The sequence below is a fragment of the Erithacus rubecula genome (assembly GCF_903797595.1).
Source record: "Erithacus rubecula genome assembly, chromosome: 6".
In the NCBI taxonomy this organism is placed as follows: domain Eukaryota; kingdom Metazoa; phylum Chordata; class Aves; order Passeriformes; family Muscicapidae; genus Erithacus; species Erithacus rubecula.
In genome coordinates this window covers 50,279,026-50,567,383 of record NC_136688.1, presented here as the reverse complement: position 1 = coordinate 50,567,383, position 288,358 = coordinate 50,279,026, and the positions used below count along the sequence as shown (strand labels likewise).

The 288,358-nt window shown below is 41.7% G+C and overlaps 7 protein-coding genes and 1 long non-coding RNA gene across 43 annotated transcripts in view; 3 read left to right on the top strand and 5 right to left on the bottom strand.

Moving 5' to 3' along the window:
• Positions 1-123,235, bottom strand: part of RCOR1 (REST corepressor 1) — a 136,480-nt gene extending 13,245 nt beyond the window's left edge. Inside the window, exons 1-8 of one of the 4 annotated variants that reach the window (XM_079309498.1) lie at positions 122,996-123,235; positions 68,446-68,625; positions 68,294-68,353; positions 27,776-27,859; positions 10,255-10,307; positions 6,091-6,252; positions 3,444-3,562; positions 38-116 (exon numbers count right to left, since the gene is read on the bottom strand). In XM_079309498.1, the coding sequence (XP_079165624.1) occupies positions 38-116; positions 3,444-3,562; positions 6,091-6,252; positions 10,255-10,307; positions 27,776-27,859; positions 68,294-68,353; positions 68,446-68,625; positions 122,996-123,005 (747 nt within the window). In that variant the 5' untranslated portion in view covers positions 123,006-123,235. Of the gene's footprint in view, positions 1-37; positions 117-3,443; positions 3,563-6,090; positions 6,253-10,254; positions 10,308-27,775; positions 27,860-68,293; positions 68,354-68,445; positions 68,872-68,923; positions 68,988-69,291; positions 69,392-122,995 lie in introns of those variants that run through there. The other 3 variants (XM_079309496.1, XM_079309497.1, XM_079309499.1) reach the window with 3 other exon arrangements.
• Positions 79,624-113,636, bottom strand: LOC306803719. Of its 2 annotated transcripts, XR_013774672.1 has the most exons (4): positions 111,874-113,636; positions 108,521-108,604; positions 104,542-104,750; positions 79,624-82,017 (listed from the first exon to the last, which is right to left on the bottom strand). It is a non-coding gene; the product is annotated as an uncharacterized lncRNA (long non-coding RNA). The 2 variants fall into 2 exon arrangements; XR_013774673.1 differs by lacking the exon at positions 108,521-108,604 and having other exon boundaries at positions 79,625-82,017.
• A 679-nt stretch (positions 123,236-123,914) lies between the features above and the next one.
• ANKRD9 (ankyrin repeat domain 9) lies at positions 123,915-125,670 on the top strand. The gene has a single exon (XM_079309500.1). It carries the CDS (start codon positions 124,482-124,484, stop codon positions 125,355-125,357), a length of 876 nt encoding a protein of 291 aa, XP_079165626.1. The 5' UTR covers positions 123,915-124,481; the 3' UTR covers positions 125,358-125,670.
• A 15,131-nt stretch (positions 125,671-140,801) lies between these two features.
• On the bottom strand, positions 140,802-182,715 carry TECPR2 (tectonin beta-propeller repeat containing 2). Of its 10 annotated transcripts, none has more exons than XM_079308234.1 (21): positions 182,586-182,706; positions 180,860-181,003; positions 177,580-177,864; positions 177,338-177,466; positions 176,789-176,920; positions 175,722-175,879; positions 174,307-174,619; positions 173,346-173,478; positions 171,624-172,082; positions 170,043-171,016; positions 168,545-168,728; positions 166,616-166,789; positions 164,314-164,494; positions 162,741-162,882; positions 161,272-161,512; positions 160,432-160,521; positions 159,361-159,594; positions 155,653-155,801; positions 144,367-144,508; positions 143,295-143,444; positions 140,802-143,041 (listed from the first exon to the last, which is right to left on the bottom strand). In XM_079308234.1, the coding sequence occupies exons 3-21, from the start codon at positions 177,811-177,813 to the stop codon at positions 142,884-142,886; spliced, it is 4,377 nt and encodes a 1,458-aa protein (XP_079164360.1). In that variant the 5' UTR covers positions 177,814-177,864; positions 180,860-181,003; positions 182,586-182,706; the 3' UTR covers positions 140,802-142,883. The 10 variants fall into 10 exon arrangements, 9 of the variants coding, with proteins under 9 accessions (XP_079164360.1, XP_079164364.1, XP_079164361.1 ...); XM_079308238.1 differs by having other exon boundaries at positions 171,624-172,049; XM_079308235.1 differs by lacking the exon at positions 182,586-182,706 and adding an exon at positions 182,209-182,397.
• Positions 182,627-200,448, top strand: CINP (cyclin dependent kinase 2 interacting protein). 3 transcript variants are annotated; one of them, XR_013774577.1, is made up of 6 exons: positions 182,782-183,221; positions 183,953-184,121; positions 185,309-185,435; positions 186,937-187,066; positions 188,507-188,784; positions 200,356-200,448. XR_013774577.1 is itself a non-coding variant. In XM_079308246.1 (5 exons), the coding sequence occupies exons 1-5, from the start codon at positions 182,746-182,748 to the stop codon at positions 188,707-188,709; spliced, it is 636 nt and encodes a 211-aa protein (XP_079164372.1). In that variant the 5' UTR covers positions 182,627-182,745; the 3' UTR covers positions 188,710-188,842. The 3 variants fall into 3 exon arrangements, 2 of the variants coding, with proteins under 2 accessions (XP_079164372.1, XP_079164371.1); XM_079308246.1 differs by lacking the exons at positions 182,782-183,221; positions 200,356-200,448 and adding an exon at positions 182,627-182,752 and having other exon boundaries at positions 188,507-188,842; XM_079308245.1 differs by lacking the exon at positions 200,356-200,448 and having other exon boundaries at positions 188,507-188,842.
• On the bottom strand, positions 191,538-202,354 carry ZNF839 (zinc finger protein 839). Of its 3 annotated transcripts, none has more exons than XM_079308244.1 (8): positions 201,632-202,354; positions 199,849-200,754; positions 197,868-198,119; positions 197,057-197,149; positions 196,581-196,733; positions 195,398-195,487; positions 194,551-194,689; positions 191,538-192,902 (listed from the first exon to the last, which is right to left on the bottom strand). In XM_079308244.1, the coding sequence occupies exons 1-8, from the start codon at positions 202,172-202,174 to the stop codon at positions 191,929-191,931; spliced, it is 3,150 nt and encodes a 1,049-aa protein (XP_079164370.1). In that variant the 5' UTR covers positions 202,175-202,354; the 3' UTR covers positions 191,538-191,928. The 3 variants fall into 3 exon arrangements, with proteins under 3 accessions (XP_079164370.1, XP_079164369.1, XP_079164368.1); XM_079308243.1 differs by having other exon boundaries at positions 195,347-195,487; positions 199,849-200,751; positions 201,632-202,344; XM_079308242.1 differs by having other exon boundaries at positions 195,347-195,487; positions 201,632-202,343.
• A 6,666-nt stretch (positions 202,355-209,020) lies between these two features.
• MOK (MOK protein kinase) lies at positions 209,021-224,953 on the top strand. Its single transcript, XM_079308232.1, is given in 6 exon segments — positions 209,021-209,408; positions 212,807-212,877; positions 215,605-215,624; positions 215,626-215,655; positions 216,168-216,221; positions 224,779-224,953. Coding segments are annotated over 6 exon segments (312 nt in total). The 5' UTR covers positions 209,021-209,388; the 3' UTR covers positions 224,896-224,953.
• WDR20 (WD repeat domain 20) lies at positions 216,271-271,897 on the bottom strand. Of its 19 annotated transcripts, XR_013774572.1 has the most exons (6): positions 271,508-271,845; positions 244,522-244,704; positions 238,504-239,781; positions 233,506-233,636; positions 228,502-232,244; positions 220,945-227,540 (listed from the first exon to the last, which is right to left on the bottom strand). XR_013774572.1 is itself a non-coding variant. In XM_079308218.1 (5 exons), exons 1-4 carry the CDS (start codon positions 271,754-271,756, stop codon positions 233,547-233,549), a joined length of 1,800 nt encoding a protein of 599 aa, XP_079164344.1. In that variant the 5' UTR covers positions 271,757-271,845; the 3' UTR covers positions 220,945-232,244; positions 233,506-233,546. The 19 variants fall into 19 exon arrangements, 14 of the variants coding, with proteins under 14 accessions (XP_079164351.1, XP_079164357.1, XP_079164344.1 ...); XR_013774573.1 differs by lacking the exon at positions 233,506-233,636 and having other exon boundaries at positions 229,088-229,235; XR_013774574.1 differs by lacking the exons at positions 228,502-232,244; positions 233,506-233,636 and adding an exon at positions 236,704-236,770 and having other exon boundaries at positions 271,508-271,844.
• Positions 271,898-288,358: the final 16,461 nt, after the last annotated feature.

The following is a 288,358-nucleotide window of genomic DNA, read 5'->3' as shown; positions in this document are numbered from 1 at the left end:
ACTTTCATTTGTACAGGAGTAAGAAACAGAATTGTACCTCCTTTTTGCTCTCCTTGTTTTGTTCAACTTCAATGTCAATAGGGTTATTTCCATTTGCTTCCTCCATTTCATCCTCACTGGAAGACAAAAGCAAACAGTACTGAATTTGTTTGTGAGACTCTCTTTTTCTATAAATAGTATGCTAAAACAAATGCATGAATGCCACAGCAAGACCAACAGTTTTCCATAGTTTTATTCCCAGGATGTGGTTTTTTGGGGGGGATTGGTGTTGGTTTTATTTGGTTTTGGTTTAAGTCAATAAATTCTTAATTCAGAGAATAGTGCATACAGGAACACTTCTCAGCAGTGTACTTTGGAAAAATAAATCTACACAGATGAAGGCAGGAAACATGAAATTAATTCTGCAAGTTACCTTTCAAAGAACATGGGACACTAAGCATTTTTACTTTAGGCAAATTGAGACAGAAAGACTGAAAAATACAACAAGTAGCTAAAACACAGATTTCATACATCTAATATTTAGCACAACAGACATGCACAAGATGAAGTCCCTCAAGAACATGCACAAAAATTATTTGGTATCTCTTTTTTTTATTTTCAGTGACAGCCTCACATTTCATTCTCCTCTGGAAAAGAAAAAGATGTTATCAGTTACAGAGTAATAACAGGCATGAAATTAGGGCCATATTGAAAGTGACTTGTCCAACCTGGCTTAGGTGGAATTTTAATCAGACATTTAATCAAATACATTTTCAGGATGTAGAATTTTTGTACTGTACACAACCCAACTTAACTGCACCATTTGAAACAATGCCCAGAAACAGAAGAAACCAGCTGATGTAGTCAAACCTTGCAGCCTGTGCTGAGGAGGGCTTGGCTGTGGCATCAGCACTCACGTGCCCAACTCCCTGCTGCAGCCACATCCTGGAGGATGGAGGAGGAGTGGGCTGCCATCCTTCTCCACAAGGGCAGGCAGCCATACAAGCCACTTCTCCTCACTCAAGCCACCTGGCTCACCAGCTGATTCACAAGACATTTAGTTTGGATAATGATGATTTCAGGGAATAAACTCCCAGGCATCCCCTCCCAGAGCTATACACACAGCCCCTCACATACAACTTAGAACAACTGCTGAAAACTTGGTCCTAAATGCACTGAGAGTTATGTTAGTGGCAATCTGAGGGGTTGGGGAATTTCCCTGCCTAGCCACAAAAAGGATATAGAGGTATTTGAGTGAGATACCTCAAACTGCCTCTTCTCTTAACCCCATCTCCAAAAGAACTTCCTTGTGTTCTCACCTAGGTTCAGATTTCAGCCTTTTCACAAATCTTTGATGTGCTGATAGTTTGTTCTTGTATTCTAGCAAGTTCCCTAGACATGACCTAAATTAAAGCCCACCCCCTTATTTCTGCACTTGTGGACACTGACTGCCATAACCAAAGAACACTTTTGAAGTTCTGCCAACACCAAATGGCACAGTACAACCTGAAAATCCTAAACTCACTCAAGAGTGGATTCCACACCCTGCATGGCTGCATTGACAAATCCTTTGAGGGTGTAGAGGTTTGACTCTTTTACATAATGGAGGGGAAGAACAGAAATCAAACATCAAGCTGACAGCCTGGTGCTTAGCTTTCTGCAGATGTAAATCAAGTTAAGCATTTTCAATCCAGCTGCCTTCCTCAAAGGTTACAAAATTACAGCACATGGCAGCCCATACAATTCTTTCCCGTTCACCAGATGGTCTGAGGTGCTACTTTTCCCAGCAAACAGGCATAGGTACTGAGAGCTGTATTTCTGAATTCCAGTAATTTCATTTATGAGCCTAGAACAAGAGAGCATTTATTCATAATTTCATTTATGAGTACAGAAAGAGAGAGATGATTATTAAAAGACCCTAAACTACATAGTACAAGACAAACCTATACTCCATATAAAAGATTCCCCCCCTCCTCCCCACCAATAACTTAGCAGGAAAACTGAAAAACTAAATACAAAAAAAAAAAAAAAAAAACCACCAAAAAAACCCCAAAAAAACCCCAACAACCAGGATGTAGACCAAAAAAAATAGGCAGCCTTTGCAGAGAAGAGAAAAGAACAGAATGGAAAATGAGGCTCAGGTCAAAGAAAGCCAACCAAATACTGGATAAGTTGGCTGGTAGTATTCTCCCTGGCCCTGCCTGTTAAGCAAGTATTGCTGACCTAATGGAGAGATGGGAGAGGTTGAGTGAGTCATTGATGTAGCACAGCTCAACCCTCGAAACACATTTCTTCCCCCTTCCCAAACAAGACTTGCTCATATGCAGTGGAGCCAGCAAACAGTCAACTGGGAAATGCAACAACTCCTCTGAGGGGAAAGCCTTTGCAGAATTTTGCCCAATTATGTCAGAAGTCCTCCAAAGGCAGGCACACAAGTCTGGTCTGCAAAGACATTAACTGCATTTTAGAGAAGGTTGAGAAGGCACCTGCATCAAGCAGATAGAGTTACTGCAGCTCAGAGTGGTTGCTTTCCCCACAGTCACCTGAAACCTCTGCACTTCTGAGCCTCCTTCAGCTCCAGAACTAGGTGAAATCACCAAGTGACAGTAACTGTACAGATACTTACATCAATATGCACAAGGCCACTGCTGACCTACCTTCAAGGGCTTGCATGGGTATCCAGGAGGGTGAGCTTGCAGAAAAAGCATGAGTCAAGCTCATTTGCTAAAACTCAGTAGCTAATGGCATCCTGAACACCACCAGCCTCACCCAAATGCCACAGCACCCAGCACTCCCTGGAACAGCTCAGCCAGAGAGCTCATCCAAAGCTCTCCTGTGCTACCCTCTTCTCAGTCACTCAAAATCAGAGCTTTACCTTCATCTTTCTCAGAGAACAGAGCTTGGCCTGGCAACCTTATGCTTGGTCACAGTTTAAGATGCAAGAGAGGAAGGGTCTGTGTGTGTACAGGCACAGGCTGAGAGGGGTCCTGCACTGGAGCCTGTTTCCTGTGGTAGGTGCACATTCTCACTCTGCTGAGCATCACATGGAGGAAATAAAGGTAGATTTCAGCTCTTTTATTAATTCTTGTTGCTGTCCTGCTTATCAGTGTTTCTGGGTCTGATGACAACAGTGCAAATCAGATTATAAACAACTTTAATTTCAATTTCCCAACACTCAAGCAGTATCAGAGAAAAAGTTCTAAAATGGTGGGACTGTAACCAGTGCACTAGAGGGCACTCAGGAATTACAGTGTCGAAAAAAGGAGCACAGCTAACTGCCAACTGCCTTTTGGCTTTCAGCAAAACAAAACATAGCAGGGAAGAGGGGTGGGGAAAGGTGTGGTACCAGGAAATGTTTTGGGGAAAATCCTACATCTAGTTTCTTATAAACTAAGACAAATTTCTGGGGTAGACTAAAAAAACCAGTGTGCAGCAATACATGGCCTTTCTGCTTGCAAACCTACCTTTCCTCACGTTCCCTTTTTTGTTTACGAGCATGACGGTCCATCACACTAGTTTTAGTCCTTGTCTTCTTCCAGGAGTAGTAAAATTTCACCAGGCTGGCTATTGATTTGTCAGGAAGCTGCAAATTAAACACGTATCCTTTTATATGTTTATATGTCAAGTATCCCCAGAAGTTCACATACAATGGGTCTGTTTTTCCAAGAACATCCAACCTCTTTACATTGGATTCTCTCAAAGGCTCAAGCAAGGCAGTTCTGCAACTTTTCCAAAAATTATTTATGTGGGAGTGTTTCAGGTTAATGCCTACTATTTAGGACATGAAGATCTCTAAAGAGCATCTCAGCAAGCTTCCCTTCACCAGTCAAGCAGCTGGTTCCCTCCAAAATAGGGGAACACAGCAAGAGTAAATCTGAAATGAGGCCTCAATACTGAGATAACAGTTTTAAAGCTAGAACAGATCTAAAAGTCAACACAGACACATGTAAACAACCACAGAAACTGCTGAATTGCAAACACCCCAAACATATCTTTGATGTTTGGTTAAATAGGTTTATTCACAGCATTCACATGACAAAGTCTATTCAAAGGATGTTTTCAAAAGGTGAAATGTTACTGTATGGTGTACTGAGGGTACAGAAAAACACAAATTATTTTTTTGTCCTCTTACACAAATGCCATTATCCTGTAGCTAGGCAAGAAAAATCTGCCTTCAAAAAGCATAAAACCACATTAAGACTAATTCTCTACTTTGGAGGTGCTCCACATGAATGCTCTTACACAGGACTTTTAAAAGGTTAAAGTGCAGCCTTTTCTGCTGAATTAACTATGTTTTACTGAAGTGTCTGATTCCACTTGGAGGGCAGAGCAGATGGGGAGGAAAACAAAACAAAATTGAGCAAGAGCCACATCTTTCACACCAACACTGCAGTTTAAGCCTTCACCTGAGACAAGCCTGGTTCTCAAACTGCAGACTGACTTTAGTTTCTAATAACTGATCACACCAGCACTCCCACGCTGGCCCACAGCTGCACACAGGCAGAAATCCATCAGCACTGGCAAAGCACAGGTGCTAAGTCAATGTTGTGTTGCCAACAGCCATGTAACAGGCTGGTGTTCTGAAATTAAAAAGAGTTGCACAGAACAAACTCAGGGACAAGGCTGTTCATGACAAACATCCACTTGGCTATAAACCTGTGCTGAGAGTTCCAAAATATCAGAACCAGCTCTGTTAAATAATGTCACTCGCCTTTCATTCTCTGCCTTTGGAGGTTTGTCCCCTCAGTTCCAATCTGAACAGCTGCTGATGGGGCAGCAGCTATAAACTAACAACTAACATGCTCCCGAGCCGTTGATTCCTGTCCCCTGCTAAGCACAAAGCTTTGTGCCATTTAATTCCTTTCCTGCAGAATTGCTTTCCTGGGAGCAACAGTTAAAAAAATATATCATTACCTAGGGAACAGTGCATGAGCTTGGCATCCCTGTATTGGAATGCACTTCACTCAGGGACAGAGAGCCATGCTTCTGCATATAAACCTAATTGAGAATTTCTTGCTTTGGCAATTAACCAACCAACGATGGGCTTTATGTTCTCTTATTTCCCCAGAACATTCCTCTGCCCTATTTTCCCTCCCATATAAGATAACAGGAATAAAGCAGCTAAACTCTTCAAGAGTTCCATCACCTGACCCAAGGGAGTGGGAGACCCTAGGACTCCAAGAATATTTGGAAATGAATGTCAGTGAAGGACAAGGTACATGAAGGCAAACATGACAAAAAAAAGCCTCTGACACCCTTCTGAAAAAGGACCTTCATCCTAGGAAAGCAAGTGACCTTTTGCTTTTCAGCAGGATCAGCAACAGACCTGTGTCATGTGCTTAAAAGAGGCTGAACAGACTGCAACAGCCTAGACTCACTTCAAAGGGTCACAGATAGTGGAACTGGGTCTTGTTTGAACATTCAAGAGGCTGCTTTACTGATGGAGAGCAAAGAACAAAGTCCACTTCCTACCCAGGTGATGAACCACTTGAAGACACTCTCAAGACACAATTAACAAAAATTTTTACAACCAATCCTCTATCTCTTTCAAAAGAGAATCCCTTTCAGGCAAAAACCTATCCTTAAAGTTTTCAACCATACATTTAAAACAGTTTCATTACCAACCAAAAGCAAAGGACTAAAGCTTTCAAGGATGTACAAACCTTCATCACAGCATCCACTGTGAAGCACAGACTTCATCATTCAAAAAAATTAATTCCTAAAAATCAGGCTGTAATAAAGGAAATCAACTTTGCAGAGATGATCTTTACTGCATATGTGTAGGCACATGTGCACAGACCATGTCTGAATTCCAGCTGAGACAAGCACTGCCATAGCACACAGGGGACTGAAAACTGTAATTTCCAACAAAACAAAAAAAAAAAGTCATGCAGTTGTAGTTTATCCTGAACCAGTAAAGTAAAGTACTTCAGGAAAACACTTCTACAGAGACTCTGGGAATAATATTGCTTCTTCCTACTCATGGCAGCATTTTCCCTCTAACACCCCCTTTGGCCTGTCCACTCTCAAGAGCATTAGACACACATTCAGCACAAACAGCACTGAAGACGACAGTCTGTTCTGCTTGTCCACTCCTGTGAAACTACTTACCATCTGCTGGATCCTGTGAAAGGTTTTCCCATGGAAACTGAAGGCCTGTTCAAACAAGACCTTGTCTTCCACTGTCCACTCATCTGGGAATGGCGTAAAGTTTGGCAGATCTGCCAAAGACTTCTCGATGTTGTGCTTGTGCCAAAACAGCATCCCAAGAGCCTAGAAATAATACAGATACCAAAGTGACAATAAAAAGAAACATTGAAACATTCCACTTGAAAATGGAAAGGAGAGCTACAACATTTTTCTCAGGCAACACATTAGATATAATTTTAATTCCCAGCTGCATCAAATGCTTTTCTGAGTGCAAGAAACCTGGAATCTGCTCCCTAGCTAGGCTGTGAAGATCAGCCTGAAAAACCACAGAGGTCATTATGTAAAAAAAGATTAGCAACAGAAAGGAGGGAGGGAAAACTTAAGAAATTATTTCAGCTTTACTGATCATTTCTGACCACAGATAAGCTAAGCAAAGGCTTGAAGAAGTCTGCCTAAAAAAGACTGAATGAAAGGCAGCTTCTTTCCAGTGCTGGACTCCACTTCCTGGCAAGGAAGGATGGTTTAGTAGACCGGGGGGGGGGGGTTATAATTGTTTAAGGGGCTCTTTCTGAGGGGGAAGGGGAAAAGCAGAAGATAATGAAACAAGAACTGGAAGAAGGAAAGGCAGAGAACATGCACCATCTTGACTTGCTGCTAAAAAGTCCCTGGCCCAAAGGAGGAATAAATCACACTCATTCTGGGGGCAGCTCTTTTGTTCCCTTGAGAGAGGCCCCATTTTGCTGTTGCAGTCCCTGGTTCTCAGTTCCAAAGACAAAGTGCCTGTGCTGTGCTGCACCACCTGCAAACCATTGCCCTTCTGCTGTCTCCAAGACAGAGGCAGAGGGGGGCTCTCCCAGGGCTCCACAGCCCCTGAGTGTTATGATACAACACTACCTCTGGCATGCCAGCAACCACAGCGAGTCATTCTGGGAAGGCCTGACTCTGCAGAGCTAAAAACCAGCCTTTCACAATTACTATGAAGTGAAAACAATCCCCAACATGCTGAGTAAAACATAAGAATAACCTGCTCATCATATGCAAACTCAGCTCAGGTTTCACAGCCATAGTTACCCTCATCTAGTAGTTTCACCCTGGCTGCCTAGCATTACAAAATCCCTCCAAAAATTGGTGTTTCCCCATTATGCTTTGCTATGCAAAAAAGCATTTCCTTTATGGGATCTCATGCCCCTGAGATTCTGCAAAGAGCAAGCATAAAAATGTAAGTGCTATCCAGGATCTTGCCCAGACCCTACTGGACTCTCAGTGCTGCCCAGACACTGTCTCCTCCCTTCTGCCAGCAAGTAGTAATCTCAGTTGAAGGCACTCAAGATGTCAGAGAAGCCACACAGCCATTCTGGCAAGGATGAGGTCAAAGATACTATTTTGCAGTCATAAAGGACTGAGTTTTCTCTCCCCGACAACCTTCTTCAGCTTCAAATATGAGATCTACCTGATATCCCTATGAGAAAGAAAGGGATAAAGAAGGAGCAAGACATTTTGGGAGGGCAGGGTAGCATTAAATAGCACTGAGGTTAGTGAAGACTGAGGGGAGAGCTGCCTAAAGCAAGAGGTAAGCAAAAGGATTTTCCTTAGAGGCTTGCTTAACAGGAGATCAGTATTCCTCTCCCACCTGCCCTGGAAGAACTCTGCACTCATACACAGGTGAGCACAGGGCCTTCCCAGGCTGCTTTGGCCCAGGGTGTCTGACAAAGGCTGGCAGGAAAGCCTGGGTCACAGCCAGACTTTACTGTGGTGCTTCCAGAAGTCTGTGACTACCACAGCTCAGCACAACCACCCACAGCTGTCTGCACCACCAGCTGAATGAAGCACCTGCCCTGGCAGAGCTCACTGGCCTGTGGGGAGCCTGCCCTGGAGCTGGCCAGGCTGCAGGGACTCCCAGCAGCACAGTCCTGAGCCTCCAGCCACGATGCAGCAGCAGCAGAGCCAACAGCAGGGCACTGAGCCATGGGCAAGGGGACTGAAAGGACAGGATGGAGCTGGGCTGGCACGGAGCAGGCAGCTGGACAGGAACACTGCTGGGCAGAGCAGAACCAGCCAGCACACACCCCAGCACCCTGCCAGCAGCTCCCACTCCCCTCAGCACAGACTGGCACACCTCAGCCTTTAAGGGGATGCTTTGGGCACTGGGCACAGGTGGAAAAAGGCAATCTCTATCCAATGACTGTTAGCCAAGGCACTGGGACAGGGAGCAAAGTGACTGGCTGTCAGGGGAATGTGTGCGTGGGAATGGGCTGCCTTGGCCAGCAAAGCCCGGAGACAGTGGCCAATTGCTAAAGTGAGCTTTTACTGGCTTCCAGGGAGCCTGTATCAGCCTGTCCAGTTAGCCAGCCAACAGCAACTCTGATGATACCTGCTGAAGACTGAGTTTCCCTTGATGACACAAATAATCATCCTGATTTGAAAGCCTTGACACTTTTCCCTGTAATACAAAATGAATGTACGCCTTCCAGAGCAATACAAGCTAGATCCTCTCCAGTTATTTCCTAAAAATGCCTAGCACAGCTCTCTAGGAAATCCCAAAAGAAATGGGAAACATGTTTAACTCCAGAGTATTATGTGAAAGTGCTACAGAGGAATGAGGAAATTTTTAGGAGCAGGGACACTTTTACAAGCTGCTCAGCCACTTCACACTGATGTGGCGAGTCATGCAACTTCTATACACAAAGGGGGAGAGAAAAATGGAGAAAAAGACTTCAAGGAATGAGTGGAAGGTCTATCTTTTCAACAGTAAAATTAATGCAACTCTCAGCTAAATTTAAGTTTCCCAAACCACTAGAATTCAGTGGGGTTTTTTTCTATTAAATCAAAAGCTTCATTTTCATCAATCTTCTGTATCAGTCTTTACTTTCCAAATAGCACTTCACCACTAAAATAATGAAACCCATTTCTACTATTCCAAGACCAACTCTCTTGAAAAATGTTATCCACAATAACCAATACTAGGATATATCAATATCAGCTGAAAAGAGTTACCATCTTGATTTTCATTTTAAGTTCACAGCCTTTTGGTGCCTGTTCACTTTATTGTTATTTTCTGCTCTTAGAAACTACAATGATCAAGTCTGATCATTCTTGGTTTTGACAGAAATTTTTTACTGGCTATCTCAACTTCAGTCTCTTTGTTTAACAAGAAGTCTTTGAGCATGAGTATCAACCACTGAAAGTCTGACTCAAGGATGACAGCAGAACCATTTACATAGAAGACCTTGCCCATCCTAAGCATTTGTTTCTATGCTCACAGCCTCTGAACAATTTCATAAACTTTCCAGTTTTTGTACTTGTAGAGACAGTGTGTGATTTACCAATACAGTTAAGTCATAGGATTCCTTGCCTTCCCTTTCCGAGCAAGTATTAGTGCATGAGGCAACTCCACAGAACTCAGAAAAGTTTCTGAGGCACAGATCTACTCATCTCCCCAGCAAGTTTTGAAATCATTGTCAGTTAACACAGGAAAGATTAGCACACAATCCTAGACCACAGGGAATAAAGGAGAGGTGTGTTCCTCAGACCAGCATTTCCATCTCTAGGTTACAGGTGCTGACTAAGGTCAGTGGCTGCTGCAAAGTCATCCCGTTTACTAGACTGACAGCCAAGGTGCTCATCTGTGAAATGCAAAACGATTTGCAACACAGTTTTAAGGTAAATAACTGTGGGTATTGGTCTGCCTCAGAAAAGCACATGATGGTTCAATAGCTCATTAATAACTGCCAAGACATCCATGAAGCAGAGATGGAGCAGTCAGCTGGAAACTGCAGCGCAATCAGGCAGCTGTCCAAAGATAAGCCAATCTTTTTAACGTTGTTTAGGGGTTCTGAAAGTGCTCAATAAGCAGTCACCAGAGGAAGCATAATACTCATGGCCAGACTCCATTAGAAATTATAATGGTTTTGTTTTCTTCTTTTGACTCATGATGTAAAAGTAAGGGTGAACTCTGTATCCACAGAGCACAGGGTATTATTAGGAACAGTCAGTTTTGGGACAAGTAGTAGAGGAGAAAACGTAACAGGTACAGAAAGAAAGAAGCACTTCTAGGCAGTCTCCTGAAGTCATGTTTGAATATTTGCTGAAAAATACTTTAAAATAAAGCGTTCAGAGGGCTGTTACCTGCTCCATATTGTATCCATGCTTCTCTTTAGCAATGGCAATATATTCATCCACTGAAAAACAAAGAGAAGGTATTAAGTACATTTCATATAATGATCTCATCTCAGCTTCCCTTCCCTTTCCCAGTCTAAAACCTAGATGTGCAGCTCTGACTCCAGCCCTCCACAGAGAGCTCTCATGAACAGCTACTGTTTCCAACAATTCAGAAACAAAAGGAAACATAATTAAAATAAACCAGACAAACTATGTATTTTCTTTAACAAGACTAAATGGTCCACGATCTCTAATCCAGTTCCAGTACTTCTGAAACACTGCCTATAGTATTTCAGAACTTGTTCATCAAAACTGTAGACATGACTGTGTCAGCTGCTTTTAGGGGTGTGTGTTCATTTTGTGGTGGGTTTTTAATTGGTTGTTTGGTGGCGATTCTTTTTAATAGCCCCAAAGTAGTTGTTTTCTGAAGGAAAAATAACCCCAGACACAATCCATATCTTCCAATACTGCCAGAATCCTAGTGTTGCACAACCACTGCAGATATCTTGGTAATTTTTTTAATTCTAACGTTTCAGCACTTTTTATCTTGGACCAAACCCTACACTCTTGTATCATAATGTCCTATGAGCTTTTAATCTTTACAATAAGAGCATGCCCTGAGAAGTTGTATTTCATATAGATGGGACTAAACCCAAATGTCTTTCACTCAGAGTGACTGAGCCCACATTATGTCCAACAGCACCCATTTGAAAAAAGTGGATCAAAGTTAGTAGCAGTGGCATTCTGAAGTCTGTGCCCTTTTACCTGATCATTGTTAACCACACTTCAACAATAATAACACCCTCGAAAACAAAAAAATAATGTAAAAGGTGAGACTCCTGCTTCACCTAGTGGAGTGGAAGATGCTAGAAGCACTGGTGTCTGTACAGTCCCCAACAATATGCTAGAACCCTGACCTAAAACTGACACAAATAGCCAAAGTTTTCATCCCTCTACAAAATTTGGACTTCACAATGAGTCCCACAGCAATGGACTCAAAAATCATTTGCCCTTCTTTTTCTACAGATACCCAGGGAGGGATGAAAGCAAATTCAAGTGCTGAGCACCAGACTCATGGAGAATGTGTGCAGCAAGGAAAGGGTTCTGTACACTCTGCAGCTAAGGAAGCCACATTTCCCACAGTCTGGACCTCATGATTAACTTTAGCTCTCAAATGTGCTTCTCATATATTTTCTACCTTTATAAACACTCTTATAGAATAGTATGGCATTCTTGAAAGCTTTTCCTTCAAGCTGTGACAGTCTTCAATTATTCCTTCAGCTTATTAAACTAAGCTATAAGCTCAAAAGGTACTGGTGAAAACAGAAAAGATAAATCAGAAAATGCACAGCAGGAGAGCACCAGCCTCTTATTTTCAACTTGTCATTAATAATAAGAATTTAGATCTAGGTGCTTAAAGTAGACATCTCATCTTTAAACTTGCCAATATGACATGTGATAGTAATCACAGACCTTCATCTGGAAAAAAAAATTTTGTGTTAATTTTCACAAAAAGGTGTTGGAAGAGAGGGCTTAGTTAAGTGTCCTGCAAAAGCCCATGAAAATATTAATACAGTCATATGTTGTGGCAGAAAAGCATGCTATAAACACAGGCACAGTTCCACATTAACAAGAACATTCCATGAGATTCTTGTCCTTCCAAGCTCCCACCTGCACACAACAGCAACTCCCAACAGGCTGACAAACCTGTTCATTGCTCCATGGTCTAGATCCATTCAGTAAAAGTTTTATTATTTATTTTCCTGTTGGAAAAAGGTCTAGCCACAAACACATCTGTCTCTCTAAGTCAACAAATTATTTCTAAGAACCATGTTGAATTGGGATGAAAACCATCCCTTCTTGCAAACAACCTTTTCTTGCACAAGGGAAACATAATAAAATAGTTGAAAATGCAGTGGAAGTGCTTGGCACAATGACCAATTCCCTAGGCTGAATTTGCTGCATTGCCTAATAGAGCATCCTGTTGCTGATGCCTAGTATGAATCCTGAAAATCAGCTTCACCACAGGAAAAAAAAACCAACTTGCAAAACCACATCCCAACTAGAGAACATGATCCAGAAGGGACACACAGGGTAAACAAGGACAGAGAAGGGAACTGCCTCATATACACACATCCCTTCCCCCACATTTCCAATGGGGCAGGGAACATCAGCAGGATGGGGGCAGAACAGCAATTTCAGGTGCTTCCAGAGTTATAAAACCACAGCAAGAACAAAGGCTGCCAGGAAACCCTACAAGTAGCATTTCCCTGTTCAGCTAAATGCTCTCTGCCTCCTTAAAAAACAGATATTGCACATGCAGTGTTATATATTTTGTGTAAGGAGGACGTGAAGGAAGGAGGAGGGAAAGGAGCTGAATTCTCTCAAGTCCAAGGCTGAATTAAGCCCCTGAATGCTAAGTACTACTGCATTAACTACCTTGCTTTCACTGTGGAAAGATCTACAGCTCCTCATTTGACTTCAGCATCTTATCCTTTAATATATACAGAGAAGAGATGAGGTTGTTCTCCTTTTCAGCATATTATCTTTCTCATGCTTGATGTTGTTAAGCAATGAAAACATACCTGCTCCCCAAAATATAATTACAGCATTTTCTCTAACCAAGCAAGAATATTAGCAAGGTCCCACATATCAATAGCATTTCTCTTCAAACAAGTCAATACACTACTGAGCCAAACAGTAGATTATGAGTGACTAGACACCACGAAGATAAGCTTTCAGGAAAAGATGCTTTTACTGTCACAGTAGGTTCTGTAATGCCTCAGTATTATCTCTCATTGTTACAGTGGAGGAAGAGAAAAAAATAAGAAAAATGCAGCACATGAGCACACAGCAATACTACTCCTAAACAGTAAAAGAGCATTTGTGGGTAAAGGACAGACAAGGAGTACAGCACTGCACTCTGCTCTTGGCTTGTTTCCTGCCTGCTTACTGCCAATCTAGCCCCTTCTCTTGTCATTTCTAGGTTAATTGTGAGCTCACTCACGCTGATGCTTGCACCATCCGAAAGGAATGACAGTCCCTTAAGGAATCCTTCCAATCCTCTTTCTTTACCTCCCCTCTCCATATGCAGTAAGCAAGGAAGAGCACCAGCTGACTCACAGGATCCCTTTAGTCTCCCATACCAGTAGAGCCTGGAATTGCCACAAGCTAAATGCTTTACATGCCACACCAGATAAAGAAGTGTCCTCTTCCATCTCTGCCTTCCCTCCACACTCCTAGCAAGTACAGGGCAGCAGGCACGTGAAACTCTGCTCACTGCATTTCAGTGGCATTCAGTCAGGCCCAGCATGTAACCCAGCAATCTGTTTAGACATCACAGTTCAGAGCCAGAGGAGCCTGGGGCAGAGCCCTGCTTACACTAGAAGAGACAGCTTGCCAGCACAGCTCTGAGCTGCTTTCCAGAAGAGAACTAGCAAGAACAGCACAGCAATCCCAGTCCATTTCCCCCAGCATAAAATACACCACCAAACTCTCTTCCTACCAGCATGACTTTTCCCTGAACAGGGTAGATAAGAGCATCCTCACCTTCCATCCAACTCATTTCCCTACACAGAAAGACATTTCAGCATAGACCAGGCCAAAAATACAATGATACTTGAATAGAGACAGTTGTGTGACACAGAAGATGTATTGCTCCTGTGAAGGCTCTTGTTGCTACTAGAAACCAGATGGGGGGAGGGACGGAGAAGAGAACCATAAACTGTATTTCTTCACCTACTTGGTTGCATTTCTTCTCTTACATGCATTTTAGCTGTTGGAGTGAGGAGGATCCCTCTATCCACCCCACACCCAAAATGGAGTGAGCACTGGCCCATAGAGCCCCTTCCTACAGCCAGTCATGCTCAGGAAGGCAGGAGTAGCACAAAAGGCAGGGATGCAAAGGGAACAGAGCCTCACATACACACTGCCAACAGCAAAAAGGGGCACAGAGTGCTCAGATGCAAAAACACATCTCCTGATTTAAAAAATGACTGAAGGACCATAGGTGTAGCACTAAGACAGCCAAAGAAATAAGGGAAACGGAAGGGAGTGGCAAAGAAAGATATTTCCACCCCCCTGCCCTCTAGAGAGGGGAGTTTGACCAAAATCATGCCCTTAACCCCCTGAATTTTGTGTTCTTGCTCCCAGCCAGCTTTCTCATAAAGACTTGCCTTTTGCTAACTACCTCCCTGCAAAAATTCCTCACCAGAGGCAAAAGAAAGGCAACCCTCTAGGCTGACACAGGAAAGGAGGAACAAGAGCAAACAACTGCATTGCTGATTTTCAGTCTCTCATCCTTGAACAGTGAATTGAGACGTAAAACATGAGCATTTATTTCAGGAGGGTGGGAGAGCTCTGAAAAGAGAAATGCCTGAAAATGATGACTCCCCTTATCACCACTTGATCACATTATGATCTCTGTGAGTGGATCCTTCTGGAGAATTTCTCTCCCCCCACCCAAATTGCTTCTCAATGACCCCACAAGGATTAGATTGCATTCAGCAGACTCAGTGACCCCAAGGCAGTTTGCAGCATGAGCGAGTGTGTTAAAGCCTATAGGAAGCAACAGGAATGCAGAGGTAGAGCTGTTGCTGCAACCTCAGCTCACCCCTATTACTAGGGTACTGCAGGAGCTCTAACACTTTGCATATTACGTGATGCAATACCCTGACAGAACAGGGTGAAATGAGGACAAAAGCAGCATCCTTCGCAGCCTCAGCCTGCTTCACAGGGTTTGATCAATGCTGGAACCTGCAAGGAATTCTGGATATCACTATACATCCTTTCCTCCCCTCCATCTCCCTTGAGAACAGGGAAAAAAGAATAAAAGGAAAAAAAAAAAAAAGAGAGAGCCAAGACCCCAAATAAATCAATACTATATAAAGAAAATAAGAACATGTAGACACACACACGTGAAACTTTTCCGAATTCCAAAACACAATTATGACGGTACGCAAACGAGCGAGCAGAGTTTTCGCCTCGCCTATAAAAACGAGCAGCTGCATTGCTGTCACGCTGCCCTGGCAGCACTGGTGGAACACTCCTGCCACCTCGTGGTCCCAGCTAGGGAGAGGAGGCTGCCAAAAGCATACAGTCTGCTCAATTGTCTCCCTAAAGTTAGCTGCAACTGCAGGGGAAGCAGGCAAAGATCCTGAACGAAATCACTTAAAAGAAACTAAATTCCACCTGATCTTAGAGGTCGTTCTAACCTTAATTATTCTATGTTTCTATTCAAAAGGTTCTGTGCCTTGGAAAAGCTTCTTCATGGTAGGACGTGATGTAACAAGTAGGAGAAGAGTGGGAGACAGAGCACAGACTGTTCTGTGTCCTGTACTGACCCACCTGGGCAGGCACACAGCCTCCTTTAACACTGTTTCTAGGAACAGAGAGTGCTAGTTACACAGACACAAAGACTACTTAAAAACCACTTCACACAACTGAAGGCATAAGACAATTTAGGCTTCAAGTCCACTGCATCTGCAGCAGGTGAGGATAAAAGTCTGGATGTAATTGCAAGACAAAGGAAAACTTACCCCTTATCTGGAGAAGCTTACTTGAATAGGACCAAGAGAAAATATGCTGCAGCAGGGCATGGTAACTTGAGTCATGGGACTCCACAGTATCCTATCAATCTCCCACCCATTTACCTTCCTGTAGCTCATTGGCACTTGTGTATCATCTCTTATCCATGTACCAGCGACCATAGGGTGCCACTGCATGAAAAATCTCCTACAGCAGCAGAGTCTGACTAACCACCCCTATCCTCCATCCGCCTTGTGAGCACAGGAACCTGCCTGGAATGCCAGGGAACCAGAATGGCAAACTGTTCCACTCCAACTTTCCCAGCACATCAGTTTCCTCACCCAAGCATGCAGTTAAGGGCACACAAGCACTGAGTGGTGGCTGAAAGGATGGAGATGCTCGGACCTCCTAGGAGGGGCAGTCCTGGACCATCCTGTCACCAGCCCTACTCACAGGCTGCCCCCTTTTCCTGTACCAGCTCTGGAGACACTCAAGGCACTGACCACCTCCAAAGCAGAAAGCTATTCATGAAAGTTTTATACAGCTGTGTACCATATAAAAATCCCTTTTGTTGGGAGATCACACAAGCCTGAGAAGAGATGAGCCCTCCTAGTTTCAGCAAGGAATGAGACTGGCTCAAGCCAAAAGTGCGACTCATTCCTTGCCCCAGGCCAGCACAGTGGCAGGGGTGAGCAGGCGGGTAGGAACAGGTCTAGGTAAACTTGCAGTGGTGAGGAAAAAGTTGTTCACAGAACCACACCTGGAGCATGGAAACTGCAACCTGAGAGAGAATAAATCAAGGAATAAAATGGAGTGCCCCACTGCTGTGAGGTTTATCCCTTTAGAGACCCCAATACCTACCAAGTTTCCTTTGTCACACAAAGGCAAGAAGTGCACACTAATAAATTAAAAAGAAACACCACATTTCCTACCTCATTTTTTATTATTTTTAATACTGTTCTTTGCATGGCCTGCATCTAAGGACAAGTTCAAAGTTGAAACCTCAGTGATGGTTAAAGATGCCACTCATCTGCCCTTAGATTTTGCTTCACCAGCTAGAAGGCTGTACTACAGACACTTATGTACTGACAAATTACCATAATTTTTGTGCTTTGCCAAAACTGTATTAAACTCTTTACCAGGAAAGACCTTTAGTTAGTACATATGCAACTTTTGAAGCCTTTACCAACATATGTTCCTTCCTGAAGTTGTACCCTTTGCTGACACCATCACACCATGAAAAGTCTCAACACGCTGTGCATATACACGGGGCAGTGTGCTAATGAGGACTGCCATAAGGAAAGCCAGATGGCTGATGCTCTCTGCTGCTGCTGTTCTCCTTCAGAAAGGCCATGTGGATGCCCATGGTAAGGACATCCACAAAGGATCCTCTGGGAAGAAAGACTGCTTCTTACACATCCATCACATTCAACCTTCAGTCAGAAATTTGCTCAGCCATAGCATAATTTGCCATAGCAAACTGAACACCACTTTACTGGAGGGATGGCACTGGTTTAAATATCTACAGAGCCCTGGGCACCACGAACCCAGACACTGCCAGAGGTACTACAGAAAAGGATGAGAGAGACCTGACAGGGCTGTAACAAAGAGGAAATACTGTCTTTGGGACCTAGCAGAGAACAGGAAGAGCCAAACTGGATAACCATGGAACCTAAATTGTGACCACATGGAATCTGCAAGCCTGATCCCAAATCAGACACAGACACTGGACTGTATTAAATGTAATTATCAGAGCAATTGATATTGGGTTTAAAGCCCACGTGAGAACAGAAACCCAGCACACGTTAGCTTTTGGCAGGGATAAAACACTCATTCCCATGTATGACCTTCCAATACAGAAAGAAGTTACAGACAGGATAAATGCACACAGCAAACACCTAAACAACAAAGAGTTTATGGCAGAATAGCTCTTTGCATTATTCATTACAGTGCTCTCAATTCAGTCCGAGAAGCCCTAAAGCCAGATTTATTCTGCTGTCAAACCATGGCTTGAGTTCACCCTACTGGGAGGTTACAGCCTTGGATCACACACTTCAACTGCAGGCAGCAACACACCCAAGCAACTCAAGTAGCAATATTATAAATACAGTTGTGACAAGAGGTAGATTATTTAAAAAAAAAAAAAGTCATCATACCTTTCAGTGCAGGGGATTCTAACTTAGGTTAGAAGAAACCTCCTTTGCACAGATTTTTGTATAGAAATTATCATGCTCACTCCTTGAGAATGCTTGATCTAGTGAATGCTTTCCAAAAGCCATATTTGCTAATTTGAAAAATCAACAACCACAAAACAAACAAAAAAAAAGCCAACAACAACAAAAACATACCAGTTTGACTCACACTAATGACAGAATCAGTATAGGAAACCACAGTCAGGTTACCAACAATCCAATACAAGGCTTCAATACCCTGCCTAGAAACATCCTCAGCTCTTCATCCATGTCATGCTTTATACATTGAAATTCTTGGTCTGCAAAACAGTCAGATAGAACACCATAAAGCTTCCTTGAGTAATCTGCTGCCAACCAGCTAAAGAAGCCACCAAGGAACATCCAGACTGAAAACACTCTCAAGAGGGCAAAACCTACCACAAGGTCCATTTTCCCACCTCAAAGAGATTTTGAAAGCTCCTGAAAACCAGAACTATTATATTCTCTGCTGTTGTAGGAATGCAGACTAATGAAAGCCCTGTATGAGAGCCAGGCTTCCTAAACAGCATGTGTAAACTCCATTTCCCCACAACACAGGGTCTTTGTGCAGCATGAGGGCACACGCACAAGGGGTATGTGAGAGCAGAATAGCCATCAGGTTAAATTACAGCTCATTATTATTGCTAGTGATAATAAGGCCTGTGACAAGAAAGGAGAAGGCACGCTGACTCCCTTTATATTGGACACAAAAGCAAAAGAAATGATCAATTTGTCCCCTGGCTGCCTCCTTGAGGGATGTCACTTGGGCAGAAAGGAAGCATTGGGCAAGCCAGCAGTCAGCAAGAGGAAGGAGACAAGTCTGAGTCACACAGCTGCTGCCCTCAGCAGATGTGGATCACCCCACTACAGACAGGTCAGCCTCTGGGAGACACTAACACTCACTCACTAACACTGCATACATTCTTGCACTTATCTACTTCCTACAGGCTTAGAAGCAGAAGAGGCACAAAGGTTTGTCTGACCTAGCCAAGAAGTCCATGCAGAAAGCAAGGTTCCACAGCCAGATCTTGGATAACATCACCCTTACAGCAGCCTCTAAACCAAAGCAGTAGTGTTATGGTGACAGATCTTAAGGTTTTAAAATACCTGTCAAATTAAGTTGATTCAGAAAAAAAACCAAGTTACATATTCATACAGTACATGCAGAAACTTGTATTACATGCAGGCTCTGAGTCCTCAAGGCTGACCCAAAGATACTTTGTGGAAAAGGCTATCATAAAATAATGTTACTAAACAGACTCTGGGATATCAGTGCTGAGTTATCATGGCTTTCAGCCAGGAGTTAGAAACCCAGTCCTTACTGAGAAGTTATTATGTATATATATTACCACTAATCCTTGTGCTAGAAAATTCGCTACAACCCTACCACAATTTGAACCTGCACAAGAAGCACATGAACAGGAAAGTAACTTCATACAGAGCACAAAAGTAAGAGTACAGAAAAATTAAGCAGTAGGAGTAAAGTTCCTAATTAGAACAAATAATGCCATAGCAAACACATAATCATGAGGGAAGCTCTGGCACATGTCCTGGAGAAAGCCAAGCTGCTTTGCCTCCTGCACTAGCAGGTCTGTAAAGGTCACACTTGGCAGCATCATAGCAAGCTGTTATGGCATGACCTCCTCAAGTATTCCTCCATGGAGACATCTCCCACAAGAGCTCCTCCCTGCCTGTGCACAGCTTCCATCCCATACTTATATACTTGCTGACTAACTTTGCTCTAAAGAATTTTTTTTTTTAAAAAAAAAAGAACATAGAAAGTTACCCTCAGTTCCCTGACCCTTCCTATCTTTTGCTCACAGCCACCATAAGAGACCAGAAAGAACAACCCTGTGCTCTGAAATGCCCCAAGCCCACAGTTCCCAGCACGACTGGAGCACTCAGCCGGTCCCAGGGCTGGGCCAAGCAGGGGGAAGCAGCTGCAGCCTCCTGGTTCTCGTCACACTGGTCCTACAACTCGCTCAGCGCCAACCAGACTGGCTAAGGCTGCTCCCAAACGTATTTCAGAGCAAGGCTCACTGCCAGGGTAACTCTCAACACAGCTATCATCACTCCATTACATCCACATCATCCTGTCTCTAAACTTCTCTCGGGAAGAAAGCTCCTTCCCAGCGCCAGCACGGCTTCGGTGCCGCGGCATTTCCAAAGTGGGTCATGGTGACAGGCTCCGAGCAGGCCTGGATCACACTGCAGTGAAAGGAGGAACAAACAGGTGGCAGGAGAGAACAAGGCACATGAAGAAACTGGTGACTACCTCCCCCCCTCCCAGCACAGCAGCAAAAATTCCCCCAGGATAACACAGCTACCTCAGCTAAGACATCCCTTTCCTGGATACTCTCCAACACATTCCCTTCTTCAGGCTTTTTTGTTTGTGGGCTTTGGGGGAAAAAAACAAACAACAAAACAAAACACAACAACACAATCTAATGTACCTTTGCTACAATCCATTCAAATACACACTCTAGTTCTCTCAAACTAATTTTTTCCCTGACTCCACTACTGTGAAAGGGTTAAAAATTCATCTTAATTTAAATATGCATTCAGGATGCAGAAATATCAACCTGCAGCAATAATGATGAAAGAACTGCTCTGAGATTTCCACACAGCGCTGCAACAGCAACTAGCACAGCAGATGACAAACAAAGGGGAAACTGCAGCTAAGTTTGAGGCAACTCAGCCATTTCAGGGATACACCCATAGCCTTTGAATACTGGTTAGCTTCTTTTTGCTATTCATAATATTGCTACTATGTGCATCAAAAGTTGCATTAGATAAAACAAAAAATTGCATTCCCTCACCTTCATCTTTTCAGCATTTTCTGAAGTGCAGCAACTGCAGCTGCAGGGAAAAGTGGCCATGACTATTATTTATACAGCTAAATTCAAGCAGAATCTTAAATTAAAGACTAATTCTTTCATTTTTGAATTCATAGAGATGCATTCTTCAGCTACTGTATTTACATCCAAGCTTCACAGCTGCCAGGTTCGTTGTAGAATATGAAATTTGGATTAGGGATAAACATAAATGCAATTCTGCTTTTACATTAATCTTTTTTGCTGCCACTGGGACGCACAACAAACTGATATTTCTAGGTAAGAGCATACACATACAGCACAAACCTACGTTGGGATTTTTTTGCTATCTTCACTTGAGCAACAAAAGGTCAGCATATACCTTCAGGAGACAATCACAACTCCTGAAGTCCATCCCTTAGAGACCTAGCAGCCTTTTTTCCAGTACTCATACTTTTACTACTACAAAAAAAAAAAGGAAAACAACACCTCAGCAAGTAAAACCTTGGACACAAACAAGCAGAAAAATCATAAAGAGAAGCACAATATTTTCCTTTATAACCACACAGCACTCAGCCAACCACAAAAAAAATCCCAACTATAAGCTCAGCTAAGAATTCAACAATACTTTTTTTTCCTCTCTGGTAGCAAAGTCTAAGCAGCTTCTGCTCTCCCATCCCTGGCAAAGGTGGCTGCACTTTTACTGAGCATCAACACAAGCTTTTCTACCAGGTCTCAATAGAGGATGGAGGGGAGAGTGAATTCAAAATAAAACAATTTCAACTGTTTCAAGGACCCTGCTTAGGGCATGATGGAGAGGAGGGACTTAAAAACAGCTTTTCTGATACACACAAGACTATATCCTCTGCTGCTGCCTCAGGAAGGGTGCCTGTGTGCTGGGGAGGACGTGGCTCTCAAATATCTCTGAAGCAATATTCCCTTCCATTTGAAATGCATCCTGTAAATAGGGGCTTTATTTTCTAAAAGGGAGATTTTAAGATCAGCACTTTCCCCAGTCTATACTCTCCCATTTGGGGTTTTCTGCTCATATTTATTTATTGCTAGGGCACTCTACACCCTATGGAAAATCAGAGTTACTGATGATAGTGATGGAGTCATATGTTCACAGAAATCACAGGACAAAACAAGTAAGCCAAGGGGGAAAGGCTATGTCCAAACAAAAGCTCTATTTAAAACAGCTGTAGCTCAAATACACACTGAAAACAGAGACTAGCCACAAAAATCATGATCAGACATTTGCAGTAAACCTTAGAAGAAACTTTCATGTTCTTTATTCTGATAGTCACTTTAAATTAGAGAATAGACAAAATAGATTTCCAAGCTTGCTCAAAATTCTTTTTAGAAAAAAAACTAAAGAGTGATACATAGTCCATTTTATGCAAAGCTTAACCCTTGAACTGAAGCTGGAGACAGACTCTCAGAACACGCAACCTGCCCTCAGAAATTTTGGCATTCACCATCACAACAGAGAAGAGCTACCAAAACTCACTTGCACCCTAAGAAGGCTGTTGACACACTAAGGATCAGGGCATACTTAAAAATGTGGTTGGGACATGGGCTTTTTCAAATCCTGAATGCCAGCTCATAACTTCTTAGGGTGGAGCACCACAAGCTCCCAGTTACCCAGCCTGTGGCACAGTTCACTAAACCTTGCCCATCCAAACACCACAGGGTTAATATCTTTAGTAACCATAGCAACCAGCACTTCTTCCTCCATCAGAGCCTCAGCTGGCACATCACTGCCTTCCCAGCATCAGGTTTTGCAGCACATTTAGGACTGCTCCCTTTCCCCCCAGCCACAGGGTGTGGCCAGGCACATCAGGAGGATGTTGGAGCACTCAGATGTTTCACCTGATCCTGGCATTTCTCTGTCTCCATGTCCCCTAGGTGTTTCTATTTCCCCTCCACAGAGGGAAAGAGGATGTCTGAATTCTCCCCACGAGCACCAAGGCAGGCATAATGTAGCTGTAGCCTTAAAAGAGGAGATGCCACAGGATAACATAGGAAGGGATTGGTGAATGTTGAAGTTGGCAATGCCAATCAGCCACCAGGTCACTGAACAGAAGCAGCACTGCAAGACCAGAAGATCCAGTTGCCATCCAGGATCCAGTGTCCCATAGGTATTAGGAACAGTGTTTGCCTGCTCAGTGACACACCATAAACTGTAAATCCACTGGAGATATCCACCAAGCTATCAATGAGAAAACAAAACTCCCATCTAGCAGCACACATATTCTGTCAAGAAGAGAGATGAAAAACTACTTAAAAAGCAGAGCTTATCACCAGTGAAACAATACATCTTTCCTTCTTGTAGTTCACCTCTGAACTGCAGATGCATAAAAGCAATAATCACATCCTACCCTCTCGCCTGGTGTCCATGCCTCACTCCTGGGCAGCTGCTGCATGCCAACACGTGCTCATTTCTAAACCAACCAAAGTCATTTTTTTGGTTCCACTCACTGGCGCACTTGGCAGAGAGAGACACTGCTGTTTTATTAATAGCTTCATGCTGGCCCAGCTCGATCCTGTGCAGGGTTTCCACAGCATCATTACAATGCATTTTTCATTTCCCCTCCTCCTTCACCACGTGCCACTCCAAGACAGCAGATGCCTGTCTTCCACCTAGCTGTTCCTGCTCCTCAATGTCACCTTGCTCAAGGCATCACTCTTCCTCCTGTGTCCTTCCCCACCCTCTGTGACAGAGTCCTAGCACAGCCACAACAGCTGCCCTCCATGGCACCAAGTCCACAGAGTCTCTTGGGAGTCTCACTTCGAGAGCAAGGTCTTTGTGAGAGGTGTGACCCTACCACAGCACAGGGCATTTGGAGCAGAACTAGAAGGGGAGCACAGTTATTTTAAGTCCTAATGTTCAGTTACTGCACAGTGACATTTCTTGCTTTCTTTCATCTTCAAAAGAGACAGGACAAACTTGTAGTTTTGGGCTAACTTCATGACTGCTATGGTGGCACTGCTGTGCAAGTGACCCCTCAAAGGTAGAAATCTGGCAGTAGATATGGACCATGCTGGCAGCATTCAACGTTGGTATTAATATAGGCAAGGCAGTAAGTAGTTTGTATCCAAAATTAATGGTTAATAAGGCAGAGGATATTAAAAAAAAAAAAAAAAAATCAGCAATGTGCCAACACATACTTGTGCTTTCATCTTTTCTATTACATCCAGGCAAAAGATTTCTCCAATGTGATTAAAACATTTATTCAGCACATAGGGTGCATGGGGCCCAAACAAGCTTTTAACTAATTGTGTGAGCCTGGAGCATCAGGTATGCAGATATCCACCAGGTCTTGGCTGACACACTGGTCTTTCTGGGATTCATTTCAGCAGCTTACAAGAGACCCTCCCACAATCTCCAAAAGTTCAGCCAGCTCTCTTGCCAAATCCATCAGGTGCACTGTTCTGAGCATTGTCACAGATCTGCTCAGTGTTTTTTAGCAAGATTCCCCTTTAACAAGGGTGGGTTGCACAAGTTCCAGTGATTGCACAGAGCTCTCCCCTCACGAGAGCTACAGTTCCCTCTGAGAAAGAACTAACATGTGCTGCTTCCATCTTCATGCTGAGCCCCAGCCACAGGAACAGAGAAGAGTTCTGTGACTTACAGGCACAGGATGAATTCAAGGCTTTGGAGTACAAACAAAAGTAATCACAGGTGCCAATGCTTTGTGGATTGGAAGGATTTGCTCACCCACACTTCTGCCTGAAGAGCAGTATTGAAATGGATGTGCTAGTTGGGACTCACCTATGTACAGCCCAAGGGGATACACCAACCTCCTGGAGAACACAGCTCCTTCCACTTGCAAATTCACATTGCCAATGAATGATCTCCCCCACCAAGGATAATACATCACAAAATCCCATGGTTTAAAAAGGCATATAGAAATATGAGAATCCATCACTACCCTGGATAACTCCCAGCAGTCAATCTCAGGAAAAAAAACTCCACATGCTCGGACATTTCATTTCAGTCTGTGTGGGCTTATTTTGCAGCCATCTATTTGTATTATGTGTGTCTCTTATTATGTTAAAATTTCTCTTTGAGAGAATAATTGACAATAGTCCCCTTTCAGTCTCTTTTCAGTAAGCTAAACAGATGGAGTTTGCTTCAGCTTCTGTTTCCAAATTATTTCAGCAGCTCCTGTCTCCATCCTTTTCTCAGTTTTTAAACACTAAAGCCAGGGTTCATTCCTCTGACTGCTGCTGGGTGGAGAGGTAGCAAACTGTTCCAGTGACTACCTCACTCTTTACACCCACAATATCTTCTGGGTCAAGCAGGACACTGGGAAGCTTTGCAGAATTACTATCCACTGTTTCCTCAAGATTGCTCTCTAAGCCATTTCTTTCCAAACATCAGGCTTGATGTAGAAAGCCAGAGACTTGAGTACTGAGATTCATAACCCTGCAGTTGGGTCATTAAGAGCCCACTGCATTGGCAGCAGTCCAAGTAAGGAAAAGACCTAAAGCACTCTACAAGACTGTCAGTAGCATTAATTTTATTTACCATCCTGTCAGTCTACGGCTCATCCACAATTCCATATCAATTCCCACATCACTGATGGAAATGCTGATCATCATCAGTCCTCTCACACATCCCCATGGACATCATTTAATTAGGATTCACTATCAACAATGCCAAGACTTGTCAGTGAACCTGAGAGTCGCTGGAGAGACCTCCTGTCCCCTGATGTTCCTTCATCATAAACCATAAAGCAGAATAGGGAACTCTGCCTGTGACACACTTAGTAAGTGCTCTATAGCCATTGCAGAGCTCTGGTTTTTGGAGGAAGCTCCCCTCTTTTGCAAGGAAGGAGAACTGACTCAGGCTCTCATGCAATCAGTGCCTACCTAACAGCTCTCTTGAATACATTAGACCAATAAACTTATTTCTATCAATCAAATCCTTTTTAGTTTCAAAAATACCAAAGCTCCTACCTTCAGCAGCATTTGTTTTTCACATTTTCTAGAAATGTCAGATAGAGAGAGGAATACCTGATTCCTTTCAAAAGGATCAGCTCAGACTGACACAAAACAAAGCTATGACCAATCAGCCCCCACCCTGTTCTCTCATTCCCTGCACAGCTGCCTTCTTCCCATCTGCCATCCCCTCAATCACCTCTCAATGCTCCGTTGGATTTTAACTACTATTAGATACTTAATTTCTTAACTCCATCCCTCTGTATTTAATAGGCACTTGGGAGGTATTTTTTGTGCCATGTATGGTGCAACAGCCTTCACTTCCTCAAATTCCAAATGAATTTTACTATTTTTTTGCCGTATCTCTTTTGGAAAGTGAACTCACTGGTGAGACTCATAACCTTACTAAAATGTTTAATATTTTGAGAAATTCATTCTAGCCCTCCTCTTATATTCACATTGTTTTCCCCAACTTTTTCACTGTAGTAACAGACAACTGCCATCTAGTTTTTATTTATCAATGTCATACTACTTTTTTAATTACCTCTTATGTTCATGACATCTACTTAGCAGATATTATATCCTGTCTGTGCTCTATGAGTGTATTTTTGTGCCAATTACCACAGAATACTTAGTAAAGGATTATTTTACTCAATTCTACATATCTTCCCTCCTTTTCCTCCTCCATTCTGTCTTCCCTCTTCAAGAAACCAGTTTCCTATCAGGCAGGAGTTAAAGGTTCCAAAGCTGAGCTGAGATTCAAAAGACTTGAGAGGCAGCTACATGAATCCTGTGTCACAGAAAACCCATGAACAGTCAACTCCTTTTGGTGGCTGCAACTATTTCTTGCTGCTATACCTTTTCAGAGGTTTCTAGCTGTAAATAACTGTCAAATACATTCCTCTCCTCATCAGTCTTATTTATTTCAGCATCCAATAGCCAGTAGGGAGCAGACAAGGAAAAAAAGGGAAACATGATCCTTGCAAAGCCCTTTTCATCTGCAGATCAGTACCATCATCCTTCTGTAATTTAAGGGGCAACTTGCTTAGTGGAACAAATGCCCCAGGGCAGAGCACAGGCCTTTCATGACAGAGCCAGTTGGTGCACAATCTCTGCTGCCTTAATTTGCAAATGCCACTACATCTTCACATGTGCTTTATGATGCATCCCAGGACTAGGGGAAAATCAGGTATTCACTTAATAGTGCCACCACAAAAACTGCAGAGGAGCAGGAATGCACAATTCTCATTCTTGGCTCCAGAATTGGAAAGGATTAAAAAAAAAAAAAAAAAAAAAGCAAGGTATAAGCACAAAATCAAAATTAGCCCTTTTCAGCTCCCTCCCCCAAAAGTGCTTAGGTTTAGTTACTGCATTCAAACAGCAGCCCTTTAATCAAGGAGTCCTACTTATTCATGAGGAGAACTGTAGCTAGACAAGCCTTTCAAACACTAGTTCTGCCATCTGGCAGCAGCACTGAGACTTGTTCCCAGACACACACAGAGTGCTGTTAATTGCCCTCACGTGGAATTGCAAGGCACTGCAATTGTTCTGGCATTTAAAGCCTCCATGGGCTCCAGATGTGGATTTATCTTTGTGGAGGAAAAGGTACTACTAATTACCAAATATTTCCCAGACCCTTCACCCCCAACACCTTTCATTTTGCTCTCCCCAGTTATTTCTGTCTTCTACAGCACCAACAGCAAAAAAAGCCAATTGTGTAGGCCTGCAGATGAGTATCTTAAAAGAATTAATACCACAGAATAATGTTTGTCACATTTCTCTTGCTTTCCCTGCCCCTGTGGATTTGACACTGAGCAGCTGCCCAGTGGAGAACAAAGATCATCTGGGGATTGCTTTGTCGGCTTTTTTTTTTTTCAAATTAATTTCAATTCATAATGGAAAGGTCACAGATAAAACCTCTCTACCAAAAGTGGCAACTTTGCATTTTTGAAGTGAGGAAAGAAGGGAATAAAAGTAGTTGAAGAGACTTACATTTTGCTTCAGACAGATTCTGGTTAGGTGACCAGACCAGCATGCCGAGATTCTCTCTCTCCTGACTTCGCCTTGCAAGTTTGGCTTAAGAGAAAACAGATACAAACCAAGTTACAGAGAAAGTAATTTCAGATGCAAAATGGATACAAAAGCAACTTATCACGCATCTGCAACTTTTAATCAAGATACAAAACCCATCCACAGAGTTAAAACCCCATCTTCCCATTCAGACCCGAGGCTTTTCCTTGTTTCTTCAATGCATCACCCTCTATATAACATGACAGATACCGCACACTCTCATGCAGTACACTAAGCAGCATACGTTAGATCTAAATTAAAAGTTAATTAATGTTTCTCTTCCAGCACACTTGATTATTTTTCTTCCAGCCATCATTAAATGAAAAAGGGAGGAGCTCGGCTCAGGCAGCAGGCTCCAAGCCCCGGACATCATGAGACTGCAGCGTGCAGACAGATTAACCCTTCAGGGTAGGCACATGCATAAAACCTCCCACACTACACTTCTGAGTACCTCCTGCAGCACCCCAGCAGCCCTGCTGTGCCTCCATCCCCCATGCAGTCAGGAATGCCCACCCAAGTGACACTGGGTCCCTCAGGTCACAATCAGGTCCCAGTCTCAACTGCTCCAGAGAAATCCAAATGCATTCACACCCACACCAAGACAGGAACCCACACTCAGACAAGTCTGTTTTTAGCCAGCTTAACACCTGGCTGGCAGGAGAGCTCTGAAAGCCTCAAGTGAAGATCCACAGCTGCACATTGTTTGAAAAAGCAACTTCAAACTAAGGTATGTTTCAAGAATAAGCTCTTGTCAATTCTCATGATGTTCAGCCACAAAAAGTCAGAAGAGGAGGAAGAGGATATGAAGAGAAAAAAAGAAACTCCCTCCTTTGAGTCAGCACACACACAGCCAGCCCAACCACCCACCCTGGCAGAGAGAAACTTGCAAATCTTGTTATGAATGAGTACCTACAGTGCTATTTCCACTACAAAATGCCACATAACGCTCAAGTTTTATGCAATATTTCAACACAATGCTATTTTCTCTGCATTGTGCAATTAGACATATAACCACCACTTCAAGATGCATTAAAACAGGTCAGAAAAAATCTAGTAACACAAAATTACACTATAGTATTATGAACACTCATGGTTTCACCACTGCTTTTAACCTGAAATCTATTCAGCTAAGAACAGTCAGGCTTTAGATGACAAAAATATTTTAACATTAAATTTAAATACCACCTGTCAGCAACATATTTACACTGAAGTAGCAGTTTTTTTCATTATAGATACCATGATTGTCTTTCACTTGGGTTTTTGGGAAGGTTTCACATTGTTTTAGGGAGGTTAGCACCTACACATACAGGTATTCTGCACGCTCTGCATGTTCATTACCTTCTACACTAGGCAAAAAAAAAGGAGTGAGAAGAGACAACATCCTCTGTTGTCAAGAGATGGGAGGTGAAGACCTGATACAGAACACAAAGTGATACAGAACACAAAGAATGTCTGAAATTAAAATTACAAGTCCTGAAACATTTGGCATTAAATTTTACCTTCTTTCTCATTTCAAGTCTAGGCTGGAATGCAAAGAAATCAACCTCAAAACCTCACCTTTAACAAATTTTTCTCTTCGCCATCCTTATCCAGGATGTTCTACTAAAGTCTAACATGGGATTCAAATCATAGAAAAGTAAGTAAAAAGTCTTTCTCCTCACTATAACCTACACTGAAAAGCACATTCCTATAGCATAAAAATACTCAAAGACAGAAATCATCAGTCAGGTCTCCATCAATTTAAACACTTTCACCCAAAACCCAACACCCCCAGTACCCACGGCAGCTCAGGAGCTGGATGCCCAAACACTGCCAAGTGAGCTAAACACCAGGCAATGGCAGCCTGCCTTTACAACAGTCTCACTTGCTGAACTGGCAAAACTGACCTAAAGCAGGAAAAGGAAACAGTTTTGTCCCAGTTTAGCAGTCTGAACCTCCTCTGCTCTGGGACACATCAGGTGCACATCCCAGCCCAGCTGCCCCTGTGAGGAGCAGCTCATCCACAGTAAGCTGGGTGAAGTTTCACATTCCATGGTTAAACCCCAAGTCAGGCTTTGGGGCATTGCAGAAGAAGCCTGTGACTGACCCAGCCCTAGGAGGTGATAACCAGTGCAGGGAGGTACTGCAGGACCTCATGGAACCCAAAAGCAAGGTGGCAAAATGTGTTCCTCATGTTTCCTCACAGGACCACAACAGGTACCCAGGATCTCCTTCTGCAAGGAAATGCCTTGGGTTAGGAGCTACCTCCTTCCAGCCATGCATTCCCTCCCTGGACATGACACACAGAGGTGCCTGCAGATGCTGGGCATCATGCCACCCTCAGGAACCCCTTCTGCCCATTTCTCACAGCTCAGTGTCTTCCTCCATCCAGCTCCTCTGTAGCACCAACCAGCCAAGCTACACTGGGCTCATGAATGGGTGTGAGGCAGCACCTCCAGGGTTCCCACAACTTACCCCCACTCCACCTCTCCACCAAGCCCACATCTATCCACCCTGCGCCTCACTCCTCGACAACTGCAGAGGCCAGTCCAAGGCACACAGTAGGGTTATGCTGAAAATCTTGCTTTTCTGCAAAGTTCGACACACAGAAAGATGGGAGTGGGGTGCTCCTCAAACATCCTTAAAGGCTGATACTCCCTCCCTGCATTTCAAGATGCTTACCAGATCCTTCACCTTCCAGCATCACATCCTCCCCAGCACCCCTTCTCAAGCCCACAGCTCCACATTTACTGTCCCTCACATGTTAAGGCAGACATGGCAGGCATTCTTCCAAGTACACTGCTGACCTCACCATAAATATACAGAGCCTAAGTACACTTACTGCATGATGTATCAACGAAAAGCTTAAGAGCTTGCTCAGAATTTGGAAGCACATTGAAATGAAATGACTGCTTCAGAGCATCAGCCATGAGAGCACAAGAGGGGCCTCAGAGCAGAGTGGCTGTTACATTCCTTTACAGCACCATTCCAAGCACATCTGCAATGCTCACCAACACTGTCCCATGCTTCTGAACAAGGAATACCAGAATGAATTCTGACACTCTGCACTTCAGTGATAAAGCTGTAAAGATAATTCAATTTAATCTGTTACATATTTCATGTAAAAATAGCCACATAAGAAGGGCAAGGGTTACTCTTTTTTTTTTTTTTTTAGGAGAACAGATCAATTTAGAATCAATGAGGTTTGCTTGTTTAAGCAACTGCAGTTAAACCAGTGCAACCTGTGTTTAGAGAAGCTGTATACTGGCAGACAAGAAGATCTGACATTTCAGGTAATCCTGCACTTTCATCTCACTACCCACCAGATATTTGTGAAGTCTCTGCCACAGCCATTAGTTCTGTATCATAGTCGCTGTGGGAGCAAACACTCTGTAATCACTTTCCCACTATTAGCTTTCCCATTTGTCCCAAGTCTGTCAGGGATCATGGTGGCTTCCTCCAAGAGGAAAACTTTCTACTACAAGCAGCACCCCCTAAATCGGAATTCACAAGGAATGCAAACTTCCATCTCCTTTATCCAGGCAGAGAAGGGCAGCCCCGACCAGACAGAGCACCATGCTGCTTCTTCCACAGCAGTTACCATAACACTCTTCTCTACCACTGGAACATACCCCTACTCTTCAGACTATACACTAAAACTCAGGAGAGAACAAATCCAGCTTAAAATTCACTTTGAGAGGAAAATGTTATTTTTAAAGTTTGTCCCATTTTAAAGATGTGTTTTATTGCACAAGCGCAGAAAGTTCTATTGTGAAAGGGATGAGATGAAGCAGGGTAAAACACGTATATATATATCAATATTATTGCAAAATGTTGTGGGGGGTTTTGGATCCCCCCCCCCAGAGCTGTGAGGACACATCTCAAAACCAGTCTGCAGAAATACCCTGATTTGCAGAGGAGAGAAACAACATAGCCACTTAATTTCCTATCACTTCTACTCATAGACTAAAGGCTCTCCATCCCTGGGGGCTCCCTGAGTTAATGCACAGGCCTGGCACATGCAAGAGCAGCACAATGCAAGGTTTGAAACCCTGATCCACAGCAGCAAAGGCTCTCCTCACCTCTACCCAGGAGCTGTCAAGTCAGGACATCAGGGAAAGGGAAACAGGGATGTCTCCATAGAGGACCTACCAAAGGTCACTGTACCAGTGTAACTACATCAAGTCCCCCCTACAGGTCAAAGAGTACCTTCCCTGTCCCTCTGACCCCTCCCCAATTTCAACTTAGCCATGGAGTAACTGGCAGAAGGAAATACAATGGTTCAACAGCACCACTGCAAAAGAGAGAGCATTGTTTCCCCTTCCACCATCTACCTGACAAACTAAAGCAAGGGACCTACCTGAGCTTAAAAAAAAAAAAAAAAAAAAATCCAACTAAAAAGCTGTTAGCTTTAAGTCAATATCAGTTCCTGGTTTTCTATTGCATATATTGAGAGACAAGGAGAAGAGTAAGGAAGTAGGAATAGTCAGGACACCTCCCTCAAGCACAGCACCAGTTCAAATGTCTTAAGGACCAATGGTGGAATGGAAACCATACACAAGGTGCACACAGGAAGGCAAAACACTGCCTGTGAGCAGGAGCCCAGCACTGTGCAGCTCCAGCCTGACACATCACATTTGATTTTTCTTCTCCAAGTTAGAGAAGAAACATGCCAGAATAAACTCAGTGGGAGCAGAAGCCTCTCAAAGAGCCACCAATCACTCTGTCATCTGTTATTTTGCCTCTGTGCAAGGCAGCAGTGCCAGCTCCCACTTGAGTTCCTGCACTTGAGGGACCTGCTCCGTCTCACAGCTCTCTCCAAGGATGCTGCATGATCCAGCCACAGCAATGAGCCATTCAGGAGCTTTACATTTCCTTTTGACACCTGTACTGACCCCTTGGAGAAATGATACTCACCTCCTGTAGATGTCAAGACACATTTTGCTTCCACTTGCATCCTGCCCAAGTCAAAGTGAGGCTTGGGCAGGATGCCTCTGGCATTTTTCCTTCTCCATAACCCTCTCAGTAGTCTCTGATGTTTTTGCTGTTTGCACAAGGCATTTCAGAGCTATTGAAACCCCCTGGATTTCAAAGCAAAGCACACTAACACATGATTATGTGAGCACTGCAACACACACCATGAAGAGTGGGACTCTGCTCTAGTCAGCAGCTTCTGTTATTTAGAATCAGCAAAAGGTAACTCATAAGAGTAGGTCCACAGTAGGTGCTTGATACAAACAGATACTTCTGTACCTTCTCTGGAAAGCAAACATGAGCCTCAAACCAAAGGTTAAAAGCACTTGCCATAAAACTACAGGTACAAATCTTTAGCAAAGCAACAAGTAAGAATATACTTACAGATCTGAAGAATGTCTTTCATGAAGTTTATACATATAATAAAGTTTATACAACAGCTGAAATACCCAAGGAACAGGATGGCAAGATTCCCACCTACAAAACCTACCACTTTACAAACAGCACTCACTGATTCTCCCCAACTGGTACTAACTAATTTTTAAATCACACATTGCATATTTTAAAAGAAAGTGTAAGAAATATATCTTCCTTTTAATATACAACTCTGAGCACTATATCTAAACATACATTGTATAATATCCAAAAGTGAATAGATACTTTTATTGTTTGGAAGAGCTGGAGTTACCATATAATAACTTAGCTGCTGAATGCTTCTTAAAGCAGTTTTGAATCAAGTGTAATGTATTTACTTCTAGCAAAGTGAGATTAAACAAGTGCTTCCATTCCCAACCATGCATTTTCTTTATCAATTCAGAACTTAAATTTATTGCATACTATAAAATCCCCTGTTTACAGTACCCATGATGGCTGTTCAACAAAATAAGACAAGGGAGGCACAGGCTCCCATAGTACAAAAAACTTCTCTTATTGGTTCATTGGTATTACTCATGCTCATGGTGCAATTGTAAATGCACAGCTGTGGTACAATAGCACAACACCTATGTCACACAAGAGAACTCAAACAAAATTCAGAGTCAGAAGGAAAGGTTTTTCCACCTTCCTCCCACACTACTGGCACCAATGTCCCAAGCAGCAACTCAAAGACATTTGAAGAACTTTGCTGCTCATCTCCACTTCCTTCTGCATGTGACTTCTCCTGAGTCAGCAGATAATGCTTGTGATTCCCTTTCATTTGTGTTTTCCAAGGACTGCCTAGTCATAGCAGCTGGTACCTCACAGAAATACCATCATTGTACACACTGCAGCAGCATTAAATGAAACAGAAGTGGAATCCTGCAAACTGAGAAACATTTTTTAATTAAAAAGCTATAAATGAGGCAGCAGTTAGCTCTTCCTATACATGACTACACCCGGCTGGCACTATAATCTATATGCAAATAAAGTTCTGAGGGCATTTTTGTATCTGCCTAGGGAAACAAAAGCAGCTATTTGGGTTTCTACACAGAGCAGCAGGACTGGAAACATGAAGGACCTTATTGCCTCAAAATAACTGTAGGTTCTCTGCTACAAAACTCCATAGTATCACATGTTACAACTATGTGCAAAATATTGCTTTAAAAATTACCCAGTTAAAGATTAATCACCCAGCAATGATTACAAAGGTCACTTTGCAGTGATAAAAATTATTACCATTAGAAGAACTGAAAGAGAAAATGAGAAAAAGCACAGACAGCAATAATTGCCTTTTCTCTAAATTAACCCATCCTAAGTTGAACTTTGTATCTTTGTATTATTATTTTTAAACCTTTTAAGAACACATCTGACCTAAGATCCTTTCCAGTTTAAGAGCCAGCAGTAACACAAAAGCTGTGGCCTACATTCTGCCCACAGCCCAGGCCAGACTGAACAATAAAGCCAGAACAGATGTTGAGGCCTCGCCTTGTATTTTTTTTTTCTTGAATAATAGGAGTCTGCTCATTCTCTCCTGCAAGCAGGTGGCACCAATGTGCAGCCATAGATGAACTCTGAATAACTATACAAGCAAACAGCCTTTCAATATACACTTTAAGTGTATAAAATTTTCTGCACCCATACAATTTCAACCTGAGCTCTGAGTTCTGCACATGCAAGCCCTGCAATCCATACACAAGCAGGAAGCACATTACCCCATCAGGAACATGCCTAGCACTGAGCAGCACACCTCTGCTAATCACAACGAGCTTTTGTCTAGACATAGCTGGAGTTTTGTACTGAAATGTGAAAGGGCTGGGGTTTGTTTTAAGAGAGAGTTAAGTATAAAATTAAGAGAGAGAAAATGCACATTTGATCCAGATTTTATCAGAGATCTCTTGCCTTTTTACACCACCATCCTTTTTTTTTTTTTTTTTTAAGGAGGACAGTTGCTAACTATACCACAGCAATCCTGAATGCACAGTCAGAAAGCAGCAACCAGAACAAAGCCAAAGCCTGTAGTACACGTCACATTGAACCACTGAGGCTCACCTGCCCTCCCAAGCTTCTCCCTGCTCCAGGTCCCAGGGAGCATCCCCCACCTCCCCACTCTGCATTCAGTGTCTGAGCAGCTCCAAAGCTCCATTAGGACTAGAATGGGACTGGAACCATCCCACCCCACTGGTCAGTTCCAACAAATGCAAGCATCACACATGGGGTCTCATGGGCCCCATATACCCTAGGGCTAGTACCCCACAACCCACAGCTGCCACACGGACCCCTATCTGCCAGTCACCTTGGGAATCCCTGCATGCTCACAACCCTACAAGGAAAAAAAAAAAAAAAAAAAAAACCAACAATGAAGCACCTCCACAGAGCCACACAGTGAACTATTTAAGTTTGTTAAAAATAGGCAGATGTATGCACACAATCAGATCTCAAAACCAAGCTACAAGCAGCAAACTACTGATTTCTGTTCTCCCCGAACACTGACCCAACAAGATGACTCTTCTTTCCTTCCTTCCTTTTTTCCCTTCCAGTTTCACTAAGGTGACCAAAAAGTTACACAGCGATGGCTTCATGCATACAAGTTAAGATCTATATATAGAATTTAATATCCAGAAAAGGAACAACAAAAACACAGCGGTTTCCTCAAGTGTTAGGTCTTGTGCTGCTGACAAACATCTACACTGCTAAAATCTATTTGAAGCCAAACAACCTATCGATGAAGAAGCAAAGATAAGGCAAACATATCCTCTCTTTCCATCACAGATCTTGATTCTGCTGCCTCCCCTGATCTTTGACAATCAGCAACTCTTACATGCACTGCTCCACATTCATACAGCCTCCCATTTCTTTACTAAGCCAGCCCTCAGCTCTTCCCACCCACTGAACGGGGTCCTCTGCTGTGTTCCCTTAAGAACAACAGCAGCTGCTTGGGCCAGTCCTGCCCATTATTCACAGGCAGCACTTAGGAATAACAAGACCAGGACCAGCAGAAAGACTTCCTGAGCCTGGTACTGTATCTGCATCACTGGATTTAATGGCCGTTCATGGGAGGAGGGAATAAAAAAATAAAAAAAAAATCCATCAAATAGACTAATCCTTTTTGAACCCATTTGCAATTTTGGTATCTACAACATCCTGTGGCAGAGTGCTTCAATTTAATTACATGTTTGTTGTCTGAAGGAGAACAAAGAAAGCCCATGCACACACTCCCTTCTCTACTCTGAAGCTGCTACCCAGTCATTTCATTTGGTGGCCCCATTTCCTGCCTTATGAGAAGCAGAGAATAACTGCGCCCTCTTCACCTCCTCCGTGTCTCTTGTTGTTTTATAGATCTTCTACTACACTATTCTCAGTCATCTGCTTTCCAAGCTAGACAGTTCAGGCTTTTCTGCTTCTCCCTCGTATGGAGATGGGAAAAGAATAATTCCTGTACTTTAGTTATCTTACAGCTCTAAGCAGCATCACACACACACATGGGGGAGGGATGGGAATGGGGCACAACCAGAACTGCACACAGTGTTCAAAGAGAGGGTACAACACAGGATTTATAAAACATGCCATAATGAGGTGTTGTTTTATTTTCAGATGCTTTCATAATAGCTTTTAACAATACACTTGCCTTTCCATTATTACATTGAATTGAGGGGAAAAAAAAACAGCCTACCAAGATCTTTATCTGGAAAGGCAATACCAAATTTCAAGACCACTGCTGTACAAACGGTTGAGGGCAGTTTAGAGACCTCTCTGTACACATACAGTTAAGGGTTGTTCCACCCTACCCTCCCCCTCAATATTAGTTAGCACATAACAAGTGCCACCTGTCACAAGACTGAACACGTTGCCCATTCCCTCCATTCAGCAGAAGCCCACACTCCCTCCCCCTGCTGCCCCCTCCTCCCATTCACATACTGTTTTCTGACAAAAGGACAATCCAGCTGTTAGCAGCAAAAATAAGGTAAGAAACAGAAATAACAAGATGCGTAATTTGAAATGAGGAATACACAAGTGTTTCTTTATTTGGAAAGTTACAAGTGCAGAGTGATTCCTCTCCAACCCCCAGCTGCAGGACACCCTTGGCTTCCCAATGTTTCTTCCCTAGGGAAAAGTGACACAAGGACCAAGAAGCCAACAGAAGGGTTTCTCAGACCTTGCATCTCCCCTCTTCCCTTTCCTGTTAAACAGCAATGCTGCCTAGACCACCCATTCAAGTAGTCCCCAATCCTCAGCTCAAGCCACCCTTTTCCATTCCCTGGCAACCCAAACAAGCAGCACTTTACTCATCTTTCCCACACACTAAGGACCAGCTGGCCTGTTTCTATTGCCCAATGCAAGAAGAAACTAAAAAAAAGTCAGTCTCAAGTGTTCACTAAGCAGAAATTACTTTTTGGTATTTTTAGCAATACCTCTTCCCTTCCCACCCATCAAAAGTTCACGACAGCCTTCTTTTGAGATAGCTTAAACTGATTAGCGGAAGTTACAAGTGTCTAGAAAGCACCAGTGACATAAAATGTAGATTCTTGGTGAACAGAATGACTGGCTTATCTTTTTTTCTTTTAACTTCAAAAAACCTTGCCAGGACAACAGTCAGGAACAGATCTGACTAGAACTCAGTCTCGAAAGAGTATGGAATGTGGGCACCTCTCATCCTCACCCCACACCTCAGAAGTTCAGAATAAATTTTTAAAAAACCTATGACCAGCTATGCTCAATGGTTTACAAAATAAAGCTGCTGGGCGAATCTGTTACTGCTTGGCAAGACAGTACTGTGAAGGACAAACAGACAAGACACACTCGTGTCTGCATCTAGACAAGAGTCCACCCAAAAGGACAACTGAGAGAGAAAGTCCATGTTACTCTGCTCTTGCAGTATCAAATAATTGCAGACAGTCAAATGAATCTATCAAGCACAGAGAGCTCTCAAAGACAGTAAAGCTTTGTCACATTATTATTCTTTAAAACCTGGGTCAAATACCAACACTTTTCAAGGCCACAAGCAGAAAAGCCCATCACACAACAGTGGCAAACACATCTTCCAAACTCAGCTGAGTGCTTTGAATAGGCTGGACATCCCAGGAAGGCACCACCATGGCACCTCCCTGACAAAGGTAGTGCTCTCCAAGAGCAGCAGAATCAGGCCCTGCCAGCATGCCCAGGAGAGGCCTCACCTCTGTGCTGAAGTCACCTACATAACCCATTTCTCCCCAAAGCTGGTTTTAGAGAGGTGGCTGGCTGGCAGACCTATGGAGATCATAGCCTCCAAAATGGGACACAGCCTCCTCTCCCAACACAGCCACCTCCAGAAATGGATACCTGTCCTCAGGCCAACGTGAGCACACAAGAAGCTTATATATCAAATCCCACCCAGCACTGAGTCATGCACGATGTGGTGTGCAACTGCAATCAACAGGCTGCGAGCATGCCCAGTTTAACCCACACAAATCCGACTTCTAAATGTCTGTGACAGTTGCATATCCTCCTCTCACCCCCATCCATGACACTCTTCCAGGTCCTTATCCTCAGAGCACCCTTAGCAGCAGATGAGAGCTTTTATCAACACACACACACACACACACAGCACTGACTGCCAGGCTCGCAGAGGCTGAGTGAGGTTTCCCTGACCCCATATAGGAGCCCTAACTGTGGATCACCCTCTCTCATCACCCCACTCTCAGAAATGCTGAAATCAAATAGGGACCCACAAATAACACATTTGTGATATTTCAAATCAGATCTTGAAAAGTCATCTGCTTCCAACTCTCCTTGGAGATGACTGGTGCATTCATTAGCCCACAAGCTCCCCAAGGTACAGACAGTCCCTCTCCTTCTGTCTGCATGGGGCCCACCTCCACAGGGTGCTGCAAGGATAATATTCATACCCCAAAACACAAAGTCAGATTTAACATGCCCTTGAAATGCAGGCAGCTCCTGGATCACAATTTTTCCAACAGATTTCACAAGTTAGTTTGTTTTTTCCCCATTTCTGCCAAACTCAGAGGCGCAGTAAAGACTATATTTAAAATGTAGCTAACAATCATGGCATTCTGGTTTTAACATTCGACTTTTACTAAAAGACTATCCAAAACAACTTAATCTGGTTTCTCTTCTTCTCCCGCCTTGAAAGAATCTGAGAACTAGTTTGTCCTGCATCTACATTAATAATCAGAGCAAGAACACCGTATGATAACGAGAGGCTAAGCAATTCATCACTGCTGCACACCAAGCACTGCCTTGCACTCACTCTGCAGATTCCCACTTCATGCCGAACCTGATCCTAGAAGATGCCAAGTAACAGTGAACCAAGCCCTGGAGACACAGGCTCTTGGCATTAAGTAGCAGCAAGTACACTTCAGCCCAGAGGAAAAAACAGGGGCAGAGCTCCGCAAAGACACTGGATTTTCCTGAGCTGCCTCTGCGTTGGGATTACAAACGCTCCTTCTGCAGTGCCAGCATTTGCATACCACAGCATATTTACAAAGAAATCAATCAGGACACAAGCCCGGAGGTGAACACGGAGAAGAGGCCCACAGCACTCGGGGCAGCCTGCAGAAAAGCTCGTGGCTTTTCGCTGGGACGCTTGAGGGAAAAGCGAATGGACAGGATCCCCTTCCCCACCCTGTCTAACAAAGAGGACAGAAGTTTGCAGCACAGGGCCCTACAGGCTCCCAATGCAAGCACCACGTGGTGAGCGAGCATCGGGAGCAGAGCTCACACAAAGAGCGAGCAGCAGCGGGAGCAGAGCGCTGGGGAGGCCCCGGCAGCAGGAGCCGGGGAAGGGGAGAGCCGGCCCTTCTCCCAGCAGGAAGCCAGCACAAAGGGACAGCGAGGCCAGGCAGATAAGGAGAAGCCCGCTGAATGCCAGGCTGGCAGCGCAGATAAACTGAGGAGCCAGGACGCTGCTGGAAGGAGCAGAGTGTGGTTCGGTGAGGGCTGAGGGAGGAACCCCCTTGGCACCGGCCCGGGAGGAGGAGGCAGAGGAAGGGTTTGCACAGCGCTTACCTGCGCCACAGCACGTCCCCCGCACGGCGCGTGCTGCGGCACGGCCCTGCACACACAGCCACAGAATTAACTTCACTCCAGTCTGCCCAATCCGAGCAGTGAGATCCTCTTCAGCACATAAATGCCTCCTTACTGAGGCCGAAAGTTCGTGTTTTCTCCAACTCAGGGGGTGGGGGAATATCTTTTAGGCATAATTTATGCTCAGGGCAAAATATCCCCTCTCTGCTTTTCTTCCAAAACCCATTGTCATTGTGAAAGCAACCAGATCGTCCCTGCATGTGTTAAGAGCCCAGAGGTCTTGTTTTCCCTTTCCACAAATTAGAGAATGGAAAAAACAATAACAACAACAACAACAAAGAAGTAGTGGCCATCCCCGAGCAGCTGTTTGATAGGAATGCAGATGTGCCTCCCTGCACATCAGCTATGCTGCCCCACACTGCTCTCAACAAATTCAAAGTGTGGCTTCTCAGTTCATTTTCTTCACCCAGTGACTACTGGATAACTCCACAAAAGCAACCAGTGACTCCACACAGAACCATGAGCTCCAGACACCGAAAAAGGCATTAAGCAATTGTCCCTGTCCTCCAACCTCCAGTGCTACCACCCTGGCCACTCTGGAACACACTCCATATTAACACCTTCTGAGCATCATTGGCCCAAAGCAGTTCCTTGTTCTGCCACCAGTTTGCTTCAAATCCCAATCTCAGCTTATATAGAAGTGTTTTTGGGGCTTGGACACATGAATGCAGAAGTTAAAATTTAAAAAAAAAAAAAAAAAAAAACCAAAAAAACACTGCAAGAAGAACAGGGCAGCAAGGCAAACAAAATACACAGGGACATAAAGAGGACAGAGAGCCTCAGGGAGGGACAGTATTTAGAGTTACTAGAGACTGAGAAGCTAAGCCATGCTAAGGTTGCTGGGCCTTCAAAGAGGGGAAAAAAAGTCTATGCAGTGCATCTGAGAATACAGCAGCCGTACAGGTGCATATGCAGTTGCAGCACAGAAAAGTTGAGACATACTGGCACCAGAGAAGAAAGCAGACTGTCAAAACTACAAGACAGGCCAGCAAATACATATCATTTACCTGTAGCAAGGGGCTCTGCCAAGCATTTCGAGACACTTGTATCTTCCTCAGGAGAAAAGCTACATCCTCTTCACTTCTGTCCCGGCCTGCATTTTCTCTGTAACTTTCCCAGCACTATTTATTGCTTTTACTGAAAGATGACCATTTCCCATTTTCCATCTGGATTTTCAGAGGCTGCTATTTCAATGAAATACTTTAAAGACTAGACTACAAGACAGGTACCACGGAACAGTTGTAGCAACCTCTATTCTTAGTGCAACTCAGCTCTCACCTGTGACCAGGAGCTGCAGGTACTGCTGCAACCCTGTGCATTTGAAAGTCTTCAGTGTTCTGCTCTGTGCCACCTTTCAAATACAAATTGCTACAAGTCCAGTTCTATCCATATTGAAAGGCAAGAACAGTGTGAAAATATCAGGGTACCTTGGTTCAACATATTTCTCTCTTCTACTCTTCTGCCTCAGAAAATCCTTCAGTCTCACCTTCCCCTTTGCTCACACACAACCCCTCAGTAAAAGCTTTGCACAAGTTAAACCAGTACTTGTTAGCAGGGCCAGGGACCCTGCTGAGAGCCTCCACTCCCTTAAGACATGCTCCAATTGGTCTGACTTTCTAACAGCAAAGCTATTTGTAGTCAGATATTCATGATGCTGGCAGTGACTCTTAGTATAATTAATAATACCTAGTCTGAACATACAACAGCAAAGGAGGAAGAACCCACAGCCTGTAGAAGATACCAAGCTTCACTTAAAAATACTCAAGACTAAACTAGCTTCACCAAACAAAACAACTAAAGCTCTATTGTTATGCCAGATTTCTGCAGCAGGCATTTACAGAGCAGAGCAAAAAGAACATCTTTCTTACTTGTTCCTAAGATCCCACCCAAGTGATGCCCACAGAGGCACTGGCTGGCTGTACTGGGCCCAAATGCAAGACTCCAAACATGCTCTTGTTAACACTTCCTACACCTCCAGTCCTGCATGAGGCCATCCAGCTGCAACAGTGACATGCTCATCCTTCCACACCTCCACAGACAGCTCTCCACTATCCTGCAACAACTGTGGAGGCTTCCTGCAAGGAGGCTGTGCAAGACACAGAAGCAGCAGGGAAATGGGATTCCTTGAAGCCCAAGATACATACAATCTTCACCATCATTCAGCAGGAACATGGTCTAAGTTTTCCCAGCAGCTGAATGCTAGATGTCTGCACCCAGGTATTTTTTCTGGTATATCCAGCATAAGACTCAAATAGCAGTGTTTCTGCTCCAACAAGACCTGAACACCAGCAATGCTTGCAAGATTGTTGGCACAAGGCAGGGAGACAGGAAAACCCCTGTCAAGTCCCAAGAAATTCAGGATATTCTTTTCCTTCCTGTGATAATCACAGGTATCAGCACAGGTATCCAGGCTGGTAAGGCACATGCTTGATCAACTCATACGGCTTCCAGAAAAACAATCCCAACAACAACAGTCTTGGACCAGTAACCACCTTGGGCACTGTACCTCAGACTGCCAAACTGGTGACAGCTGGGCCTTGCTTGTTCCCCTGCCCCCACAGGCAAAGACAGAAGAAAGCTGCTTACAACACTCCATAAAAAAAACACTTTCTCATAGCGGTGTTCCAGGTCCACTGCCAGCTGTTCCCGACTTGCAGAACAGGACAATCCCACTGCATATGATGCTGTCCTGACCAGAGGCATCAACTTACATGCCTGAGAGTTTAGATGTCTGTTGCTGCTGAGTTTAGTCTAAATCTGCAAACAGACCCCCCCAAAAGCCTCTGTTTTTCCTTCTTCCCCTCCACTTCACTGCCCCGCCCCCAGACACAACAGTTCAACTACATGTATGAACAGGTTCTTCAAAAGACATGATCAGTCCAAGAACAGTTCAACAAGTCTCAGACCCCTGGCATGTCCCCTGACAACCTCAGCAGCTTCTTATGCAACTACCAAGTCAGTATGCAGAAGAGTCACATGAGACTAGCACAGATCCTGGGAGAGCAGGTTTTAAGTTATTCCTGCACAGGAAAAAGGAGAGATAATTAAGCAATGTCTAGTAAGATTCCCAGACTCAATCTGTTTGAGAGTCCTTCTTCCTTTGACTAGAGCAGTACACAAAGAAAACTACACTCCCTTTTACACAGTTTGTTTAAATATCAGTGCCATCTCCACTAGAGAACTCTGCAGCAATTTCTAGGAAAGATGACACCAGAGCACCAGTTTCCACATCCCTGGCTTACTGCCCTTGGACGACAGCTCTTTCTGTGCAGAGTCGGCAAGGCTGAAAACTTGTTTCTGTCTGACACTGAGTCACCATGCAGCCTCCCCTCCCCTGCAACCTAACCAAGAGCAGAGTCCTGCTAAAGTCCCAGTGCCTACAAGAACAGAGGAGCTATACACTTTTTCACCAAGCCCCACTTTGCTGGGTTGATGCTACTGAGAAGTTAAAGCTTTCACAACAAGCCTCTACGTTGCTTCTCAATCCCTAAAACCGAGCATCACGTGGCAGCAGGCTCAGCGAGTGCCCTGCAGCTCACACTCTGTGTAGGGCAAGGGCACCATGCCTTTGCTCTGCTGCTCACCCCTCTGCAAGGAAACATCTCCCCTGCAGGAGCAGGGGAGAGAAAAAAGGCACAGGAAACACAGCAGCCATGGTATGTACAAACCAAATGTAAGCATCTGTCTCTTAGAGACATCTCCCGACAGAATACTGCTGAGTGCACACGTGCTGGGGGGTCAGTTGCTGCTCCCTCACCCAGTTTATGATCTGTCCTGTCCAGCTTTGCCCTGTGATGGCACCTGCCTGAACAAAGGACTCAGTTCAATTGTATCAGTCAAGGATGTGCTACCAATACCACTAGGAAAGCAGATTTTTGTGCTTTCAGAAGCAATTCCTCTGCTGTTCCTACAGAACCATCAATTTTGGCCACTAAAAACCTTGCCACAAGGGGAATAAATACCTTTTTTTTTTTTTTTTTTTTTTAAATAGAAGCAGCAATTATCCTCCCTGTTTTTGCCATTTAGCTATCCTAACAATTTTCCAGGCTTTTTGGCTCTCCTGTATAAAACCCTTGAAATTATCACATTCCTACCACTTCTGCCATTGTTAAAAATGTTTTGAGATTCCCTTTTTACTCCCATTTCCTTCATTTGGGTGATTTCAGTATCATTCTCAGCACTGCCACTGAAAGTAGCACTTGTGAACTGAAAAGGCAACTTCCCCAGCCACCTAAATTCCAGTAGAACAATGTACTCACATAGAGGACAGAAGGACTGGTTTGTACATATATTGTGTCCTTACATCATAATGTAAAGATAATCAATCTTGTTCCCCTCATGCATCATCCAGAGGTGTAATATTGCTGGAAGTTTGGAAACATGGGGAGTGAAAACTACTTTTTTTCCTTTCCATCTTTCCCAGAAGTTTTCAAAGAAATCAGCTGTAGGAACTTGGAACTTCACTATCTCATTTAGGAATGAGAAACATGTCATGCTTATTTGAGTTAGCTCATAAATTTCCACCAGGTATGCTTTCAAACAAAGCTCTTTAATATAGGGTACATTTGTCACTGTTCAAAGGTGAGACTCAAACACCACAGCACACTGCAGTAATAAATGTATCTGTTGCCAGTCGGTGAATCTCTAAAATGATACAAAGGAGGGACAAAAAGTGTCAGAAATAGGAAGTATCAATATTGTTAACTCAAACAGAAGGTTAAATATCCTGGGGGCTCTGAAATGGTTCATAAATAAAGACCTAGCATAATAATGCAAACGTAAAGAAACAAGTACAACATCCCAGTCTGCATGGAAGCGTTCTTCATTGTGACATGAAAACATCAAGGGCAAAAAGTAAATCTGATCCCATGTTACCAGAAATTAAATTCATACATACCAATTTTCTTTTTTTTAAATGAAACATACATTCAAATTCATTAGTGACAGAAAACATTCTGAATAACTTAATTGCAGCAGTCATTTGCATTTAAAGCTTTTCATTTTTTCCTCCTATTTATATGCCCCAAGAATATCTCTTCTGATTTTTCCACAATGGACATGGTGAAAGTGGACTCTGAGATTTTAAATTACTCTTTTTCCCTGTCAAGTCCTCACATCAAGTACATAACATCCATGACTTTTCCATTAAGAGTTGCTTCATGTACTCAATCTTGCCTAAAGAACCATCCTGCTTTCATGAAAGACACCATCATCCATGAATCAGTCCTAAGTGTCATTTAATTCGTTATGAGGATATGTGTTAGTCTGACCTTCTGACTTTGAGCCCAGAGCTCACAAGACACCCATAAAACCATTTAATTCATTTATTAAAACAATGAACCCAAGAGTATTATTTTCTTCTCATAGACCTAAAAGATCTGATCCTTGGAATGGGACTCCCTGCATTTCATTACTGATTCATGAAGACCTATCCTGCTAAGTTGCTTTGTGGCCAGAAGCCCCATGTTTTCTTCTCTGAAGCAGCACTACAACAAAAGCTTAGATCACCTGCTAGAATGCTTATGCAGTGCAGTTCTGAAGAAAAAGCTATGCAAAAATGGATTTATTTCTGACTACCATAGAAAGTGACTGAGTATGGAACTAGGATGCTATCAGAAAAACGTGTTTTGTTCCCTGGAGCAGAAGTAAGTCATTTTACCTCAGTGCCTCAATTTGCTCCTGCCTTCAACATAGGTGATAGCACTTTGCAGAGGGCTAGAAAGCCTAAGAGCCATGGTCAGGACAGTATTCCACACTCCAGGGCAAAAAAGAATTGCTGCACTTCCACAAGTCATGCAAGGACTGATCTGGGGGGAATTTCTCACAATGCAGTTCAAAGTGAGAAGACCACAGAAAGTCAATCCAGTTACCTCCTGGTGGCCATAGCATCCATCACACCCAATGAATGAATTACCCACTGTTAACAGCTCACCAACACAGGCAGATCACTGTGCCTGCTGAAGAACAACTTCCACAGCAGACTCAACTACAAAAATGTCTTTTCTGAGGTGAAAGGAAAAATGGACAAACAAACAAACAAAAAGGTGGAGTCCTCCAGGAGAGCTACTGCACTTTGTGGTCACACCCCCAATTATGTCTAATTTTTCCAGTACAGACACCACCAGCAGTTGCATATCTGGTTCCAGTGCTAATGAGAGCAGACAGTGTCAGGTCAGTTAACTGGGCAAGTCTCTTGGTAGCTTTGTCCCTTTTGCTTCAGAAAAATGACTTTCCAGGGACCTAGATACCAAAAAATGGCTCCTGGCAAGAGGGGGCAAAGCAAAACCAAAAACCATTCACTCCATCCGGACAAAAGAAAGGTGTCTTTGGCCTCACAGCCTCAGAATGGAGTCCAGTAGGAAATGAGAAGCCTTGACTACCTAGGAGAGTCTGCAGCTTCCCAAGTATTATTTAAGGCTTCACAAAACTCCCTTCTAAACAGGAGACACCACAGGAAAGGAAAAGGAAGGAAGGCAAAAGCAAGCTATTCAAAAGTGACTGGACTTCCTCTGTAAGGGTTATAAAGCCTTAACTACAACAGATAAAATTCACAGCCTAGTTCAGCTCGCACATGAAAAGCTTTCTAAAATAGACAAAGAGTTAGAACCATGTGCAGATCTGTAGCCAGAGATGTGCTACACAACTCAAGCTTTACTTAAACTACTAAAAGAATATAGCAGGACAATGATACCCATATATTTGAGTTACCAACAGGAGTTCATGAAGTTCTTTCTTACACCCAGGAATCTCACTGCTGAGTCCAGTTAACTTACCTGTGGCTGCTATGCCAAGCTAGGACAGTTATGACATAACTCAAATCTCTGTACAGATACAGGAGATGAGAGCAATTAAACTGAGCAGTTACTGGTGAAAAAGGAGTCACTTCACATTATGCCCACTCTTGCACTGCAGGGAGGTTGCTCCATGGTTATACTGGTATGATTGTATCAATTCAGCAGCAGAACTTCACCAGGAAGCCAAAATCCTCTGTGTCCTTTGGGTGTGCCCCTCAGAGGCTGCTGAACTAAACCTTCCTTTTCTACAGTCAGGTTAAAAAAGACAGCAATCTTCAGGCTAAGTCCAAGGGTGCTCTGGCATTCTGCAGTGTCTTTACACATGGTATCTTTGGAGGAAATATTGCCAAAATACAACAGAAAGACAAGGCAGGACAAATTCCACTCTCCCTCAAATCCTGTACTTCTCCATAAAGAAACTTGATAAATTATTACATGCCAAGAGGAAGCCTAGCCCTAGCTCAGGATGACTGATGCCAATAAAAAGGAATTTTAACTCTGTCTGGTAAAGTGTTGGATGGAAAAAAATCCGACTGAACCACCCAGTTATTTACAGCATTGCAGACTTCCTGTTTCAATGCAAGTCAGCAAGATCTTCTAGAAAACCTAGGAACAAAGAGCAGTAGTTAAGGGTGATAAGTTAGTTACAGAGAAGCTAATGATCTATCTCTGTTAAGACTTCAGAATAGAGAAAAACTGCATCTATTCCTCTCCTAGCACTATTTCAAATACTAATACACAGGCAAAAGAAGTAATAAAGTAATGAACTAGAAAGAAGAGCAAGGTACCAGTCATAACAAAGGAGACTATCTCTGCCTCTGGAGTTTCAGATACAATTCTCCTCCCCTGCTTCTCTAGTCCATCCTTCTGTATGTGCCACATCAGTTTATTCTAACCAGGCACTGCCACTCTGTAGTTCCCACTTTGGAAGACAAGTGGGGAGAAGACATTCTGAAAAGTTCAGAACAGTCTTACCTCCACACCAGGTGAACTGCCTGAAAAAGATCACTGGAGACAGCAAATGAAGCAAAAAACTAAACAAATTAAGACATGACATTTAGGTTCTAGGAATCTTTTTGCTCCTATCACAAAAGCTCTTAGACAACTAAAAAACATTTTAACATATCACTAAGCCTTAATCAAGTCTCTTGCCAACTTACAATTGTGGAAAATCACAGAAGACAATACCGTGGATTAAAATTAGCTACATAAAAGTGATAGGATGGGAAAAAAACCACAATTCTTTCACATCATAAATTAGAAAAGAGGATAAATGGCAATACAAGGCCCAGCCTACAGTCCTGCAACTCACAGGGACTTGTTCCACTGACCTAGCTGGGCTCTGGGTCACAGCATTTACACTCTGAAGTTCATGGATTCACTCCATAGCAATTAAGTACAGAAGCATCCCTGGAGCTTCCCAGGATGTACCCTGCTATATTCGTAGAGGTGTGCTTTGTACAGTTACACTGAATCACCCCCCAGCAAGTCCTGCTGTAGAAGGGTGTGGTGCTGGTCACACAGCACTTACACAGGGATTTCTGATCACCACCACATGACCCATACCTCTACCTCAAATATAAACTAACAGTGTTTCCCACCATCAATCAATCCCACATCAACTATACACAGCCAGTAGCTGAAAAAAAAGGTTAAAACTGTAATTGATAAAGCCATGTGGAAAGACCTTTGCATGGTGATAGAACCAGTCACAGCATACTTAATTAAAAATGATGTGCCTCATAGACTGACCTCAAAATACCAGCAACATTGCTCTCTGCTCCTTGCAAGCATTTCTACAGCAGAACATGGTACTGCACACCTCTCTCTTCCAAGGCCCTGGACCAATTACTGAGAAAGATCATTCACTTAAAAGCATAAAATTTCAGAGCTGAGAAGACACAAGCAGCAGGCAGCCAGACTTCCAGCAACTGCTCCTGCACCCGGAGGCTCCATCCGGGATCCTTTGCACATACTGTGCCAAGCAGGGACCAAGCCAGCACAACACTCTTCAGACTTGCTGCTTAGCCCACCAGTGTTCACACTCTGACAATTCAAAAGCAAGTTTCCAGGAATAAGTAGCAGGAATTTTTGTCACTAGATGGATGGATAACTTTTGTCAGCATGATAAACACACTGCAAAATGTCTTATGATAACCAAGGAACATCTACAGACCAATTTGTCTGATACACAAAATATCCTGCATAGCTGGTAATATGCCTTACAGAAATACATTTGCCAGAACCCTTGGGTGCATACTAGCAAGCTGGCTGATGAACCAGTGTTTGTTTCATTCTTCTCTCTGCATGCCATTCCCACAAGGTACTGATTAGGACAATGTCTGTTTGGCTGCCAGATCTAGGAGAAGCTGTTCTAGCTACTCTGACCTCTTGCCCTCTTGTTGGCTCACCTGTGTGCCCATCTGTCAGAACACACGTCAAACTACAGCCTAGTGTAATTGGTCATGGCCTTGGAGCAGCTCCTGCTTGTCCATGTCATAACAGCATCTCTTCATGGTAAAGTAGGTCACCAGGAGGCCCTGAACCCTGAGAGGGGCCTCCTTAAATTATGCTTCTGCATCAGAGTAACAAGAGCTTATTCCCCTCAGGATGCCCTAAGGCTCCATTATAACTGAACCCAGGAAGATAATTTCACTATCCAATAGACCGCGGTTTTCACAGACCACAGCAGACACATTTAGGACCTGCTTTTAATCTCTCCCTTCCAAGAGCCAACTGAACATGAACATGAACTGAACATTCTGTTAAAGTTTCCAAATAACAGGTGTGTTGTACAGACACACCTTGCACAGAGTGGGCTGGAACAAACCTGAAATTCACTACCAAGGACTTCTGATGAACATGGCAGGCACTCAGCACCCTCTGGCTACCTTGCACATGGCCGAGTGACAAATGCTGTGGTGTCTCTATAGACCAGCTGTTCTCTCATCACTTCACAGGGGAGAGCTCTGTAGTTGTCACTCAAAGATTTTGAATTCATTTCCTGTTTTACACCACCGTGGGGAAAATCAGCATAGCTCAGAGGCATAAGACAATGAATGGTGACTGATGCAGGGGGTGTTTATTTAGGCAAGCAGCTAGAGAGAAATCTGGAAGAACTGAACATGCTTCTATTATCATTACTTGACATTCCCTTCTCCAGCTTTTGCAGTAGATGAGGCCTCTGAGTGCTGGTAATTCTGGCTTCAGGCACTTGCTTGAACCCAGCCTGAAGAGTTTCCCTGTCCTCTCTGGTACCTTGAAATTCCTCACAGATTCTCAGAGCATGGGACTCCAGATTTCCACAAACCGTTTTCTGTTACTATTTCACAAACAAAAAGCATGGAATACAAATTGTTAAGAAACACCCTCCAAAACCTTTGTGTAAGGGGTAAAAGGGTTTCTCCTGAATCAGTGAAATCCCCTGGCTCCAGGGCTGTGGCTAATCTGTGATGCCAGGCTTCACTCACAGAAGTGACATTCAGGAAGAGGGACAACACCAAATAAGTGAGAACAGAGGACTCCCCCAACTTCAGTGGTCCCTGGGAGCAGTTTTTCTTACATGGGCAAGCAAGAGAGGCAGCACCATGAACTACAAAGTTAAGGTAATACAGAGAAATGTGCCTATACATGAGCAGCACTGGACAATGCAGGGAATCTGGTCCCTCATCACTCCATTACAGACAGAGGGAAGGAGTTCAACTTTTGAGATGCATCAAGGCTGCTCATAAGGCACAGAACAGGTCTGACACAACAGAGCCTAAACCCAACACACACTTACTTCTTATGTATTTCCCTTCCTTTCAAGAATCCTGAAGGGAAAATGTGCAAATTCAGCCTTGGCATTCCCTGTTAGAGACATCTCTCCCTCTCCCAGTGCACAATTGCAGGCTCCTCCCTGAGGCAGCCAGGCAAGCCAAGCACTGGCTGCACCTGCTTTGCTTTGCAATAAAGCTGGACGAAGCACACTGTCTCCACAAGGAATGCACAGTGGAATAGTTAATGCATCTTAGCTAGCCTGCAGCCAGAAACACTTCTGATTTTTGAAAGACAGATTACAAAGGAACATTTCTTCCTGTTCTACCTCCAGAACATGAATTAGTCTGTTGTGGTCAGACCAGATTCAGATGCATCAGTTCTGTTCATACGACAGACCACAATCACTGACATCTTCTCTTCCCATCTTGTCACCAAATCAGATGGGGAATTCCAGCCCTGCCTCATAAAGCACAAACTCTTCTCAGGCTGCTGTTTTCTTCTCTGATGTTTCTACATTCACACACATTTGTCCAGTCCACTCTCATCTCCATACTGAACAAAACAGGTAGTTTTAACATAAAATAGAGAAAGTTAAAAGATTCAGCTTTCTGCCCAAGGTCACACTGCAAGTCAAGCAATGAGTTTCCTATGGTGAAACACCTGTCATCATTTCCACCAAGTGGCAATGATTCTCACGTGTCAGGATTTCAGGTGACTCTGCTTAATGAAACCAAGCTCTTTCTGGAGTGTTCTCTCTGTTACTACCTCCTACACCTTCAGATGTCACTGCTCTTTGCTGCAGGGCAGAGTACTCTAAACAAAGTCTGCTTTCTCTTCTTAAGGAAAGAAAGACTTGTCTGTTGCCCCATCTGCAAAATCAACTGGAGGATATTTTTTCAGAACAAGATTTGAAGCCACTGGGCCAAGAGGAGGAGGAAGGGGAAGAAACATCATCACATTATCTGTATACCACACTGACTCACCTCCCAACTGATTTCTCATTCATTCAAGTCCAGCCTCCATTGTACAAAGAGAGGTGACCCAGCTGGGGGCTAAGAGAATGAAAAAGTTAAGAACTTGATGCATGGTTAGCTCTAGAGAACCCACATGCAGAGTAGAGGTGTTAATTACTCATCTCTACTACCCAGATTAACTTTACTCTGGAAGGTCTGTCCTGAACAAGAACAGTTTCTACATTTCCTGTGGCACACAAATGACCCAAGCCCCTCTATGTGGACTGAAGTAAGTGCCTAGAGCCAAAAGTGCTGCAGGCAAGAACATCTATTTTCCCCAATCCCAGAGCAAGCTCATACTCTGACAATCCAAATGACAGAGAGGGGAACAGGTTATTTTTCTTCCCTTGCCACTGCCCACCTCTTGTTCTTACACATCTAAACCCTGGAAGGAACCTATCAGTCAGCTTCACTTATCAGTCAAGCCACTGGCAGTGGTCAGATATGCCCGAGAGCCCTTCAGAGGCTTGTGTCAAATCCCAGCATCCTACATGCACTTTCCCCCATCACTGCCAATTAGTCACACATCCATACAGAAGGGCCATTTTTGGTGTGCTGACAGCTTCCCCTGTCCAATTCATTCCAGGGTCTGTCCACGATCATTACTTCATTCTCTCCCTCACTTCACTAAGACTCTAGCTGTGCTTGGCCACGACCAAAGACTATTTATTTATGGCCACTTGGAATCAGTATTCCCACCACTTCCCTCAGTGCTAGCCCACACTCCTACTCCACTCAGTTGTAGCTGCACAGAGGTAGCTCACTACAACAGAAGTTAGACAGCCACTTAAACATCTGTCTCTATAAGAAAAGCTTTGTCATCCTACAGCTGTGTGACACAAACACCTCTGAAACAACGGGGTGTAACTGTACTGTGATCCAATTGCAACAGGGATCTCATGCCTGTATAACAATGGCATTAAGTGCCTGTTCTTATTGAACAGGGTTCTGGGCACACCTGATGAAATTCAGCACTGCAGTGACCAGCTGCTGCATCAAAGACACCTCAATGACAAAGGAGGGTCCTGGTCTGAACATGTGCCATGGGAACAGTGCACAAGTGACTGACTGCTTGTTTTCCAGAAGGGGTAGATCTGTCAAACAGCACAAGGAACAGGAACTGACATGACTCACAAGATCTGAGTTAGACAAGACCTGTCCCAGCCTCTTAGAGGTCCAGAAATATGGACAACAATATTTCTACCTCCAAAAAAGTTACTATGCTTCGTGCTGCTCAGGGATGAAGCAAGGTGTCTGTAAAGAAGGGAGGTTAGAGGTGGAAAAAGCTGTAAGGACTCCTTAACCCAAACAAGTATCTAGCCAAGAACTTATAGGGAGTAAAACAGAGGTGGAAGAAAAGGACCTCTCTTCTAAAACTCAAGACTGAAGAGAAGTAACAAGACTTTAGAAGATCCAGTCAGAGCTGAATCCAAACTCTAGAGCCTGCAAAGCACATGTCCTGCAACTTTACTCAGCTGAATGTTGTGCCAAGAGCTGGCCTGCATGGTGACTTACAGTGTTTGGCTCTTCCTGCATCTGGCTTGGGCACATTCCCAAGAGCCAGCAGTTCATTTGGCTCACTCATTTCCAGCAGCTGCCACAATCCAGGTAATCATACATGAGGCCCCCATGCCCTGACAGTGCTGCCTGGCTTCAAAGGACAGGCAGGACAACCAACAGGAGAGTAAAATGCACTGGCAGGACAGCAGAAACACACAGTTGCAATGCCCCATGCACCTTTATCACAGGTTATGGCAAGCCAAGTCATGAGCTCCATGGTGACCAAGCCCAGCACAGTAGGGCCACGTAAAGAGTGCTGTGGAGGATATCACACTTTGTTGATGGTCACAGGAAATCACAAGTGACAGCAACAACAGCAGGTGCCAAACACAGCATGTACCCCACTATGTAAGTCCTCAGCTTCTAAGCACACTCAGAAGCTTCTGAAAAGGGCAAAGCAGAAGTCACAGCAAGGAAGACCTTCAGCTGAATGTCTCAGGCAGCTGCAGGTCTGGCACAGGGCATGTGAGCAGAGAAAGGCACAGGTCTCCTTGTCTGGGAGGAAAGAAAGGAAGGACAGGCCTGCTCAGGCTCTCCCATCACCAGGCAAGCTGCCTATCTGCTCAGGATGCCAGAGCAGTACCCAGCCACATACTAAGCCTCTAACACCGACAAGAACTGCTGCAGGCAGAAGCAGAAGCCCAGCTCAATGTGGAGGAGTCAGGCCATCAGACACAGCAGCCTTTGGCTAGTTCAAGACTGTCATGAATGTAGCTTCCTTTCTAGCACATCCCACTAGCCTAGCCCTAGCTGTCTTCCAACGTCAGAAATTTCATTTAAGACTACATTCTCCAAAGTTTAGGAGAATGGAGTTGCACTCACCTGAACTGAAAACTGTGTGTTTAATCCATCAACTCACAAAACAACAGAAAGAATAGCAAAGTATTTTCAGAAGAGGACACTAAAAACCTGAGATTTTTTAAAATTAATATTTTGCCCAGTGTCACTTTCCAGCTGATCTTGGTTTTCTTCTCTCTATTTCCCATCTCCCATCTTAAGACACTTAAGCTTCCTGCTCTGCTGACCTCACAAGTCCTTCTCACATCATTCTTGAATCTTCACCGATTTCTCTCTCCCTACAGTTGCCTCCAGGACTACAAAATCTCACCAAAATGAAGAAGATAAAACACATTGTTGTTGTCAAGTCAGCTTGTCCTTTTAACATAGAGTTAACACAGAGTTTTGTTTCATCTCAAACTCAAAGCAATGAAGTTTAGCAGTCAGCTCTCATTAAAGTATTGCAGAAGGAAAAATTTTAGGCTCATTAGAAAACAGTGTATTGAAATTTCTGCATTAGATTCATGAACACTGTAAGTTACTTAAAAAAATAAAAATCAAAGGCAACAGAAAGACATTTCAGACAGCCTGAAAGCAATTCTGCCATTTGTTTTAAGCTTTCCAGTAACATAAACATGGCCTTTGAGTTAGCATTTCATTTCACATCACTTTAGAACTATGTGACTGCTGTATGATTGTTCTGTTCCTGTGGACATTTTTATTGGAAAAAGTAAATCTGGATACATATATTCTCCAGTAAGTAGCCACTGACTCCCTAAAACAAAGGGCAAAAAACCTAAGGGCATCAAAAGATGCTTTTAATACTTTTACACTATTGATGAGAATCAGGTATTTACTCCCTACTGCATAATCTCTGTGTGCCAGATACTGTACAACTCACCAGGACATTATCTTTCAAACTTATTTAAAAACACTTTTGTATTTTGACCAAGTTCTCTGCCAAGCCCATGCAGGGAGAAAATGACATGCAATTTTTTTTTTTTTTGCTGAAATTCATTACTTCCTGAAAACATCCCCCTCTCTCCATTCCCATGAGATGCAGAGATTGATGAAATACACCTCTGCAAAGGAAACTCCACAGGTAAGCCTTAGCAGATCTTGGCTACAGTTTCATTTAGCCATGAAAGCAAATTTTAGTTAGAATGATTATGCCCAGAAAGATATGGAAAGATGGATTTCTTTTGAAGGCAGTATCCCATATCAAATCTGTTTCCACCTAGAGCACAGCCACTTAGAACATTTTGTTCAAACTGAAAAATTTCCAGCCCTTTGATTACAAAGGCAACCTGCCAAGTAAGAGTATAAAATTAGCACATTAGTGCAGTAGTGTCTTCCTTAGTTTGGATGCAGCTTTAGTGCCTCAACTGCATGCCATAGTTTTACTGGGGTAAAACTGAGCTAAGAGTAACTAGATTCATTATTTTCTACTCCAGAGGCTGAGAATCACTTCTACAGCAGTGAAAATACAGATATCAAGCCAAATTATGTCTACTGATGAATGACTAAGAACAGAGTAGCAATAAGAGTGCAAAGGCAATCCTAGCACACAAGGAGAGGCTGCTGCAAGAGCCAGCAAGCACCAGGGTAAGCAAGCAGCATCGACCCTGGCAGCCCTTCCTGCTGCAGGCTGTATTGCAGCACAGGTGTTTCCCACTGTGGCTTCCAAGTGCCAAGTCCATTTTTCAAACCCTGGTTGTAACTGCTGCTGACTTTAGAAACATAACCTATTTTTAAAATGCATCATCAAAAAAGGTTAAATACAGTATTTTTCCTTTTATTCTCATGTTTGATAAACATTTCAGCAGGCTTCTATCCAACTTAAGCAAGCTCTGGGTGTGCACCTGCTCCAAGTTTTGTCTCAGTCCTGGCTGCATGAATTAAATCCACTGCCTATATGAATATACAAATGATTTCTCCTATCCATCTCTCTAAGAAATCCCACCACATCTCCTCCTACCCCCTCACCCAGCAGACACTGAAGTCATTTTGCAAGCAATGCTACTGCACCCAGTGGTTTCCTTCTCCCCAGCTGAAACAAAAGGACCTGGCTGCTGCTACAGGGGTTTTGCTGTGGGCAACACAGCGGCCACAGCGAAGGGAGCAATAACCAGACAGGACAGCATTCCACCAAAATGAGCTGGAGATAACTGGTTCCAAGAGGAGCCCAGAGTCTCCCAGAGCCTCTTTCACAAGGGCTCAGGTAAGAGGGCATCCAACAGTCCCCTTCCCAGCAAGTATCTGCTTCCAAATCTAACTCTCCAAAGCTTGTTTATTTGCTTTTACGATCTCTAATAATATTACTAGGGGTTCAATAAGTTCTGTCTTTATTTTTCCTCCATCCTTCAATATAACAAGATGAGTACAACAAACAACATGAATCTGCTTAACATAACTACTTGCACACACATTTTAAACAGCTTTAGCATTTATAAATGTACTCTCAATCTACATCCTTTCACACCAGCAGTGGTCAGTCTCAGATTGCCATCTCCACTCTGCATAGCACATGGATGTTCCCAAGTCACTAGCTGCACCAGACCTCCAAAACTGCAAGACCTCCCAACTCCAATCTTCTTTGCATCTGCTCCAGCAGAAAAAGTAATTTTTCACTCAAATCTACAAATAAACTCTTGAACCCTTGCCAATTTTCAGCCTGCTGGCAGAATGGCTGGATTTGTGCCTGCCCTGTTTGCACCACAAGGACTGCACCTGACTTGTGTGTGGAAGACAGCTTGCTGTTTTCACCTGAAATTGCCCAAGAACAGAAACTGATTCCATGCACTCACAATCCCAGGAAAATCTTGGGGGATAATCATCTTAAAAATCAAGCCAAGAGGACTAAAAATCCACCCAAAATATGGCAGAAGCTAGAGTACAATGCAGCAGTTTCCCAGCGAGCAGACCCACTTCTCAGAGCCAGTACACACAGGAAGACATTGCTTGCCAAGCAACTCAGCTCTTGGGCTGAAATCCAGAGGACAGCTCTGAAAAATCATTATTCCACCACCAAGTTCCCACCAGCAAGCCCCTCTCCCAAGTTATTTGATACTTGCATAAAGCCAAACAGGAGAAGAGAGGTGATGAGAGCTTCAGATGAAATCCAGCTGTACCCTCCAAGCCAAGTCTCAGCACCCTGAGCAACGATGAGCACGAGGCTGAGACTACAGAAAAAAGCTCTTGCATGCCCTCCCTGTTTGCAGATTTGAGTCAGCTAGCAACCTCAAGGTTTGCTTTATTCACAAAACCAGCAAGGAGACTTGCCCTCTCTCTTCAAATTCATAGAACAGACTTCAAAGCTACTCTCAGCAACCCTCAGCCTCAGTGTCCAGCAGGCAGGGGCCAGCCAAAGGCTCCAGACAAGCACACAGCCAGTTCCTGGGGCAGCCCTGGCTGAAGAGAAGATCAACTCTCTCACCTTTCTCATACATCTGCTTGCCCACAGCAGCAACAGTTCAGAAAAGTGACATGACTGGCCAAAAAGACAGATACTCCACCAGCTAAAGTGGAGGGGAGCTTCTACAATAACAAGTGGCTTCAGCTGAGGCAGAAATTCTTCAGTGATGAAACAAAAGCCCTCAGGAGCCTGAAAAGGCAAAAATGTCACTGCTACACAGATGCTTGAAAAGCAGGCAGATACCACATCCAGAGAGGCATGCAATTTGTAAAAGAGTTTAAGGAACCGACTTCTGATATATTTTCCCACCCTACAGAGCAAAATTATAACAAAGTAAAAATCATGACTACTTTCTTCCAGCCTGAGAGGGAACTTGGAACAACATAACTACAATGAAGCTCAGATATGGGTGTCTCTCCTGGATGAACAAAGTACCAAGAAAGAGGACTCAGGAGTACAGAGAAAAGCACAGAAATCCAAGCAGGGCTGGGTGAGTGGACAGAATGTATAAACTGCACTAAAACTCTAATGAAAGTTGGAGAACCACAAATAGCACTTAGGAAACAAAAAACAGGGCTGAGACACACTAAAGGAAAGAAATCTTTTCTTGTAAGAGTTGACTACAAAAATGTTTGGGGCAAACCAAGCAAGTAGGCTTTCCCCCCAGAAGTAGGTAATTTAAGGAAGGACAAACAAGGACTGCAGCTTGTTAGGGTGGTCAGAGGGAAAAGGTATAGCAATGAGCCAAGATGCAAAGAGAAACAACTTCAAAGCAATTGCTGTGGGAGGTTAAATTAGGTAAGAGTGTATTTTGCTAAGAAAGAAAAAGAGCAGGTGGTAATTGGGAGCATCTCTATAAATGGCCTTATTCCAACAGGAATGGCAGTAACTGCAGAGCAAATGTTTATAAAATAAAAAAAGATCCATTTAAACCAGTGGCCAGAGCCTAACTAATTACTGCTGTGATACAGGAAGCCAACAGCTGCAGGGACAAAGGCATGCTGGAGCTCAGCCCTCAAGTGGCACACGGGGGCCATCACTCCCTGAAAGTTTGGGTCTCCAGCTCCCTTTGGGCCCCCATAATGTGCCATACTTCTTTTGTCAGACATTGACAATGAAAATAACATGAGGGAACAGGCTGCCCTTGTTTCTTGATCACAAAATGCCAAAACACAAGCTTAGGACATAAAAACTTATCAACAAGTTAAAAGGTCTAAACCAGCTCAGGCAGCACACAGAGCACCTACGCTAACAATGTGCAAAAGCAGTGAAATTTCTGAAGGTGCTTACCTTGCCTTAGTCATAATTTTAATTTTTACAGCCAGAGTTTAAAAGTGATCTTGTGATATTTTAAGCCCATGACCTTTGTTTAGAGTGTATGTCACTTGTAGCAGTACCTATTTTAATGCAGGCTAAAACTTTTAGACTGAGTGACACAACGGTTTTGCATTGGGAGGCACATGGCTTTACTTCACAGCACTTGGCTTTTTACAAAGGTAGTGTCAAAACCTACCTGCTGGAACTGCCACCCAGCCACCACCTACTCCTGACTCAGATGTGCAAGAGGGGTTTCCCCCAAGGTTGGCTGGTGTCAGGAGACTCTTCTGGGGCTGGTTTCATTCTGCCAGCCTAAAGAAAGACCCAGAGCTAGAGGTGAGCCCAGCTGTCTTCCCCCACAGAAGTGGCAGAATATCTGGAGTGGGTTTTTTCGTTGTTGTTAAGACTACTTAATCCACACATTGAGCTGGGTCTGCCTAGCAACAAGTTAGAGTTTTAAACTTGTATCATCCTACTTGTGTTCCCATGGCTACTGTCATGAACAGTGTGGTAGCAGCTGCACAAATCAGCACAAGGGTCCCAGGAGGGACATCTTTAAGATTCCCAGACAGAAAACAATACCGAGAAAGTACAAATGCTACACCTGGTATGCCTGCCTGCCTTCACAGCCCTCTACTCCTCCCAGAATCACCTACACCAGCTCCCTCCTAAGGATGGAGAGACATCAGCCAAAGGAATAGATGGGCACACTGGTATCACTGATCATTTTACATTCTTTAGAACAAAAAGCTTGAGTTACAGACACGACACTTTTAGCTTCTCACACAGCTGTTAGCACCCTAAATGCAGAACCATGCACAACTCCAGCCAACAGCACCTGCTACATGGGGCAGTGGGCTCTCAGCACAGGCTGGGAGGAGAAAAATCCCCCATCAGCATTTACACAAGGCCAAAACTCAAACCAGCATTACTGATGAGAACAGGGGATGAATTCAGATAACCAAGGAAAATGGAAGTCAGAGGAAAGAGGAAAAAAACTCCTTGCATTTCAATGCAAGCAGCATGTAAAGAATTGCTACAAAAACAATGCTGTTATGTAGACCAGATTTTCCCAATCCTGTCAATTCAGTTCTTCCAGACAGAAGGTGATTTCCTGCTCAAGAGGAGTTTTTCTTAGTCTTTATTCATCCCCAAGCCCTGTGTAGAACTAGAATCTCTCTGTACCCTCTCCAGGGGCCAGCAGGCATTGTACCCCTGCATGCAAGCCTTGGTTATACATATTCCTCAGGGATTTCTGAACCAGAAGCCACAACTACAATTACACATTTGTTATGCTGTGTTTTCACACTAGGGTTACAAAGTCTAGAAGGACAGTAGTTCAAGGTCATGTACACTAGTAATTATTTTCAATATCAAACTTTCAAATCAAAGTATCTCTACGAACTAAAGCCCAACCTGATAAAACCTCCATTCATCTACATGTACATGCACAATGTACTATCGTGGCAGGTTATCCCAGATACCTACAGAGAACAGAACTGAAAAGCTGCAATAGTCAGCCATGTGGTTAGATTCCCCTAATTAGACAACTGCAAAAACAAGCTCTCTCAGGTTAATAGTTGTGAAATACATCCAGGGGAAGAGCACAAAGTTAGGGGAGGGGGCAAGAAAGACTAAACAACTTTAAGGACAAAAACTCAAAATCATAAATTCCTGCCTCTAACAGGAGAGGGGGATATTTTTCCAGAGACACAACTAGTCACACAGACAGAGAACCTATGAGACCCTACTGATGTCCCCTAGACATACCTGCACAATAGAGAGACAGGGCTGAAGGGAGAATAATAAACTAGAATTGCCTCACCAGAGGGGATTTTTGCAATTTTATCACACTACTGCAGCCTCCTCCCCCCAGAGAGGCAACATTTACCAATACCTCCTTTATGAAGTTCAAAGAGCAAGCTGCTGCATGAAGCTGAATTTTTGTAGATACTTGGAAAGGTAGGTTAAACTCTCTGGTTTCATCTCAAAATCTTACATGAGAAGTACAGAAAATTTACTGAGTTTTACTATAGTATTACTATAATACTTAAAGCCAGTGCTCATCACAACAGCTGCATTTCAAAACAATGAATGTCAGAAGCACAAAAGCAGCCCAATTCTCCAGTATGCTGGATAAACTTTCACTGCCTTCACTAAGGCTGAGCACATACTCTTGCACTTTCAGAAAGCACAAAGTCATCAAAACTTTCATATGGAATGATAAATTAAAGGTTTGAAAATTTTAAAGAAAGAGACACCTAATCAAGCATTTCTTTAAAAATGCTTTTTAAGATCAAGTTTAGCTTACAAATCAACTTTGCATTTTCAAGAACTGAATTTCAAACTGCTCTTTCAAGTTTAAATACCTAATGTGGGATTGCTCATCTTGTTATACTGCCAAGTCTAAGCCTCAAAGGACAAGGTCACCCAGTGCAGAAAGAGGTACAGACTTCCTAGAAAAGGGGCACACACTAACTACCCCAGTTTTCTTTTCTAGCTGCTGTCTGTGCTCAGCTACTAGTCACCATGTCTCAATCTTACCTTACACTTGGTATGGGTAAGGCCAGCCTTGGTCAAAACCAAAAATTGCCCTGTCCACGGGAAGGGGGGGACTAGCACTAACCACAAGTTTCTGAGGAGGCAGTTACTTCAGATCTACCTTCCTGGCACATATTAAGAAATTGCAGATTAAAGTTACAGCCCAGTTAAATACACACATATGTCCAGCAGAGCACTGTCATCCATACTACTCTGAAGGTATGTGACAGGGCTGGAGCCCACCGTAAGCCGCATTACACAGGGCGCCTTGATCACAGAGGCAAAGATTTCCGAGCTAATTATAATGACTAATCACAGGCAGCTCTAAGCCTTCACTTGGCCAAGTCACAGACCTAACTAGGACTGAAAACAAGAGTTTTAAGAGCACCTCATTAAGCAGCAGGAACCAGCTATGAAGAACAAAGCAGTCACTCTACCTAGTATTAATTCCAGGCCAGCCATTAATACATTTGTCAGTACATGAGACAGCTATTACCTCCACATACAAACACTGCATGTGCCAGGCAGGGAAGGAAGCCACAGGCTTTGGCTACACCGAGATTTGTTTGTTTACAAGGGCATTAAGGTTTGAGAAGGATGTTCTCAGTGCTGTTTGAATAATGAGAAAGCTCCAGAGCCATGCCTTGAAACATGTTTGAGTGGGAGCTGTGCTCACCACTGGAGCCTCTGCACCCCTTCACAGGACAGGTGAACAGGTTGGGTGAAAGCTGATTACTGAGCAATGTAGGCTCAAGAACAGCCTCCCCTCAGGTGAGCAGCCTCCAGGTGAAAAAGATATGGTACCAAATCAACAGCTGCACTCCTGCTGAGGTGCTAGAGGTACGGATAATAAAGTTTCCAACTCAAGTACTACTCACTTTTTTCTCCAGGGTGGATTTTAAAAACAGAGGTTAAGCTGAAGAATCAGCATCTACAAGTCAGCTTCACTCTGTAGTAGTAGGACTGCAGCCTTTGCTGCCCTGGAGATTGGACCAGTAGTACATATATCTGACAGAAAAAGATGAGACAGACTCACCCACACACCAGCAGAGTTGTCAGCCCAGTAAGGAGATGGCAGGAGTCACCTTCCTCCTTCACCAGGGCTGCTGGACACCAGCCTGACCAAAGAGTCAGGGACTGTACCTGAATTCCTACAGTGCTGAAACAAAACCCCAAGGGTTTGGCAACAGTTTCTGCTGGAGCAGCTCGAGGTCGAGGATGTTCTCATCTGCTCTGCACTACAGCACATTCACAGAGGCTGTGACCTCTGAGGAGGGCAAGACAAATATAGCCCATGAGGAAGTATGGCACTGAGCAGGCTACAGCTAAGAGGGGGAAAAGCTCCTCTTCTCCCATCAGAGTTTAAGAGAAAACCTGCAGTAGGTATATTTTCCACCACCTAATTTTGAAAGCACGCTCTTTTTGGGTATGATGTACATCTCCTTAAACAACAGGGAAAGACCCAAGGGTGTGTGGTTTACCAAGACACCAGGCAGCCTCTGTCAGTCCAAACACCCTGGGCATTATGGTTTGGTATTTCTGATCAGATCAAACATCCTCTTAACTCTTCCTTTTTTCCAAAGGGACTGTTCCACTGAGTTCCTGCCTCTTGACTTTAAGGCATAGTCATTTGAAGAGATGAGATAGCTTTCCAGGATACCTGTATTTCCAGTTTCAGGAGTTTGGTTTTGAATTTTCCACTTGCTCAGATCGAGATCCTAAAGTCTCACCTAAAAATCGCTTCTCTTCTTCTCATCCCTTTTCTGATGAGTCCATTCAGCAAAACACCATTTTCTCTAATCCACTGGGTACTCAGACTATTTGCAAACTATTAAGACTGTGAGGCACAGGACTAGCTGCAAAAAAAAAGAACCAAAAAAGCAGGCTGGGAGGTGAACTTGTCAAGGGTACATCATAAGGGGGCTTATAACAACCTCTTGTTAAAATGATACAGCCCTGATTGTGTAGGTCAAAAGGTGCCTCTGCCCAGAACCCCATGAAGCAGCTGATGATACAACCTAATAAAACATGGCCATTACAACCAGCAGAGAAATACAACAGTTCTAGGGGAGTCAGACACCCAGGGCCTGTCCCAATATTATACTTTCAACCTTTGAACCTAAATAGGCAGAGAGTAGGCACATTTTAACAACCAGAGTTGGATGGATGTATTAGTTTTCTCCCCTAGGACATGGCCATGCCACCACTTCCACACAGTGATCAGGCACTCCAGATAAGAGACAGCAGTGACTATCTTGGTTAATTTTTTAAACTCTTCTTAGACACAACTATACTGACAAGGTTTCTCACTATAGTGAAAAGAGTTGCTGGTTTCTTTTTTTTTTTTTCCCTTCATTTTTTGTCAACGCTGAAACAACAGAGTCTTGGTCACAAAAAAAGGCCTGGGAACGCCAACTGTTTGTGCAGGAGCACACAGAGTGCAGCTAACAGTGTGGAGCAGAGAATAAGCTCCTCAAGGATTAGTGACATTCTGGCAGTGAGCACCTTCCAGTAGAGGCTTTGCTGAACTGAGGGGTGAAAGCACTGCAGGTGGATTTCCTTCTACCATTTTAACTTTTACTGTTACAGTACAAAACCAAAAAACTGGGAAGACAGCAACACTGTAAGCAAGGGATTGAACTCTCTCAGCTGACATACATCCCAAATTTGCATTTCCACAAGACACTGCTGAGTCAAACCTGCATTTCCCCATCTATTTCTACTGGAAAGAGCCCCAGAAGCTGCTTTCCAAAGATGACCAACACAACCAATGACCAAAGATACAAGATGTGGCTTGTATTTTTACTGCCATTCCAACAGATAAGGAAATCTAAAGTTGCAATGCTGCAAAGGACAAAAAAAAAAAAAAAAAAAAACCAAAACCAAGCTTGTCTGCCTTCAATACAAGCCAAAATTTGGGAGTAACTGTTCTCTTCAGGGAGTTATTAAACACTCCTCAAAATTATGGAAGCTTTAATCATTAGTGAAATTCACTGGCTGTGTTAGTGCTCACTAATGTTTTCTTCCTCCTATTTTCAGTGTTCCAATAGCATAAATTAATAAGCAACAAATAAAACAGTCAAGTACAATATCAGTGCCTCCCTATATGAAAGATTTTTATTTAGCTTTAGGATATGCAATGTTTCCTTCCACTGAGTTTTTCCATTAATGGGACATGTGGGTTTCATTTGTATGGATTAAAAGAACCATAATAGTTTACCTCTTCAAAATCCTCCGTTGTCTGTCCCAGAACTCACAAGAAATGCTCATCTACCAATATCAGCCTTTGTTTAACACACAGAATTTTGGGCTGGTAAATAATTGATTCTGAGCTCTAATAAGTGAAGAAATAGCAATTTTTCACATCTGTGAACTCAAGGCCAAACAGTGAAGCACAGTTGAAGTGCAAGTTTTACTGAGTCTAATGAGCTCTGGCACGGGACTTTCAACCCAAGAAGTTTTGCTTATTCTTTTCCCCAGTTGAACTGGCTTGTTTAATACACACATTGCCTCTACAAAAGGCAACGTTCTTTACTGTACAGCTACTCTTATTATACAAATTACAATAAAGGTGTAAGTACTGTAATAATAATAAGAAAGCTGTAAGTTTTTGAGATAATAAAAGAAGCAGGATCAATATAGTGAGAACATACTTTCCCAAAACATGGGGAGATTGGGATAGGTAAAAAGGATGGCAACATTAACCTTAGCAAAGAACCTACAGGCTCTGCCAGCTCATGGAATAGACCTTGCCACTGTAAAGAGACTTACTAAAAGAGCTGTGAGTAAAAACCACCTCCTACAGAGGATTCCAGCCACGAGCATTTTTACAGTCAAATAATCACATCAGGCCCTTCCTTGGCCACTGCCACAGCAAGTTTTAGCCACAAGGAATAATATAAACTTACACCAAGGTATTTTAATTCAGAATGTGAACTTGTCATTTTCTGATTTCTAGAACTGTCATTTTCTTTCAAGGGTGAAGGAAAAACAAAGCAGCACAACCCTTAAGCCTTTTTCTCATACTGGGAGTAAAGCAAGGGAGAAACGAACTTTGTATCCTTCACCACACTAACAAAAAGATGATGAAGTCCTTCAGTTTCTAAACTTAGGCAGCCACTGAGAACTCTCTCTTCACTTACAGGTCACACCATGCAATAGTTTTTTGCTCTTCTCTAACTATTTAACTCATGGTACCCAGACTGACATCTCACCACTGCCTTGTTCTACCCCTCTTTTCTCCTGCAGCTGCATAGAAAAGGATTTCAGCCCTTTCAAAGCTTTGCTAATTTCACTGCTCTTTGCAGCAGCTCACGTGTGGCTGAGAAATGAAACAAAATGAAATGCTTTCTCTGCCCCTCTGCACGGGCACAGAGGAACTTCCATGTAAAATACTGGTATAAGAGTAAGCAGTTACAGACAGACCTCAGCAAAACCCGAGGTATAATAGAACACTAAGTTTAAAAAAAGAAATACACACAAGGTCTGGTCTGTGTTATTTTCCCCTCAGATACAGTCAGAGCAGCATGAGCACTCTGCATTTTCCCACCCAGGTAACCTGAAGGTGAAAGCCTCCACAATCCACAACAAAAAACTTTCAAGTTTTAGGATCAACTAGTCACTACAATTTTTAGTGAGAAACAGACATAGCATAGCATGTGCATTCTGATAACACTATTTCATAGATTTAACTTTTGACATTACCAGCAGGGCTTAAGTCAAAAGGTCTTAGTGCAGCATGTTAGGCTTATGTAGGGTTTTCCTTCTTAAAGAAGGAAACAAAAGAAATGTAACAAATGAAGTCAATGTAGCTTTCAGCCTTTAGAATCAAGAAGAGATGACAAAATTAAGGGAACAACGTGGCATTGCAAAATGATTCCTGGGTAATTCCACAAGACAGGAAACAAACTCTTCCATACACAAGCAGATGAAAGTTCACCCCAAACCTCTCAACTAAAAGGTTTACTTTTCAGAAACAGAAAAGAAAAAAAAAAACAAAACCCAGAGGCGAGCAAAGGAGGATCTGATGTCCACTCAGGTCATCAGAAGACTGATCATTTACTTTGGGTGAACCTACCATGAGCTTGCTGTATTACACTGTGTACTCAAACACAATCACCTGCTGATCCCGTGTTAGGATACAGATTACTCAGAAAAAAATTTGTTTCTTCAGATCACACACTTCCCCCTCCCTTCCACTCCACACAGCACAGAAAGCAATAACCTTTCTATAGGTCACTCTATATAAGTTTAAACCAGAACAATGTACATCTGAGTACACAACAGTGAGAAAGCAGCTCACAATATTTTTTCCCCCCTCCACCTATTATGTTAGAGAAATGAATTGCTCAAAAAAGCATAATTCAGCAGGGTGACCATAAAGCCCAAGTATTGTGATAGGTGGCTGATAAGTCAGTGTGATGCACGTTGTGTGCTACAGAAATGCAACGTTTGACCTACAGATTGCAAACCAGTGTCAACTGCTGCCTAGCTAACAGCTCTCCTTCCCTCCCTCCCTCCCCCCTCCTCCCCCCGTCCGCCCCCTTTTTCCTCCTGCTCAACCAAGAAATGGACCTCCCTTGTATATTATTTTGTCAAGAAAACGAGGGGGGGAAGGAGCGGGGGAAAATCATTCAGTAAATGAATACAAGTAATACTGAACTTAAGAAAAAAAAAAAAATCCTCTTTGCCCTACCCCCACCCTGAGATCTTAACAGTTAGGAACAGACAGATATATTTAATAATATAAAAGACACCCACCATTAGTGCACAGTCTAAGGATGACCCACGACAAATCTTTTTCCTGAGTCCACACAATAGTAACTCTCAGGATTATTCGATAAGGAGACACTGTGGCTTTCCACACCATTCTTTTTGTTTTAGTGTGAGAGGTGCGGAGGATTCAATTAAGTTTGGGCTGGGCAAAGGGACAACTCCAAACGCTGGGATCTCCAGGCAGAAAGAGGGTTTTCACCAGCTACAACCTCCACTTACAAAAGAACAATACCAAGAAAAAAAAAAAAAAAAAAAAGCTAAAAAGCTTGGATTTCAAACTAAAGAGGTCAACAACCTGTCTTTCTATACACGGAGATACATCAGTACTACCGTGCTTCCAGCACCTGCCTTTCAGCACAGCCCCAATTCCTTTGTTTGCTCAAAATTTGCTTCCATACCACTTTAAATTAGCTTACAAAGAACCGCAGCAGAATAGCTGGAACGTGAAACATTTTTTTTTTGAGGACAGAGGCAGCCAGCTTCTTAGGAAGAGAAAAAATGAAAATACAGATCTAAGTCACTTCTAAATACCTTCGAAAAAAATTATAATTATAACTTGATGTCTTCTAGTTCCACCCCCTATCACTCAGACCACAGAAACACGAGTTCATGTGAGGATGGAACAAACAAAAAAAGAAAAATAAAAACAGGGGAAAAAAAAAAACCGAAGGAAAAAAAAAAAAAAAAAGGAAAAAGAAAGAAAGAAAGAAGAAGAAGAAGAAAAAAAAAAAACCCACCCAACTGCCATCTCCTGCCTCCTCCAGCCCTGCCAGCTTCCCTGTTCCTCCCTGCCTGCAAAGCGCCCTCTGGAAAGCATCGAGACTTCTTTTATCAACCGTGTGCGCTGGGGAGGGGGGAGGAGGGGGGTCCTTGTTCTCGCTCCGGGTGTTCGAGAGTGGAATTGAGGGGAGATCATTTCTGGACCCGATGAGCGGAACCCGGGCGGGGGGGAGCTGGAGTACCCCTGCTCATCGGGAGGGGTCCACAGCACTGGATGAGGGGGAGGACTTGCCCCCCTTAAAACATAATAAAGACTTACCGGGATCGAAATCAGGGACCACCGCCTGGTACTGCGGCCCGACCCTCATTCCGCCGCCAGCTGAGGGAGGCAGAGGGAGAAGCGTTACCCGCGTGGGCCCCAGCGGCCCCTGTAACCCCCCCAAAAAACCGCACCCCGCACCCGCTCCTCACCGTGCTCCTCATCGCTGGACGACCCCGAGCTCCCCTCCTCCCAGGAGTTCACGCTGCTGGTGCCGTTGGGGGCGGCGGATAAACTTTTGCTGCCGCCGTTGTTGTTATTATTCGCCCCGGCGGCGTTCTGATTCCTGCCCCGCCGTTTCCCCGAGACCTCCGGGCCCTTCTCGATCATGGCTGGCATTTAGGGGAGGAAGGGGAGGGGGGGGGTGTGGAGAAGAAGGGAAGGGGGGGAGAAGATCAGAGTTTAAAAACTGCGGGGGGGGGGGCGGTGGGAGGCGCCAAGGGCGGGCGGGAGCCGGGGCGGGCCGGGCCGGTGCGCGGCGGCGGCGGCGCTGCTACATCCCCCGCCGCGATCGCCCCGAACTTTGAGGCTCATCCCAGCCCTGCGCTGGGACTCCGCTCAACCTGCGCTGCTGCCCGCGGCCGGCCCCGCCTCCCCCCGCTCCTGCCCCTCGCCATTGGGCAAACCTACATTTTGGGAGGCCAGCCCGCCCGCCCATTGGCCGGCGCCGCCTGTCCATCGCGGCGGCCCGGCGCTTCCGTTCGCTGGGCGCGGTGGGGGCGGACCGCGGGCCGTGTGTGTGCGGGCTCCGCGATCTCTCCGCCCAGCGATCCCCCTGCTCCGCGCCGCTCTGCTCCGAGCGGAGCGGGCGGGAGGCGGGGCCGCGCCCCCCGCCGGGGAGCCCCTCCCCGGCCGCTCCCCCGGCCCGGCCCCGGTTCCGCCGCCCCGCCGGGAACTCGGACCCGGGAGCAGCGTGGCGAGGGACTACTTTGCCCCCCCCCCCCCCCCCGCCTCCCCGTGGCGGAAGGTTACGGCGCGGTTTGAATGGGATTCCATACAAAGCTCGATTGCCCGGGGGAAACTGAGCCCGGCAGGGTCGGGGTGTGTGTTGGCCCTGTTCGGGACGGCTCCCGGCGGCAGCATTGGAGAGAGTCTCCGAGGGGATGGGGCTCCGAGGAGAGCAGGGGGGCAGCCCGAGCAAAGCGGCGCCGAGAGTGCGGGACAGCGGCGGGGGAGCGGCAGCAGGCAGCCGGGGAGCGGCACCGCACGGACGGGCCCGTCAGCAGGGCGCTGCCCGCCGCCCCCGGGCAGAGCCGCCCGCCGCGGCTCTCACACCGTGCCCCGCAGCCGCCCTCGCCCCGGGCGCCGCCCCACGTCCCCTCGAGTAACTCCGTGGCTCCCCCTTGGCCTCTTGTTCCCAGCCGAGGTCCGCCCCCAGGGCCCCCAGCGCCCCGCGTTCCCGGGCGCGCCCCGCTGCCCACGCGGCCCCGGAGGCGGAGCCGAGCCGAGCCCGGCCGCGTCCCACGCTCCGCGCCTTCCCCCCGCGACCCGGCAGCGGGAGCGGCGAACAAAAGCGGAGCGGCGCCGCTCCCCTTCCCTTCCCTCGGCACACGAGGCTCCTGTCGGGATAACCCGCACGGCGTGGGGGAGAACTGCTGGGGAAAAACGGGCCGTCCAGCCCTGCCGTAGCTAAAATGGGCAACCAAAGTATATCCAGACCGCACGCTGTTATTTGCGACTCGAACTGTGCATCAGGCTGAGGCAGCACAATGCGCGGTCATGGAAAGCAGCTTGTGGGGTGTGTCTGCTATTTTCATTCAAATTAACTTCTGTAGCAAGTTTTTTTTTATTGGCCCGAGCAATTAAAAGTGCCATTTGACAAGCAGCGGTTATCTCGTATCAGCCAAACTGTCCCCAGCCACTCCCCGCCTCCCTCTGCCATTTTAATCCAAGAGAATTTGCACAGGGGGAGGGGGAAAGAGCTGCCGGGGGGAGCCATCGTCTCCAGCCCCGGCCTTACCCTTCTCTGTCTTGTGCCTAAGATTATGAACGCTATTTCACTTCCAGGGAGTAGTGTGGAAAGAGTCCATGATATTCACGCACTATTTTTCTCCATTAAAATTAAAGAAAGAAATACCTTGTTGAGGTGTGTGGTAGTTTGCTTCAGCGTACTGTGGTCTTTACAATATCTCCTTTCCCATCTTCACTCGGTATGTGTGTTGTGTGTACATGCTGATATGCAGTCAGTTTCCTTTGTTTACACATACACGTACTTGTGAGTATTTATTCACCCCAGTTATTTACCACTGAAAAAATAAGCTTATTTTTGCTACATAAAAATAAGTACATATAAAAAAATAAGTTTTTCTAGCTCACAAAGCTAAAATTTATGATGGTGACTCTGAATCCCACATTCTTTGAAAATACCAGTTCTAAATTAGGGGAGTAATTAGTGATGCTCTTAAACCCCAGCACTGACAGCCACAAATATTTCCCATTGCAAAGTGTATAAGTTCTGTAGCAGCGAATACATTTTCATGATAGACAGGAATGCAAACATGGCTGAGTGCTCATTATCCTTCTTTGTATTCGAGGATTTCAACTCCAGAAATGCAAGGGCAGGAAGGGAACACCTGATCTTTCATTTTAAGGTGAACTTTGAAGATCCCAGTAGTGAAGGGAAAAAAAAAAAGAAGACTCACCCAAGACTTAGGCTGAAACATACCTGAACTTGTACTTGAACTTGAACCTGAGACCACAGATGACATTTGGAAAGGCGTGTACAGCTTACGCTGAGACACACGTGTGCGCAGTTTTGCAAATCTGGGCCTAATTTTGGTCTTTCTCCACTTCCCCTTCCTCCCTCCCTCCTCCTCTCCTCATGGCCATTACCTACTTAGGCCCCAGGATTAAAACCTTAAGTCAATCATCTAAATTATTTATAACACAATTCTCCTCATGTGAACTGTCGAAACGCCGTTTTCTGCCGGCGCTTCCCTGCAGTGTGCCTGTCCCAGAGCCCTGCCAGGAGTGGGGAAGAGCAGCTCCATCCTGTCACAATGGGCTGGGGAAGCAGCAGCAGCACATTCCCTGTGCCCAGTCCTTGGCAGTGCCCTGGGGGATGCCACCCCTGGCTGAGCCGTGCCAGGGCAGGCTGTGCTCTCCTGCCCAGGCTGCTCCTTGACCCCAGCAGGTGACAAGCAGGTGCCCGGAGCAGCAGCAGGTCCGAGCTGCTCCCCTGGCTGCCAAGGGCTGTGCCTGGCACTGTGCATGTGCACTCTGCGTGTGTCTGTGTCCCCAGAGCAGGAAGTCCCAGCCTTGTCACCGTCACAGCCCCTTTGCACCTGTCACAGCTGCTGTCCCAGGCCAGCAACACCCTCTTCATTTTCCAGCCTTCCTGCAGAAATTTCGTGAGCCCTGAATGTAATATCTCTGATGCTGATGGAGCTTTTTGCTTCTAACCATTGAGAAAATTCTTGCTTTTTGTTTTTGCTTTCTGGACAGTGGTGTTTGGTTTCTTTATGCTTAAGCTAAAGAAAACTCCTGAATTTTTCGAAGAAACAACAGATTCTGGTGTTGTTCTTGAAGGAAACTTTGAAAAATTGTTTTATGAATTGTTTTCATAAAGAAAACTCTTTGCAGAGTGTAGGCAAGTGTGTACACAGACACTGTACATAAAATACAGAATTGTTTCTTATTTTTTAGCAGCAACAGTGAATACACTTTATGCAGCCTGTAACTAATGCCAAAAGAGCAGCAAATTCTCCTCTGGCTCACAACACTTGCTCTGGAGAAAACCTGTATTAACACTTCATTATTTTTAAGTTCTGCAAAGTGGGACAGACAGGAGGAAACCCTCTGGGCACTAAGAGAGCCTCTAGTAGGTACAGGGTCTTGTTTGCCTGGATCAAAACTTCATTTAGACACATCAGGCCATGATCCCACACATGACTGCACACACCTGTATGTCTTGCTCAGACTCCTCAAGAGGAATTTAATGTATGATCTGCAGCAGACTGAGTTATGTAAAGCAGAGATGGTATTTTCCTAGCACCTGAGCTTGGCTGTAACTTCTGCACAACACTGTAATGTAGTGGTCAACCTGTTCACCTATTTAGATATTATAGCAAAAGAGTGGGAAAAAAAAGTCACTTATGAAGCCTGTCACTGTTGTGCATATACTGTGGCCTAACAGGTTGAACCAGCCAGGACTGTCATTTAAAAAAAATTCCTTGAAATTTGTTTCTCTTTGTTAAGGGAAAAGCACCTCTCCTTGCCAATTTTTAAATGAAAACTTTTCTTATTATCATTAACCCTGTCAGTCCCACAAGTAAAATACAGATGAAGCAGAAATGCAGCCAGGATGCCTAACAACTGAGTAGCTTTTATACCCTGGGTGAAAAGAAGAGTGTCTTCTGCCTCTTTCTTGGCCTCCTTCCTGCCCAGGTGAGTGTTTCAAGTCTTTTCCCAGGACAACAATGCTCATTGTGCATCCTTGGGGCTGCTAGTTCTTGCAACACAGGGTTATGAGAGTTAAAATCCTTCCCATTAGCTGGAGTTGTAGAAAGCAGCTCTCTCACCTCCTTCATAATGTATTTTCCTTGAAAACAGACACATTAAAAATGCTTACCCCAGTGAGAATGTGCCTGTGTTTACACAAGTATGTATGTATGTATGTATGTATGTATGTATGTATGTATGTATATACATATAGCTGGTTACCAGTAGTAAAAGGACAATTAATCATGCTCTAGACTGATTGTTTTTAATACTGAAAGGCTATTAATCAGGAAAATGTTGCCCTTTGAACAAGATATTTATATACTATGAGTTGTTTTTTTTTCCCCTGGTGCTAAGCTGCCTGCTAATGCAGAGAGGAAATTTGGTTTATTATCTCTTACTTAGAACTTCATGCTCCAAGTTTGACAATTTTGGCTGGAATTTGGAAGGAATGCCCATGAGATGATGCCAGGTTCTCTTAGGTTTCAAGGGGACTTGGGTGTTCAACCCCCAAAACTCTGGAAGCATTTACATGCCTAAAAGACATAAACAGGCATGACATGCAAATTTCAAAAGGACCTCCTTTTGCTGAAAAAAAAAAAACTCAAGGGGAATCTAATTTCATTTTAATGTGACTAAAAGACTTTTAAAATCAGTCCCTAAATCTCTTGCGGGCCTTTAGAAATTTGTCCTTGGAGCCTTTCAGCCTAAAAGTTGCTTTTAGAGAAGGAATAATACAGTAAATTTTAATCCAAACTTTTATTTCCCACTGGAGAGAATGGCTCATATCCTGTAGTGAGTGGGAGGCCAGCGGAAAAAATCGAAGGGGGGAAGTGTGGTGGGAGTGAGGGGGTGCAGGGCTGGGGCTGGAGCAGCAGGAAAGGGGCTGCTGGCAGCTGCAGGGTGAGCATGGCAGGACAGGGGAGCCCAAGGAAACACTGCCTTGGCCTGGAGCAGGGCTCCAGGCTGACCCAGAGGGGAGGCACTGAGAGATGGCCCTGGGAGGAAGGAGAGGATGGGACTGAAATCCTGCACAGGCAGAGGCTGGCGATGCCAGGGAGAGCAGTGGGATGAGCACAAGACAATCTGTTGTGGGCAGAGCTGCAGAGAACACCCTGTCTGTCCCAGCAAAGCGTGGATGCAGCCCCCAGTGGGTTTGTTTCAGCATTTGTGCTGGGAGATATTTCACAGCTTGTGAGGCTGATGGGAACAGGAGTCACCCATCTGTACATGCTACTGGGACCACCCCCTTTGCAGAGTTTTGGCTCCTTTTTGGCAGGGTACAGCTTTCCCTGCCACCCTATGTTGCTCTCACAGGACTCCACTTCCTCCCTTTTCTCCTGGGAGCTCCTCTCATTGAATTAAACTTGAAGCTGTTGAGGAGCCCCCCTGAGCTCCCCCCTGCCCAGCCAGCCGTGCTCCAGGGTTGGGCACCCTTGGCAGCAGCACCCAGAGCAGGCAGCCCCTCTCTTCCCCCTGTCCTGCACCTCTGATCAACCCTGGAGAAGGGCTCAGGAGGAGAAAATGGGAAATGACAGCGTGAGAGGAGGTGAGACAGGCTCTGGTGGTATTAACCCCTCCACAGCTGGTGCCTTCTCCCAAAAAACAGACCTTGAGTGAGGTGGGACAGCCATCTTCCCCTCCCTGAGGATGAGGAAGAGGCATGCAGCAAAATCACAGTAGAAAGCTTCAGACAGCTGATGAGTTCTCTTCACTCAGTTCTGTGTTTAACTTAATCTCTGTATCTGATGAGAAACACACTGTGTGAAGAGATTCATCACTCCTTAAAAAAACATATGGGGAAGAAATATTTCTTTTTAGGGAGCCACTTAATCGTAGAGATTATTGCAGTTAGTACAGCACTTAAACTGGGAATATACCACTCTCTTTTTATAAGCTTCCATTTCACTTGTCTCTGGGGCAGCCAGTGAGCAGTTCTAATCTGTGAAGGGAGATGGAATTGCAGGGGACAGCTGCCATCATTTTTGGGGTGTCTGGGAGTCAAATAACATAGCTCTTCTCACAGGAGATTTTGAACAAAAAATGCATACAATCCCTTCGGAGAGCTCTTTGTTACAGGACCTAGTGGGAAAAGGATTGAGGTTTAACAGTAGATATCCATTGTAAGAGCTTTGCAAGGAATACAATCCTTTGCCTTTCAGTGTTTAAATAAACTTTTTTTTTTTTTTTTTTTTTTTTTTAATTGACTGAGGAAAGAAGTTTTCCCCAGGAGCTCATGATGCAGTACTATGGCATTACCTTTGAAAGACACTGCTAAGGATAACTATGAGAAACATCACCTGGATCCAGCAGGAAAACTCCTCTGTGCCAGCCCCTCCGTGGTGGCAATTTTCCATTGGCCCATGTCACTGCAGCCCAGGGTGGGAGCAGCAAAGACTGCCCAGAGAGAGGTGTCCCAGCTGTGGAACATGTCAGGCAGCCCCTGCCATGGGGACACGCTGGTGCCCGGGCTCTGAGCACAGCAAAGTCCCTCAGCCAGGTGGTCTCCTGCCTCCCTGGGAGTCCTCCATGTGTCTTGCTGCTATCCTGGTAATCCCAGCAATGGGGAAGAGAAGTCCAGCTGAGAGGCAGCTGCTTGCTCCTGAAATCATACCAAAAAATCCCCGCATTGACTTTCTGCCAACACAGCCCCCTTTACTCCATCACTCAGCCCAATCTCTTCTCATGACTTAGGGGATTTTAGGGAAATGCAGCCAGGGCTATCCTGCAGGGCCTCTGAGTGCTGGCATTCCCACGGGAAAGGGAACTATTCAAACTAATCTGAAACTCCCTTCAAAACTCATCGTCAGGGGTCCAAGCAAACTGTTGTAACAGAGTAAAAATGTACATGTTGGTATGTCAATACATGCATGTGAGAGTGAAGAAAATCATACTGACAGCCTTCTGAGGTAAGTAGGGATCACTCTGCTGAAATCCCTGGAAATTCCCTTTGTTGTAAAACCAGGAGAAGGCTCAGGCCCAGCTGCTGTGACCACACCCCTAAAGCAGCACAGCTCAACGGGACTCTAGTGCCAGCTTTTGATTGTATGCTTTCTCTTCCTTCAGCACAAATATAATCTGGAAATCTCAAATGCTGGTGTTCTCAGAGAGAGAGGGAAATACAGGTAAGTTCCTTACTGGTATTTGTGTAAAGAAAACCTGGAACACATAAAAACCCAGAAAATAATTTTTTAAAAATCAATGAAACTTCTATATGGTGTCAAGTGAGGCACTTGAACCAAATAATGAACCAAAAGAAACAATTTTCTAAAAAGCCATGACCTAGTACTTCTTAAAATCACAATAAATTTTTAAAAAATTAAAAAGAAAAAAAAAAAAAAAAAAGCTACATTCCTGTCTTTCCTATCTGCCCCAAGCTTTCCCCATATTAAACATGGAACACACCAAATACACATTCATTTCCCCTGCCCAGCAGGACTGAGCACAGGAGATGGATGGTCTTTCATTGGTACCCTCTTACAGCCACTGCCCCTCTGGGATTCCCCTGATGACACCAGAAACTCAGATATCAGACCAAGCCTTTATTCTGTGGTCTTCCTCTTCTCACTTGCATTGGTGTAAATCAAAGGTTTAAACTGATCCAAACCTGCTCAGTGGCACTGGAAGGCTCTGGATTAATATCAAGCAAAGGCATCTGTCTCCTGCTGTTTCTGTGCCTGTGGTATCAATAGTGATTTTGAAAATTATTATTTCTATACAGTCTATAATGACTTAGAAGGAACAGTTACAGCCTGTTGTGCAAATGTGAATAATACTTGCTTTTTAAAAATGTGGATTTTTCATATGACAGGAACTAATGGCCCTTTCAGAGCAGTTATGGTCTATCTTGTCAATTTGGTTTCTATTCATGCATGCTAAGTGAATTTTTATAGCTAAACTAGGAGTCCTTAAAAATGGGCCTTATACTGGAAATGCAGATGCGACTTACTGTGAGTTGTGCTAGGAGAGCATCCCTGCCCCTGGGGAGCCAGAGCCAGCAATCAGAATTCCCTTTTCCCCTGCACATAACAGGACTTGCAGGCACTCTTTCATCCACACTGAGAGGCAGGAAGGAGAGGCAGAATTAGCCCCTCATTACAATAATGCTTCTCACACTTTCTCCAGCTACTCTCTGCAGGCATTAGTAAAAGGGGCCTGGCTGCCAGAAATGCTGAAAACCTACATCTCCAGTTAAAAGAAACCAGAGAGCAGAGTGCTCAGTGGCTCTGAAAAATCAGAGCCACAGAGCTTTAAACAAATGCTTTTATGCTCTTAAAAATATAAATATATGGACTCACTTTAACTTTACTCTTACTGTGAGTACTTTGTTGAAAGGAAATTGTGTATTTTCCAGACTATCTGATTTCTCTCACAGCTTCACTAAAAAGTGTACTGCATACATACATCAATATATTTACCTGCCTGCTTCACAGCTGGAAAGAAAATGAAGCCATCTCAATCGCCTTCACATTCAGCAATAGAAAAAACCTGATTTTTTTCCTCACTCAATACCAATTAAAATGCGAAATGTGGATAATCTGATCTCCACTAAATATTCCAATCCCCTCCATAGCACAGAGTGGATATAGCTCCATTCTCAGTGGCAACCTGAACCTTTTCTAAGGCTGAAAAAGAACAGAGCCTGTACAGTCTTATTACTTATTTATTTAAAATGTTGTAGCCGTGCCTCCCTTCATCTCTTGGCTCCTCACCCAAAACCTGTGTAATGAGCAACATCACAGGACCTGACTACCAGCAGACACACCTCCACTAAAATGAATGCATTTATACTGATTTATGGCAGCCAAGAGCTGCCACAGCACATCCAGGGAATACCCACCTCTCCAGAAAAAAGGCACACCTCTGCCAATGTCTTCCCAAGGTATTTCTCATAGATCCCATGCCTTAGAGGAGCAGAAAACATCCCCACCCCAGCTTCTGATGCTGTCTGCATTGCTGCACCGAGTCTGAAGCACCTTGTCCTGTCACAGAGGCTCTCCCCTGGAAAGGCACGAAGCCAAACCTGGCATGAACCCATCACACATGTACAAAGGGGAATCTTGACAGCATCTGTGAACAGAGTTTAATAGAAAGGAACAAAATAATACCACATATGTTAACAGATTGAAATGGTAGCTATGGTGACCATGGACAGACAAAGAACAAACCATTTTGACTGAATTCAGCCAATTCTTTCTGAAAACAAACTGCAAGTATAAAGCAAACTTTTAAAAATCCCTAATGAAATCATTGTAACAAATCCATTCAGCTCTGTTTGGTTTGTTTGCTTTCTAAATTTCCATTGCAGCTATTACATTAAACCTATTAATCATTGATGTAGTCAGTGATTTCCACTGACTAAAAACGGGGATTTTCTCACTGAAAAAAAAAATTAAAAAAATGTAATTGATTGCATTTTCAAGGAAAAAAATTAAAAGCAAGGAATAGTTATTGTAAAATGGCAGACATTCATAATTCAGGGCATTTTCTTGTGCATGAGAGAGTGTCTGGGTTTTGTAGAATACAGGCTTGTTTATAAAAGTTGGATTACTTTCCCTCTCCTGATATGCATCGTAGCTATGAAAAATGACTGTCCTGTTTATTGTGTATCACAGTGTCAAACGTCTCAGCGTCTCTTTGCTGCAGTGTGCCACGGAGCTGCAGCTCTCCCATTGAGGGCTGGCCAGTTGTGCCTAAGGGAATTGAGCTGAGGACAACGTGGGAGAGCACAGAGCTGAGCTATCGAGGAGCAGAAAAGCTGCCTGCTAAGAGCCAGCGCTGCAAATAGGCAGGCAGGAGATGGGGAGGATTACTCCAGTGCCAGCACAGCATACGGCTGCTCCCAGTGCTGTGCAGCTGCTCGCTTGCTTGCAAACTGCCCCCCAGGAGGCTGGCGGGGAGCAGAGGAGCCCCTCAGTGAATGTCACGATGGAGACTGCAGCACATCGCCTGCCGTGCAGCGTCCAGCACACCTTGATGGACACCCCTCTGCCTGCTGGTTTTAGTCTGGGGACTGTTCCAGCACCCCTGACACGGGCAGTGCTGCCTCTCCACCCTGTCCCTGCACCCAGCTGTGCTCACTGGGCAAAATTTCACAGCATAACACAAAATCTTACTTCTAACCTGTGGCAAAGCTGCTGTCATTTCCCTGGGTGAGGGCTTAATATTTAACTTGGTGCTCTTGGTCCCTTTGCAGACTGTACAGTTCCTAACAGCATGAATTTGCATTGTAGCCGTGCTTTTTGATGCTCCAGGAGCAGTGACTTCAGATTTCTGCGGTGCACAGACACTCTCAACTCAACTCTCGCATTTCCATCTGCACGAGCTCCTCGCTCTTTAAAGAACGAAACAAACCTGAAAAGCAAACTCGCAAGAAGTCCCCCCCATTCAAACGCTGCTCTCTTTTATCTGTGTGCTGACGGAGGCTCTGGCTCAGCTTCTGCCAATTAAATTAAGCTCCCAGCGATGCCATCGCTGCCTGCGTGACGAAGGGCACTTTCACCGGCTGGCTCTGCCTCCAGCTCCCCGCACACCAGAGCAGGACCAACTTCACGGCCTTTCATTTCTGCCTGGCCTGGCCCTTCCCCGTGCTCTCCACCCACACACTTGGCTTTGGCTCTCGCCAGCGCACAGGCAGGTCCTTGGGGACGGTGCTGGCTCCGTGCGGGTCCCCCGAGAGCAGGGCTGAGCCAGGGCGAGCACATGTGCTCCTGTCCTTTGTACAGGGATGGCCGGCAATGGGCTTTCAGTCCTGCACAGCCTCACCTGCTCAAGACCTTTGAGTCTTAAGTGTGACAAGGAGAAGATGGAGATAGAGGAGAGGGGGAAAATAAGCACATTTTCTTTCGGTATTGCCGGCAAACAGTAAAGAAAGAGTTCCTTTAATTTTATGTGCAGTAAACCCTCACTAGATGGCTCCTTACAGCAAGTAAATATGTTCCCCACTGAAGGAGCACTGATGTGGCACAGTCTGTGTGAGAGCAGGGATCGGGTGTTGCTAGCTGGGCTGTATGGCTGGCTGAGTGCTTTGCATGGAAAAGCAGGATACAACACGGGGGTGTGTGGGTGAGCAAGTGAGCGCTCACACAAAGTACGAATGACTCCACTCTGTTAGTCGTGAACTGTGAGTCACATGGGCACCGGTGTCTCAGGCACACCAAAAAAAATGCAACTTGCCCTTTTCTCTAGGTTTTTTTTTGTTAATTTGTTTCACATTCAACTTTCTAATTCAGAATGCAGAACTGGGCTGTGGTCAAGGGTACCAGCAGTGGAGATCCTGCAGCGGAAACAGCTGATCCCAGCAGCCAAGGTAACAGATGGTATTAAAGCTGAACCCCCTAATGTCATGTAATCACTCCTAAAAAAATAAGCAATGCTTGCTTCTGAAATGCCCCTCCATTACCATCACGAGAACATGTTATTTATAATGTGTGTATTGGCAGGATGTTCTGGGCAGAAGAGCAAAAAGAAATGAGCTGTCATCTGCAGTTAACCTCTCATTCATACATCAGTGTGTGCATTCAGTGGTTCAAGGTTATGCAAGTTGATTGTGCCCTCATTAATGAGCAGTGTTAATTGGTGTCTATCCTGCTTTGAGATAAACATGTATATTATGTGTTAAATGCACTGCAGGCTGTGGAGGAGCTGTATGGTATACCAATGTATAGGGGCCCTGCATAGGGAGCTGCAGGGAGAGGTTGTGAAATGCTAGGACTGATTTAAATCCACAGCGATTCCAATCTGTGCAGCCCACGTCCCTGCAAGACAGCCTGGCGCTGGCTCCAGGGCCCAGTGGCTTCTGCTGGCAGAGCTCTGCCCCTGTGAGTGCCCCAGCTCCCCACTCTGCTCTTGTTGCACCCCTGAGCACTCTGCCTACAGCCCACTTTTCAAGGTGAATTAGCACTGATTTTAGTTTTCCTTAAGCCCCGAGGCTGTAACCTCTGGCCATCAGCAGCTTATAAGTGGTTTAACCTCGGATGCACCAGGGGTAAGAGACAGAGGAAGGTGCTGTCATTGTCCACACAAAGTGCCCCTGCTCAGGACTCAGAGGCAGTGCAGCCAGGTGGGCTCCTGCTCTGTGTCAGCAGCCCTTAGGGCTTTATCCAGCCTCTTTTCTCTCACATTTCCCTCTGCTCATGTGCTAACTCAAAATGAGCTCAAGTACACAGACCCACGAATCTCACCTCTCCCAGTGAGGGACAGAAAACAAGGTTTGACATGGTGTCAAACTTTTACCTCATGAAAAGACCATTTATTTTTTCCCTGAGAGCTGCTGAAAATCACCTCAGATAAATACCCTGAAACAGGTCATAATCAACACACAATATTGATGCAAATAGTACTTAAATTAGAGAATTATGGCAATTTCATTAAATAATCAACTGGAATATTGTAAGTGCTCAAAAGAATTGAGTTACATGTCCATAAGCAAGCACAAGCCATTCCAGGCCAATGCAAGAATTTACCAATAAAGTAATATTTGATCATCTAATTAATGGAGCTGTTATCTCCCCATAACAAGCGGGGCTTAAAGCTTTTAGGCTGTTTGTCTCAATGTTTGAAAGCAAGTAGCACCCATCAGACATTTCCTTTTCTCAGTAGCATTCTCTTGAAATATGCTTGTTTACTTCAGGCCTTGAAGGCCGGATTAAGAGTGAAGATTGTTTGCTTTAAATTATACACACAAATTTTATTGTTATTCCTTTTGCCACTAACAAGCTATTTAATAAATGTCAAAGTGGCAGAGCTCACCAACTGCAAAAGTGAAAGGGTCAAATCCGTGAATCCAGAAATAATACTGAGATTTTCCTCTCTTTTCGTGATATGTACTTGCAGCACGCAGCGTTGAAGAGCTTCCAACTTTCATAGCAACAAGGAGAAGCAGCTCATGAGTCAGCCTAAAGAGGAAATATGTCATTAGCCAGGGAGTTTTCAACGTATGCAAAACCATCAAGGTGTCTCTGGCATCCAGGGAGGAATTTTTATAATATGCATTGTAGTCAGCAGTTTATTGCCAGAGCTGTGGGTGTGGGCAGATACCACAGTGGCTGAGGCTGTGATTGCCCCCAACATCACTGAGCATTTCACTCCATGGCTCTCATGCTCCTCCTTTTCAAGACAGGAAACAGATGAGACATATTTGTTTCTGATAACTGCTGGAAAGACCCCACTAAGTCCTCGTGGTTGTGCCTTGAGTTCCTCTTCAATCTGCATATCGTGCTCACCGCACCAAGAAAGGGGTAGGGCTCTTATCTCAGCTTTCTGCAGTGCCAGCCCTTCTGTAACTGAATGAAAACAAAGGGAAAAAAATCAGCTTCCTACACTTTCTTGCCTGTGTAAATTATGCATCACACTCATTATAGGAAAAAGGAAGACGCAGATTTGGAAATCAGTTGTGAGTTTCTCCATATTTCTTGAAATTATGCAAGTGTTACAGCTGCATACACAGGGGACTTTCTTTTTTTTCATGCAGCTTTACACCAAAATAAAGGCCTCAGTTGTTCTAGTTGGTGATTAGGCTCAATATTATGCCTCTGGGAATGGGAAGCACGGGGACTCAGAGGAACAGAAAACTTAATGAATTCTTTATTTGAAGAAGAAAAAAAAATTCAGAATGTTTTCCAGAGCTCACAGGAGAGTTTTGGAGGCTCTTCCCTCTTCAGGCAAATGCAGCTCTTCCAGGTGAAAAAATTAACCCTCATCTGCTCTCAGCTGTCCCTCATCAATGGTTTCCTTGCCCTCAGAGCCCAAACTGAGCTGCAGTGCAGAAATTCTCCCACTGGCTAAAATGAAGTCACTGACCCTTTTACTTGATCTTTTTACTAATATGGCTCATTCATCTCCCTGCAGGACTTGGGACCCAGAGTGGGATGACTCAGAAACCAATCTTTTGTTGCACAACAATCTTGAGGAATACAACCAGTGAATTTGCATATTCTCACTTTGGAGGGGGCCTGTAAGTGGTCCATGAACCAGGTTTAGGAGACCCTAATTTGAACAGGTTCCTGCATCCAGGTCTGACCCAAGAACACCAGACCTCAAAATGGAAAGCACTGCACCACAGGACAAAGGCACAGCAACCCTGCCCAGCAGGAGCAAATGAGAAATAGCCTTCTCTGGAAACACCTTTGGGTACTGGGGGCTTTCCTGATGTTGATATGGGTTGGTTTGTTGTTTTTTTTCAAATTTGAATATTTTATGTAATATTTAAATAAATAAAAACAAGCCTCAGTCTCAGGTTTGCCTGCAGAGCAACTGGGCAGCTGGCAGAGCATCAGTGAGACAGGGCAGCAAATCCCCACTGCCACCCTGAGGCAGAGCCTCCTGGCTCTCCTGGGTCTGTGACAACACCAGACAGGCCACAAACCATGACAGTGGGGCACCACTGGAGCCATAGGCCAGCACTGGAGCCATGAGCCAGCCTCAGCTCCCAACAGTCCAACTAAGAAATGCCCTGCATCCCAGGAATGCTGCTGGGACACAGCTCTGCAGCACTGAGGTGACAGGACCACCCATGGGCACCTGCTGAAGGTGACTCTACTGCCAGCCCTGTCTGCACCAGGAGGTGAAGACACAATGGTAAAAGCTGCCCACTGTCTTATTCATCCCAGATCAGATGACCCTAAATCAATGAGCTGTGCCTGATGTTTCTGAGTGCACTCAAGCCGGCACATAAAAGAGGACTGGCAAAATAATAATGTTGCAAAATGCTGAGAGTAGTAGAAGTGGTCACCCAGTGTATCCAGGCTGCTAAGAAAGCTCTTTTGATTAAATCAAACACAGAGCACAAGAAAAATGCTCACATCATACATGATGGTGTCTCCTGGGCTGCCTTATACTGAGATGAAAAAGAAAAAATTACCCACGCAAAGCCCACATCATCCATAATCTGCAATGCATTTGGACAGAGGGAGGCCAGCCTTAACTCAAACCATGTGTGTTTGGCTTTAAAACCAGCATCAGCAGGACTCAGCCAGCCTGTGTGCCATCCTGCTTGCCCTGGATTCCCCACTTCTCTCTCATATTCAGAATTTCTTTCCATGCTCACAGCTGAATCACTCTTGCATCAGCAGCATCACCATGGGCAGTTTTCCTTCTCCAGGGCAGGCAAATGGCAAGACCCCCAGTCCTGCTCTGCTCAAGCCATCAGCAGTGTAGGATCTCTTCTAGGATACTGTGTCAGACTCCTGCAGGGCCCTGTGCAACTTTTTTTTTTTAATCCCAAATTAAAACTTAAGCTTCAAAAGCATAGATCTAGGAGGGGGGGAAGGGGGGGTCCCTTCATGCAGCCACTGTATTTCCTGGAACAGATCCTTTAATTTTGTGGTGAACTGGAGTTGAAGACATTTGTATTCAAATCCTTATTTAGGCTCTAATGCTCTTTAGTATTGGATATAGGGATTTTAGACTGGAAATGGCACTTTTGACTTTACTATCACCCCAAACAGACAATCACATTTTAAGCTGCTATTTCTTTTCCAGCCTTCTTATGCTGCTCCCCACACTCTCCCAGAAACTCTAATTATTCTGCCACATCTATTTGACTGATAAAATTTATTCTATTCTATGTTCTTTCCCCTATTTTCTTCATAAGTCTTACACCATCAAATAAAATCAAGGTTTTCATTTATAAAGTGGTTATCAGCAGCTCAGCTTTTACTTACAGTTCTTTGAACAGGCTACAGGGATGGTAGATGGGTAGAAATGTAATGTGGTAGCATATACTGTGGAGTTACCTCCAAGCATCATTTTTTTATGGGGTGTCCCACAATACCTTCTCCTTTTAGGGAGAGTTTAGCCCTACAGATGATAACAGTACTGGTTCTAATAATTTTGCTGGATGTTAAAACAAGACATGATCTAGTTGATGTTCATGTCACTCTTTCCAGCTTACCTCAGTGTTTGCAATCCTGCCTGAACATGACAGGATTTGTGATCTTCATGGGTTCTTGCAGAACAGCTCTCACTCAGGGATCTCTCAGGGCTTTACAAACTCACATTGTGCTTCGTGTGCTGGCTAAAATCCACAGGGATGGACATCACTGGGCTGGTGCTGAGGTAAGACCATGTCTCTCTAAAAGCATAGTGACTGAAACTCCCTCTGGAGGATTGAACACATTTAAAATCTCACCTATGTCCAAAAAAATATACACACTATGTTGAATACACTCAAAAGATTTGTGTGAATCTCATTTCTTTCCCAGATTTGCTCATCTCTTTTGCACTGGTGGTTGAGGAGTGGCAGCTTTTGTAGCTGTCCAGCAAAGGATTCATTCTCAAATGTCCTGTGTATGCAGCTGTGCTTGTGGTGTCTATAGAGTGCCATGCACTTCCTCCACTCTCAAATGTGCAGGTGTTTTCCTCAAATGTTCACACCTAAGCTGGGATACATGGCCAGAGCCTTCCACTCACTAACACTTAATTCCCAGGCCTCAGGCCTGGGAGAGTTATGTATCATAAGCTGGTATTGCTCCTGCATTAAAAAAAAAAAAAAATCCTACATTAAGGATGAGCTTGAAATTTTATGTACATTCCCTTTGCAGAAAACAGACTCAAAAAAAATTGGGGAAGGGGGGTGGAAATCAAATGTTGTTCCCAAAAGGAAAGACAACATCCATTTATATAGTCTCACATTCCCTCATCTAAAATCAATAACACCCCCAAATAAATAAGAGAGGCACACCCATTCAGTAGATCTGGGGAATACTGCAAAAAAAGTAGTTAGGAATATTATTTCATGCACTCAGCATATGGATGTGCATTGCTCTGGGAGCAGCCTTCCATGAGCACTCCAGCTAACAAGCTTGCTGCAATCTTTGAGCAGCAAATTTTAAAAGAAGACTCGTAAAATATTCCCCAGAAGACAACTTGGAATAACTAATCATAAAAAACTCCACACTGGACAGCTAATTTAGGAGCTCTGATCATCCTTTCAGTAGCTGGAAATACAACACTTGATGTGCTTGTCCAGTCAGAACAGATGTGTGTGACTCAGGAACTGTCGCTCACCCTGCACTCAGGCAGAGCTGGCTCACAGAAAAGTCACAAGTGAGAATGAATGTGAGTGTGCGTGTGTGTGTGTGTGTGTGTGTGTGTCAGGGGCTTCCCTCCAGCACATTATTTACTGTGAATTACTGAGGCAGCCCTAGATTTTATTTGATAATTTTTCCCTTGATGTGCTCCATATAAAGGCAATGTTAGCATTAACCAAAGCTAATCCACGGCGCAGTTGGGAAGGGGATTATTTTGCCAATGATTGGTTTCTTTAAACATGGACTTGTGATCAAAGCAATATGGTTCTGATTTTTTCCTCTCTTTTTTAGCTTTGTAGTATGGTTCTTCTTAATAGTAAGTTACTGCTATAAGCATGCTGTGAATTTCCAATATAGCAAAGCTTTAATAATTTGCAGCCATAATTGTTCCTGCTTCAGTCTCCAATTCAATTTGGTGAGGAATTCCCATCTCCCAACACAAAGCTTAACTCAATGGTATCTGTGTGAGACAGACTATGAAACTAGTCTGGTATAATGGACTTCATTAGGGGTAGGCAAATTATTTTCATCTGTAACCTATTTTAAATGGAAAAAGGGGCTTTTGAATAAATATTTTTCCTTCAGAAGTTATTAATTTCTGTGGGGAAAAGAGGCATGGTTATTGTTGCTTATTTTTTCCTTTGTTTTCGTAAAAGGTTTGAAAATTATTTTCTGGTTGAATTATTTCTTTGGTTGAAATAACAAATATTTAAGCCAGGGGTGGAAACAACATATTTTTATTTTACTGAAGAGTCAAACTGTGCAAGGAGCTTTTGCTTCTTTGCCTGCCCATCTGTAACCTCTAGTGATGCTAAAATCCAAGCTCATGGACTGACATAACAAGCATCACTCATCTCCAGACCTCAGTGGCATTTCTCTCCCTGTGTATAGGTTTAGTAGCCTCAAACCATTTTTTAGTCCACCCTGAAAGTAGCAAGCTGTGAGATTTTAGCACAGATATCTGTTTTTAAGAGGGAGCCTGTGTTGGCACAAGACCATTAACCCTAACCTGAACATGCACTGACTAATAACAGGTTAGTGGAAAGTCTTATTCAAGCCCTGCACATGGCAGTAAATTACTCCCTTGATGAATAAAAGCCATTACTTAGTATTTAGCATCAGAGCAAGAAGCCTCTTCGGCCTGTTCCTAACAGAGATGTTACAGTTAATTTAGTGTAAAATTATCACCTGCTGTACAATAAAACAACAAACTGCAGTCAAATAATCTCTTAATAAATGAAAATGTGTAATAAACTGTGTCAGCACCACAGAGACTTGGCAAGGCTGAATACCCTAAAGGTACCAATCCAAACAAATTCACCATACAATATATGGCCTATGTCATTTCTGGTTCTTATCAGAGATGATTCATCTGGGAATCCTTGGCACTAAGTTTTACCTCTAAAGGCCAGGCAGTTATTACAATGATATAATTTCTGCCACATTAATTAAATATAATGCCTGTTAGCCCCTTTATAGAGGTCTATAAATTTGTTGTAAACATATGCTGTAGATGGCTATATGTGATCTACAAATGTAATAAACGTTCAGTCAGCTTCCTCTCCTTGCAGAGCTGGGAGAGATCAGATGATCACAGTGCCAGAAAGACCACAGATACCCAAAGGTAAACCTAATCTTGCTTCTGTCACACATTATGATAAATATATATATACACACATATTCATAAACAGAGGCCTGTGTCTCTGCCAGAGAGGGAGGCAGCACAAGTACAGGTGGCAGCAGGCAGGACATGCACTGCTCTCACTGCTGCAAGCTGCCAGATCCAGTGCTGGTGAGCAGGGATAATAAAGGCACTCCAAGCCAGTGCAGGTCAGCATAGTCCTTCTGCTGGCCTCTTCCAGCTGCAGGAGAGCCATGGTTATGTTAAATTGCCTAAAGTTTATATTTACTGGAGATTCAAATGTTTGCTTTTCCTGGTATGAAAAAGAAGTAAGAGGGGAAACCAAAGAGAAAAGCAAAGACAATGGAACAAAAGCTAGGTGACACTTTTTGCAGTCAGCCAGACCCAGACTTTGAGCAGCATCAACAGACTTTCTGAGGCATCACTTGAGAAAGCTGAGGAAGATCATCCCTATTGCTATGCTCCCCTGGAAGAGGCAGGCAGGATGCTCAGTGAGCACTGCTTGCCTTGAAGTCCATCATTTCAAAACTGCAAAGACCTTGGAGGATTGGCCATTCTCTGCCCCACTCCACACTGGCTGCTTTAGTGAGCACTGGGAGCCTGGTCCCCCCAGCCACACAAGATTTCTGCAGGTGTGTGGAGCAGCTTGTCCCTCCTGGAGCTGGCACAGGTCTCCAGAGCTGCTGACTCTCAGCTTCTGCTCTTGGAGGGAGCCCCAGGGTGGTCTGCAGCACAGGCCATTCACACTGTCACACTGTACTCACTCTTGTGTTGTTTCACATAGCTCACAAGGCATGAGCAAGGGACAGCTGGTGACAGCTGAAACCAATGGAGGGTCAGGGCAGGACACGGCAGGATGCAGCTACCTAGAAGAAATTTTAAATAAGCATCACCATCAGGAGCCCTTTCATCTTCCCAGAAATATTAGTCAAATTGTGAAAAACTGCAAAATTACTTTTGTTTGTGTGCTGTGTCTCCTGTATAAGCATTTCTGATCACATACCCACTAACACAAACCCCATGTCTTACAGTAGAGTCCAACTAGAATAATGGCTTCACTTGAGAGAACTTGGGAGCTGCCTGACATCCCATGCTAGCCCTCTGAAGGGCTGTCCCTGGTGCAGATCAGCAGCATTGGATAATCCTTTATGTTAAGCATCCATCTGCTACTGCTTTTATAATGCAATCTTCACTGGCACAAATGACTCCTGGTCCATCAGTCCTTCCAACCTCTGTCTGGTACCATGGGCAGCAGCAATGACCTCTCAAGTTTACTGGCTCACATATATCTTCCAAGCTGTTGCTTGTGTCTTTACACAGGTAATTGTGCCCCAAAACTCCTTAGGTCCCCGCTCCTCCAAGGTGACTGCAGAAGAGCAGTGGAACAACTTCTCTCAGGCTTTCAGGATGGTGAAAGAAGCTGTGCTGATGCATGAATTTGGCTGGGCATCTCGAGGCAAAACATCATCATTCCAGCCCCTACCTCCAGAAGATGGCCAGCGTGTCTTTTTCCATCCAAGTTCCTGGCTGGAAGGTTGACATGACACTACTGGAGACCCCTAAGAGGTTTGGATGCCTCTGCAGGGCTGGGTGCAACCTCTCTGTGGGTGTGAGTGGGAAAGAAGGTTCAGGAGCCCATGGGGTATTCCCCCACCTGTTCTATGCCTCTGGTAGGGCACGTGTCAAACTGGGCAGCACAGAAGGTAGGACAGGTCTCCCTCATTGCTGGTACACCTCTCCCATTGTTAAACTAAAGGGGCCTCCAGTCAGAGGCTATTTTACAAAGACAGGACCAAACAACCCACAGCAGAACTTGGGCTTCTGACTTGCATGAGTCAGAAACTTCCCAAAATGGGCAGCCCAGGCACATTTCTGCTGTGGAGGCAGCTGGTATCTATGTTGGCTTCAGGGGCAAAGTGAAATGTGCTCTGTGTTTCAAACCAATGTTAAGGTTTTCCTCACTTTTAAGAATGCTTTTGACCAAAAGGTGAAAGATTCACTGTTTTGAGCAGTGTAACATCTGCACCTCCTGGCACGGCCTCTGTGTGCTTGCAAAGGTAACAATAAAAATAAAAATAAGCAGTACAGTGGAAATATCTTTTCCCTTATAAGGCCAGGAATTGTCTACATATCCACTTTTATTGATACAGTGCTTGAGAAAGTCCCTGCCTGATCATCAGGCAAGCAGGCTGCCAGGCACCCTCTCTAAGATCCACAGCATGGAATTGGCCCAAGTCACCTCCAGCAAGTTTCACATGGATGATGCTGTCTGAAGGAGTGGAGAAAGGGAACTGGATAGTCAAAGGCTGAACATAATCCCTCAGCCTTTAGGTATACAACAAAGGGGGAAACACTCTCCCAGCACCAAAATGGGACCAAGAATAGGACTTGGAAGTAGTGTGGCTTTATCTTCACAAATTCTTTTCATTCTAAAAATGGAGGGGAAGAGTGAAGCAGGTGTGGTTTTATTACAAGCATTTGTGACCAGAATACTGAAGAAATCTTTGGAGAGCTGTGAGGGGCCCTGATATTCATGGGTGGCTGTGCTCTTCCCCTGGCTGTGCAGATTTGCATAGGGAAGGTAGCTCTATCTGCTTCTCCTCTGGCAGAGGAAAACCAACAAGTCTGTTGTCTGTGTCTGGTGCAAAGGAGAAGTCACCAATAATGGGATGCTGTAGAAAACCTTGTCACTACCAAGAGGGGCTGAGCCTGGCTCAGTCTCCAGCCAAGGGCAGCTGATGTGACACCCAGATCTGGCCACCAAGACACCATGCTAACCAAAGGGACGTCACAACAGTGAGACTTTTGATCTGACTCACTTTGTGGCCACAAGTGATGCCTGACAGGAGTCGCTGCCTGTGAACCCATCCACCACAGCCCAGGAAACAAAACCATCAAGGTGAAGCCAATGGGCAGAGCCCAGGGCAAGACAAGCACTGGTCCTGCTCCCTGTCCACTCCATGGGGAGCAGAGGTCAGGGCCCCAGCTGCTCCTCACTCTGCTCATGGCTCAGTCCATAAGGGCAGCAGGGCTGTAAGTACATTCCCCACATCCTCCCACCCCCAGCATCTGCCTGCTAAAACAGTTAAACCACCCCAACCTGCTATGGCCTCAGTTTATCACATAACATGTACAGATCTCTCAGTGCTCACTGGCTCTCATGATGTTTTCTTCCCTCACAATGTCATCCTATAAAAAATAGCTAATTCAGCAGGGGGAGGGAGTTTGATATTTTCTTCTGAGGCTTTGGGTTTGTTTTTCTTTTCACCAAGCAAAACCACTTTGGTCTTCTATAACTGGAAAGAGAGAATTGTGATCCAGTTAAAGGCTGAAAAGGAGGGACTGTGGTTTCCTTATTCCATCCCAGAAGGGCCTCTCTGTCTATAAGGCCTGTGACTATATGATTTGACTGTATGATCTTACTCTGTCAAGGCAGGGGACAACCACTGCCTGCACTTCTGTTCTTGCTGCTGTCACCAGAGCACCCACTGAGTATCCCATTCCAAACAAGATCTCCAGCCTCAGCATGTCCCTTTCCTTGTATTATGAAAATGGCTGCTTATATGATTACTATTGCTACAGGCACTTCAGTTTGATGTGAAATGAAATGCTTGGTTTGGTAATAAACCATGGTTTTCAGGTTTTTAATTAAAATTAATTTAAATTGAGTAAAAACAGAAGAAAACTTTGAAGTTTTAAACCCTGAAAGTTTTAGAAAAACAGAGAACTGTTCAGCTTTACTTTTCTTTACCTTTCAGCTGTTTCAATGTCATTAAACTTTTGCATTTTTCATGGAGGAAACCCAGCCACTTCAGTTATGAGCTGTAAAGCTAAGAAAAATAAACAAGAAGAGTTTCACTCAGCCTTTATCTGTTGCCAAATCAGAGATGCCTTTTGCCTGAAGTACAGTTACATTATGGCAGAGATGCCCATTGAAGGAGGATTTTCTCATAACCCCATGGCCACTGCCAACCCTTATGTCCTCAGACAGGATTCACTCCACTCACCTGGGATCACTTTGCTTTCAGTTTTGTCCAGTCCTGGATTTTCCCCTCCCTCATCAAAAGCAAAGCCATCTTTGCACAATGGTTCATTTTGCAGCAAGGGCAAGCAGCATGGGCAGCACACCACCCCCCAGGACAGCTGCAAAGGTGGGGGAATCCCCCCAAACTGGGGGGAACATGACACCACCCAGGAGTGATTCCCCCTTGGCTGTACAGTCCTGCCCAGGGGCTGCTCTGTGTAGGACTGCACCATGCTCACAGCCCTCACCTCCAGCACATGCTGTGCCTTCCCCATTCAGGACACATGCAGAAAGGTGATGCTTTGACTTTTTGGAGTCACTCCTAATTTACACCACCACCACAGATGATTCAGAGTGTCCTACAGGAGTGGCACTTACATTTGGTTCCACATGATTACTCGAGTGGTGACAAGGAGCAGGATTTGGGCTTTTATTACAGTGTCATTATTTTGATAATGATTTCTGTTTAACAGACATTTTCCCCCTCTCTGCTGGGTGCAAATCTCACACAGAACCAAAATCTGTCCAGAAGTGCATTAAAATGCAAAACTATTTCTGCTTCACAGAAGAACTTTTCCATGAACACCTCCAATAGACCACAAGTGTAGCTCTTAATCTATTTTACATGAATCCTCATTACAGTAAGGGGAAAAGAGGCAGGGGGATGTTTTAAGTGATGTGGAAGTATTTTCACAAGGTCTGTCAGAAATTCACATCAAGAACATGAAGTTGCAGAAAAACCACACACACACCAAAGAATTCCTACAACTGAGTTTCCAGGCCAACAAGCTCAGTTTTGCATGTGCCCAGCCATCAGGTATGAGCAGAGTCTGTACTGCTCAGGCAGTTTATTGACTCAGACACAAGTTCCTTTGCTTATAGTACTGCTGTACAAACTGGGGAAGAAGAGCAACTGAGACCCCCAGACATGATTTCACCCATGTTACTGGAATTAGAGAGGGTAAACATTGCAGAAAGAAAGAAACAAAAAGAGAAACCTGCCTGCACCCTGATCTTAGCTCTGCCCAGCAGCAGAGATGGTCCCACCACAGCCCTGTCTCCGAGGTTTGGGCTTTTCCCTGGTGTGTGTTTCTTTTCTGGCTGCATGGTCTGGGCATGGCAGATGCACATGGGCTCAGCATCCTGAGCACTGCACACCAGCATAGTTCAACAGCAGTGGCTCCAAAGGGAGAGTGAAAATAAATTTAATAAATTTAATAAATTAAAACTGAGTTCCAACCAGGCACACAGCTGGGAGATGGAGCAAGAGAGGCTGCAGCTAAGGTTTAGCTTCCTTGGGGTGCAGTTGTCAAGGGAGAGTATCCCATCACAACATGGCTTGTGTTGGGTCTGCAGACCCAGGCACAACCAGTGCCCATAGCCAGCCCTGCAGGAGAAACCCCCAGAGAGGCCTGGAAATGGGAAACAGCTCTGTGGACAAACTCTGCTCACGTGTGCACAGCATGGATGTAACCCAACAGCAGCATAATCAACAGAGAAACAGCAAAGCAGCCACCTCAGGGTTATGCACAGACAGAAGGAGAGCTGAGCCCATTTTTACCCTGCTTAGTGGGGAAAAGAAAATCCAGTTGCATTCTCTCTGCAACCAACTACTCAACAGCTTACTTCTGTTCCTTTGTTCTCTTGTTGTTCATTATGGACCTTGGTCTTTTTGTTGCTCTGACAGCGCAGGTTTTCCTCTCAGTGCAACCAAGCACACAGCTATCCTGAAACCATTTTCTCCTCTTCCTGGAGAAGAGAAATATTAAAGCACAGCTTTTCCTCCCTCAGTTCAACTCACCTCTCTGCTTTCCACAGATGCCATTTCCCCTAACCTTAAATTTCTTCTGCTGAAAAAGTCCCTCAAAATAACTAATCCTCCTGCCTTCCTTCTCTGCCTCCCACCTCCTGTTTCCCCATGCCTGCTCCTCTCCTGTTTCTGGTTTCTTCCCTTTCATCTGGTTTCTCTCCACCAGCTGGTCTCTATATACACACAGCTCTCCCCTTCCTTCTCAGTCTCTCTTCACTCTATTATCATTTTTTCACTTGTGCTAATTAGACCCTCGGTAAACATCTTTTCTACCTCCCTTCCCCCTCCCTCCCTTTTTATGACTTCCTAGCACCCTGTCCTGGCATTTTCCCTTCTAGGGCTGCCTTTAATGCCCTCCTGGGATAAAGAGTGCCCTCAGTGCATGCAGGGGTCTGTGTGGGCTCTGGCAACCCCTATTAAAATACCCTTGCTCAGGAAGCTGCCCTGTCTGCATCCCCATACTGCTGCAGCTCAGCACCAGCAAAGAGCCACTGTGATGATGAGCACCCCAACCAGGGCTCACTCTCTTAATTAAGAGAAGGAGGTCAAATCATTACCAGCAGGTCAGGCTGCCAGCTCCAGCTCTGTGAGCACAGCCAGGCCAGGTGCCTTCCTCCCTCAGAGTCCCCAGCTCTGTGTGAAAACTGCACTGCAGTCCCAAGCCACAACCAGCACGGGCTGCCAGGAAGGGCTGTGCATCTCTCCCTGCCAGGGGAACAGAGCCACACGGGAGCATTTCATCTCAGAGCTGATGTTCATGAGACTTGCCCTTGAGGACATGTGTTACAGCAGCAGCATGACTTACAAACAGAGCCTTGCTCTGCATCCTGGTGGCACATTCCCAAGTCTCCAAATAGCACAGGTCACTGACAAATTGTATGGTTCAGATGCCAAACCCTTGGTATCTGGGGTGGCTCTAGTTAAGAAGTGGAGAAAGGAGGGCTTGTGACTCCTGAGGAGCCCAGCCCATTGCTGGGAGAGGTCAGAGGGGTTTAGGTCTGTATGTGTGCTTTTGTCAAAGCTGGACTGGAAGAAAGATTCCTCTCCCAAAAATGCCTTTGAACTGCTTTTCCCAGGGGTATTTTTCTCAGCACAGGATCCTCAGGCAAAGATTTTTGCAGCTGTCAGAAAACAAAATGCCTGAAAAGAAAACCAATCCGGCTCAGTGTATTTTGTTTCAACGTCACTGTCATTCTTCCTCCTGATCATCACTGTTTGCCACAGCAACCAAAGCCCTACTACTGGACTAGACCCTGTGCTGGACATGGGAAAATGAACTGTCTGCTACAAGGGGAATCATTTAGACAATTAGCTCCTGTTTGGAAATAATTTAGAACAAGAAAAGTAGACTTTTTTAAATGTTGAAAACATTGAGCCATCACTTAGCTGGCTCATACACATACCTGAGGACACAGGAAGGGAACACAAACACTGGGTTTTGGCCAGCACTGCTTGTGACACCCAGACTTTGCCTCTTTCCAGGCTGCCCTAAAGGCTATAGGGAAGAGCAGATATCACTCTTACAGGAGGCAACTGAGGAACTGAGTGTTGAGACATGTAAAAGCACGGCCAACTCTACCCAAGCATCACCCAAAGCCCACAGAGAACAGCCCTGGCAGAAGGATTTGCCCAGCTCATCACAACCCCTCCTCAAACCACAAGGAACCCACAGGGTGCCAGTGGGACCAAAACCCCAAGAAGGGCTCTGCTGAACACACGAGAGCTGGCACAGGAACACCATTGTCCCTCCCCAGCCCTGCAGGGCCTTCCCAAGGACAACGAGGCACCGCAGCTGCATCTCTGCACTGCAGCTCTTCCCGCTTGGAGGAACACCCGTTTGGGATGTGTCTGACCCCACATGAACCTTCTCCCTCCTTCCCCTGCCAACTGCAAATGCGTCACTGAGGGATATTGCCAGAGCCAGCCCCGGTGAGAAGTCGGGTGCTTTTTATTGCAAAACGGATGAAAATGAGGCAGTCAGCACACAAGCCTGTATCAAAAAGTATTTTGACAGGGATAAAATTATTAGCGTTTTTGGTATCTAACAGATTTTATTTTATATTAAGCCAAAATTTTTGGTTTATTTTGAATTTTCTTTCTCTCTCCCCCCCCACTCGGATTTAGAGGCTGTGTTAGGAAATGCCACAATGCAGCAGCAGCTCCCAAACAGCCCCCTTGCTGACCTCACAACACAGGCAATGAATGAAGGACTCTTTCAAATTGCTCTCTGGTTTTCCCTTTGCCTCCAACTCTCTACTCCCCAGGACACAGTTTCCTCTGGGACCACTGAACAAACACAATCCATCTCCTCTTCCACAAATACTGAACTTCTGACTCTGAGAAGCACAGATCCTCCAGGCTTGGGCTGCACCCCTAATCTTTCTCTGGGTTTGTGAAGGCTGAGAGTCCTCCCCAGCTCAGGGTCAGTGATCCATGCCTCAGCAAAGCTTTGCCTGGGCTGGGTTGGCAGTCCCTGGGATCCACATCCCTGCCCACCTACAATATTGCTCCTTTGCAGTATTTGCTAGCTGCAGAGTGGAATAGCCTTGCTCACTCCATGGCATCACCCTCACCAGGTGTGAACACTAGCAGGTCCCCCACAGTACAAAACTGGTCCTGGCTGGGTGCAAGCACAGGGGGCCTGCATTACCCTGAGCACTGCAGCTGGCTGGGAGCTACATGCCAGGGCCATGCCAGCTGTGGGAAGATGGGTAATCTCCAATGAACCATGAGGCTGAGCAGCCCTGACAAACTCTATCTGATCCTGCATCAAGCCAGCCCTTACAGTTTGCTTGTCAGAATGTTTTAAGCCCATGTGGATGTGCATCAGGAGCTCCTGCTGTACCACTGCTCTGTAGCAAGGGCAGTGTGACAGCAGTGATCCAGGCTCCAGGAGCAGCTACTCACTGCACTGGCAAACCAAGCTCATGGCTCCCCTCTCATCCAGCTCATGGTGCTGGGGTCAGACCAATCTGCATCATGGCACCAAGCAAAATCCAGCAACATATTTTAACTGTGCTTGTTAATAAACAGTAGCAGCAACTCTGCCCAGCCAAAAAGGGAGAATTCTAAGGCAGCAACAGGCTCCAGACAGGATTAACAGCACATATTCTGGAGATGAGGTACGGGTGCAAGAGGATACAGTAGAGACAAGACCAGCAATGCTTTCCTGCTAACAGCAGTGATTCATCCAAGAGAGTTAACTAAGTAAAGTTTTCCCAGAAAAACAGAGCAAGGTTTGTTCCTGTAATTCATTCTAAAAGAGTTGGCTTTTAGTTTTCCATTGAGCATTGGCCATTTCCTTGTCCACTCTTTCCAGGAAAACCTTTAGAAAGGTTGAGGGGGAAGGAGGGATGACAAGAGAAGGCTGTTCAAGAATGCCTGCAAGTTAATAAAATAAAACAGTGTGAAATGCTCTTCTGTGACAAAATTTGAGCATCTGATCTTCTAAAGATTCCACACAACTTCCTTGCTTTATTGATTTTTTAAGAGGTTTGGGTATATTCCCATTTGGCTAAATTTCCAGGCAGCTATAGTGTGAATTTTACACACCCTCTCCCTGAGCCAGGCCTAAACTTCTCCCCACCTCTGGCATGGAAATTGCTCTCAGGGAGATGCAGGCAAGGCACAGCTTCCCATTCCTACTCCCTTGGGTGAGGGACTGGTAGCTATTTTAGAACTCCAAGGGCCAGAGCTGACCTGGGGGAGGTATTACCCAGAAGGGTTTAAGGGCTGGAAGCTCCAAAGCTCAGCTCAGCAATACAAGATCCAGGCATCATGAGATGACTCATCCCAGCCCTGGTGAAACAAGGACAAGCCCTGGCCACCAGTCTTAAATGGAAGTGAACATTTAAAAGTGCTTGTTTGTAGCACTCTAGATAGGAAAAAAAAATATTTGCCCCTGTCACAGGCTTGGCTTTGTGAAGGGAGGAAAATGGGTTTTCAGAGGCATTTTATACCTTTGTGAGCTTCCACTACAAAAACAAAAAGAGGATACAAGAGCCCTGTTTCCACCATCAGCAATAAAATGTTACACAGCTATGAAGCTGAACCTGAGATTATAAAGTAAAACTAAGCTGAAATTTAGTACTTTTGCCTTAGGTCAAGAAGTTGCATTTTCAGTGGAACTTTAATTACTTCTTCCAGCTGTAGGTCTTAAATAAGCCTGTCTGTCAAAAGCTCACAGATTGGGTTGAAGTGGAAATTTCTGCGTAACCAAATTTGGAGCAGATGAAATTAAAGAAAAATAAACCACATAAGAAAAACAAAATGACATAATGTACTGAGCTGGAATTAATTTTGCTTTTTTGACAGCCTTCTGGAAGGGGTCACCAAGTCCCACATGCCCATGCCCAAGGTGTTTGGCAGGAGGAGAGCCACAACAGTGTTAATGCAGTGAAAACACCTACTAAAAGTTGAAGAAAGCCTAGAATAACTAAAGTCAAATTTCATTAGGTCACTCCTCAGTACAGCTGCATTTTATCATCTCTCAAGGTCAGTTTTCATGCAAGGGAGTGTCAAAGTCAGCAATTCACATTTTTTATTGATATGCCACCTTGCAGAAAGTCCCATGTTAAATTTAATGGGTGCAATTTCCAGCAGGGCAGGTGGCTGCTGTGGTGCTGCCTCCCCCACAGAGATCCCTTAGTCCTGGCTGTGTCTACTCCAGAAACCATCTTAGGGCAGAGCCAGGGGCTCTATACTCAAGAGGTTTTTGGCCACCAAGAGCCATGGCAGGGTCCCACAGACCCTCCAGCATGGTTCATGCTGCTCCACAGCCTTCCCTGGGGACAATGAGCAGCAAGGGCAGCCTAAAGCAGGGTGGACAGAGCAGCAAGGATGCCAAGAGTCACTGTTGGAGCATTAGTCTGCTGCCAAAGCACATCCCCTGAGCCTTCTAAGAAGACTTAGCCTAAAACCCCAAATCCACATTTAGAGTAGATTTAGACTCACTCAGGTCATCTTCTTCCTCTTTTTCCCTAAAGACAAGGAATGTGTCATTCAGCCACTGCAGCAGTTGGGACAGCATTTGGTCTGACCCTGCAGAGGAAGGGCCATGGGAGCAATCAGCTTGCAGCCAACAATCCATGTCCAAAGCTGTGGGCACTTCACAGCTTCACCAGACAGCTGCTGGCCAATGCTGGCCTCAGTGCTGGCAAAGCCTGGAGTTTTTCTTCAATGAAGGAACCCAGACACCCAGCCCTCTACCCCACACTTAGTCTGGTCACTGGTCTGGAGCTTTCCCCTGCCTCCATTTCAGTCTGGGCCCACTCCTGCACATTCTGTTGTTCTGATCATGAGTAAGGAAACAGAGATAATCAGATCACTGCCACATTCAAAAAACACTTAAAAAACCCAACTCAGGGCTCCCAGGAGAAGCCACACTGCATCACACACTGTCTCAAAACAGAGTGATGTGATGTTATAAAAAACCATACCCAGACCAGGAAAGGAAACTGATCCCCTATTATCTTCAATATATTGAGTAAAATACAATCTCCCAGACCCAATGAAAACAAAGAGCTCCCTGCACCCACCTCCCTCCACCCCAGAGGAGGACAAGAGAACAGACAACTTGTGACAGACAAGACACCTCCCAGCACACTGGACTGTGCTGAAAGCACAGAGCAATCGTCTTTGACCTCTCCTGGAAGGAGATGTGTCCAGGGCAGGCTCCTCTGCTCGCAGCAGAGCGTGCCTGTGCGTGCATCCATTCCCCACCCACGCCTTTGCTGTGCCATCTCAGCGGTGCTCGGGAGTCCTTGGGGCTTTACCCTCCCTTTGCAGTGACAGTCACTGACTGTGCAGTCCCGTCCTGTCTCTGCACTGGGTTGCAGCGAACAGGAGATGCTCTGGCCCAGCTCTGGGGTGCCATTCAGGGTGAGCCGAGCCCTTGGCTCGGTCCGTGGCCGGGCAGGGTCCGCCACCATCCCGCCCGGAGGCGCAGCCTGCATCCCCCGCTCCCGTCCCCGCGCAGATCACATTGCCCTCTAGCGGAGCTGGAGTCACAAAGAGCCTACAGCAGCGGCCGCAACTGCTGGGGAAATTAAAAAAAAATAATTAAAAAAAAGAAACTCCAAACCCAGCAGATAGCTCCCAGGCAGACTCCTGGCTCCTCCTGGTATGCAGAGCCGCTCTCTGGAACAGCGCGGAGCCGCGGGGCATGGAGCCCCCGGCGCAGGGAGCGCTGGCCGTGCGAGAAGAATTAGCAGAGCCTAGTGCTCGCTCCCGTGAAAAGCCATGGGGCAGCTCCCAGCCATCCCACAGGACAAGGCCAGGACATTCCACAGCGCGTTTGGTTCCCCTCCGCACTTGGAGCTGGAGCCTGGGTCATCAAAGGCTGCTGCACTTCGGGTGAAAAATCAACAAGAGATGTCCCTCCTTCCGGGAGAGAGGGAGGATTTTAAGTTACAGAACTCTAAAATGCAGGTGCTGTTTGAGAGGGAAACACTCCAGTATTTAGCTGGGGTGGTGGGTTCAAAGCGATGGGAACAAAGCCATGGCTCCGAGCTGCTCCAGCCTCCCAGCCGGCTCCCACACCACATCTGCTGAGGAGAGGGAGCAATTATCCCCCTTAGAACAAGCTTGCAAAGCATCTTGCAGGTCCTGTGAACTATCAGGACAGCATCCCTTCCAAAGGAGGGGCAGCACCGCTGGGGGTGGTGGTCCTGCAGTGGCAAACAGGCCACGGTTCAGTCCTGAGACACAGGCACCTGCAAAGCTGGGGGGATGCTGGAGCAGCCCTTCTTCCCAACAACAACATCAGCATGAATCCTTACCAGCTCCTTACAGGACAGAGCCACAGGTGAAGCTTCCCATGAAGACCAAGAGGCATCACTAACTGCTATGAAAGCTTCCCAACTTCCCAAGGGGTTGATTCTCCCTGGCAACCTGACTCCACATCTAGTAAGGAAGGATCAGTGCAAGACCTGGCCTGCTTATGACATTAACTCCAAGGAACAAGCCAGACTCTTGACAGGGTTAGATGGAAAAACAACACAAATGAGAGGAGAATTGAACTTTCAAGCCACTCTTTCACTTAAAAATAGTTAAAGGTAGAAGAAACATGACTATTTTTGCTTTACAGGTCAGCACAGACAGTCCTGCACCTCTTCTCCACAGAAGGATTCACCCACCCCACGATGCCAACAGTCATACCAGGAGCTCGAGGCCATGCTAGGTCAGGGTATTGTCCCAGTTATCCTTGGAAAGATGGCCCAACCAGAGTACTTTGGGGCTCTTGAAGCCCCTCCTCAAGTGCTATTCAGCAACTTCTAAGGTTTCTGTTGCTCTGTGGTTTGCAGAGTTGGACAGCTGCCACTGCATGACTGCACCACTGAATCATCCAGCTGGAGCATTTGCTGAGGGGAAGCTCATCCAGACTCGGATGCTGCAGGGAGCCTCCCAAGACTGTGGCACTCTTGGACACTCCCAATAAAGGCATCCTCCACATTCTTCTTGGGGTGATTTTGGGCACCACCAGCCACTGAGCAAGGAAAGATTTTTGGATGGCAGCATGTGAATCCTCATGTCTCTTGGGAGTGTCACCTGGTCAGGATACAGGTCAAATTTCTGTACCCCAACTGGGCACGATGGCAGGGACCCATATATAGAGCAAGAGTCTTCTCCTTCTCTTGATACACCTCAACCAGGAATGTTCATACCCTCACATTAGCTGACAGCCCTCCATGAAGGAGTTTCACCAACACTCAGTGAGGGTCAGGAACATAGTTGCTTTTTGGGTTTCATTTCTCCACGTATATTTTTTTCATCCATGGTTCAGGTATAAAAGCCATGCAGGTGAGGTCTTGGTGCATTATCTATTTGAGACCAGGCAAGCAAGAAAAAGAAAAGGAGGTCAGTGCACAAGAGGTGTTTTTCCCCCAAGTCTGAGTAAGTGGGTAACAGCCAGTCCCTGCTGAGAGAAAAATCATGGAGGCAAACAGCATTCAGGTTTCCCCTGAAAACTGGGACCAGATGTTGTGCAAGACACTGGACTAAGTGCACAATGCCCTTTATCTGGGCAGTGGGGTGCAGCTGATCACTCACTGGTGAGGATATACTGTTGGACTCTACAGGACATTTCACATGATTCTCACACACAGACCCATTAGTCAGATCTTTCTCTTCCCCACTCTTCTTGTTTTATTCCTATCCTTTACTCACACATCCACCCAGATCCTCCCATCACCCAACAAACACCCACCTAGCAATGGCTTGTCTCAATCACACAATGGTTCCCACTGCTGGGCCAGCACTGCTTTTGCTGAGTGAGGGGGAAAGCAAAGAACCTTCTCCCCCCTCATGCTGTTCCTTCCATCCATGGGAGGAACAGCACCAGCTTCTCCCCAGCTGCATCCATCCTCCCCCAGTCCTTTCTTTCCAACTCCTTCACCTAACTCGTGTCAAAGCTGCTGTGCTCTGCGTGTTCCTTCATTGCCTAGGGCTGAACATATTGAAAAATTACTGTTTTACAGCATATGCAAATAATAAAGAATAAATAACCTCTGATCTGCTCAGCCATTCTGCTAGAGCCAAATGGGGACAGAATTTACCTTCAAAAGTCCTGAGACACACAAGATTGTTAAGAGGCCTGAACAGACAGAGATGGAATTCAGCAGATTTATGTTTTTTGGGACATTGAATCTAAATTTGGAATCAGGCAGTTGCCTTCCTGTTAGCCCTTAGCTACCCGCTTTCCCAGAAGTAGCTGCCTGTGTTTCCAAGACATTTGGCAACTTTTCTGCCTCTCACGTCATGACAACTTCCATTGGTTTCTGTGAAAGGACTTTAAATAAAAGAAAAACACTACAGAAAGGTAGAACATCCCCTTTGATATGCGTTTCAGAAGACATAATCATTTATCTCATTGATTGAGAAGAACAGTGGTTTAAGTTCTAAGTGCACTTTCAGAGAAAAAAGTGCACATGCAATGAAAAAGTTCCAAACAATTTTTTTCATTATTACTGATGACAAATTCCATATGTGTTCAACTGGTGCCAAGTTAGGTCTTCTAAACCTCTAACAGAGCCTTATTTCATCTGATCATTAGTTACAAAATTAGTTCTTTGGGAATACCATCTCCTTGGAGAATCAGACAAGTTGAGAAAATTTCCCTCTGGGGAATCACTGGTTTAATACTCAGATTCAATTCTCTTCTCAATTTCTGGTGTGCATCTCCAGTAAATTGAGTAGAGAGCTAAAGACATTTAGTAGACTATCATCAATTTGAAATTCATGTTTTGTCTGGGAATGTGAAGGCTGAGCTGCTAGAAGTAGAAGCATATTCATTCCCAACTTGCTCTGAGCCAGTTCCCTCTTTCTGAAGCATTTTGCACACAGCACCATTACGTGTAAAGATAATTTTACCATGCAGAGGTGCTTTGCAGCACTACTCCCCATGTGAACACAGCTGCTCAGGTGGCAAGGTCTGTGCCACTTTAGAAGTGCCCTCACATACATCCTGTTTCCCAGCCAGCATGAAGCAACTCAGTGATGGCCATGCAGCTCAAAGGGCAGAAACCCATGTCAGAGGAGTCCCTAATGCAACCTGCACCCAGAGTGAAGAGTGGTAGGAAGAGGAAAAAATGTCTATTTACACCTAAAAGCAAGCTGGACATGAGAGTGAAGTGTAGAACACACAGCTTCTGAGGAGGGGAAGCCTCACCCAGTGGTGCCAGGGCACTCACTGGTGCCTCTGCAGAGGAAGGATTCCAGTCCCTGGGGCTCTTAATCAGGCATTTAATATAATTGATCTTATTACACTAAGCATATTACTGTTAAGCCTTCAGCTGTTAATGTTCAGTTGCTGTTGGAAGGGTCAGACCAACCACAAATCAGCCTAAAAGCGACATATCTGAAGCAGCAAGATGATACTTCTGAGAGCAATAATTACTTTGTCCTGGGAGTCTCTGAATCAGCACAGCAACAACTCCTAAAAGCACTGACTAGCCATTGTGAGCGACCTCTGGGACACTTCCCCCAAGGGCATCTGTCTGCAGACATGCCTTCCTCCAGCCTCACACTGCAAACTGCCCACCCTGGGCTCTCCTGCTCCTTAAGCCCAGCTCTGAGTAACTTGGACAGGTCTGTTCTCCCATATCAGAGAGCATCCCACACTAAACTTGCTATCATCAGGTTCACAGAGCTTTCCAACCCCTATGCATTGCACAGGCTCTGAAATTCTCCATCCTCCAAAACACACACAAGTCTCACTGGCCTCCAGCCCAGCTCTTACACCCTCCAGGGAAGCCAGAGCCCACCTTCATCTTCCAAGGCAGGGAAAGGTTCCCTACAGGCACCACTCAGTCCTCAGCAGAAAGCTGACAAACAAAACAAGCTTCCCTCCAGCCCACATCCCAGGACTACTACTGAATACACCAGCAAAGACTGATACTCAAAACCAGCACCTCCTCTTTGGGATTCCCAATCCAAATCTTTGAGTTTCTAAGTGCCCTCTATATCCAGCATGAGTAGCTGAAAGCAAATCCTGAAGGCAAATCCTTAGGAGCTGTAGGTTGCTGGGGGTTTTTTTTTGATGCCTAAATGAAAGCTTTAACCACCTGCCTGGTGAGGAGTTCATCAGCCAAGGAGGTTTTTGTGGGTATTTGGGCAGCCATGGTGAACAAGGGGTCAGAGGCAAGTGAGCTGCTCTGGGCCTGGGTCTCTCCACCCAGCATCATGTGAAACCAGGCAGAAACCATGCTGGGTTGCATTCACACCATCTGCTTTTCTTTGTGTCAGAGGGTTTTTTTCAAGAGGTTTTAATATTGGTCAGCTTCTTACATACTATTTGTTTAAAAGGGACCTTATCTTGAATACCCTTTTCTGACATTAACAGCTGTGATTCCACAACTTACAGAAGCTCAAATTATCTAATGCAAAAATCACCAATGATCTCAAAAAACTATGTATTTGAGAGTGTCTTTTCATTTCTTCATTTTCTTCAGCCTTTTAAGGGCAAAATTATAACCTTGAAGTTGAGAGATGGAATAGAATTTAAGATAAAAAGAGTCAAAGATTAGATTTCAAATATCAGGAATGAGGACCCAGGGCTCTAAAAGGATCCTTGAATATTTGGAACCAGAACAGTATTACAAGAGCCATCTGTGCTAAAATTATTAATCTCATTGTTTTTACACATGAGGTGGAAATTTATATTTCCAAAGTATTGCATGTAATTTAAGCACCCAAGAAGAACTGAAGGAGAAAAATTCAGCCCTGAAGATTTGGTCTATTGAAAGTAAACTGGGTGTTTGCTGATTCATTCAGTTTGTAACCAACTCTGTCATTGTCACTTACTTGTTTTCCTTCTCTGTCATACCTCTCTGTTTCACAGTGGACAGAGAAGACTGCATGGAAGAGTCCTTGGAAGCTGTAATCAGTTTTCAGCACACTCAGATCTGTGACTGAAGGTTGTGGAAAATTCAAAGACTTCAAGCAAGAGTTCAGTGTAAGACACAGCTGTCTTGAGCTGCTGGCAGGCAAGAAAAGAGCAGGTAAAGTGAGATCTGTGTCATAGGGAAAAAACAAAAATCAGATTAGATTTCACAACACTGATCACAGGATGCTCTGTCAGACCAGTCCTAAGGAACACACTGAGAAGTCTTCATTGCTACCAAGCCTATCCCACACCCTGCTGGTGGAATCAGGGGCAAGGAATGGCAAATGGACCAAAAAGGTTCTCCCAATGCTCACATGCCTTTCTCCCACCACGGGAAGAAGGTGGTCCTGGACTGAGGCAGGCAAAGAGCCTGGTGCCCTCCCCCAGGAGCTCCCTCCATCCCCACTGTGGCAGCAGAGGAGGCTGTGCATGGACTGCCTGCCATGGGACCTCTCCTGGCCAGCCTTTCCCAGGCCATCTGGGCCAGCAACATCAACAAAAGCAGTTTAAGGCCATGAAGTATGAGTCATGCATCCTGTGACAGCCTTTGCACACAGGGACTAAACTCTGGGATGCACCATCTCCCACTGTTTCCATGTGCCAGCAGCCTCCAAAGCAGTGCCACTCGGTTCAGCACAGTGCACATTGTGCCCTGCAATTTGCACTGGTTCTTTAATGGAGGTTCCTGTCCCTTAGAAGCAGAGCCCAGCCATGCAGTAATCTCACTGACAGCTTGTTTCACACAGCCTCAGTCGTGCTGGGGAAAACTGGTGCTGGAACAGGAAGCCTGATGTTGGATTGCCCAGGGGCTTGCAGCCTGGGTTTGAGGCACAGCCTCTGGTTTCTGAGATGCTCTCTGAAACATTATCCACAGCTTGTTAATATGACCTGCCCTGAGCAGCCTGCAGAGCACAAAGATACTCTATGGGAAAGTCCTTGGCTACTCAAAACAAACAAGGAAATAAAATGGAATTAAATATAACAGCTCAAATAAAGGCGGCATTCTGCTGTATTATCCCATTTGGAAAGGCTAAACTAAATCCAGTGGTGAGAAAAATCTTGATTTCACTCCTGATTTAGCATTTCCAAGGCTAACATGGGATTACACTACATAAACAGGCTGCTACCAAATTAGTTGACTTCAGGCCCTCCCCAGCTCGATAAGCAGCTGGATTATTATGGCCACATTTTGCTCTGCACTGCAGTAGGTTTTGAGTGACTCCCTGTGAGCAGCAAGAAAGCAAAATATCACCCACTTATTTCTGCATTTTTGGGGTCAAAACTGCTGTTCTCGCTCCTTCTGTCCCCAGACACGAACATCTAGACAAGGACAGTTCAGCACCATTGGTAAAGACTATCTCCAGACAGGGAAGACATGACCTTCACTTTCTAGTTTCCTTCTCTGCTTTCTTTTTTTCTTTTTTTTCCTTCTCACCATTCCTTTCTCCAGAAAGTCCCCTCAGCAACAAGACCAAATTAATACTTGTGAGGAGTGTCTCACCAGACTGCAAATGCCTCTGCTCTTTATCCTAAAATAATTCTCATGTGAGTGACTAGAATTGCAAATTGTTTTACCTTAGCCAAATGTGGGACTTAAAATTATTAAAAGAGGCCAGAGGGTTCCCAGAAATGCCATTTCCACCTGGAGTGAAGCATAACCTCTGCAGAGCATGGCTGTGTCCTCTGTCACTCCTGAGGGTGGCTGTCCTGCCTGGAGCAGAGGGCACAGAGACAAAGCTCTGATGAGTCTTTTTCAATGCAGGTGGCTTTCTTTGATTCCCAGGAAGAGTTGCATTTATATCAGATAATGGTTCAGGGTGATATTTGAAGCTGGCAGCTCCATGCTGAGCTGGCTGGAGGCAGCAGCTCACCCTGGGTGATTTTCATGTTGCCAGAGGATGGAGAGGTGATGGACATAGTCCCACCAGCTGTGAATTATTCAGGGTGGCTCTTGTCTCAGGAGATTGAATTTGTCATCACCTGGAAATATCTTGATGGACATTTCACTATACTTGGTCTTAAACACACCTGGGCACATGTGTTCCCATCAGGGGGTCACTGATGTCCCTCCTATGTTGCCACTAGGTCGAACACTTTAATTTAGTCACTCAAGAGCTGAAAGATGCTACAAAGTGACCTTTTGGGAAGATGCAAATGCTGATCTCCGATGTGGGGATAGCCCTGCCAACATATCCATGTATCCCAAAACCAGCAGCTCAGCTAGTCCAGAGTCCAGAGAGACTTTTGGGTTCAGAGAGAGAACTATGTGACAAAGCCCAGATCGTAAATCACCCAAGAAATGTCAGCAGCCAGATCAAACCCAACATTTGCACTGAGCATCTCAGCAGTACAGTGTGACAAATCTCCACTCCAAAATTACTGAATGTGGAGGAAGTTTAAATCCAGAAACAAAACACTTGAATCAGCCAGTATTTAGAGTGTGTGTTCACGGGTGGGAGTTATGTGTTTGCATCCCATGCACACACATTTGTATGTGCTCATTAACTATTGCAATTTCTAAAAAAAGTTAAAATCTAAGATCACAAGAAGTAAGGATCACTCCTATTAGTTCCATTTTTCATAGGCAAAGTCACAGCAGAGTCTGGCACCACGATTTGCTTTTGCTCAGCTCTTTCCCACAGACAGCGTTTTGGGTCAAAAACAACTGGTTTAGTGAAGCTGCAGAGAGCCAGCCCACGCCAGGGGCAAATTCCGGGCCTGGCCTAAATGAGTGCAATTCACATTCAAATCAGCTGAAGTTATGCTAGCCTGCTCCAGGACTGACCCAGCTCCTGCAGCTTTCCTCCTCAGATTGTTCCCAGCCTGTCACTGTGATGAGCCCAGCTCCCAGGATTTTGGCATAGGAGTGAGGCAAGGACATGCTGATCAATCCCAGAGCCTTACATTGGATAGATCTGAAAGCAGTCTCCAATTCACCAACTTCCAGGCATGTGACAATCAGGAGCATTTGGGGATACATATTTATGCTTCCAGAAATGAAAACACAGTGAGCTATTAATAGATGAATCTAAAAGCATCCCTGGGACCGTGTGAGGTGTCATCATCTGGCAGCACTTCACTGTACCCACTGCTGGAGAGGCAATCATGTGGCTGTCATCGTGCATCCACCCGCAGCAGCAGCACAGGCTCAGCCCCACTCTGGGGCCAGCTCAGTCTCCACCAAAGGGGCAGCAACGTTTTAACTCCCCTCCAAAGCACTTAGAGAGGCAGTTGCTGCTGCAGCCCAGGCACAGCTAGGTCAGGGATGTTATTTGCTTCTTACCAACTCAGCTGTTTCCACCTTCCCTTAGGAGACAGGATCCTATTTCCTCTCTCCCCAGGCAGATTGAAGAAAGCCTGGAGCCATCCTCTGGTTTCATGACAAAGGTACATTTGGGAGCAGGAAGGCACCTGTGAAGGATGCTCCTCAGCTAGGGACAATGCTGAAGGAGGATGCAGAACTTAACCTTGCTCTTATTTTCTTGGAATAGGACCTGGTTAGGGTTGTGAAATGGCTGGGCAAGTCTCAACTTGATGCCTAGACCTTGTCTGCATTTGACCCAGCTGACTGGGAAGCATTTCTCATCCCCTGTATCAGGCCCAGGGGATCAGGTAGGATTTGGCTGCACAGGCCAGTGTTGTACACACTGTGCATCAATATTCAGCATGAGGAACAGAAATGCAATATGTATGTCCATTTGTTTTTGTGCTCCTCCCACCATGAGTTCTCCTTGGAACTGCAGGCACATTAGACTGTTTTCCAGCTCTAAGATAGCTCTTATGCAAATAGACAAGGCAGTACTGGGAGATACTATTCTTTCTCAATAACTTGTCTCACATCTGTGCTGTTGCCCTGTACAGGTGGAGGTGATGGCAGAAAGCAGGCTGAGTATCCACTGCTAAAAAACAACAGCAGGAGAGGAAGGTGGCCTGACCAGCTGATTCCTGGTTAAGTCCTCAGTATGGCAGGCTCCTGAGCTCCTAGGGAAAAATATTCTTATTATTTAAAGCAAAAAATATGAAATAAATAAGCAATTTTACCTTATTTTAGCCTATAATTTTTCTGTGAAAATTTTTCAAATAAATTAAAAGAGAGGTATTTCACATCTAATCTGTTCTTGTTCTTTCATGCAGTCGGCTGGCAACCCCTTCAATTTCTAGAAGGTCATTCTAGTATAAGGCTCTTTCAAATAGTTTAAAATTAGTTACAGATTTATAAACAATTACATATTTATGTAAGATAAGGGATTTTCCTTAATATGCATTTAATGAGACACTCAGAATATGAACTAGCTATGGTTTGGGATTTTGTTCGTTTTTATGGTTTAAATGGTGTTTCTACCCATTTATTTTTATGGGCTCTGGGGAGTGGAGGCTAAAATTGAGAGCTTGTAAGAGGTTATAAAAGAAAAGAACGGACACATTTTTCATGGCAGTTTGAATAGCCAGGTTGAAGAAAAGAAAAACAAAAGACAGCAATGCCTTTTGTTCACATCTTAGGCATTTCCTTTTTCCCATGCTGGACTCAGATGTGGGGATCTGTATTTATTTCTCACGGGCTTTTTTCCACTGCACCTCACCAATGCAACCCAGTCTCACCAATGTGAGAGCATCTCCTCTATCTGCAGGCCAAGGAGGGAGGGGCTGTCACTGTCCCCTCCTTAGGGACTGGGCCAGCCAAAGGAGAGGCTGCAAACAGCCAGGGGCCCAAGCAGAAAGCCCCAAGAGCCCAGTCATGGGGGTGCATGGCACTGTGCCTCTCACTGTATGTTTAAAGCATCACTTCTACCAACATCTGTTAAAGCTGCAGGCACCTGGCACTTGTGTAAATCAGATTTTCAGGTCTTCAGCAGGCATTGAGAGAAAAAGAAAACACATTTATGGGCCACCTGCAGTCAGACATCATGGAGGTCCAGACACAGATTTGCACAAACCAGTTCCTTGTGACGGATGGTCTGAGTACCCAACCAAACCAAAAGCTCAAACTCCTTCTGTGTTGTTGATTGCATGTCTCACATGCACCACTTCCAGCCCCTGTTTTTACAGAAAATGTCTTGAAAGGAGAGGAAACAGCTGGTGAATAATTCATTGTGTACCCTCTCAGTTGTACTGCAGCCTCTCCTCAGCAGGCAGGGTTATCTGTACCACCACGAGCCATTCCCCCAATGCTTCTGGAAACAAAGGCTCCCTTTCTGCAGCTGTTTACCCAAAGGACAGGGAGAGAGCTGCAGGAGGAGTTGGGGAAACAGCAGCAGTATGAGATCCCACCCAGTCTAATCCCTTCTCAGGAAGCAGAGGTATCTCTGGACAAAGAGGGCTTGGGACACACAGTCACATTCCAGGTTTATCTACCAGCTCTGTTTCCCTTATCATTAAGTCTTCTCCCAGCTTATAATGAACATGAATACTTATAATAAACCCATCCTCCCATATCAGAGACTGCCTCTGGACTTGGTAACAAACCTGAAGCTGTAAAGATTGAAGAATCATGAAAATTAAACAAGCAATAGGACAAGAGAAAATAGCTTCAAGTTGTGCCAGGAGGTTTAGACTGGATATGAGGAAAAATGTCTTCACTGAAATGGTGGTCAAGCTCTCAAGGGAAGGTGCTGCACAGAACAGGCTGCCCAGGGAAGTGGTGGAGTCACTGTCCCTGGAGGTATTTAAAAGATGTGCAGATGTGGCACCTGAGACATGGTTTAGTTCTGGGTTAACAGACTGTGGAACTGGGTGGCACAGAGCAGCCCTGGGGGTGTGGCAAAATGTCCACTGGCTCCAGGAAATGCTTTTTTGGGAAACCAACCATTCCCCAGGACAGGGCTGCCAATCAGGATAACCCCACTGCTCATCTTGTGCTCAGGACCCCAGACATCATCTCACTTCCAGCTCATCCTGAACTGATGGAAAGTTGATATTTCACCTCCCAGCCCATAACTCATACATCTATTAGCCACTGACAACTGAGTGTATTTTTTGCCATCACATGCAGTGCTGTAGATGTTGCCAGAGTCCAGCTTGAGGAATATTTCTCCAGTATGTCTTTAGATGTAATTTTAAAAAAAGACTCTCATCAGCTGGCTGCCCCAGTCAGCCTGCAGCATGGAGGGAGAGCAGGGAGAGGTTTGCAAGTGGATTTTTCAGAGTTGCAGGCCCCTACCACCAGGCAACGCTGCCCTTTGTGAGCTGCACAGATGCAGCAGGAGGGAGAATGTTGGTTGAAATCCTGACAGACTTTATGCTAATTCACCAAGGAGCATTTTAGACCATACACGGACACTTAATCGAGTGGGAAAGACAGCAGCGAACACGACATTTAATTATGGGAAAGAAAAACGAAGTCTTTTACCCTGCATTTGGCATTCTCCCAACACACAGAGTTAATTGTTAGGAGGGTATATTAGAAGGCAATGAAGGAGAAGATTGAAAACCCTGATTATGCCGAGGTCCTGAAAATGCTGAATTTATTGAATTTCACATGAGAAAACACACTCTGTGCTACACTGAGGGCTGTGCCAGCAGCCAGCTAAGAGCTCAGGGGGCCTGTATGTGCCTGTAAGAGGGGAACAAAGCACCCCAACTGCTTTGTGAGCCTCTGCCAACTGCTGGCCAAGCCCCACTGCATCCCTGAAATGGGGCAGGACAATATATACTCCTGCAGATGCTGTTGGTGTAGGTGGTGCACAAGGCCAGCACGTTTTTCAGGAGTTCAATTTTCCATTAGAAAAGGATCTAACCAGGTAAAGTTGGAAAGTGCATTTCATCTGTGACATGTATAGTGCATTTAGCTGCATTTATCTAAATTTGGCTAGAACCTGAAGAAACAGCAAACCCAAATGTTTTGGCAAGCACTGGCACAGATGCCCATGAGATAATGAGTGGTGAGGCTGGATCATGTGAAGGTGCATCAGTCCCAGGTGCACCCAGAAGAGGGGGTATTACCAGAACAGAAAATCAACCAAAATTGTCCCCCAAAAGACCCCACTGCCTCCAACAATTTGATTCTTAGCCCTATCCTTGGGCTGTGGTATTGCCTCAGTGTCCCTCAGCACATTTTGATATGAATTTTTTCAGTTGTCCTTTGAACCATATAAAGTTTTAGCCCATTTTTTATTCATGTCTCATCATGGTTGAGGAACAAAATTGTGACCTGTGGCCCAACATATCTCCCTGGGAAACTCCCCAAATTGAATCCCACAAAGGGAAAGTAGTGCCAAAAACTGTGAATTCCATCACAACATTAACAATCCCACCTGCTTTTGCTGAAGTCTGTAGAATTTTCTCTGGATTTTAGCAGCACAAGATACTTTTTTTTTCTTCTTCTTCTTCCGTTTTTTTTTTAAAACAGGAAAAATCCTCATGGATAAATGAGCTCCAGCTGATGGGGCACCTGCAGTAGCTGTCACTGTGCTGCAGGGGGGAACCTTTGGCTGCTGATGCACTCGTGGCTGCTGCAAGTTGGAACAGGAACCGCAAGTCAACTTCGGCCGAAACGCCTGCAGGAAGAGCCCTGGGGATTTGTATCGTGGTACCAATTTTATTACTGCTTCTGGGTTTTTTTCCTAGCTTTAAACAGTTTAGGGAAAAGAGTCCTAAAGATTAAAATAATTTTTTAAAAGAAAGAATCTGATATTTGGGGTAAGAGCCAAAATTGTTCCTTCAGATCACACAATTTTTGTGCCTGACCAACGCCACTGGAAATACCCAAATGGAAAACCTGAATCTGCCTCACAGACAGAGTCAGGCTGTCAGGGCAGAGGGCAAGCCCAGCAGAAAATGTAAAATTCTGGCTTCTAATGAAGTGCAGCAAACCAGAGGGAACCCAAAAGGGTTATGTAACAGTGGCACAGCCCTCTCACAGCAGCCAGGTGTGTGTCCCTGTCCAGGGTGCACTAAGCTCTCGCTGAGCTCTGAACTGAGCCCCAGCAGCTCCCATGGGAGTTAAGCCCAGTGTTAAGGCAGCCCCAGGCTGCTGCTGGAGTGGCCGTGGGCAGCCTTAGGACACGCACAGCTCCCGGGATGAGGAGCTGAGCAGGACAGTGCGACACTGAGCATCGATTTGTTGATGGAGATCTCAGGGGAAACTGCTGAGCCGAGAAAAACAAATTGACAGCAACTCCATCCTCAGCAGCCAAACACACTTGGGTTTTGGCTTGGATTTATCAGGTGCCTGACTGAGCTTGTGCTAGGCTTGAGCACAAGCCAGCCGTGTTTACCAGGCAGGAAGGAGCACTGTGCCTGTGCCAGCCCAGAGCCTGTGGACAGAGCAGGAGCCATGGGACCTGCAGCTCTGGCTCAGCCCTGCATGCTGGCAGCATCCACCCCTCGTGATACAGCTTTTAGGTAAATAATTAAGTTTGGATTTTTAATTTTTTTTTTAATGAGACAAGAATAATTCTCTCAACTAAAATGTCCAGTATGCTGTTTAAAATTTAATTTGAACACTTCCCACTACTTTTTGAGTATTTATCCGTCTCTCTGAGATTTTTTTGAAAAACAATTTTCCACTTTAGACCCTACAAACATTTTCCTATAAGGATCTCTGTGAGGAAGGGGCTGGCTGATCATTTGCAAGAGTGTTGATCCCTGGGGCCATTTCCAGCACTGCTGGGTAATGCTCCCAGACACTTGGCAATAATTCACCCCCAAGCTGTGTGTGCCCTCAGTCACACTGGATTTTCAAGAACCATGTCAGTGTGGAGCCACATACCAGGCACACAATGCCCTGCCTGGGGAAGTGTGAGCAGAGAAAGTGTGAGCACACACCTATGGGCAGGTTACAAGTGGAAATAAAGGTTAGAAAAGTGCAGAAGCCAGGCAGCAGTTAAACATAGATGAGCAGATACCTCTTTTTTTTCAAGGATTGAGGGGAATTGCTTGACTTTAGTTTGCAGCAACAACCACACTTCAGATCTCCATTGCACTGCCAATGCAAGCATCCTCAGAGGAACCAGGAAAACCTCTGCATATAAGGAAGAAGATATCTCAAGACAGATTTAAAAAAATCTCAGAACAAACCCACCTCAACTACAACACTTTAAACAGAAGCCAAGTTGATGATTGAAAGACTGGCCTGCTCCAGAAGCACATTTTCCTGCTCTCTGTATGACAAGCAAAGGGTGGTTTCAGTTTAGCTGAGCTGCTGTACAGTAAAACTCACTGGTGAATGAGCTACTTTAAAATCAACAGAACTTTGTCCTCTTGGTGGCTCAGTTTCTCTGGTGTCTCCAAGATGTTTGTTTATAAGTGAGAAATGACTAACTGGCCTGTGCAGAAACTGTGGCAGTTGAAGTTCCAGCTTTGGGAAGTTGTCCATGGTGTCAGGCAGATGGGACTGAGGAAGCCCTGTGAGAGCAGAGGCTGAAGGCAGCAGAGGGAATGCAGCTCCATCCTCATCACTGCATATGACCCAAGGAGTTCAGCTTTTGACATCTGCTTCAGTCCCCTGGAGCCCTGAGAGAAAATCTAAATGTCACATCCCACTACTCTGACCTCACCTCACCTTTCCCCCCACCACCATCCTTACACTTCTGCTTAAAAAATCCTGCCCTCAAACACATTTAAGTCTCTCAGAGAACAAACCAAGCAGCAGAGAACCAGTCCTTCTTCCCTAGATAACAAAACACTTGAAGTGGCAGCACCAAGGAGGCTCCCCTTGCCTTTACATCTGCACATGCTGTCAACTCTGAAACCTAATGATGGTGCTAACACAGCAGCTACCTTGGCCTGCTTCCAGGGAGCATTGCAGCAGCTGCCAATGCAGTGGGCTTGTGCCACCAGCCCATACTCCTTCCACAGAGCCCAGCCCCTCAGAGGGAGCATCCAGCTTCCTGCACATGTTTGCCATGACACAGCCACTGCTGCATGTCACAGACTGAAAAGTCTCCTCTGACACAAGGCAAACTACAACCCACACTACACAATCTTGTATTACTTACCAAGAACAGCACAGACACTGGGAATAACACATCAGCACGCTCTGGAAGACCATGGATGCCAGCAGTAACTTAAGCAAGCTGCTTTTACTCTATACAAGCAAGCAAAGACCTTGAACTTTTATCAGGCACTTATCACCAAGACAACCAAGAAAGGTGCTTGAACCCTAGCCAAAATGTTTTTCTTTCTGCTTCACACAATACATGAATTGCAAGAGCAGGCTATCTCCAGAAGCATTTGTGCCTCAGAGATGGCAGCCAGGTTTCCAGGGTAAAATCAAATGAATTTTTATGTCTCTTGTGGGCTTAACCAAAATACAAGTCTAAGGAATCTCAAATGCTGACATAATTTAATAAACCCAGCCCCACAGTATTACCTCTCCTAAGCATAGGCCTTACTCCAAGGCTTACCTCCCTTTATCACACTGGTATATTATCCCAGACTCTCTTAATTAAGCTGAAACACCTGGCTGTAAATCAGGACACAGACACTTTTTATTCTGCCATCATCAGTTTGGGGGCAGGAGAACAGGGCTAGAGGCTGACAGCAACAAAGCAGAGATGTGAAGAGGTGAGCCTGAGTAATTTTGTCTGTCTTCTACAAAGCTTCTTAGCTTGACTGGAATTCCCATTCACATTGTTGGGTTCTTCAGCAGGTGCTGCTGTACCCAGCTCTGGGTGAGCTCCTGAACAGCAGCACTCCCAAGGGCCACAGAACAGCCCCACTGGTGACAGACCATGTTGGCAAGTATGGGGTACATAGATGGGATGGGTGGCAGAATGGGCTCTGCCCACAGTGCTGCAAAACCATCTGAAGGAGCCCAGGACCTTTGTCCAAGTGTGCTTCACACCTTTCTGCAGTAAAAAACCCTGCCATCTGCTCCAAACACTGTTCACCTCAACAGTGGCTGCTCCACTGTGGGCAGCCCTGCCATGGAGATAGAAGGCAATGGTGAGCCCAGCCAGCCTGTCCTGGTGTCCAAGCAGGGCTACAGGAGAGCTCCAGGGAGCAGAGCCAAAGGGGAGGAGATCACTGGGGCCCCTGCATGGCCTAGGTGGTGGCAGGGAGCAAGCTGACCTTTGTGCAGTGCTTAGCAGCTGAGTTCAGTTGTTTTTCAGCTTCACTATTTACATGTGGCTAGTTTCTGTCACATATCTAATCTCCCAATTACTTTACATAATCTTTTTGGACCTTTTTTTATTTCTGTTTTCTGGGGTGGAGGCATCACAAAACTCTTGCAACACTTTGGAAACATCAATCCTCCCATTTCCCTAAATTACATGTGGAGGAGTAGAGGAAAATCCTGGCAAGGGAAGTTTGACCCTAATGTCCCAGCCACTTAATAAGCCATGAGTAGACATATATAATGTCCCTATATAATGGACAAATCTGATGAGGCAGCTACAACAATTTCTATGCAAAAGCAGTGCTTCCAAATGGAGAATGCATAAAATTATGCTAGTGCTGAATCCATCAGGTAAAAGGCATTGCTATCCTGATTTTAAGCACATTTGTATTTACAAAATTATTTACCACCTTTACATAGGGGATAGCTACTGACGTAGAGAAAGAAAAAGCAAATGGAAAGACCCTCCTATGAACTCACTATGGTTTAACCTCCTGATTGTACTTGGATTTGAAAATTAAATTAGAAAGTAATTACAGAGAAACCAGAAATATTGCAGAGGCCTCATCACCAGGCCCGGGAGGTTTTCTTGGCAGCAGAGCAGCTGCATGCAGCACTAGAAGATTTCTGACCACTTTTTTACAAAGCAAAAGACAGACTCTTTCTAAACACCACTCTGTAGCAAAAAAAAAAGGCTTTGACTGATAATCCAATCTTTTCTTCAGAAGAACAGGGCGGGATTCCCGTGGGGCTGCTGGCGGCAGAGCTGCAGAGGCTGCGCTCACCGCTGGAGTTAACTGCTGCAGCCACTTCCCACCAAAGGAACACGGCAGAGCTGCCCTCCTTCCTCTGCCCTGTTTGTTATTTCAACAGACCCAGCAGCAGCCAAGAGCAGAGAGAGCGAACAAATGGGAATAAAAATAAGTCCTCTAAGACACGCAAAGCATTAGCCAGTTCTTTTTTAAATCTTTCTGCTTGGCCATATATCTATTGTGTTTTAGAGCTGAAATAGCAGAGGGGGTTCTTACATTAAAGCCAGATCAAATACAACTTTTGGGTGAGCTTTATACTGAATGTACCAGCCTCTAAACAAAAGTGAGGGGGCTGCTTTGCTTTATCTTAGACAGGAATTTGTCCTACAATGAGCTACAAGGTCAGAACAGTTCCATGCTGAACAGCAGGGTCTGAACAGCCACACATGCCACCAAAATTAAATACACACTAATCACAGGTGAACTCAAATAATTTAGGCCTAATGGTTGGATAGGTAATTTCTGAGTCACAGAGCCCTACTCACATGTCAGATACAAATACCTTGGGGGAAAAAAAAGGATGGTTAGGGTAATGCTCCCCATGGCAACCCAAGCATCTACATAGTGAAGCTGCTGCAGAAAGAGGATATCTCTGCTTTGCTCCAAGGAGGCTCCATCCCCACAAACCTCATCTAGAGAAGGGGATCTACACAACCCTGACAAGTACAGCCTGCCCCAGAAACCAGGAGCCTGTGAACATACCACTAACACTATGTACCTACACATCCCTCAGCTTTATGCAAAGCCATTTCGGCACTCCCAGCAGCATTGCTTGGAATTAGGGTGCTGCTGCATCAGCAGTCCTGGGCCCTGAAGCCTGAACCACAGGTTTCATTCAGGCCAATTATAGCACATTATAAACAGAGGATCCTGCTTGTTTTGGAACTGGCACATAGCGAGTGGCAGGTCCTGCTTCCACAAATAGCCTGGGAGCTGGTGAGGACAGGCTCCCATCCACCAGACTTTAACCAGGGGTTAAAATGACACCAACAGGGAATAAGGAGATGGCCCCAGCCTGACCAGAAACTGGAATGAATAAGTCTGGGTACTGATCCCCTATGGGGCCAGGCTCTGCTTTAGGAAAACCTTTTTCCTACTTACCTACAGGAAAACTGAGTTTTCATCCTGAACCATCCTTGAATGTTTTAAGTAGCAAAATTTAATAATCACAGTTCTACTTTTATAGACAAACAGATGATTTTTGAATGATGTTAAGGCATGTTCATGATATATAATACAAAAGGCAAGCAATTCATTGGTTCTTAGGGAGCCAGGGCAACAAATTCACATTGAATTCAATCAGGAACCTGCTCAGAGCAATTCCCACTGGGGAAGCCATCCTATTCTCATTACAAAACACTGCATATTTTTTCTAAGTTTTGAATATTATTGATTTTTTTTTTAGGTGGGGAGAGAAATGCCAAGTGTGATGTCAGCAGGCAGCAGTACCTGGCACAATTGCTCTTTCCCAAAGCAGAGCACTGAATGCCAACTGAAGCATGGCTGGACATTGCACAATAAGAGACAACCTATGCTGTGCATATTTGGGGCAATGGAGGCAAGGGTTTTACCCCTTATGCCCTTGGGAGTTGCCCTGCCAAGGCCAGGTTGCTATGTCATTATGATAAGGGTAATCCTGTTAGGCAAACACAACAAACAAATAGTCACTCCTGACTGCAGACCTTGTCTAGGCAGATCTAAGCCTGTGTTAAAAATGTGCTGAGTATGCAGTCCTCTGACATAGCATACCAGGGGCTGAGAGAGGGATACGTGGGGGCTTCTGTGCCTCAGAACCCCATGCAGGCACTCTCTGAGGCTCAGGCTAATTCCTGGAAGTGTCTAAAAATTGCAACAGAATAAGTTCCCTCTCTTTCCCCTTCACTTCTTGTGTAGAAGAGGACAGATGACTCTTATGTCAGCCTGTTTTGCTTCTATATTTATGTCCTGCCTCAGGCTCACAATGTTCAGCTCAGATGCAATCCAGTCTGGTCATATTAATACATCTGGGAAAATATTTTTAACAACCAACATCAAGCTGAAGGCTGAAATCGTCTGCAGGAACCCAGAGGTCTCTGACCCTTCTTGACCACTTGCTTATGAAACAGGAAGGCTCCCCAAAAGGTACTCAGTAGACTTCTAAGGGCCAAGCACACTGTTCAGCTTCCCTCTGTAATATGCTGGGTGAAACTTAATCTCTGCTGCAGCTCTAGGAATTTCCCTAAGTTTCCACAAGGCTGAACGAGGCTCTTTTATTGCAGGTGCCAAAATCAAGGCTTAATGACAAGTGGGCTATGAACCCAGCCAAGGTGAAGAGAACACTGATGACAGCCTGTGAGCATCCCTGAGGGTTTGCAAAACAGCTGGAGCTGAAGGAGCTCATCACCTTGCTGGCCACCTCACTCTTTCAGACCCTTTATCCTGGAACGAGAAAAAAAAAAAAGTTTCAAAGCCTTAAAAATTGGGTAATCCCACTGGTGGGCAACATCAACAAATCCGTGACACCAGCTGAGCCATTTATTCAGCCTCTCATCAGCTGGGTCTGATATCTGACAGCAGTCAACCCTCACATTATTTACTTTCTTCAGAGACACTGGAGAGATTTCCTTTGCAAAACAAAATGTATCAGAGCTTCACTTGGTCTTTCAAGAATCAAAAATGGGTAAAGTTGGAAGGAACCACTGGAGGTCATCTAGTCCAACTTCCCTGCCCAAGCAGAGTCCTCAGGAACACATTATTGTGGATTGTTTCCAGGCAGCTCTTTAATATCTTCAGGGAAGGAGACTCCTCAAGGTCTTTGGGCAACCTATTCCACCAAGAACCATTTTGAATGCAGATTTCCAGAATTTGCTCAGCAACAGGCAGGAAACAAGAATAACAAGAGGTTTGCTCACTTTGTTGCTTCTAAAGCAGATTTTTTGCTGATGTCATGGATCAGGATGGAGCTGACCCTATAACACAGCAGAGAAAGCAGAGCTGCCAAGGTTATGGGTTGCTCTGGCTCAGTGTGATTCACACAAAGACAAGCAAGCAGAGACTGATTGTAATGCAAATGAAGACTGAGGAGGAGTAAGAGGTGGATACTGCGAAAGACAGTGCAATGGTGAGTAGTGAGGACAGGGCAAGGTTCCAGGCCACTACTTCTCCCCTGGACAGAGTGATGTTGTCTGATGATTCCAGCAAGGGAGCCAGGAGCATTGCCCCAACCCAGATCACTGCTGACTCTCTAATCAGCTTGTTTCTCTTGTCTTGTTTCTCAAATGAAAATATTTTTGCACTTCCCAGGAAAACTTCTGTATCTTTTCCAAACTGATTTGATATTCTGAAATGAAAGGACATCCTCTTGCTAAAATGCTCCCCTAAAAAATGGAGAAGGGTAAAGAGACACACAAAAGACATGTAAATGACCCAGGTGTTATAGACCCAGGTGGGTATAGGAAGGAGGTGCTCCCATCTCTGCATCTGATGTGCAACAGTTATCCCTGGTGAATAGCCCTCACACACCATAATGCAGGAAGATGAGCACTCCTCCTTATTAGGCAGCCCCAGGCAGATTACCTTACTGCCTTCCCATCCCTGGTGCTGCAGGCAGCCAAGGGTCCTGAGATGAAACAAAGGACAAGCTTATAAGAGGAACCAGCAGCAGCAGAAATGAAACCAAAAGGTTTCTGAGAAAATGTTTGTGTAAGGCTTCCACGAGGTGTCAGCAACAGCTATTATTCACCAGAGCTGAACAGAGTGCCTGGGGCTGCCATCCACCTCCTCACATGGCAAGTCCTCACCAAGGGAGAGCAAATCCTGTCTAGTGACTGCCAGCAGCTCTGCCAACGTGTCTTTGCACAGAATGACCAGGTCCTGACCCCTGTCTAACACAGCAGAGCAGAGGTTCCCCACGCAGATCCCAGACACCAAGGACCAGAACAATATTCTTGCATATTATCCCCAACCTAAAGAACTCACCAGCTGAAATAGGATGGTTGAAGCAGCATTACTGTATCCCATGTGCAGATGGGATGCTGGTGGCACAGAGAGATTAAACTGAAGATGTACCTGTGGTGAGGGGGGGACATACAGTGTGTGTATTCCAGCCCAGCACCCCTATCCCAAAACCCCTGACTCTCCTCGTTCCTTATTTCACTCTGAAGATGTGCAGCTTTACCTAAACAGGACACTAGGAAATTCTCTCTGACTTGATGAAGATTCCAGAGGCTAAAAGTGAAGAGGCAGCTGTGCTGCTCCAGCCCACCAGGGATCTGAAGCTGTTGTCCAAACTCTTGCTGGCCTTTGATCCTGAGCCTGCCTTTTTCCAGGGGAGACTAGTAAGTGTTCAGAGTCAAACCCATGCACAAATTCTTTGCAAGGACTGGAGTAAACCCTGTATTCTTCAGCTCTATGCCTGAATGAGGGATTTGCCCATCTTCAATCACATACTCAAACCCAGCACTAAACCATGTTCAGTGTACTCCCTGATAGAGCCTGTTTCTATTTTGCATTTAATTACACACAGTCACATCCATTAGGGTAAAATTATCCTGCCCTCAATTTAATGAAAGCCTTAGGAAACAAATGACGTCTGCCACAAGAAATGGCAGAGATTTTCCCTTTGTCTGATTACGTAGTTGGGGTTTCCGTAGTATTAAGAAGGTTTTAGTTGGTCACTGGCTGGAGAAACTGAAGGATCAAGGTCTCAGAGGAGGGTGAAGATGAAAATAGCTCTGAGAAAATACGTCACGTCACTTGGATATGGCTGCACCGACAGAGTAATCTCTGTCATGTGCCAAGGAACCTGTGATAAGCCCTCTCATAGTCGGATTGGTAATAAGATCAGTTACTTAATTCAGAGTGATTAAAACCAGGCTGGACTGCAAACAAACAAATCATGTTCATGGGTCTGTGCAAAAAAATACATATATCAGAAAAGTAAAACTTTTCTGAGCTGTCCTGTTACATCACTAGTGCTGAGCACTGTACCCTACAAACAATTTTGGGGTCCAAATGTAATCCAGTGCAGCCCACAGACAGGCTGCCTTTACTACAGGCAGGCTCCCACTTCACATGTATGTGACAAATACAATTTGCAAAGGGTTACCCACCAGCTGCGAAGCAGAAAGGACTTGGCACGCTCTGGCCTATTTTCAAGCCAGTGCTGGAGCCCAAAGCACACTATGGTTGTAACTATTCCCACCACCTCCACAGGAGAGTTTGGCCTGTGAATAACAATCCCACTTCTACACCAAAGACATTAATTTCCTACAAAAAAAGCCAGTTTGGCTTTGCAACTGTGCTAATGCCTTGCCTTTGGGCTCTGACACCACTTGGCTTGCCCAGGCATATGTGCAGAATGAATAGAAAGGGCAAGCTGACATCACCACACTGGATATCCAAATCCATGGTAGTGTCCTAGCAACAGCTAGAATAGGATTCGGGATTCTCATCAGGGCATCCCCCAGAGAAGGCAGCACACAGAGATGTGGTGGGTACCACTGCTACCAGCAGTGGGCAGCAAGGCATGGGCAGACACAAGGGAAGGGCTGTAGAAGCAGCAAAATTTCTTTTGGTCCTGCACTTTGATATACACATATCCCATGGCTGAAGTGATAGGACACGACTTACAGGTCAGTGCCCTGGTGGTAGCAGGGAGTGGTGAGCGGCTGCCTTTAATGGGTTTTCACCTGGAACGGAAACAAGCAGTGAAAGAGGATTTTCTGTGCCGTGGCTGACACGCACGACGCCAGGAGCGGCGCTGGATCCGCGGGGATCCTCCGATGACGAATTGTGCTGACAAACGCTGGACGTAATTATCTCTGGAAAAGCAGATCAGTGGGTGTTATCCTTCTTTTATTATCTTTCCTCAGATGTGGTCAGCAAGAGTTTTTAAGTGTGACAGTGGCATGCACTATCCTGCCCAGTTCCCCCACCTGCCTGCAGCCCCTCACACGGATCCCCAGGGTTTGTTGTGAGCATCACGTGGCAGGGAAGAAGCTACAAAGCAAACCAAGCACAGTTTAGGCATTGTTTGCCTGACTGAATGGTGGTTCAGAAGAGGCACGACAAAGGGGATGGCTGTTCCTCACCAGCTCTGTACTCATCAGGGTCATCAGGACAGTTGGTAGCATAATGTGGCTTCCTGCCTCCCTGAGCAGCTTCAGAGAGAGGGCTGCAGAGAAGCAGAGCATTTCAGCCCCTGTCTGGTGAGCCCCCTCAGTGTGCACGAGTGTCTTCCACTCCAGCAGCAAACAGTAGCAGCACTCTAAGGACAGAAAAATCAGAGCTGTGGCCTGTAAACTTACCAGCAACTGGCACTGCCCACCTGCAGATGCCAGAGGGTCTGATCTTCCTGATTGACAGGACAATGGCTGCAAGAGAGGGAGACACCAAACACAAACGAAGAGGCAAATGGTCTCAGGGGATCAAGGATGGAGAAGATCCTAGTATTTGCTATCAGTAAGAAGGCCTTACGAGAGAACAGATCCCAGTAATGCTTTCCCAGTGTGTGACTCTTACCTGTATACATGCATTTTAGGGCCAAGGGACTGCAAGTGCCCAAGGGGTGCTGGGCCCACTCCACGCCATGTCCATCTCCTCACTCTCTGTAGCCCAAAGCTGACAGGTGCCTGTCAGAGGAAACGGCTGCAGGCAAATGTCACTGTCTGGAGACACCCGAGATCCACAAGTTTAGAACAAGCACGAGTGCGCACACGTGCTCTGGCCGAAGGGCAGCGCCAGGCCCCAGCCCGAGGGGGCGGGCAGGGGGCGGGCAGGGGGCGGGCAGGGGGCAAGCCAAGGTCCGGCATAGGCCGGGCTGGGCCCAGCCGGGGCGGGCGCGGGCGTGTGACAGCGCCTGCCCCGCACCCGTGTACCCGGGCACTGCCGCCTGCGCCTCCCGCGCCCCCAGGCCGGCTGTCCCACAGCCCCTGGGCACGGGCCCGCTGTGGCCCAGAGCCGTGTGCCCTTGGCCCTGGTGTGCCCCGGATCCCCCAGACTCTGTGCCCTCTGCTCTCTGTACCCCTTAGCCCAGGACCCCATACCCTCAGGACACCATACCTTTAGGACCCCATATCCCTGGGACCTTATTCCCCGAGGAACCCCGACCCCTACACCCCCGGGACCCCACATCCCTGTGACCTCCTGCTCACGGAAGCCCCGATCCCCACGCCCCCGTGCCCCCCCGGCCCCCGCCCGCGGCATTCCCGCCCCGCCCCCGCGGGACTCCGAGCCCTCAGCCAAGTTTCTTGGAACTTTGCCTCCCGTGACGCACGCGCCGGCGCCGGGCCCCGTCCTCCCCGCGCAGCCAATGGGCGGCCGGGGCGCCGGGGCGGCGGCCAATCGGCGCTGGCCGGACAGTTCCCCGGTCCTGACCGACCTTCACCGCCCGGGCGGGGGGGGGGGCGATAAAAGGGCCCCGCGGCGGCGCGCGGCGCTCCCGCCTCCCGCCTCTCCACTGCGGCGGACACGGCACGGGCGGCACCGCGGGACCGGCGCGGAGGTGAGCGCCGGGAGCGGGGGAAGGGAGGCAGGCAGGCCGGCTGGTCGTTCTCCTGTACCGGGTTCCTGTGCACCAGAGATACGGGCGTCCTGTGCACTGGCGGGAGGCCGTTCCTCTGTACCGGGTCTCCGTGCACGGGAATAAGAGTGTCCAGTGCACCGCGGGGAGGCCGTTTTCGCGTACCGGGTTCCTGTGCGCCAGGGACACGGGCGTCCTGTGCGCTGAGGAGAGGCCGTTTCCTTGTACTGGCTCTCCGTGTACCGGGGACAGAGACGTCCCGTGCAGCGGGAGCAGGGACGGAGAGAGGGAGGGAGGGATGGCGATCCCGTGCTCCGGGGTACGGGGGTCTCCTGCACCGGGGTATCACGCCGGCGGGGAGGCGGGCGGGCCAAGCCGGCGAAGCCCGGAAGCAGCCCGGGGAGCTCCGGCACTGACCGCCCGTCCGCTCCCGCAGGTCCGGGCCGATGGTGGCAGGCAGCCCGCGGCGGAGCCCGGCCGCACGCCATGCCCTGGAGCGTCCGCTGGGTCGGCGGCTGCGGCGCCCAGTCCCAGAAGCAGTGCAAGAAATCCTCCTTCGCCTTCTACCAGGCGGTGAGGGATCTGCTGCCCGTCTGGTTCCTGGAGGACATGCGGACCATGGAAGCCTTCCACTGGGAGGATGGGGGCAAGGTGAGCGTGTACTCGCCCTCGGAGGCGCTGCTGTACGCGCTGGTGCACGACCACCAGCCCTACGCCCGGCACCTGCTCACTAAGTTCCCGCAGAGCGCCCTGGCCGTGCCCAGTCAAAGCTTCAGCTGCTGCCAGTCCGCCCCGCACCTGGCCATGGCCGTCCGCTACAACCGCGTCCGGGTGCTCTTCCGGATCCTCAAGGCCATCCAAGCCTTGCCCCCGAGTGACAGAGCGGCGCACCTGGACCGCCAGGGCTGCAGCCGCGTGGAGGGCGGCAAGACAGCCTTGCACCTGGCCTGCGAACTGGTGCGGCCCGAGTGCCTGCTGCTGCTGCTGGGGCACGGCGCGTCCCCCTGCCTGCAGGACAGCGCCGGCAACACCCCCCTGGACACCCTGCTGCAGCAGATCTGCCACTTGCCCGCAGCCAACATGCGTGCCAAGCTCCTCTGCCTCGACTGCCTCTTCTTCTTCGTGCCTCAGGACCTCAAGTTTGCAATGAAACAGCAACTGTTGGACAACCGGCAGCAGTGGCAGGACCTCCTGGGGGAGAACAGGTTCCGGTGCCTGGTGGGCTTAGTGCCTCCATCGCTGTTTGTCAGAGCCATGCGTGTCTTGATCAGGACCATTGCACCTGAGCACTTCCCAGAGGCTCTGGATAATCTGCCTCTGCCTCATTTTCTAAAGCCTTTGGACTTGAAACTGGAGAGCTAGAGGGATGGTAGGAGAGCCTCCCGCTCACCTGACAGAAATAGACTTGTGCTAAAAATGTATCAATATACAAAGCTGCTAATGCAGTGGCCAAGTATCTGTTTTACTGAGAACAGTATTTTTTAAAAGAATTGTATCCAGCACTTTACAATATATTTTATTTAAAAATCCATGTGGTGAGGTGAGAGTAATGCTGCATTTTATAGAGATGTTCTATGGCATGTACAAATGAGGGTATGGGGAAGAACATATTTGTAAATACATCCAAATAAAACCGTGGCAGATGTGATCAAAATATAAATCAAGCAACCAAAAACCCTGGAGTGGCATGTGCCTTGGAAAAGCTTGTGCAGGGTGGGGGAGTATCTTTTTGTTAGGATTTCCCTGTTACATAAGCTTTGCCGTCCTGGAACAGGATGACTCCTTTTTTTACAGCTCTCCTAATACATCTTGGCAGAGATGCAGGGTTTTTTTAAAGGCACAGATGAAAACTTCCTTGTACACAAGACCAAAGAGAATCCAGATACTGTTACAGCTTCCCTAAACAAGGCTGGCAAGGTTGTGCATCTGAACAAAATGTATTTTAAGATATGCATAAATTACAGTTGGCTTCTTTGTAAAGCTGTCTCTGTTCCCCTTGGAGGGTCAAGGTATTTGTTTTTAGACAGAGAGAGATGGGGCACACATGTTGCTGTGGCCAAAACTGTACCTGCCCTGGCCAGAGCCTGTAGCCCCTCTGTGTGATTGCTGCAGGGTGAGGGGGGCTGCACAGAGCAGGAGGGCCAGCCTGCTATTCCCAGAGCGGATGTAAGGAGGTATGACAATGGCCCAGGATCCTAGATCATGGCTTTTTTCAGTGGATTCTGGCCATTCCCCATTAGTGTGTGATGGCTCAGGTTCAGCTGAGACCATGGCAGTCTTGGTGTCCACTCTGGGTGCCAGAGGAGTAGCTTAAATATCCAACCTTTCCCCAGCTATCCCTTCTGAGATACTCCAAGGTACAACTAACATCCTCACTGCTGCTCCAGATCCAAAAGTCCTTTTGGGGTAATGTCCTGCTTCCACCATTCCTGTTTTGACTGAGCAAAGGGTACAGCTTCAGTTCCTTGCTCTGCAGCCTTTACTCTTCAGCATTCTGGGCAGTCCCTGTTGCCCTGCAGGGAGCTGTGCTGGCTCCACCAGCCCTGCAATGACAGTGATCTCCTAGGACACAGCACTGGAGCCTTGGCTCTGTTCTTGGAAGTTGTCATTGAAACTGTAGGGTTTTGTTTCAGGGCTTAAACTCATAGCCAGGGAATGGTTTACCACTTGAAGTATTTCAGGACTGCTGTTCACTCTAGGGTCATCAAGGGATTGATGTGCTTAGGAGAGAAGAGCTATGTTCAAGGCACAAATTTATTTATTAATTTTGGTTAAGGAATGAAAAACCCACAGAATTATGCACTATAAACTCTTCATGTTCCAGCAGAACAGTATTTCATCTAAAATGATCTCTGTACTGCATGCACAATAAAAGATAAGCCATGCTTCTGAAATTTGAGAAGAAACAGAAAGAAAATTGCTATTCATAGCTTGATAGCACTGAAAATGTTTCCTAGAAGAGAAAATGTTCCTTTTTCTTAAGAAACCAAGCAGATGCACGCTCAAACCCATTACCATGGGAAATTCAAATCCCTGCTGGAAAACAGAAAAATTCAAACTGTTTTCTTCAGCTACCTTGTTGGTTATAAAAATACCGAAATCTAGAGAACTAATCCTAAACTTCTAAACCTAGCCACTTAAAAAAAAAATAAATTATCTATGTTGCTACATTCTTTCTTAGAGTACCTGCTCACCATAGCTTCTGTAACAATGGTGTGGAAACACCGTTCCAAACAGACAAATAGTAAAACAGTCAGGTCTAACTTGCACTTGGCAAACTGCCATGAGGTGAAGGAAGAGATAGAGCAGCAGGTGGGACAAATGTTTATCAGCTTTTCTGACAAAGACCTGATGAGATTCAGCAGTAGTCGGGAGTTGGTTGGTTGAACTGTGCTGGAGGATGCTCCTGCTGCTAAGCTGTGAGAGTAACTACACACTGGAAGAGCACAACAGGCTGGGCAGGATATCCTACACCTTCAAATGAGCCCTTTAACAAAACACCAATACAAAGGCTGCCCTGTGACTCCCTGGAGCCCTCCTGTCAGCTCTGGGGTAATTCATTTCAACAAACAGAATGGATCCCCTCAACATGTTGTGATGGGTGCAAAGCCAGCTGACTGCTGTGCCCTTCCTGTTATTCTGGGACAGGAGTCAGGCTTGGTGCTGAGCCCAGGCTGGGATGGCTCTGCCAAAGGTCACTGCCAGCCCTCGCTGATGTCTGCCATGCTTCACCTGGAGAGGAACTGTGGGCAAAACAGACCGATGAGCACACGGATTACTCACCCAGCTGCACCCAGGCTTGTTTTCCAGAGTCACAGCTTGGAAAAAGGCTGGGCCTTCTTGGCATTGGAAACAGAAGCCTTTTGTTTATAGACCAAGCAATAGCAGCATCATCTTTCCTCAAATTGACCTGCCAGCACTCTCTCTGTCTTCTGCCACCTTCAGGGCACAACAGAGTGCAGGCTCCACAGCCCATTCAGTTTTCCATCTCTTGGAGAAGGTTACCAACAAGAGTAGCAAGAAGTGCCAGCTGCATCACTACTGGCAAGCTTAATAAAGTAAACATGGACAGTGATTATGTCACTGCAGAAGAGAACTGTGGTGCTAGAGCAGGAAGCTGGCCACAAAGGTATGGGAAAAGAAGATTCACCAAGTCCAAACATCATGGGAGCACAGGGGTAAGGAGATAAAAGCTTCTGTCTTACCTGTACAGGTTAATGTCACACATGGCAAATTATTCATCCATAGGAAATGCTTTCCAAAAACGTACAAGACAGTAGATAGAACCAGCATTCATGAGAAGCTTGATTACAGCCAATTCCCTAAAAATCTACTTACTGTCAGGAAACAGCAATGAAATCTAATAAATACGTTTCATGGCTGCTGAAGCACTTTCAAACCAGAATATTCAAATACTTCCCACCTTATAGCACAAAGTGGTTTTATTTGCTATGACAGGTAAAAAAAGGCCTGAAACATTATCATTTAGAAATCAAGGGGAGGGAAGAAGTACTAAGTTAGTTTAGACTTTGCAACTGACTCCTCTCTGCAGCTCCCAAAGTTTAGCCTGCCTAAAGTCAGCTGAAGGAGATGAAGTCTCTTGTAATTTTGAGTAACTTGTTTAAAAGATGGGTTTGTGCTCTTAAACACTCTTCTTTTATCCTGGCACAGAGTCAAGGAAAGACAGAGACTAGAAAGGCTTGTTTCCCAATTTCCTATTTGTCCTATGTCTGGTGTTCAAGCCATATGGGTTTTTGATTTGCAGTATAAGAAATCTACTGACATCAGCCGATCCTTGAGCATTGCATCATCCCATCCAGGCAAACAAGGCACTCATGCCATGTGCTTAATATTTAAAGAGCACTGTAAATCCTTGCAAACCAAGTTTCATAAGATCTAAGTTAATAACTGTACTTCCATCCCTGCTTGGTGTCTGAGGCTGTATAACCATTAATTCCCAGTGGCCTCTCCTCATCCACCTGTAATGTGTGAAAAGGAAGTTTTGCTTATGACTTGTTCAGACCACATCAAACTGACTTCCCCTCTATTTCCTAGAATCCCATCTATGGTGCTGCAAGGCTGCTGCTTGTACTGATTTACTGCTGCTCTTCCCACTGCACAGGTACAGGTGCATGTGTAGCACAAGAGTGGAAAGAGCTGAGCTCCCCCACAAAATCTAACACAGCAGGAAACACAAACACAGATTTTTGTGCAAAAACATCAGAGATCCCTCTCTGCTGCTACAAGAAATGGAACCAAGTTCAGCTGGGGTACAAAGATTGTCCCCATTTGCCCTGATAACCTCTGAAATGACCAATATCTGTTTGTCTAGTGGTTTAGCTGACAAATGAAAAAAAAAAAAACCCACATAAATCAACAAAGCAAATTTCAGAAATCTCAAACAAAGAGAAACTCATCATGTTTAGGAATTACTGCTAAAGCCAGGGAAGCTTGGCCATCTAGTCTAAATTGTGTATGACCCAGGCTAGCAGTTCTCATGTTGAGCTTATCACATCTGATTGATTTACAGCATCTGCTTTAAATCCAACCTTACTTTGTTGATTTTTAAACTGTGTTGCATCCAAGGCTCTCTGAAAAACCTGTAGCTGAGCCAAACAAAGGTCCAGTCCATCTAATCTTAATCTCTCATCTGTTCCTAAACCCTAAAACATCCCCTGCTATGAACCATACCTCCTTATTCTCTAGGAAAAAATATTCTTTTCCTAATACAAATGTTAGCATTGACCTAAATGGATCTGAATCAGCAAGGAGAGAGGCAGAGACAATTCAGAGAAGCAAGGAAGGCAGAGAGGGATTTTGATCCGTCCCACACTTCAGCTTTCTGAGCAAGGTTTCAGCAAGTCTGAGCCAGTAAGTCAGGATCCTCTGTGAGCTCCAGACCCTCCAGCCATTGTAAGGTGAAGTTCCATGTACTGCAAATCTAATGGGAAGCAGAACAAAGCAACCCTTTTTCTTCAGCAAAGCAAATAAGGCTTGAAAACTCAATTCCCCTGTTTGGGAGCCATGGCAAGACATCTGCATGCCTGGGACATGAGGGGTGACCATGGACCAGTGTCCCTTCCCTGTGCTCCCCAGCTAAGGCAAACACAAGGGCAATATGCTCCATGGACCTCAACAGGGAGATGAACAAGTCCTTCCCCAGGGTCCTCTGTGAGAAGCAGTGGAAGGAGGCCAAGGGAGGAGAGAGACACTTCCAGGCAGAAAGGACTTGGCTCAGCCAGGACAGGCAGCAGCTCCCAGCTCCAGCGAGGGCAGCACCCTCCTGTCTCTTGGCCCCCTGATTGCTGCACAGTTTGCTGTGAGTGCCACAGCTCCTCTCCCACAGCCTCATGACTCTGAGGGCAAATTGATTGTCCTCCCACCAGTGACCAGACAGTGTACACAGACCTTGACTCTGTTTGCAAGACTGGGCAGACCCATCTTCTCTCTCAGCCAACAAAGCAAGTTTGCCCAAAAATCATCCCTCTGCTCCTTTGTTCCAGTCCCTGTGGTAATTATTGTTTTGATGTAAGGGGTGTTTTTTGTCATCATGCTTTTAATATTCAGGCTTTATTTTATAATCATTAGGGGTTTTTCTTTTTAATAGTGCAAGTAAATTGCAGTAAACACACACTACATGACACTCACTTTTAACGTGATGTCATTTTCCTGCCTATGTTTGATGCAGCATTTTAGAGCAAAGCCTAAAAGGATAAGTAATTTCTAACTCTCACAGTAAGAGAGAGAATGAAATCCCTTGAGGAGCTGAGTTTCTGAATATGCTTTCCTCTAAAACCATCTGCTAGTGCTCTCCTGCTCTCTCCCACTCCTGCAATAAGCAAAGCTATTGCTGGTTAGTGACTCAAAATGACAAGACAGAGGGATGCAGACTCTCACAGATTGCTAATGCCATGCCCAGTCAGGGCTGTGGCCAAAAGCAGGCTGGGTTAAAATTCCCCAACTGGTAAAGAAGGTAATCTGAACAACATCTTGTCCACTTTTCCTGTGAGGAGAGGGGCACATCACTTCTGATAGCACATCTGCAGGCTCTCCCAGCCAGGAGCAAGGCTGGGACCTTAAGGGCCCCAGAGCTTAGGAGAACTGCTGAAAGCACTGTAGGACCAGAGAACCATGGCAGAGCTGTCAGTGCTCTGGGAAAAACACCACTGGGAAGAACTGGTGGGAAGAATGTGGCACGCCCTCAGGTTTGCCTCCTCCTTCAGATGCCCAAGGTTTGACTCAGTTTTGCTGCTGCCTCATTTTCCCTGCCAGCAGCAGCATCAGGGCTGTGGTTAGATCATGAATGCCCTGGCAGAAAAACACCTGAGACAGCCCTGAGGTGAGAGCTGCTGGGAGAGCAGAGCAGGTGAGTCACTCACTGAGTCACTCAGCAGGTAGAATATTTTGAAGGATAAAACCAGGTAATTTCCTTCAAAATGAAATGCCAGCTATATATCACTCAGGCTGCCTTCACTGTGAAGAGCATCAGCTGAGGTGATGGAGCTCTGTACAACATCCTGGCCAGAGACAATCAGTTCACACCCAGCATCATCCTCCCAACCTTCATGACAGGTCAGCAAGCTACCATCCCATCAGCCAGGGCTGTGGTATGAACATCTAGGTGAAAGATGCAAGGTGTATTTCCTCATAATCCTTTGCTCCAGTCACTCTGATCTCTACCAGACTGTAATTCTTCCTGAGAGTCGCCACCCCAGACTGGGTATGCAGGGAGAGGCACTCCACCCTCCACTCCTTCTGCCAGGAATAAAGTGCTCTCTCCAGCACAGCCTGTCCCAAGACTCTTGTCTGCCACTGACCCCTTCCAGCACTTCCAGCCCTGCTCTAGGACACATGGGAAGCACAGTACAAGCATGGAGATGGGCAGAGCATCCAAGCTGTCCTTCACTGTTCAAGAGAATGGGTAAGTCCCAGCTCCTCAGTGAGATCAGGCCCCTGTGGAAGCACAGAGTAGGAGGCACATAGGGCTTTGGGAAGACAGCATGGCCAGACACTGGGGCCAAGCACCACAACACTTGTATCATGGATGCAGTGAGAACCTGAGTTCCTTTGGTACTCATGGTATCAGCTGTGCTCACACACAGGCTCAGACATGACTGGTAACGATGTGTACTGAGCCACTGCCCACATGATGAACAGCCAGCTCACAGCACATCTCCCTTTGCCAGTTTAGAGAGACAGAGCAGTTAAATTCCAGCTTCTGAGGTCAAGCTTTTCCTGAGTAACATCAGAAAACATTCTTATCAGTAACACCTGCAAATATTCTTATCACTACAGGTCTCTGGCTCAGTATTGCCCTGCAGTGACTATCACAGCAGCCTTTAACTCCTCAAATCTCACAGGCACCCACAGCACACGCCAGATAGCAACAGACCTTGTCTTGCAATAGTCCATACTGCACCTGCAAACAGCATTTTTGCTGGTACCAGCCTGGGGGTTGTCAGGCAGGTGTTTCTACTGCACAGCTGAACCCCATGGGGCTAAAGGCAGAACCACAATGCTCTGCTCAAACAGCAGGGCTCTTATGTGCTCCCATCCTCTTTCCACTTTAGCTGAATGATGGGGGAAGAAAAAGGGGGAACAAATTACTTTGCTAGCCCTGACAGTGAGGGAGTAATTTTCCAAGCTAGAGCCGAGCAGAAGAGGGAAGAAGTGACAGAGAGCTTGGCTCTGCCCACCTCCAACTCAGAAAGAAAAGCTCTGCTGAGCAAATGCTGTGCCTTTCAGAGGGTGCTAAGCAGCACTGAGTACTCACTTTGGGAGGTAATAAATCCCAGCTGGTAGTCTGGATCTGCATCTATTCACCTTTTCAGCATCTGCAGTTCATGCATGAGAAGTGGCACTGCACTGTACCAAACCAAGGACACAGAGCTGAGGGTATTCGGAAGTCTTTTGTTCCAGAATCAAAAGAAGCCTTTCCTGCCTCCTACTTGGGATTTGATGCTTTAGAAACTGGTTGCTCAGAAACCAAACAAATCTTGTGTAGACTCACTATTAAAACAAAAGCATAGAAATTTATGTAAGCAAATCCCTGCTTTGGACTGTGACCTTACCAGGCCCTATTCATTAATTAGGCTACACTGAAGCTTTTACTCAGATCCAAACCTGACATTGATGCAGCTCACTCTGTAGGAGACACCCTTGCTGATGGGATACATACCAAGCATGGTGTTTTAATCCCACGTTGACCACAGGTGACCTTGACATTAAATAACAGTGTGGCAGTAAGACGTGTCCTACCTCTCTCTGTCAGCTGCTGCCTGTGAAGAAAAAATCAAGTTTTGCTATCCAAGCTGATGAATTCTAGCTCAGCTGACAGAAGGGCTGCATCCCCTGTGACTGCAAGTCTTGAGCTCTGACCCTACAGAAAACCCATGTTCTTTGTGGTATCAAATATGAAACTAGCTGAGTGCTCCTGCATTCCTAGCTCCCAAGCCTCTGCAACACAGCTCTTTACAGGTTAATGGGAAAACATAACTCTGCTGGTTTGTGGCTCACTTTCCTGTTGCTGTAAGAGATATTTGCCCATCATGCTACTCTCAAACCCACACTCTCAGTCTAAGCCCAACACTTGACATCCTGGTCAACTGGTTAGTGAGGGCCACTTCACTCTGCTGACCACTCTGAGCAGCCTTTGGGAACTGCCTGACCAGTCAGTCTGTCAGCAGCAAACCTTCAATTCTTCTTTCCTGTTTGCCTGCTCTCCTTCTCAATCTGCCTTTAGTTTACTGCTGATTTACCACAATAAATACATGGGATGGCTGGGTTTGGGGAAAATGACCAGGGAAATAAAAGGGACAGCTCAGGCCTGTTGAAGTCAAAGACTGATACTACACATCAGCATCTGGAGAAAGACTACTGGAACCAGCACCTAGCACTTAAAAAAATGGATTTACTACACAAGTCTAACCATTTGCCTTTTCAAAGTCTCCCATATTGTTGTAATGACAAATCATCAGTGGTCAAAGGAATCCTTCTTCTTTATGCTCATGAGATATGATTCTGAAAACAAAAAAAAACCCAAACCAACCTCCTGGTATGTTACAGCTTTTACAGGTGATGTCATATGTTATGAGCCTGCTGGTGGCATTGCTTTTGTGCCTCTTCTACTATAAAAAGTACTGTTCTCACAGGTCATCAACATGCCCTAAATGTTCTCATGGATAAGAGAAGTGCTGGAGGACTGATGTGCAAAACTGCTGGGTGTTCACAGCACCAAATGACTGCACAGGCCATTCATTCGTGAGTTGGATTTGATGATCCTTGTGGGTCCCTTTCAACTCATAACATTCTGTGATTCTGTGAAAATGATGTCAAAGGAAGATGCACACGTTCTTCACCTTCAAAATTCCTGACTTTCTGCTAATGTCTTTCAGATCTACCAAGCAGAACATGAAGGGACATAAGAGTACTTTAAGAAGTGAAAACAAAATGATCCCACCTACATAAAAGAATCAAGCAAAGCAACAGAACATTAAATGACTCTGACAGATAGATGTTCTTATTCCTTTATATAATTACAGGGTTTGTTCTCTTGGTCCAATGTTAAATGCTTCATGGAATGGAACTGCCACCATTTCCTGACAACAGCACAACCTAATAAGTCTTATGATAAGGAAATGCTTCCTGCCATTAAGCCTGTTTCTTTCTCCTCATTCATCTTCCACAGGTCAGAATTACTCTCTTCAACATTCCCTGAAACCATCATTTTACCTCTACTCACCCTGGCAACATGCATTAAGGTAGGTATTCTTTCAAGGCTCTTTCATTTCCATCCCTGCCCCCCTTCCCAAGGGGGAGCATTCTCTCTCCTCATACTGGTTTTCTCAGAATGCCTTTTCTGAAATTCAGGTGCTTCCAGCTGTTTGCAGTAACCTTGATGGGAACACATCAATATCAGAGGGAAACAAAGTCACATTAGCACTATGAAAAGCAATGCAAAAGATTTCATCCCAAACCAGGAACAAATCTGCAAATACCACATAAAACCACTACCACAGGCCTCCTGCAATCTGACTATCTTTTGAAAAGACATGCTTCTATTTCCCAACCAGTGGCATAAAATGGCTTCCAAAGATGCTTCTTACTTAGTGTGGACTATAGCAGAGACATTGGGATAAAGAGAGGGGGTAAAAGTTAAGATGGCTCCTTCCTCAAATGGCATCCATGTTAAAATTTTATGAATCACTGCCACAGAAAAACAGACTATCACATTGTAGAAAGAAGATCCATTTATTTTGCAAAATCACTGGCTTGGGATGGCTTCCAAAAACATCTTACTTGGCTGAACATGAGCAGAGTTGCCTCCAGAGATGTTATATGGCAAAGCCTACTAATAATATTCCTGAAGCCCATCCAGGGTCCATTGTAGTGAAAGCTTTGCCATGAATACAACTAAATATGAAAGGCAAGCATTCCAGTATTCTCTACTTGCCTGGTTGTATTTTCACAAGATATTTTTTCAAAATAGTAAAAAAATATTTTTGTTTTTACCCTAGTCAGCATGGTTAAAAATGTGCCAGTATTTCCTGAGGACAACTGAATTCAGATACTCTTAATCTGCTATTGGGAAAACAGCTAAATATAAGTCAAGAGATCAACAATACCAGTGCTAATAAACTCTGATTTTTTTTTTCATTTATATTTTGAGGCGAAAGCAATGTTCATATTCCCACTGCAGCAGTGTTTCTGGAGCAGTGATTCTCCAAGATGCTTCATCAGGCACTGCCTAGTGAACCACATTTGTTTACAGAAACATACAACTTCTGGCGCTTTCTATTAAAAACTAGATGCAAAAAGTGCAGGAAAATCTACATTGAAGTTTTACTGGTGACCCAGGTCAACTCACTCAAGAATTTGGGAATAGCTATTTTAAATCTACTCACTCTGAACAAGTTGTACTTGTAAAACTAAGAGCAACAGACAGTGAGAATCTTGAAGACAAAATGCAAATGGAGTAATAATATGCAAACAGGGTAATAATATGCAAATCATTTGGGTGAGAGGCCTAATAGTTGGGTCCATTGGACAGTGGATTTTAAAAGCACTCATCTCAAGGTCAGAGATGGGTACTTTTGGAAAACCATTGCCACTAAAAAAATCGTAGAAGGTAGATACAATATGGGCTGTGCTGCTTCCCTCAACATTTACATTTTAAACTGCATGAAATTTGGTGAAATTCAGCCTGAGAAAGCATGAAAAAGGTTGTATTTATAATAACAACTGATCAAGAATGCAATTTGTGTCTCTATGCTGATGTATTCCACCCTGGCTGACTTTGGCAATTCTAGCAGGGAAGCCTAGACTTAAAGCAAGAATCCTTAGACAGACAGACCTGAGAAACCACCCATTTGTCCAGATCTGCAAAAGATTCCTCTTATGACAGCAAAACTCCAGGCAGGGAATCCTATGTAGGTGATGAGCCTGTCCATGCTGCCCATAGCAAATGTGCTGGGGGAGACACTGAAGCCTGGGCTCCAGGCAGTACAGTTCTGCAGAGACATTGTTATTCTTAAGGTCCCTGTAGCTGACAGCAAGACAGATGCCAACCTGCTTCTAAAAGTGGCTCTGAGAAATCACAGGCTGTATGATTGCAACACTCAGGGATTGAATGAAGCATGGCCTTTTAAGTGAAAGCCAAGCTCACCTTGCTTGGTATGCTTTGAAAACTCATCTGGAAAAATATGGCATTTCTCACTCATTGAAAAAAAAACAAACCCAAACATCTGTTACCTTCCATCTCAAAAGTCTTCTATTAAAATCAGTTTAAGAAGTCACTATATTGTAAGCAGTCAGCAATGGTGAAAAATATGCTGCAAAGGACTGAGGAGAAGGTTAAAGATGACAAAGCCCTGCTGGTTTAAGCTCTGTTTTTTTATTAAAACTGAAGTTAATGTAGAATGAGCTGCTTCACTACATCCCTGGACCTCAACTCCTATACTACAGCAATTAGAAATGGCAAGATGGGGAGGAAGGAAAGAAGATGCCATACAAAACACTCAATTGCCTGTGTTTCCCTTGAAGGATTTGCTCTACATGGGCATCACATAAGCACATGAAAGGAGAAAGATCTCCCCACTAAGCAGAGAACATAAAACCATCAGCAGGCCTCAAAAGCAAGGATATTGAGCACCCCAATGTATCTATGCCAAGTACAGACAAATGTGTTTCAGATTTTGTTGTTGTTGTTGTTTTAAACAGGACTCATGTTGGCAGTATTTTAAGTAATCAGCTAACGAGACCTGAAGCCCAACAGATCTCCTACACAAGTACCTATGGCATTGATGTTAATATTTAACAAGGTCAGCATTATTATTACAGCAATTACAAAGAGAACCAACAGTGCTAAACATGCTATTTTGAAGTGTTACACTGATCATTTACCATGTTCTCCTTAACTTAAAAGGTCTGACTTCCACCACAGCACCATGGAACAAAGTGCAGGTCCATTGCTTCACATATTTTTATCCCCAGTTTGGAGTGCTGGGTGCAGCTCACAGAGGGAACAGACCCTAGACCATCTGTTGAGGCACAGAACGGATTTAGCAAGACAAGCGTGGGAGCTGAGCAAGTAAAATCTCAATCATTGTAGCAATTACCCTACTTACTTTGCACTTCCCATGATCAGCTGGCTGGTCTGTTCCCTAGAACAACCAGGGATTGTGGGGTTTCTTGCTGGCAGTTGCAGTTTTTCCCCTGCAGCTCAAGCAAATTCATTCTCTATGGTACATCCCCCTGCTCTGTAGCCAGGCACATGTGCCAGGAATTCTGCTGGGGGCTTCCCTGGAACTTTCCTCCCAGCCTTACTTTTTTTTTTTCTGGGAGGGATCTAGTTAGCTTGATTTTCACCTGACCCAACAGAGCTTAGCTAAATTCACCCAGGCCACATTTAGGGAAAAATACAGCAGTGTGACAGCCTCAGCAAGGAATCATCTGTTGAATATTCTCATTTTATGCTTTAAGAGATGTTATCACCTGTATCACTTCTCCATTCCATACACAAGATACCTCTGCACACCCTTAACAGCAGAGAGCTCTCAACAAAGGCTCCTCACACTGATTAGACATCAGGTCCACTGAATACAAATAAAGCACAGTCACTTGTGTAAACCCAAGATGGCAAGCACAGCATGTTATTAAATTCTGGACACATCTTCAGGTACATTTTCTCTGGATATGAAATTCAAAACACAAGTGTTGTAAATGGAAGTCTCCTTCCTTTATCTGCTCTAAGTGTATCTCAGCTAAGGTAATGAGAAAAGTATATTAAAATTGAAAAATAAGTCACTGGTTTCTTCAGTATCAGAAACAGCGAATAATGTTTGAAAGATTAATTTGTAACTGCAGCTCCACTCAATGATATTCAGCTGTGTACTATTCAATTCCTCTATCAGAATCACAGGCTATAAAAATCCCTGTATTTAGAAGTAATTTCTGAGGGCTAAAATGAAAAGGGCATTTTTCAGTTTGGAAGATTTAGTACTTTTTGGTATTTTATTATCATTGTTATTAGCTTCTACAGAACAGAAATCAAAGCTTTCATATATCTGCAGATACATATATAAAAAGTCCACCATCCATAAGAGCACAAAGATTCTCAAACAGATGTTTACTTTTTCTATGCTTTTTTTCTTCTGCTAGCATCAAGCAAGATTTTAACCTTATGGCTAATATAATAATTTTATAGACATATTTTAATAGACTTCAAGTCAGGACCAAAGGAATCATCACGGTAATTTCACCCAGCTTCTAGTGTGATACCACAGAACATTCTAAAACATTTCCTGCACTGAACCCAAATCTCACTTCCCATCTCAATTTCAAGTAGTGAGAAATCCATAACTGATAAACCCAAATACTGCTATTCAGTAGACTAGGGAGATAATTTCATTCATCCAGACATTTTAATCTTTATTGGGGAGCTCTGGTTGTAGTAATTCACAAAAGATAAAGACTGCAACTCAGCTTTCACTTTCCAGTAATTAAAATCTAGTCCTATATATTACAATTCTTTTCTGTCCTGCTGATGTGAGAGTGGTTAACTATGATAACTCACCAAAAAATCAGGGTGATCTATTTTGTTTGGCACGGGACCCATCAGCTTTCTTTGCTGGCTACTTGCCACCATAATACTGTTTCCAACATCTAACTCTGGCTTTCAGAAAGGCTGCAAGAGGAATAAAGCCTGCATTTCACATTTTACAGCTGGAAATCCTCAATCCAGTCTTACCTCTCTACTCATTACAGTAGGGATGGGATGTAGACAGGGACTGTAAGTGTAAAATGTGGAGACCTGAGAATTTATACCAAAGTAATGAGGAGAACTCCATACCTTCATAAACAATTTACACTTTGCTAATTGCTAATTAACCAAGCAAAGCCACAGGCATACAAGCACTTGAACTTCAAGCCTTTATACTCAGAACAGCATTTACTGAAAAGATGTATCAAGGTTGTTCCTTGAAATCTACCAAGAAGTAGCTGAAACAACTAGCAAAAGGTCACTCATTAAAGAGAGTTTCAAGAGAAAAGCAAAAACATAAACCAGAATGTTACACGAGTCTGAAATAATCCACAAGTGCCTGTGAAACACCCAGCAGAACTCATCTACTGAAAAGTAATGTAGGGGAGTTATGGGGCTCTGATTTCACAAGTGTATGGGAAGAAGGGGGGGATCCCAGTCTATTCCATCAGACACTCTTTGAACAGGTAATGAAGGCTGAAGACATGAAACTTTGTACATGCTCAAGTAAAGCTGTTTAGACAATGAGCCAAGTTCCTAATTGCTTCTCATTGTCATTTTCCTAGCAGTAGCACTGTTTCATATAAGACAGTTCTACTTTCTTACTTAAGGAATTAGTATACTTTCTTAGAAACTTGTTAGTGAAAGATTTTTCTCTGTACCATGATCATATTTATTTTTATTGCTCTGAGACAAAGAAAACCAGGAGTTTCTCACCTATCTAAGATGATTGGTTTCACAAACGCTCATCATGGTCATCTCCCTTAAGCTGTGACATCAGGATTACTCCTGCATAATAGCAAGGAGCCAATGCTGTAAGGAGACTCCTATTTCCCTGCAGGAGTCAGAGAAGCAGCTGAACCAGTTAGTCAAGATAAAAGCTATGATAATTAGCAAGGATGCTGCCATCTGAATCTGAACAGGATTCCTGGGGCTGGAAGTGTGTTTAAGAGTCAGAAGCCTCATTAATCACTGTTATGCTCTCTTGTGTGAAGTTACCCAGGTCCTGACTCAGGAAACAGCTCTCTCCTTTGGGAAGTGAAGCCAAGGTGTTCTCTTTTAAGCCCCAGCTGCAGTTCCAGCAAAATGCCAGAAACACAGGAAGTCCTCAGATAATGAATAATTCAAGGAAGGGTGCAGTTACAGCACACGTGGTACAATCACCATTTTCTGCTGGAACCACAAATGCATATTTTTCACTGAGAGCTAAAATATTCAACATGCAATTTTGGTTCAGCATATCAAGAAATAAATTTGCTTACTTCTATTACAACAAGACTACCTTAATATGGAGGCATCAAGCTTAATATTCAAGTATGAGACGTGTTTGTCTTTGCTTGAATGATGAATATTTTGCTGGCTTGACACACCTGTCACAATTTAAAAAAACATAAAATAAACTTCACAGGATCCAGGTCCTTACATTGTCATTACCATGTTGTCTGGAGGAACATCAGGGAACGATTTCATAAGCACAGTCTTTCACAATTGCCAGACATAGAGAATTCTCTTGTAAATCACAAAAAAGATGAGTCTTACCACAGTAATTTATTTCTTAAAAATCTAATTTATTGCACTTGTCTTAAAGCACAAACAAAACCAAAACCCTACATACAGAAATAAAAGTAAAAAAACCCATCCTAACTTTGTTGAAACTACCCTAAAAAGTAGTCTGTAAGAGCTCCTGACACCAATTGAATATTAACGACCATAGCAAGGAACAGTATTATACAGTAAATAAACAACTAGCAAGCTCAAACCATTACTAAGATGACTTTGAAAAATGTAATACAAAAGTGTCACTATTAAATAATGCCATTGTACTTGAGCATCTGGTGCTTGGAGGGTACAGGGAAGTTGTTCTTTCTCATCTCCTTTCTCCAAAGTGATTGACTTGGGAGTTGCCATAAGATATTTTTAAGCTGAATTTCAGCTTCTTTGGGGTCCTCAAGACACCAAGCTATGCTTGCATAAAGCAGACTAGGTTACTTCACAAGCTAATTCCATTACCATCCACTTCCAGACAGGCTAAAAGAATTCCTCTGGGGTAATCTCTTTATAGAGATGAGCTAGCAATGAAGCAAACATATAATCTGTAAAAGGGAAATAAATCAGTCCTTCCTGTAGGACTGAGATTTGACTGAGAACTGACAGCCAGTACCAAAAGTGTTACTAAAAAGAAAAAAAGACATAATTGGTTCTCTCTCCACCAATTCACATTCTCACCTTGCACCCATGTTTGTTCCAAGTTCAGTGCAGTACATGCATGAACTATTCTGAAAGAGAACAGAGGTTAGAAAGAAAAGATCCTTTCCCATTTGTGTTAAGTTCTGAAAACAGAAACATCCCCACTTTTCAACTCTTGGCCTTTCCTGAAGCTGGCTCTTTTACAGTATTGGTTAGCAGCTGCTTAAAACATTCTGATGATTTATAAGCTTAGAACAAACAAAAAATAACTCCTCCGCCTACATACTGAACTCAGGCTCTCTCATCTACAGTTCTATTGCTTAAAAAAGATGAGGTATCTTTCAAAGAAGATTTAGTATAAAGAAAAATAAACTGCAGTGTTTAACTTAGGTTACTTCCCAGTTCATCACATACTTCTGTTGCAACATCTGTTAAGTATAAGACACTTCAAAATTTAGCTAACATAGCTAAAAATCAGAATATTGTTAGGTATTTTCTCACAATATCACAATTTTTATGGGATATATAGGTAATTCTATCAATTACCATTTCACTCTTAATATATCTAAGTTTGGTACTCAAAACAATATGAGTCCAAATGTTAAAGCACTGGCTGGAGGCACAAATACAGCACAACAGGAATTATGAAAGCTGCCTTGTACATTCCTGCTTTGTACTACAAACCAAACAAGCGACCTCTTCCTATTCCAAACTGGGACTCACCCCCAAAACTCTGTCAGCTTCCTCATGGCTATGGAAATGGGCAAAAGCGCCCCTGATATTAGATGTAATCCAAATCTTTACCTTGTGAATGAAGCCCAAATTATGAACAAAATTTCTGGAAATGGAAGGTTAGTAAAGCCTTACAATTATTTATATGGAAATGGATACAACTCAGTTCATTTTAACAATACTGTATAATCATGATGTTCTCAGATCTTACTAAGAAATACTTCACCATAATTTCTTCCATGCTGCAAGGAAAAATAATTCTAAATATATGTACAAGAGTCAGGGAGAAATCCCATCAGTATGGTATGGAGTTCCAAATACATGAAGAAATTGAGAAATGCATAATGTTTCCACTGTTGAGAAATATTTAATGCAACAGAATTCCTTCTCAAAATCAGTACATTAGTTGCATGCTGTTGTGAAGTACTCACTTTCATTGCTAGTAAGGTTAACTTAAGTTATATTTCCAAAGGAGCTTCTACAGTAGTACGGTATAACAATGCAGTATGCCACACCTAAAGAGTCTCCCAAAAGATATGTAACAAACATCAGAACTCACAGCTTGGGGGCTATTTAACAGGTCAGTTTTCCAATACAAAAGTGCTAATATCACAGGTCCAATGAGTGGCTTTTAGATCCAATATTCTGTACATACATTACAGAAATTCTGTCCTCCTGTTTTTTTCACTTCTTCACAAGCTTGACAGACTTCATATCACTTCCCATTCATCTTCCAAATCATCAGGGTGAAGCAGAACAGAGGTGTCATTATTTTTCTGCAAACTATGGGAATGGCTAAAGGTCTTAGTGAGGCGCTGGAGCAGAGATCCTGAAGTACTGATCGCCCACAGTTCATCTAGAGGGGTCACTGCAAAGCATAAATTATCCATCTTTTAATTACAGTAACAGGTTCCAATTCTAAACACTGAATAAATAATAATATTTGGATCTGTTTTCCCAATTACACCCAGAGAAGGTTTTTACTAATACGATAAAAACACCCTTGGTGAAACACAGTATGTGCATCTCTCCCTGCATATGGTCAGCTTGAGCACCATCAGGTAGAACTCAAAGCAGACATCACAATATTTTGGACAGACTGTCATGCAGAACCAACTTGCCTGTTAAACGTGAGACATTCCCAGGAATCTTCTTCCAGTAGTCCCCCGCAGGATTCTTGTCAGTGACGCCGTATCGGCGCGCGACGTCTCCGTTGGGGCAGCGTGCCCACACAGTCCTGGTGCTCAGAGCCAGCTGGCAGGCCTGCAGACCTACAGGGAGTTGGACATCAGGAGGGAATCAGGCTTTCCTAGACACTAGATACACTTGCAGAAAGTACTTTGAGAGCAGACATTAAGACTATTATAGTTTCTGTATAATCTTACATGAAGCACTAGTGAACAAAAAAGCTTTTTAACTGCAGACTTGGTACTCCCTGCATTGACCATAAGGGTTATCCAGCATAGATATAATTTGTTATGTGGCCACAGCCACAAGCAACATCCAATTAGAGGACCTTCATAGCATGCTTTTGGAGCCCTCATTGTATGTGACTACCACATGGGGAATAAGCTAACAATTACAATCTAAATTTGTCTAAAAATGGTTAACATTACAGACATTGTGGACTTCACAAGAGGATTCTGCAACTAAGTGCCATGAGTTAATGCAGTGACAAATCTTGAAAAAGCACACAGCATCAATGCTGTTATTCAGAAGGAAACAAAGTATAATTACCTAATCTACAACATATCCAGCACACAGGATTAGTAGTAAGATGTGCAAAATAGTTTTTGTTACCCACATTTAGGTAGAAACCTCATGTGATATCACAATTAAATATAAAACCCAACAGCACAAGAGTCTCTCTATTGCTTAGGAATTCTTCTTCAGTTTTAACTGAAAGGGAGCTGTACCACTTACTGAGTGGCAGCAGCCTGAAATAACACAACAGAAATAAATTTTTTAAAAAAATCGTATTTCTCCCAGTTAACTACTCAGTGTTTTTAAGTAAAACCAAGGTCCTCTTTAAAAGATAACCCTTATCAAACACCTGATAGAAAAAAAAAAAAAAATTAAGCATTACTATCCAATTTAAAAAGCAACAAGGAAAAATAAGCAGAAAAACCAAAACAAAAACACTGAGAAAATGGCAGAAACAACAAAGAACTGATGCATTGAATTGATTTTTACCTGGTACATGTTCCCAGTCAGTACCTACAGGCATTTCATCTGTAATTCCAACTCGTACATGGACATTCCATTTGCTATCAATTGCCCACAACATCTGATCATTTGGACTTGAATGAATGCTGACCAAGTTGATTCCTACTGGCTATAAAAATTAAGCACAGTATTTAAACTTCGTACTACTGTATCTTTGTACTATTGAAGCATTTGTTTTTCACAGAAGTACACAAGAGAAGTAAAATATTTACCAGATACTAAAGACAGGGAGAAATGTAACTGATATTTTATGTGCTATTATACAAAATTATCAATTTTATAAGCACTTAAGACCTTTTTAAGTACAAAAGTAACCTGAACGAACATATCATTACTGACAACAATATTTTTATCTAATGTTCAGCATTCAAGTCTAATAATATTAGTACTGGCTTAACCACTGCTATTCCAATCAGATACAGTTCCAGCTGCAAGTTGGAAGAGGGAACTCTTCCAATGAAATACACAAAATACAGTATTTTCTTCTTGCCTGACAGAAAGTTTTCCTGACATTATTAAATCTGCACTTTATTTCTAAGCATATTTTAAAACAGTACATTTCTAGAATCTGAATGTCTCCTCTTTGCAATGAAATCATAATCTGCCTTCTTGCCTGTACTCCTTGCTACAGGAATACAGTCATGGAACTCACTGCAGAGCACTGCAGTACTGGAGTGGCCACACCTGCAGGAGAGGATCCCTAGCACTACCCACTGGCAAACACAAGTGAAACAACACACTTCCCATTCTGCTCTCAGGCATGTCCTTACTCCACCTGCTTCTACAGAGATTTGCATTAACTGCTGTTCAAAATCAGTGGTACTGACGTAGCATCATGATTATGTAGCAAAATATATCATCCAATCAATTTGGAACACTGCAAATACCCTGCAAAACATGTACTTTGAATAAAACATGGATATTAAATACAGGTTTTTCTCCACACCAGCCTAGTAAAAGCACTGCAGAAGACAGTATGATGTCTGAAATACATCATCTCCTCACAAAGCAGCACTGCATTCCTGGCTTTAGCCTCATGTGCATAAGCTGAATTTCCAGAGTGCTAAATAGAAGAACAAGTAGCTCTCTGTATGTGATAAACCAAGGGATACAAAAGCATGATCTGCATGTATATAGAAGCACACAACCCAGTCCCAGATGGGCCTTCTGTGTACATAACAGTTACCTGCTTTGGTTTTGCTTTTAAAATTCTGGTGCTGACTCAGGTCTGACCAAGCTACAACCAAGTCTGACTTGCATCACCAAACCAATCCTGTCTATTCAGGTTTCAAAGCCCTTGACAGACCATCTTCTATGTTTCTCCTCTCACTAGGTATTTGCCTTCTGTTGAAAGCCTGAGGCTGGTAAAGGCTTGATCAAGTATTTACTTGTGGTCACAGTAAATTCACAAGTGGCTGCAGTTTGAACACTTAAAAGTAAAGCCACTAATTGTCTTGAAAAGCACTGACTGCATAGAATACATACATACTTAGCTACTTTCAGAATGGTACTAAACTACTGTCTTGAACAAAAACCTCAACCAACAAGAAAAAACAAACTCAACTCCAAAACAACAAACCACTCCAAAAAAACCTCCAAACATATCCAAAACCAACTGAGCAATCCATCAAACACCCAAACCACACTAAAAACAGAACACCTCAAAACCCCACACAATTTTCCTATTTGGACTTTCTTCCCCTTTGCTGGGAGCAATCCATACTCCTGGCCCAGTTTCCATTTCTCACCCCCATTTTTTATTTGCTTATTTCTACAGCCACCTTACTCCCCACTTGTCCCTGCTCACCTCTCCACCCTGCTGCCATGGGACTGTGCCCTACTCCTGTGCAGCTTCAGCCTTCTGCTCCATCACATCCCTCATCACACTTCTGTTCCTGCAGTCCCGTGTTTTCACACAAGGGAGCTGGGCTGTCATTTACTTGTGCAGGCTGAAGTACTGCATGAACAGGAGACCTTTGCCTTTCATTTTTTTAAATATATTTTACTTTTTTAATTCACCATCTCCTTCTTACCATGTTCTCAATAGCCACATCTTTCCCAGTTTTAGGACATTCTGTCACCTTTCCCCAATGTCCTTCACACCACAGGCTGACAGTGTGTCTGTCTGTGCTCTACAATACACTCCATGTTCCAACCAGGGTCTGTCCCAAACTGTGCCTAACACCTTGGTGCAATTTTGTTGCTAACCTGCTTGGATTTGTGCACCTTGTTCCCCACTCTCCTATGTCAGGATCCCATGCTTCTCTTATACTGTCATTTATCCAGAAGAGAATTCTCTGAGAAAGAGCTGGAGGACTATTTCCATCAAAAAAAAACTTAACAAGTGCTTAAACCTACTACCTAAGCCTGTGCATTATTAAAAATTTTTACAGATTATTACATTTTTATTATTATTACATTATGACAGACTTTTACAGATTATTACAGATCTAAAGGTAGTGGAATCTAAGAAAAGCAGAGGAAACACCCAAAGGGAAAGCCACAAAAAGAGCTCAGCTAAATTGCTCCTGATACCACTGCAGGCTCAAGTGTAAACAAAGCAATTACTTCTACCCTATTCTGCACCACCAATACATCTAAGAAACAAATGGCAATCATCAAATTCAAAATAATGTGTTTAAAAGCTTGGCCAAACATTCTTCTCATTCTCTGCTTTTCTAAGTGAGCTCATTTAATCCTTAATTTTCCCTACCTCTCTGGGTATTTCACTTCCAGCTTCTCTTCCTTCTTTGAGTTACTCAGCTCTTTCTGATAAGCCCTCATCAATAAAACAGTCCTCTCACTCCTATTGCAAAGAATCCAGGCAATTCCTCTACCCCCCAGCTATCTGCTGTGGAACAGCCAGTAAAGAACACAACTGACAGGACACATAGTGACATCATTATATACAGCAGCTTTTGGCACAAACCAGGGACAAGCCACTGGAAACAAATACAGGCAATTCTTAGAGCCTGTTGGAAAGGTTTGACTTCTGGATTATTCTTTACCCAGAAAGCAGCCATGTACAACAAGAAGGTACTCTCATAGCTACCACAGTAAGGTGGATAAAATTAATTTTATTTGACATAATGTACTATTTTCTTAGAACAATCATGCTGATATTATCTCAGATATCTCTCATTTTCACTAAGTTTTAATTACCATAAGCATGCTTTAAGTACAAGTTACATAACAAGAAAATCTCTACAGCTGCAGTTAAAGGTTAAATAGAGTTCTCTCACAGCACTAAAGAGAGAGAGATCTCTGCAAATTCATAAATCTGCTGATAACATTTCAGAGACTGATAACCATGAAAATTGATAAATTATTTTAGCACAGTCTTTACGCAGCTGGTTTAACTTCCAACAGCATTCATGAGACTTCTAAACCTTGACTGTGAAACGTCCTATTTGTCATTTACTGGAGAATCTGGAATTTTAAAGAACCTTGCAGCAGTATCTCAGCCTTCCTGCTATGACGCACCAAACTCTGTGTATACATTTATCCACAATATAATCACCACTGTGAGAGATCAACCTGTTATGGATCATTCATGGATCCAGTGCTACTTGATAAAAAATTGTGGAACATTGTTTTTCTATTACTTGGGTTGCCAAACATTTCTAAACTCTAAAAATCTCACAAGTCTGACTGCTTTAGCCCGTCAGATCTGAAGGCAGATTCCCCATCCTCTGGTCTTGTGCCTTGGCTACAAACAGCCATTACTCTCTGTCTTGGAATATGAAGAGTTTCCCACCAGGACCATGGACTTTAACACTATCAACTATGTACTTTTCAACACCAAAGCAATATACTAAGAGCTGTGGATGTATTTGTTGTCTGCTACAAATAAAAACAATAAAAACCAGCTTGCCACATATCTGTTGTGAAAAAAGTGTTGATAAAATGAAATAAACTTGAAGGAATAACTGGCAAATTGTTAAATTATATCAAGAAACAATGTCTATGCTAAATATATTTCAGTTATCAAGTTGTCCATTAGCTTTATAATTTTGTGCAAATTCCTTTCTTTCTGCAAACCACAGAGAAATAAGTTTCAGTGTAAGAATTTAACTTACGCTATAGTATCAAACAAAATCCAAAGTAAAATCTAATACATTCCCCCATGCACTCTACCCTACATACCACTCAAAAGTTTTGTCTTATTGGTGACAGTTGAAGGCAAATGGTTAAAGTTCCTTGTCAAGGAAGATAGGACAAACACGTGCACACAGAAAAGGTACCAGAACATTTTCCACGTCACTTTTCAGGAGCACAGAGTCCATGTACCAGCAAACCTCCATTATCTCTGCTCTGCTGCAAATATCCAGGATAAGGAAGACTAAACATAACATTATCAGTCTGCCTGAGCCCAGTCCTTTTTGTAACAGGTTGGTGGCTACATTCAGCACAAATGAATGAATTTTGAATTGCCTTTAAAAAGACAAATCCGAAACACCTTCAGCTGGTCCAGACCAGGCTGTAAGAGGGTCACATCAGGGATACTTCTCACACTTTTGAGCATTATGAGTGTATCAGACTAAACTGACTATTTTCATGACTAACAGCATCCAGACTCTCCTAATGAGGATAAGAAATAATGCAATTTAGAGAGACTCTCCCCTAATACAGGCCTATTTACACATTATTTTCTGAGGTCCATTTAAATGAAGGTTATAAAACCCTTTCAGCATTAGCTTGCTTAATTAACTGCTGCTTTTTTCTCTGCACAGAAGTTCAAGGCAATATACAGGAGCAGGAAAATGCTGTCTTGTCTTCCTTGATGCCACATGTACATATTCTTTAATGTGTACATGTTCTTAAAAGCTGGCACTAAATTGTCAGAAAAATATAACTATTTACTGTCTGTAAAACTGGAGCATTACTTTCCTCAGAAGCCTTCGAACAACAGGACCCTTTGCACCACTTTCTGCCTTTAGTGAACAAAAGGGACAAAGGCCTTAGTTGGGTATTTCCAATCAAGGAGATATGTCTTGTCTATGACTTGCACCATTTGGAAGACAAAGCAAAACCAAGGAGTAAATCCCTTGACCTCTCCTGTTAGATCTAAATTTTTTATTTCAACACTTTTTCTTGAAGAAACATAGGAAAGACAACAACATTTGATACAATGGTATCAAATAATAGAAAAGATCAAACCAAACCCATGCAACTACTCAACATGTTCTCAACAGAACCATAAGATACTTTAAAAATACTTAGTACAATTGATCCTTAAAAGAAATTAAAAAATAAGTAATTTAAATTTCATGTAACTACTTTAGAGACCGTACAAACTCCAGGCCTACTCAGGTTTGCCCAACTGTCTTCTGGTCCCACTGTTTTATAACTAAGATTATAAACTGTAATCTAGGAGATAAACCCTCCATAATTACCACTACAGGTATTTTTAATAACGTACTGAAGAACTGAACTCTTAGGAGAACAAGAATTATTTACAGAAACGTTAGCTAAGTAAACACTAACTTTAAATTTCCAGGAAACAGAATATAATTCAACACTAGGTAATAAAAACCTTGTGTAAGCAAAGCTGAGTAACCAAGGCTTTTGTTTTTTTTTTAAAAACACACTTTTAATGAGCATCAGCAAAATACCTTCTCATGCAGCCTATGCCCATAAAGTACCCCTCTTTAATTTCTGACACTTAAATACTTTACCAAGGAGAGAAAGCATTTTTGGGGGGTTACAGGGAAGGGCCTTCAAGCTCCTAATTCAAGGGCAAAGGGTCTGATGTGATCAGCAGATATCCCGGGATGTCTCCTTACTCTGTGCAACCACAGCTCATACCTGCTAAATCATGATGATCACTCTCTACCCATGAATTTCTATACCATGGTGCTTTTATTTTTGAATAGATAATTCTGAAAACATCTCAAAACCTAATGATAGTTGTAGTCACTTTATTTGACCAACTGAATGTTAAATATATTTCTTCATCTCTCTAAGGAATATTAAATATCTAATTCTGTGTTAACTAACACAGAAGAGTTGCAGGTATGAGGGAAGTTCCAAGTAATGACCAAACTGAACTATGAAAACTGAAGGTTGTCTTTCCCACGATTGTTATTTTAAATGTCAGCCAGTCTTGTCAAAAAGCAAATACACCACCTTGAGACCACATTTTAGAAGGACATGGGAGAACTGCCTACTGAATTTTCTGGGTGCACTGCACTTTGGGCACTTCCTGTGATCTGAAGCTGCTGGTGCTGATAACAACCATTATCTCCCACGACAGGCCACACACACACTTTTCTGAACACGGCGATAGCAGTGCCTTAAAACAACTATCAGAAGGCTGAAACTCCAAAGCAGCAAAACACAGTGAAATATAGTGACAGCAGTTTTCTTAACTAGCAACAAGGAGGAAGATAATAAGAACTATGCTCAGCAATGGAATCAGTGTGAGGCAACTTCAGAACAAATGCTGAAATTGCATTTTTTCAGTCTCTAAAAGCACCTTTTATGTAACTTCCAATTACTTAAGATAGGCATGCCTGTGAAGAATAGCACAGACTTGAACTTAAACATTATGGCACTCTAAATCAGCTAAACAAAAGACACAGCTGCAGAAGCTTTGATCTCCTAAACTTATTTGCAACCCACCTTGAGACAGCTGCTCTTACTACTGCCAAACAGCTTTTCTCTATATCATCTTGAAAAGTGCAGTCCTCCAGGAAAATCTTCTCCCTATTAATGTTTTCAGAGGCCTCACATGAATGAAGATATATAGAACAACAGACTAGTTAGTCTGGTCTAGAGAGAACCAGGCCTAATGAGTGTATTACTTCTTCAGCTTAAGCAGAGTTTGGTTAATAAAAGATACTTCCTCTGAATCTCATCTTAGCACTCCAAAGCAGAACTCATGGTAACTCAGATGTCTGTGCAAGCTGGTCTGTGCTAGTGAAAACCACTGGACTTTGAAAGAACAGGCATGTGGATCATGCATTGGAAAGAAGAGACTCCCATGACAAGGATGTTCAAAAGTAGCAAAGAAGCATAGAAGTAAAAGTTATGAAGCATTTTCAACAGAAAAATTTCCTTCCCCTATAAATATTCAGTTCTTGAAGATAATTTCAAACAAACCCTTCCTACTTTTCAGCTTAATGGCAAAATCTGATCTTGAGGACTGCTCACCACTTCCTCCTCTAAGTACCACTTAATGCAGAACTGGCCTTAATAACAACAGAAATCTCTCTGAGAAATGCAAAAACAAGGCACATGCAGAAGAAGAGAGTCTCCAGATCCATATTAAGTGTTCTGTGAGGTAAGCAGAATTTTATCTAAATAAAGGAAACAAAACAAAGATGATGACAACCATTTCTAGCAAGTCAACATTCATCTGTAAGGCACAACCAGCTCCGTACTGTTTCTTGAAATATGTTCAATGTAAGGTACTGAAAAGAACTTAAACCTATCCTGTATTGATTTTTCAGAATTACAGATAATTTGACAAAATTTTAAATGGTATTTTTAGACTACAATTTGCTTTGTAGTCTTAATAATTTTTGAATGATTGTAAAAGCATGAAGAGCTTTAATTTAACTTTTTGGAAGTCTGTGTGCAAGAAAAAAATAGCTCCTCCTAAACCAGTAAGAACTTCTACCTATAAAAATTCCTCTTACCTATGATATCAAGCTTAAAGTACAAAGACAATTATCAGGCTGTTTATGGGAAGAGCAAGAAATCGAAAGTTTCTCTAACTTAAAACACACAAAATGCAGGTGATAATTTTATGGAAAACTAAGTCAAGCAGTGCTCATCTGCTGAGACTCTGGGAATGAAAGCTTTATGCAGTAGCCAAATGGTTCCTTAAACAAACCCCTTGTACTTTGTAGTTCAGACAAGCTATATGGATATTTAAACAGACCTCTGGATTTAATAACATTGCTTTTTCAATTCTGTTCTCTATGAAATTTGGTTACAAAGGAGTAAAGAGCAGCAATAAGAACTGACAATAAAATGGCTCTATTTTTAGAGTAAGGCTGATTATTTACAATGAATAGATGATTAGTCATTCATTACAAATATTTGTTCTGTTTCCTTTAATTTCGTCAGATAAAGTTGTTTATCTGATAGAAGCCTTAATGTAAATCTGAGCTGGCTTTTAAGGCCAGTTTTAAACTGTGGGAAGTAAGAGTTTCTCAAGATCAGATTTTGTCTCAGCATCTTTTTCAGAAGGTACCAGAAATCAAAGCTGAAATGTTCAAAGAATTATTCTCAAACAGTTCAACTTGGGGGGACCTTTGAAAGCAATTTAAAGATTTTTACCTTTTGATCAAGCTCTACTCTTTAACAATCTAAATAAGTCAATACTAATTTTCTATTTTATTTTTAATTATTGTTCCTTTAGGCCAGAATCAGAAAAAACAATAATAAAGATATACACATATAAAAAGATACTCTATATTATCTATATAAATAATATTTGTATTTCCTGGGGTTTTTTTAATTAAATTTTTTATATATGTAAAAATTTGTATGTATTTTGAGACATGTTACAATAGATTATAGTTTTATCTTGCATGTTAACAACAGAATGGAAAACCATTTTCTATTTCCTGGTATAAAATAATTTCATCAAATCATTTTGATCAGTTTTGTCAATGTCTTTGAAGCAGTTTCCAAAAAGCTGCTGAACTACATAATTATTTTATTTCTAAGAGTGCAGAACCAAATTGATGAATCACAGAAAACAGCTATATATAAACTACCACTGCTCAAGATACTCTAATATTCTGAAGTAATAAAATAAAAATAAAAAAGGAGGGCAGAGAACATATAATGTTATTCTTCCTCTCAAGAGATGCTTCAGTAAGGATGTACAGAACGAAGACTAAATGAGAATGGGTTCAGTCTTGATTTAAAAAATATACATCATCTCAGAGCAAAAGACTGAACTTAAATTATATTCACTCATTTTAGCATGAGCAAAATCTCATCAGAACTGCAGTCTCAGAATACCTTTGTGAAGTTATGCAAAGATGAATGCTGTGCAATTGCAGCACTCCTTTAAGGAGAAGTGGCACCATAAAAGCAGAGTCTGCAGCTGCTCACAAGCTGCTCCTGAGTCATGAGATCTAGGACAGGCAAGTCATATTGGCTCTGACATTTACTAGGGAATGAAATATCCATAGTTGGTTTTAAATTACGTTATTTGAGAGTGCTCCTGTACTTGAAGCAAGTGAAAAGCAATTTTGATTCCCTTCGTCAAACAGAAAATGACTGAATCATTCACAAATACTTATTATGGTATTTCTGTTGTTCTGAACATAAGAGCAAAGCAGTATCAAAGTCACTTAAGGGACAGAACAGTAAGGTGTTCCTAATAAGCAAATATTGATCACTTAATAGCTCACTCTTCAGACATCACGTTATATTTGTTTTCCAAATACTAGGTTAGTATTTGGAAATGCTTTTAAAGTTCGTGTATTTTCTCATTTTGCATTAAGCCTCTGCAAAAGCATGAATGGCTGCTCCTTTCATGACTTATTTTAACATGCTGGAATGTCTCAAAACAAGAATGTAACCCTTAAGTTTTCATCTACTCTGCAAGCAATGTTTGAAATCTTGCCCCTTCATATTGATTCATTAAATTTGCCATGTCAGGAGTTGGCAAGATAACAGGAAGGGGAATGACACCGCTCTGGGTATCAGAAAGTTGTAATTTTTGGAAGGCAACATCATCCAGCTTTGTTGATAAGATAATGGGAAATAATTTGATTTTCAACCTTGTCCACTTTCTACATAAGGAAGTCACTGCCAAATCATGAGCCACAGCAAATCCCAATTCTTGTAAACACCTTTGTATTAAGTAGTTTATTCTACTTTAGTGAAGGAGTAGAGAATCACTAAGCCCAGAGAAAATAGTATCAGCATAGAGAAACAGATTTGTGGGCTATTTTCCTGGATAGACCTTTGGAAAGAAGATAATACACAAATTTAATTCTCTGTCTCTTGGCAAACACAGTTTAAATGGAATATTTCCTCCTCTTTTTCTTTTAAGAATACTGCCTTTGTGGGACACATCATCACTGACACCTTCAGTCTCCTGTTCCTGCTGCCCTACCCCCTTGACAGCAGGGGCAATGTGTTTCATTGAAAGACCTACTTGCAGCACACCAAGAACAAGCACTGTAACCAAGGGCTTTTTGCAACTGATATTGGCACCTATTTATCAGTCTGCCCTGCTATTCTGCAAAAACAAGGTACCATTTCTCCAGAACCACATTCCCTGTACAGAATTCATCATCTAATTAGTGCTTTGCTAACTGATGGAATGCATATCTGCAGTTTCCATTTCCCTGTTCCCCTGCCCTTCTTTGCTGTTACACCCTGAGATACACAAACCAGCAACTGACTAATGAGAGATAAGAACTAAGAGCAAATTATGTAAAAAACAAATAAATGATTGCAACTCCACTGCCACAGATTTACTTCTATTTCTTAATGTGTACTTTTGAAAGTACCAGACATTTCAAAACCTTTAAGAGAAATGCTGTAACATCACAGAATGTCAATCAAGTATGCAAACACATCCAGTGTTACTGTGCTAGATCAGCAGGCAGTTCAGTTCAAGCGATTTCATGCCAAGGGGTAAAGAATGAAATCAGTAGTCAGAGGTCAGCTCCTTTACAGCAGTCCCAGCCCACATCAGAAATTACTCCCATTTCATAGATTAACTTGCAAAGTATTAGAGCAGCAATGAAAGCAAGCACTGTGGTTTAAGGAGAGATTAAAAAAGAAAACAACAAAAAACCAAATAACTAACAGACACTGGAGAAACAGATTTTGTCAGTTTTCTGTATTTTCCAAATATGCTTCCAGGTTACTTTAGGAGGCTTCTTTCAACTCTGATCCTCCCAGCTGGCAGGTGGGAAGGATATAAAGTTTGCCCATTCTGCATTTGTTACAAAGGCTTACAAAGCACTGCATGACAAGGAAAGTCCCTGAATTCAGGCACAGCACCCTAGCAAGCATCCCAGATTCACAAGGGTGAGGATAAAGGAAGAGGGAGGCAGACACTTCAGCACCATGCCACTTGAGAAGCCTTCCCACACCCTCTCTGTGCTGTTTGCCCATCCAGCCTCTTGCTGGTACTCAGGGCATAGCTCAATGCTACACTCTACTATAAAACCTGCCTCTACTGTTTTTCATGAATTCTAAAATTACTGTTTTATTGTTTAGCATAAAGCTAAACCACCAGGTTACAAAGAATTGTAATCAACACTTTACCTGTATAGGTGGCTCAATCATTATCCACGCAGGAAGCATCAGGCTTGGGTTAAGAGGTTGAGTTCCTACACGGAAATAAATGCCACCATTGGTGTCACAGGCCCAAACATGCTGATTTCCACAGGTCAAGCTGATCAGCTTTACACCACCTAATAACAAAGAGATCATTAGCAATCTGGCATTTTCCTTTCAAATTCAGCTAATAATCAGAACTTGTATTTAGACTTCATTGTATTAAAGGAGCTTTAAACACAGTCACATAAAAACGATTAGAAGTTAATACAACTTGTGAGAGAATGAAAAAAATCGCTGGATACAATGAACAAAACCAACAGGTAGGGCGTATGTGAGAAATTTCTCTTCTAAATCTAAAAAGTTTTAGTAATAGCAGAGTGCAATTTCTAGAATGCATTATAAATATTCTATTACAATAACCAAATTCAAGCAGGGAACCATTCTGTGAGAAATGTTATTAGTGCCTAGACAAACTTTGACATGACCTAACATGAACTCTTCTCTGTAGCTGGCCATGCTTGGAGACTTTTAAAGGTGTTGATCTGCTAATGCAGCCAGCAAAGAACATTCCTAACGTCACCAGCATTTCAAAAATATGAGAGCATATGAGTTATGCATTTCAGTGTTAACATACCAGTGTCACATCTGTAAATAAAGGAACTGCTTTCAAATGGATTTATATTCCCTACTCTACATATTTATTACACCAATCTCAAATGTGCAGCAGTATTATAACCCTGTCAGGACTATGATAACAAAGCTGCCAAGTAAGTGTGTGTTATAATTTTGCTATGGTTTGTGTTTGGAATTAGTCTAGATTCCTGCAAAGACAGTAGAGATGCATACCTGGTATTTTAGACTAAAAAGAACTGCTACTTAATTGTCTACTGAAAAATCTTACTCCTTCACATTCATTTTAAAATAGCCATGTGATGTAATGCATCTAATATTTGATTTCCTTCTTTCACCCCATGTTGGACAAAATAAATCTAAGTAATGGAAAACAAATTCCAAAGAAAGTGGGACCCAAACAGTACAGATCCACTACAGAAGGAATGCTCTGGTCAGACTCCAAAGTAAAGACTCTAAAAATAGGCTTTGAAGATGCCAGTGCTGCTTGGGATATCCCATTCTTGGTAACAGTTCTGTTTCCAGGGATGTGAAATTTGGCAACAAATCCTTGCAAAGTGCACCAGATACACCATTCCTTAAAGAGGGACGTCGAATTTTATCCCACAGAGTGCAAGTTTAAAGTATTTATTTCTGCAGAATGCAATATTCCCAATTGTTAGGGCTTGCTGGGGGAAAAGAACAGGAAACAAAAGGACAACATAGCTTTATCTTTCAAGTATCTGAAGTGGTAAACAGATCTTATTAACCAAAATTATTTAACTTTCTGAATCACAGGAATAGAAATCAACCTATTTCATCCCAAAATTTCCTTTAACCAGATAGCTTCATATAAAAATCAAAATGACAAACAAAAACTTCTACTGCTTGGGATAAGAACATCTATAGCAACTTTCTAATGTAGACAGAGGCTTGACTTTGAGCTGTAAAGCCAAATCTTACTTAAAACCTCATTATTCCTTCTAATAAAATATGACTTGAAGCAATGGCTTTATCACATGACAGATCAGCTGTCGAAGTGTTCTGATCCAGACAAACATCAGGCACTCAAACATGGAATCATATATCACCTACTCTGCATAGCTGATATTATTGACATCTTCAGTACAATTTGATATTCAAAAACACCGCCCTTATGAAAATGTTTTGGGGTTTCTCCCTGCTCCCACTTACTGTTTGTATTTTAGGAGAAGGTCATGTTAATCACATTCACCAACTGTTTCAGAGCAAGTAGCATGAACCAGTAGCATTGTTTATTGTTAAAACCTGAAGGTCATTCTACTGTGTTTAGAAACCTTGATAGTGATAGTGGAATGATAATCAAAATAATCTACCGGGTACTACTCCCAGTACATAATGTAAAGGGCAAGATACTACCAATATAGTAAAAATATTTCAACCTTAATGCTGGCAAACCCCACCACTTCCATAAAGAATTCTGAACTGCATTTTACAGAAAGTTGCTCCCACCCTGCCTGCTCTCCACAGTTACAGCCCTAATGTTTCTGGAGTAAACCTAAACATACACTTGAACAGTAACAACAGCTCTTCAATTTCTTCAGCCCCATTAGAACAAATAAAGGTTTTTCTATTTTAGCCATGGATATGCACTTGGTTAAGCAGTGATGTACCACGTGCAATTAAATGGAGGAAGAATGCCCATAACATTTTCACATTTCAGTGCTAACCTACACTGACAGGTACAGTGCAGTATTTGAGTTTTTCCTGATCCCAAATCTCTTCTCTGACACCACCATGTGCCACAGAGCTGACAGCAAAAGCTGAATGTAAAGGTTGAATTTCTGAATTGTTTAAGTTCACAGGCCAGGTATTACAGTCAGTTAACACCAATTACACTGATTTCCTGTATGAATTCTTCTGAGATTTTCAGACCATGGCCAGAAATTACTTATTTTTTCAGTTAAACAGTTACTGTCTAAACTGCTGGAAAGTGGTGGTTCATAAGAAGAGTTTCAAACCACACTGAGGAACATGAGAAGGACAAAGTGGTCCAATCTATCCTATAGGTCAGTAAATGTAAAAGACATCAATCAATGTTTAAACTATGATATGATGAGTGATTTGAAACCAACTCATCAGGTCTGAAAAATAACTGGTGTACAATGACAAACAAGTTAAGTTTAAATGCCCCTTTTTAGAATTTTTCCATGAATTATTATAAACTATACACTAAAATTGTACATGAGGCTTAAACTCTGACCGCTGTGTCTGCCTTTCCTTAAACCTTAAAATTGCTTGTCTGTTCTCAGACAAGTCATGAACATTGCCATCAAAAACAGAAAAACTGCAAACCAGCTGAATTATTTTTAAAATGGTGAGAGAACGGTGCATAGTCTCAATTTCCTTTATCTTCACCTAAAACAGGAATGCAGATTAGCACAAATGCAAGAATGTTCTACCTGTCAGACTATTCAAGAAGTAAATATGATTAGAATATTACTTAAGAAGTTGGCAAATAACCTGATCGCCCCACAGAACCAAACTATGACTACATTTCAATGAGCAAATCACAGTTAACCACATAAGCCATGGAAAGAGCAGTTAGCCAGCATCACATTCTAAGCATTATGCTGAATTATTACATCATTGTACATCTGAACATGAGTGTTGTCAGCTGCATCACTCATGAATGATCCAACTCTTGGAGCATAACTCTCCCTTGGCAGAAAGCTTTGATGACTCTGCTAAAAATATGTTCAACCATAAAATTCAGACCTTTGTGCCCTAGACCAGGTGATCAGGCTGCACTGAGGTACACGAGCCAGCCTAGTTAAAGCTGCTGGAGCCCTGGCACAGCACTGTGTCAGGCCCAGCCACCTCAGCCTGACCAACTGCAAGATGCACTGAACACACACAAAGTATACTGCAAACAGGAAACTTCTTGTCTCCAGAAAAAGGCTAAACACTCTTTGAAAGCCACATCTGTTCCTGATGTTTTAAAATCACCTACCAATAGGTACTATTTAATCCAGTAAACTGAAAGATACTTGTGGAAAACATGATGTGCTAACATGGTGTGTCTACTCAATAAAAATGTCATACCTAGTTGGGAGAGATCCAGTTTTGTCCAATGCATCCCTGTTGGGCAGCTGGAGGAAAGTGTTCTGATAAATATCTGCCCAAGACTATCCAAGCCCCAAACGGCATCCTGGCAGGCAGAGTAGTGCACCATCTCAGCCTCTGGTGGCAGCTGCACCGTAGAAGGACGAGAATGAGGATTCTGATCACTGACACAAAACAGATCCTTGTTGCTTTGGCACAGCCACAAAAAGCTTCCTATGGAAAGGATACTTCTGTTATTAAAATAATTCCTAATCCACTCTGACAAAGCTTACACATCTAGTTTTTCTGAAAAAAAAGATCAGTACATTTGAAGGCGAAACTAAAGCTTCTTGGCTATGTTCATAGGGTAAGGCTTTGAAGTACAAATACAGATCCTAAACCCTTATTTAGGCACTTAAATACTCCATTTCTCAAATAAAGGAAGTAGTAAGTGAACTCATTTGAAGAAAGGTTTCATTTGAAGGAACTAATAGAAAGAAGACACATGTAACAGTGCACTATCACCTCTCTCTATTCTTTTGCTCTTTATCCTTGATAATAGCCTTTGAAAAGCAGCATTCTTTTTCAGCTCTAAACCACATTTTTGCCACTAAAACCAGTGTACTTAGATAATGCAATTGCTAACTATTGTAACCAGCAGTTCAATTCCCTGACAGGGTCTCACTTGTACCAATAATGGGCAATTTTGCTGCAGTAACTGCACTGACAGGAGAAGCACTTGGTTTTACAGACATTTCAGCAAAACATGCTCTGAAACTTTCAATTACAAATTCTGGCAATTCATGCCTTTGCAGTTTAGGAAGCTGCTGCTCCTGAGGACCACCCATTTCTCTGGTGGATGCTGCTCCACACCAAAGGTGAGAGTGAATAATACATTATTTTAATCTCCATAGTTTTACAGTTGTACTTCCACACTATTTCAACTACTTTAGATCCCTGCTAACAGAAAACCAAAATCTCAAGTAATTCAAGATATTTAATTACTTCCACCATCAATTCCACTCTGTTTAAAAATCAGATATTACATGCCTGCACTGTTGGTTTACCAACCTTCTTTAGATGAAGCTGGGGAAGCCAATACAAAAATCCATTTTGTAGCAGAAGCAGTACCACGAGGCACAATATTATTCCAATACGTGCCTTGAAAGAAAGAACGAATGGTATTAATAGGAAACTCAGCTTTCTGTTAAAATTTGTCATTTAAAATTTAAAAGAAATTGTACTGCAATAAATTATTAAATATATTTTAGACAAGATTTTCTATGAAAATCTTTCAAGAAATTGTTAGGGGGAGGAGGAAGCTATGTAAACAAAGAGAGAAAACTGGGAATGCAGAAGAGGATAAAGAAAAATACTAATGGTCTTCAATAGGAGACCAATTTAGTGATGAGGTTAAACAATATCCTAGATGCATTGTTATTTTTTACCTAAAAAAAACAAATTACCAAATCAGAATTCTATTCAGAGAATTGTACCAAGAAAAAAAAAATAATAAAACAATCCCTTCATTAGCACTGTAAAACCATAACATTAGTGTCTTGCAGTCACACTGATTGTGAGCCAGACTCCACTGTGCAACATAAAATAGGTTCAGCAGCTTAAGATTGCCTTCTTATCCCAGAGAAGAGACTTATGTAGGTGTTAAAAGCAGTAACTTGTGCACAGTTCACTGGTTGACAATGATTTTTCCATGAAAAATATTTCCCTTTAAATAGAAAAGTATTTTAAACCAAATGCTAATGAATAATTTAATTTAATCTTTAAACAAGTTAAAGCTGCCCTGACTTGCCATGGGTAATTTCTGTGGTGGCAGAGCTATAGTTAGTTATTTCCTTTTATTCCTTCTAATATCTTTAACTTAAAAAAATTAAGATGCAAAAGCACACCAACCTATTAAGTTTCCCTTTGCCACATGGAATTCGTTTTTGCCTGAGGAGATCCAGACTCCACTGCCATTAACTCCAAGGAGGCTGGGCTGACACTGGAGCTGCTGTGACCAAAATGCCATTCGAAGCTTGTCTGCCACCTTCTCCACAGGTGCCTGAGCTGCTGTTGCCACCGTGTGAGTTGCCTGGATTATGGTCTGGAACAGGCTGCACTGGTCAAACACTACATAATCAGTGATGCTTACCTGTGGGTGGAAAGAAAAAAAGTGCTCTTGATAATTGGTTAAGCTGTGGGGTGAACTGCACAGTCTTTCACCAGAAGCTTTTTTAGAAATATTCAAAGTGTATGAAGGAAAAAATAAAATTGGTACATTTTGAGTAATTGTTTTGCTTATTAGCCACAATGAGTATTAAATGCTAGTTTACAAGTCCCTTCTATCCAACAGTCCATTTAGAAATCTGCATTTTAAGATAGCCCTTTGTTTTAGGATGTCTCCCTCTCAAAACATACCAAACACCGAAAACTAAGAGGTGAATTTTCAATTTCCCAAAGGAAGAGACAATCTTGCACAGTGTAGCAATGCAAATCACATGACAAAAATTTGAATTCAAGACTCCTTTGCAATTGCCTTATGGACATTTTAATTCACAGTGCAGAAGGAGATCTAAATAAGTAATTGCCCAAGTTCTGTCATGGATAACTAGGTTGGCAACACTGTGGGATACTCCTAGAAAGGAATGAAATGCCTAAGAGCACAAAAAGAGCAGCAAAAATGGCAATAGTTCACCAATAATCTCAAAGCCAAGTTACTCGTGATGCCCACATGCAAAAAGGGATTTCATCATGCAAAATTCTTGGAATTAAGGTAGGCATGCAAATTTCCTGTAAGTCTATCTTTGTACTCTCTTCTTCTCAATCTCTGGAGAAGACAAGAAAGACTGGAGAAACCAGAATCAGGAATTCCAAATCATCACCTGACAGCACTTGCAGTAACTGAACTGGTTTCATGCACATGAACTGTGGCTGAAGCAAGCAGCTCCACATGGCTGAAAGAAATCTCAACTGAATGGAAAAAGGCAAACACATTCTTTTGCATGGTGACTTATTATTTATTCTCTTTAGCTAAGGAAAAGGATGGTCACTGGAAGACAAGAGAAGAGGCTGCATTCAGCAGACTTGATGCTCTGTCTCAACAGCATGTCCTGTGGCCAGGCAGAGCATTTCATGTGCTCTTGAAAGCTTCTGCAATGCTGCTCTAGATGACCATGGGATGGTTTTCCTCCTCTCCTTATAGCAGACACAAAAAGGGGATTTCAGCCATAGCCACACAAAGTTTTGATATAGTGAACAAAGGGTACTATAAAACACGAAGAAATTAATTGATTTTTTTCTTAGAATCTTTTGGGAACAGAACATAAACAATCCAGTCAAGGTAAAAGACTAAACTGAAAGCAAAATAAAAAAATGCCTACTTGCCACCAATGGTTATCATCTCCTTGTGGTTTCTTTGAAACTATACCAGTCCTGAACCAGAGATTGCCATGGATATCCAAAGCCCATAATGTCTGCTGATCGCCGAGGGTTATGCACACTGGTTCCAAAGCCTGCATTTCACTGGAAACACAAACAAATAAAAATGTTAAAAATCTTAATTTGAATTTATTTATTTTTTTTTTAAGGAAGCTATTACAATGCTAATAGTTTAACAGGGTTGAAACTCAGTAGGGCCATGCTAAAAAACACATTTGACTTTAAATTTTCATTTATTCAGTACTTTGTATTTTATTTGTTTAAGTAAAAAACATTCAACAACAACTGCAACAAAAACCATGAGTCCTTTAAAGATCACTCAAGATTTGAAACTTGGATACATAACAAAACTAAACAAGCCCTATTTTTTTCAGTAAATAAGTGATCAAGAGCTGTGTTCCTCAAGTTTTTGATAAAACAGCTTCATAAATGTATCTCCTCTAGTTCCTTGACCTATTCTGAGAACAATACCTGCAGTTCAGGGACCACAAATAGAAAACTCAACTATGTGACAGAGATAAATGCTGAATTTAGGACTGTAAGTTTCTTGCATAAATAAATTATTTTCAAGCTCAGAAAGTCAACAAGGTCAGGTGATCATATCAGACACCAAAAAGGTACCAAACAATGCCAGTTCTTTCAGATAACCTTTCTTGGCAATCTAAGAACAAATAGTGACTGCTTTCTGCAATTTTAACACAAAGCCCAAGAACATGAAATGTACCTAAGGTGTAGGTCAAGCAGGTATTTTCATTAAACAAACTCTAATTAAAGTACAAGCAAATTTCACATTTGAACAAAGACACTGTAGCTTGTCAGACTGCAAGAGCCAAATACCAGACAGGGAGGTAGCACAGGTTAAGGTTTCACAATAGGATATTCAGTAGATAAAATCACCTGACGATAAGAACTTGAATTTCTTCCTAAGCTTGTGCCAGGCTGATGTCACAAGAGACACTAAATTCTACATTCTCAAGCCAGCAGTAGAGACTCAGCACTTTTAACTCTATCACAAAGGAGCTACTATGAACATAGGATCAACTACAAAGCTAAATACCAACTACACAAAATATTTATAAAAATCTGTGGCAGGGGAGTGCAGAAGTGTTATCCAGCTGCATGGATGACCAAGAAAATGCATATATTTAATCTCAGGAAAAAAACCAAACAAACTCTCTCAAAAAACTGGAGAGCTCCTTAAAACCATTACAGCACAAATTAAAGAAGCAGTATTTACTAAAAAAGTCAAGTTGACAGACATTATAAAGATCTTTTAAAAGCTTTCTCACTCTTTAAACCTGCTTCTGTTTATGACAATTCCTCTCACTACATAGCAGTCATGGATGAATGGATGGCTGGCTGGCAGGAAGGAAGGAAGTATAGACAGACAGCTAAAATAGATACATACACACACAAAGTGGTACACAGACACATGAGTTCAGGTAATATTTTTTCAAACAGCACAATAATTTGTGTCATTATGGCTGTGCTCAGACTGTGGCAGTGGGTCATTACCTGACAATATCACTCTTCCACTGCTCTCCTTCAGGACAAAAGCTGCGCACTCCCTCCCGGTACAGCAGCGCCCGCTGCTCGCTCAGAGCCCACACCACATTGTTTCTGGAGGTGACCTGTGACAGTGGATAAGGGCAGTCAACCTTTACTGCTCGGGCACAAGGACGATCCACACTCAAACCTAGAAATCAGAAAATGAGGATTGCTTTACAAACTTTGGCTTTTTGCAACAAAATGGAAAGAGATAAAGTAACTCAATAAAAGAAAATGCAGAGGGGAATCTTCTTGACATGCTAACGTTTGTTATTTGATCACAATTTCCTTGAGTGACTGTTCTTTCTATAAACTATTAATAATTTCCTCTAATACAGCTGACCTTACATTTTAAAAAGACACTGTACATCCTTCAACATCCTGCACAGTGCATGCCCAGTCCTGTCATTTCTGTTCCTTTTCTCCCTCTAGCGTTCAGCACCTGGAATCTCCATTTATAAAACCCCTATTAAAGCTGACAGAAGCATCAAAGAAAAAGCTAGTAATGGAAGAATTTTTGGCCAAAACATGGAGGGAGAGAAAGCCTAATATGAATAATGACAGCAGAGCAATTACAAAAGAGCGTGCCACAGTGGGTATTACTGAAAGGAGCAGAGAAGTTCTGGTAAATTTACAGACAGTTTGCACATATTTCTACATCTAATCTAAAGGAACATGTCTTCTTTACAATTACACTGAAACTTGATTTACACATATGAAACTGCATGTGAAGCATCTCAGGAGACACAGCATTTGTTTCATCTCCTCATGCTGCCAAAAGCAGTATGAACAGACTGGCGTATGATATATTCTAGACTAAAAAGTACACTCATTTCTAAACCTCTGAGCACACACTTTTGTTATAAATGTTACACAAGACAGTGAAGGGAATGAAAAGATCCTGGAGAAATAATTTTCACTGGCTGCCTCTCATTAGGAAGACACATATACTTGGAATTTATTTTTTGCATCAAAAGAAAAATTTGGAAGCCTAAGAACAGCAGAATGTAAGCTGATGCAATCCAACCAGTCACTCAAAGAGAAGAAAAATATTGATTCAAACCTCCACAGAGCTCTGTATGATTAACATCCAAAATTTACTTTCCATCACCCCTATCCATGCCTGTTGGCAGTATGCATGTGACCATAGGCAGGCCACTTGACTTCTCTGGGATTACTACACTTAACTAAAAAAAAATAATTTTAATAGAGTGTCTTTGAAACAGTGATGAGTACTTTAAACAGTTTTCTTAATTACAAAGAGTTTTTGCATTGTGCTACAGTAACTAAACCTGAAAGAGAAATTATGAGAGTGCCAAAATTAAATGAAAGGTAAATAAGAATTTTGACAGCCACACAGACATGCTGTCCTGTTTCTGTACATCTTATACAGTTTCCCCTTAACCCAGTCCTCCTCCTTATTCACCAGTAATTCCTTCATCATGTTATTGATAATTTTTCCTCAGCTCTCTGTGTAAGCCCCACATGCCTGAGAGTCCTTGATACTTTTCTCCCTTAACTCTAAAACTAGCACTGCCATCCTTCATCCTAGCTCCTTGCATTCAGCCTGAATACTGTTTGCATAAGACTTTCCAAATACATCCTCTTCTATTCACTGAAGAACTTAAAACTAAGGCCATGACTTCAAAGTTGCCCCTATGCTGTCCCTTTTTCCAGTTTGTGCCTCGTTCACACCCTGTAAGAAGGAGCTGCAGATTCCTGCCCCACAGCCCATTCCATTCCCCCACAGCTTTGCTTTCTCTATCACATAAAACAACATTTGTCTATACTTCCAAAGCACTTCAAGATCTTCTGTCTCAGAATACCCTCCTGTCATTATCAAGTGTCTCTTACCTTCTAGAGATCTGTGCTTTTCAAAACACCAAGTTTCTACTTTTCCCTATTCTGCCCACTTAAGGCTGAGTTCAGTGCACCATACCACTTTCAAAGCAAGGATATTATTTTGATATTTTCTACAATCCCTTTCCATTTATATCCATCCAGCTCATATCTTCCCCATGCCATAAATTCTCTGTACTGTATGTACTCCACTGGGCACACACAAAACAAGTGGCCATGAACCAGCTTTTCCACCCTCCTAATAACACAAAATCTCACAACTGTTTCCAAGTGTTTCTCAAGATAAAAAGGTTTCCTTATGTCCTGGCTGTGGATAAAAGTTTATAGCAAACTGCCATCATTCTATAGATTTGAAATCTAATGATCTCAGCCCACAAAAATTCAAAGCACCTGCAATTAATTCAGGTACCTGTTTGCAGATACAGATCTCCATTTGTTCTGATAATCCAGGCAGTGTCATCACTTAGAGCTACAAATACAGCCTGGGGTAAAGCCTCATACCAATGCCGTTTTCCTTTTATAGTTACTTTTCCACAAGCAAAAGCTTTGTTAGTCTTCTGTTCAATCTTCCAGAGAAGAGCCCCTGTATGAGAAGTAAAGAAAGAACAGCACTCAGCAAGTACTGCAACAGTCACAGGTGATGTGTCCTAGCTACACTAATAGAAAGGGAAAAGCAAACCAGTAGCATTAAACAAAAATGCAAGTTTAAAAAGCTTTTACTTTTTTTTTTTTTTTTTTTTAAAGCAAGACCAGAAGAATAACTGACTTCTACTACATAACAAGATCTTAAAAAAAGAAAACCAAATGGAACGCCAAACTTAACTGCTGGCTTGCACCAGAATATTACACTGTCATAATAATTTCCTTTGAATTATTTCACAAAGCTGTATTTAATTCCATGTTGATAAGTTGTTGGTTAACATGCTCCCAACATTAATACATTCATGGCAAACTATGGATGCAAGAAACTTCCACAGATTTGGTGGAAAGCTTGGTGAATTCCTGGAAATTAAGGATAAGAAATGCAGAGGAACAACCTTTTGGCAATCTGGGCCACCAACTGGAGCCTGAAACCACCAAGGGCAAACATGACACATGCCTTTCACTTTTCTGCAGGGACCTGCTGCTGGACCACTCTTGAGGGTAAGATACTGAACCCACAATCTGAACTACAACTATTCTCTTTTGGCTACGGCAAAGCTCAGCTACAGATCAAATAGAATTTCTTTTTTCTTAAAACAGATAGCAAGTCTTCCCCTACAGAGAGAAGGGAAGATTGACATGTGCCTTTAGAGATGACAGAGAAGAAAAGCAGTGGCAAGGCAGGAGACAAAGAAATGAAAATGGGTGAGAAACTTCGTATTTTCACTCCAGTCCTGGAACAACGTGGAAGGCCAAAAGTGACACAAGTTTATAAGCAAAACCTGCTTATTTTTAATCCAACATAATCCTCATTCACAACCATCCAGAACAAATGCATATGCAACTATAATAAAACTTCAACATTTTTTTCTTCAGTATTTAAAAAGAAATCAAATCAACCAACCCACGCATCCACAAAGCCAATTCTACATTTACAAGAAAAAGAAGTTTAAAATTGTGAATCACAGAATGGTTTGGGTGGGTAGGGATCTTAAAGATCATCTAGTTCCAACCCTCTCACTAGACCAGATTGCTGAAGGCCTTATCCAGCCTGGCCTTGAACACCTGCAGGGATGGGGCATCCACAGTTTATCTGGGCAACCTCTTCCTGTGCCTCATCATCCTCACAGCCAAGAAATAGTATAGCTCTGTAATAAAAATCAAGGTTTTATATACACAAGGAGCTCTCCTCTACCTACCACTTAACTTCTACTTCTGAAGTTCACTTTAATCAGGCAAATGCATTTCAAAAACCTCCCAAAATGCAATGTGAACCTGTTAGAAAGACAGTCACTTAAACTAGAACATAGGATGCAGAGGTAGTGAAGATGCAGTCATATAGCTGTGACAATTCAAAAAAAAAAAAACAGAAAGAAATAAAAATCAACATACTACCTTTACATGAAAGAAGCCCTAAACAACCAAGTTTCTTGAAACAACTGATTAAAAAAAAAAAAAAAAAACAAATCAACAATAAACTGCCTACATGGAAATTACCTATGCACTCAACTGTATCTGTAATCTCATAAAAATGACAAGTTTAATCTAATTAAATAATAACTGAATTAAAAAAAAACAACAAAAAAAACCCCAAAAACCCAAAAAACACACAACCAAAAATCAAAACCAAAGGAAATGCCCAAGTCTATCCAAGTGTTATGTTTACAAGGTGACAGTGCAGCAGAAGCCAACCTACCTGAGGGGGAAACTGCCACTTGCTGAACCCCATCCTCAAACTTCTGCCAGCGCAGCCCGGCCGCAGGCAGGGCACTGCAGAACAGGCTGCCTCGGTAGTCGAGGCACCAAATGTATTTTTCTGAGACAACCAGGCTCAGGATGCCATATCCAGGGCCAGAGTATCCCATCCAGCTCTCTGCAAACTAAAAACTGTAGAGTCAGAACAGTGTCAGGTGTCTTCAAACTGTGTAAGAAAATGGGTATTTAAGAACAGCAGCTCCCACGTTTTGATTTTTAAAAAGCTAAATTTAAGTACTTGAATCAATGAATGAATTTGCCTAATGTAAAATAGAACTGTCACTGTTCTCTAAGGTTGTATGTGCACAGTGAGACTGCTAGAACAACACAATTCAGAAAAAAAATAAACCCTTCCACCCCATCATCCACCTTCAATGAGGGAATACATAAAAATGAACAGTCTGTAGTCCAGGAAATTATTCATTGTCTAGGGAGTGATGAGCAAAGGGAATGAGACAGCTGAAGGGCAGAGACAGCTGAATCTCCAACTCTGATATTCTCTGTAGAGGGGCCATGTCTTGCAGAAATCTAGTTTACAGCCTGCTCTCTTAAATTTTGACTGCTTGCATGAGGTGAACTCAAGCACTGCATACATTACCAGGGGAGTTTTCTGAACATGACAGAGTATAAGAATACCATAACCTGAAACTAAAATCATCTGCACTTTGGGCTGCAGCTGTTAGTAGATAGGACACCATCAACTTATAATTCAACCTTTATGGATGAATATTTGGTTGATATCAATACAAGGCTGTTACAGATCTAAACCAAATAAAATCCCCACTCTACAAGAATTGCATTTCCTTCTTAAGACTTGTGCTAAAAGTCCCACTATTCTGGTAATTTTCCACAAAATAATGATGAAGGAAAGAGGGATAACAGGAAAAGGAAACTTAACATTTTAAGCACTGCTAGCTACTGCTGGCTAGGGGGCAAAGACTAATCCTTATTCTAAGTATTTACAGGTAAATTAATCCTTAAGCAGAAGCCAGGCACGTGAGATAATTAGCACTAATTCTCCATTAAGTCAGCTGGATTTAGGAACAGCATCATGCAGAACAACAACATGCAGAATTTGGAGATCCAAACTGGAGATCCAAACAAGCAGCAGCCTTTGAGCCTGACTGGATTTTACTGTTCACTCTTTAATGGATGAGTTTCTAACAGCATTCTTGTTGAGCTGGGAATAATATAGCCAGAATGGCTTCTTTGCATAGCAAGCACACATTACCCATTCTGAAGTCAGATACATCACATTTTTTAAGAGTTACAACACATACACTTGTTTGGCTTTATACTTTACTTGTGTATTGAATCAGGTAAAAAAAAAAATATCGCCCTCCTAAAGATGTAAAGGACAGTAATTGCAGGAATGTTTCTTTTGAAAAGCTGCTTCCTTTTAAGGTTAAAGGTACTTTAATTAAACTGAAAAGAAATACCTGATCAGATTTTAACAGCACCATTTCATCTAGGCTTATCTTGGCTACATCCTGTGCACCAGGCACAGCACCAATTTCAGGCATGCTGGTCTCTGAGGATGAATATGGTAATCCATGTCCATAAATATCCTCTTCATCACTTGAGGCAGATTTTTCAGTCTTACTTTCATGAGAGTCTGCTACCCTTTCAGCAGTGCTAGTACTACATTTAGCTTTGATTGCATTTCCAAAATTCCACCCAGAAATGGAACAGTTATCTGAATGAACATTGTCAGAGATGTCACACTCGAGTGCAGAAGGGTCTGACAGAGCACTGTGGATTAGAGAGAGCTGCTGTTGGTCTTCCCCACCAGTTTCATAATTTTCCTTTGGTGTCAGGGATGTCTGGACACCAAGTACACTGTCACATTCCAAAAACATCTGGTCTGTAAGGTCTGGATCTTCAGAAGATTTTTCAGTATCCTGCAGTTTCATTTTATCCAAATCTTCATCTCTTTTACACAACGTAGGAAAATCCTGCTCCTCCTCCTCCTGGCTCAGCTTTCCAGAACAGCAATCATTGCTTGCAGAAACCATACCACCATTACATTCATCACCAACATTGCCTGTCAAGTCTTTTGTGAGCATCAGAGGAGATGCAGATGTCAAAGTATCTGTAACAGCTGAAGTACCCATGCCATTGTCACTGTTTGGAAGTTTCTGTAAATCAACCACATCTCCATTTTCTTCAGGAGACTGTAGGACACTGAAAGTTTCTGAACCGTTATCTTCTTGCAGGATTGTATGGGACTCCATACTGAACATACTTTCCTGATCTGGAGATCCAGTACTCAAATGATCAATGCTGCCACTCATTATGCTGGAAGTCATGGAAAAGGAGTCTGCATTCAAGGAATGTGGACTGTCACCAGAAAGCTGACGTTCATAAATTGGTGTGCCCTCCAGAGAGCTGTGGTTTCTCCTTGTCCCACTTTCTGTTGTCACACACATACATATGAGAAAAAAAGGAGAAAAGTAATATTAAGAAAAAATCTACTAAATCCCAGTGTCAAGTAAGAAATTAAAATATTTTTAGAACTGGAGGAAGAACAAAGCTAAATCTAAATTTTAACCATACTTATTTTTTTCAACTTTAACATTAAATAATACATATAAAGCAAAAAAAAGTCTTAATACAGTAAACAATTAAAATTATGGAGTAGTCTCCCTACTTCATCAAACTAAAGAGGATGGCTAAGAAAGACACTATCAAATATTCCAAATAGGATGAATAGATATTACACAATTCCAACATAAAACTGACACAGAGTCAACTGTATGCTTCCATTAATGAATACATTAGAACTCAAAGCATGTTTACATAAAGCAAAACAAAAGAAATAAGCTCCAAACAGATCTCAAACACTTAATCATTTTTTCACTTTTAAAGGAGATTTTCACCTTAAACAGAAATGGCCCACCACAACCCCTTAACCATTTCAGAAGCACAGCACAGTACACACAAAGCCTGCTGAACACAGACTCTTCCATGTAACATATTCTAACAACGAGCAGTGCCAGGCAAAGTTCTGCTCGACCTACCCTGTTTCTTCTTTTTTTTCTTTTTCACCTTAATGGGCTTTACAATGAGCTCTTGATCAAAGTCTTCAGAGCTGATGGTGCTGAACCGTTGTGAAGCAAGCTGACCTTCTCTCTGAGCTTCTGGAAGTTGGTCTGCACACATCATAAAGCTGGAGCCACTGTCCACAGAGTTCACAGAGCTGCTCCTGCTTCGTGATTCACTTACTACAGAGCAGCCCCTTCTCCTGGTTTCATTGCTCAAGTCTCCCACTCTATCAAAACTTTTCTCTGATAGTGTTGGAGTTTCCAGATCATCTTTCACTGAAGAAGTGTCATTTTTATCACCAGTAACAGAAGGGGAAATAATTTTTTTTTCCGTTTCCACTGAAGGACTGGATGATACAGATGAAACTACTGATGATGGGGTCAGCAATTTAGGACTTGTATCTGTTAAAGGATTTGACAATTTTGAATTCACATCTGAAATTGTCCAAAAGAAAAATAAAAGTATAAATAGTAGTTTAAGTGTAAATACTAGCATAAAGTGAGTAGGGACATTATTTTAGAGAGTATTGAAAGAAAATAATATTTATGCAAAAAAAATATTTTAAGCTAACAACTTTTAAAAATAAATACCTGCATGCAAGTGCACACACTCTCTATAAATTCCTGTAAATTAATCTATATGAAAGTACTCCCTCTAAACCCTATATCAAGCTTCTATTAGCAAAATTCTTAATTTAAGTTTATGTAAAAAGAACAGTACAGGTCTGCAGGTTGGAAGATCCAATTGTATCACACACTGAAGTGCCATCCTAGATCTTTAACTTCTTCATTCAAACATTCAGTAGCTTGAAAAAAATCAAGGAAAATTACTAGATAAATCACTGCATTGGTTAGAAGAAAAACACTTAAGAGTTCTTTCAAACTATACTTGAAAGCTGAGATTAAAATAATAAACAGTCTCTAGAAGTTTGTGAGTTAAGAACTGCCTAAATGACTAAAGCTACTGCCAATATGCAACGATAAAAAAGTTAAGTTTTCCAGCATTCAATGAGATTTCATAGCATATTTATTAGATTTTGCTAATACAAAGCTAAAATAGAATATTTAAAGGCATTAGTTGTCCCTTTCAAAGAATTCTACTAACATAAATGTTTAACTCAGATGGCAACAAATATGAAATAGTCAAATTATTTTAGGAATTTTAGTGAGCATTCTTTGGATTTATTTGCCAATTATTTCTTTTTGATTGCTAGCAAGGCTGAGATTTCCCCTGGAATGTGACTGGTGACAGGTGGCACAGAATCAATGTATTCAGCTATTGAGACTGATCCTAAAAGGATAACCATGATCAGGAATCCAGACTGCTTCAGCATCATGGTTCAGAACGAGCTCTCAAATGCACAGATTAGAGATGCCTCGTTAGGTTAATGCTGATCCACTCTCAAAAAAGGCAAGCATATTTAATTTCTTAATGCCTCCATTCTCACTGCAGCCAAAAGAGAAGCTCAGATAAGCAGATAAAAGAGATCTCTAAATATAACCTATCAGAACAGATCAGCAACTCTACAGGACCTGGCAGGTTTTTGCAATAATCTGAAGGGTTTTGTCTGAAGTTCAGTTTGTTTCAATTTTGTTAGTTTTGTTGGGGTTTTTTTTAACTAAAAAAGTACAATAGATACCACGTTCCATGAGGTACACACTAATTTATACATACTAAACTTACTAATCAATACAAACCTATTGATGACAGTCCTTCAGGTCTATTTGAAATTCTTATTATGTCTCTATCTCCCTTTAGGAGAAAAATCTCATTGTTGGTACAGGACACAGACACAATATCACCATATCCTTCCAAGCCACCAATCAAAGCCTGTAAAGAGTCAACAGAGAAAGAAATAATTGGCATTAGATTAACATAGTGTTTGCACAACATGATACTCTTTACAAAAGGGTTTGCTGGATTGTAATCAAGGGTTTGCTGGATTTTAATCAACATCAACAGGTACAGGACAAAGATTTTTATCTCATCCAAAAAAAAAAAAAAGGAAAATAGAAAAAAGAAACAGGAAAGAACCTTTTAATCATGATGTACCTCCATTTTTATACTAATTTAAATTCCACAGATCTATTCTTTGTCCAACTAAAGGCAACCAAATACAACAGCTTAGGCTATATACAATTTGGTGGCAGAAGAGTGCTACAGTACAAATGTTTAATATAATTTAGACAAAAATATACTGGTCTTATCCATGTTCATATGTGTTTTTTAAGACAACAAAACAGTTAACACTTCACTGTGTACCAAATAAAAGATAAAACATCTTTTTTTCAGACACCAACAGTTGTAGAAGGGAAAGAATAAATAGTTTCAGGCACATTTTATAGGCCTAGAATATATTTTTTGCATGAATTACTAGACTGTGGGTTTCTATACATTTCACTAAGCGTCAGAATTAATTATAATGTCAACACCTCAAATGAAAGTTTTAAATATATGCAATTTTCCTAAACAGCATATTGAGCAGTTGGTGAGTATATCATTGCGATGACAACTTGAGAAGGAAGACAAGAAATATTCTTTTTTTTTTGTTTTAAGTAGGGATTTAAATTACAGCCATAGAATTGCATAACCAAAACATGGCATAGCATGAACAAAAACATTGAAGAAACAAAATATGCAGCCACAAGATTTATTTACCTGGTTCACAGTGTCTAGTAAATAGATGCTGTATTCATTCCAGGTCAGCACCCATCCTTCTTGGAAAAAGCATGAGACAAGGCCAAGATGTTTCTCTGGAGAGCTGTAACTTCCTCTGTCAGGTGGTTCCAAACGAGGATACAGTTCAAAAGTTTTTATTCCTCCAGCAAATACATCTTTCAATATGAATGTGGCCTGAACAGTCCCATGAACATCAGACTTCCACAGCCGAAGCCCAGGTCTGGCAGCAAATAGTGTCAAGTCACTTTGTTTACACAGGCCAGGTATAAAACATGCTCCAAATTTGCCAGTGCTAAAATGCAAAAGAATTTATTTTAAAAGCTAAATACTCAACCTAGAAACAATTTAAAAACTAATGGCACAAATTCACAACTACAAATTATCGAAAGTCTTTGATTAAAATATTCAGTCAAATGTCTGAAGTATAAATTCAGTTACAGTTACAAGAGCAGTAATTCCAAATAACAAGTTACCCCTCCGCTTTGGATGTCAGACACTACACCAATTAAGTAAGTTAAATGATTCCTCCTAATAAGCTTCATGGCCCTAATGCCACTCTGTCCATCTCAAAAAGATCCTCCTATGCACTCTTTCTTCTCCCAGAATTAATAAAAACCAAGCAAAACCCTACAAACTAATGCTAAGAAACTGACAGCCTTTACTTGCAAAAAGCACAGAAGAAACCTCAGCTGTTAAAACCTTCATTTCTCATACACAGAAACACCATTACTATCATCAAGAAAACCCTTCACATATAAGACAGACCTTGGTACTCCACTTACTATTTATATCCCTGAAAAATACATCCTAAACCCTCTTTCAAGGGTAAATGTCCTCTCCTTAGAGATAGAGTCAGTCATGCTGCTCTACGACCGGGTTCCCTCTTCCTGACCCAAAAGGGATTACATAAGAGAAGATGTCAAAGCCACACAAGAGCTCTCTAGCCTTCATCTCAAATTTAAGTGGTTACTATACATTCTCCCTATTAACTCACTTCAGGGTATAAGAAAAATACAGGGATGATGACTTGCTTTTTGCAGCCAATGTTACACCACCTATTAACAGACTTGATTACAATGTTTGCTCACTCACAGAAAACAAAGAGGGACTGCAGAGGAAGTTTGGCAGTGTTTTCAGTTTAAACAATGAGAAAACATCTTAAATATTTCTGCTTAATAGTGCCTTGAAAATATGATCGTGACATACTTGCAAACAAATACTTTCTAAATAGGTATCATTGTCATTTCATGTTCGATCACACACAGCTATTGTAACTAGCTTTTTATGAGCAGACTGCTGTGTTATATTAATTTCATTGCCTAGATCACTCTGTAATTCACTTTGAAATGCAAGAATTAATAGATGAGGCTGCATCAGGATTTTATGAGGGTTACTTTTTTCTGGGCTGTGTTCCAACTTGGTTGACGGATTTCTCCTCTGTGTAGAAAAGCAGAGTCCGCTGTAAAGTGGAGACAAGCAGCACCTTCTGGTTGTAATCCAACTGGACAATCGAAGATGGCTCTTCCAATACAAGGCTGGAGTTGCAAACACCCTTTCAAAGACACACACAATTCACAAGAGTCAAACCCTCCTAAAAATACAAGGTAGTAACTAACACCTCAAAGAAATTTATAAGCCCAAGAGGAAAAACAAAGCAAACAAAAAGCTTTTGAACTCCTGTTGCATGAAATTCACTTAATGAATATGGACTTAATTTACATAGGCAAGAGGGGAGTTAGATTGTGTGTGACACACTATGAGATGTAGTTTCTCTTGGAATATTAGCTGACACATTCCTTTTGAAACCAACAGAAACTTTAGAAGGATGCATTTTCTTCCTTCTTCCCCACTGTCAGCTCATACATTGCTGAGACAGTCATTACTTTTGGTGATTTCTGTCAAACCAGACTGAGGGACAGTCAAAGATAAATCAGGACACATGTTGTTTAAACTTTCATTTCATTTAGAAATTCAAGTTAGCATTAATTTTGTTGCCATCTCAGGTCTGTCTTAACTTACAAGATGTGAGAAAATTTCAATTTACTGGTAATATGCTAGTCAGCCAGCAGCACCCAAATATTATACACTCTAGACTGAGATGCTGAACAGTTCTGGGAGAAGTACTTCACCAATAGAGCCACATCAGTAAAAAACACCCCTTTCAAACAAAAGAGAAAGCACTGGCTGAAAGCTTTTTGATAGTAATTTCATGAAAAATAAGAAAGACCACTATTTCTTTTAAAATTCATTACTTTTTAAAAAAAGATAAGGCAGCTGTGAAGGATATCCAATGGTTGCCTTGCTGGGTGTGCACACACTGGGCCAAGCATACATATACCAATGAAGTCATCCAACCAAATATATAACACTGAGCAATTAGGTAACTGCTAAATATTTAAACACACAAGCATCCTTTCAGAAAGTGCAAATGTGAATTAAGGTCCCTATAACAACTGCTCACCTGGTCTAGATCCAGTGCAGAGTAGACAATTTTTCCTTTGTCATCTCCAGAGAATAATTTCATTCCATTGGGACTCCAAGCTAAAGCTGTAATGCTACTTTTGTGGATGCCAGCAACATCAAATCTGCGAAGCTGTGAAACAATAACAAAGCAATAGAAGAATGAGCTGAAGAGAAAATGGATGCACAAAGCCTATCAGTGACTCTTAACTGGTTTAACTGGAGATCAGGTAAAAAAGTGTAGGCCCTTCTAAAGTTTCTTTAGCACAAAAACCTCATAACAATTCAAATTCCCCTCCACCAAAGAGATCAGCCAAATATTACATGAGAAATCTGTCAGAAACATATTTGATTAAATCTATCTTTGTAATGCAAAGCATGCTTTAATATTATTGTTTTAAAGCTTAACATACGAAGCCTAAAACATATTCACAGCTATTTCATCAGGCAAGACTGGCTGGGTTTCAGTCTTACAAAGAATCACAGTAACATTCTACTAGAACTGGCCATACTAGACATCACAGAGATTAAGGCAAATGAAAACATTTACCTGTTTGTTCCTTCCAGGTAACGAAGACACAAGCTGGAAAACTGCAACACGACCTGAGGCTGTACCAACAGCAACCAGATCATCAAAACAACTCAACAGCTTCACAAAAGTTATAGATTCACACCTCCCCTGTTGAAACAAATCATAAAAAGAACTCACAAGTTAACGAGACACCAAAAGAAAGCTCAGTTCCGAGCAACTCAGCTTCGTCAGAAGAGACAACAGTAAAAGTTAGTATTTACCTCAAAATTATATTTTTTCATCTGGTTTAAATGTCTGCAGTAGAGATAAAGCATTCCAATGCTGCTCCCCACAGCAATGTAGTCTCCATTGGTATCCAGTGCTGTGAGGTACACCACAATAGAGCGAAAGCCTTTCTGGATCTTTGTAGGAATGGCATTGAGGAGATAATACAAGGGACAAAATTCCTTAAATATAACTGGTGAAGCCACAGATGCCATAGCAAGGATTTGCATCAGCAATTTCAAGGCTGAAATAAACACATCTACATGACCACATATGGAAATCTGAAAGACAAAAGTAAAAAAGATGTCATTAACTTGTGTGGAGAGAGCAAAAGGTTAACAGCCACAATTTAGCAAAAAAGAAGAAAAAATCGTTTGCATGAAGAAAAATCAAGTTGAACTCTTGTAGTGAATGCAACCTATTCTTAGAAGAAACTTTCTTACCAAAAAGTGTATTCCTTAAGTTCAGCTAACATATAAGAATGTATGGCAACCACCAAATACGGGATAACCACTTTTACCTGCATCTGTAAACTTGTCAAAGTTGAGTGGAAATGCAATGCTTCTTTTCACCTGCCTAGTGAAAAAAAAAACCATAAGGACCCTGACACTGAACAATCCATGTGATGTATTTCTTCATCTTTCTGCAGCCTCTACCCTCAGTCCAACCAGTACCCAAAACATGAGATATTCACTCAGTGCTGTAAGATCAAAACAACAGACTGGCATTTGTCCTCCACTCCTTAATTCCCCACAGCCCAAGAAAAATGCAGCTCTGCTATACATTCAAATAACAAACAAAAAATTAGAATAATGTGGGAAGAAAGGAGAGAGTAAAAACTAAAAAACTCCTATTTTGACAGACAGGAAAACATCCATGTAGCAAGTGAATTTAGAAAGATAAGTAGCAAACAGGAAAAAAAGGACCATATGTCCAGGTTTCCTTTAATGGATAAGAAAATATTTTCATGCTTTAGAGCAATACTGTAAATATACTTAGGAGAAAATATCTAAGAACAGAAATAAAGAGTCTGTTTGCCTTCTCCAAGAAAAACAATGTAGTCAGAGCTCATCACAGTAATAACATACTGTCACCTTCAGAAAAAGCTGATCATGAGAAATGTAAAAATATTTAAAAAACTTAATTAAACCCAGTAATTTTTCTCATCTCTACGGCCTTGACAAGAACATTTTGCAGCAGTAGCTGCTGCTTCTCCTCATGGGTGACTTTGAAACATGGAAAAGGAATTTTATTTTGCCATGAGCAATCTGATTAAACAGAATGGCATCGAGTCTTGAAGTTTTTCAAGACAAGAATTTTGGATATCTGTAGACAGGAAAGTTTTTTATGGTTAAGATTTTTTTTTTTTTTTTAATTTTAAGCAGAATTAGAACTTCCTTAGAGACACAAAAAACAAAAATCTGCCACTTGAAGTTAGAAATGCTTCTAAATGCTCACAATTACTCTGTGAAGTACTTCTGCTGCAAGTAGTGATATGTCCTATTGTCCCTAGATTTTAATTCACTAAGGATGGAAAATGCTTTTTGTTTAGCAGCTTCATACATTGATGGCAGTGTGTAACAACTAAATTTAAAAAAAAATATGCTGCTCTAGTTTAATAGCCCTGTTACTGGGAAAAGCTCTGGTGCCTCAATTTTCCAGCTATTTCAGTTATTGTGAAAGAGCATTCAGCACACACACTTTGTGTCCTGCAACACTTGCTGTCAATATAAAATTCCACTAAGTCCAAAGAGAGTGTTTCCATGACATTGCCCATGCATGACATAAACAAAACTACAGGAAAAAAGACTGGTTATTGGACTTTATATTTTATCTGCTACAAAACCTGCAAATAATTACTAGCACCAGTTGCTAGATGTTCCTAATTGTGGTAAATTTTACTGCTTGCTAGAGTTTACAAATCGATTCCACTCTCCTGCAATGTTTACAACCTGTCATGATGTATTTCATGAAATATCATAAAGACCAGCTGATATATGTGTCCAAACTATTTCTAAATGAAGAGTTCCTTTTCAGAGTGCTTCCTAACTTAGATAATCCTGGTGCATCATGACATTTCCACAATATTTTCACAAACCATCCATTTCCTTTCCCATATTTTAAGTCTCCTACCCTTTCCTTCAGCATTTACTACTTTCTATCTAAAGTCAACTAAATATAAAAAGAATCCATTGCTAAAGTCTCATTTGCTGTTCTAAATGTGCTGGTTTGCCACTTCAGTAATTTTACTAGTCAATGGTATTTTTTTCTTTTCTCTAGTAAAATGAAATCCAGTCTTTGTCCTGAGTCACATTTACTAATCTTCCTCAGTCTAACCTCAACTTCTACCACTACTTCTACCCAGCTACTGCCTCATGAATTTCACATATTTTGGTTTTTAAGTTCCCTTTGTGACTCTTGCAATTTACATCTGTCAGCATTCAAAGCTGCTCTTGTAGCTGGAACCATCTCACACTCCTCAGTTATCAGAGGATCTTCCAAGCCCTCAGAATTCATCCTCTTAGTTTCCATCACTTACTCTTCCAGCTCAACTAAACCATTAAAAACAGAGTAACTGATTACCAGCTATGGAAATGTGCAAATTTGTATTATCTAGAAAAAGACTTTTCCTCTTGCCTCTGCAATAACCCTATCTACCTGATCCATATTTTGGAAGTTTACATTTAATTTTTAAAAAGAGAAAAAAGGAAAGTAGATAAGGTTTTTTCTTTCTACCCACAAAAAAACATGAGAGGAATTATTTCTTGTCACATACTAAGTTAAATTTTAAAAATGTGCTGTTAGTAAAGGTTTCCACTCTTCGTAAAATTTATATATAATACCTGATTATTAGTAGTAAAAAAATCCCAAGATTTTATTCTCTATAAGCCATTCATCCTGCACAATCAAAAAAGGAAAAATTATATAAAATTATAATTTCTTGACATTGTACACAATGTCAAAACCACATAAGTTCCATCTTGAGTAGTTTACAGACTAAGAAAATATTTCTATTGATTGTGTAAAAACATATAAGTGAAAACTCAAAATCATACTTTTCTTAAAAATACTACAAATTAAGTAATTTTATCTACACTAACCAAATGTATAAGCAACTAGAAGATTTCCCATATGGCCTACACAGTCAAAACATCTGCACAAATGCCACAATTCTCTGCTTTTGAGCCTAAAGCCTTTAATATCCCTCTAATGACAGTTGTGTATCACATGTAGTCTGTAACAGCTTTAGGATTAATTGTTATCTGTTTTTCCTACCTCATTAATTAAAGGCAAAGAGTGGATATAATCTATTTTCTCAGGCAGATTTTGGAACTGGATGCATGTGTTCAGTCTGTGTCAGCCAGTTATTCTGAAGTACATAACAGTTTAGGGCAAATCAGCTTGTGCTAAGCAGCTGTCCTGCAGCAGAGATAAAGTGGAGAAAAATACCACAACAAAAACAATCACCAGAGTCCTTCCTTCTCAACTCTCAGACCTCACAAGCTCTTAAACACTGAATTCAAGGCCATGCTTTGAAAAGTACCTTTTAAAATGTTTTTCTGGTTTTAGAAACAGGAGTAAGGTTCAATGCTGCCTAACAGAGGCAACTAAAATGAGAGATAATCCTGTGGCTCAGCAAGCAGGCAGTGGCTAAAGGTTCAGTGCCAGGATATGCCACAGATAGACTGCAGGAAACTAAAGCTGTCACTGCATTTCTCTGAGCCCAAGGGTCCTGTTTGCACTAGCAGGACAACAGCTCCGTTTTTTTAGTTTTAAATCACTGACATTAAAACTTACATCTAAGTTCTTTCAGAGCACAGACAAACTCCCATATGACCACAGCTAAACACAACAGTCTCTGTTCTCAGCTAGATCCTGCCAACTAAAAAGGAAAGCGGTTTTCTTTTCTAATACTTCTCACACATTCAGCCCCAGAGCAGGCGACCCCAACACAAACACATCTCCAGAGCTCTTCACAGCAGAATGCAGCCAGGCAGAGCAGAGAACACAAACACACACCCCACCAAAGGAGCTCTGCTGCCATGTGTCCTGCACACAGGCAAACGGCCAGCTGGCACAAAGCTCATGGTTACCTGATTAAAACACACTTGGCTTTACACAATTCATGAAATGTTGCAATTTTTGCTCAAATGTTTGGTGTTTTTTTTCTCTGTGACATAATAAAAAAAATTACAAAACAAAATAATCTAGCTGAAAGAGGTAGAAAGGGTAGCAAAGGAGAACCTACAGTCACTTAATATCCTCATAGACATGGGAAAACTCAGCTGTATCATGCTGATAGTCTTGTGACACCTTACGAAACCTTCACAGAATCCTAGAATGATTTGGGTTGGAAGGGACCCTAAAGAGTATCCAGTTCCAACCTTCCTGCCATGGGCAGGGCCACCTTCCAGTAGACCAGGTTCCTCAAAGTCCCATCCAAGCTCGCCATGAACACTTCCAAGGGTGGAGTATCCACAGCTTCTCTGGGCAACCTGTTTCATCTGTCACAGCGAAGAATTTACTCCTACTATCTAACATAAACCTGCCCTTCTTTCACTTTGAAGTCATTCCTCTCTCCCTTCCTCAAATGTATTTCTTAAATATATTCTATTGACACATACTCAGGTGTTTCAAACCGCTCCTTTCCCACAGGTGCCCTCTCGCCCCGGAGTGGCTGCAGCCCCTGACAGAGAAGGGCAGAGCGAGTGGCTCCCGGCCGGACACCCGCGGGGCTGCCTCGCCTTCCCGCCGGCTTTACCTCGGCTTACGCCGGATTTACCGCCCAGACCCAGAGCCGGGGCAAGGGGAGGGAGATGCGGCCCGTCCAGCCGCTCCGCGAGCGGGAACAGCGGCCGAGCCCCGCCGGAGCCCGGAGCCCTCACCCCTCACCGAGCGCCGCCCGCGCCCCGGGAGCGCCGCCCGCGGCAGGCCCCGCCCGGGGACGGGAGCGGGACCGGGCCGGCCCTGAGGGTCCCCCCGGCTCCGCGGCTGCACTCACCGCTCCGGGGCGCGGGCGGCGGCTCCGGGAGGGCGGCGGGGAGCGGCGTCACCGAGCCCCGAGGCGGCGGAGCGGCGGCGGCCCCGGTGCCTGCGCCGCTCGGGGGCCGGGCTGGGCGGGGCCGGACGTGAGCGCACTTCCGCGGGGCGGCGGGGTCGCCATGGCGGGTGAGTGAGGGGGGAGCGGAGGGAGCGAGCGGGGGAGCAGCCAGAGGCGGGGTCCCGGCGTTGTCTCAGCAAGCTAACGAGGTTTAACGTGCCCGTGGTGCTCAGGCAGCCCTCTGGGCTGATGCTGTCACACCCCGGCGTGCACCGTGTCCGGCGCCTCGCTCGTGCCCCGGGTGGAGCGGGCCCCTCCCATGTGTTTTACCACATCTCTGTAGTAAAGGGTGGGTGTCAAGAGAATTGAGCCAGGCTCTTCTCGGTGGTGCCAACCAGCCGGACTAGAGGCAACGGGCAGAGAGTGATGCACAGAAGTTCCACCTGAACACGAGGAAGAAGCTGGTTACTTTGCAGTGACCGAGCCCTGAAACACATGAGCCAGAGGCTGTGGATCTCCCTCACTGGAGATTCCCGAGAGCCGTGTGGCTGCAGTCCTGAGCCGTGTGCTCTGGGATGGCCCTGCTTGAGCAGGAAGGTTAGACCAGCCCCCCACTGTGTCCCTTCCCAACCTGACCCATGTTACGATTGTGTGTGGACTTTACATCTCAGGATGCGATAGACTCCTTTCAGGCATCTCTGTGGATAAAAGTTGAAGCCGGCATACATTCAGGCAGGGCGTTTGGCTTGGCTTTGAGCCCTGCTTTGGCTGCCAGGCCAAAGGATGGGGCTGCTTTGTGTGATCAGAGAACGGTTCTTACAGCTCTCTGCCCTCCAGGGAGACACCGTGGATGAGGCTTTGTGTTCAGCAGTAAAGCACCCACCACTTCAGCAGAACCCAGCCTCTCCCCAAACTCCTGCAGCTGGCATGCTGCTGTGAATTAATTCTGACATTCATGGCATGAGCACTGCATGCATGCACAGTAACTGCTGCTGTGATTTCTCTCTTGTCATGCACTGCGTTGGCATCTGACTGTCATTTGATGTCACACGACTGCTAAATCTGCCAGCACTACAAAGCCACTGCTGTCCGTGCTGCAACTTCACATCTCAGAATATGCTTGCATTTGTTTAATAACGTGGTTTTCTTGCAAATAGTAACAGATGAACAATTAGATTTCATGACCAAAGACAGTTAATGTAAATTCCATTTTACTTTAATCAATATTTACCAGTAAAGCGAGGAAATCCTTCACGCAAGTTGCTGCTGGACACTGATTTGTTTCTGTATGCTTTAAATGGCTTCAATATCTTTGTTTTCTCATACAGCAAAAAGTCCTCCTGATAGTACTCCAAGAAGGCCTGTTTTGTCTGTCAGTGCAAGAAAAATTAAAGATAATGCAGCAGACTGGCATAATTTAATGATGAAATGGGAGAGACTGAATGATAATGGATTTACTACAGCAAACAAAATAGTCAACATGAGAATCAGTGAGCAGTAAGTATGCTAATACACATGATTAAAGATAGCATAAAGATTGCTTTTATTGAGAGATTAATCTGCTTTCTTCACTAGAAAGTTCTTTTGGGAGATGGGAAAAAAACATGTCACAGTGGATAAGCTAGTTCTTAGATCAAACTCAGCAATTACATTTTTTGGTTACATGAACTATTTACATTCAAATAATGTCTCATAGAATAATGATATTTGCAAGAAATGTGAAATGTTTATTTTACATAGTCAAACATAATGTGTTTTAAATACTTATATAATGTACCAAGTTCTAATTCTGTAAATCTCAGCCAATGTGAGTTGCTTTATTCTCTTGCATGTTTTACAGCGAGGTGTAAAAAATTCAAGTCAAAAGTTCAGAAGATTTTAAGAAACAATCAGTGATTTGTACAGAGAAAAAGTTTTAACAGTAATGATTTAAAACAAAACTAACAAAGAACCAACAAAAATACCATGCCACAATCACCATAAAAAAAACAAACCAAACCAAACACAAAACAAAAACCACAGAAAAATGAAAAAAAACCCTGCTGCTTTGGTAGAGCTTTTATTTTCATACCTTAACTAGCAGGGCTTTGAACAGCTTCTGCAGAATCCTGACAGCTGAACAGGGTTTGTCTGACAGAGTTTTGACAGGTACAAGCTGAGGAATATTTTACTGTAATGGTGCCAGATGTTGCTTTTTCTCTTTAGCAACTCTCTCTGTCTGGTCTAAGTTTACAGCTGGTGTGGGAAAGTCTGCCAGACAGGGCAGGTGTCTGTACATTGGCTGCTCTGGGGTCACAGATAATGTCTTGGCTTAAATTTACACAAAAGGGAGTTTGTGGTGAGGCACCAGATTGTCCTGCAGAGCAGCTGAAGCCTGGACATACCTTGTTGATGATGAGAGAACAAGCTCCAGCAGAGGGCCAAGGTAAAGAGGAAAAAAGTGTTGTCTTAACAGCTGCAAATGTTTTTTCAAGCACACATTCTAAGGTAGAGTAGTTCTGTTTTTCTCTGAAGATTATGGTGTTAATACCATTTGCTCACATGGCCAGCTATGCTTTGTGCTGTTTCTGTGTAGGAATTCTCATGAACAGCCTGTGAGTGAGAGATTTTGTAGTGTCAGACCACAAGGATTTAAAATCTGCACTGCACTTAGTTGTTTAAGTTGCCTCATGTTTCTGTTTTAGATTTCAAGACAACAAACTGGAGATAGCATGTGATAACAGTGCCATAGAACCTGAAAAGCCAACCCCAAAGTACAATGAAGAGCTGGACAATTGCTGTGCAGAATTACTGGAGATTTTAAAGCATATGGTAATACTAATTTTTCAGATTTACTCAATATGAATGAATTCTAAGTGTGCTCAAGTAACAAGGAAATGTCCTGAAGTATTTATTGTAGACAGAAAATTGTGATTTGCATTCATAATAATTCTTTGGCATCAAATCTAACTGACTATAAATCCAGAGTGCACCATTTGTTTGATTGATTGGTAAATTTGAAAGTTGGTTTTTCATCTTCTGTCAGCTTATAGTTCTACTCCCTCCTTTATAAAGTGATCTGGAAACAAATTGTACAAAGAATGCATTCCAAAGCTGCAGCTGTTTTCTGTTTCTCATCCTGGATATTCCCTCTGTTTAGAACAGAAGAAAAAGCAAAGCATAAAGCAGTGCTTTACCTGCCATCATATCCTTGCAGCTGTCTTTGATCAGACATAATGCAGTCATATTTTCAGCCTGCCTACCTGTATTTGCTGTGCAAATCTCCTTCTTTGGAGAGTGGAGTAAGATAATTATTATGTAACCCATCTTTTTTTCTGGATACCTTGCCAGGAACTAATGTCAGCTGTCAGTTTGAGAGGAAGCAAACATTTTTTCTGCCAGATACTGTAATTTAAAATTCGTATAAAAGTAACTTTTACAGCCTTTTGCCAAAGTGTAGGCCCATTTAAAAGCATGGTATATCTGTTTTTTTATATAGACAGGATACAGCCCTCCAGTATTTAGAAAAAGCAGGAAACTGGCTAGAGTTCCCTCAGATTTTGTTCTGTGGCGAAAAATGTCTGGGGATTTTCTTTTTTTTCCCCTGATACACTTCCATATTCAGACTACAAATGCATTGATTAAAGTTTTTACTCTACCTGAGTAACAGGAGTTCTAGCAGCCAGTGTTAGATTGGATACTAAACATAGGTACTATGACCTAATTTATTTTTCATTCCTTGGGAGTTTAGAGGTTCATAGATATATCTATGGTTTAGCTGCTTGATATTGCTTGCAAGCTTCATTTTGGTGTACATTTTCATACCCAAATGCACAAAGTCAGATGAACATGAAGGAAGTGGATGGAATGACCTATTTTTCGAAGCAAGCTGTTAGATCAGCCTAGATATATTGTCAGTAGTAGCTTGAGCTGCTTTTCTCACCTCCTGCTGAACTTTTGCAATTAAAGACATCTTGATATGGTAATGTAAGAAAATATCTTGTGCTGTAAGACTTGTGCTGTACTGGTGTGATGTTTTTCACTGGTGCTAAATTGCTGTTGGAAAAACTAGGGAGGTGAAAAAATGAGAGGGCTTTAGTATTTTTCTACATGTGGGAAACAAAAGAATGTCTAAAGCAGAGTCATATCTGCAGTGTTGAAAATTTCAGGGTGTCTCATATTAAGTCTTTATATACATTCCAGTTTTGATTCCTGTTAAGATTTAAAAAGTGTGAGTTGGAAATGTTAATATTAAGTAGTCTTCATTAATAGTGTGTTTTTAAAAAATGCTTAAGATTATAATAGCCTAATGTTCCATGTTCATAATTTTCAGACAAAAATACAACTGAAAATGGAAAAGCTTACTTCAACTACTAAAGCAATCTGTGACTTGGAAACATTCCACCACGGAGCTGGGAATTGCACAGCACCCTTCTTTCATACATGGCCCACACCATACTTCTGTAAGTAAAATATTGATTATCTTAGCTAATTACATTGTGTCATCAGCATCATCTGATTTATGATGGAAAAATAAGTCTTTTATCTGGATGTCTTGCCTGAGAGGGTGAGAGTGCTGTCTTCTTTACAATTGACTAATCAATAAACACATGAATGCACCACTTGGTTTAGAGTTACTGCTGATGACTGCCAAGCATTGTCTGACATGCAACAATTACAGCATAGAACTAAATTTGTCAGCAGCTTACAGTGTCCAGGCTGCAACAGCCACATCCTCTGCAGGCAGAGATGTATTTGCAACTTGCTGATGTTAAGCTGCAGGCTTAACTACTTGACTTGTTATTTGACACTGAAATTAAATCCTTGAATGCAAAGAGCAAGCTATACCTCAGTTAATTCTCAAGCAGCCAAAGAAAAATACTTCTGATGTCAGTGTCAATCAGGACAAGTAAAGAGCTGTTACACTCTACTGTTAGTATTCTTTTTGCATTCACTTGATGACAAAAGGTACTGCCTCCCAGCTGGTATTACCCCAGTTTTAAAACTGTCTGAATTCAAGAGAAGCCTGATTGCATGCAAACCAACTGCCTTCTTTGTGAAGTGAAAATCATACCTCTTGTGAAGCTCTGCTTCTAACTTCACTACCACAGTTTAGCAGGAATCTTATGTATTAGTCTCTGCCAGCTTAAAAGAATAAGAAAGACAAAGACAACTGCTGTCAAAACACCCATTGTGACTGAATCATTTAATGATGCTGTCTACTCCATGAAAGACTAAATCCTTCTGAAGGCAGTGATAGTTCAGGCTAAGTTAGAAGCACAAGATCAGCCTCTCTTTAAAAATACTTTGTGTGATTTTTTTAGGAACTCAAACAGTGAAAGACTACAGATACATTTTGACCCCCTTACCAGTTTTACTAACATAACTAGTTACAGTTTTTACAATAAACGCTTCAGTTCTGGTCTGTTGGGGTTTTTTTACTGTTGTTTTTCACCATTGATATTACTCATTGGTGATCATGCATTGCTGAAGTGCTGTGGCATGAGGGCATCCTTAAGCGACTCTAAAATGTGAAGCTTGTGTTGCAGGATAGCATTACCAATTTCTAAAATCAAATTTCAGTTATTTGAGGAATAGCTGTAACTGATAATTTTACATGATTCCTGAGAACCAACACCACTGCTTGTTCTATAATTAAAAGCGGACTCCTGTCAAAATTCGCAGTGTGTAAAATACAAGCCAAAGCTGAGGAATTGTTTAGAATTTTATATTCTAATGTATAAACATCATTAATGCTGAAAAAAAAATAGATGGCTAAATTTGGGGAATAGCTTATGTAAGGTAGGGTTTTTTTATGATTCACATATTACAAGTATAATTTAGTTTTTCGAGAATTGCTGAAATGTTCTGGTCAATGTGCTTGGTTTGTCAATCTGTTTCAGATGAGGTTTCTCTGAAACTGTCTGAAATGTACAAAAAGGAACTACAACTCAAGCAAACAATTGTACAAGACATTGCTCATTCTGCTGACCAAGATCTGATGATGGTGTATTTATCCTCATGGTTGTACCAGCCATACATTGACAACAGCAGCATGCTGCTGCTCGAAGCCATGCTGCTGGAAACAGGACACAGGCAGTGCTAGAACTCCAGAGGTTACATGGCTGGCTTCTAGTGATGCTTGTATGAAACTGAATTGGCATATTGCAAGGCTTACCAAGTAAGTTGATTTTTTGGTAAAACTTATTAAAAATATTTTTCTCTATTCATATTTCCTACTTTGTCTCAGCTGATTCTCCTTTTTCTGCATGGGACAATCTAGTTTTGGTTGTTAGTATCTGTTTTAAGGGCAACACAGAAGCTACAGGTAGGAAGCTAAATCCTCTATAGTCAGAAAGAGGTAAAGCACTGCTTAGTGGTCTGGGGGATTCAATGCATATAGAAACTACAGCAAAAAAAATCTTACTTCTTCTCAAGTCTGGACAGCCTAAAATACTTACATGGTCCCTTTTGCCATAGAAATTCAGTGCTTCTTGATCTTTCATGGTGGTTTTTGTTTTGCTTTTTTTTGTTTTGTTTTGTTTTTTTGGTTTTTTTGCATGAATTAACAGGACAAACATTTTTGGACTTGCTTTATAAATCAAGGAAAGGAAAGCATAAAAAAAAAGAATACAAAAGGATCCACATAGTTTGGTATGTGATTTTGAAATGCTGTTTCAGACAATAGAGTAAATTCTGGTTTGGTTTTGATTCTGGCGTTGTTGGGTACATCATCCTCAAAGAGTGATCCAAGTCTGAATCAGCACCTGGGGCAGGTTTAGTAGAACTCAGCATTCTACAGTCATTATATAATAAAGTCTTGTCCCTTTTAATTTATTTTAACAACCTTTTTTTTAAGAGATGTTTAATGAAAACATCTGTTGAATAAAACAAAACCTGCTTTAGTCAAGGCTGTATCACGTCTTGTTTGCTCTGTGTAACAGAGCTCAGTGAGTTTTTCCTTGGGTTACTGTTACTGATGTCAGGTGGTTTTGGTTTGAAGGTTGTCCCTCCCTCTGTACTGATGGAAAAACAGGGTCACTTACCTAATTAGCCCCAAGCTGAAACCTTGTAGGCTTAGTAAGGGAAATACATCAGTTTCCTCCAGTAACAGGAGAGAGACATGTATTGGAAAGTTTTCTTGAAATGTTGCTCTGTTGAACAATGAGGTTGTTTCTGGCAGCTAATAAGAGTTCTATTCTTAGCCCACAGTTCCAGCATCTAAAAAGAAATTCTGCTGTAGATAAAGGAGAGTAAAGTTAGGAACAGCTTTGTTGGGTTTTGTTATTTTTTCAGTGGAAGTGTTCCACTTAGTTTAACAGCCACCTTAATTCATCTGAGTTGGGCCAGACCTGTGTCACTATGGAAACATCTCAGTACTTCAAAAATATTTTCCAAGGAGAAAAGATTGGTTCACATATAGAATTGTTCTTATAAGATGAGAGTAGGTGTATTGTATTTCCCAGCATGGGCAAATTGATAGGGAAGGCAAAATTGAAGCAAGTTTTCATTTTTTGCACAGGTAGAAATTGTGGTTTGTTCTCATTTCCTAAGAGGAAAAAAGCTCTTCAGGAAGAGGTTTTCACATTCATAAAACCCTCTTGCTTATTGTCTGTTGTTGGGCATTGGAAGATTACTGCAAAATCAGTGCAGAGATGTTTTGTCATTCTGACTCTAAGCAGTTGATTGTTATATTTGTAGCCCTCAAATATAATTATTAGGCAATCAGTACAAAAGAGTATCATAAAGAATTGCTCACTGCAATCAAAGACTTTGAAAGACCAGCAGAACTTTGCTTTGTATGCTACTTTCACTTACAAGGTAGATCTATATCCTCTGGCAATTACAACCTCCTAAAAAAGAGGGAAAAACCCCCAAACAAATAGTAACTCAATAACTCATTAATGCAGTGTCTTTCAAAACTACTCATAAAAGGCAACAGTTTGGGTAATCAAATTGATCTTCTACTTATGCAACCAGGAAAAGAAAACACCAAAAGCCTAAGCCAACTATGTTTAAAGGGACATAATAGAGCAGTTTATTTAATCTGTAGATTGTCTTCTGTGTAGATTAAATTTTAGTGTTTTTCTTCAGTAACAATATAGTGAAAATAAATCAGTGTTCATGCTCAATTTAAGAACAACTCTCCTGTCCTTGGTAGATTTGTCCCATTGTCCCAGTGGTTGCATCTATTCAGTAATGAGGTGACACACACATTTTAAGGATATGTTACCACTATTCAGTAATGTCTGCTCATTAAATGCTGTTCTTTTTCACCTGTTAAACTTCTTGAAAGAAAAGATGGTGCCTTGGACAAGATGATGGTAGGAGGCCTCCACAAAAATATAATCTGATCCAAGGATTATATTGGAAGCATGACAAAAATTCAAGTCATTTGCCAAGTTTTCTCCCTGCCTAGAGCAACAGTCCCTTTGTATTATGATTAAACAGCAGTGTGGAGGTACTGGAAAGGTCAAAGGGTAGAACCGATAAAGGATGAAAGGGAAAAAAAAAGTTATGCTACCAGTCTAACAAAAATAGGCCATAACAGACTAAAGAAAACAATAATTTGGTACCTTGTTAAGGAAAATTAGATCACTACTTAATCCACCTGTCCATTTATATCTACATAGCTGTAGTTTTTAAAGGTGTGGCTGAACATTAGACAAGCAACTTAAATACATATCCAACTGTTCAGTACAAATCAGATCTTGCTTGAGGCTTATTTTTGTCTCCCCAGTAAATGCTTATTTCAGTAAGGATCAGCTAGACTGTCACATTGTTCCCAGAATGCATAAGTGTGGATATACTTAAACCTGCCCATTTTCCCAGGCAGATTGATGTGCATCAAGTCTAGATGCTAATGAATATCAAGATTCAAGCATTTAAAAAGCACAATAACAGTGTTTAGTAATCTCAGTGGCATAGAAAATGCACATTTTTAATATAGCTTTTATTTTACCCATATACAGCTTGCCAGTACACAGCACATCACTGCTGAACAGCAGTACAACTTACTGCATTTTGACATGGCTAGAGAGAAAAGGAATTATGTAACAAAAGGGAACAGTGCAAGTTTTAGGATTGACAAGATTTCCACTTTCCACCCATCCCCAACATATAAAGCAAATAGAACACTGTTAATTCTAGAATTTTTGGTTGCAACGCTGCTAGATTATATAAACGTAAGTTATAAAAAGTACGAGGGCATAGAAACAGTTTACAAATAACTTAAATTTCAATTATCTCAGTATTCACATTAGAAAAATATACATTCTATAATCAGTCTTTTCCAGAAGAAAGCTTATAGGTTTTTTTTTTTAATTTATGGCTCCAATTCACTTTGTGAGAGCAAAATATCTTCACTTTGGCCACCTACTTCCATTGCCAGTAGTGCTTGCACTGTTTCCAAAGGTATCCCTTCGGGTGTGCGAATGTGCATCGTAGTACCATTGGAATCAGTCACAATAACGATGCCTTCTGCCTGAGACAAAACAGCAGTGTCTGCATGAGACAAGATAAGCCCATCTGAAGTCTGAATAAAAATCTGTTCGTGTCCCTGAGACAAAAAATCATGGCTCTCATCAGAAATCTCAAAAGCTACAGTTTCATCTACAGTAACTGTATTTGGCAGCTCGTGTGCTTCCTCTGTCCCACAAGAATATTCACTCTGGTTTTTGAAAGCATTTTCCTGGCTCCCATGAGCAGACAGGGAGGCTCCCTGCAAGTTCTGGTGCGACTCAGCCTGAGCACTGTGGGGGTAGTTTATTGGCACATTTGTTGAAAAAGCTTCAAGTTCCTGTATCTCATCACTCACATCAGCATTATGGAGTTGCTCAGAACATTCTTTAATTGCAAAATTAAGGTTTTCTTCCTGCAGTTCATGATATTTGGGACTGTGAGCATTGTCTTCACTGGTTGGTGGGCCAGTGCTCTGCCTGGCCAGTGCCTGCTTTGACAGGGAGCTGTGGAGTTCAGGAGCTGCTGCTCCCCCCACTGCGCTCCCGCTCACAAAGTGTGCCTGAACCAGCCCAGCTGCTCTGACAGGCAGCACGACTTCAGTGTGCACCAGAGAAGCTTCACCTGCCACATCTGGTCCCTGTATGCTCACAGGCTGGGGATACTCTATCCTCATTTCCACAGTTTGGGAGGAGGTACCTGAATTTTCACCATCAAGTCTAACTTCTGAATCAGCAAGTGAATTGTTTTCCTCTGCTGTCTGTAATGTACTTCCAGTTGTACAGCAAGTGATATGCCTATCTTCTGAAAGCAGGATTTCTCCATTTAATGGATTAAAACCTGAAAAGAGGAAAGAAATATTGTTTTGTTGGACAATCTAATATTGCACGCCAAAAAATTGGCTTTCATCAATAATTTTGGAGGAAAAGCTAGACTACTTCCCTGCTTTGCTTCCCCCAAATTAGAAAACCTAAAACACCTTACAGGAGTTTCATAGAACTTCCCAATGAGAAAGTCACTGTAAACATATCACTATACACATATATAAATACTTAAGGAATTTTTAAATAATGATATTTTATCAAATATTTCTATATTAAGAGACCTTACATTAAGAGGCAGCATTTTTCTGTTAATCCTGTAAACAACCTGGGATGAAAGGCAAACTCAATTTTCTTCCATCTGTCATGCAGCCAGTAACATTAAAAGATAAAGACTTTACCAGGCATAAACAGGTACAGCTGCTCATCCTCATCACTTTTAGTAAGTTGATGGAAGCATTTAAATTTCTGTTTAAATTTCTATTCCTAATCAAGCTCATCCTAAACTCAGACATGTCAACAGGTTACGACATATTAATTAGCTGTGCTAAGAGCCCCAAGAGCACTTTTGTCCTGTGCCAGAAAAGGTAAAAACCATAAGAAATGCAATGTTCTACCAGTTACTGGACCTGGACCTGACCAGGGTCTGAAACCTGAAAGCAGTTGAACAATAAATACTAAGCTTCAGTAGCATGAGCTGTCAGTCTTTAATAATAAAGGTCAAAACCAACAAGTAGGTTTGGTTTTGGACTTTTTTTTTTTGTTATGAAAGATACCACTGTACAAAAAAAGGAGGCCTAACACTGCAGAGAGAACTATTTTTAACATTTTGCACTGTAGACAAGCAAACACCCTACTAGCAGGTGCAAGGAAAGCATAATTTTGAAAACTTATAGCCCAGAAGAAAATCATAGTGCAGGAAGAAGTAAGCATGATCATGCAGAGAACCTTTCAGAGAAACAAAAGCTAACAGAGGGAACCAAAATAACCACTGACTGAAAGACATGCAAAAGCCAAAAGCAAAGCCACTTACAGCAAGACCAAAACAAGGTATTTACAAAGTGGATGGTACTGATAGACATAATATACTAGAAATTTATTTTCCTTTCACTGTTACCCTGCTAATCTGAGGGGCAGCAGGATGAAACATGAAGGAATAAGAAGAAAGGCAACCACCTGCAGAGTGTGGTGCAAAATGGTGCCTCAATTCCAATACAAGATGTATTCCAATGATGGATACAGGACAGCCTACACCAGCTCTCCCTTTTCCCCAAGTTCCACAAAGCTCTGGTAATTCTGCTATTGCAGCTGGCTGGGGCCAAGAGGAAGGACATGCACTCTGCTTCCTCTTCCTCTGCTCTCCCACAGCTGACACAATGCCATGCACTCAGAGGGACAGGACAGACAGGAAGCACACAGCAGAGGACAGTACTATGCTCATAGTAGTAACTGATTATCATGCATCCAGGATTGAGCTACTACTGTCTGCATCATCTGTAACTTTTCCCTCCTCATGAGGTCTTTCCAGTTAAACAGCTGCTTTTGAAGGACCTGGGAAGCAAGTTAAGAAATGAAACTCTAAGACAAAAACCACAGTAGCTTGAAGAACAAAGATTTGTTCAGCTCCTCCATGAACAGAACAGAACTGGAAAATCTGAAGAGGTTACCATCTTTTTCAAACAGTGTACACAAATTCCCACTCTTTTCTTTCACTTCATCTTGACTGGTATAAGCATTGTTCACATTCTCTGTTATGTCTTCTAACTTGGTCCTTTTGGCTGGTGGCAACAGTTCTTCCCCTGAGCTCTGTCAATACAAGAGATTATTAACTGCTGCCCCTGTAACACTTGACAATATTGGAAAAAGATAACTATAGGAACATCATGGCAGTGAACTGATGATCCTTGAAAACAGGATTTACACTAAAGGTCTTCCTAAGAGGTAAGGATTTAAACACAGCCCTCACATTTCACCAAAACTCCAAGGGGATGAAACAGCTTTCTGCTACAGCTATAAACAGACTGAAGCTCATCAACTGACTTGTCAGAAAGAAAGAAACTGTTTTCATGCCCCTCTATCCACCACCAATTAGCACAGCAATCACTTCTCCAATGTCTGAACCTGCTGTAGGTTAGGCCATTTCCTCTAACACAGGGTGGAATCTGTGGAGCCCCCAGTTACCAGCACCTCAATGAAGTTCTTTTGTCCCTGTATCAAAGACCTCTTATACTCTGTCCTGAATGCTACCAAGTGTCTTCCCAAAGCACATACTTAGTGTGCTAGTTCATATGCCCTGCTATGACACCACAGCAGAGTCCTTTTAGTATTTTTGAACACCACAAAAGCCTTACTTTAGCAGGCCTCAGATAATACCAGCATGATTTTGTAAGGAATAATTATGCATTTTTAAAAGTTTTAATTTGTCCAAGTTTCATTGTTAATTTTCACAAAGGTGTTCCATACCTCAGCTAACCGTTTTTGTCCCAGTATGTCCACAGGCACTTGCTCACTAACCATTTTAATTACATATTGTGAATAAGAGCCTGCACATTGCATCTTCTGTTCTCCACTGAGTATTTCTGTGATTCCTAGAGATTCAGCAACCTTCAAAAACAGAAGGAAAAAAGTGAAAGTTAGCCTCTCAGATCTGAATACATAAATGCTGAAATACAGATTAGTTTTATTAAAACTGAGCTAGAACTGTCAAGACTGACAATCAGCTCAATGCAAGTATTCAGACTCCCTTGTTTTCTACTAGCCTTCACACTGACACATGACCTTCATCTGAAGGTGACTGTTAAGGCAAACTTGAAAGAATTATAGTTATATATAGAATCCAGGGATGGTTACTCATGGGAGTGTTTAATAAAGATTATTGAGGGTCTCCATCATAAAAAAAACATTTAAAATTTCCTGTTTAGAGTATCTCTGCATAGTTAAGGATTTTCCCCCCTCCTCAAGTTCCATTCCTGTGCTTCATCCTTACATAGGTGTGCTACTATCCAGCTTCTCAAGGCTAGGTTGTTCTGGGGTTTGGTTTGGTCTTGTTCTTCTTTTTTAAAGAGTGTCATTCTAAATTAAGAATGCACATGAACACAGAGGAGAAACAAGAAAGCGGTTCCATCTGTCTTTCCAGACAGAGCTCCATAAACAATGAATCTGGAGCCACTGAAATAATAGTTTGCAGTTTTATTAATGCAGTCACTACCTTTCATGTTTGCTAGTATGACTGAACTGCATAGATGCATTCAGATTGCCCTCATTTGGCAATGAAATTACTTACCTCTTTAAATCAAGGTCACTCATTTTAAATATAGATGCCCCTCCCTTCGTGATCAAACATCAGGATGTACTTTTATTAGTGGTTAATGCTAAATAAACCTTGCAGTAACATGCAGCCTCATGCTATCCTAGATATGCAAGGCAGGTATCAGCAGTGCTAAAATTGGTTTTTGTCTTCCTAGTTGTATCCACTGACATAAACTAGAATTGTAGTTTTAATATGGATTTCTTTTTTTTTCTTGGTAAATTGTTGGGACTTTTCACAACAATGTCTATTTTTGATAATTAAAAATTGTGTTGTTTTCAAATAAATTTACCTGCACAGGAAAGCTTACCAGAGAAAATTGAAAATGCAAGGCATCTAAAATAAAGCAAACAAACAAATCAATTATAGTTCCAAACAGTGTTTTATTACCTTAGCATCTTTGATTTCAACAGGCTGTTGGCAATTCACAGAATCAGAATTACTGAGGTGATCATAAGCCATTTTCTTTACCATGTTATGCAAATCTTCAAATTCCCTATACACATCTGGAAAGTAAGCTTTGGCTGGATGTCCTTTTTCCACCTAGGAATAAGATGGGGATGAAAAAGGGCTTGTTTCTCCCTCCTTATAATATAAAAAAGGATCTGTCAGTTTTGTTCTGTTCAACATTTTAGAATAGAAAACATTCAAGTCAAAAGACTATGGAATATTCAAAATGTCACTGAACCAGGCAGCAAAAAGCAAGGCTTTATGTTTTGCCCATGTAAGACTGGAGTGATGTGTGGAACATCTACATGCTGCACGATATTAATTTAGGAAATTCAATTATGTCTCTAAAGGAATTTTTGATGTATACTAATAGAGGTATCCCTAAAATAATTTAATATTCTTATGTAAAAACTCACCTTCATCAACAGAAATTCATACACTGTAACAAGCTTTGTAAGACGGGGGAGAGCCAGCTCCATTAAGTCTTCATTATCACATTGTTGTATTAGCTGTCAAAATCCAGAATGAGATTATTAGGAAAAAAGCAGCCCACATATTATGCACCCCATTTTCAGAACATAAAATATCACTGCTTTTTCTTGGAAGATATGCTTTATGTTTAGGCAGCTTTAAGAATAGATGCAAACTAACTCCAAAATGGGGTAAGATGCAAAACCTCAGAATAGTTACTACTCATGTACAGACAAAACTCAGTCCCACAAATGTTGGCAATTCATAGAAAGAACAGCAACGTCAGTAGTTTAGTAGCCATAAAGGATCTATAACACACAGAAAACAAAGAACAAGTTGTGTTACTTGGATTTTAATCCCCTTTCTATCCTCCCCCAAGACCTTCTTTGTGGGTTTGTTTTGGTTTTTTATTATTATTTCTTTTACTGTATTGGAGGAGATATGCAGTAGTAGCTAGTACCTTTCCTTCTCCAGAAAAAGTGTAACAAGATTATATCTACATGTCAAAAATCCCTTTCCAAACTGAATTCCCATGTTCCCTTTTTCCAGTGCTCTGTTGGAAGTATTTTTTACTTAAAAGATAACTTAGTGTTTTCTTCTTAGAAGCCATCTAAAGATCCTAAGTCTTAAGTAAAAAAAAAAAACCAAAATCTTTTAAAAAAATTATTCTTTGAAAATAAGTGATTTTAAAAAAGAGGGGGGGGGAAATAGGGCAGAGGAAAATACTTGAGAAGTAATTGCAGAAGAGAACCATACCTCTTTTAACCTAGCTTTTCTTCTGAATACATTGTGTTCTGCTGACACACTACTAAGTGACTTTGAAGGGGACTGACCAGGTCTGCTAATCCTTCCAGAACACCTGGATCTTCCACCCATCCTGGGTCGACCGCGTCTCTTTGGTCGTCTGGGTCTTCCAGGTCCTTTTGGTGCTACAGGTCCCTGGTGTCCTGAACTGGTTTCATTTGGTTGTTCTGCCAGCATGTGTCTGCTTTCCTCAGACTCTGAAGCCTTAATTAAAAGAAAAGGTATTTATTCACCATTTTACACAGTTTTGAGGAAGACCATTTTAGAATTAAATGTGTCATCTATGCAAACAATAAATAGCATACTGAAGAAATGCAAAGCTGGATACAAGCATAACTTGCAAAGAAAATTGTGGAATAAGACTTCTACTTCTGCAGCACATATATGCCATTATTTGCAAAGTTAGCATTTTTGAACCACAGGATGTCATATAAAATAAAAAGATTAAATAAACATAATGAAAGAAATGTTTTAAGTGGGATAAATACATTTAATATTTTTGAAGTAAAATTTATCCTCTTTAGATAAAGAGATTGTAGAAATAAAACAATTAGCAATAAAACATATTCAAAGAATAATTTGTGTTTTGTTTTAACCACATCAAACCATGAAGACTTCATAAAAAGACAAGAACTCTGACACACCGAACAGTGACAAGCCCAGTAACTAAATATCAAAATGTACTGCCCAGTTACCATATTTCAAAATCCTGTCTTCTCTAGGAACACAGCTAGGAAGCAGCTTCTGTTATAAGATCACACAGAAAATTAAAGTACCTTTTATATATTTAAGTTATAATTTCAGTGCAAAACTTTTAACTATTCAAAGCGGTGACTTCTTACTTAAACATCTTCCCTTCCAAGATAGAATTTCTAAGAATGTTCCAGCATCTTTCAAGAAATGAGTTTATAATAGTACTGAGGTGCATCAGGCTTCTTTGCATAGTCTGTACATTTGCATCCCAACATTCAGTAACTCCCTACTATACTACTGATTAGGAAAGCTCTATTAAATGGCAAATTTATGTCAGTTCTATCCAGGGATTAAATTACTAAATTAGTTCTAAATTTGACACAGGACTAGGGGTTGAGAATGGGGATCTTGATTGGCTTCCAGTCTGTATCAAACAACTACAATAATTCAGACTAAGGTATTCTGTAATTTTCTTTTTCCAGAGATGATAACTGAGTGTAGATGATGAGGGAAGGTTTGTTTGCTGCACTGGCACCTTAAGCTGTAAATTTTCACTTCCTGGGAACAACTTCACAATTACAAAGACAAGTAATAAATCTGACACCCCTACATCTAAACAAGTACTTTTTCCTAGCCAGCAGCTGCATCAGCTCTTGCTGCAAAATGTTAAGAGTCATTTCAATATTAAAAGAGAAACTTTTCTTTGAAGTGACCAGCTTAGAACATCACAGGAAAAAATTTGCAGCTGAGGCAGCTTCCACCCCAGAGACTCAAATTTCACCAGTGTTTGGTGTGCAGGGTTTCAAAGCCTCACTTTGAAAACCTGCTCTAGGAAAAGTTGCAGTGTTCCAAATAAGAGATTTTTCTGTGATGACATTATTTCAGCAACAGAAAATGAGAGAGCAGATGATGTGTTGCTGTCATGCCAAAGGCTGTAACTGAACAACAGTGTTCTTATCCAAATGCAGAGAAGAATTTCATTTATGCAGACAAGGTGAAAACTATGTCAGGAAACCCAGTAAAAAATGAACACTCAGTGAACTTTTATTTGTATGTGTCTGTTCAAGAGTACTATTGCTGCAGCACTGCAAGAGACAATTTGATTTTTAAAGGATTTCAACAGGAAGTTTGCCTAATGTGGTCTATCAGTGGATATTTCTGAATAGAACAAGACTGTGCAGCTACAGAACTGCCATTCTACTTTCCACAGAACTGACAGTTTTTCTAAGTAACACTTTACCTGTTCTCCAGCCTTTGAATCAACAGTTTCTTCCAGACCGGTAGCTAGTGCTTTTTCATTATTTAAAGTGACAGCAGTTGAATCCAAATGTGCTGGACTCATCATTTCCTCTTCCACAAAGATACTTCCATTAGGCTTATTAAGAGGTATTTTCGGAGGTGAAGACTCCAGCTCTCCATGGTCTGGATTAAGTTTATAATGTCTTGCTAATCCTCCTTTTCCTATATAAGATTTTTCACAAGTCTGACATTTAAACGTTTTGGGTTTCAGATTATAATTTGAAGAACTGAATAATGCATCCTTTCCCTTCACCTTTCCTTCTTCATCATCTTCTATACTCAGCTCAGAGTAGTCATCAGAATCAGACTGATGACCATCAGCCAAATCCTCCATTTTAATGAATTTATAATCTTTAGCTTTGTATTTGGGGGGGCGTGAAATCCGTCCAGAACGAGTTTTCACTTTCAAGGATTTCTTTAACTTGTCATCCTTTTGCTTTTTCTCAAGGCATGGTGTACTTGCTGAACTGGCTGCAGCCATGGTAGGATTTGGAGACCTTGAAGCCAATGCTGTAGCACAAATATCCCTCTGTCCATTCACCATCTCAGATGGGGGAACCTTGTCCACAGACACTGATTCATGGGATGGTAAAGGCCTCTGCATAAGCAACTGCACTGGAGACTCAGAAGAACTATGCAGGAATAGCTGCTGCTGCTCAGTTCCTGAAACAGGCTGTATCCTAATTATCTGGGGATTAATAATGCCAAGTCCTGGTATGCTAGAATTCCTACCAACTGGCTGACTCAGCGTTATAGTTTTGGACTGGATTGGTGCCAATGATGTCATTGGCCCTTCAGTTTCCTTCATCTGTCCTGGTTGAACTTGGACACAAATGGCTTCCAGCTGCTTTTGTGGAAAAAAGGAAGAGTTGCAATTACACAAATGCAGTATTAATAAATAAATACAATACTTATCAAGATAATACAGACGTGCCCTTAAAGCAAAGTGTGAAGAAACTGCTGCACATCACTACCTTTCCATATTAGTGCATCAAAGCACAGATTCCCTCCTTCAAGCTACGGGTTTTCCTGTACATTACTTTCTGCTGTGACTGCTGTTCAACTAAAGCATGTGAAGTTTGCTCTGAGGCCATGTCACAGCTTTGTTTCCTGATAGCAGACCTGTCTGGAATAGCAGAGCCAATGCCATCACCAAGGCACATTCATAACCTTCAGCAAACACCACACAAGGGAAAACTACAGTCTGCTAGGTGACACAGGCCAAATACCCAGTCCAGGACATACTACAATGTGAGTTCAGTTCACAAAAAACTTTGTGGTGATGATTCACAGAATCAGATGTTACCGTTCATCCCCCTCACATTTTCTCTGCCTCGGTTCAAATCAATCACTTCACAACCTGCACCCAAACGTGGGTTGAAAGCCCAGGTACTGTCATCTGCAAGAGGCATGCAGTAATTCCCTGTGCATCACCACTTAACCGCTACGAAACAGCTCTTCTAAGCTGCTCCTGGCTGCACGTGTTGTCAGACAGAAACAGTGACCACGGCAGCTACTAGCTACATTCAAACACGGATTTTCCTAAACCACATTGAAAGCTGTGCCTCACAGCGACGGGACGGGAGTCTACACCCGAGGGCAGGTGTGACTGAAGAGAACAGAAAAAAAAAAAAAAATACTAAAAAGGATTATACCCGCCGGAGCCGTGGCTTTCATCACCAAGGGAGCACCGCAACCTCCCTACCCCCAGCCCCCGGCGTTACCTTGTGCGGGAGGAGGCGGGCGGCCGCCGCGGCCCTGCCCTGCTGCAGGGCGACCTGCTGGGCCACGCTCTGCAGCTGCCGGGCGGCGTTCTGCATGATGCCGCCCGCGGGGCAGGGCTGCGGCGGGGGCGCGGCGGTGGCCGCCGGCTGCTGCTGCTCCTGGGCCTTGCTCACTTGCTCGATGACCCGCCGGAGCTCCGCGGGGGCCAGCGGCGCGGCGGCGGGACGGAGCGGCGGGGGCGGCCCCGGGCCCTCCAGCAGCCGCCGCTGCTCGCCGGCGCTCAGCCCCGCGCCCTCTGCCGCGCTCCCGTCCGCCCGCAGGTACAGCACGGTGCCGCTCGCCGCCCCCGCGCCGGCTTCCAGGGCGGCCAAGCTCTGCACCAGCTCCTCCGTCACCGCCAGCAGCTCCGCGCCGCTGCCCTCCTCTCGCCCCGCCGCCGCCACCGCCGCGCCGGGGGGAGCCCCGCGGGTCCCGGGGGGCTCGTCCTCAGCGGGCGGAGGGGGCGGCAGCGCCCCGGCGCCCCCCGCCCCGGGAGCCGCCATCTTGGCAGGCGCGGGCGGGCGGGCGCCGCATTGGCGGCTGCCCCGGCGGTGTCGGCGGCGCGGGCGATGCGCGGGGCACCGGCAGCGCCCGCCGCGCCCCCCGGGGCGGGGCAGCCCGGCGCCGACGGCGGCTCGCGCGGGCAAAAACCGGCGGAGGTGCGCCCGGAGCTCCTGGCCCCGGGTGGGGCTGGAGGTGGGACCCGCGGGTGGAGTTACCGTGAGTTGGGTTTCCCCGCTGTTCACGCTGAGTCTGTACCGAGTGTCAGTACGTGCGGGACATGGAGCTCCTAAAGCGGGTACAGTGATGGGCAGTGAGGGATAGTTGCGGGACTGGAGCGTTTGTCTTACGAGGAAAGGGTGAGGGAGTCGCGCCTTTCCAGCCTTGAGAAGAGACAACTCAGAGGGGACCTCGTGTCTGTGTATAAATATCTAAAGGGGCTTGTGCCAAGAGAACGGATTCACGCTCTTCTCAGATATGCCAACCTCTTGAAAACGAGACAACTGGCAGAAGCTGCTGCACAGAAAGTTGCACGTGAACATGCGGAAGAACTTAATTGTGCAGGTTACCAAGCACTGGAACAGGTTGCTGAGAGAGATTGTGGAGTCTCCCTCAACTGGAGATATCGCAGAACAGTCTGGACGCAATCCTGTGCCATGTGCCCTAGGATAAGTCTGCTTTAGCAGGGAGGTTGGATGAGTTGCGGTCTCCTCCAACATGACCTATTGTGTGAGTGTGCGCTCCACCACTCGCTCTCACCGGGCGCGGTTTCGGACGCGTGTCACGCGGGAAGGGCAATCCCGCAGAAAAGGGCAGAAAAGAGCCCGAAGGGATCACCCGAGCACGCTGCAGCCGCTCGCCCAGACACGCAAATCCGCGCTCTGCCGGGGCCAGCCGGGCTCCATCAGCCGAGGAGCGCGATGAAGCTCGGTCCGTGCTGCAGCTGCCCGGTGTGCTCGAGCCCCCCACGGACAGACACACCGCCCCGCTGCCATGCCTTTGTGCAAAGGTCACACCGCGTCTCAGCACAACAGCGTGAGGTGGGTGGGAATAGCTTGGACAAATTGGAAAAGCGAAAAAATGAAGAAGGAAAAAGCAGTACTTCGTGGCCCGTACGGGGATCGAACCCGCGACCTTGGCGTTATTAGCACCACGCTCTAACCAACTGAGCTAACCGGCCCGCTGGGTGACTCCAATCTTCTCGGATAAATAAAGATTGACCAGTTCCAGTGTTCCACCTTTTGGCCGGAGTAGTGAAGGCGACAGGATGAGCGAGGAGGCTCCTCGTCCCCGGGAGTGCCAGAGTCGGGCCCGTGCATATGGAAACACGCTTAGCTCCTCAGCAATACCAAAAAGCAAATCGGAAAACTCTTCCCTGCCTATAGAGAAATGGTAGGGAACAAACATAAAGCGGGATCGGGGACAACTCCGCCTCTAAGTCAATAGCCTAATACTTCTTCAAGTTTAAGATATGATTCTTTTAATTAAAATTCTTTTTAATTAGCATTCTTTGAAAGAATCTACTATTCTGTTTAACGCACTATTAGGATCTTAATTTGCACAGACAAACCATTTACCTTTTTCTAGTGTTTTGATTTTTACTACATACGCTGCATAGAAAAGACAACTTTTCTGCTCACCTTTGGAGCCTACGTTAAAGCACAGGATGCTTGTTCAGCAAGAGGCAAACACCGGGGGGCGGGGACAGGGAGGGAACGACGCAGCTCTCCAAAATGCAGGTTTTTGGAGACAGCTCGGTGAGGAGAACACAGCCCCTGATCTTTCCCTGGGCTCCTCTCTATGCCGGTCTGGCGGCACGGCTGCTCTCGCCACGCCGCAGTGGCGCGCAGGATCCGCCAGGGATCAGGCCACCACCGGGGATGAATCGGAGCCCGCCGGGGCGCTGCTCCGGCCGCGGGAGACTCGGCTGCAGACGGATGGAGATGTATCTGCACACTGCAGATGTATGGAGCGCATCATTTGTCCCGAGGGCTCCCCTCCTCAACCCTTCACTCACGGGCGGCTCAGCCCCGCCATCTGCGGGGAGTCGGCACCCTGGTGCTGTCCCGAGGCGAGCTGCTTCTGGGGTTTATTCTAGTTTGCGCAAAGCAGGGAGCTACGTGATAACCCACGAAAGTCTAGCTCTGTGATCATCCAAACTTTACGCTTGCTATACCTTTTAACAAACAAAGACATCAGCATTCTTTGATTACCGGCTACAAAACTTTTCTGTTAATTAGTATTGAAACGACTATTTGCTAGTAGCATCTCGCTTCTCATGCTAATTAGCCCGCAGGCGCAGTTCTTTTTTCCAGTGGAGTCTGGGGTCCCTTTTGGGTAGGTGGCCAATGAGTTACGATCTCGCACTGCCGAAACTACGTTTCCCCCAGTTACTGCTCCATTCTCCTGATACAGTCCTGGTGGCTCTCGTCCAGTTCACTTTAGGATGGTCTTTCCTTTTCGTTAAAACAAAAGATTCTCCGAGGGTGCGACACCCACAGCTCTCCCGCACCTGGGCGCGCACCTGGCGGCAGGGGCGGGGCGCAGGCACGCAGTGCACACTGCGCATGCGCCGCGCCGCCGCGCCGTGTGCAGCGGGCCGGGGCGCGGGGCCGGCGCGTGCGCGGTTGCCGGGGCGACTGGAACACATCATGGCGGCCTGAGGGGAGCGCCGGGAGCGGGGCCGCGTCGGCCCAGCCGCTCCTCCGCCACCCCCGGCATCTGCGGGACGGCACGAGAGGCACAGTAAGGGGGTGCGGGAGAACGACTTGGGCCCTTTCCGAGGGGTGATGCGGGCCCGCAGCGTCCAGGGAGGCTGACGATCACCGAGGGGGCCGTGGTCTTAGGGAGTACCCGCGCTGAGGGGGCCGGAGGTTCTTCTGTAGCCGCTGGCAACGCCGTCCCTGCAGCCCGTGGGCAGCACCTGGGCCTCGCATGCTGGTCTGCGTCCCACTCCTCCCCAACAGGGCGCCAGTAGATCTTTCTTCGGGTTCCTGAGGGGCATCACCCTGGTTGCTGATCTCTCCAAGTGCTTTCTCAGGAACTGATATATTTTCCTGGTTCGGTACGCCTTGCCTTCCATTGCTTAGCATCCTTCACATCATCCCGTGTCACACGCACCCTGCACTATGTGGCGTGTCTCTGAGTGTAATAATTAAGCACCATGGCCTTGAAGCTCAACTTCTTACTGCTTCCTTAATTTCTTTGGTTATTTCTCTCTTCCCACGCTTATCCATGTCACACTTAAACCTCATAGCTTGTTCTTCCTCCCTATCTTGGCATCTTTGTAATGAAGTGTCTGCTTTAGATTTTTATAATACTCTCTTTTGATTCCTGTAGTGCTGTCTTTTGTGTCATTTTGTATTAGATTCTTTAATTCCAAATGACTGTTAATTTTCCACGCTCTCTGGTTACAATGACTTGGTGTTGTCTTTGAGTTCCATCATTTGCCCATAATTTATATTTAGATTGTTCTTTATTTCCTGGGTTCTCTAGCCTCTTGTACATTAAACTCTCATTCTATTGAATAATTCAATTTTTTGGGATGTTGGATGAGTTCATACTGCTACAACTTGTTCTTCCCAACCTTTATTTTCCTTTCCACCAACGATTTTAAGTTTGATCATCTGTGTGTGCTGAAACAGAAGGGAGGGAGGGGAGAGGTTAGATAACATCTATTGTTACAAGTGCATGAAAAAAACCTCTACCCGCTGATCAGGTCTCTTTTATTCTTCAATGTTCTATGCAAATGTAATTAGAGCACTTCATTTAATTTATCCTAGAAGCTTTCAGTCTTACAATGCTCATAAATGTTTTAACCTTTCTTTCAGTTTTCATCTTTGACTACAGCAAATTCAGGTAATCTAATGGGTAGCAAGTTTTGTTTTGTAGTTGTGTGAATTTTCATAGCTTAAAGTTGCCAGGTTCTGACCTGACTTTTTTTTTTGTGTTTGAAGTCTTTTGTTGTCTTTGGTTGCCTGGTCACTCTCAGGATACAATCCCCTCATGATCAGGTTGGTGCTGAAATGGATTTTTAAAAATCTCCAGAAATCTTGACTTGTGATTGCAAAACTAAAATTTTTTAGTACACCTGAAGCCTAAATTTTATTTCTTCTAATTCTGTATAAACTTCTATGCTGTTATTCTTACAATGCTCCATTTTCTTTCAGCTGCTGATTGAACAATAACTTATCATATGGTCATTATAATTTTGTCCTTAGGAGAAAATCCCTCTTATTTTAGTGACATATTTTGTTCAGAGTTTAGACATTGACTTTGTTTATCAAAGAGACATTTCAAATAATGCCATTTTCATTCCTGATTCTGTTCTTTATTCAGTCAGCTGAAATTATTCAGGCCTTTGCTTCATTCTTTCACTGGATAGATCTCATAAGTGCCAGGGTAAAGCCTCAGTTGTTGGTTATGTGTAGGGTATTTATTTTGTCTACAGAGCATTCTGTTGTAAAAGAATTACAACAAACTTTACAGGCTTACATGGAAAAGATCTTACATGGAAAAGAATTTGTTAAAATGTGTAAAGGATTAAGTCTTTGTACAGTATTAGAATATTGCAGTTTAAAATTTAAACAACTCAAGTTGTTTTGAGTTCTCTACTGTCATCTGGGCTTCTTTTGTATGTATAAAATATATTTATAGAAGACAATATATAAACATAACTAAATAGTATAAGCATATACTATCTGACTTAATTAACTACCTGAAGATATTTTCAGTAAATTTGTACAATAATGCTTTCCCTGAATTTCTCTATCCAAGTACTTTGGTTCAGTAACACTACAGCTGGTATCCCAGAGATAATAAGATCTTATTTTCAGATCATATGATTTGGAAATTTATTTTTTTTAATGCCGGAGACTCAATTAGTTGCATTTAAGAAAAAAATACAGGAAGGCCATTTATTAGAATAAAAGAGTAAATCACCAAATAGCTAACTTTATTTTGTGTGTGTCTTGGGTATATTTTGGCCTCAGGGCTGGCTCTGACATTATAAGAACATGTAACACAGCCAGTGTGTTTCTGGCTGGTTGGAGAGTATAAGTTGCTACCAAAAAATCCCTTTACACTGAATTCTGTGAGAGCAGTATTTAAGTAGTCTGGATTTACAATCTTCATCTTACATTTAGCAATTTAGATAGGAAATTAAAACTTCAAGTGGGGATAGAGTGGTGATTTTTCCTGACAAGATGTTATTTCCTCAGTCTCAATTAGTGAAGGCTGAAGATCAGCTCACTTGAAGCACTAACTGCCCAGTTATCAAATAGCAGCCAAAGCAGAACAGTCCTGTGGTCTCCTCCCCATTTTGGAGTCTCAGTTAGAGATTGCCTCCTTTACCCACAATGATTTTCAAATTCAGTTTTCGTTTTTAAATAGCTCTAGATGTAAACTCTCTATATTAAGTGTATTAAATGGTGCAGCTTATTTTAAATTATTCTAATATTTCAAATTTTTCAAATTTAGATGGCCTAATTAGCTAGTTTATGATGCAGCATGATTGATAATGATCAGAAAAGAGAAGCAGCAGATGATAAAAATGAGAAGAGCACCTCACAATTCTCATGTGGATGTTGCTACTGTGTTGAAAAAAGAGGGGCTGCAAGGGGAAGGTTTCTACTAATTAAAATATAAGCATTTGGCTCACAAGGAAAGAAAACACTTTTTTGTTGTTTGGGTTGTTTTTTTTTTAACAGAAGCAAGTATGAAAGCTGGGGAGATGAAAAGAGAGTAAGACAACACAAACTGATTGTTAGTTGGAAGACAACATTAGAATGTCCTTGCCTAAGAAACTTTTCCTTGTGCAAGATTTCTTGGCAGGCTTTCTCCACTGTAAGGCTGTGTTTATACTTGTAAATTAAACATATCTGGAAATCTTCTTGGCCACAAGGAACAACTGGCATGAAATAGCCCCCATCTCTGCTAGTAAATTCTCTTATCTTCCAAAACAAGGCAGTAGGACAGAAACTGCTGGAGAACTGACCTTAGAAGGACTCGTCACACCAGGCAGGGAAGGTGCCTCACAAAGTGCTGATTGTCACAGGCCAAGTCCCTGCCAGGGACTGTTGTCACAGGAACTAATAACAGGCAGCTACACTGAATTTGCTGCTATCACATAGCTTGAGACTCCCAGTTATTCTGACACCTGTAAAGGGCTGAAAATGATAAAAGAGGTTTTCTGCCCTGCCTCCCTCAGAATGACTGGCTTTGCATCTTTCTTGAATAATAAGACCATGTCAAAAGCAACAGCAGCATAAAGCTAACCAGAATTGGATTTTGCTCAGGTGAAATTACTGGGAAAATTATGAAGGATAGAATCTGTAGGTGCTAAAAATAAAAGGAAATAGGAGGATGAGGTGGGTGAAGGGAACTAGGCACTAGGATTGGTAGGGAACAGTTAATCACAAAGCTGAAAGATAATAAAGGAGGAAAGAAAAAAGTCAATTCTGGTGGAAATTAGAAGACCTGAAAATTAATATAAGTAAAACTTTTTTGATAACCCTTATCTGCTTTATCTCTTAAAGTTCTGCAGAATTAGAATTGACTGATTTTTTACATCCTTGTATTTGAAGCACTTCATTATCAAAGCCAAACATTACTTTTGGCCCAGTGCAAATCTTATATCTGAATTTAATATGGGAATAAAGCTTTAAAATCAGAAACTGTTTTACTTTAAAAAAAACCCCAAAACCGAAACAACACCTTTACAAAAAAACCCAACAAATAACTCCTGTGTTGGAACAATGATTCCATGATACACTTGGTTTCTAAGATAATTTATTTTCAGTACATTGTAAGTAAAGGGATGTGCTGCAGCATTAAAAAAGGTAGGAAGGGCAGTCTGAAGAGGCATTATGTCTCTGAGCAAGGAGGTGGTAGTTCATTGTCTAAAAATTACTGTATTCTGCTTTCTGGAATATATATTTCTGTAATCTGGGCAGCAAAACTTCATTTGCTGTTTTTCATTTTATTTACTCTCGACTTATATGTTAACAAAAAACCTCTTATTTGAAAGTTTTCCATTAGTTGGCATTTAACAAGTCAAGTAAGGATTGATAAGCAGTCTTCATAACAATTTCAAACATACTGAAATGGTGTCTTTTTGTTTTTAAAACAGTAGCTGGTAAGATAAGGAGAGGGAGCATTTTCTGATTTTCTGGAGAAACTGAGTCTTAGGGAGGGAAAGTACTATGCAAATAAACGCATGAAGCAACATTTTGAAAGGTATGCATAATTAATCATGGAAATTCTACAGAAGATAATGTTTAAATTCAGTGAGGGAACACAAAATTAAGACTAAGTGAAGCTTTTTAAGTACACATGAATTAAAAAGGTTTGCATGTGGTATAGAAAGGGAGCTCTGCCTTCTTGTTTGGCACTGGGGGGTTATTTCCTTGAGTACACTAATTGATGTCACCCACTGTATTAAATGGTGCCTGTCCACTGGGTCGAGGGTAAAACAAGATGAACGAGGAATAAATATTTGATTTCTGCCTTGCCAAATGCACTGGATATACTTGTGCTGTTTTTCTTTTAGCTGTAAATAAAAATTGGGGGAAATTTGTCATTTTTTTTCCTTGGGTAATACTTTTTTCAGTCTCTTTAACTACTGCTTTAATGCAGGTTAAAACCATTGCATGTATCCTTAGTCAGTCTATAGCATTAGTTCTCCTTCATATTTGCATTTATATTTGCATCCATAATCCAGATGTTACATGGTCACAAAATGGGTGCTTTTTGTCAGTTAGGAAAATAGAGGAGAGTGCTGAGTGTAAGTAAATGTAGACTTGGCATTGTCCTCCAAGTATATGTGCCAACCTGTGTCTCTTGGGTTACTGATTTTGTATTCTCAGTTAAATACATCAAGTTCCTAATGAAATCACTGGGAATGACTCATTTGTACATACAAAGTGAAATGGGACATTTTGCTCTTAGGTGAGATTTCAAAATGTAACTCAGAGCTTCAAAGAAGATCAGTTAAAAAAGAGAACCATCTTCAAGTAATGTGGCTTCTGATTATTTGTTATATTCTTGGAAGATCTGTTGGTCCATTTATGTATTACCTACAACAGACAGAATTGTCCAATTTATGATCAAAACAGTATCTAAACTCTCTGCTGAACTGTATCAAGGGCAGATGTATACAACTCAGTGGTAAGGCACTGCAGACTCTTTAATCTTTTCATCTAAAACATCTTTTAGGCCTTTAACCCTTTGATAAATTGACTGACAAATTCTTTTGATGGAGTCTTTTAACAACAGATAATAGCATTATTTTAAACAGAACCTGCCCATACAATGTATTTCTTCTTGTTTCAAAGTGGAAAATATTGTTTTGGTGTTTAGCTGTAAGTCTGACTGGGAAAAGACGTATGTCCTGCTCTGATCCATTCAATAGTGTGCAAAGATCTTTGTTTCCTGCTTCCTCCCCAGAGTTTCTGTAGCATGGGTTTTTTGTTTGTTAAAGCCTAGGAGGGCAATGAAATAATACACAAAATAATTGAATAGTGTCTATTTTTCATGTAAGAGGTTTCCATCAAAACTTAATTTCAAACGCTAAATTTGGCAATGCATCCCACTGAGCAATGTTTGGAACGTATGCTACAGCAGCACAGAGTAAACACTATCATCCATACTCTTATGCAACACAAAATTCCTGCTGGGTAGCTCCTTGGCATGGTAACTGGTGTCTGGAGTACAGCACATTACTACTTTTCTTCTTGGGGTAAAGCCCAGCTACTCCAAGCTGCAAGAAGGAATAAAGCCATTTACTAATTACTGATCTGCTCAATAAAGAAATAGCAAGCAAACAATTTATTAGGCTCTGCATTTGCAAATGCAATGACAGACTAAAGTTCTGACAGCCTCATGGTGGGATAAACGTCAACTATAATCCAGTCCCTGGCTGCAAGTCAGTTTTCCTCTTTTCTGTGTAATTCAATTTTAGTGTAGAACAAGTGAATAATCTGAGGTAAATACAAACACTAAGGAGGATGAGTCCACATCCTACTATTTTTATGTTTACATAAAGTTGTTCTGTATGCATGGTGCATTGATTTCTTTATTCCTGTATTGGAACAATATCTAGTAACTTTTAGGTCTAGAGACAACTTGCAGATTCTTAACCTAGCTTTTTTATTTAAACAGAATGAGAAAGATGTTGGTTTTTTCTAAGTCTGAAGTCTACATGTCTGCCTTTGTTAAGAAAGTCTGATGTAGATCTTGCTTTCTGTGGCTCTTCTCCAGCAGACCAGAAACATTTCAACGTTAATATTAAAATTAAAAACTAAATATATATGCTAAGCATAGTTAAGCTTAATCTCATAATTTGTAAGATTTGATGGTGATTTCAACCCATGTCCCATATCCAGTTAGTGCATTAACTGTACACCATGGCTCAGTACTCTGGTGAGGCACACTCAGAGATTATCTGCTGAAATAACCCTTGCTACTTAAGGACCTTGACTTATCAGTTTGAACTAGGGATCAAGGCAAACTATTTGGCAGTATCATTTCACAGGCAACTTACAGACAGCCCTGTGCAAGTAGTTAAAGGTTAGATCTTAGAATTAGGCAGTAGCTGAGCTATGCTTTTGGAAAGTGGTGTCAGTGATAAAGTTGAGTTCCTTGCCTCATTAAGCACTTCAGTGTCTTCTGGGGACATGTTCTGTCTCACAGGGTGATCACGTTTTATGACAGCATTTACTCCATTACTGCATGGTACATTTCATCACTGTACAACAGCAGACATGTCCTTCATTATTCAAATACTTGACACAAAACTTGTTGACTGCTCTGAAATATCTTTTCTTGCCCTTCAGGCTGTCTTATTTTTCTGTTCAAGGCTTGGGTACTACACTGTTATTGCCAGGCCTGTTTTCTACAAATACATGGGAAGCTGCTCATCGTGTCAGCAGCTTGGCTTTCTGGAATTCTCAGCCTCAGCTGCTGTGGTGTTAACTAAGTGTAATCCAGCTGGCCAGCCATCTTGCTGAGCTCCTGCAGTCTGTCTGCAAGCTGAACTGCAGATTGTACCCTCAACCTTTTACTGGATGGGTTAACATTGCAGGGGAGATGGACTGTAATACAATTATCTTAAAAGAAAAACCAAAGACCTAAAGATGTCTGCCACTGCAGGGCAGTGAAATGGAAAATAAAGTGTCAGATGTATTATATCATGATATATTTTAAATTGCTGTTGTCAGCAAAGTAGTGATTCCAGCCAGATACTTATTGCCTTGCAATAGAACACTACTTGAGTTCTAAATAGGAAGCATTTTCACATATAGTGTAATGGCTTCCCTCTCTTTTATTGTAAGCTTGTATCAGTTAATTTACTGGTAATTTCTTGATACTGGACAGTGTGATGTGCCAAAAAAACATGCCTTCAAAAAGCTTCATAGAATAAATCAGTTAACTTCTGCAGTGGGCACTTTGGATAGCATAAACTAAAACTATGATATCACTGATGTCAGTTTAAGAACGTCCATAAGATAATATCAATTAAAAATGAACATGTGCATTTTAATACTGGTTAAACGACGTACTTTTTTCCTACTCTGTGTACAAAATAATGTGCAAGTTTTATTTCTAGCTTAAAGTCTCCTTATTTGTTTCTGCAGTGATGAAAACCCTGCCTCCTTTTTACTGGTATGTGAATTTATGCCCATGAATATTTATGAGCTGATGAAAGGTATGTAGCATATACTTAGAAAATATACATTCTCCTTGTAGATCACAAAGTGGAAATAATTATTTTTCACTTGGTTGTTCACTGTTACAGATTATAAAACTCATGGGGAATTTTGTGCTGTACTGCTTGAGCCTTTAATTCTTGCCTGTGGAATACACCCAATTTAAGGGAGAGGTGCATGCAGGTTTCCCATGAGTCAAGTCCATAGTCATCTATTCTACAGTCAAACAACCTTGACTGCAAAACACAAAATAATAGCTTTATGTAACAAAAAATAAAACTTAAGCAGATTCTTTGTTAGGTCAGGGCTAGAGTGAGGGAGTAAGAAAATTATTCTCATTTGTTTCAAAACTATGGAATCAATGAATAAGGATTTTGAGTTTTTATACCTAGGAAAAAAGCTTTTCACTAAGCTGTCTTTATAAAATAACATTGTTCCCTCATACCTCCTATATTTAAAAATTCTGGAGCTGTTTGTCAAAGCAGGTCAGAGCCCATAAAGTTTAAGGAAGAGTTTCTACAAAAAAATTTAGAATAAAATCTGATTTAAAACCAGTTCTTGTAAAGGAATACAGCAAATGGATACAGCAAATGAAGGGGTTTAAAATTCATAAGCAAAAGAGGATTCTTAACAGTTGGGAATTTAATTTAAATAACTGAACATGCAACTGTCATTCATTGTAATACAATAAAGATTTGCTCCTGAACATGACATTGGTGACACTGACTATTCAGATCTCTAACAAAAGGAGTAACTCTGTTTCTGACCTACATAAGAATATGAGATTAAAATTGAGTTATTTGCTGATTGCTGAAGTAGACATTAGTGTGTACTAGTTTTAATAAGACATTTTGGGTTTACTATATTTAGCATGGTATTCAGATGGAAATGAGAATCATCATTTCAGTATATTCTGATTTTTTTATTATTATTTAAAAACAGAAATTCTTTCAAAGTTTTCCAGAAGATGGTTGTTTTCACACCACTTAATTGTAGTAACCTCCTCTTCTATGGCATGGTCAATCAGTTCAAAATGAAATTTGTGTTCAATAGTAATCTGAAATGCTGCAGTTAGGGATTATCAGATCATTAATCTGGGTTTACCTGAACTTCTGTTAAATTGCTGCTTCTTCTTTATGGTCAAATTTTGAGTCTGAACTGTGTTTACCATGATACAGTGCCTTATTTTTAATGTTGTATAAGATAGTAGCACATGGGGTGGAGCATGTAAAATCATAGAATATAATAGAAAAGTGAACTGAAGGGGACTGAAAATGAATTTTTGACAAGGAGTATGGAGACACTTCTGTAATTAGGAAGACAGTTCACTGTAATGCTACTAACGTGGAAAACTGATACTTTTGTTTTTTTCTCTAAAAAAAACCCACGAGATATATGTTACTTCAGTCAAGCCTATTTGTCTTTACACAAAGTTATAATTATGTCTTGCGGTTAATTTAGAGTGGAAGCATTTAATAACTGAAAAACTGTCTTGCCCTTTGTTTAATCAACAGCAGTTTGGTCATTTACAGAAAGCAATGAAAAAAGTGGCTGAGAGAGGTGTGGAAGATCTCTCAAGAGAAATTATAGAAACCTCAAGTACCACTGCCTTAGGATTCACTGCACCATTACTGCCAAATAAGGTTTCTCCAGTGATAAATCTGGAAGTAGAAGAGCATCTGCTCCAGATTTTTCTAGTGACATGTAATGAAAAAGCAATTGAGCATGACTTCTTTTTATGAAGGCCCGATTCCTTAAATACAAATAATAATCTAAATTGATTTGAATAGCTGCATTTTATAATATATTTTCTACTATAAATGTCAGAAGTCCTGATGTTGAAAGCACCATTTATCTCTACGGGGCACTACTACTACAATTGCCGATGTAAATGGTACTCTGTTCCAAGTGCTTTGTGATCTAATCCTGCTCAGTGGATTATGGGGCTGCCTGGAGGAGCACTGTAATCAGCTGGGAACACAAGTCCCGCTGGCTGCTGCAGCTCTGGCCTCAATGAGTTACTGTCCTGATAATCTCCCTCCTCCTCCCCAGCCAATTACTCATACTCCTGTCATCACGCACATCAGTACCTGCTTTGTTTTTCAAAAATGTGATCATTTCTGCCTCCCTTGATGGCATTGCAGTGTTACATAAAGGCATTACAGCAAGATTAAAAGGCCTTTGGAGCCTATAAAAGAAAAAAGCTGAGCAGTTACTGAATGGCTTTGAAAAATAGATAAATTTTATAACTGTAATTATTGCCTAACAGCAACAGCAAGCTAAACTACATAGGTTAGCCTTTAATTTGCAATTCAGATATGAATCACAGTCCTTTAACCATAGCAGTAACTTGATTGATACAAATCTTCAACCTGAAGGACAATTACTTTGAGTAGAGAGGAAATGAGATATTTAGAAGTGAAATATTGCAGTTCTGCTAGAACTTGGGGAAATAGAAACTGCAAGTAATACATGCAGTAAAAACTAAGGCATCTTACAGAGTATTGAACTGACAGTTGTTAGCTGAGCTATTCTGGGGCATACTGAAATACAAATACTGTCAGAAGTTGACTGGAAAATAAATTGCCAAGCTAGCTATCAATGACAGAAGTAGTATAATTGAAAAAGGTGGTATCAATGCACTACTGGAAGCTGAAGACTATGGTATTTGCATTCAATTTGTTCTTTACTAAAAAGGACTCACACAACTTGAAATTTTATTCTAGGAAGGAGAAAGCCATTGCCTGGGAAAAAAAATCGGGAACAACATGTACCAGGTATGCAAATCTCTAGATTGAGTACCTAGGTAAAAGAGCTGTTTCAGCAACAGCTTTACAGCAAATGTAGCATGCATTTATTTCAGGGTCTTCCCTAGGCAGAAACAGAATTGTCTGGGGCAGCAGCTGGCTGCTGCAGAGGGAGAAGAAGCCATGGGCAGACACAGCTTTGCCTGCCGCAGAGCCCTGGGAGGCAGCAGGCAGCCAGAGCTGCTGCCAGCACCCAAAGGAGCTGCAGGAAGTCCTCCTGGGAGGGGATGGCCCTTGCAATCCTCTGGTAGCTATGGTGAGAGCAGAAGCAGAAAGCCTGGCTTCTTCCTGGAGTTTCCTATTCTCCATTTCCATATCTGTAGCTATAGTCTCACCATGATGGCAAAATTTAATTTTTCACTGATGTTGATAAGTTTAAAAAAAGTGCTGGTTTCTTTAAGTATCTTTTTTTACAAACAATTGGAAGCATTGATAATGTTTATCTTTTTACTGAATTCTTCTCTCTGCTGTGTTTGTATTAGTACAGAAATAGGATATTTCAGAGGGATGGGCAACAAGAAAACATAATAGTAAAGGTAATTAATTTTATGTGAGGATATTTAACTGGAAGTGAAGGTACCTGAGAAGGTAAAGTTTTTTCATGAATTAAAGTACATTTACTATATTCCTGATCTAGGGGAATGAACAAACAATTTTGTTACTGGCTAAAACCTGAAATGACTGAAGTGCATTACACCCTGCATGTGTTCCCTCCAACCTAAAAACCTGTTCTTTATCCTCTATTAATATATATTTTTGTTTCTGTGTTAATATAGTCACAGGAAATAGGGTTCAGTTTTGCAGCTCTTTCTACATTGAATTCCTACATTTAGTGGAAGTTACACAAACGAAAGAGAGCAGCTTTCAGAAGATTTAATTGTAACCATCTCTCCTGACAGTTTCAGAAAGTTATTTTGCTAATGTTTGAAAGGCAAGGATTTTTAAATTCAATTCTTGAAATTTTATTTTCTGAAGATAAATTTTTCTTTTGAGTCATAGAAGTGTACAGGAGAAGCCAAAGCTATCTATTATAGTACTACTAAACACAAAAACTAATAATTTAATCTAGATGTCCTATTTAGCAGCCTTTCCTTCTGTGATAGTCCCTATGCTCTTAGACCTTTCTTTTCATGATGTACAGAACAGGGTTTGCATTACATACTATGGACACAAATATCTTCATGCCTGCAGCTGCTTTTTATTTTAATGCAGCTTAACTGCTGTGATACTACTACCCCTGGATTTTGGAAAGTTTCTTCTTAAACTGAACTGTGATTTCTTTTACTATTTTATAGTCATTGCTTGAATATCTTACTGTTTGTAATATGTGAAAATACTTTATTTATTTTTGCAGCAGAACACCCTAAAGTTAAGAGACTTTGGATCTTGTAGGAGTATCTATTCTCAGCAGGCACACAGTACCTCTCCACACTGAGCACCTGAATGTTTGCTTACAGATGGGCTCTATAGTTACAAAATTGGCATGTGGCGTCCTGGCTGTGCTTTCTGTGAAATCACAAGGTGCTGTGTTCAGTGGAGGGTTTTGCTTATTTATCAAGATAATCAAAGGTAAATAACTCAAATTAGGAGCATGTGGTTTGGGTAATGTGATCTTCATTTCCATGGATTTGTAGAAGAAGCTTCTGTGCTTATTCTGCAGGGTTCATGAGGCAGTAATCCCATCTGGTCTGGCACTCTCTTCACCCTGTGGCAGGTTAGTAATAAAGTTCAAGAGAACACATTACAAACAAAGAAACATTTTTGAACTTTTTGTTCCCCAATGGCTTCATATTTAGTGAAAACGTATTTTCTCTGCTATATTTCTGTGTAGAGTATGGCTCATTTCCTCTCATGAGCATCACAGATTATCTTCAGTCTTGTTAATACACTAAATGGTGAAATGTTTCCCACTTTTTTGGACTTACTAATACTTTCTAATACAAATACTAATTCAAAACAAGAGGAGATTAGAGAATACAATCCCTCTGATTTACAACTTTGATTTATAGTATACTGTCTAAGACCCCTGTGCTCTTAAGGTCTTGTGTTCTGGTATATTTTAAAATCAGGTTGCGATGAAGGAAGAGTTCAGGAAAACATGAATTTAAGTCTTTTAAGATTCATGAAACTTCATGATCATGAAACCGTAACTCAAAAAATTTGTCACTGGTCTTCAAGAAAAAAGGAAAAATACCCTCCATGAGTATTTCTCCAATATCTTTGTGCCCTAGCAACAGCAGCAGTTTTTTATTCTCCTCCCACACTGCTGTCTCTGATATGCAACCAGGACTGATAACATTTGCTTTGCTTCTTTCCTCCTCCACACAGCAAGTGCAGCTGCTGCCATCACCATCACATTAAATGACAGCCATTATGCTTTGCCTGCTAACTTGTAGAAACATTTCTACTTCTCCAGCCAGAAAACTGTTAAAAGAAAAATGCCAAATGTGGCAGTACTCATCCAAAGTAAATTGTGACCAAAAGCTTTAAGAATGCCTTTTTTTTTTAATTTCAGCTTGAATCAGCTGGGCTTTGTAGCTTTGTAAGAAAATTACATGCTTCAAACTTGTGTTTTCTTAGGGAAAAAACTCAAAACTTAAAGATAATTTCCTTGAAGTTTCAGCTTAATGTAAAAAATTTCATTCTTTGCAACATTGAACTTTTTCAGAGACCTTACAGGTGTGTTCAGAGAGAAAGGAGGAATGTTTATTGGAAATTAATGAATTGAAAGAGATACAGCCTTCCAAATTAATTGGATAGTTTGTTTCTTTTTCAGTGCTTTCTGCAGTTGTTGCTGTTGAATGGTTCCATAAGCCTTAATGCTTTACAGCATATTATATAAGACATGCTGATCTTTCAAATCTTGTTTCCCTTTCTGTCCCCTGTAATTCATGATTCCTGGATCACACTTTTCAGTGGCTTGCACAGTTGTTCTTTACATTTGACGACAGCACATTTTTTAGTTCACACAGAAGCTAGTCCCAGCTGCATATCTTGATGCAGCTGCACAATGTGAATCAGATCTTTTCTCTCCTTTCTCTACTCTAAGCTTTATGAAGACACTCAGAGCAATGTGCAGCCAGCTGTTTGATTTAATTTGTAAACAGTTAAAAAGAAGTTTCTCATGTCTACAAGAGGCTGAGCATTTTGCTTTCAAGAGTCATGTGGTGCTACTGAAGTGTTCCTTAAATTATAAGCCCAAAGAAAAAAGCAACAAGTGTGTGAAATAAATGTTAGTGGACCTGACTAAAGTCAGATTGCTCTAATACGATAACAATGTTTTCAAGGACTCTATGCAAGTTTTATATTAACTGAACACCAACCTCAGGAATGCATTACAAATTATCATCTTTCCAGTATTGCTGCTTGCAAAGAACCTGTTAGGAATGCAGTGTTATAAATACATTTCTACGTGCATACACAGCAAGAGGGACTACTTGATTTTGCCATCTTTGTCTTCTAGGATCTACCACTTTACTAGAAGCAAACACAATCCCAGATCCACTGCCCTTCACCACAAGGGATGATATCTTTACATATTTTGCTCCAAACCAGCAGGAGAAGGCATCTACAGATTTCCATTTAATAACCCAAGCTACTCCTTCATTCCAAACCAGCAGCTGTGTTGCTCTGCTGCTCACATTATCCTCCAGTTGTTGATAGGTATTAAACTGTCAACAAATGAATAATTCCAACAAGTTCTCTTCCTCATCAAAGAAGGGTTTTTTCATCAAAAGTGACAGTTTAACTCCTGGTAACAAAACCTCAAAAATTCAAGCAGTAGGTATGCACTCCCCTAGTTACTAATCTCACTGTTTCAGTATCCATGATAGAGCTATACAGCTGTGTGCAATTTCTGTTCAGGGGACCACCACAAAATCCTAAATCTGTGCTGACCCAAGAGGCAGTGTCTTATATCTCTACCCAGAAACAGTCACCCATTCCTGAACCTTACAGGCAGAGCAGAGGAAATCTGAGCCTATCTTGATCTTATTTGACCTTTTATTTCCATAGCATCATTAAGGCCAGTGGCATAAATAATGAATGATTACCTAAATCAGGTGAATCCTTTCTTTTCAGTAAATTGTAATCCTCTCTGAATATGCATGATTAAATGTTTTTTCTAGCTTGATTTAAGACAGAATTTTGAGTTTTGAATCTCCCTTTAAGAAAGGAAAGGGAAAGTCTTATGCATAAATTGCCTTTCAAAGGTTTCTGTTTCCTGTGTGCAGTGATAAAATATGACCCCAGTGAGAACTGCTGCCCATCAAATCTTACAGCACCCTTATTTTCAACTCTGGCAAAGGACTTCAGTTTTGAAGACTAAAGTCAAAAGGTGAGGGGAGCATTGTGTCCATGTTTCAAGTGGCGTGAAATTAAATTTGTTAACAGTGCTAGTCCTTGTCTTGTCAACCATGAATATAATTCAGTCAACATAGTTCTTTTGCACTGAGTCCAAACCTTACCTAAAACACTACTGATGTTTATATATATTCTTATTTTTGTCCAAATCTTTTTAAGACAGCCAATACATGAACTTTAACCATGCACAAAAAATTAAGACTACTAGGAAATATGTCAGGGCAAGTACCTCAGCATTTTGGCAAATTTCAGGCAAGTCCAAGACAGGTAGTATTTAAGTGGAAGAACTGTCAGCCCATTTAGAGAAAGTAATTTGTAGCACTGAGCTTGTTAGCTAGAAACAAATGTTTTACTTAAGCTGATTATTTGGGTTTATTCTGTCTGCCTAAACACAGATCTTTATTTGGTCTGATGTAGTTCCCCCTCCCCCCAAATCCCTGACATACAGAGTTAGAATTTAGAAGCTTTGATACCTCATAATCCCTTCCGTAGACTCTTGTTAGAGTTGCTGTTACTTAAAGGGTCAGCTCCACCTTTATTTTTAAATATAATCACCTGTTTTTGATGTCTGCCTTGAGTTTAAAAGTTTTCCAGATGAAGTGTGGCAGAGACAGGAATTATGCTTTTGCCTCTTCAGGGTTTCAGTCTACATTTTGAGCAAATAAAAAAACATTTTTTTAAAAAAAAACTTAATTATCCTGTATATAGATCATATCAGGGAAAATTCTAAATTCCTTTCTCACGATAGCCCTCAAAAAACCTCCACAAACTAGCAAAGAATAATTATAAATTATTTTCTGCCATGCATTCAGCTTTGAAACCATGGACTTTCCTTCTACAGGAGAAGCCATGTTTTCCACTAATTTAGTTCTTGGGTTCATCAGTGTAGGTTTTCTAAAGAAGTTCCTTTAGGCAAGATTTCAAAAAACATCAAGTAAGGCAAGTAATTTTTAAAGAGGAATGAAGTGAAGCTGTAATTGACTCAGGGTTTTTTATTTTCTGATTATTTGGGTTTTCTCTTCTATTGTATTTGTTAAGGTGTTCTCAGAAAGAAATTGAATCTTGTTTATTTGTTTTAAAAGCATTCTCTTAGGAAAGTCCAGGAAATTCAAATCAACATGAGCCTCCGCAGGGAGAATTACCAAAATTAAATTTTTTCTAGAGTAGCCAAATACATTTCCTGTCCTACTCCTACATTGCATTCAGTTTTCTAGGGACCCAAGGAAAGTGGTGGAACCCCTGTGTTCCAGTCTGTCAGATTTATTGGATCAAATATTGAGGTGTAGACTCTCACTTGCCCACTGAAGCACATTTGAAACTTCTGTTGTTTCTTCAACAGTCTGAGAAACAGAAGGCACTTCAGTCTTCCCTGAAACATTTCCATTTGCCTGCTATAGAAGGAACAGAAGTGAGGAAAAGCCTGGCTATGCAGTGAAAGAGACCCAGTCATACTTCTGTTGTTAGAGATTTAACAAGAAGAGCAGTGCGTGATTTTGCCTTGCTCTGACAATTTGTAGGAAAACCCCACAAGGTTTGAGGGCTGCTTTCCTACCATTTTGATACTCTCTTCCTGAAGGGGGTCAATATTTAATTAAAGCATTGTTCTGGCAGAGCACAGAGAGTGTTCTGCATTGAACTTCCTAAGTACTTGTTCCTTTTAGAACTTGGTGGAGGAGGAGGTTGGTTAAAAATAACATGAAAGGATTCTTTGAGCTCAAGTATTAGGAATGGAATGTTATCTACAGAATTTAAGTTTTCAAATTGTATTACAAATGACAGCTAACTGCTGGGGTTTTTTTTAGATTTAAGGGTTTGAATTTTTAGGTGGTTTTTTTCCAGTTAGCTCTGGAAATTATTCCCCTCATGTATTCAGTAACTTCCGCCTCAGGTTTTACTGAGAATGTGTAAATTGTGCAATCATATGAGATACTTGGTTTTGATGCAGTTTCTGTAACTGCTAAGTATTTTTATTTGACTCTAATCTAACTCAAAGATAAACCAACTTTTTAGCTGATTCAAAAGCAAGTAAAACTTAGTCATAGTTTGCTTCAAGCAATTGATCTTAACATTATTTAAAGTCATAAGAGAGACCAATATTGCAACCAGTTGCTTAAAAAAAGCAGTAAAAGCATGTAGCTGATCATGCTTCAGAATCTGGCACACAGATCATCAGTAACAATTTAACAGAATATTTCCTATTACTAAATAAAGTAAAAGGCAACATCCTTATCTTACTTATTAGGAAAGAATTTTTATTCCAAATTGATACTATTGATTTTAAAATTCCTGAGACCTAAAAATTTGCATTAATTTATTTGCAATACTTAAATTCGGTGATGTGTTATAGAACAGTTTTTGTTACTTAGAAAGCAAGTGATACTTAGCTGGGGTTTAAAAATCTTCTGCCTACCAAGGGTGCATGCAAGACAGGTTTGGCAAATAACTTTTTTGGAGGTTTTAATAGTTGTAAAAGTTACTCTGATCATAATTGGGAAGTGATCATAATTTTTTCCCATAACTACACACTGGGCTCTGGTTCTGCTGTTCAAAAACCCAGCCATGAGCAAGAGGCAAAGGGAATTTTGTGTGAGAGGTACTGCTGTGGGGAGGCACCATGGAAAATGGGGCACTGGGGAGGAGCACATCACATCTGAGTCACTTAGCAACCCTTAAGCATCAATCTGAGATTTTTGCTCTAGATCCAGACTAACTATATTTATTCTAACCAATTAAGATACACTATGCAGTAAAGTACAGGTTAACATAAAGGTCTCATAAGAGTAAAAAATTATGCCTATTATGTTCTTACTCTTCTGTGATTCCACAGGGCAGTGCATTTGTGAAAACAATTATTCTTCTCACTCACTTTGAGGTGTTCCAGTAGGTCTGCTTTTTGCTGTGATTTGCTGATTGGTTGATTGTTTTTGTATGAAGAGGCATCTCAACACTTGTAGGGTTCTGTTGTGACTGGATTAGATCCTAATCCTTGCTCAGGTAAACTCTGGACATTTTGGACAACTTTGAGCATGCCCAAGTTCCACGTTGTAGCTTTTCCACGTGGAGAAGATAATGAGACTCAAGTTCTTTATAAATCCTTCTGACATCTACTGCTTAAAAATACTTGTCAAACTTATATTTGTCTTCATGTTTACAAGATGGTATTATCACATAATGTACTGAGGATCAACGTGACATTTGTAAGGAGATTCTTGGAAACGTGAAAATATTCACAGGGCAAATGTGGTGCAGACTGTGGGAGTATTTGATATTGTTTCAACTTTGACTATCCAAGTTAAATATCATCCACCTGCATCACGTACCATTGCTCAGTTTGTGTCATTTCTTCATAGCAAATTTTCAGAATCTCAATAGCAAGAATGGAAAAACAGCCCAGCCCTGGAAAGAATTTTTATAGAATAAGACTAAAGCACTTGAGCAAGGCTCTGCAGGGAAATTTCTACTGCTGCTACTTACACTAGGTGTGTCAAAGGAAGAGCAGATTTCTCTTACTAAGACTGAACAAATACATGAGCTGTGTTTTAGTGGAGGAAGTGCTTTACATCAGGAGAGTGAGAACACTGTAACAAAGGGAAACAGCAGAATACAATGGTACAGCTAACTGCTCCTTGTCATTTTATTGAAACTCCTACTACATGGATGCTGCTTTTCTCTACTTCCAAGCAAGAACTATTCCCCTGAACTCAGTATCTCAAAGTGCACTGAAGGTATGTAAAACCACAGTAACTGGCTGTCTTCCTGTTCTGTTACATTTCAGTGAAATCATGTCCCCATATCTGTATGGTTTCATGTTAGCAGCTCATACTGATAGAACAAAGAACTTCAACAATAAGGCAATACAGTATTTGTCTGAATACCTACCATAGGGGTTTTTTATAGACAGACAGACAGATGGATATGTGAAAAGTGTGATGCCATACTCAGAAAATGAAAATTAAGGGCTGCAGATGTATAGGCAAGCAACACAGTGCAACACTAAATTCCAAGTTCTTACCTTTGGAACACTGAGCAAAAGGTGCAATGCAATCCAGTGCTTTTTCCAGAGAGGAAGATGATGAGTTGCTTAGTGCTGATGTACTTGGAGTCAAGCATAATGAGTAGCATTAAATTGATGGTCTAAAAATAGATAACTAACTGGATCCAAGGGAGCTTGCTCTCCACTGTTGCTAATTTCTAACCAAAAAAGAGGACAAATCCTACTACCCACATTTGATGGATTGTTCTGACTCAGATCTCTTTTACCTCACACTGTACAGGAGGTCAAAGCTCAGATTACCAAAACTTTATTCCTGATAGAGATATATTAATTGTATTGGTTGTTTCCTCTGATATGTTTCTGTAAGCCTCAAACCACAGATGCTAAAGTTTTAAGTATTTTGACTAAAAAATATAAAATCCATTGAACTATATTGACACAAGTTACCTTGCTGATTTCGAAAGTGTTATTGCCACTGTTTGCTTCCCTAATTAATATATCAGGTAAGTGATAATTCATACACCAGAAAAAAGATGAAGTCAGAATTCCTGTAAGCTTTAACCTGCAGAGAAAAGGCTATCAGAATAACATCTTGTGTATTACCAGATCCTCTGTGTGTGGGGCTGTAAGACTGTTATAATGAGAATGGTAATTTCATGTTCAATGGATCATTTTTGCTATAAAATTGCAAATCTGAAGAACCACATTGGATTTTTTTTTTTTTTTAACACTTTCAGGTGGATCTTACTCAGTTTGACACATACAGTTCCTTCAAGGATATTTATTTCCTAACAAGTTCTTTGCTGTTAAACTTCTGGAGACAACTTACACTTCTCTGGCTGATGGATGAATAGGCAAACTTGAGTCTTCCCACCTGCTTTATAGTTAAAATACACCCAGCTTTAAACTATGGACTGGCAAGTATGGTTCCTTCTCTCATTCCTCCAGCTAAAATTCCATATTGAGATTATCTGTGTTCCACGCACTTTTAATTATTTGTTTAATATAGTAGGAAAAATATTTTTATTAAAAGCTGTATCTACAGTAGAGGTCTTAAGCTCCTTCCAGGTAAGTTATTAGTACCCAGTTTCTTACTAAAATACTTTTATTCTATATGAAATAGAGTCTTGTATGGGCAGTTCAAGCTTCTAGATGATTGCCCTAATAGTAAAGAAGAGGCTGAAAAAAGAAAACCCACACACATTTCCTGTATAGTGCTGGACTATGATTTGTGGCAGAGACATACCCTGACGTGAGTAGCAGCTGTTGTTCCCCTGATGTTGGATATTGCAATTCTTTCCCTACTGGTTTTCTATTTTTCCAGCTGAAGGAAAAAGGTCTTTTTAAGTTATTGCATATTTTTTCAACTGTTTTATTTTGACTCAGACCATAGAAGCACTTATATAGAAAAAGTCTGTGGGGAGATAACTACAATAGTTTTCAGTGATGAGGTTTATCTGTATTTTAACAGTTAAACCCACTATGTTAATAAAACAAAACTTCTGAAAAATAATCCTGCTCAGTTTCAGTATTTTCCCCATTCTTCATATTTTAGAAGACAGATAAGAATTGTAAAGCACAGCTCCATCTTGAATAAAGTAGGGAACTAATTCCCAGCTTATAAATGGATCTGGCAGTTCTCTACAAGCTGGCTGCACTGCAAGGATAAGACTTAGTTACAAGCTACTGCAGTTGCTTCTCCCCAAATGTTCATTCATTTCCTGAAAACAAATCACTTCTCATGCCAGAAAATGTCTTGAGTTTACTTGTAATTTAAAATATTCTACCCAGCTTTATTGTTGGAGAGCAGGAAGGGCATTAACATGTGCCCACGGATAAAGTATGTGCACCCCCAGACAGGCTCATGGTCCTGGGCAAGCAGCCTCCCTGTTCTACTCTGCCTGCAGGATTCTGCAAATCCCAATTTGAACATTGCTGCGTAAGATAAAGGGAAGCATAGGATGGATACTTCTATTTTCTGTCATTCTGGGGCTGGACATGGTGGATTAATCTTTGCAGGAACTACTGAAAAGTTAAGTGGTGTGTTGACTGATGAAAAATGACAAGTGTTTAGACAAGCAGCATTAACCTCTGCAAATCCATGGATATGTCTATCCCCATCACACTTAGCAGTTTAAGACCATTGAATTATAAATAAGATGCCTGATGTAAGACAAATGAGTCTCAGAAATGCTGCTCCAATATGTTAACCCAGTTTCTGACTGACAGAAAGTGTGTACAGCTGCTGCTGTGGCATCTTCCACTTCCCAACTCCAAATGCACAGGACTACACAATAACAAAATCCTTACCCCATGAAGCTGCCTGTCTCTGAGATTGCTGCTGTTTGATGCATTTAAACTGCAGAATGTGTTTGGAGATAAGCCATTAAGAACAAGAACAGAACAATCGTATTTCACTTTCCTAATTGAAATTCAATTCTTTTAAATATGAAGCAATGTTCTAGGTGAGATGTTTTTGAAAGGAATTTGTTCTACAAAGTTTAGATAGTATTTCTGTACCAAACATTTAATTCAACAAAGAATTGGTTACATCAAAAGTGATTGGATTTGAACAGAAAATAAACAAAAATGCATATTCAAGATAGTTTAATATGTATTTTCTGAATTAGAAATATCACTTTCTTAACTGAATGAGAATTTCTAGTGTAATGATCCATTACTCCCCTCCCCCATCACTGAATTACATTATTTATACATATAATACAGAGCCGATTGCAGTTGGAAACAACAATATTAAAATAAATGTTTAATAGATACAAAGGATCTTTTTTCCACAACATAGTTTTTCTGGTGTCTGGACACCAATTTTAAAGTAATTCTCTATAAGCATTAAACTATTTAAGTGCAAAACAATTTTGTTTTAAAAAAATCTATGATTGCAGCATCCATCTTCCTGAAAAACATTTTGAAGCCAGAAAGTAATGACTTTCATTTTCCATGAGTGCATTCCAGGCTGTCTTCTAGCCACCTCTGGTTAAAAAAATCAGTGCAAAATAAACAATGGTGAAGTACTAGTTTAACCATTGAACTTACTTGAATTTAAGAAACATATCTTATTTTACACTATATATATATATATATATATATCTCCTTTATTTATATATTTATAGTGAGATTAAATTACACTGGACTTGAAAAGTATAAAGAAAACAAAAATGTTACTACTTTTTCCTGCAGAACTAAAGGAAGCTTTTTGCTTTTTCTCCAATGCAAACTCTTCCTTGGGTGAGCAGCCTAGCAGGATCAGCTGTAGTGAGAACTCCTTACATTTGTCCTTTGCAAGTCACTATGTGATTCACATAATTCCATGTTTGCACTCTGCCACATTATAATTAGTGATGCTCTTTGCCTGAAGAACAGCTCCTGGTTCCACTGTCATTACTTCTTGTCCTGTGTTCAGAGATTTGCTAGCAGTAGTGTGATGCTATACTACAGTTCCACTTGGAGAATTGGCCTGGTTTTGGGATGACAATAAACCCTGCAAACAAAGCAGTTTACATTAATCCAGCAAGAGAACCTGACATGAATTTTATAAAGTTCTTAACTTGAACCTACAATGAGTACAATTGATTTTTACCAACACTTGCTTACTTCAGACATCAGCATCTCGTCTCCTACAAAGGCTCTAAACCACCATGGTCTCAGCCAAGCAGCACACAGAGCTCTCAGACAGGAAGAAACATGTGCGTTTATGACACGGAATGGATCTGATCCCAGCATTTGGTTTAATCTACCTTGCACTTGGAGTCATAACGAACTGTGAAACTTTAAAAATCGTACAAGAAAAAAATTTACTGGGGTGGTGTCAAACAAACCTATTCCAGTAGCAGTATGTTTGACACCTCACCTGATACAGGGAAATGCTCCATCTCTTAAATGTGATTGAGTATTACAAGCTTTGAATAGAAAAATAGATTGTCTAACCAAATATTTGTTTTGGTAATTTTAAAACAGAATGAAACGCTGGTCAGTAAAGATTTCCTATAACAATTCAAGTTCACGCTCAGGAAAACTTGGTACCAGCTCTTCTAACTACCCTGCCATTCCAATTGAGACTTATTTCACACACAGCCCCACAAATGCGCAGTGCCTCTCACTACACAGAGACTGCTGCTCTGGATTAAGGCAACTACACCTTACAGATTAAACCTACGGTACCAATGGACAGACTCCATTTCAGATTTATGCATAGTAGCCCCTTTTAAATCGTTGACATAAAAGTAACTTCATCAGGCTTATTTAGGAAGAGCTTACTGTCAAAATACAATTTAGCCTACTTATAAGGTCACTAGTTAGTTCTACCGAGTGCCAGCAGGCCAAGGAGCGTGCTGGCACCTGGAAGCACACCAGCAGGTATCCCCATGCAACTCCTCACCTCGTAGGTATGATAAATGCACTTTCAGCAGCTTCTCTAAGCAGCTACCAGCTTATGTTCTCACCTCAAAATTAAGATCCTGGGACTCAGATCCATCAAACTAGACAAGATCAGGCAGCAATTAGCATACAGACAGAAGACAGAATTATGTCACTTCTTCAGAATCTACAGGAGCTCTTTCACACTTGGATCCAAGAACTGAAAGGTCATGATGATGGAAGTAAACCCTGACCTCAGAAGAGATGAAAAGAGGGGAAATGGAAAGAGGGGAAAGAGGGCAGGATTGACTGGATTCAAGTCATCAAATTTCTGTTAAAACCAAAGCCCTTCTTTTTAAGAAGCCATCTGATCATTTCAGACATGTCATGAACCTGGATAGTTTACAGGACTTACGGCAGATTGTGTGTGCATTTGCATATGGTCCATATGACATTTATATATAATAAAGCACAAGGCACTTAACTTGGTGTCTTCCATAGACCTCACCTGAAGGAACCTGAACACCTTTATTTGTAATTGTTTATGCAGAGAATATCTGATTCCGGCACATTTCATGACAACAAAAGTTTCCTAGTTATTAAGAACTAGATGGTGAAAGAAGGCAGAACTTTAGAGCAAACAAGACACTGAAGCATTTCTGAAATTTTTACCAGGGAAGTTTTGTTGGAAAGTGACAAGGTTGAATCAGAATTCACTAGTTCATTACTGAAGCATTCTTCACAAGTCTACTAAATCCAGCAGCAACTGGAAGGTCTTTCTTGTCAGAAGATTACATCCACTAAGAAACTTTGAAGTACCCTGGAAAAAGAGGTCCAAAGGTATTATTTTCAGTCTTAATTAAATCAGCAATCCAAACTGTTCATATGCAAGTATGTGCTTTATTAGCACACAGGAAGCCCTAGGAATGGCATAATGTCAAGTCTTTTTCAACTGGCTTATAATCACCCTACACAGGAGAAATAAACCCTGTGCTAGCATTGGATTTACATTATAACAACCAATTGTTGGGAAACAAAATGAAGAGTTACCTTCCTAGGATTCCTCTAGAAACTGGCCACACATACTGAAATTCAGTGCTGTGCCTTATTCCCTGTGAACTACCAGCCACTCTAAGAATGCAGGTTCCAAGAATAGGAACAAGGAGGCAGTCCTGGTTACATCTCATAGGCACTGAATGCTCCCTGCTTTGGAGAGGAGCAGCTCAGTGCAGATGACTTTCAGCAAGTACTAGGAATTCCTTGTATTTCAGTCCTTGCTCTGAATTAATTCTGCAATTCTGGGCAAAGGAACACCAAAGTGGAAATAACCTCAAGACTAATTTCCCTGTGCTCCTGCAGATGGAATAAATTTATGCAAGTACTGCCTTAAAACTTGGACTAGGCTATGATGCCGTTCAGAAATTCACTCCTAGGGGAGAGACCAGAAAGCTTGTGAGTTCTTCCAGGTACCTGATTTCAGAAGATATCTGATGTTCATACAAGAAAAGCAAGAATATGAATTTGTTTTTTAGGCATATAAGTTTCACCAAAGTGGTGAGTTCTCAATGGGTCCTGGTTAAAACAAAAATTCTACAGAGTTTTGCCATTGTATCAGAGCCTTCCAAGCAAGGCTATTGACAAGATTGTGATTGGTGTAACACAAGAGACATAGGAAAGCAACCTAAGAAAAGCAACTGAGGGCTCAAATAAAATTACTGCTTTTATACAGAAGTTCACAGTAAGAGTCATCTGTGATACTAAGGGTGTGGGACTGGAACAGTTGTAGTTATATTTTCTGGAAGAATATAATGGGTATGGTAATGAAAAAATATAAAAAGCTCCTGCCTGTAAAGAAGAAAGCCATTAGAGTATAGTGCTTTCTGTGATGGAACCACCCAGTCTGGTCAATCAGGTAGGAAAAGATGGAACAAAAGCTGCAGCCATTTATTAGAGCAACAGCCAAATCAGCCCGTTTAACAGCTGTGCCAGAAACATGGGAGAGCAGAGCCACAACAGCTGCAGCTCTGCTGCCTGGTGCAGCAGCTTCAGGCTTAAAGACAAACAGATCCCACTGAGCAAGCAGCAGGAACAAATTAAGACACTCCTCAAAGTTTTGTAAATAAATGTAGTGTTTTATTAGCAGTAGTATTTTGTCAGCATATGAGAGCAGAAGGCGTGGGAAATGGAAGAGTTATGAGATCCAAGACAGGAATTTAGTAAAACAATATTTGTCCCAAGCTCAGAGACGTAGCTGCTGTCCCATCTGCCATCTGACTGGGACACTCCACAGCTGAGCTGTGAGCACTGAACACAGGCTCCTTCAGCACTAGCTGCTAAGGCTATCCTGTTTATCCATGCATTCTCTGACTTCCTGAAACACACAGGACTTTGCACATCTGGTAAAAAATATGCTGGCATGGGTAGGAATGAAAAGCCATAACAAATACAAGCAGGAAGGCCATCTGCACCTGAGGTTTGTGGCACTCATTGCTGGGGTCCATTCACTGCAGCAGCATGAACACAAACCCTCCTTCTCCATTTATGGGATTGTGAGGAGAGGGGTGGGTATATTTTTAAAATTCCACATGTAATCCAGACAAAAGTCTGGGGCTTTTTTCCAAAGACAGGAAAAATAAGGTTTCACAAGAGAAACTAATTCTATGAATGATCAGCATGTAACAGCTGTACTTAAAAAAAAAAAAAAAAAATAAAAATCAAGAAGATAATGCAGTACTAAGTAAGAAAAAATCAACAATAGCCACTGAGTTAATATTTTCTTAATTTAAATTAGAAGAGGTTTAATTGGAGCCAAAGGTGCAATCATACATAGGTTCACTAATCTAGATAATAAATGACAAGTTTAGACATGCAAGCAGGATACAGAAAGAGCATGTCTCCTTCAGGGAAGCAGTTCTTCTGGGACTCAGAACACGCTGGATGTCAAACTCTGCTCATCTTTCTACCTTCTAGTTTGGAATTGAAAGGTAGAAAAAATAAAGGAAAGAGTCCAACATAACAAACAATCCAAAGTAAAAAAAGAAGTCTCATAGTACACTAATGCAATTAAACCAATTAAATTATAGCTGAATTAACAAATGCCCATACAAGAATGATACTGATTTGTTAAACTGTTTCTACTATTGCCAGTATATAAAATAATGGGAAATTATTAGAAAAATATTCCAGGAGTAGTTTATTCTTGTCCAGGACTATGATATTCCTGGAGTAATTATGGTTCCTACGTAACTAGGGTTACAAAGTAATCTGGACTGACAGCTTTGCTTGAGAAAAGAGCCCATGGTCCATTACAGTGTTTGAGCAATAATATGCCAAAATCAAATAAGATTTCTCGCATTGTTTAAAATTCTGTAGTTATATCACCTGAATTGGTTTTAAGATTTACATGAAAAAAATCTTCAAGTTCCTTATCCAAAGGAATAAGTGCTTAACAGCTAAAGTTTCTGAACTTCATATAATCACTAATCAGATATTAATGTCTAATGGAATAATAAAATTAATTAACTGAAAATGCTCAGGAAAGCACATGCTGTTTATTCACATAACATGCTACAGAGAAGTATTTTGTACAGGATTTAGGGGCATGGAGCAAAGCTGATACCTGTCTTTACACAGTCTGTGTTTTCATTAAATGGACTTTTAAATTTGTATCCCATTTGCTTTTTTTTTTCTCTGTTCCGGTAAGATTACACAAAAATATAAATACATAAACCATTTGACACCTAACCTTATAAAAGACTGTATCACCTTTAGGGTTTCACTTGCAGCTTCTCCTGTGTATATAAAGGAGTTTTTCTCTTAACAGAGGTCACTGTCAACAAAAAAAACCAAAACAAAAAAAAACCAAAACAAATTCAAGGCTGGTAGAAAACCATCAGTAACTAAAAATCTGTTCAGTGGCACTAGGTGAATGGAAGACATGCAGGTCCAAGAGGAAAAAAAATTAAGATGCAACTACTTGGGTGCTTGAAACTGCAGAGAAGGTTTTTGCCAGCAGAAACCTATCCTAGCTCAAAAAAATAGGGCCTTCATTCAAGTAGTAAGGGCTCACATGCTTAGAAACTATTGTTTCACTACTTTTCGCAAACTATGAAAGTCAGTAAGATACAAAGTTTTCAGTTTAGAAAATAATGAAATTGAGATAAACCAGGGAAAACCTCAGGGAACAGCATATGACTTAAGGCAACCCCATGAGAGTTAGTTGTCAAGTGACTGTGTCTTAGCAGAAAAAAGGAGCTAAATGAATTTGATAAGGTTGAGCAGCACCTACCTAAAATCCAACTTCAAAACCCAGAAAATAACATGATCTTACAAAGTTATTTCCTTGAGAAGTTTGTGCAATATTTTTAAAGGCAAGTAAAATGACACCTTTATATTTCAAGATACAGTTTGCCCAATACCTTCTCTGACTACAAAACCTGTGGAAGTTGGGTTTTGTTTCAGGTTCACACTGAATACTGAGAAACTGGTTTGACCAACCAGTTCTTGCATCATTTGATATAACTGGATGTTCAGAAGCATTGAAATAGATTTTATTTTGTTACTTCACAAGCCCCTGTTTTAAAATATGCATCTATGTTCTATGTATAGATCATCACTATGGTCAATATCTTTGAAGTACCACAAAGTTCTCAAGTTTACATAAGATTATTGCCTCAGCTTTAGTCTACAGAGTATTTTTGCATAAGAGACAAACAAGAGTCCTCTCTGTCAGACTGTACCCAAAGTAACTCACTTTTAGACTGAAATTACTCAAAAATGCCTCTGAAAGACTTTAGTAAACAGAATTTGTTGGCTCTTTCTTGGCTAGCAAGGCATCACTGCAAAGGTGAGACAATTCCTAACCCTCAAATGGAAGGGCAACATCTGAAGTCTTCACCTAAATTTGCTCCAAGAAATTCTGCAGCTAAAGTTTTAGACTAGTTTATTTTAGTTCAGATGAGTTTCATTCTAGATTATTTTCTTCTAGACAGAAAATGCTTGGATCATCTAAATGAGCCATACCCTTGGGGCTGTAAATTCAGCAATCATTAGGTAAACACCAAGATCTAAAGCTGGAATAAAGAACATACCCTGCACCAGAGTCCACAGAGGAAAGAGCTCCTGTAGAGTCCTAGAAGGAATGACGACACTCTGCCCCAGCTCCTACCGGACAGGTGTGCAGAGAGAATCTAGACTCAGCCATGTCTGTGTTCTGCTGAATCTGAGTTCAAACAAGTTTGAAAAGTGGTTTGGTAAGTATTCTGTTTAATGTTACTCTAATCCTAAAAATAAATAGCTACCATGAGTCTTGACCTTATCAGCAAGATTTAAGCATCAAAAACATCTGCATAATCTGGAGACTAATTGAAACATTTTCTCAGAGCAGATGTGATCAACTCCTTACTTTAAAGCACGGCAAGTTAACAGTTTCATTGTGGCCATTTGTTCAGCACAGTGTGAGAGCATAAGACCACCTAAGCACTGCAAGATAAATTAAAACTCAAATGTGGAAAGGACTATTGAAAGTTATCTACATTTACAGTTCAATCACACATTTTTATTTAACATCAGTATACAGAGGACAACCCCAGCAAGTTATTTTGTAATGTCAAGTATTTAGTAAAGTTCTTCAGCTGTAACAGTGACAATAGAACAGCTAAAAATAAGCAGTATGAAACAAACATGATCTTCTTAAAATTATAAATATACCAACAATACTTCTTAAAGCTTAATTATTGCAACAGTTAAATTAACAATAGTTCATGTTAGAAAGGCTCTATGAAATTTATTCAAGTTGTCAAGAAATTAGATGGAAGTGTAAAAAGGAAATACATATGAATTTTACTTTTGATTTTCACTAAAGGTAGTCAATACAATTTTGTACAGTATCACCTAACATGTCAATCTTTAACAAACTCCAGTATACAGAATCATAAAATGCAGAAAAAATAGTTTAATCTTTACATGTAAATTGACAGTAAATTAACTGACACAAATTTTATTATTGTAACATAAGCAGGCCAGCATTTTAAATATTAATTTAGTAGTTTTATGTTGTTAAAGGGGCAGACATATACAGTCATTCCAAGTACATACTCAGATTTTAAGAGGTGATAATTCAGAACATGAGTTTTCTAGAAAGTGTTTAGTAAAAGTCATGTTATTTCCTAATCCAGACATCCTCATCATAAAGCCTTTACAGGTTATGATCTCTCCTGGCTTTACTGGAGCCACTTGTCACACCTCCTCACACACTCACACACACATACCTTGCTATAAATATCACACCAGTGTACTCTAGCTTTAATTCACCCTGATAATGCGGGTATGCCATGTGCAACTTTGCCATTGTGCACATTACAGAAAGCTTCAAATTTAGCATGGTAACCTGAAGTTGTATAGCTGTGTTTCATTTAACTATAATCATCCCTGAAGTTTATACAGATACCGTATCACGTTGAAAGAAATCTATTTGATAGTACTTAAATACCAGCAATTGAACTTCAATTGTAATGATGAAATGCTCCTTTCCACTGAGGAAGAATTAGTATGTATAGCTGCTTGTCTCACTCAAATATAGTACATGAATGTTTAAGTACTTTCACTAAAACAGAAGTCATACTGAAACATGATACTGTACTACAATTGTAGTTAACTAGAAAATTCAAGGATGTTATAATTTAAGTCTAAGTTTTCCTGTACAATAAGTCAAATAAATAAATTCCATGTGCATTTGTTTTACAAAGTGGTAGGATGTTTCTCTTGCTAGGTTATACACTGCCATTTCACCTGGGGGTACTTCTGGCCAATCTTACCTTGAGCTTTCTGACACAGGGAACTCACTGGCAACTTTCATTCACATAAAATGGAGTTGCTGTACAGTGAACAGTTGGTTCTAAAGTCCAACACAGAAATCATGTAGGTAGTTACTCTGACCACTGAGTTCAGAGAAAACTTATTTTGCATATCCAAGTAGCACTTTGGGGTTTTGTGGGTTGGTTTTTTTGGGTTTTTTTAATTGCTTCTGCAGATCCTGTAATTTAATTTGATGTAGCTATAAAGATAGCACAATAAAGTTTTCTTTTGTTCCTTCTAAATTCTGTTTCTACATTTTCAGATTAATCAAGCAGTTCTGTAATTCCATTTAGGTTTCCCATCAGGGCCTGGGAAAGACAGGGGAGAGAGATGACAGCTAATTGTCACCAAGCTGTGAAGAAAAGCTCTTAGTCTTGTTAAGGCAACCTATTTTTCTGACCGCCCTGAACCTCCTTTCACAGAAACCAGCTTAAAAAAAAAATTGAAACTAATGAACCCTGAGCCTCATCCAACTTGTTTCTAATTGAATTTTGCCATTCACTTCACTTCATTGACTGGGAGTTGGCAAAGCAGTTCTGAAAGTGCAATGCAAGAACGGTACACCCCGTGAGGAAGCTCAAGGTATGATTTTGTACATACTGAAGCAGTAATTTGCAAAGTTTATAAGCAAACTGTCAGGACACTGTCAGCACTGTCAACTATCACAGGGATCATGGCTGAAGAGACACTTCTGGATTTATTTTCCACTCAGGGCAGGACAAGCCCAACTAGAAAAATAAACAGAACTTGTCATACACTGTCCAATTATCCAAACAGCACATATTTTGATGGCTGTTGGAAATGAGAGGGAAAGGTAGCACTGGCACAATGGAAATTACATTAGACACTGCACTACCTCCTTCACTTTTCCATCCAATTCTTTCTTTAGGCTGGCAGTGGCATCAATTTAATGAAGGCCTTTTGAGGCAATGGTGGAAGCAGCAGCAAGATTCAGAGGCTTTCACTCTATAGAGATGGCAGACAAAAAGGTGACAGAGCTTTAAGATCACTTGGGGAGCCATATATCAAAGGAAGACTAGAAATAGCAACTTTAAACCCCAGAGTAATGGGACATCCTAGGATAAAACAGCTGGTGAATGATGGTATATAACCCAGTAAGAAAGACATCACCATGAGTGTTTTATACTTTGACAATTCTCATTAAATAAAATTAAGTGCTTTCCTATAAACAAAAAGGATGCTCATAACGTCCTTCTGGCATAAGTATTTTCCTAACAAAGCCCTGTAAACATGCCACCAAAATTCAGATTTTTTAACCAGCAGAGTGAGCTCACTAGAAATGCAAGTGAAATCAGAAAAAACAAATTAATTTGAAAATTTCTAAGTAAATACATCCTAAAGAATATGGCATTTACATCAGTGTGCAATATATTAATTTTGAAAGTGATAACTTCAGCATGAAAATTACTTACCTGTAGTTTAAGTTTTCCATATTGGCCAATACATAAATCCTGATTTTTGGTACTGCATACTTTATCTCTGAAATATTTGAAATGTCATATTCCAAATCAAAGTCAATACACAAAAATATTTAAGTTATACTCAGTCTAACAAAACTCACCTCAGCCACTGAAAATAAATGTGACAGTGTAGTGTTTAATAGTATGCAAAGGAGTTTTAGAACAAAAAGAAAATGTAGCTCGTAATAGCAATCTGAGGAACTGCTGTAATTAATAAGATGTGAAGTGCACTGAGTAACAAAGGTATAATTGCTTTAATACTTTCATTTTGAGCAAATGTTTTAAATAATTTAGCATTTTAAGGGAGTGCTTCTTTTTTTTTTTTTTTAATTAATGCTGGATTTGTAGTTCTCAGGCAAAAAAATGCTTTTAGGTAACACCCTATTCCTTTCTCCCATAAAGGGCTTTTCAATTTTAAGTTTTAGATTCAACCTTTAAATATGCACTAAGATGCAGAACAGACACAATTTTTATGCATACCTATGCTGTGACAGATTTGGTAAGATCTCAAAAAAGCCTACATTATACAAACACTTTTAAGAAAAATTATTGAGTTTTACTTGCAAGTTTATAGTAATGAAGATGTGGTATCTAAATATATACAGTACCTCTACTTCAAAAGTCAGATTTATGAACCAAATGGTTAAAATCTAACAAACAACAGATTTTCATTTAAGTTGCTCAACATGGCATTATTCGGGTATTAGCAGATCATTTCTTTTACTTCAGATGATATCTACATCCCCTTTCAGAAATTTTCACAAAAATAATGGTCCTTTTCCTCAGATCAACTCTGGAAATGTTTTCATTGCTGTATTTCTCTGAACTGTTGCTGGCAGGCAGAGCTATTGTAGCACAAAGTACTTTTTAATGTAAGAATCACCACATTTAGCTTCTGTCAAAATTTAGCTATCTATACATTGGCCAGAAGAAAAATAAAATAATATAGGTGTTCAAGTGCATCAACAACAAGAGTGAAAACTAGTAATAGACTAATGTAGGTTCAGCTGATGGAACAGATGCCATAAACACGAGCTTGTAGTGGTTGAACTGCCTGACAAACCTGACAGGAACAGAACACTGAAACTACTGAGAAAGCTTGCAGGATTTTCCCTAACTTAAATACATAAATCAAAACCTGGCTAAAATTAGAGTTCCTTGATAATACTGATTCACAATTCAAGAGCATAAACTACAGTCAGTACAGGGCTCACGAATCTGTGCATAAAATGGCTGATGTTGTAATAAGAAGTGGTTTCACATTAATGGCAAGCCACCACAGAAAAGTATGGAGGAATAAAACACTTTGGTTTTCGTTTTTTCAGAGGCTCACGTTTCTCATTAGACTTAGAAGCAGCAGCTTTTCATAAGCTACTCTCATTGGGAGTGCTTATTTTGTAGAAAACATTAGAAGGATTATGACTACTTTAGTGTTTGACAGGTTTTACTTCAATTTTTACATAAATAGCTTTCACCATATTGTGGTTATGCTTAAGTATAAGAACACTGATCAATAGTTTAGATGCACAGTATTTATTTCTTCTGCTGGAAGGCAACTATATTTAATAATTGTATCCAAGACACTTCAAATCATTCAGAAATATGGCATGCAGTATCCAAAAGTATGGCTCTGAGGATATTTTTTTTACATTAAGCATAAAGAAATTTTATATTCAACATTCATTATATTTCAAGAAAACTATCTATTCAGAGTTCTAGTTCTTTGATGCAGCATTAAGGATTAAAACTTACCACTTTACCAGGCCTTGCCCATGTGCAAATAAATCCCTCCTGACAAGCAGTGACTATACAGTCTTCAAGAAAAATTAACACAGTCAGTCTTTCATGTGCTATCTTTTTACAGATAAGAGGCTCTAACAAGGGAACATCTTCCATTCGGGGACAGAGAGGTGTTCCCAAAGTTTTAGCTGGGTCCGTTTTGGTTTTAGTAACTAGGTTCAGTTTGTCACTGCTCTTGCTAGATATATGTCCCATGCTATGGTTTCTCTTGTGATCTTTTTCATGGTGTCTTTCTTTCCGATCGTGTAGCGATAAGGTTGCAAATTTACTAACGCCAGAAGCAATGGCACCATCCATGACACTGCTTTTACTGCCAGCATTTGAGACTGCAGAGTGTGGAAGGCTGTTTGACCGTGGAAGAGGAGGGGGTACAGAGTTTCCAGGTGTTGTGATACTGTTTCCATTACTTCCTGGGTTAGTTCCACCACTTCCCGCAGGTGGACTTGTGGCATTCATGACATTTGTATGTGTCCTTGCTCTTGAGAGAGGTTGGTGGGGGAAGAGGATATCTTCTGTAAGATCCCACAAACAGAGCTGTGTGTCCTGGCCTACTGAACCAAATCTATACGTAACACTTACTGGACGACTGTCTGTAGAGTTCCTTTTGGATAGTCTAGATTGCGTACTATTTGCTCGATCTCTGCCAAAATGAAGGTCTTGGAAATCCTCATCACTTCCGCTAAATTCCATCGGGTCGCTCTCTTCTACACTAGTGGTATACGGATCAAACGCCACGACACTGACCCACGATTTATGTCCGTGGCCTCTGGCTATAACTCGACAGTCCACGAAAGACCAAACTGTCACCAAGTCATCCTCTCCTCCTGTCACTATGTATTTCCCATCGGGGCTCCAACACACACACAGCAATCCTCCAAAGTAGCTTTTCATTGTACCATGCAATTCCACTGAATCAAAGTTAAACACGCGAAGAAAACCATCCTGGCTCACGCACGCCAAGAACTTCCCATCAGGGGAAAAGGCAAATTCATTCAGGGCACCCTCACCTACTGTCCATTTAAGCAGAGGGTTTCTTGTGGATTTACTCTTGCAAGTATGTACTGCAAAACTCTCTCCTTGTTTAAGTAGCTGGTAGTGCGGGGCTGTGGTACCACAAGTGTGCTCCACGTTATACAAGTACATATTGCCACTGGAATGAGCTACTAGGAAAAGGCTTTCCGAACCTGGTACCCATTTTACACAGGTTACTCTGGACTTGTCTATTAGTCTCTGTGAAAAACAAAGAAGATACACATCAGAAACTCTGAAAATTAATGTCTTCTTGATTAACTGAAAATCTGAGCTTTCTGGGAAGTAATACTTCAATATAGTGAATTAACTTTCTAGACAAGAACCATGTTACTGTATTTGCAAAAACTTATTAGGCAGTAAAAAGGAAATTATTTTCAGACAAAGTGCTTTAAAAACTTATTACTATGGTCCAGTCACATTCCACACAGACCATACTTCAGTCGAGCCAATCTGTTTTGAATGTAAAAGCAGTGCTCTTTGGGTTATTTTTCCCTGGGTAGGCTGAAGAACACGAGAAGTAAACAAAACACTGAATAAGCTAAATTGAAAAAAGGCAGTTACTCATCTGTATTATAACAGCAAACAGGTTACAAATCAACAACAGTAAATTTAGGCTCTAATTTTATCTGAAATCACAAATAAAATCCAAGGTCTGAAAAAAAACTCTACCAGCTTTTATTGATTCAGGGAGCAAAGGCTGCATACACATTGACCCTGTTATCACGTAGCTGGAAAGTCAATAGGTAAATGCACGTGGCTGGGTGAATTCACAGGGCACCACAAACTTTTTACTTTGGAATCCCCAACCTCCAATTATTTTTCTTTCGATAGCCAAGGACCTGTCAATACTCTGTTAGCATTTGATTAAGCACTTTCCTTTAAAACAAAACATTTTAATAGAGTTCATCATTGCAAAAGAATGCACACATTAAACAAACATTCCTGGTCATTATGTCTTCAATGCTCTAAGGAGTGAGAGGTAAAGTTTGACTCCTTTGATTGCTGCAGTTCTGCTGGACTTCCACAACTTACCACGTTGTCCATGGCACCACTCAGCTGCAAGGTGCAGACAAGAAATTCTTTACAAGCACATTCAATGTTTGTATTTAGCATATTGATTGTAAGCAGAAAGAAAAGCTGAGCTACACAAAAGGCAAGACTGCAAATATAAAGAGCCTAAGGAATACCAGAACAAGTTATAAAAAGCTCTAAAAATAAAGAAGAAAAAAGAATCCCTCCAAAACCTTGCTATGCTGTTTATCATACACAAAACCTTTAAACTAATGGATAATACATGAACTGTTATCTGCTGTGGAACTGTCACTGGAAAGCAGCACCTGGCCATTTAAGATTATAATTCTGCTGCTGTCAACCTCACTATAAAACCAGAAAGTCTCACCTGTAACTTCTCATTGGTTAAAACAGCCATGATGTATTTGAGAGCTGAAAGATATAACTAAATATGGCAAAGTTCTTCAAATGGAGTAGCTTTAAAATCAAACAGTCTATGATTCTGTTGTGATATTTTAACTAATTGTTGTGTATTCACTGATACATATCATGCATGTCTCAACAATGATGGTATCAGAAACCTGAGAGATGAAGTTACCTGGCACACACCAGGACAAGATGAGTAGGGAACACCAGCCCAGCTGGGTTCCTGTAGGCACAGTCTTCTCATTACCACTGTGGCAACAAAAGCAAAATTTCTTGCTCTCTACTGAAGCAGCTCAATCTGCTGCTTTTAAGAGCACCTACTCAACCTTTATTCTAGAAATGGCACTTTATGTCTGTAACCATGTTGGGCTACATGATCCTAAGTACTGCAGAGAAACCCTGCAAGCCTGATCTTTACTTCAAGGAGGCTGTGAAAAATGAAAGATTACAATATGCAGTAAGAACAGATCAGCTCAGGGAGACAAGATGCAGAGAGACTTTAATCTGACATGTACAAGTGACTACAACACATCCCCTTCTCAAGATAAAAACTCTGAATTTATGACTTTCAGGAGTTTTAAAAGCCTTCAACTGGGTTCACAAAGTTCTGCAGCACAACAAAGTCAGACCTGCAGACAGCAGGAGCAGCAAATACATTACAAGAATGGTCTGAATGCAGTATCAGCAAATCAGTGAGGGATGTGAGATAAAGAGCTTATGTTCAGTTTGATGGGAGAATAATAAGTGAAGAAGCTTCACTCACCAGTCAGAAACATGAGCCAAGATTATCTTGGTCATGTTTTGAGGAACTTGAAGGGACAAAATTACAGACACAGGCCACAAAGGACTGGAAAATCTGAGGCAATCAAAGAATGTGCATTAAGGTGTTACATAGCTCTGGCAGCAAAGATACAGGACAAGTTTATTAGGAATAAAATGCAGCTCAAGGCTTCAGTTTAAATTTTAAAAGGGATTAAAAAGTAAGATGAAAAAGCACTGGCTAGTTTGATAATAACCAAGCACCACCTGGAAACAACTGAGTCTGTGAGATACATTTGACTGGTTTGGGAAGTAAAACATATCATTGGTTTAATTTTGACACAGGTGGAAGGAGTACCACTGTGGACAGAGATGGATTTATGAAGGCAGCCACAAGCTGCACAGGATCTTATCACTCACCTCAGCCTTTCAAGTTCCTATCATCTTCTACATGAATAGAATTTAAAAAAAAAAAAAAAAAAGGCAATAAGACTATGCTAGGGCAATTGCATTTCGTGTTCAACATAAACTATCATAACAAGTTGATTTATTTCATGTATCATATATATTCTGATTGCTATGCTGATTGCTTTACCACAGCTGATAGTCAAAACAGAGCTCTGGGCTACCAGAAGCACCAAATTACTCACAGAATAGGTGGTGAATTCCATTACCTCTACCATGAGTGCTGGATCTGTAGCATGTTAACACTCATTCAGACTACCTTATGTCTGTGGTTATTCCTAAAGTCTATCTAAATTCAAAATACATTTAAAACCCTATAGGCATCTTCATCTTGAAGCAAATTAACTGGTTTGAACATTAGTGCTCACTAATGTTTCTGAAAGGGACTTTAAATACAAGCCAGAACTTACAAACATATTTAGAGCAAAATTCAATACTGCAATTGATAGAATAAAATATATATTTAAGTTTTTAAAGTTTGTTGCAATAAGGTTGCACTTTAAGTTTTAAAAGCTGGTTGCAGATAAGGTCAGCGTAGAAAACAAGAATTTGTCATTTAACTGTAGCCTATGGTGTGTGCAGTTCTGGTAGCACAGTGCAAATCCTTACATTAGCTTGGCAGAAGAGAGATCACCTCATTTAAATATTTCCACCAAATTGTCAAAGAGCATACTTCCATCACACTGAAGTAATCTGCCTATAGCACAGACAAAAGCAATACTGGCTGATGGAAGTGGCTTCAGTGCTTCCAGCATTTGGGGAATGCCACAGGAACTATTCACCTGCAACACAGCTTTGCACTGCAGTCACCAGACAGCAAACACCATCAAGGCCTGGAAACGTGCACTGGGCCTTCATATATGATTCCACTGGAAGTTTCTCAAAGGAACTATAGCTCAGCTACAGGAATGGGAACTACTCTGTGATATGAAGCCAGCTGTTAAGAGAATGCCTGCTACCCTTAATACCTACAATATTATCATACAAGAATAAATAAGACACTTTTTTGGGGGGGTTGGTGGGGTGGTAGGACTATGCTAAAATTAACATTTCAACAGAGGTTTCTACCAACAGACAAGAGATTCATTAAAAGATTCTTCAGCACTATTTCCCAGTCAACACAAGCAGAGACAGAGCAGTTGGGACAAGGCCAGGTAGGAAGAAAAACGCCCCTCTTCTGATCTACATGTAGCTACTTTTAGAAAGCTGAGAAGGAATTAGATCTAATTATAAACCATCTCCAGTGAGAACAATACTTCAATCTTCTTTGCACAAGGAAGGAGCAAGGCAACACATCCCTTTAAGGTGGGAAAGGTATACTTTGAAAGCAGAGCAAGGCTTGACTTCATCTGTAAAGTTCTAATCCAGATATGAAATTTCAAAAAAGAAAACAAACAAAAACCAACCAAGAGACCTGCAAACCTCTCTGCAGAGCTAGATTAAAACAAAAAAAGGAGCAAGAGAACAATCCCCAAAAGAAAATCACCTCCCCTAGACCACCACATTCCCATAGCTTATCCTCTGCAGAAAATGCTATCATAAGTCATCCCAGTTACCAGATTTCTTTCCTTATTAGCATCTGGACACTTACTCCTAAGAATGTCAATGCTACCAGATACTCAGAGCCAGTGGCCCTGTAACTTGGCATTAGTGCTCCCCATAGTACTCTTTCTATCTTTCCTTACTGCACAGCAGCAGAAAAAGCAAATGGAGAATTCCCTTCTGAACATCACATGGACAAGACCTCACAAACCCTCAGCATTTCTGTGCACTCAGCTTTATATCCTACTCATATCCAAGCAAGCATTTAGGAATACTTGATATAGGCATTTTCTGTTGTAATGTCCCAAACATAAACATTTTTAACTGCATGTATTTTTAAATTAATATTTTTACTATAATATATGAGTTAAATAGCAGCTTAAAATTTTCTTCTTTGTTGGCAACCAGAAGCCTCAGAAAAAACTGAATTCAGAGCACATGCAGCAACATATAGATTTGTAGACCTTATTTCCATCTGTAAACTGTCCTCAACTCTAGTTACAGTATTACCCAAACTTGAAAATTCTAATTTTTACACGAGATGCCTTCATCTTTTCACGATGAATAGCATTTTTATGTAAGTACTCCAAGCCAATGGAACAGCTGAAAAACAAAGGCAGTGAATGAACAATAAACTACACAAGCATGTAGAGCCACATCTACTGAACTTTGAAAATCTAGGAATTTCAATATCACAGATACATTGCATGCAATAATATAAAGATTTCTACTTACTTCCTCATTAAATAATTTGCTAGTTTCTTTTTTAATAGGGTCTATAAGTTGGACCTGGCCTGCAGAGAAGCCCACTAGAAGTGACACACTTTCTGCTGTGGCTGTTAAGTGATTGAAGTCATGGCATGTAGGCTGTGTTCCTTTGTATATCCTTTTGTCTATTGGTTTACTCAAGTCCGCAGCCTGCAAAAAGAGCAAACAGAATTCAGACAGTTTATCACAATATGTGCACATAACCACATCTGTTACAAAAAATGTTTATACCACACCACAATTTATGCAGTCACAAAACCTACTTTAAAAGCAGCTCTGCATTTGAGACATCCAAGATCTTATCAAAATGTTTCTCTCTTTATATTAAGCAAGTTTACAAACTACAGCTGCCCTTGCCTTTCCACCTACAGCATGTGACAAACCAGTGACAACCACTCAGTAGCATGAAGGCTCCTGTGAGTCCTCTCAAGACACCAGAAGGCTTCTCCTGCCACAAGAGCCATCAGAGAAACAAGATATCTTCTACTTTTCTAGCAGCACTTTCTCAGGATTGAGTACAACCAATTTTGCATTAAAAATACCATATTCTCACTCACACAATTCTTGAACTGTAAGTCTACCCTTTAACAACAGGCGAACAAATGATATTGTTCTCCATAATCACAAAAAAATGATCAATCAGCTCCAAAGGTATTCTCGAGGAACAGTGACTCAAGGATTATAAAATACATTTTACACCACTGAGCTACAAAGTAATTTGCTTCTGAAAACAAAATTCAAATATAGCTCAGACAAAATAAGTGCTAACAAAACTGAGGAATTTCAATATAAACAAATTAAGATCTAGCATTAAGTGTCAGAAGAATCAAAAGGAACAAAAAAGCAATTTAAAGTGCTTCCTCACTTGTGTCATTCGAGTTTATCCCCATATCACTTCTGAACAGACAACTAAATCTTTCATCATGCAGAGATTAAACCCTACACATTTAATATGCAAGATCATTCATCAGGTTCAACCTTGTTTTTTAACCTCCCTATTTACTAGCTTCAGAGTCTGTAATTAGAAAAGTTGCAGATACTCAACAATATTACAGGCCTCAGATGTAGCTGTGATTCTAATTTTGATATACACTTTTTCAGTATATTTAGACAGAGGAAATCATGCCAGCAATAAAAAAGAAAGTAAACAAGCTTCACACAAAATAGAATTGCTCCAGAGCATTAAACCTTGGAGAGCAAGGTCTGAAAAACAGCAGATCTTTAGTATTCACAGTTTCATAGAGAGAAACTAGATCTGTCAGTAGGGAAAAATCCTAACCAGCTATGCAGGTGAGCCATTTCCAAAGGCAATGCATGACAAGCATTTACCAACAGCTGCACTTATGTTTTGCAGCATGTATTATAAACCAGTTTAATCAGGTGTATGGTCTCCTGGTTAAAAACTCCAAAATGAGATGATGTATTACAATTTCTAAAGTCAGCAGACTAAAAAGTTACTCCCCAGAGTCCAAAGATCCATTATAAGCCAAAAGAGAATACTACCAATACCTCTTCAAGGAGAAATTAAATAGAATACTAGTTCTACTGGGAGAAGGCAGGATAATGTGCATGCCTACCACAGAGCATTCACAGGCTGATGTAAATCTGTGACTTGAAGCTGAAAGATCAAATCCTAAAGGCCTTGCAGTTATGTCTGAGACTGTAACATTCCTGTCCTGTATCACTACAAACAAGTGATGTCAAGAGAGAACTCTCAGAACTGAGGTAGCATTTCTATCTGGAAGAGCACAAATGCATAGCCACATCTCACCTAAATGGAGAATTAAAGCAAACCCATGAGACTTGAAGTTCTTTCCTCTGGACAGAAGTTGCAGCAGGACTCAATGCCTAAGAATGAAGATCCATTCTAAAGTAAACACAACTTGGCCTGAATCATTCTGAATGAACAGAGAACCACAGACTCTCCCAGCCAGCAGAGGATACAGCTTTATCACCTTCTTCTGAATCCTCACTCTCCCTTTAAGCAGCAAAGAACCAATAGATAGCTATGTTCAAACTATACCTTGCTCTTTTGTCTGGGTGAGGTTTTACATCGCTAGCTTTTGCTTTTGTTGTACAACAACTTCGGTGTGACTGTGAAGTTCCCCATCTCATGAAATTGTGTGGTAATAGACCTAGCAACACAAGCAATTCTGATAAATTAAATCTAAGCACAGACTTCACTGTGCTTATTCTAGCTGTTCTCTGGGAACCAGATGGCAGTGAGAATCTGTCTGAACTTAAACGAAGTATAAATAAACTAATTCAACCCAGAATTAACCAGGCTCCTACTGACAGGGATGCCCCGCCTTTTATTTACATGCAGCTACTGCTTTCACTTACAGCTCAGTTGTCTCATAGACATAATTCAAATCTTCAAGCACTAAAGGACTGCTTTGGTCTCCTAACTGAGAGTAAGTAGAATCAATGGGCACAGGATCTAGGAGACTTTTTTTTTATCTCTGCATGAAGGTTGCTATAGGATTTTGCTAAGAGCAAGAAAAGTGCTTACTCATAAAATTCAATCATGCCTGAGACAGCATTTTATTGGTTTACCACTAAGCCCCATTTGCTTTTTTGTGAAAGATGTGATTCTCAGAGAAAAGCTTTTAAATGAGATCTGTGTCCATTAAAACTATCAAATCCTGGGATTTGACACTCTTTAGTGAGCAAGGTACGAACTGCCCCCTGCTTAGAAGTGGTGATGTACTTTCAAAAAACCCAGAAAAATCTTGGGATTAAGTGTTGCCAGGCAGGGAAGTTAAAAGCACAGGAGCAGACACCCTCACCATGGCAGCTGGCAGCAAGCTATTTGCACAGTTCTTGTCTCAATGCCTTTAAAATTTTCTTCTGAAAAACACTCAGCACTATTCCAGCCTGTCCACTCTGAGAAACTTCCTCAATTGCAGAAGGTTCATAATGAGATCAACACTTCCAGTAATCACAACTGATGCAAGGCAAGGAGTATCAAGACCATCCTTACCTATCTCAGCAAATCAAGGCCCTGGGACTGGCACCTTGGCCAGTTGATACCTGTGCTAAAGGTCTGTTCCTCTCAACATACAGAGACAAAAGACAAAGACACAAGGAATAACAGTTTTTAGGCAACAACAGGGACTTCACACACCTGTATAAAGCCAGCAACACAGGTGAACAAAATTGCTCTACCTTGGGCATCAACAGCTTCCAAGTCCTGCCTCTGAACAGACTAAAACTCTACCTTGAGAGAGCCTCACACTTGCTCATAGAAGAAAAATTGAACAATTAGGTCTGTGAATGAATTAATACTCTATGAATTCATACATCTAATGATGAATTCATACTTTAGAAATAAAACATGAACCATGTAACTGTTTGGGGGACTTCCTAGTCTCATTTAGTTAACTCTTACAGCACACTGTTTTAAACCAAATTACTCCCACTCTGCTGGGGAGGGAGGGAAAAAAAAAATCTAAACATCTAAAAGCAGCCCATTCACCCAGGATTCATGGCTTCCAGTAGAAGGGCAGTCAAATGGAACATATTAATCACAGCTTTAACTACATAAACATTAAGAAAAAAATGGCAGAAAAAAACCAACAAAAACCAGTTTCCTTAGTCTGAAGCAAATATTTAAGTATTCAGATTCTGATGTCTGAAATGTCTGATTAGGATGGGCATCAATAACCTTGGTTCTGCAGCTCTACGTAATTCTAAGGTCAAAGCAAAAGATTAATATCTATCCAAGATTTATTTTATTGATCCAAGACTTAGTGCTCTCATAATAAGATTGCCTAAACAGTGAATCACATTATTTTAAGTCAGCATTTAATCACACTCTTGACAGATGTTATTTCTTCCTATCTCTTTTCTTCTCCTAACTTACATTTGCAGCTTTCTGCAATTTTTAATTGAATGAAATGTGTCATACATGTTACAATTCTTTCCAAGCTGAAAACATTGCCAATATATTAAATTTATTAATTTATTTTTTAAATTTAATATGTATATTATTGAATTATGTATACATTTATTGTTTATTTAATATATTTATTATTGTATTAATCAGAAGGCTTCTGTTAGATAGTATTAATAGTATTTAATACTACTTTTACCAGGAGACTGGCTTTCAATGGGTCATAGCTGTAAGAGAGATTGAGACAAAATAGCAAAGCATTTAATAAAAATTTTACTGCCAAAAAAATCCTCTTATGAAAATCTCTCTTGTCCAGAGAATTAATTGATCTTGAACAGCAGATTACAGATTGGCTTTGTATATACAGCTCTAGTGCACAATAAAAGAGAAGACACGCAGAAATAAGACAATGTGATTCTGAACACAATTTTCTCAGTATTTCTGGAGCTTGGAATTCATAACTGATTACCTGTAACTTACTATCTCTTCCACACCTTGCTGTCCAGGGATTTAATGGTCCCTAGTCTAAAAACAGAACAATTTGAGAAAGCTGTGATTGTTATAATGCTGTACAAGAAACAGAAGAAATCCACTCTTAGAATTATTACTAAGTGAGTTTCTTTGAACATCACATGTGGTCTTTAAAACTTAGCTGAAAAAAGGGGCAAGGCAACCCTTGCTGTAGCCCGGATTTACAGAATGGCCTGGGAACAGGACTGAACCCTTCCAGACTCACTCCCTGCATCAGCAAGGACAGGGAAAGCTAAACTTGTCTATTCTTCCTCCATGTCTGTGCTGGTCTCCTCCTCCTTCCTGCAGAGCCAGATGAAGGACAGAGAACGCTGAGGAACACAAGAAAGCAGAGTTATCACAGGCACTTTGGTAGAACTTTCTGGCCAACTCCGTTCCTTATTTCTATACACAAGTTTCTGACGGAAATACCAGTGGTCAATACTTCACACTGGACATCTCTCTGCTTTATTACCACAGGAGTTGATTTCCAGATGTTTTTGTTTTATAGCCCAAATACAGATCACATAATATTAGCAACAGAGTAAATTGTAGTTACATCACTGTTGTTTCAAGCTGATCTGATCTCACAGCTGACCCTGCTTGGGGCACATTAGACTGGAGACTCTCAGCGGTTCCTTCCAACCTGAATAGCCCTAGAATCCTAATCTTAGGATCAACCAAATCATCAGCAATAGGGCCACTCCCAGCTTATTTAACAGGTCTAGTTTGCATCTTAAAGAAACTTCAGGAAGAAAAAAAACTCCAGAAACAAGTTGGTTGTCTTTCCCTGTAAAGACCACTGATGTAGGGCAGAAGTTCTGTGTAGTTTATATAAAATACACAACAGAAAGTCCAGGCAACACTTCCTGTAAGTACAAAGCCCTAACAAAACACTCTTCAGTGCAGCTGACAGTGCCACAGCCTGTCAGTAGCAAACTGGCTGCTACAAATATAACTGCACATAAGCTGACAGACTGCTGATTTAGCTTTCTCACTAGAAAGTTTAAAGTCTGGCAAGAACTCACATCATCCCTTCAGATTCACAAACCTTTCAGGTAGTGTACAGCTCAACACGTTCACTTCAGAAGCTCCCCCAAAAACTTAAAACAGTTTAAAAGCTTCTCAGCTTTCACACAGAAACCAAAAAGAAAGAAAGAAAAAACAAAGGTAAAAATTCTTGTCAAGATTCAACAGAAAGCCAATAGACAATCGCCATTTGTCAAGTTGCCCGATTTATAGCCACAATAGGTTTCTTAAATGTAATGACAGTGTCTTAAATAAATGTGAGCTGCTTTTTCCATACCTGACTGATGTGCTTAGTCTCAAGGGTTGCATAACAGGTGTTGTGTGCGCGCACAGAGTAGTTTTAAATGTCTCCTGAGCCTTGTAAATCCATTAATGCTAAGGAAATTTTAGGTCTTTATATTGTATTCAATGTACCTGCTTTATATTAAAGTCACATTTCTAAACTTCAATAAAAATATTATTTTCAGTTTTGCATTTAAAATTTGGCTGATCTTTCAACTCCATGAACTGAAGCATCAACAGCTTGCCACTCACAATACTGTTCCTCATAAATGGGTTTCTGTATCTTTGCAGAAGGTTTTTTATAAGTTACAAAGCACTTGATTAAATGCTGAACAGGAACACTTAAGGCATGTGACAGTTTCTAGGATACTCTGTAAGAACAGCTCTGCTAGTAAAACAAGGACACCAAGTAATTTTATTTAACCTAATTTTTTCAAGTGTTCCACACAATTCATCCATAACAAAGTCTTAAAGATCAATTTTGTACAGAGCCACTTGCAAATTTGGGAAGCTCCTTGATATTCTTCTCCCTTCTAGATTTAATTCCCACTTGGGGCCAATACAAGACATACACGACTTTTGAAAGGAGAAAAACATTACTTAACAAGATTTAAGACTTTATTCATACAGCAGACAACTATGACCACCTACATTTAGAGAAAAGCTCTAGAACAGATAACTGGACATAAATCCATATTTAGGCAGAGATCAGTGCAGTTTTCTGAAGGATTCAATAAAATAATCATATTCTGTTTGCAGAAGAATTACTCTAAGCACTCAAACAGAGCAAAGAGCACGCACTGGTTTGAAATAAATCTGTGTCATATTAACTGAACCGATGGTTATATAATTGGCAATATCAAGAAAGTAGATGTGAACACCATAAAGAACACATATAAAGGACTGATTGATTTACAGCTTCTCGTAACAATGTTAACTCCATTTTAGTAAGGCCATAAACCAAAACATTTCTGTGGTTACAGCATAGATCAGCACATTCTTTTGGAAGTTGTCTAAGGTGAAAGCACCATTCTACCAATAAACCTAGCAAAAGTAGATATTTTTCTTTTTAAAGAAGTGTGCAAAACTTCCTAACAGCAGATTTTAAAAAAAAATTGTTTGCAAGTCCCCATTCACTTCACATTTGCATACAGCATCAACTTCCTCTTTGTTTATAAGACTGAGCAAAAGGCACTAAAACAGTACAGGAATATTAACATATTTGAACTACTGCAGGCCAGAGATGCTAATGGAAGCTGAAACAAGGTTTGGAACCCCTCCACACAAAATTCCCTGAGCACAGAATGCTGCTGCTGCCTTCACCTGTCATAACCCAAGAGAGGTCTGAAGTCCTCTTTAGAAACTTATAGCATCTCCAATTCAAGCTACTTGGTGTTCACCTGGTAAAAATTTGACCCATGCTGACACTGCTTCTTTAGAGTGGAAGACCAAAACCCACAACTTGTGGCAGTGCTGTTCAAGAGCCAAGTCAGACCCAAATTGTTCTAATGAAATGACCTTGACACAGGTCTCCAGAGCACATCCTGCTCAGTCCTGACAAGCTCTGAGAGCTCAGCATCCCCAAAAGAAATCCAACAGCCTGCCCATTCCACAAAGTTGACCAGAAGCACTTTAAGCAACTCCAGCAATCTTCAGCTGCACTAAATCAAACCACTAAAGCTTCAGGCAAGTGACAGGACACTGTAACTTTTCAAAAGGTGCTTGTTTCTCCATATTTAACAAAGTTTTTTATTAAATTTTTATATTACACCTGCAGTAAAAACCTGCTCCCTTTGCTCACTAAAAGCACTTGAACTACACATTTTGCACAACACTGCCTTACTATGAGACAAAAACATATGAATATATGAGCTTTAACTTGCTCTCAAGGCTCTAAACAACCCCACAGAAACACATGCTGAAGGAAAGCTAAGAAAAAATGATATTCCACAGTTCCTTTTGCAAAGTTCCCTTCATTGTGGGTGCCAGTTAATGACATGATCAACTCAGATAAAAATTGAGACTATGACTCCAGTGTTACACCTTTGGTCACACTAAATCTGTAAACAGGCTACTTAAACAGCTCTGAATAAAGTCACTGTATCATACATTCCCAACAGACGTGAACTGAATTAGATGTTCTATTTTGGTTTAAGCAATTACTTGCCTTTTTTTAATAGGAAGAAGAGAGAAGAAGCTCTGATATCAGCATTATTGTCTCTTCCCAGTGCCTGGTCTGCAGAACTTTGGCTCCACTGTAACTCAGCCTGCTGGATAAAAACCTCTCCAACAGAACCCTGATTCTGAATCACGTATGTTGTGCATGTGATGCAGACACCTTCCTCCTCTTTTCCCCCTACTCAGCTCTTTTTAAGAACATATGTAAGAAAGATCTCACTGTGCATTTTTAAGTTCAAAAGAATGATCTCTCAGAGCTATTTATAAACTATGGGTGACAGGTCACATTTTTACACTGGTCTCTCCCTCACTGGCTTAACAATTAAGACACGGATTTGACAAGTCATAGCACATACACACTTTATAATCATAGACTCCAAACTGGACTTTTTTATCAGGACTTTTTACTCCAGTACCATTTCTTCAACATTCCAGAAATTAACTCATGAAGTCAGCTGCATTAATGGATTATTGTCCATCCTAGATTTCTTTCATTATACCATTTAAATTGCAAATATGGAAGTTAATAACCCTTACAGGATTTTTTTTTTCCATTAACCAGTGTATGGAATTGAAAAAATTGCCAGATTTTAAATCCCACTTCCTGTTCATTATTCACTTATATTACAGAAGCAAGGTACCCTGATGAGTTAATATGCAGAAAAAGTGTCAGTTCTGAATTTTGTTCCCCTCTGATTTTACTGAACACTGCCTTGTTCCCAGGAAGCAATAATGATGTCTGACATTCCTCATATACACAGCACTTGTGCTGATTACTAAAGTAAGGAGTACTGTCCTCAGTATTTACACAAAAGTTTTCAGGTGTCACAATTTTCACCACTTTTCTGAATATCTCTGTAATAACACACTTTTATAAACCTGTAAAAAGAGATGGATCTACTGATTTATACAATGCTGTATGACTTACTCAATTCTTGTTTCTAATATTCTTATCGCCTCCATTTCTTAAAGAAAGAAATATTCATTAGAACTCAAGTACTAATAAGTTAAGGCAATCACCAATATCAATCCCCTCTTTTTGTGCAGTGGCTCCAAAGTGACTCAAGTATTTTCCTCCACTGTGTGATACAGAGAGATTAGTGGGAACACATACTGCTGCTCATTCACGTACCCTAACTGCATCTCCCAAGTTTCTTCTAGTTGCCTCTTGCCACTTAGTCAAATCAGCCAGTCTTCAACTTCTGCTGCTCGTCACCATTTACTTTTTTTCCTCAGGTTACAGATATACCACATAACTATAAATTACCGTATGTTAAACTTCATGGGATGAAACATTGTATTTACTGTGGCTAACCATTGGTACAACTCTTCCTATGGCCTCTAAATTCTTACTTTCCTCTGAGCTAAGCCCTAGTATAATCTTCCAGATGTTTTCATGTTCCACTTTTGTTTTAATTAAAAAGTGCTCAGTAAGTCCTTTTTAAAGAGGTCAGTAAAAAGCAGACTAACCTGTAATTCAATACAACATTCACTGTTCACAACAAGAACTCTTGAACACTATTTCATAAACTGTTTGTTCCATCAGCTCCAACATTTTATGTTCCAGTAACACTACTTCCCAGTTGTAACAACAGCAAGCCTCCCTTCCCAAGAGACCATGTGTTATAAAGACAGAGGCAAATTCATCATAGTTTCTCAATAATAACCTAAACTGCTTTCCCTGAGCCTCCAACTGCCTGCCATAATCTCCAATCCATGTTATGCAATGCGTAAAGTGATGAGGTGGAGTCATGTGTTAGGGTAGGTGCTCACGACCACAACGCCCGGCCCCAGCTCTAACCTCGATCTTCAGGAAGTCTTTAAAAGTAGATCTCCCTCAAGCCACAGATTGGATTTCTGTGTAACAGCTTCCCTTTGGGGGATGAGACTTTGGAGAAGATACATGGAAATAGACACACTAATTTACATTCAGAAAAAGAAAAATAACTGCATGATTTCCAGGTGACCACACCTAGGGAAAACAGCACAGCAAGTCACATGCAAAAGGGTTAGATTTTGCCACAACATCCTGACAGGACTACAATACCAAATACCATGTTCACAGTAAGCTGATTACACAGGGAAGCTATCAAACTGAAAATCATCCATGAAAATATTCACATAAAGATCTTGTTTACAGGTAGCAAGCCTTAGCACAAACAACTGTGGGAAAGTGAATTAAATATGGCAAGATGTTAATACACACAAGTTATCAAAGGATATATATGCAATCAGGAATATAGAAAAACCACTAAATGCACAGAGATCATATATATATACAAATCATACACATGTGATCTAACATACATATAATCACTAACAAACAAATTTTAGAAAGACAAGACTGAGTCATCTGTGAAACAAGGCACTGCACACTGAAAATATGTCAACCTTGATTACAGTACTTAAGCAATTCAATTCCTCTGTCTCCAAGAGGCTACTCTATTCACTCAATGCCCTTACAGTTAGAGGACAAGCCAACAAAGAATCTCACTCTTCCCTGCTTGGGAATATTGCCTCCTTTGTGTAAAACTCTGGACTGCCAATTAAGATTTGCTTAATAAAACAGGATTTTAAAACTGTATTCTTTGGGAAACAGACTCTAATAAATTATAAACAAGTATATTTGCTCTCCAAAGTGATTATTTCAGTTTACAAGTTTTCTTTTGTGTATCTTAGTTTCCAAACTTTGGCATGAATTTCCTACTGTGTTTGCCATGGCAACCAAGCAGCCTGAGCCTCTACTTGAAATTCCGTTTAACTGTTTAGCATTGCATATTGATCAAGATCCATTAACATCCTAAAGTACTCCAAAGAGTGAAGGAGCCATTCTCATACTGAAGAGCCACCTTATATCACAAACCTCAAAGGACTTTTGCTGTTGTTTAAAATGGCAGGGTAGCAGGGAAACTTCTTTGCCAAAGATGTACATAAAAAGCTACCAAATAAAGGGAATGCACTCAAATGTGAGAAAATAAGAATATTCAATTTTTAAGGAGCTACATTAGAACAGCAGTCTCAATCTGACAATATCTTCTCCCTTGTGAAAGAGTTTGCATTCACGTCAGAAAGGAGAATTTGCTCCAGGAGTACATTTGAATGAGAAAGACTGTTTCCTGCATTAAAGCTTGTTCCTGTGGTGGAAAACTGTTCTGTTCCAATGCAAGAGGGGCCAGGTAACTGTCTAACTTGAAGTTCCAGGACTAACACTAGCAGGACAAACCCAAAGCACATCTGTTTTAAGCACACAGAATCTTTTCCAAATACCTCATCAGAGTAAAAGTTTATATAAAGTGAGTAAAAAACAGATTAGGAAAACCTGAAAAAAAAAAAAAAAAAAACCAAAAAAACAACCAGGCTTACTCCTCATCTTTTTCAGTCTCATTATACCATATGATTAAAAAAAAAAAAAAAAAAAAAAAATAAAAAGGCTGGCTGCTCACCAGTTAAGAAAATCTCATCCTTTTCTCTGCTTATGGTTTAAGACAGGATGAAATAGTTCTGACCTTCAATGTCTGGTGTATAAATGGAGACTTAGAATACAGAAAACCACCTCCAAGAATACACAAAATACAAAATCCCCTCCTAAAGCTTCCCCACAAAACTACTGAGATACTCTAGCATCCATTTAGTTATCATTAAACATCTCCTGCTCTCTCCATGATACCTGCCAAGTGAGCTGTACATCCATTTTTTTCACTGAACATCACTGCCTCTAGCTCCTCAGTCTCTTACAGTCCTTTCCTCTCCTGATTTGAAAGCCAGTAAGGTGGCCTCACTGGGTACCACACAGAGAGTTGGATTTGCATCACTAAAAATAAATTGCCTTCACTCTGTTCATCTGGCTCAGCCCTAAGAAGCTTCTGGAGGAAACATTCTGCCTCTTGTTAAAACCTATTCTGCACTTCCCTTAGGGTCTGCAGCCTATCACACCACAGTATTTTCATTCTGCAGTTCAACTATTAGTAATTGCTTTCAGCAGGGCTAGTCAAAAGGCAGGATCCTTCTAAATTAATAGCAAATTTTGCATGATTGGGATTTGTGAGAGATCTGTCTCTCACAAATGTAATATCTTAGGCATCCAGGGAAGGTTTTGTATTATTTATTCTCTCCTTTCTTTCCTCTCTTCTTCCTTTTAGTGTGACAAAAAGAATATTTAGTGACTGCTTTGCTCAGAAAATTAAAATCACACACTTCTCCAGTTTTACATTAGACACCATCCTCTTTTAGTAGCAGGAGATAAAAATCATCTTCAACATAAGTAATCAGAATTTCATACAATATTAAAGCCAGCTTCTCAATGCCTATTACAATGGCACTAAAAACATTCTTTATTTCTATTGGTAAACCTCATCTGATACATCTTTGATTGCATTTATGTCCTCCAGCCTTCAACAGCTGTATCACAAGCTGGCTCAGCTTGTAATCAACACTAATCAAAAGATTATCATCTTTTCAAATTTTCATTGCTGAAGCAAAATTTCCCTATGGATTTTTTTCAATGAATTTTCACTTCATCTATGGTCGAGATATCAGCTTGTTTCTCTTTACAAAGTAACTCTGATTATGAACAGTGATGTGTCCCAAGTTATGAGTAGCATGTATGTGCTCTTGCTTCTCTGTATCAGCATCACCAATTAAATTATTTCCAAAACCACTCCTAAAAGACTTTAAATTGAAGGTCTCTTCCCAATGGTTGTCTCAGACAAAGAACTAAGCTTTTAATTCTCTGATCATTCTGTAACAGAATTTCCAAGCTCTAAAATTCCCTCATTTTAAATATCTACTACCATCCACTTTGTTCAAGGACACAAACTTAGTAAGTTACAACTCTCCTTTACTACCAAAGTGTTACACTACAAAGTCTGAGTACCTCAAATTCAAATAAAGCTGTCTATCTATATACACCTTATACATTAATGTTTTCCCACCACAAGGAGACAACATCTTACTTTCAGCAAAATAAGAAAGAATCCCTAACACAGTGTAAGAAGTCTACAGTGTAAGAATTTCAAAAGCTAAAACTGAAAGGGGATTTTTTGTTGTTGTTGTGGGTGGGGTATGTGTTGAATAGCACTCCTGCATGTTTTTCTCTATCTGAATACAATCCAGGATAAGCCTTGCAAAAATACCTGCCTGTCACTCAACTAAAGGCAGTCAGAAGGTCTTCAGAAGAAATTTTTACTGTTAGGAATAGAGTGAATTAAAAAGCAACTGATTTCAGAATAGCACAGAGCATTCCAAATATTCACAGGCACTAAATAAAGTTTATGCTGGAATACTACTTATGGATTGTCACAAACTGTGTAAAGAACACATCACCTTCTGTAAAGGCTGGAAGGCACTGAAGCACACATTTTAGTCTCTTCACTTTTGAGGAACTGAGAAAATGAAATGTACTGTAACAATTATCTTTTTCCTTAACCATGTTTCATAATTAAGTTTTGCAAGTCTCAATATTTATGCTTAGTTAACTATAATTTATTTCTCAATAGTTACAATTTAGTACCTTATAACAGATTCATAGCTCTAAAGTAAAAAAGTAATAGTTACCTTTTTGGTCTTCTTGCTCCTTATTCTCCTTTATTTCTTCCTACAGTCTAGTTACACTGTTGCCTACACTTATAATCAATTCTTTTTTCACCTGTTTTTAACACTGCATGAGGCATAACTCAAATGAGCTTAACATAGATAAGAATACATGTGCTAGATGTAAAAACCAAATTAAAATAAGGAAATTAGGTATGTAAATATCAAATGGATTCCAAGTAAAACAACACATTTTGGCACAATTCAGCAGCTGTTCTCATCCAGTTCACACACTCAGTTGCAATACTTATTAAACACTTAGTAAGTTACTTTCACTGGGAAATTGTTTAAATTGGCTCTGCAAGCAAAACTGGTAAAAAATCGTACCTGTTAAAGGCAACACTTATTTAAATTAGAGCTGGCAGACTACTTTTAGATGGTACCAAAAACATGGAACAAACTGGCAACATTGCATGACTCAATGGCAGCGTCATCTCTGAGCTGATCACCTCCTCCCCAAGCACACACACAACAGTTACCTGACCTGTTGGACCAGTGCTCTAGTCAGTCACATGTTCAAAGCCACTACTTTCACTTTACCTTTGAATCCTTTTTTTTTTTTCCTTTCCTAAAATAATGGTATGGTTTTGTTACAATATTGGAAAAATTCACTTGAACAATACCTATCAATAACAAACACTGAAGCTGACTGACAAAAGCAAGAACTGCTTTTGTTTTTTCTTTCAGGAGATCAGACATCTGAGGTATATTTAAAATACTTAACACAAAACTAAGTGTCCTGTTAAAAAAACAAGACTGCTGTAGCTCCACCATTTAAGTTGTTAAAACTTCATCTCCTCTAACTATAAAAAGATCAAAATATAGTAACACTTAAAAGTTAGCTTTATGAGTGTGTTCTATGGCAAAAAAACCCAAACACCTGCAGTCCCTTGACAAAACCCTGATGTTTTCTAACTTTAAGAGTGAAGAACAAAGTAGAATATTTCTCTCTTAAAAAGTACTCAGAAGTATTGAAACCAAAAAACAAATACAAAGACTTCAAACATAAAAAGAACAAATTAAAAAAAAATCTGGTTGATTCAGGGAATCAGCATTACAACTTACCTAAATTGATTTACTTGAAATTTGCAAGCTATGATATGATCACCATTATTATTAAATTACAGGTTCAGTTTCATGTAGACTTGTAAACAGGCAGAAGTTCATACTGCATAACAATATATTCAATATAACTCCATTCACTATGCTAATAACATACAGGCAAACAGTTGTGGGTTGAGTTTTCACCAGTCTAGCACATTGCTATCTATCACAGAAAGTTTCTCCCATTCCCTTTTCAGCTCATAAGAGGAAAAGTTATTTCTTTAGGAAGGAGAAAAGAATATTAAAAGGCAAGAGCAGCAAAAGCTGAGGATTATCTGTTGCTATAACAAAACAATGTTTTAGTCCAACAGTCTAAACTCAGTGCTTGGAAGAAAAAATTATCTGCTAAGGAAAGCAGTCTGAATAATTGTACCCTGCATTGCCCTGTTGCTATAGAAACTTACTTCACTGTAGCAGTTAATTGCTAATCAATTTATAATTTTTCATTACAAAGCTCAATAGAAATCAAATGCAACGCTCTCATGTCTGTCCAGAAAGTTCAAATTATGTCTCTTCTGGCTACTGTTGGATTTTGCAAGCCCAAGGAATGCTGGACATTTTTGATACAGTGTTTTTATCAAACCCATAATTCCATCATGTTGCAGCACGTTAAGAAAATATTACTAGAACAAAGCCCTAATTACTTTAGTACTAAAAATAAGATGGAGCTGGCTATTATCCTAAGAGCACCAGAACAGTCCCACAGAAGTTACATGAATAAAATACTGCACAAATGTATAACCTGTGCTCCAAAACCAGGACAAGGTCCACTAGTTTATACTTTCTGTGGTCATACACAGACAGATGAAATAACACAGTTGCTCTAACTATTGTCCTGTAGTTGTTAAAGTGCAATGCATCTTCCTTCTGGAGCTGAAGACATTTCATTACAAGCCAGACCAACAAGATGAAAAGTGCTACAAAACAAACACAGCTACTAGCAAACAAATATCAAGGACCAAATCCCTAAAACAAATATAGTGAACTCTGATTTCCCACAATCCCATGTGTACAAGTTCTAGGATAATCACCTGGTCTGAAAGGCAGAATCTTCCTTCAGAATTTTTAGAACAAAAGGCAGTATGTTCCAAATTCAGGCACTAGCTTCCTTAATAAAAATATTTCTTCTAAAGTAAGCAAGTATTAAGATATTTTAAGTAATAAGAAGTGTTGGCAGTTTCACCGGTATAGATCTTATGTGGAAAAAACCCACAACCTTTTGCCTGCTATTAATAATTTTCTTTTAAAATTATCATCAAAGGGCTAAAAGTATTCCACATACCAAATGGTCACACAACACTGTCTCTTTCCTGAGGCTGATTTTTGTCTCAAGTGTAGGAGGGAGGGATCAGACTGTCTATTGTCACCCACAGACCCCACGGACACAGTGCTGCCCACTGAGGGGCAGTGCCCACACATCAGGCATTTTGCTAAAGGTCCTCCCAGGGGACTGTGAGGATACACCCAGCACAGCCCAGCCCACTGATCATCCCACCCACTGACATGGGCATACTAATACAGGCACACTAGGGATCTCTGCTGTCAAAAACACCACTCATGTTCACCTACTGTCCAAATCAAACTCTGCTTTATATCAATTTGTACTGCAAGTGCCACAGCTGCAAGATACCTACTAACCAGAGGAGACAGAAATGAAAGGTGCCCAGATGAGTGAAGAGAAAGCACAGTAAAAGCTATTTCTAGGCTCCTAAGACCAGGATTCTCCAGGCTCTGATCTGACTAGCATTCCTCTTCAGCTCTCTCTTATGTACACACAATGCCTCTATCAATTTAGGTAACAAAACACAATGCACTGATCGACCAGATCAATGCCAGTTCAACGTGTTTTTGCAGGTGTGTGGTGGGTTGACCCTTGCTGGATGCCAACACCCACCAAAGATGCCCTATCACTCCCCTCCCCAAGTGGACAGAGGAGAAAACAATATAGTGAAAGGTTCATGAACTACGGACTGGAAGAGATCACTCACCTGTTACCATTGTGGGCAAAACAGACTCAAGCTGGGGAAATTAACTGAATTTATTACTAAGAAAATCAGAGCAGGATGATTAGAAGTAAAAACAAACTTTAAAACAACCTTCTCTTCACCCCTCGCTTCTTCCTAGCTCTACCTCCCACCCAGCAGCACAGGGAGAGGAGAATGGAGGTTGCAGTCAGTTCATCACAGGCTGTTCTTGCCACTCCTCAGGGAGAGGAGTCCTTCCCCTGCTCCAGCACAGGGTCCCTCCCACGTGTTCTCCATGAACCTTTCCTGTCCGAGTCCTGCAGGCACAGCCTACTCCAGCATGAGTCCCAAGTCCTACCAGGACTGCTCTTCATGGGCTCCTCCCTCCACAGGTCCCCAGGTCCCTGCCAGGCACCTGCTTCAGCCTGGGCCTTCCTCAGGTTCACAGCCTCCTCTCAGGTACCCAGCTGTGTGGGTCTGCTCCATGGGCTGCAGATGGATCTCTGCATCCCAGTGGCCCTCCATGGGCTGCAGGAGCATAGCCAGTCTCACCACAGGTCATAGGGGAATCAGCTCTGACACCTGGAGCACCTCCCTGCCCCTCCTTCTGCAGTGACCTTGGTGTCTGCAGAGCTGTTCCTCTCCTGTTCTCATCCTGGTCTTCTCTGGCTGCAAATACTGACAATACTGAAAAATCTGACAATAACTTTTCTCTCCTTAAATATATTATCTTTTTTTTTATTATAGAGTTGTTACTACCATTCCTGATTGGCTCAGCCTTAGCCAGCAGCAGGTCCATCCTGGGCTTCTCACAGCAGCTTCCACCAGAAGCTCTGCAGAACCTGGCCATGCAAAGCCAGTACAAGGTGTTATGATGGCTCACAGGGAACAGAGAGTCAGTGTAGCTCTTAGAGCAGCTGAGCAAGCTGCCACTGGGCTGCTGCAGTAGCTCATTGGTAACCAGTACTTTATCACTCTAAAAATGAGAAGTATGGATCACTTTGAGCACCACTAAAGGCATCTTAACCTGGGCATTTGTTTGAGCTCTTTAGAACAGTTGTTTGCCCCATCCTTCTGATTTAGAAGTGCTAACATGTGCCCACGCTTAACCATCCCAGCTCCATCTAGAGAATTTACAGAGGCAGCATTTTGGCTAAAACACAGAACTACACTTGAACAGTCACTTCATTGGCACAGAAGCTATTCTGCCAACGCTGCTAGGTCAGAAACGTCACCTGGAACAGCATCTTAAAACTCTGAAGCTGTTAGCAAACAGTTCATGACACACAGACAGAATTTAGTCTGTACAAGAGACCAGAGTTCCACTGCTGAAGGCAGGAGAGGCCACCCCGTGTGTTAAACTGATGTGAATTTAAATGGACAGTTGCCTTTAGAGGGGAGGGAGCATAAGTTCACACTGAAGTAAGAAACAGCAAGACATTTCCTGAAGTCACCTGTTGAGATATACAGCTCATGCTATTAAATAGCAATAATTCTCTAGTTAGTACAAGCATCTCACTTTTACAAGCTGCATTTTTACAAATGCACTGCATTTCTTCTTTGGGAAAAAACCTATCGGGTCAATATATTACCCTGAACAGGCACACTTTAAAAAATTATTTATTTATGGACAGCAAAGTAATAATCTGAACTGACACAAAATGACAATGCAAAATGGGCTGCAAAACAGGTAAGAAATACTGCATTTGGCAAAATATATCGGATTTCAAAAGTGGTATTGCCTAATCATGCAACTGTTCCTGCCTTCATAAATTATTTTTTAAAGACAGACCCTCCTGACACCTTAAGTGCAAACAGACAGCTACTGAAGGTCTCTGGCCCACTCTCTTACTAAAAAGGCTAAAGAAAAGCAAAAAACATCTGAAAATGAAATACAATTGTTTGCTATTCTGTAGGAAAAGCATAAATCTGAAGAAAAATGCACTCTAAGCCTTCATCTGTGGCTTCACAAGACAGCATTAAGTTGATATTAAAAGACAGTATTTTCCATACAAACCATTAAAATATTCAAATCCAAACATCTAGACTATAATTTAAATCTTAGTAATGTGACTTAAAAAACAAATCATTACAAAACTATTTTTCTATAGTACTGAGAGTTACCAGTAGAAAACCAGAAAAATCAAGACAACAAAATAAATCCTTTACAACTCGTGCCAAAATTTCATTTCAATGATAGCTTCAAACATGTATCACAGTCATGCTCCAATACCCACATCAAATACCAAGAAAACCTGCAAAAAACCGTTCTAGAAGTCTTAGAAAAACAAAAACAACAACAACAAAAAAAAAAAAAAAATTAACTGCCACAGTTAAAACAGGATGAGATTAAAAATTTTAGGATTCTGTATTTGTTACACTTATATTTGTAGATTTGGAAAAGAAGACATGGTAGTCAGATTCACAGAGTTATCCCTGTGACTGTAGCCCTGGGCAGGCTCAAGTGTTCTTAAGGCATTGTTTAAACAGTTTCTTTCACCAGACTTGTGGGTTTCTAACACACAGTTAAAAAATCCATTCTCTCTCCTGTTCTCATTGCTCTTCCTTTTTTTAGGTGAAAGGGAGCATTAAAATCATAAACTTAAGTCCTATCCAACTTTTGCATGATATCACTTCCCAGAAAAAATATATCTAAAACTCCTGCTAAATAGTATTTTTTTTAATTACTAGGAACTGGGGATAATGAAGTTTGTTCATAATATGCAATGTTTTCTCCCTACACCAGCACACTCCTAAGCTCACTTCTTGCTTAGACTAGTATTTTGTTTGACATAACACTTCACAGTCTCTAGTTGTGCAAAAATTATACACTATTAAACCAACAACTTAATTCAGTCACCTTTCAATCCCACATGGAGTTAAAAAGTAGTAATAAAAATTATAAATATTTTTTTTTACCATTACAGCCACATGTAAACATTATGATTAACTTGTGAAATTAAAGAACAAATATAGCTGGTAAACCAAAACTGAAATCAATTTGCAGAAAGTATCTATTAGAGATCTATCATTCCATTATGAACAGCTGGACTGAATAATGCACGAGAAATCCCAAAGCAAGTTACAACACTGCCACTGGAAAGGTTTCAATTGCAGCAGCTGGTGGTCCTGCCCACAAAGACCAGGGGGCTGCATCCACTGCACCAACAGCTGCTCAACAGGAGCCAAACAGGCAACAGCAGCTGCTTTGTTTTAAGTTATAAGGGGCAAGAAATGGGTGGGATGTAGATGCTAAAAAGTGGGCTGTCTATTCACTTGGGCCTAAAAGTGAAGTAAGAAAGGAAAAATACTCTATTTCCCAGAAGGACACAACCAAATATTATTACTTAAAGTATAGCACATTTAATGTTACTGTTTCTTCTCCTTAAGCCTTCTAACAGGATAGATAATGAAAATATTAAGCACTATTTTGCACTAAATGGCACCACTTTCGAATAATGATTTGTCTAAGTCTGTCACCTCATAGTCATGACAACTGGACAGCAAGTAGCCTTTGGGTACATGTTCTTCACAGGAAAGTACTTCAAATGGTTCCCTTTAGCCAGAAAACTACAATAATACTTCAAATTAGGGCATTAAATTTGATTCTAGAATGTCAAATGACAATTATTTTGGCAATCCTCTCAGAGGTGGGTCTACGCAACCTTTAATTAGAGTTTGAGGCACCTCCAATGTACATTTTAACTATTAACAGTTAACTATTTAACTGTTTTGCAGACTCCCAGATGTCAGTGTATAATGCAAAGTCTTTGTAATTTAAGCACACAGCACAGCACTTTTATAAATATTCTGACAAAGCTGCCCCATAAACCTTTTCACAGGCACAGAAGTGTTTTTTACAAATGACCCCTCTTTGCATCTGTGAAGCATTATGACTAAAATTTTGCAAATCTGCAAAAAATAAGTGCCACAATTACTGGTTTTACACTAACTTAATTTCCCCTATTGAATTAATGTAAGTGCAATATTACCACAAATGCACCTCAATACAAAACCCTCCAAAACTGTAACTGATGTGGCAAAAAATCCCCAACCAAAGACACGCACAAAACCTCACTGCCTATAAAATACTGCATCCCAACATGGGGGTTTGGCCAGCATAGCCCAGCATTCACTGTCAAACATGCCAGCCAAACAAGCAGCCACAGACAAATGAACTGTTACCTCAGAGAGCAATCCCTCAGCCAGCACAGTGCAAGAGCTCACTGAAGTCAAACAATTGTGATCTGGGCTTGGAGCACAGACTAGGACAAGAAAATGCACTACAGACTAATAGCACTTCCTACATAAAAATCATCTTGCAAGCTCTGTCAACCATAGATATTTCATCTTCCTCCAGAGCAACAAACATTTTACAGTGTAACTGACATTTTAAAGCAGCTTTTTAGGCTTTTTATCTTACTCTAGCCAGTCCTAGCTGCTCTGTAAAAGCCTCATAACAAAATTAAACACTGAAAGCTACCTACACATCTTTAATCTACATTAACTCTTCACTGTTTCCTTCAGCAGTGTTGCTGAAAAAAAAAGGCATTACTAAAAATTCTACCCTTCAGGAAAAACTACAGGAGTATTTTGTAACATGCCTGTCCATCCCTAGTAGAGTTTAGCTAGAATTAGGAAATTCTAGGGTATTAGGATAGTATCTATCTACATCACAAAACTCAAAGTGGTAAATATATCCATCAACTAAACATCTGAAACAAATTTCCAAGAGGCTCTCAAATACCTTCACAACCAGTGATCTAGCCACAATACCTCCATGAGATTGGCTAGTCCAGTCCCAATATAACTATTATCCAACACAAAGAGAAGAAAAGACCTCAGCAAGAAATTAAGAGATTTATTGGGAAAAAAAAAGGAATCTACAACACCCTTTTAAAGAGGGACAGAATAGAGTCACATCCAACAGACCTGAGAAATACGAAACATCAGCAGCAAATCCAACATGTGGCTTTTAAGTATTATAAGCAATTTTCATTAATAGATGAGAGTACACATCAAATTTGTGAATAGCATCAAGACTGGAAGGATTTTTTGCATTATGCAGCACAGAAGTGGAAATAAAACCACTCTCTAATAATCTTAATAGAACAAATTTCAATGAAAATGCTACGTGGCATTTATAAACATCAACAAAAATCAAGGCATGGATAAAAATGGAGAAAGGCAGAATTATGATAAGAAACAATCCAAGTGAGTCATCACTATATGCAGAATTCAAAAATGTCAACACTATTCAATATGTTAGCAAGAATATTAGAAACAGACACAGCAAGCAACAATCCTCCCTTGCTCTGTACTGAAGTCATAGTGCAAGCACTGGGTCTAGGTCTAGTTTAAGTACCATAGGACAACAGAAGCCAACAGAGGAGAGCAATTAGAGGAAACATTAGGAACTCATGATATGAGAAGAATGGTTTAAAGAGCTGGGTTTATTTACCTTAGGAAAACTGAGTGGACAAATTAACAGGTTTTTAAATATGCAAAAGCCAAAGGCAATAGTGAACTGTCCTCTACGTCCACACTAAATAACTGCATTCAGCTTGGTTTGCTTTCTCTTTTTTCCCTGAACGAGAAGTCTAGTTAGATATTGGAGGAAGAAGAAAGAGAACTAACACCAAAAAACGTTACTGAAGGAAACTGTGGAATCCTCGTTACTGCAAGTGTAAGAACTGTTCACTAAGATGTAATATACTTCCCTCTGCTTCAGAGCTACTGTACCTTCCAAGATCCTTACAAACCTCAGCATTTTTATAGCTCATATATGCTGTTAAAACGTACATTGTTTTCAGAGGCCTGACACAGCTTAGTGATCTCTAAGAATACAGTATTATAAATTCACATTCCCACCACATCTTGAGAAAATGTGATCCCAGCTTCCAACCTAGAACTGCCTCGCACTGCTCTTCTCAGAGCAATATATTAAGCACAGTGACAAATATCACCCATTTTCATTCTGTCATTGCAACAAGTTCCCAGGCGAACAGTCTATAGAATGAAAGTCACCACCAAGGATAACACTCCTCAACTGCACAACAAATCAAGCCAGACATAAAAAAAAGTAATTTTGAGAACTGCAAAGGAAGGAATCCTATACATCAGTCTTCTTACTGATAAGCAGGGACTACCAGTATGTCAACTCTCAGTAAAAGAAGTTGACATACGAGCTTATTTTCATCCTAGTACAAATATAATTTCCAAAACACTTGCTCGAAAGCTTAAAGTCAACAAATCCTGCCCTCCAAGCCTCCTCAATCTGTGCTTATCACCTATGTATGTTTTTAACCCAACACGACTGCAACACAATGTAATATTCCATAGTTATTAACAGAATGCTGCTTTAGGTAGCTGCAAGAATAAAGTCAAACTAAAGGCAAAGCCTCTTCTTGCAAGGTGATCTCAAAAAATAAAACAGCCAATGTTAAGAAAGTCTGCCACTCACTACCAAAGAGTAGGTAGCCAGAATTGAATTACAAAGCAAAAAGTTTTACAACATGTAATAAGCTAAACTATACGTTCAAATTTCGTAACTTGCTGATATACTACATAAAAATTAGGACTGTGCACCATGCAACACTATTGCCAATATGTACTTGTATTGCAATGACAGCTGCAGAATAATTTGCCCAGAAACTTTTACAACATATAGAGCATGCACACAACTTCTATAAGGAAAATACACAAGCTTCCTAGTAGGAAGGGAAAAGGACTTGATAGTGAATGTCAGCAGCAATCTGGACAGCCTTGCCTTGTCAGTCATTCCTAAGGCAAGGAAGATGATATAGCACTCTCCTTTTCCAGCCTAATGAATCAAGGAATAAATCATTTTGCAAAGCTAGCCACAAACCATATTTAAGTCCTCCAAGACTGTCTCACAAACAAAAATCAAGTCCTCACTCCTGATTAGGGGCTGCAGGAAAAAGCAACCCACCAAGAGCACCAGAGCTTCATAATCTGAACAATTTTTGAATTATTAGTTATAATCTCACTCCATTAAGAGAGGAATGCCTAAAATAACAGGAAAAACTTTCTTTAACACCTATAACTCTCTTAATAAAAGTCAAGTCAGCAATCCCTCAGGAACAGATCATTCCAAAATTGACTTAAGGCTGAAGCAGAGGCTTTGTTCAAGAGATACATCCTAAGGCAGTGGATCCAAGCAGACAGTCCAGGCCACTGAAGGGGATAGTGCCCCTCCAACCCTTTCCTCATTGGCATTGTACTCCAACCACAGTGTACTAATCGACCCCAAAATGACTCTGTTCAACTCACCAAATCAAGAGGAAATCTGCCCAGAAAAACTGCAAGTGCTTTTTGCTGCTGGTTTAGCAAGCTGAACTAGCTCAATCAGAACAAAGAACCAGAACCAGAACAAAGCTGGGAGAAAATACCCTTCTGCATTGAAAAGTCTCTAGAGACAGTTTGAAATGCTGTCCAAAACTCGTCTCTCTACCAAACCACTAAGAATGGAGTACAAATAGACAAATCTCCACAACAATGTCCTGGATGCCAGATCTAACTTCTCCACCAAGTGAAGAAGGATCAAGGTTACCTGGAAACATTTTTCTTTATGTAAGTTAAATCTCATAAGACAACACACACATCAGCAGTTCATTTAAAAAGGTGACTTACAAACCAGACAAAGCAGACACAAAGCATTTAGGTTTTAATGGAAACTATAAGAAGAAAGATTAGCACTATTGATGTCAAGAAATATCCTTCCATGTGGTATCTTTGACTCAATATTAGGTTATTTATTCTTAAGTGTCATTTAATGGCTTAAGTGTTACTCTTCCTTAATGTGTACTGATCTGCAACGGATTACTGATGCAAGAATTATCTCAGTACCTAACAGACACAGTCATTTAAAATACAGTCCTGGTGGTTCTCTCATTCATTTGAGGAAAAACATGGCATTTTCCTATCAAGAAAAGAAGTCTTAAAAAAATCTTTAAAAGAAAAAGAGGAAAAAATAAGGGAAAAAAAAAAAAAAAGAAGATGAAATCACAGTTAGCTGATATATTCACACACACTACTTCATTAAATTCAACTCAATACTCTAGTATGACTTAGCCAGAATGAAAATCATGATCTTAAAGTAATCAGAGAAATTTTTTAAGGGATATGTAAATAATTATGAACTAACAGATTAAACTGAAACTATCAGCACCTGTATTATGCCAAGGAGCACAAATAGGTCGGCCTTAAACAGACCAAATCCCTCTGCCTATGCTGCTCCCAGGAACAGGAAGGAACACAGAATGTGACAGTCTGCCCAGTTTAAGGCAGAATTACATCCTGTCCATTTAGGTAACAATAGCTCTCTCCCCTTTACGATATCCACAAGAAAGAACTTTTGATTCTGAAAAGTTCACATGATCAGCTGACAGGCTGTCAGCTTGTTCCTGTTTCACTTTCATACATAGACAAAACAGTTACTTCCAACTGAAGTTCCAAAATAAATTCCAAAGCAGCAAGTATTGCACATTTAAGCCAGCCCATCTTCCCATTCTCATTTAAAGCATTTTCCTTAGAGTGAGTCAATCTATTTCAGCTCTTTCTATAGGTTCACTTTACTACATTATTATACATATAGAATATACAGTATTGTTTTATGTAGTTAATACTGCAAAAGGTCATTGAGATGAATTCTCTTATCCTAACAATGTTAATGTTTTACTCTATTCAGAGAAACAAGTATTTAACACTGTCACAGGTATAAATGCCTCACAGCTCATGAGTTCACAAACTCAAGTTTCTCAGTTACTGTATATCACACCAGTAGCTTTTAGCATCTAAAAAGATATCCAAATACCCAGCTCAAGAAGATTTTTGTAATTAGATATAATTATTCCATTTCTTATTGTCAATTAGGTTCTAAGCTTTAGAATTTTATTTTTAAAAAATGTGGCAAGAGATGACTAAGAGACCTTCCAAGAATCACATGTACCATTATTAAACTACATAAAGGCCTGCTCTGTGAGCTAAGTGAGAGAACTCTGCAGCATGGAAAAAACAAACATAGCAGAACCCAAACACAGCAAAAATTTCGGATATAGATTTTCAGAGATACTTCTCCTCAGGATTACTTGTAAAGATAGAAACTGCTTGTAAATAGAGAATACTGTTTGATACTAAATACTTCTTGTATGATTAAAGAAGCCATTGTCCAAGCATTATTTGAAACATAGCTAGATTATTACAATTCATTGAAGGGTGAATACACACAGACACACTTTTGCATACAATTATACAAGACATATCAGATCTGATAGGTCACAGCCATGCAGACTTTAAACTTCTGCTGGTGCTGACATTTGATATAAAGTAGGAGTGCTAGGGGCAATACCCTAGGACACAGCAGATTCAGGTGTAATTTCTTGATCATCCACAAGCTTCCTGCACAGCCTGGTGTGAGTCTCTAGCTCTCTGTGCCCTCATCCCATGCTGAATGGTGGGCTAAGAGCAGGAAGATTTCAAGGTACTCACATGATGGCAGCTGAGATGCAAGCATGAAAAATAATGAACATCCACTATTTGAAACAAATCAGAAAGCTGACATTCATTGTATCTGTGTTTACATCTATTAGGAGTGACACACGTTCAGCTAGCATGGTAAATTACAAATTGCTCTCTGAATCCCATAAAATCAAGGGTTTGCTCATAAATATGGTGACCTGAGAGATCAAATACATGCACTGTCCTGCATCCAATAACGACAAGATTGGAGGCTTTCTCTAAAGCACATCAATCTTTCTTTCCTTCAAAAGCAACTTTCTCTCTGTCAATTATCTGATATTTAAGACTCATCTCATTGCACCGCTCCCATTTAGAAACAATTCTAAAATCAACCCACACTTCTAAGTCATAACAAAGGCCTAAAACTGCACTGAATGCTTTAGCCATGCAGCCAAAGCCAGGAAGATCCGGGAAGCAGGGATTTGACACCACCATAATCACAACGGGCATTAGTGTGTCCAGCAAATTCTGACCTGAAGCAGCAGGTGAAGGAGGCCCAGGCAGGGAAAGCCGACCCTCACTGCCGCACAAGGAGGGCCCAAGCGATCGCATCCCTGCCCAGGGCCCACACACACAACTCCCGCTGCCGACACCGTATCTGGAGCAGCCCCGAGCAGCGAGCCAGCGCCGATGCCCTCACACCGCCCTCGGCCCGGGCCTGCTGCCCCTCCCCAGCCGCTGTCTGGAGAATCGGGGCAGCGGCGGGAGCCGAGGAGCGCCGGCCGCGGGCAGGGGGCAGCGAGGGGCGGCCCGGCCCGGCCCCCGCCCCCCGGCGCGGCCCCCGCGGCTCCCGCAGCCCGGCGGGCGGGCGGCGCCGAGCCCCCGCCACTCCCCGCCCCGTCCCGGCGGGGAGCCCCGGTACCTTGCGGACCCCCTTGTAGATGTAGAAGTAGAGCTCCCGGCCCACATTGAAGCAGAGCCGGTCCCCGTTGCCGCTCTGGTCGTTGACGTTGACGAAGGAGACGCGGACGGGGTTGGAGCCCTGCGAGTTGAAGGGCACGCGGTTAGGCCGGCTGTACTCCGAGTGGCTCAGCAGCTTGTACAGCCCCTCCCGGGTGGTGAACTGGGTCTTAATCTCGTTCATCTCCTTCCCACCTCCCTCCGCCGCCATCTTGGAAAGGAGCGCTCATCCTGCCCCAGTGCCCGGATGTGCTGACACTGCGCAGCCGCCGGCGCGCGCGCGGCCCCTGCGCGCGGGGGCGACACGAGGGGGCGGGGCCGGCGGGGCCTGTTTACCGCGCGACTGCGCGCGCGCCGCGCCCGCGCGCCGGGGGGCGGGGGAAAGGGGCGTGGTTTGCGCTATGGGGGCGGGGCCCGGGCGGGAGCCGCGGTGCGCCCGAGGGGGTCGGGCAGGGAGGGAGCGCGGGGGCGCCGCGATCAGCCCCGGATCCAGCAGGGTCAGCCCGGAGCCGGCACCGCATCCTGAGCGCTCCCGCCTGTCTCCAGTCAGCGGGACTCCGCACCCTCTCAATCAGTCCCTGCTCAGTAAAGAAGTTCTTCCTCGTGTTCGGGTGGAAGTTCTGTGCATCAGTTTCTGCCCTTGGCACCACCGAGAAGAGTATAGCTCTATCCTCTGACACCCCTCCTTTAGATATTTATACACATTCATGAGGTCCATCCTCAGTCAGCTTTTCTCAAGGCTGAGGTACAGCTCCCTCAGTCTTTCCTCATAAGAGAGATGCTCCAGTCATTTAGTCATTTGTGTAGCTCTCACTAGACCCCGTCCAGGAGCTCCACGTCTCTCGTGCTGCAGAGCCCAGAACTGGACACAGCGCTGCAGATGCGGCCACAGCAGCGTCACCCACCACAGTGGCTCCACGGGGCAGCTCCTCTGGGGGATAGGAGACAAGGGGAGGAGGGGGTCATGAGCAGGGGCTTTGTATGCCCACAGGGATCTGCCGCCTAAGGATGTGGGCATCTGTGCCAGCACAGCCTGGGGAGAGGTGGTCCCCTCTGCTGGATACCAGATCAGAGCCAGGAGGTGTCCATGGGCAGCACTGTTTTTGGGGCAACGGCTCCCAGGTGAGAGCTCCCACTCACGTCACAGTGAGGCACCACAACCCTGACCATCTCCATTGGCATGTTTGCCATGGCCCTGGCCAGCTTTGCCCACAGGGTACTTGCCAGTGCCTGGAAGCCTGGTGAAGTACCTGCTGTGAGAGTCTGTCAGTTTATGGACAGCAAATCCAGGTCTACAGTGGTACTTTGACACCTCATGCCGAGCTCAGGCTGTCCCTGATGGAGTTGGTACCTCCATCCCTCCAGCTCTGCACCAGCCTCCAACCTCCTGCAGGCAGAGCCAGGCCTGGGAGTTGGCCTGAGGTGTGAACCTGAAAAACTGGTTATGGGATCACTCACCTCATTGTTCTGATCATCATAAAGCCAGACAGCCAGCTGCGTTGCATGGTGAACCAGATCAATATCAGATGGAGGTGGGACAGGGTTGGGAAGGATTGTATTCACTGGGCTGGGAAGCAGGACTGTTTCTTCTGACAGCAGTTTCAGCTTTAAGAGTTTCACTGACTATAGCTTCATGACTGACTCAAACTATCAAAGACTGATCTCCAGCTGTAAAATAAGATTTTGGCCCCTCCTCTACAGGTATTTCCATTACCTGCCTTGCATAAGTTCTAGTAATCATGCAATCAAAGGATGAGTCAGATTCACCTGAAAATCAACACACACACACAAATTATGAGTTCTCAGGTAAGAAAAGTGTTGATCAGCAACCAGGTTGATTCAACTCATCACAGAACTGCTGGAGCCAAAGTAAGGAAGGAGTTGGAAATGCATGACTAGGGGAAGATAAACAGCACAGAATTAGAATGTCTTATGCTAACAATAAAAAACACACTTTCAAGATATAGCTTTCTGCTGTAGCTGTGTACCTCTAATGTGACTGCTACCAAAGGCATTGTCCTGCTCTCTTCTTCCTGGTGTATGACCATCTGCTGCTTCTCCTTCCTGTACCAACCACAGTGCTCTCCTGACCTCATGAGGAGCCATTTCTGAAAGGTAAATGGATGGAGAATTGAACTCCGTGCAAATGTGAAATGAATACGGTTAAATGAAAAACACTGACTGCTTAAGGGAATGGACAGCAGGACCTCCCTCCTTTCCATTAGATCAGCTCAGCTGAAGAAGTCCACTCAGTCTTCCAGACTGCAGGTGGTTAAAGGGATTTAGTTTCAGGCCAATTTAGTTCAATGGATTTTGTTTGTAGCTGAATACTGTCTTGCTGCTGACCATCAAATTATTAGTAAAAGACAGCTAAGAGACATGCAACAGCCAAAGATCTCCAGAACAGAGTGTGTATCTAAGAGAATATCTGAACAACTATAGATAATTAGACTTCTAAAAGGCCAGGTATTGAAGACTTGCTTGAAATTCTTAAGATAAAGCCAATCAATAATGACCAATAGATCTTGTCAGCTTATCAGCCAGTCCTGCCAGATGGTATTGATGACCTCCTAAAAGCACATAAAGTAGGTAAGCAGCCCTGCAATTATTTTAATCATCTTAAAAGTGATTGTTTCATAACGAAATTTCATTATAAGGCTTCCAGAAATAAAAAATATTTTCAGTCACCAAAGGAGGACAGGAACAGTAAGGATCTCTAAATAGTAATATTCTAAACAGATTAGGATGTAACAACAACAAAATTAAAAAGAAAAGAAGTGTTGCTCCAAGCAGGCATACTCAGTGTGTCTCATTCGTTACCCGCTGACAACATTGGATAGATCACTCTGAAGAAGAAAGCAGGCAACTTTGGTAGAGGGACTGTGTGGAATGCAAATCATACTGAAACCAGCAGGCCATCTGTCACTGATGGAATGAGTGTGATCCAAAGAATAAACAAAATTAACAAGTACCTGGTTATCAGCAGTGCATGATGGTGTAGAAAGTCAAAGAATTGATGTAGTGTTTAACATTTACAAGGAACATCAATAAAAGCTGCTGAGAGATTTCACGGAGAATCCAAGACAAATATTCATTTGAAAAACGCAGCTGCAAGTCACAAGAACACTATTGTACAACCCCATCAACAATGCCCATCAAATACTAGGAGAAAAAGAGATTACAGAGATAAGTCTTACGAAAAAATTCCCTGTAACACTTGAAAATTCTTCTGTTTCAAGCTGACCAAGGATGATAGTTTCAAAATGATCCCATGAGAACACTCCAGATGAGTTGTTTTATATGCACCACACAACCAATAAACTGAAGTCAGTCACAATCACTGCTGTATTGTGCCTTTATTTTTGCAAATTGTTTTGGCAAATTGGAAAACAGACATGAGCAAAATTCACTAACAGTAATAAAATAATGTGGTCCTTTGAGATTGCTTTGTGCAGGGTATAAATTTGTCCTGTAACTTTTCAGAATGTAATATTAATAGTGCTTTTACTGGACATGAAGCACTTGCAATGCAAGTACTGTTATGAACAAAACTTTTCTGTGCTTGAATTTGAATGTTGTTTGTTACCTCTCAAAAAACTGCAACGGCTGATACTAGCTTTTAACAGCTTTCCTGAGGGGGGAAAAAAAATAAAAAGAGAAAGAGAGAAAGAGAGAGAGAGAGAGAGAGAGAGAGAGAGAGAGAGAGAGAGAGAGAGGAAGGGGATTACACCCATACTCCATCAGAAAAACGATCTGTTCCAGCAGGCACTGCCGGCAGATTATGCTGCAGAAATCAGGAGACCATCTCTGCACTATTTGTCAACTACAGCAGGTCTGTCAAGTCTTTCTGGGACTTCAGATGCCCAAAACAATTTAGGCATTTAGTGTGACTGGCTTAAGAGTCAAGAGAGTCAAAAGCTCTGCAATGTGTCAAATTTTAACAACTTTTGGACGTGTGTGTTACTAACAGAGGTAAGGAACACATCTGAACTAGGCAAAAGGTTGCTGCTGCTGAGAGGCTGGCATGCAAGTTCCATTTACTACAGAGAGAAGAAAAAGGATGGCAGTGTTGGAAATATATTTCCAAGTACTTACATGATCACTAAAGTACATTTGCTTTCACCATGAGAAATTATTATTTCTGGCACAGTTTTCTAGCTCCTTATTTGCATTAGGAATCTCTTCTTAACAACTACGTACATTTAACATTAAATACCTAAGGTAATCCATTATGTATTACAAAGTGAAAGGATGTTACCAAGGAAGTTTCTGTTCTCCTACAACATATTACATGTTGTTTACACTGGTTGTTTATACTTGTATCCCTCCACAAGAGAAGCAAGAGCACGTGAAACATTTTGTTTTAGGGTTGAGGGGGTAATTACAGAGAAACAAATGGCTACCCTTAAAAACAGACATTTGGATTGAAGGAGGCAAGGTAAAATGAGTCTGCTTTATAGCTGGGACAGGATGCTGAGTGAACTCTCTTGTCTCTTCAGAAATTTCATTCTGCTGTTTGCAATCAGGTCTCTGTGAGTTGTCTCCTGCAAAGAGTACCTTGCCTCCATAGCCAGGAGTGTTCTTGTCAACAACAGTTATTATCTTGGGGATGTAGTTGTCCTGGAAATTATGTTCTCTGAAGATAAGACTGAGATACTGAATTTAATTTAAATTCTATGGAAAGCCAGAGAGATTGGTTTGATATACCTACAAACAACTTGAGTTTCTAAGAGGTGCTGCAGCATTATGTCCTTCTCAAAACTCCCTAAATAGGGAAGACATATTATCCATATATACAGTACTGCTGTAATCAGCTGAGGAATGACAACCTGTGAATAAATAAGGTCTGATTGTTGGCCAGCAGCAGCAACTCAGTTTCCCACAGAACTAGAATTTCTAGACAGTATTGCAGTGTAAGAATGCAGAGCCATTGAGAAAGCCAAGAGCACTCCTAAAGTGTGGTCTGCAACAGACCCTTATATGTTTGTAATTCAAGAAACAATCAGCAGATAAGTGTTTCAAAATTATTCTCTCTTTCATCAGAACTGGTTATTTCACTCAGCTATTATTGGGAAGCCTGTAGTTTTCAAGTTGCAATAATGCACAGTTGGTTCTTGATGGGTCTTGCAGGTCAGCCATGCAACCTGCATTTGGTGTGAGCAACAGTGAGTTAACAGTCACCCATGCAAGAAAAGTGGCTGCCAGTGATTTAGGGCTCCCTAAGCAGAACAAGAAATAAGGAAAGCTGAGAAAAATGTCCTTGGAAAGAACAGACTTTAACAGTCAAGGAAAGGGAAACATTACCAGAATTAAAAAAAAAAAAAAAAAAAAAAAAAGTAACTGAGTTTTAAAGGTGGCTAGATTCAGAAGCCTCTGAACATTTTGCTCTTAAGACCTGTATGTGCATGTGTATCTTAAGTTTATGCCTTGTTCTTCAGCCTTCCCCAGGTCATCTATCTAGCTGACGGTGACATCTTTCTCTTTTGCTGTGGTGTATCATTCAAAGAGGAACTGAAAACTTGTTAGCACATTCTTTATTCTTTTATCACCTTTCTCACATCTCAAAGGTTGCAGAAAGCTTCAGAAAAAGCATGGCTATCTGCTTTCTGTCCAGTCATAGGAGGAGATTCTCCATCAGTGTCACAAGCATAATTTCATTTCCATGGCTGGAATGACTGTCTCCAAATTGTTTTAGATGAAGCATTGAAGCTTTAGATAAATGATCATCTAATGGGAATTTTTATGAGTTTTTCCATAAGCTCACTGAAGCATGGGAACTCTGGATGCTGCACAGCACTGGTTGTTCATTTAGTGTGGGTTAAATCATTGCACATTTAAAGAAAGGAGAGCTTATTTCCCTGAATGATGTGCTGGCTCCATTCTATTCATCATTATGTGTTGTCTTCATTATGGTCATGTGGTCATTGATTTTCATTTGCAAGTCAAGGAGGGCATAAGCTAAACTCACAAGGCTTTGCCATCCATCTGGTGTCCAGAACTTACTCATATATATGAAGATTATAACCTTTCAGATAAAACTTAGTATTACAGCTTTTTCCATGGAAGTGGGATAGCTTTTTTATGATTGGGGTTTTGTCATCTACAAGACAGGCTGGCTGAGGAGAAAGGTTATTTATTATTATGACATTTGTATTCTTACATCATTACCATAATTACCATACCTTATAATTTCATCACACACAAAATTCAATTCATCATAAAAAATTATCATCACTCAGGCTTTCAGCAGCCTAAGTGCCTGTCTAAATGGAAGTCTGACTTTCTCCATGCCTAATGAGACTTGCTCAGTTTCTGTCTCCTCACTTTCTCTTGCTGCATGCATAAAGCAAGGGATGGTATTACTAAAGAAAAGTGTGATTTGGAAGATTATCTGTTTAGAGTAAGCTCTTGGGTCCCTGCTTTTCTGGTTTATCTGAAACTATCATTGTTATGCAGCTCATACAATATTGTTCTTATGTAACAAGCACTTACCAGGAATCATGTAATCAAGAATGCACATTCCTGTGACATTCCTTGTTTCTAATCTCCATCTTTCTAAGGGTGAGTGCTAGGTATAACAAGATTTATATAATTTTCCAATAGCTGCTCTGTTGGTTGAGCTAAATCCCATCTGAAGTCTATTTGTTCACTGTCATTTCTCATGAGTAGGTATAACAAGCTAAAAATCAAATATAGGGTAGGTGCACATTCAGTCTTCATGCATTTTCCTCATTTTGATAGTAAAAATGATGGAATTGCTTCTTATAGGCACAGTAAAATACAGAGAGCACGTCTGACATCTTTCACAGGCAATTACTTTCAATTTTCAAATACTAACTTCCTGATTCAGTGATGACACAGATGAGGATGCTTAATAGATGCACTGGCATACAGATATTTCCTTTTTTATAAATCAGTAAACTAAAACTCTACTGTGATGTCTAAATATACAGGATATATTTTCTACAGGAAAATAAATGTGGGGGATGGACTTATGTGACAGGATCAGTCTCTGCATCAGTGTACCAAAGGAGAAGGGAAAGCTGTGCACACTTATAAACAAACTGATTTCTACAACTTTCATTTATTTAAACATAGATAAAAGTGCAATAATTAGGAATGTATCTCAACATAAACTTTCAAATTTTATATATGTGGTTTTATAGCTGTTTAGAGTTTTTAAAAATTTAAAAATAAGCTAGCCTGATCCATCCTACAGATTTCCTGAGACAGCTATTGGTTTAGGGGGTGGGAGAGAATGGTTGAATAGTTAAACCCAGGATTCATGGAAAAATAATGTAACAAAATTCCAATAAAAATAATGGACTTATTGAAGGGATTAGCTTAAAAAAAGGAAACCAAACAACTTTTATAATGTTAAAATTCCTATTCCATATACACAAACACATATTGCTCTCTCTACACATCTCTATATATTTGTTCAATATGACTCCTATAGAGAATATTTATAGTTGCTGTATTAGCCCCACCTGGTGAGTTCTAACAGCATTGCAAACTGGACAGACCTGGTGCTGCACTCTCATGTCCCAGCTGGGTGGCAGGGCTTGCATGGAGACCCCTGTATTCCTCCCTTTGCCCACTGCAGCAACAGCACAAACACCCAGGAGAATCCTCATTAGCATGGCAGTACCATGGCTCATAAGCTTCTCTTTTGCTTTAATGGATTAATCTCCCAGGTCAGGGTGTTACTGTCTTCATTTGCATCCAGAAACATGCACAGCCCATCACAGCACCTGAGTCACCTCTGCTCCCAGGAAATCTTCCATTTCTGATCCTTGGTGCCAAGGCCATGTGTGCCAGGCCTGAACCAGCTGCTCCCACAGAGACTTTACCTTTCAGTGTTCTTCTGGAAGGGCTGTGGTCCACTCTCTGTAACTGCAAAGGGATGTCACCCGTGAATTAGCTCATTTCAGAACAGCTGTCAGTGGACAATGTAATGGGCAATCTGCTCCAGGTAGCCCTGCTTGAGCAGAGAGAGATGAGAGCTCCCCCCAACCTCAAACAGTCCATCATTCTGTAAGCTTAACCCTAACATCAGCATTTATTTTAGTGCAATATCAATATGAATCAACACTGTTTTGACTAGGAAGCATTTTACTCACCTTTTTTAAAAGCAATTTTTTATAAAACTCTTTTGAAGTGCAGGATCATGATGTTAGTTTCTAAACAAGAAATGAGGAGGCTGCTTGCCTCTAGTACATGGGTTAGCAAACCCTGTCAGCCTTTGATATATGGTAGGTCACACTAAGACATTCTCCATGGCTGCCTTGACCTGTTCCATGCCTGAGGAGTCTTGTTCAGTTTCTCTCTACTCTTCTACTCCTGCTGCATGTTTAAACCAAGGAACGGGCCGATTTTTTTTTTATTTTTTATTCTGTGGCTTGAAGGTTACCTACATTAATTCTGTTGAAAGATGAGTAATGACAATGATTGTTTTACTGCCAGACTTAGCTGATGAAGATTACTCTTCTAATGTAAGCTGAAATGTGGCTATTGTATGCTTCTTTCCATCACTTCCCTTTGGAAAAGTCAAACATAATCTCATAATAATATTTTTAGTCAGTTTAAATTATAATTTATTCTGTTTCTTGCCTGCTTTCCTTCTCACAGCTGTGACAGGAGAGGATTGGGGCAAAATAAAAACAGCTAGTAGCCAGACACAAGAGCCTTGTGGTCTTTTTTCATGAGAGGTGAATAAAGGGGGTTGTTTAAGTATAACTTAAATAGGAACAGGAAATAATAGCCTATCTTAAGGAGGATATCTACATCTTTAGGTGGTTTCAGACTTGATTTCTGTTACATGATCAAGAGAAGGGACTTTACACTCTAATATGTCCCTTCAATAAAATGTTTTTCCTTGCAGTGTTATTCTGACTTGAAGGGACTATAAGACAATCTGTGTTGATCTCATCATTATACCAACTAAGCCAGTATCTCTCATTCCCCAGAGAACTTTCAAGCCTATTTTTAAAACTGAAGAGTTACCTCAGAGTATCCCTGTTGAGGTAGTGTTACAGTTAAAGGAAAGTGCAAATCTTATGTTTATTATTTTGTCATAACTACAGAATTTTATCTCTGGGATGTCCCAGAATATACAAAAGAAATAATTTGTTATAATAAATCAAATCCTTTGACAACTTTTCTTATTTTATAATGCAATCTAACATGACTATATTAAAAAGCCTATGGATTTCCTCTTGATTAAACTATTATTCATCCTAAATTATCTTAAGTAAGAAATCAGGGAAAAGTGAAAAATCTTAAATATATACTAGATTATTAACAATATATCTGAAAGAAGAATTAAATTTCTCTGCCCTATGCTCTAAAGACAATTATTTGTATTTTTTCAGTTTAAAAACACCTGTGCCACTGTAAAGTGTATGTGTGGGTGTACATGCAGTGAGGTTTCAACTCTGTGTATCCTTATTAACACTGTATCTGTGCAAACTGAAGATCAGCCCATTGATGAAGAGAAGATTAATCTTGCCTTCCAGGCTGAAATAGCTGCTCAGCAACACTTCCTATTCCAGCAAGAAAAACTTTCTGAGGGAGGCAGTTAGCAAATCACTGGTTTCAGGTAATCTGGCTATTAATGTGACTCAGCCAGTAAAACACTGCCTGGATTCTTAACTGTAATAACCCTGAGAATGCTCAAGCCTTCTGTTGTGATCCCTGAACAGAAAGAGGCTTGAGGCTGTGACTGATCCTAACAAGCTGGATTCTGGGAATGACAGGCCTGACAAGCACAATTGCATTGTGACCATCATGGATTCAGGTACAGGATGACCAAAGCTGATCCCTGACTGCTGCAAGGTCCAGTAGAGGAGCTTCTATAGAAACGTGGCTTGTGCTGGTGTCACTGGGAATGCTCAGTTTGGGGTCAGCTCCTTCTCTGCCTCCCTGGTTGCAAACATGACTGTGGGCACAAAGCAAAGACAGGCAGTAGGAAAGTCACCCTCATTCCAGGCTTCTTGCTGTCATTGATAATGGTAAGTGCTTGTCAACAGAATTTGCTGTTCTCTGTCTCATGGCTGGTGGGAGTCAAATGAACATTCTGCAGAAAGAGTGGGAGCACAGGTGCACAGTCTGATGGAACAGGATCTCTACCTTCAGCAGCAAAATTGCCTGGCTGGGTAACAATCATTGACTGAACTTTGTGCAGCAGAGAATGAATATGCATCCCATAATACAGCACCACTGCTGTGTTTCATTTCTAGTATGTGTAACATTTAAACAGAAAGGTCAACCTTAATGAATTTCTGCATTACAGACTCCCTCTTGCAGTTCATATATGGCATTGCTGTGCTTCATGAAGGCTTTGAAAGCTGGGGGAAATACACATTGAAATGGTATAATTGCTTTAGCTGTTGCATCTGTTGGAGCACAGAGTAGGTATAGAACACCAGCTCAGCATTAGCAGGCAGTCAGTGATGATTAAGAATTTATAACAATTGTATTAACTCTTAATTTCAGAAAAAGCTTGCTATTTGTCCATTTGTGCTGTCACTAAAACTTATGTATTCCTTCATGGGTAACCACATGACTATAAAACAAAGATTATCCTATATCTGAAGGAAGACCAAAGAGAATACTTGGTAAAAAGGCAAATCAAAGAAATTGTGAAGAAGCATTCTCAATTCATCAGCTATCCAATTACAGTCTTTGTAAGTGCCTTGTTTGAGATGCTAATTGTACATGCTTTGAAACACTAGCTGCATACCTAATGTCCTTGCATCATTCCCAGATGCTACTAGTGCAACATTAACTAAGATGTCTCTGTACTGCCAGAATTAACATTTGCAAGAAGGACTCTTTATTGTGTGATAATTTCTTGCTTTCCTAATGAGCTCTGAAAGAGTACTGCCTATGTAGGACAGAGTTATACCATGTATTAGTCTAGATGCTAAGCCTCTCATTCACAAACCCAGAGGAAATCTTACAAAGATAACATTTATCTTAGTGTATTTAATAAGACACAGTTCATGCTTTTGTTAAAATCTGGACTACTTGGTAATGAAAATAGGTGCTTGTAGCTGAAGATCATAATTATGCAGGTGAAGCAATAAACTCTGATTATGCATTTTATAGTGGTATATACTAAAGCTGTGCTTTTGAGGCCAAAGAAATCTCCTGACATATTCAGATACGCTTCTGAAAGAGGTCTGGTTGGCAGTGACTAACTAGTAATTCTGGATTTTAAGCCAAACTTATTATGGCTCTAATTCCAAAAGTCAGAATAGATGAGCAGAAGGCAATTTAGAAAAGTACTTCGAATGCCAGGTGCATCAGTATTATTTAATGAATTAATTCTACAAAACTGCAAAGCAGAGTTAGAAATACATCTCATATGACCTGTAATTATGTTTATTCATACAAACCCAAGGACACGCAGGGAAGTTCATCAAGATGGAAATAACATGCAAATTAAATAATATAATAGGAATGTGACTTGCAGAGGCTTCTAGAAAAATAATGCCCCTCTGTAATTTTCTGTCTTGAACTAAGAAGGAGAAGAAGCCAAGCCATCATGGTTATTCTTAGTATAGAATTCAGAACTGTATTTCTGTCAGATGAAACAAACTTGAACAGTTCTATAGAACCACAGCCAAGAGAGATATTTCATTTTGAATAAATGGTCTGAGGAAACATAATTTTAGGTAAGTCATTAGAAAGAGCAGCTATGCCCTGAGGAAGAAAAGCCGAAAAATCTCTTTTTTTACTGTCCCAATCCTTTGATGCTCCTTCCTGCAACTTAGCTGTGTAGATCTACTGTGAAGGACAGCCAAAACAAGAAACAGAAAATGCATTTTGTCTTAATTTTTTTTATAGTTTTGCTTTATTATGAAGAACTTGACTGGTTAGAGTGAAGTTCCTGATTTCATTTTAAACACTAGACATTTTAAAAGTTACTTGAATTTGACAAAATAAAAGTACTTTCACTCTTCCAGATATATCTAATCCAAATAAAGCAGAGATGAAAAAATCCTGGGCTGTCAGCATCTGAAGCAATTTTAAGTCTGTCAATCAGAGAAATCATTGCAACTCCCACAGTGCTGAAAGACTCATTCTGAAAGAGTTTTCTTCCTAGTTTTGTTTTGTCAGTGATGTGAGGAAAAAAATGGCAGAGATACCTCCTGGCAAGTGTTAACCAGCACTCCCCTGGTTAGGAAATAGGCTGTTGACTTCTAGTAACTGTGCTCTGTCCTACTTTCACAGAGCAGAGCAGCTGCATTATACTGACCTGCATATTAACTGGCTAAGAATACCCTCGGCTCAGCTGACTGCAAAGCAGGATTTCAGCATAAAGAGCCAAGTTACATCAGAAGATTTGCCTCAGTATGGCAGGAAGCGTCTCCTTGAAAGAGATGAAACCCAATTTTCCCCTCTAATTCACTATGCCTGGTTCCTGTAGCCCACTGATAAATTTGTAATGATTAATCAAGTACTTACACAGCTCTTGACAAAATTTCTCAAAGTACCTACTCACAGTCAGCTTTAATAAGAACATCTTACTGCTTCTATTCTTTTTTTTTTTCCCAGCATTCTTTTGGGGAGAGGAAGCTGGGATTCAGAGTTTTCCTGGTCTGTCACAAGAAATAAATCTTTTGATCTGTCTGACACAGCAAGAAAATAACATTAAACTGTGCCTAAGGACAGTGCTCATCACAGATAGTTGTTAAACCTTAATCTGTAATTATCTCAAAGCACTCCATAATTTTAGAGCCTTGTTTTTGGTTCCATCAATATCTTGCTAATAAAACAGAAATACTGTCTGGAATATGAAAAAAGAGGATCTAGCTAGAAAATATGGACAAATTTTATTAATTTCTTACCTCCCTTCATTACATGTATAGAGTGCCAAAATAAGGAGCATATCCTGTTTGAAACAGTAGAAAAATCAGCCTCATTGACAACTATGTTAAATGCTCACAATCTCCTATCCTGAAAAATGTGGATCCTGAGCTCGTAGATTTTAAAAATTTCTATGACCTCTAGGATGTTTATTGAAACATGCTTCATGATGAAATTTGAAACCTCTAGGCCTGTAGCAGGCTCATAGTATAGCACCCAGCATATACTGAATTCTGAATAGCTGACTTCAAATGTTTTTTCACAAATATTGTAGCACAGCACAATTACAAAGGTGACAATATTAAAATTATTCCAAGTTTTCCTTGGCCTTCAGAAGGAAAGAAGACAGCAAGTTTCTAAGCAGTTCTCTGGACTGTGGGGTGCTCTGCCTGGGCACCTCTTTGAAGGTGTGATAAGAGTCAGTCTTGGCCAAGGCTTCTGACAGGTCTTTTTATAGAATTCCTTTCATACTGGTCAGATCCAAGGTAACTTGGCTGTGTGAAACTTGAGCTACTTTTGAGCTATAATTCACACTTAATACATAACTAAAAGTCCTTAATGTCTTTCTAGAATCAGGTTTATTAGATTAGCACCAATTTAAGCAGTTGTTCTGCAAGATTCTACAGTTCTTACCATTTTGGTGCCCTCTTTAAAGTAGAATGATTGAGGTTATCACATACTCAGTATCCTCAATAAAAATGTGTAGTTTATTTTCTTTAACCTAGTTCAGCCTGACTAAACTATCACTGCGTAGTAAATCTACTTTCTCAGCCCTTTACACAACTAAAATGTCATTCACAACTAAATCTGAAAGTGTGATCTCCATGCCAGATTGCTCTCTCTTTCCTGATTTCTAAGGTAAACCTGTCTATGAAGGTATTCTTCTATTTGTTTCTAGGAAATGTGCTTATAAAGAAGCTCTATGAAGGTCTTAACAACAATTTTTCTTCTTCCTTTTGCTGAAATCATCAGAGCAATTTGATCCCAAAGATCTTTATATAAAATCTACCTAATGTAAAAATATGTGATCTTTCTTATCTGCTTAAAACCCAAGACTAGAACTTGCCTTCTGTGCTTCTATTTAAAATGAACTGAAAATTTATTTCAGACTATCAACTTGTCTCTCATACAGAAGTCATGCCATCAGTAATATGCAAAATCAGTAATATTGCATCAAGAACATTAGTGAAGTACAGAACATGTTTTGTGACACAATTAACAGTAGTGTCCAAGATTTAGAAGGTGGCTTGAAGGACAGTTTTGTCTCCAAATCTCCACACATACAAAATAAGGCTCCATATAGACATACCTACACTTGATAGTAAATATGCTCAATGCTCAGCTGTTAGGGTACTAAACCCCCAACCCTTACTGCTATACTGAATGAAACTCCTGAGTATGTAGGGGCAGGGAAAGTGTCAGGTTTATTTCCATGCATATTAATACTGAGGCTGTACTAAGTTATTTTTCTAAGGATGTAACTTTACCATCACTATTGTTTTTACATCCTCATGGGAAGTCTAGGGTTTTGTTTGTCTGGGGACTTTTTAGTCATACCTTTTGCTGTCTGGAAGGGCTTTTTCTCCAAGCCTCTTGTCCTTCTGAATTAGGATCTATTGAAACTTACGCCTGTGAATAGAACAAAGCTCTTAACTATGGATAATAAAAGTTACAGCTGCCACCATACCACTTGTTCTCCCTCCAGAGTTAACAGTTTTATGTAACTGTTCCCGATTTAAGGGAGCTCTGATGGGCTTGACACTCTCCTGTCACTCTCCAAGCCATGAAACTGTGGGTCCTGGCTTTTTGGTTCCCTGCTAGACAGAGACCACACATTTCCACAAACAGCTATACCACAGTCATCTTAAAATGCTCTTAAGGAGCAGAATCAGAGAGTGAAAGAAACATTTTTAACTTGGTGGAAGACACAGTTGACACAGGTATGATGCTCGATTTGTACATATAATTTCAGCTAAGAAGTACATAATTATGCATTTATTCTGAGAAAGTGTAAAACATTATATAAGGTCTAAAATTATAAAGAACATATGGTTTTTTCCAGTCATAAGGGGATATTAAGACGAAGAAAAAATTAAAATATCAAATTTGAGTTGTTATCAAGTTAACGTATTAATTCTGTAATGAACACCATATAAAGTAATTTATGATAAGGCTGAACAGTTATTCTGGGACCTTATTAATGTGCCTTGAATCCAGGCCTTTCCATGCTCATTCTCTCAGCTCTCCTAAGCAGCTGAGCTTTACATATCTATATAAATATATTACATATGTTATATAATATTGTATACGTATATAAAATATAAATTATAATTGACATTTGTTAGTAGTGAAATTGTCGACTTTGCCTATAACAAATATATTCTTGCTCAACAGTAAATCCCTTTAGAATTCTTCTGAGAGAAATGGCTGCCAGTTTTCACAGTCCCTGACACATACTTCCAGAACAATAAACTTTTAGGAAAAAAGAATGTGTACACACAGCCCATGGTCCAGGCAATTATTGCTGCCACCTGCAGTTCTACAGTACAACTACAATCTATGAAATTGACTTTGCTCTTTGCCTCTTAAGCAGCTTCTTCACCAGGAAATTATTCCTTCCAAGTGACTATCGATCCTATTTCTGGTATGATTCACATTTTTTTGTAACCTGCAGATCTTATGATCACTTTAGCTTCCAGCAAGCGATGAGGAAGCACAAAACAAGAGAGCCTGGGAAACAGTTTTAAGGAAACATGAAGCTTTGCTCAGACAGATATCCATTCCCAGCTTTACATTTCATTATGATAACACAGATTTTACATGCATAATTCCATGTGTTAAAGCAAACTAGACATATATTACCATATCTTTCTACTTGCATCACTCTTCTGAAATCTACTCTTAAGCAGGTTTCAGTTGTTACTGTATTGTTTTTCTTCAGTAAACCCTGAAGCACTGAGATAACATGGCAAAACAGTCTCAGAACTCAAACAAAATTAATTTTAAAGCAATGCTATAAAAGCATTAAGGCTACAACACCAAACACTCAGAAGTTAAGTTAAATGCTGGAATTTGAATTCTCTATGCAAATGTTTTTTTTAATTTCTTTGTGCTTATTAAAAAAAAATTTCTTCAGCAACACAGAAAAAGCCTATCATTGAAGTAACAATAAACCCCAGTCTTCCTGGGTGTTATTTCAACACTTTGAACATTAAATAACTTCCTTTCAGCCAACTTTTACTTTGTTCCTTTAAAATATTATAACTTTCACATAGCAAGGTTCTAAGTTCTATGAAATTGTGTAATTAAAGATTCCATTAGGATACAAATGTATACAGAGAACAAGTATAGGATTAATCCTTAGGAAACCAGGAAACACACAGCAGAGGTTTTCTGGTAAGGTCCTGTTGGTGAGTTGGGGTCAGCTGTCCCAGCTGTGTCCCCTCACAGCTCCTTGTGCCCCCCAGTCTCCTTGCTGAGGGTCAGTGTAAGGAGCAGAAAAGACCTTGATGATGTCCAAACACTGCTCAGCAATAACAAAAACATCTCTGAGTTATCAACACTGCTTTCAGCACAAATTCAAAATAAAACTACATGCTGGTTGTTGTGAAGATTATTCCAATGAAAACCAGCACAAACTTTTGGTTGAAAAATGGATCTATCTCGCTCAGAATTTCCTCCAAAATTAGCTCTGACATGAACCAAGTTTGGAACCAATTTTTTTTTTTCTCCTGCCTAAAAGTGAAGCAATATAAAACTGGGATCAGTTAAAATAGAGTAACCATAGGAACAAAGTGCCTATATTTGCTAGCCCTCACTGCATAACAGAACAAAAAAACATACAGGTTATTCACAAGTCATGAAGAAAATATGTTTTACAGAGGAACTTGGATTAGCAGAGCTGGGAAAACTTAGTTGGTTTGGTATGAGATTACAT

What these genes read in the sequence shown, in the direction of transcription:
- ANKRD9 (XM_079309500.1), top strand. Translation starts at nt 124,482, where the DNA reads ATGCCCTGGAGCGTCCGCTGGGTCGGCGGCTGCGGCGCCCAGTCCCAG.
- TECPR2 (XM_079308233.1), bottom strand. Translation starts at nt 177,813, where the DNA reads ATGCAAATCCTTGCTATGGCATCTGTGGCTTCACCAGTTATATTTAAG. An exon ending in TGAAAAAATATAATTTTGAG is followed by an intron (nt 177,467 to 177,579) that starts GTAAATACTAAC and finishes TTGTTTCAACAG; the next exon opens with GGGAGGTGTGAATCTATAAC. An exon ending in ATGATAACCATTGGTGGCAA is followed by an intron (nt 161,513 to 162,740) that starts GTAGGCATTTTT and finishes TTCCACCCACAG; the next exon opens with GTAAGCATCACTGATTATGT.
- CINP (XM_079308245.1), top strand. Translation starts at nt 183,200, where the DNA reads ATGGCCCTGCTTGAGCAGGAAG. An exon ending in TGGAGATTTTAAAGCATATG is followed by an intron (nt 185,436 to 186,936) that starts GTAATACTAATT and finishes CATAATTTTCAG; the next exon opens with ACAAAAATACAACTGAAAAT. An exon ending in ATGGCCCACACCATACTTCT is followed by an intron (nt 187,067 to 188,506) that starts GTAAGTAAAATA and finishes AATCTGTTTCAG; the next exon opens with ATGAGGTTTCTCTGAAACTG.
- ZNF839 (XM_079308242.1), bottom strand. Translation starts at nt 202,174, where the DNA reads ATGGCGGCTCCCGGGGCGGGGGGCGCCGGGGCGCTGCCGCCCCCTCCG. An exon ending in GACAAAAACGGTTAGCTGAG is followed by an intron (nt 194,690 to 195,346) that starts GTATGGAACACC and finishes TTGTATTGACAG; the next exon opens with AGCTCAGGGGAAGAACTGTT. An exon ending in TACACTGTTTGAAAAAGATG is followed by an intron (nt 192,903 to 194,550) that starts GTAACCTCTTCA and finishes TCCTCTTTTCAG; the next exon opens with GTTTTAATCCATTAAATGGA.
- WDR20 (XM_079308218.1), bottom strand. Translation starts at nt 271,756, where the DNA reads ATGGCGGCGGAGGGAGGTGGGAAGGAGATGAACGAGATTAAGACCCAG. An exon ending in TCTACAAGGGGGTCCGCAAG is followed by an intron (nt 244,705 to 271,507) that starts GTACCGGGGCTC and finishes CTCTTTTTGCAG; the next exon opens with GCTGCGGACTTGAGTAAACC. An exon ending in GGGCAAGGCCTGGTAAAGTG is followed by an intron (nt 233,637 to 238,503) that starts GTAAGTTTTAAT and finishes GTTTGAACTCAG; the next exon opens with ATTCAGCAGAACACAGACAT.